This window comes from Camarhynchus parvulus, chromosome 20 (genome assembly GCF_901933205.1).
Source record: "Camarhynchus parvulus chromosome 20, STF_HiC, whole genome shotgun sequence".
NCBI classification, from domain to species: domain Eukaryota; kingdom Metazoa; phylum Chordata; class Aves; order Passeriformes; family Thraupidae; genus Camarhynchus; species Camarhynchus parvulus.
In genome coordinates this window covers 6,478,988-6,728,721 of record NC_044590.1, presented here as the reverse complement: position 1 = coordinate 6,728,721, position 249,734 = coordinate 6,478,988, and the positions used below count along the sequence as shown (strand labels likewise).

Genomic DNA, 249,734 nt, shown 5'->3' with positions numbered 1-249,734 from the left:
CAAATTCCTGTTTTTCAAACCCAAGTCGGAGCATGGAAGGTTAAAGATGAATCCCTGTGTTTCCAACTCTGCACAGCTCCATCAGAACAAAGCACTTCAGTAGACATCAGGTGTTAGAAGGGTTTTATTTGGTACACAGTGTGTGTTAGTGGGACAGAAGCACGTGCAAGGTTATGACATGGGAAAAGTTAGATTTATGTGGATTTTCCATTTTTCTCTCCCTTTTTTTTTTTTTGCTTTATTTTTTGCATCCTCAGTTCGAAGAGCCTCAAAGTGACACAGTTTGGAAACACTCCTGAGCACTACCTGGTTCTCTGCCCACCTTTAATATAAAAAAGGAAAGAAAAGAATAAAATATTTCTAAGGGGATTGTGAAGAAAGCTCAGCACTCTGTAATTCTGATGGCAAAACTGAGTCACCCAAAGGCAGGGAGGAAGAGGAGGGCTTGGCCCACACCAGCTCCTCCTCAGAAGGTGGATGCACACACCAGCATTGGAGGGGATGGGCCATCGGAATGTGACAGAAACCCAGGGGTTTGAACTGTTTGGGCTTTAAAATTCTCTTTAAAATAGATTTTTACATATAAAAAGCAAAGCTAAAGATAAATCTTTAAGTACTGTATGTATTTGTCTACATGCAACAGGTGAGGCTGCACATTCAGGACTTCAGGCACCCCCTAACCCCTCCCTATTTACAGGGTAAATGACAATAAATACAGAGCCCACACTCTGGGGGGGCCCAAATCAGGATAAAGGAACAGCCTCCTCACTCTCTGGAACCCCCCAAAACCATTGGAAAAGAGTATATAAAGGTCCAATTGCGACATACTGTGTGGGTTTTTACAGCTTTTTAAATAGGGGAAGAGAAGCAAAGAAGTTAAAATGCAAAAACAGATTTTTACAAGTTAAGAAAAATGTTCTTACATGACCTGCTCTGCTCTTCCCATATTTAAAGAAGAGGGTTCTCCGTGCTCACTGCCTAAAGCAACAAGTGCCACTAACTCCTCCAGTCCAAGGGGCAGCAGCAGCAGTGCTGGTGTGGCCCCACCAAGCCACACTGAGGATTTTAGGAAAGACCCATGTTCCCACAGCACTGAACAGCCCCAAATCCACGGGGCAGGAGCCTGGAGGCTCACAATGGAAGCAAGGGTGAACTGGGGTGATGGATGCAGAGAGAGAAGGTGGTGAATGTCTGCAAGGAACTGAGGAGCAGAGAAAGGGAGTGAATGCCATAAACCCAGGATGCAGCTGGAAGGAGGGAAGGGAGAGAGATCCCAGCTCCTGCACGTGCCAGGATCAAGGCTCCCACCATGCTCCATGAAATCCTGGCACCAAGTGGCTTAAATCCTTTCAGGTTATTTGCTTTATGGGGATTCATTGTACAATATACTTTTAATTCCTTTGCTGGGTGGAACCACACTTTTCCTCATGGACCACCAGGTCTGCAGGAAGGAAAATAGCACCTTGAGTCATTTGGCTTCTGGCAATGGGGCGTCTTCTGTGGCAGGTTTCAAGGTACCACAGTCACAGACATCATAAAAAATTGCTTGATGGCAAGGATGGAGTGAGGTCTTCGGCTTTTTTTAAAAATTTATTTTAAAAAGCACCAGAAGCTAAGAGGTGAAGGTAGAACAAGCTGTTTCTCAGGAATAAGACAATTCCAACACGTGCTGTTGCTGTTATTTAGGTGTAGCTGAAAGAAGGCAACAGTGGCCGATATGAACAGGGAGAATCCAATTGTCTGGAACAGCCCCACAGAGTCTGAGGAGATGCTGGGAGAGAAACCTGGTTCTTATTTAAAGAAAAAATGGTTTATTGGAAAATTTACATGGAACAGGTGCAACTAAAGCTGAAGGTTTTTGTTATGAATTAAGTAGGTGTTAGACCTGCCCATGATCAACAAGAATGTTGAGATTGGCAAGGAAGAACAAGGTACCCAGGTGAAATCCTGGCCCCACACAAGTCCATGGGATGGGAGCAGCAGGATTCCACCCTGCTGGGATCTCCTCACCTCGGCTTGTTGCCTTCCCCAGCTCATCCTGCACTTGGCTGAATGCCTTCATTTTGCTACAGTTTGCATATATTTGTGAAAAAGGCAGCTGAGCAAAGGGAGAAAAGTGAAGATCTTTGTGGAGAAGAATGACAGGTACAGAATTGTGTCCTCTAGAGCAAAAGGTGCTTCCAGAAGCACAAACGTGTTTCAGTGCCTGTGGATGACCAAGGCTGGAAGACAGGACGTGGGTAAGATGCCAGTAGGTCCAAGAAAAGTCACAATCTGTTTTTGATGGTGATTCTTTTGGAAGCTAAGACTCCAAGAGAAGTATTCATAAGGCTGTAGTCCGACTTGCCTTTTGATCTATTTGGCTCCATAAAAAATAATTAAAACTCCTTAAATAACTTTGCAAAAGGCCTGTATCATCAGGGGAAGCCCTCCAACACATCCATCCATCTGCTTTCACAACCTCAGTTTGAAATTCCACTGCTGCTGGGATTTTAGCACAGACAAGGTGTAAAAAAACCCCCAACCAACCAACAAACCTGCTTTGGACACAAAGACCTCCCCGGTGCTCAGTTTGGAGTGGGAAGGGGAGGAGGATTCATGCTTCACCAGCCTCCCCACACCTGCAGAGACTCCACCTCCCTCCTGGGCAGCCTGGCTGGCTTGGCTGAAGGGGTGGCATGGGCAGGGGTCACAGGGGGAAAGGGGAAAGGGAAAAGGGGGAAGGCGAAGTCAGTCGTGCCGCTGGAAGCGACCCTGCTAAGACAGTGTCTGAGTGGAACAGAGAAGGACTTGTTTAGAAAACACAAGAGTTATTTTGCACACATGGACGACAACAAGGCTACTTAGTTTTTCCAACATACTCCTTCCTCCCCACCCTCCCTCCCCCTACAAACAACAGAGCGAAACAAAAAAAAAAAAAAACCAAAACAAAAAACAATCCCTAAGAAATCCAGGTAAAATCCTTGTCGTTCTCCCCAGAGTTGTCCTGCTCCTGCGGGGAGTCGACATCTTTGTCATCATCTAAAATCACATCATCCTGCGACATCCCCACGTCATCCTTCCACTTGATGTCGTCGTCGTCTCCCATCTCCTCGTCTCCTTCCACTTTGATGTCATCTGGATCCTCCATGTAGGGCCCCTCTCCAGGGTAGCACTCCTCGGGGGAGCCCTCTGCCCCGTTGTGGTCCAGGTGCCCGGCGATGCCACGGCCGGAGCAGTCGGCGCAGACGCCGTGGCGGCGCGAGCCGTGCTTGATCCCCACGCTGGCTGCTGACATGAACACCCGGTTGCAAACCTTGCAGACGTATTTTTTATCTTTGCTGTGGACCTGGAGGGGAAGAAAGACCACAGAGGTGAGTGCCAATGGAGATGGAATGAGAGTCTCTCTCGTGTTCTTGCAAAAGCAAATCCGCAACTGCTACCTGAGGTCACAAGCGGCTTCCACCATGAACTCAAACCCACCATTATTAATTCAACCCTGCAATGATGACACACAGTGGAAAATCCTTTGGGACTGCCTACTCATCATCACACTCATAAGTCTGAGACAAACTTTTATCATAATTTTTTTCTTCCTTTTTCCTTCTGTTTTTGTGGGGGGCAACAGTTGTGTCACACCCATCACCAAGAGGAAAATATGAAAAAGAAATAAAGAAACAATTCACAAGCACCAGTTCTATTCAGAGAAGAACAACCCTGATCAAACCAGTGTTAATGTCTTGGTGATTTAGTGGTCTCCCTCCTGATCCCACTGCTGTCCAGAACCAAAGAACAGGAGCACTTGGATTTTCTCCTGTATCTTCCAAAAAATGCATCTGAATGCTCTTCTCACCTTATTTCTGACTACTTTGGTTTGACAAAAATGTTTTTCTTCCATAACTCATGCTGCAAGAATCCTGGGCATATGAAGCTATCACAGAATACATGGCCAGTAAAGGAAGCAAGGAAAATGCTCTGCAGGATAAAAGAATTCACTTCCAGAGTCAAACTGCGCTATTCAATAAGCAAAATTGCATACTTTGAAAAGCACAAAACACCTGTGTAAAGGTGAAATCTGTCCCTGGCCATATTTGTCCCTTTTGCCCTGCATGGAAGGCAAGGAGCTTGTTCAAACCATCCACCTGCTCCTCTGCCAAAGGAAAGCAGAGCAGTGAGAATTCCCAAACTCCACCACAAGGAGCCTCATCGGGTACTTTCACTTACACATACATATCTACATGTAAAATACATATTGATTTTATTTATATATAGAAAGGTTTAGTTAGAAAGGACCTATGACAATCTTTTAGTCCAACTGCCTGACTGCTTCAGGGCTGCCCAGTATGTATTATAAATATGTATTTTTCTTTTATATTTTTTTTCTTTATTGTTTTATAGATTAACACCACACGGGGACAGCACAGGCACTCGATGCACTGATCCTCAGGAGAGACTTTAGGAAGTGGTGTAGAAGCACACAAGGATCCAGTGCCAGTGGTTTGGGGTTGTTCTGAGCAGCCCAGCAGTCACCAGAGCCTCAGGTACATATCACCAGTCCCTAATCCTTTTTAACTCGTTTCTTCCTTTCATGCTCACAAAAGCCTGTGGGAAAGCTTTTGCTGATTAAAGTCCTTCCTTTTATTTTAAAGCAGCTGCCTGGATGCCTGCTCCCTGCTCCCACCTCAGCAGGAGATCACCAGCTCTCAGCACCTGACTCTCCACAACCCTGTGCTCTGGAACACTCAGCTGAGCTACAGCTCTTTGGGAAGAGGACAAATTGACCCACTGCAGCCCCTCAGCCCTCACTACTGCAGGACACTGGCTCAGGCTCTGTGTTGCACCAGTCCCAGCCGTGTTCAAAGCCTGTGAGTGCCTCTGATATGCTCTGGCTGCAGGTCCCCCTGCCCTGAGCCAGTCCCCATGACATTCTTCTACTGCATCAAACAAAGGCATTACATTTTATTACTTTTTTTTCAAGCAGTTGGACAGGGCTGCTCAGAGTCATCCAGCAGGATCTATAGGTAGCACTCACTTTTAACTTGTACAAGAATGATTTTCAGGCATCAAAAGCTGAATAGGAGAACAGAGGGTGGTCAGGGGTGCAGAATAAGGGCTAAAAGAGCCATATAAAAAAAATTATAAATCAGGTACTAAACCAATTTGTAATTATTACAGAATGGTTTAAGTTGGAAAGGTTGGAAAGCTGATCTAGTTCTGACCCCCTGCCATGGACAGGGACATCTTCCACTAGAGCAGGCTGCATTTCTGCTAAAAAACTCTAAAAAACTAAAATCACCTCTCTCCCTCTTTTCCAGTGCTGACAGCTCAGTCAGCAGATTCAAAAGTGAGCCATATTCCTGGATGCAACTGAACAGAAATTAATCTCACTGCCTTTACAGCCAAATCAGTATTAAACGCAGAAACAGGATTTGGCCCTCAGTACTGGACGGTGCCATTAGAAAGATGATAGCTTAACTCATTAAATGCCAATATTTCAAGGAAGAGAAGGGGATATATGCCAGCAACATCCTAAATTTATGAAAAAAAATTTAAAAGGGAAAGTTCTCAGAAATAAAATGCTGGAGGCAACCAGCTGGTTGCTGCAAAACCAGGACCAGATCTCAAGTACTGCTGTGTGCTTGCAGCAGGACTGAGCTCACGCTGGGATCTGCTCCCAAACTCCAGCACCCCAAGGGAAGAAGGAAGGGACATGTCAGGGAGCAGGCAGTGCCCAGGCAGAGGGCTGGGCACTCATCCAAACAGACATGGGAGCAGCAAAGGAGGGAAGGAGATGATGGGGCACTGTGGAAAATTGTCACACAGGGCTCCAGGATCCCAGCGTGGGCCCTGGGGCACCGTCAGTGGTGAGGCAGATCTGCTGCTGGAATTACTGCCTAGAAACCACCTGCTCTGCCACAACACCACCTCTACAGCAAGCTCTGAGAACCTCTTTAGGATGGCCAATCATTTCTACCCTGAAAAGAAAAATAATCAAAGTTCAGCTTAAAATTCTGTTTCTGAAGAAGCTGTGAAGAGCCAGACACCAGCACCAGCCTCACAGTCAGAGATGAGGAGCCTCTTTAACAAGGTGTAACAGCATTTTTGATAACTAAGCATGGCCAGAACAGAGTAGCTTTGCCTCAAGTTCTTGCTGAGTAATGTGTTTTAAAGCTTTCTGCACCAAGTCATAGAATTGTTAAGATTGGGAAAGGCTTCTAAGATCAAGTCCAATTGTTCCCCCAGCACTGCCAAGTCCACCACTAAATCATGTCCCCAGAAGCCACATTTACATGTTTGTTAAACCCTTCCAGGGATGGTGACTCCTCTGTTGTCCTGGGCAGCCTGTGCCAGGGCTGAACAACCCTTTTAGTGAAGAATTTTTTGCTATTATCCACCCAAAACCTTGGAAAGCCTCTAGCTGAGCTTGGAGAACAAGAGGAGGATGAACAGGCAGCCAGCCATGAGGCCTTGGAAAGGCAGGGGGAAAAGATACAGGAGAAGACTTCAGATGAGCCCTGAGTGGCAAACAAAATCCAGATTAAAAGAGGTGAGCTCCTGCTCTCTTTGCCCTGAACAGAAGGGCTGATGGCCAGCGCTGCCCTTACCAAGGTGTGGCGCTTCATGTGCTCGCGGCGGGTGAACTTCTTCCCACAGATCTCGCAGGGATAGGGCCTCTCCCCCGTGTGGGACCTCATGTGTCTCTTCAGGATGCACTGGTGCATGGCAGAAAAGCTGCAGTATGGGCACTTGAACTTCTTCCTGATGACTGTGAACTCGTTGACTGCAAGAGAGAAAGCAGAACACAAAGATTAATCTCAGAATGTCTCGAAACAATCTTCTCGTTGACTATTTCACTATTAAATTAGTTCACTATGAAATCACACTCGTACCCCTTAACCATCTACATATTTTTAATCCTTATACTGTATTATTGCCCATATATTATTAAAGCTAAGAAATTGAGTACCTCCACCACAGCAGCTTTTGCACAAGTTGACACACAAACATTTAGCAACAGCCTGTTACACACATTGCTTGCTAAAGGGAAAATGAAGAGGGTTGTCAACCTGCTAGCGTTCTAATTTATTATAAAGGGTTATCCTAAATATCAAGATCTAAAATGCAAACAGTATTATTTCTGGAAGAAGCAGGGAGCCAGGAACAGAAGTCCACAAAGGTGGCACCCAATCAGTGCCAGTGTTATTTATGGGGTGATGGCAGAACATCATCACACACCCCAGGAGCACTTTGGTGAAGAAGCAGAGGCAGGGGATGGCCCAGAGGAAACAGGACAGTTCCAACCACCATTCTCTACATTGCAGTGACACAGTGACAGTGCCACACACAAAATATAGCAGGTGAAAAAACTGAGTACTGCTGCTCCCTTAGGGCACCACCCACCCACTACAAGTTTGGAAGTGATTGACCAGGAGGAGATGATTTCTCCTGTTTCTCCTTCATTCTATTGCTTCCTGTTAGTGTGTTAATTTTCACCCACTTTTCTCCTAATTATTGCTATTTCTCAAAGCAATATACTTAGATAACAAGGAGGGGGGAAAAAAGAAAGCAGGTTCTGGTTAATCACTGTAATTTATGTATTTGTAAATGGCTCCTGGTAAAGGAAACAGTCTATGGAGCAGACTTTCCTATATTTTTTAACAACTAGAATATGAAAATTCTTTGTCTTTTACTACAGGAAACTTTTTTTTTTAAAATTTTCTCCTAGGGTTTGACACTCCCTCATCCATACACTCAGAGGCAAGGAGCCCACGTTTTCCTACAGCAGGCAGCAATTTTACCATACAAAGCTATTTATTATAAATTCATTTCCAGTCAGATTTTGTAACCATTTGGTTTTGCTGACAGGCCACACACACCCTTGAAACAACCCTGTCACTATGGAGTGTAGACAAAGGTGAGCAAGCTGTAAACTGAGCTCGGGGAGTCGAGAGGGGACACAAACCCTCCTTCCTCCAGTCCTGCTCCACACCACACACACTGCAGAGACACAGAGCCACTGGGAAACACTGACTGGACATCCTCACAGCAACCAGATCATGGGAGCATGAAGAAAAAGGAGAGAAACCCAGAAACCCCCTACTCCTACATCACTGGGTTGTAGCTGATCCTGCTGTTCCCTCAGTGCCTGCTCCCCTTTCCTGCTCACCTCTCCCTTCCCTTCAGGGCTGAGCTGCTGCAAAGCTGAAAAGGCAACACCCAAGGCTGGGAGCATGAGCTGCACCCCCAGCAGGCTCCTCCCCAGCCACCTGCTTCCAACACATCCATGGATTCCCAACAGCCTACTCCTGACTCTGTCCAAGATCCCTCATGCCTGCATTCAGCTTAAATCACTCAAAACCAATATTTTCAGCTTCTGTATTTAAAAATACTCACAGAGCACTCTTTGCAGCTATAGTTTTATTGAAAACTATTTTTGCACCAAATAGCCACGTATTTAGTTTTGGTATCTACAGAAGGAAACACCTCAAAAACAGCAGCATGGTTAGAAAAAGAATTGCATATTGCAGTGTTAACATTTTCACAGTCCTGTAAAATATATGCCCCACAGTACATCTATTTAATGCACAAATACCAGCTTTGGTATGAGAATCATCCTTTGTATAAATGACAATATTTTATAGCAGCATTAAGTGTAGCAGCATTAAGGTCCTAAGAAATCATCTTTAACATGATCATCAAGGTGATAAACAGCAGCACCATGGGTAAAGAGCTCCTGGACACAGCACCAAGGAATGGAGAAGGAAATAGAAACAGTGACACAGTAAAAATCTGTGTCCTTAATGCCACTAAAATATTTATGGAAATGTGTGTTTTTAAATCCAACACAATAATGCTTGGGAAAAAATCTTTGGTATTGTCATCTCAAGTAACTTATTTCAATGAGGCTGTTAAAGGACACAGGACCCTACATCCCTGAGAGTAAAGGAAATGCACTAGTGATGCCTGATGGAGCTGCTCTGGATTACCTCTGTAAACTGTCATCTAGTAAATAATCACTGAAATACTCCATTCTTTGGGTTATTAGAAAGAACTCACAAACTTCAGGACAATTCTTGTCCACTTAATCCCCTTTATAGTTAAGGTTATAAATAGGAAGGTGCAATTTAACTGTCAGACTCACACCTCCCATCAGCTTCCTATGCCATTTCCTAACAGTAAAATCCTGCTTCTAGCACCTGTCCTACAAAAACCCAATAAAGCTCTGCCCTGTTATACCCTTCAGTTCTAACAATTTTAAAAACCTAGTCCTGATCCTGAAGGGAAGCACTGGAAATTCCCAGTGTTGAAGTCAGGAAGCACTCTGATGCACAGGCCAAGGAAAATACTAAAACCTCTATTAAAAAGAATTCCCCGTTGAATTAAATTCTAAAATACAAGAAAAATCAGCAAACATGAAAACTCATTTACTATTATTTTGTAATGAAACCTTTTAAAGCTTGCTGAAATTGCTTTTGCTGGCATCTTACTTTCCCAAGTCAGACAAATCCTTCCCTGCTGCTCCCAAATTTCCAGATAAGATTCATCAGGTTACAACTTTGTTTTCTGGCTCAGCTTTCTCCTTTCTCACTAGCTGATTATTTAAGAGCAAAATAAATCATGAGGCAATTACTCTGACATCTGTCACAAGGGAAGCTGACACTAAAAGCTGCACACACTCACAGACAGCCGAGATCTCCCATGCCAAAGATGTCAACGGGAACGAGAGCGGAAAAAATGAACCTGACTTTGCAAAAAGCATAACATCTAAACCCAAATGATTAAAGAGCACTACAGTGATTACATGGGAACTTATCCTCAGTTCTGAGTGCAGAATGCTCAAATGAAGGGTAAAAGCTAAGCCAAGCACGGAAACTCCAGCTTCCCAGCCCTGGCGTGGCCGGGAAGCTCCAACTCCCAGCAGGAACAGGTGGAGCAGAGCTCCTGTTCCTCCTCCACAAGCCCAGGGGCAGCAGGTCCTGGTGGGCTCTCACTCACCTTTCCACAGGAAAGGGTTGAGGAAGAAGCTCCTCACCAAGTCCACACTGTGCACAACTAAGTATTGCTCATTTTTTGTCCTCCTGAGATGTAACAGTATAATGAGAAAGAACTTCTCTGAAGAACTCCAGAGAACATTTGTGGAAGTTGGGGTTTTTTTCTCCTCAGCTGTCTCTCACACTGAGGAAAGAAACCCCACATGCTGACAAGCTGTGCTGCACACAGAGCAGCTGGGAAGCACTGCTCTTAATTATGCTACTTTCATTTCACAGTTACCATAATCTGGTTTTTTATGTAAATATATAGCAATAGACACAGAAGTATTTAATTTTTTAAAAAAATAAGTGAATTTCATAGAACGAAACAGGAATTACAGATTTCTACCCACCAGGAGCAGCCATTACTGATTCTGTATGCACACCCCAACTTACAATTAAATTTATGTGAAGCCTCCTTCCTCTGTTTCAACACCACCACACTCAGCCTGGCTAACTTAATTACAGTGTATAAACCAAAAGAGTCACAAAAATGCACAGAATCCCTGCAAACCACAGCCAAACTCCAGCATGTTATTCAAAAAAAAGCCCTGAAAGTACTGAAATACAGTATCAATAAAAGATGCAAGCACTGCAACAACTTTCAAGCCCAAGTAACATACCCTACTGGACATATGAACAAGCAGTATATTTTGTTCCTTTGAAAGATATAGAAAACCACTTTACAAACAGCAACCCCATGCTTCCACAGCTCCTAAGTTCACAGTGAAAATCCCTGGAATGCCCAAATAGTCTAATGGACAGAGCACTAGAGCAGAACTCAGAATTGAATTCTATTATTAATTCTATTGCTGGCACTTTCAACAACCTGAGGGATGTTATTTTCCAGAGGAATTGTAGGAAAACATTCCCATTTCTTTTATAAAGCACTTTGAGATCAACTGATAAGGCAGTTCATGGTAGTGTCAGAACACAGAACGAGCACTCCAATAAAACAGCCGAAGTGCCTGTTTTATGGACCCAAAAAAGTTATCTTTGCACAAAAATTGCCACAAGGCTGCAGTGACACAGCATCTGGAACCAGCATAGCACCAACTGATCACCTTTGGGGAGTCACTCTATGAAATTACACCTGTGGAACATTTATTTGTAGCACGAGAACCACGGCACAATTTGATTTTCCTAGCTCAAGGAAGCGTCTTGTATACAACAACAACAACAGCAGCTATGCATCCTCAGGATCCTGGCTTGGCCCTACACTGTCCAAAAGCTCCAGCCCAGACAGGTGGGCAGAGCCCAGGGAACACATTTTCAGGTGGCTACTGAGGCTCTTCTGGGTGCCGAAGCCCTTCCCACAGCAGAGACAGACCAAGGCGCGCTCGCTCGAGTGCAGACAGAAGGTGCCGCTTTAAGTCTGTCTTGTCCCGAAACAGCTTGGCACAGTGAGGACACTGCATCTTCTTACAGTGGCAGTGGATGGTCTTCTCGTGCCGCTCCATGTTGGATTTCAGGGTGAAGCTGGCGGGGCACTTGGAGCACTGGAAGCGGCCGAGCTGGCCAGCGGTGAGGCCGGGCTGGGAGCAGTCGAGCGGGAGCAGCATGGAGAAGGAGTGCTCGTGGATGTGCTCCTGCAGCTCCTCAGCACGCTGGAACACCCTCCTGCAGAAGCCACAGGTCAGCCTCTTGGCCAGGGCTGAGTCCAGGAAGGTCCCATCAGAAGTGATGTCTGTGTCTTCAGATCTTGGGAAACTGGAATCTGAAACAGGACCACGGGTACACACGCACGGATCAGCCTCTTCTGGTATAAAATAATGGAAGTTTAAAGGTGTATTTTTCTCTCTGCTTACCTGAGTCAGAGTTATCAAACTGCCAAAGTGCCAGCAATCTGTCAAAGGCTGCCTGCAAAGGAAAAGCACAGGGAAGTTAGGGCAGGCATTGACAAGAAGCTGTCCCGTAGGCAGAGCTGCCTTCATCCCTTCTCTAGGGGAGGCTCAGTCGTTTGACCTGACAGCTCAAAGTGCCTTTACAAAGCTTTCACTGCCAGAGCAGTGAACTGAGCCTTTATCTTGCCTCAAAACACCTTCTCATTTGGTGTTTTGAAGACAGTAATCAACATCTCTGTTTAAGACTTGGATAACTACTCAATTTCCAGTCTCACGAAACATCCGTAACTCCCACTCAGGGCAGTGGGAAATGCTGGACAGGATATTTTTAGCTGATACAACAGAACTGGAAAATTCTCCCTTAGCCCTCCACAGGTACTTTTCCTTTCCACACAGAGGAGCCTGCAGAACACAAACACCTTCTGCATAGCTCCCCTTCTGCAATGCCCTCTGGCACTGCTGATCCAAATTCTAAATAAAAGCTGATTTTATCTTTTTTTTTTTTATAAATCCTTTGCGATATGCCAGCATGTGGCAGATGGCAGCCCTGTATGAGGCAGAGGCGTGCTGCAGCCCCGGCAGGTCTGTGCAGACCAGCTCACTTTGCTCTACGGGGATGGCAAAGCAAAATCTGTTTTCCACCCGTTTGTTTAATAGAGTATAATTCAAAAATATTAAGAACAAGAAATGCTGCAGAAAGCTATGGATTTTAGGTCAAACTTCTGACTTCTATAATAGAGACAGCCAGCCCACTTCTGTCTGAATTTAGACAGTTACAAGAAACTCAAATGCCCAACACCAGAAGTGAGCAATGGGTAGCTGAGGTCTCATGCCACTATTACATGCTAGTGTGCAATGTTGTGCAAATGAAGGGATTCACAATAAAAAGGGCATTCATATTAAAAAAACCTGGAGGTTTTTGAACAGAAGTTCTGTTGAGGTAAGACAGAAAGACTAAAATTGGGACAGCATCAGTCCTGACCCTCAACAGACTTCTAGTTTTAAAACAACCTGTATTTTTTTTTAAAGCTTACAGATTAAAGTATAAGGTATTAGATCTTTCAAAATACTCCTAACTGGGGAAGATTTGATCAAACAGACACCTTTGCATTTCAAATTCTTTGTATTTTCCCCTTTCCCTCCCTCAATCTTACCTGGGTTGAGGAAGGCACCTCTCCTTTTATCCCAGTTTCTGGTGACATTTCACCAGAAGAGCAGATCCTGGGGGGGCTCTGAGTGGCAAGGTGTGCTGAAGGCAGCGGGGGAGATGGTGCTTCCACTTTGCCATCACTTTCACCCCTTGAAGGATTCGAGCTGGTGCCAGGCCCTGGGGAACACAGGAAACGAATCTCACCCACGTGAAGGAGCACCAGCTGGTGGCTTTAAAAACGGCCTCGCAAAGGCAGCGCCCCAGCACTCGCAGCTCATCTTCTGTCAGTGGGAGGGAATGCAGCAGGACAGGGATGCCAGGCTTTTGGTCTTTCTGGTTGATGGGTTGGTTGTTTTTTTTTAAACCAGCCTCCCCACCCAAATGTCTGTGTGTACTGGAGTGACATCGCAGGGCTCGGTCACTACAGAGTCCGTCGGGAGAAAGAAGCACAGTGCAGCACAAATGTCCACATTTCTCTTGGAGAAGCATCATTCTGAACACATACACTTCCACCTTTAAGGAAACTTCACACTTCATTCCGCTAACTTTCTTGAAGGTTTATGTCACAGGTTCAGATCTCAAGATCTGTCCGTGGTGGTTTATTTAATATCAGACTATCAGTACTTGATCTCAAAGTGCTTTACAAAAGATGGAAAAAAGGATTCCTGTCACTCTCTATTTAGCAAGGATGGAGGTTCAAATATTTGTACAAAACTGTTCAATTATACCTGACAGTCATTACAGTCTAAAAATCTCCCATAATTCAAAAGGAAAACATGCTGTGTCCAACCCTCGCCTACACTGTAGCAACAGCCAAATGGAAAACAATATTCCAGAAACTGCCCTGAGGATCAGTGGCAATGCTAAATACAAATAAAGACTGTGTCATCAATATCACTGTACATTATAAATTATTGTACAAACTTTAGCACATGCCTTGACTGAATATTGGAATGACATACTGAGCAGTTTGTTCTTTTTGAAATGCAAGGCGGCAAAACCAGAAGCAAATATGGCATAAAATAAACAAATTCATATTTAAAGCACTCTATGCCCTAAAGGCTTTTTCATTTCCAGCAAAAAAGAGTCTGATGGAAACCTTCAGGGATATAAAACCCCCACTTTTTAATGCAGCTACAAAAAACAAGTCACAGTTTACACTGTGTCCAAATACAATGCGCTGTGATCTGGGTGACAACAAAGCACTCAAGAGAAACCACACCAAGTTTCAAAATGTGAACAATCCCAAACCTTACTTTTTTATCAGCTATCAAAGGAAATTCTGCTCTTGTGCCACAAGCTGGATGTTTGATTTGCTTTCCTTTGCTTTGATGGCAGATCAATATCTTTCCCAGCTGAGTTAATGCTGCTCAGCTGGGATAACAATGCTCCAAGGTTTCCTTCAGGTGCTGTTCATCTCCTGCTGTTGTCATTTTAATGTAGGACAACAAAATGCCAGAAATGCAAGATAGGAAAAAATTCAGGGGAAAAAAGGAATTTGTCAGTATTTCCTGTTAGAAACTGCTACCAGGAATCCAGCTCTACAGGTCCATAGCAGAATTCCTGCCTAGACACACACAGGTTCTTTTTTTTTCTTTACCCCTGAACATCCCAAACTGATTCAAACTGCCCCAAAGGCATCTCTGGGTTACAATTCTTTGAACTAATGGTATTTTAGCACACAGTAAAGATAAAACAGTGGGACCTGGCTTGATGAATTCTTTATTAGCACCTTCCCAGAGTTTCACAGGTTCCCAAAAAACCTCTGCACTTAAAGCAAAAACTAAGGCTAATGAACAAGCAATGAAGTAAAGCACAGAGAAGCAATAGACTATCATCCAAGGTATACAAACACACAAAGATGTACAACACAACAAAGGTGAGTTTTCAAACAATAATCAGTATTTATTTGGTTTCAACAACTGCAAGTAACACAAGAAGAGAGAAACCCACATCAATGACCCACACTTTGTACACAAGAACACATATTTATGTCCATTCTGACTTGTATTGTGAGAAACCTTCTTCCCTCCTAAACTTGTACTAAAATGAATTTTAAGCAAAAGTATTTTAACTTCTAAATCAGAAATCAAAACCACTTTCCTTCAGTCAGCTCTGCACACAGAAAACGAAGCAAGGGTTTAGCAATATTTGCGTGATTACAGAATTCTTGTAACAGCTGGACAGTAAACTATTGTGGAAAAGAGAAAGGCAAAGTTATTATAGCTCATTTCAAATTGCATCCATTCTCCCCTAAATCTTCTTTTACCATGTACAAAAATTCCACACCAAACTGAATACCTTTAACTTCTTCCTGGGAAAGTTGACCACTGTGTAAAATGTATTTCTTAACATTCAGTGCAAGGATAAATTATTGGCTCCGATGAACCACTAACTAAAAATAACCTATTAGCTGGTTTGCCCAAAAGAAAAGGGCTCTGTGCGCCACATAATCACTTGGGCTGGAAGCTTCATAGGAATTGCTTCTATAAACAGTTTCAGATGCCACAGGGTAAACAGGAAAAGCCAAACTTAGACATATAAAAAAGCCTTCAAATGTGCTATTCTAAAATGTGGAAGTCACTCTTTAAGGGAGTCCTCCCCCTACAATGATCTGAAAATTTTTCTTTTTTTTTTTTAATGAGAAAACAAGGATGCAAACTAAACATCTCATTTTTTGATGAAAATTAAAATTCTCATTCTCTTGATTATACTTGGCAAAACCATCTCAAAACATATGACTGAAGCCTTTGAGACTTCTGGCTGTGTGATGTAACCATGTGGAACAATGCTACCAAAGTTCAGGCTCATAAATGAAATAAGACATGTTATTAAACCAAGGAGCTCTGCAGAGCAGCTCTGCTGGAGTGGAAATCACACAACAATCACCTGCTTTTGGAGAGAAACCAGGAAAACATGGCAAGACCAGGAAAACTCTCGCGATGTCTTTTCTGAAAGGCATCCCCAGCAACAACCCAGGCAGGTTCAGTAACCAAGAGTTCCCCAGACAGCCGCGGTGTTACCCATGAGTAACTCACACATTTTTTTCTGCAAAATCTGCGTGTTCCAGGTTTCTGAGCAGCATATGAACAACGTCAATCTTGATCACACATCATGAACATCAAACTCTCAGAGCCCTTCAGCTGCAGGTTATCTGGCAACTGTGCTACCCAAATGGCAAGGTATTTAAATTTTCCCTTCTGATTTTAAATGAGTTTGAACTGGTTAACTTCAGAAATTCACCATAGTGATACAACACCCACACACACACACATTCTGGGCTTCATTTTCCACCAGCAGAATGTCAAGTTCATACCTCATAAGATCAGATAATGAATTAGTTAAAAAGAACACGTGGTAAAATGAAAACCTTGGGATATCCTCTAATTTCTAAAACAGGAATAATTATGTGGAAGAGCAAGTGAAAACTTTTAATGTGTGCATTAACTTGTAGATTAATATCCCCTGTAGAAATGGCTCATCCAAATTTTAAACATGTTTAACACCCTCTTTGCATCTGTCCACCTCCATTAAGTCTTTTATCCTTCAGGAAAAAAAAAAATCAAAACAAAACCTGAATACTGCTCCTTCAGGCAGTTATGTACTGCAGTGCTTTCTAAGAGAAGATAATCCAGTGATAGCAGCCAAGATTAAAAAACACTTCACTTCTTTACAGTCAGAGAGACTGATCACTTATAATCCCTGAAATTAGTGCATTTCTTTTTAAACCAAGACAGATGAAAACTGCTGGGTTTGGTTGTCTTGTTAAATTCAGGCTTTTTCACTGTGCTCCTACCTACTCCCTCCTCCTTTTTTTTTTTTTAAATATAACACAGGACTTAAAATGACTCAACATCCTCAAATTGTTTTTGAAGAAAAATGTCAAAAACACCTACAAAGCCAGCACCAACCTAGACTGTGCTTTTACATCTCCACAATCTTCCTACCACTTGCTTCACTGTCATTTTATACACTGAAAATTCTCATCAGACTTGATGTTCTGTTGTATTCAGTAATGACCACTTAAAAGGGAATCTTATATCACAAGATCTTTTTCAAGTGATTAAAATAAATTGATACCTGTGAATCTGAATAAGATGAAAGAAAAATATGTCTCTTAACTCCTGGCTTCTATAAAAATCCTCTTACCAGGCCACAGCCACATCCCTGACTGCTGTGAGAGCTACAGACCAAGCAGAAAGTGTTCCTTTTGACTTGGGCATTTCACTTTGCTTCCATAAAGGTGAGATAATTGAAGCTCAGCTGAATGAAATTCGAGTAACAGTGAGAAGACTGGAAAATAAGGACCCTAAATACAGACTGGACAGGACCTCTGGGCCATGGCACCCCTCGGTGAGATATCAACTGCCCCCTTTTCTAAATGTATCAGGCTTTATTTTAAACCCAGTTGTCTCCTGCCTGCACCATGTCCATCCCCAAGCTCTGCTTCTCAGGTGGTTGGGCAATCTCTAATTTTTAACCTGGATTTATGACTGCTTCATACACATTTATCTTTATGTCAAGTGGTGCTTCAGTTTTTAAGTATAACTTAAAATCCTCCAACAAGGAGAAGGATGATGGATAGAGGGCAGCCTCGTCATTATTCCAATTTATCAAGACAGAAGATGAAATTGCTGATTTCACCTGTCAGGAGCCACAGACCCCAAGCCGTGGTGCATCCATCACCCACAGTCACACACCCATCCAGGCTCCCACCCCTCCCTGTGCCAGCTCAGGGCACCCTGCCACTGAACTGAGCCACATCTGTGCTGCTCCACTGCAACTGAGGGATTTTCAACCCTGGAGCCCAATCTGAACCATCGAAATCTGATTTAACTGCAGATCCTTCGGGAAGTGAGTCACTGTGAAAGAAACCAGAACACTGCACCAGCCATTCCCCATAAACATTTAAGCTACAGAATAAGGTACAGAAACTTCAAGGTTTTTTTAAAAAGATTTTTTTAAAAAACAATCCCATTGTTCAGACATGAGAAGTGAAAAGAGACACTAAGTCTGACATTGAATTGTGCAATGATTTCCCTTTGCCACACAACTCCAGGGGTCAGTTGGCCACTTGGATGGGGCTGGGAGCACCCTGGTCTAGTGGAAAGTGTCCCTGCCCATGGCAAGGGGCTGGAAAAAGATGATTTTCAAAGTCCCTTCCAACCCAAAGCATTCTGAAATTCTGTGATTCATTCTCTAATTCTATGACCATTAAAGTTATCTATCTTTTCCCATTGAGGAAACTGAAAGAAAATAGAATAACAGGTATCCTAAATGACCTTTCATTCTATTTACTTGGTCAGTTTTCTCAACATAGATAAACTTTTTCTTCTGGAAATTAACGTGTAATACTCATAAAACTGTTGCTTGCTCTCATTCTATTTCACAAATGATGTATCTTCTCAGAGCATTACTAAAATACAGCATTAATAATTTCTTTCTTTATGCACTAGAGAATTAGGCTGCAATGAAGAAAACACAAAAATATGCTGAAAAATCAGCTGTCCACACCTAATGGTTCACATCAGCTGTCTCCAACAGATCACCAGTAGGAAAACATTCATTTCCAGGCGCAAGTATAACAAAATCAATAGCTGCTCACTACTTGCAGGTCTAAAATTAAACTGCAAGAAGTAAAGATCATGCAATCTACAACATCCCAATTGTTCCCACAGACACAGGAGCAACCTTCAAGCTGTTCAACATCAATCAAGTTTGGATTCAAAACCTTTGCAATAATTCAAATACTTTGTATTTTGTTTGTAAGTACCATTGTGCAAACGAGCGAAACAGAAATCTGAGGGCAAGCGCTACAGGCTGAATATTTTCTTCTACGACTTCAGCAGTTAACAACAAAGTTGGATCAATATCAGACTAAAGTTCCCATATTTTACGGAAAGTGGGATTAAGCAGGATTTAAACCTGGATATAAACCCACCAGCAGCAACAAGCGAGGCGGTGACCTCTATTTTCTTCTCACTAAAGATTTCCCTTATAACAACACTAAAAAATAAAAAATATAGAAAAAGAATAGAAGAAGGCCAACTTACGGGAGAGCGAGTGGGTGCCTTTGGGGAGGTACTCGAAGAGCAGCGAGCTGTCCTCGCTCAGCATGTCGGCTTTCAGCGACAGCAAACTGTTCTTGCTCATCAGAGCCGCGCGCAGGTTGGCGACAGTGGCTGCCTGCAGCGCGTCCTCCTTGTCCGGAGTCAGGGGCTGCTGGATGTAGCTGGACTCCCCCGCCAGCAGCGCCTCCTCCACGTTGCCGTAGGGCTCCGGCCGCTCCACCCGGCTGTCCGAGCTGCTGGGCTCCGTCCCGGCCGCATCGGCGCCTGCAGCGGGGGAGATGCGGTCAGACACGGGGGGAACTGCGGCAGCGGCCCCACCGCGGGGCAGGAACACAGCCAGGAACGCAGCGACGCTTCTGCTGGCTTTGCTGTTCACGGGGGGTGCTGCCCTCACCCCCTTTTCCTGCCCTCATCCCCTTTCCTGCCCTCATCCCCCTTTTCCTGCCCTCACCCCCTTTTCCTGCCCTCATCCCCCTTTTCCTGCCCTCACCCCCTTTTCCTGCCCTCACCCCCTTCTCCTGCCCTCACCCCCTTTCCCATACGGTTCCCAGCACATATCACAGGATGGGTTTTATACAGAAATGTTACAGTTAAAAAAACCCCAAACTGATCAGCCACTTTACAACATGTAATTATAAAGAAACTGCATAAAAATATAACACATTAGTAACAAACACATCAATTACTGAACCCTTTTCCGTCCCCACACCCGGGGGTTCTGTTTTTCCAGTTCCTTCCCTCTGCCCCATCACCTGGGCTTCAGTTCAGTATCACACATTATGAAGACAGGGCAGGGGATGTGTAGAGTACGTGTATTTTACCCACAATCTGGATAAGACTACTTATTAATCTTAAACTAAGACTTCAGGATAGTTTGCTAGTACTGAAATTACATTCAAAGGTTGAAGTTGTGTTTTCTCCCTAATTTTACACTCCACTTAGCCCAAATTTTCACTCTTTGTTTCTTCCCCATGGTGAAGGTTTTGAGAAACTCAGTAATAAACAGCCTCTAATAGTGGGGTGCTGAGTATAAATCCCTTGGGGTCACTTCTCTGAAAAATACACAGCAACCATTGGTTCCCAGCATGTATCAAGGATGGGTTTTATACAGAAGTGTTACAGTTAAAAAAACCCCAAATTGATGAGCCACTTCACAACATGTAACTATAAAGAAACTGTATAAAAATATAACACATTAGTAACAAATATATCAATTACTGAACCCAAACAAAACCAAAAAAGCTATGATAAAATAAACTCCTTCCTGCAAAAACACAGTTTATTTTTGTATTTTTGGGAGGTCTAATCAAAAAGCCTCCTTTGTTTGAACTTTGACTCTCTTGTCAGCTTAAATAATTTATGTATTTTTGTGTAAAGGAAAACAACTCTCAGACTCCTCTCTATTCTTCACATGAAACAACAAAAAATTACACACAAAAAGAGCTGTTAGCCCATTTAAAAGTGCATAAAACAAATTGCAATTACCTACTCCACAATCTGCAGCAGCAAACACAGCTGACACACTCAAAGCCCAGCTGAGCACCTGGCAAACGGAGCTGAAGCTTCCCAACAAACTTATGCCTTTGTGACATTTCTCCTATCAGGGAGAAGGAAAAAACCCATATCCAAAGAGAAGGCACAGATAATGAGCTATCAGGTGGAGAAAGAAGCTGTTTTGCAGATCCTGAATATTTTATTGCCTCCTAGTTTAAAAGAGATTTAAATCTACTTAATGCAAGAGGGAACTATTAGAGCTCAAACCAGTGGTAGGACACTTACAAAATTAATACCTGCTGCTTCCACAAATTCACTTTGCACTCTTCAGGGCAAGGAATTCAGGTGTTGTCCACACACAGCACTGCAATAAACTCACTCCTGCACAGAAGCTCAGGAGAAGGGAGGAGGCAGAGCAGGACAAACCAGCCCTTGGTTTCCACAACTTCAAACCAGGGCAAGGCATTAATCTGCAGAGCCTTATTAAAAAATGCTAATGAGGACACTGGTACCGTGCCCACCTCCTGTAACCTGGAAAACAGCTGAAGGAAGATCATTATTTTTATCTCCATTTCACAGGTGGTGGCTGCCAGAGAAAGGTGTGGGGACTCGCTCAAGGTGCCCAGCCTGGGGAGCCAGGAGCAGCCAGCAAATTTCCCAGTCCCAGCTCAGGGCATGTCAGATTCCAGAACATGTTCAGATTGGTTTTACTAAGCTGCACTGTTCTGCCAGTACATCCTACTGCTAAAGTTGTTCCTTTAAAAAACAAACAGCCTCAAAGCAAACAAGAAGGAAAAAGCAATCGTAGGCAGAGTGCTCCCACACCCCAGAGAGGTAAGGAATGCCCAAAGCTGGGGGCTACAAACACAGTAGGAAGTTCATAAATGTGAACTACCAGAGATGCTCTCTGTTTAAAACAAGCCATTTTCCCTCCTCCATCTGTGTTTTGCTTGTATAATTTCATATTATCAGTTTTATTAAATCTTAGCCAAGCAGAAGAATTGAAATGCTTTGAATTTTTATGTATTTTGTCATCCCTCCGTTAGGGGCTCACAGGATATCCACTTTTCTAGATGATAATGAAGGTTTTTTAAAAACAAGCCAGCATGCCTACGTAAAGGAAAACTACAAGACAGTAAGAACCAGCAGCTGTTACAAAAAATGAAGGAAGCAAATGAAACTTTAGCCCATTAAACTGGTAAGGTAGCAGAGCTTCATCACATCAAAGCCACAATAATACCCCTGTCCCACTGCCTGCATGGGGAATCACAGCACATAACTCAGGCCACAAAGGGTGTTTGCCCACAAAACTGCATTCCCAAATAACCAGGCAGGCAGGGAATCACCTTGTGCTTTCTGCACTCCTTTTCAGAGCCTGTTACAGCTGCTGATTGACAGTTGCCAGAATCGGCTGCTGCCCGCTGCACATAAACACTAATTGCTAAAGCACACGCAGATTAATTGTAACCACAACAAGACATTAAATGTTCCTCAAAAGCCAAGATTAGAGACAGACAGTGAAATAGATGCTTCAGAGCTTCCAGTATTTATAGCTGATGTAATCTAATCAAACACACATTATGGCAAAATAAATATCCACTTAGTCACATAAGTACTAAAATACTCTCAGCACACCAAAACCCAAAAAAATGCACCAAGTTCCTCTCCACAGTGCCTCCAAAACCACTTCTCTTTTCTCTAGAATGCAGCTCCTTTTAACAAGATTTAGCCAAAGAATTATATGAATCAAAAGCATCCGTCACTTCCCAGTAATCCAAACTGTTTACTACAGAGCCTCAGCCCCATGTAAACCAGGCTTTAGTCAATGAGCTTCCATTCTGCAATTATTCACTGCCACGGGCCCAGAGCTCCATCCCAGCCCTCCAGAGCTCGTTTTTCACCCTGCTGGGACAGCCCAGTGACTGCAGGGCTGCACACACAGGAAATCCCGAGCTAAACTCGGGATTAATGCTGCTCGAAAACTGAGCTCATTAGTCTCTTTAGCAAATCATTATTTTGCAGTTATTCTATTACACCAGCCTGCTTTCCAAAACACAGAAGCTTTAGAAAAGCTTTCTTAAATTTGTTGACTTGGATGAATATTTTATTGTTAGCTTTTATTGTCAAATAAAACACAGAGCCTATTTTTTGACAATTTTGGCCCCGGTACTTCCATACAATCCTGAAAACAGTAAAGTTCTTACCTACACATGAAGCATCACCTAATAGGTATACAAGGACTGCAAGCACCTTCTCCCAGAGGTCACCCATCCCAACTGAGCTCAAAACACACTTCATTCCCAGCCACACAGACCAGGCAGGCTTTAACAGATCCATGAAGAGGAATAAACCTCGCACCAGGACAACAGGAGCAGTAAAATATTCCCAACATACCCAGGGTGGCTACTGTGTGAGCTCTGGAAGTCCTATACATCGAGCTCCTGTCACAAACCCAGGAATGGGAAAAGCAAGTTGCACCAGTCACAAAAAATCAAGCACTACAGACATCTGTCAGCCCCTTGGAAAGGGCTATGGCACAAATCAAAGTAATGCAATGTACTAAAAGTATCCAAATGTTAATGTGATAATTTATTTTCAAAGATCTAGGAAGAAGCTGACAGTAAAAAGCATTAAACCTAGTCCAACAGCTGAACAAAACACACATGCCATCCCAGAAACAGCAAGGAAAGGCTCCATTTTAAAGACTCCATTTACTACCTTAATTAATTACTTTAGTACACAAACCAATTTTTTCTCTTGTATTTCTTCTCCCTGCTTTTGTCATTTTTCCTCATTACAGCTTCAACTCAGCTGTTACCAAAGTACCTCCTCAGCGTCTGCTTCTCTCACACCACTTATTCCTTGTTTGTACTGTGTTTTAACCTTCTCAGTAAACCCCCAGTGGGGTTTCCCAGACTCCCAATGCTATTATTCTCTTTCATAGTTCTTTTTTTTTAAATTATTTTTTCCTCTTTTCATCCTTTATTCCTGCTCTCTCACGTAGACAATTGAACACCTAGAAATCAGGAGCTGGAGAACTAAACCCATGAGAAGGGAGAAAGGAGTGAATAAAAGCCATACAAGGTTTCATCTGCTGCTGGAAAACTCAAAGTAGAAACAAGCTTTATTCCCAAGAACTAAAGGCAACGTTTTGCAAGGTGTCTCTCTCTCTCAATATTGCTCTTTTCATTACAGTCTGGAGGTAAGAGGGGATCAGAAATCTGTCATCTCCTCCTCACAGCCCCGTTCAGGGTGGCAGGAGCACAAAGCAGGGATGTGGTGGCCCCAGTCTCTGGGGTTGTGTGACACAGGTGACCCCCAGCAGTGAGGGGGAGCCAGCCACAGGCACAGGAGTCCTTCAAAGGAGAGCAACAGCACCTCACCTACCATTTATAGAGCTTTAAAGCAGCTCCTGTGTGTTTCTCCACCCGCCTGGCAAATTTCAGGAACCTTTGAGGAGCCCTCCTAAGCTGCACTGGAGTGCAGGGGTGGTTCATGAGCACACCTTCCTCAGCTGGAGTCTCACCCCTCAGCACCTGGAGTAAACTCCCTGCAAGTCCCACAGCCCCCAAAGACACTGGCAATTCAAGGTACCTGCCACAAAAAGCTCCTGAGCCTTTCCTGTAGCTCACCCCACCTGCAAAATTAGGGTGGAAAGGTGAACTGAAGGGCAGACACCTCTGGGGACAGGAGTCCTGCTGTCAGCAAGGCAAGAACTCAGGGAAGTCCAGTCTGGAGAGAGGAGCAGCTGGACCTAATCTGAAGCAGCATCACCATCAGACAGGGGAGTGAGAAGTCATCCTGACCTAGGGCAGCATGACTGCTCTGTCACCTGGAGTCATCTTTAAGAACTGTAAAATAAATTAGGTTGAAAGTGACTTCAGAGCTATTTTAGAGTAAGATTCCAGTGGCTTGTACAGCCCAGTTGTGAATATAAGCAGGGAAGCCAGAGTACCACTTCCCCAGGTCCTTCCTCCACCTTCTGACCACTTTGTGAAGAATCTCCTCCTTCCATCCTGTGAGAATCTCCCTTCCTGTAACCCATCCATTACCTCTCACCCTTTCTCAACCCATATCTGAGAAGAGTCTGCCCCTGGATAATCCACCTACCCCCTTTCTCTTCTCCAAGATGTTAAACCAAGCTGTCTCAGCCTCTCCTCACACACATCATCTTGATGGCCTCAGCTGCTCTTGCTCAAGCTTGTCAAAGTCTTTCTTGGCCTGGAGATGCCCAAAGTGGATCCTGAACTCCAAATGCTGTTCCTAAGGCAGGCAGCCAGCCTTCCCTGGCTGTGAGGGCACACAGGCTCCTCCTCAGCTCCTTACTCACCAGGAGACATTTTCTGCAAAGCTGCTTTTCTCTCCTTGGCTGCCAACCCAGACTGCTGCACAGGGTTATCCTGTGCCACATGCAGGACTTCACACTTGTCTTGGTGGAACTGCTGCTGTGCCTGGCACCGCTGCCTTCCAGCCAATCATCCCTCCCAGCCTGGTGCCATCCAACATCCCACCACACAGTTGCTAATGAACAAAGTCAACAACATCAGGCCTGGAAGCAGCCTGGATGGATGTGGGCATCACACTTCCCGGGGCAGATGTTTTGGATCTCCTGCACATAGCTGGATAATTTTTAGTGTGATGGAAAACATTTTTTTTTCTGTTTACAAGCAGAAAGGGAAGAGATCCCAGCATCAGCAACTTCTCCCATGCCAAATTCCAGCACCCTCCCCTGCTACTCCCTCAGTGGCACCAAAACCACACATATAGTTGCGATTGAACTTGAGACAGGAACTAATACGTTAAAAATAAATTGATTTATTTTAAAAAAGTTATATTTAAATGCAGTTCCCCTATCTGGTTCTCTACGTGGTCACACAGAGATTTTCACCGGAACAACTGCAGGAGAGCGTGGGGGTGCAATTCAGTACCAAAGGAAAGTCGGAGCCACTAAAGCCACTTAAACTCAGCTTTTGTTTCAGGCACACTGACAAAATGTGACCCAAAAAAACTTAGGTGAAATAAAAGACTTAATTTTCTGAGGTTCTTCAACCTATCTGGGTCAAGTATCTGCCTGACAGTTGATTTAATCTAGAATTCCAGGGATGATGTTTCTTGTGTAAGTTTAGGAAGGTTTGGCTTGATCTCCTTCTGTACAAAAGGCAATTAATTTTTAAACTCTCAGGGAAAAAAAAAAAAAGAAAAAATAGCTTTCATTTCATAGTGTGGTTTTTGATTGGGAATTAAAAAAAATTTAAAAAGCACACAGGCTGGCAGAAAAATGACAATCTTTTACCAGCTGCTAAAAATATCCTTGAAGTTTGTATTTCAGTTCCCTCCTCCTTTCTAACAGAAGTCTTCCAAAAGTGTTTCACAACTCACTATTTGTTAAGCAAACCCCAGCGTTGTCACCCACTGCAATATTTACATGGGTAAGTGATGCCATGAGCTATATTGGGTTTGATTTGCACTATTTTACAACCATAACAGCAGACATGTGGATACAATAAATGTGCACAGCATTCAGAATCAGCTCCAATTTCCTCGAGCAGGAAACAATCAAGCAAACATAGATATTTAACCACAACACATATGATCATTAAAAACTCTATGTTGAAGGCTGTGAATTCTTAAGTGAATCTTTATGGAATCTTGGTCTCCTTCAGGCTGTGCTTTCCCAACCTTCTTCTTTCAGGTTTGAGCCCTACCACAGCTTCTCCACCATGACTCAAAGCAGGGTGACCTGAGACTGTCAGGATTTGAGTTCTGAAAAGCTCTGTCCTGCAGGAAAGTGCCAATTTTCAGTGCTGGTCCTGTTTCTGGAGGGCTCAGCAGGAGCCCATGCCAGCTGAGGCTTCAGTATAATTTTCAATATAATTCAATATATAATTTTCCAGCCTACAGCTATAGGATGTTCACTCTCTGTGTTTTACCAACAGAAACATTCTCCTCACCAGCTCTAGAACACTACTGCTAAAATAAACCAGCCTTGTTCTACACAAATATGACCTGGTTTTATGTTGCTATTCCTGCAGCATGTTCCAAGCACAAGTGTATCCCCATCTTTGTCTTCCTCAAAACAGTAATCAGTGTACAAATAACTGGAAAATTCCCTCTACTCCTCCAGGTACCTGGAAAAAAATAATCAATTTTCATCTCTTTCCCGTAATATTTGTTTTTCTACCATTGAATCAACTTGTGCAAACACTTTCCTGTGGCCAGCAAAAGGAGCTCCTGGCCCAAACCCTGCTGCTTGTTGCTGCTCCCCCACCTCCTGTCAGTGACCTCAACTCAACTGTTCCTTGGGCTACAGAGCAAACCTGGCCAACTGCTGATCTTCCTAAAAAAGACAGAACTGAACAAATCCAAAAGAGAGAGAAATGGTTAAAATGGGTGAGTTAATTGTTCTAGAAACTATTCTAAAGTGGGATAATAAAGTATCCTCGCAGGAGCAGGAATGACTGGGCAATGCAGAAGTACCTTAAGCCACTCTTGTTTCTCCAAAATATGCTGAGAATTGTAGAGTAACTTGAGACTATCACTTTAACAGTACTGCAAGCTTAACTTCTTTTTCCAAGTCTCTTAATTCAGGCAATAAAAGGAGTGACACTATTCCCTGCTGCTCCTCAGGACAGAGGCAGAGACAAACACGAAGGGACAGAAATAAAACATTCAAGTACCACATTAAATATGAATATTAGTGCTCGTGATATGACAGAATGCTGAGTTATAAACTCTGAAAATCCTCAGAACAAATATTTACCTTTAGAAACAAGTGCCTTGAAAAAAAAAAAAAAGAAGAAAGAATAAAAAATTAATCAGAGACCAGTACAGAAAAGCTTGGGTTTGATTCCCAGACACTGCATTTTAAGAATTAATTCCTACTACATTTTAATGCAAAAGCAGCACGGCAAATAAGGAAATTAAAGTCTTGAACAGGGCTGACTGCAAAGTAGGAATAGAATTTATGTTAAAATACTAAAAGCTTCTTGATTTCTCACTCATAATTTCAAAGTAAAGAACCAAAAAGGGGGTAAAAGATTTTTGAAAAGTTGAGATCGCCCTAAATAAGAGCACAAGGAATACATAAAATAGTGAGAAGGGCACTCGAGAGAGGGGAAATGCCTCTGATCTCTGGAGTTCAAGCAGATTAACAGAATCAGAACTGCTACCAGGGGGAGGACGAAGAGGAGGAGGAGGGCTTGGGAGCCTGGGGAAAATGGAATGCAGGGTGGGGAAAGGAAACAGACACTGAGCATTGAGCTAAAGCTGGTTTAGGGTGGAACCATTTTAAAGCCAGGGTGTAGCCAGGGAGTAAGTGTGTCTGGGTTTAAAGCAATGATTTTAGTTTCCAAACTTGAAAATAACCTGACCTAACCCCTTCAATAACAGAAACTCCAAAGTTACTCCTGCAAAGATTGTATCCTAATAGCTGCATTAGTGATACAGAGACCTGAATTATTCACTGAGCACCCTCTGCAAAATTCTCAGTGTGGACACAGATCAGTGGTGTTGGGGGTCAGGGTTTTTTTTTTTCCTTTGGTTTTGCATTTTGAGGCAACTCTCAGCCACCTCCACACAGCTGCAGGCACACCAAGAGTTCCAGAGAGGGTCCAGAAACCTGGGCAGCTCCTAAGCCCAAGGAATGCAGGCTAAGCCGATTTTGGGCTAAGAAAGAATTCAGGGGGTGGCACAAGAGCACAGAGCTGTAACCCCTCCATGCCTGGCTGCATCACTATCAAAATATCTCCCCAGCAAAACCCCCTCAATTGTAGCAAAGATTTTAACACCTTGCACCATAACTGCAATGTCATGGCTGTAAAAGAAGGTGGGAAAATGCAGTAATTAACTTAATTTTCTAAGTGGCAGGCAATTTGCAGTTTACTATTACCTACCCTCAAAAATACTCCAACACCTTTCCAATAAGCTGTTTTAATCCAAAACATCTATCCTGCTTAAAAAGTGATCTTTCCAAAATGAGGCATAAAAAAGGTCTAAGTAAAAAACGAAAAGCAGGAAATTATTAAAAGTTGAGCCTGTGTTGGTTTTTAGGATATCAGACATTCATCTGACAACTGAAATTTTAGCCAGCCCACTTCTCAGTCAAGGCTGTAAAACACCTGAATTTTTCCCATTGCAACCAGGACTCAGACCATGGCAGGTAGACTGGAGACCCCCTCTCTTCAGAACAAAATCCATTTAAAGGAAGAGTAACTGCCTACATTCTGTCCCAGTGACTTTTCTGGCTGGATTATTTCAACACTGCCCACTTCCAAAACTTCTCTAAGCATCTCCTTCAATACATTCAATTTTTTCTTGTAGAACAAAGCAAAAACCTTTAGGAGTTCCTTAAACACCTGAATCCTGAGTACCAACACCACACTCATCTTTTCTCCCCTTTCTCATTTTGCAAAATCTGGATTCCTCTAGTTGGACCAATACGCTTTGCCAAATACCACAACAGGAACAGGGGAATTTTCAGGGGAATTACTTATTTAATAATGACTTGCAAATATGAATCAAGGGAAGAACTGAAGATTTGCTGATAAAGGGACAGAGTGACAGGAAGCCCAGTAGCTTGCTGAGAAAAAAACCAACTTTGTTTCAAGAATAAAATCATCCTGTACTAAGGCAATCCATACATTCACCTGCCTGTACTCAGGTCCAGAGACCTCACCTGCAGAAACTTCATTGAGTTCATCTGGAATGAGCTCTTCCTTGCCTGCCTTTGAAACCTTTTGCAATGTAAGCTCCCTATGTGATCCAACTGTTCAGCATCTGTGCTCCCCAACAGCTCCTGTAATCATAATTTGCTCTCTGGAAACCAGGACAGAAAAAGGGATGGGCAATGTTGAGGACAGCAGCTGTCTCCAGGCTTCCTGGGGAGCAGAGCTCCTGCAGCAGCACTGCAGCCACACGTGTGGCATTGGAAAAGCAGCAACTGCAACAGCTCCTCACCAGGAGGGAGGAAACTTGTGCATAATTAAAGATTTTGATGGGGAAAACGTTAAAGGAACTGCGAGCTCTGCAAAGTCAGGAGGATACAGCAAAGTCCTGCTTGTCCTTCCCATGGAGGTCACTAGTCTGGGCTTACTCAAGTCCTGAACTCTTTTTAACAGAACACAGCAATTCCAATGCATGTGTTAAAGGAAAGAAAAGAGTTCCCAAACTGTGGTGCCTTTAGAAAGGGCTGCTCTGTTTTTAAAATAATTAGCTTCATTTCACAGTCAATTGGCACACAGAAATTCACTTGCAGCTTTTGGGTGCAAACACTCAGAAGATGTGTGGGAGTATTTCCTTGGAAATAAATTCCTGAATCATAACTACCATGCTTGAACTAACACATTAATAAAGCCGTCAATAAATTCTTCAGAAGACACCCTTCAAGTGACAGTTTTCCATTACATGAAGAGGCAAAACCAGCAACACTTTGCTGGCTTAACAGTGAAGATATCCAGTCTCTTTTCCAAACATCACCTGGTCCTGTAGTCCTCAAGATGTGTAATCCTGAAAAACTTTTACCCAGCAAGGTTAAAGGAATAGGAACCTAAGGCAAATAAAGATGTTCAAGGCACAAGACTACTTCTGAATTTCATAAACATCTTTGATATGAAAACTAACAAAAACTAAAAACCATGTTTCTTTAGAAAACCTCAAAAATTTAAGAAAAAGACATAAAATAAAAGGCAGACCTGTTCTTCTGGCAAGTCCATGGAGGAAATTCTTCTTGGCTCAATTATGAAGAAAGTTATTATTTATAAAAGCCCATCCTTCGGTTTACTTTGGAGAACTGCTGCTTCAAGTTAATGTGTTTGATGAGGAAAACATCTATATGAATGTTTCCTACAAGGAATGACAGACTGACATCCTGAACAACCCAAACAGGATGAGAAAGACAAAATCTAATGTGTTTGATGCTAAACAGACAGTCCAAATTAATAAATAGAGACTAGCATGAAAAGATGGTACTCATCATGCTTTGTGCTTGACTGACCCAAAGAGAAACTGCCCTGAGAAACTGAGAGCTGAATCACAGCCCCAATCCTGCACCTCATTCTTCCATTTGCATTATTCTGCAAATCCCATTTGATCATTTTTTCTTGGATGAAAAAGACAATCTTCATGGCAGACATTAACAATCTCTTGCTATTTCCATTATGTTAGATTACCATTAATAAGATTACCTCAGACACTCCTTTTTATTTTAATCTCCAATGTTGTCAGATTCCAAAACTCTCAACAGCACCCCACCAGCATATGGGAAATCAATGGATTCACAAAGAATTTTCTTACCCTTTCAATTTAAATAAAATCTGTGTCTTTTTTTGAGATATCATTGATTTGTATTTAAATAGTCTACTTAAATATTTGGGACACTTTAATACACCTGCCTGTACTGATAAGAATGTTTTTCCCACTGATAAGAATGTTTTTCACACTCACCACTGATGAGTGTGAATGAGCTGAGCTGTTTCAAAAACAAAGTTTCAGAGACTGCAATGTTCTTCTTTGCAATGTAACAGGACTTAAACAATCCTATATATAATAGAGAAGTAGGAAGTAATCCATAGATTTTTCATCTGTGAATATCCTGCCCCAAATAATCACTGTATTTAAAGGGCGATGCAATGGTTACTTGCAAGTTTCCCCTTCCAAAATGCTGCTGAAATGCAGTGCTGTCTGCAACCAAGACCAAAAGAGTACCTTACACAATTTCAGGAGGAAGACTGAGCTTTGAAGAAGTATTCTCCTTAATCAGCTTCTGCATTTCCAGAATGCAATGTCTGTGTCAGCCCAGCAGTAGAGAGGCATTTGTAAACCACCCCAGTGAACCCAGCAGGAACTTTCAGCCTTAGCAAGCAGCACCTTAAAATAACTGATAGGATCAGAAAAGTGAACGAGCCTTAAAGAACAGAGAGTTCTAGGTAACTTTCTTTCCTCTCAGCTACTTCTGAAAGAACAATCAACACCCATTTCCCTGGTGAGTGAGTAGCTTTCCATCTTAGCTGTGTACATTGCTGATAGGGATACTTCTAAATAAATGAGGTAAAAGAGAGCCCCAGACTATGAAGTCTGTTTTAAAAAATGAAACCTGACATGACTAAATCAAAGACAACTTCAAGCTGAAATTTAAGCACAGCCCAAATACTTGTTACAAGTGTCTGCACTGTGTCATTACCCATTTGCACACAAGAAAATCAATTATTCTTCACACTTAGGAGTCAAGTCTGCAACACCCCTACAGCACTGCTGAATTCTAACAGGAGAGGGAAGAATCTGAGGTACCAAAATCCAGCCTAAGCACTACCCTGTAGCTCAGGAGATGACGTTTGCTGGAAAAAATCTCCCATCTGCTGGATATGGGAAATACCCATGCAAGACCAGAAGACCCTACTGCTTGCAGGAATGTTTTTGGAGTAGCAGGGTTGCTTTTACCTCACAGGGAAAGAGCAGCAGCCTCACCTGAGTGCTCATTTGATTTCCCTCAAACCACAGGTTTATCACAACCCAAGAGAGAGAGGCTGCCTGTGGGCAAGGTGTCCCAGGTTAACCAAAACTGAACATGTATGGATCTCAAATCCTTTGAAATCATACTGAAAAAATCCCCAAAGACATCACAACCTGACCTACAACACAGGCAGGGCTTGCAGAGACAATCCCTGCTGCTAAGCCCTCATGCACCATTTCACAATTTCAGGCCCCACAACGCAGAGGAACCTCCCAGTCCAGCAGGGCAGAAATGAGAATTTCACCTGCATTCACCTCTCCAGATGGCCAATCTGGGGAGCCCAGGAGCAGCTCAGTCTCCACTCCCCCACCTTGTTCCTCATGGACACACTGCTCTCTGCCAGTTGCCACTGCCAGCACAGGCAGCCCCCAAACCTGTTCATTTTGGACAGCAAAAGTCTTGGCACTCATTTTTTTTTCTTTTACCAGCACTATTGCTGGAATATTGAAACTCTTCCCCCAGCCACCACCATCCAGTTGCCCTTTTCCCACCACTAAAACCACCTCCTTTATGGGAAAATGCTTTTAAGGCAAGGTTTGGAACAAATAATTTGATGTGCCTGCTGACATGCTGTCTCAGCACTGTGCTGAGTCAACCCCCCAAGCCATCTTCCTCTCATCTGAGAGCAGCCACTGCAATTTAATTCCTTAACAATTAGGAATTAAATAATCTAAGTTTCATTCAGCTTCCAGTAATACAATCTCTGCTGTTGTGCACTATTTTCCATAAAGATACTCAGTCTGCACCCAGCTTTCCAAGAGGATCAGAACTGCAGCTCTGTTTTCTGCAGCCACTCCAACGTGTCTGGTTCACTGCAGGTACCTGTCCAAACCCACATCCCTCAGACAGCACAAGTCATGGAGCTGTTTGTATGGGATGCCGTGAAAAATGAAAAATAGTTGCATAAGAACAGAGACCAAGCAATGCATGCTGAGTCTTCACTCAAAACAAGGATAAAATACATGCATTGCAAAAATTGAGATTCTTCATAAATCACTGTTGCCTTAAATTATCTTGCATTTTTCTTCTAACTGATGTTGTTTAGATTTTATCATCAGCTAATTAGAATAATTACATGCAATTATCTTGCTGCAGCAGATAACCATAAAACATAATAAATCTCAAGACATTTGCAGAGTTACTGTTCAATGAAAACCACATTTAAACTCCAGTATGTGAGCAACTTCAACCTCCTTTTTCAACCCATAAAGACTTTTAAGACTTTTGGTACTCTTTGTATTGTTTTTTTAATCCAAATTTGGCAACATAAAAGTCTATAATCTCACACACCCTTCTCCTGGCTGACTTGGTATGCAATGAAACACAGGCTAACTCACAGCACAGACTAAGTTCTTGAAGTCAGCTTGAGAGAGTTTACTAACACTCCCATAAGTCCTTAGAAAAAAACACCAAACTCCTAGTCCAGAAGCATTCCTGAATCTATTTACTGTCACAGATTAATGAATCAAACGAGCCAGTTATCTTGAGACAAAAAAAATAACTACTGAAGATTCAAAGGAAGTCAAGAAAACAATTTTCTTGCTGGCTACACACTTTAAACGCAGCCACTCGTCTCAGACCACAAGCAGTCACACATCAAAATACACTTGAAGCCATAGTGATGCCTCAGAAAAACATGTTGTTCTTGAGAGTTACTAAACACTTATCCTGCCATTACCAGCAAGAAGCTATGGTGGTTTTCTTACCCAAGAGAAAGTGACACCTGAATATCAGGAAGTTCTGAAGATGCTATCGGTAAGACTAAATTACACCTGCGTGTGTGGTGTAATTACCTCATCAATATACAGTGAAAGGAAAATTCTTCAACCTTGACATCTATGTCCACACCTGCTAAAATAAATTCTTTTAACCTTTTCTCTCATTAATTCCAACACTTAGTGGTGGTTTTGGGGTGATTCATGTCGTTCAAAGCCAAAACAAAACCACCACTTTTACAGGAGAACCAACCTCCACTGAGGCTCCTGACTGAACCACACAGTGCTCAGTGCTTCTGAATTGCTGACAACACAAGTTTACATTTTTGTATTTCTGGCAAGCTCCTATTTCAGAGGCTGATAAGATCATCCCATACACAGATCTAATTAACTCAACGTTTTCATCCCCAAAAACTGGAAGAATGACTTACTTGGGTCTCGACTGCTGTATGGCCATCCTGAGGCAGGTAAAAGGGGCAGCACGGGAGAATTTGTCCTGCTGTCATCCTCCACTTGCTGTGTTATATGTCTGACAGTTTCTTTGTTTTTCCTGTTCTTCCTGCGGCCCGTGGGCTGCCAGCCATCCCCCCCTCCTTGCTCTGAGAACCCACTCTGTATTGCACTATCCTTGGCAGAGTGCAGCTCGCCCCCTCCGTAGTGGGACGGGGACACCTGCTCCTCTTTGATACGCAAAGACCCATAGCCCATGTCACTAGCCCAGAGAGACTGGGATGAAATGTCTTCGTGGCTGTCTGGTTTTGGTTCTTGATCCTCTTTCCCATAACTGCTCCCTCCCTCGTGGCAGCTGGCAATGGCTGAGTCCCCAGAGGAGTTTGCGGGGCTGGTTCTCCGAGCCAGCCATGGGGATATACTCCTGCCAGCCACCACTGCTGAGATCAGAGCGTCCGTGCTGCTGCTGGAAGGGGCTCCCAGCTCATAATCAACGAGGTCCTCCGAGGCATCAGACTTGATGCTTATGTCCAGAGCTGCTTTGATGAAGTTGTGACAGGCCTGCACGATGTCTGTCATCTGCAGGTAGCTGGCAGCTGACATCACCTCGATGACGTTCCTGCTGGTCAGCGCCAGGTGTGCCGAGTACATGAAGTCAATGATTGCCTTAAAGCCCTGGGCGGTGACAATGTCCAGGTGGGTGACTGTGGCCTGGTCTGAGGTTTTCTGGACCTGGCAGTAAAGGGTTTTGAAGTAGCGGCTGCTGCCCAGGAGGACGTTTTTGTGAGCCTTGAAGATCTTGCCCTCCACGATGATGCAGACGTCGCAGAGGATCCCGTGCTGCCTCTGCTCGTTCAGCTCCCGCAGCAGGTGACGGTAGTGGGAAGCAATTTCCATATCTTCCTTTCGGTTATTCATCTGGAGATCTTTATGTTTCCTCTTCCACAAGTCCTGCAGGGGGAAGGAAATGATAGGATTACAAAATCCAAGACAAGGCTGAGACAAACCCCGGGTTGTACCAAAAGAAGGAACAGGTTCATCTGGGAAGAGTGCCACAAATATAGCTACTGCCTGCAATGCCTCCACATTCATTACAAAATGCACCTTCCTTTGGCCAGACTTCAAATAATTTACATTAAAAAGGACTAGATTTGAAGCCAATCCTCCAGTGGCTCATAACATCCCAGAGCAAATGTTTCTTTAAATTACTACAAACTTGTAAAAAAAATCCATCTGAAGTAAGCAGAGAAGAACAGCTGTCAGTTTTAACTGTGAATTTGTTGAAATCTGGTTTTGAAAGAGATACTGCACTTGAAACCATGCTCAGATGCCCACAGCCTACTGAGGGGCACACTGTAACACATTTTTCTCGAGGGAACAAGCATTGTGTGTAGCACACAGAGGAGCTGAAATCCTCAAACAGCAAGAGCCAATTGAACCCAGCACTTCCCTTGTTATACTCCCGTGGAGGAGCTATAAAAATAGTTTAAAAGTCACAAGAGCAACAAGCAAATCCAAGAAAAGTTTTAAGTCCCCACCCAAACTAAACTGGCAATAGATCACAACTATGAAATTAATGGTATTTGAAGCTCAACTACTTACAAGCAGTACTTTGCAATAAACCTATTAGTTCCTTGCTTTACATCTCCAGGTTTACCCCATAGCCACCCTCAGATACTGAGTAGAGAACTTCTCATGATCACCTAAAGAAAGGATCCTTATGACCAACATGAAGCTGAGAAAAATTCACAAGGCATTTGATAACCTTTAATAAAATTTGGCAGTATTAGCCAAAATAAAAGGCTAGCTAGTGCCAGCAGCAAGGTATCTTCTAAGTTATGCTCCAGATTATCCTCCTCTTACACTCCTGAACAGAAAAAAGTCCTAAATGCTGACAGTAACCAGCAGGGCAAGGATTTTCAGATTGAACTTTTTCCAGTTACTATCTTTGCAACTCCACATTTGCCTTTGATGCCACAGCTTTACAAGTCCTCTGGCATTCAATTCTGCCATTTTCTCTAGCTTATACCACTTTTTTTGGAACTTGCTATACAGATTTATCTACCACGGAACAGTGGTTTAATAGTCCAACTATTTAAGAGCACCAAGGTGAAGCTTCTTTCTCTCAGAAGCTTAAAACTTGTTCCAGTATAAAAAGTCCCAACTGTAAAATTGATATTAGTGTCCACATGTCAACACACAACCGTAAAACTGGACCCAGTCCCAAATGTTATTATGTGCAGGCACACTCATCAGAAGCCTGGGTTTAGGCTACTGGTTGTTACTTATAAAAACAAAACCGCTGAGCCTTAAAGCACACATGGTTCAGGGTTAGCACTGGCTTTAAGGAGGAGTTTCCAGCCTGGAGCACCTTTCCAACACGCACAGAGCTCACACACAAACTCAGCACCATCTGCTCCCACTGGCTCGCAGCAGTGGGCAGCCCAGCCGTGATTCAGGAAGTTTCCTTGGCACATTCAAGTGTGTTTCCTGGGCTGTGGAACACAGATCCACAAGTACCCTGCCCCCTTCCCCTACCCTGTGCTATTATTATCATTGGCAGGAGTAAAATAGCTGCAGTTTAGTCACTGTGGGCTGGAAAAGCACCTCCCAGCCCACAGAACATCCGTGAGGTGGGACCTTCTCCTAGAGAGACACCTGATGATTCAAAAGTTCAAGTTATGCAAGGCTGCTCCAAGATCTCCAATTCTGCAAGGATGGAGCTGCCTCTCTGCAGCCCCAAAAATCCTAATTTGCAAGGCCAGCTAGTGCCTGATCATTGAGAAATGTTTGCTTCCCTCTAGAGAGGAAGGACCTTCTTCCTGCAACACAGGCAGGCTGAACTGTGTTCATCCACTTCAAACCATGCAGCTTTTCTGCAGAATTAAGCACAGAATGCGCAGAGAAGCCAATCTTTTCTTTTTTTTTTTTTTTTATTGAACTGAAAGAGGTCAATACCAGTGCAGCTGCACACACCTATTTACCACAGAAATCTGCCCAGAGACCTCAAACCAAATCCTCACCCAGACACCATCTCTGTCTCAAATAAACAAAATAAATCGATGAAAATCAAACCAAGAATGAGGGCTGGGGAGTATGGAAAGAAAAACAAATTAATTTTCAGGTGTTTGGCCTGAAAAGGTTGTGATGGCACCAGCCAGCACAGCATCTCTCTAAGCCAGGCTCTGGAGGTGGCTGCCAGCACTTCCCAACATGTCCATGTTGGAAAGAGCCACCTCTTAAGGCAGAGTGACAGTTCAGTTTTGTCTTTATTCCAGAAACCACTACTGCATCTACTTTTAGGAGTTGAAGAGTCAGCTTAGTCCCCTCAGGAAATATGAATTGCCACACAGGATAAAGTGAGCTGTCCATCAGCAGTCGTGTCTCCAACAGCTGCCATATCCACACAATTCATGGGAAGATGGAAGAAAACCTCAGAGCCCACACTGAGGAAAGGGTCAGAATGTTCTGGGTATGGCATTTCCTTTCACTGTTCCTTCATGGATATTAAAATCCATATTCCAAGACACAAACTCCCTGGAACTGTGGGCAGGAGGGACAGGAAATCTCCTGCAAGGATAATTTTCTCTTCCTCAATTTCATACAGATTTGTCAATGTCTCCACTTGCTCTTGTGAATTTATTGCACATTTTGCCTTCTTCAACTGGAAATTGTATCAATTCCTTGAGATTTTATTTCTTGGCTATCTCATACATTTATTCAGTTTAGTTCATTGGGTCAGGTCTCCCTCCCACTGATAACAATCCGCTTCAGATACATCTTGTCCTTTTTTAAGCTGCCTGTGGCAGAAATACAGAATTTCAAATATGTCTCCTGCTACTTTTGGTTTAGACTGGAACAGTTTGAGGTTCAGGCACTGATGATGGATGGATGGATGGATGGATGGATGGATGGATGGATGGATGGATGGATGGATGGATGGATGGATGGATGGATGGATGGATGGATGGATGGATGGAGCTCTTGCTCATCTCTTTAGGAAATAGAAGATAAGGTCAGAGAAAAGTTACCAGGGTATTTTTACTAAACACAAGGACACAAAAATCTCTGCAAGACTCCCTTCTGACCACTGAAGTGGGCACATTACAGCTCCTTCAAGCAAGCAGTGAGGTGGATACTCCCGTGTTCAGTGTAATCAATAAAATGTAACAGTTTCCAAATCAGGAATTATTACTGTAGATGTCTTGATCTTCCTCTGTCACAAGGTCTGCTCCCTCACACCCATCACTCCATATCCAACATCTGCCACAGCATTGTACCTTTTAAACAAGAGGTCTTTAGGGGAGAAAATTATATATGCCTCAAATTCAGAGGAATTAATTAGTTTTCTGTCTACCCATGTCAAACCAGAACATCCGTTTAATGTCAAGGATCACCAGGGAATTAATCCAAGTTAAATTTAAGGCAATTTGCTAGTAGTTAAAAATTCAGGAAGCTTTAAAACCCTGTTCTTGTGTTCCAATTTCACATGCTGTTTTGTGGCTTGTTGATGGTTTGTTTTTCTTTTTTTTTCCTTTCCTTGGTAAGGATATTTATTTCCACTTAAAAATGTTGTGGAAAGATTACTTCAGAAAAGCTGTACCCTTCAAACTTCTGTAGAAGCACAGTGAAGATGGAATAAACTGGAGATTTCTTAGAAAAAGACCTCAAAGATTAATGATGTATTTTCTGGTTTATCTCAGGTCTTTTTAGTACATGAAGGCTTTAAAAGTTGAGCATCTACCAGAATTCTTTAGGCCACATGGCCACAACAAAACTTTCCAGGAAGCCAATGAACTAGGAAGGTTCAGCTGTAGATTTTCCACAAAATAAAATTGTAGCAGATCAGGTTTTCCTCATAAGCCAGTTCACAGGCAGTACAGTAATTCAAGTCTATTACTTCTCCAAAAATAACCAAACAAAAAAAAAAAATGTCCCAAACCAAACCATGGCACTTAACAGCAAGAAGAACACAAAGTGAGCAGACTTAAGAGTCACTTTCATGCAAACTTCTGTAATGATACAGGATTGCTTTTATTTCTCATATCAGAAAACCCTGGTCTTGAAGTAAGCATAAATAATTTATCCAATCTTTAACCCTAGCTAGAGTGAACCTATGAAAGTCGTTTATTTTGCACTGTCAGTGCAGTTATTTAAACATGAAAATAGCACCTGATGGCACAGTAAGAGTCTAAATCACACTTCACTTCCCATTGGAAAGGTTTTAAGAAGAGTAAATATTTATTTATTGGCAAATTTCTCAGCCCAGGAATGAGTCTCCTAACCAAAATCTTAACGTCACTAAAATTAGGGGGAACAAATTTGTTGCAGCTAAATCTCAGTACATTACTTACATTTTGACAAAAAGTCACAGATGACAAATGAATTGCACACAAAATCCTCTACAGAGCAGTCTCCTGGGAAATAGTGGGGACAAAAATAAACTTCCTTCCCTCAGAAAGAAAACAGGGGAAAAAAAAAGTCCTGGAGGTTTGTTTTCTTGGTTGAATTTTTTTTTTTTGGGGGGGGGGGATTGCTGTTGTTAGGATTTGTTTGGTTAGTTCCTTTTTCTTTTATGAGAATGTAAATGAACTGAAGATTTAAACTACATGGCATTTCATCTATATCAACTTTCTCAGCATGTTTCTACACTAAAAGCAAGGACTTAAGGTAAAGAGCACCAAAATGCTCACTAGCGCACTCCTCCACCACTCTGCTCCCTAGAGAAAACATGCCAACTGGAATTTAACCAAAAATGTGTTGTTTCCTCCCCCCTCTCCCTTCAGAGAAAAGTAAAAACAGAATAAGGAAGAACTCCAATTCACTCCAATGCTTTATTACACAAAAACCCAACAAACACACCCCACTTCTCTGCTTCCCCTGTGTCCTGTCCATGTTTCCACTCCCAAGACATTCCAACATTTTTAAAATTCCTCTGCAAAGGAGCTCTGTAAGGTGAGATTGGGTTTGAAATGCTTCCTTGCACAACAAGACACTGTGTGCATGCAAGTTTCACTCTTATCCAGTTAAAGACAACAGAAATGCACAGGATTCCTACTCTCCATCTGCCCTGTGCTGAAAAGAATGGAGAACAAAACCCCTTAGGAACTGAAAAGAACAGTAAAGGAGAGAAAGAGAAGACTCAGAATCTTCATGGATGGTAACTCTCTGCAAAGGCACTGCTCAGGAGCTTCACAAGCACAAATTTCCACAGCAGCAGTGTTTTCTCACACCTGTGTTTGAGGAACAGCAGCACATAATTCTGAAAGAGTTTTAATTTCTTGATACTATGTAACACCAAATTATACTCATATGATCATCTTTGTCCAAAACAGATATAAGTAACAGCTTACAAAAATGAACAGTTGCCAAAAAACAACTTCTTTTACCCTATTCTGATTCCTGAAACCAATCATCCCTTGTTTTAAGTTGGTCATTCCAACCACAACTCTGAACTGGAGGAGAAAGAGGCAGATGGTTGTAAATAGATCAAACCAGACCCTTGAGCCAGAGGGGTCACTCAGGGCTCAGGGTTTCATGCAAACAAGGAGCAGCACTTCTCCCTGATGAGCAGGGATGGGAACATTTAACTGCAGCCCAGCAGTGCAGGGGCTCATGGGCTGGGACTCACAGGAAGAAAATAAAAGTTTCACCATTCAGCTTGAGAACTATAGAAGTACAGAAAGGGCAGGGATTTGGGAGGCACATGATTTTCAATAAATGTAAAGAAAAATACTAATTCCGTTTTCATTACCAAATTTGATATCCCCACTGAATTGTGATTGCAGGGCAAAAAGAGCCCCAAGTCCCTACATAAATTGTTTAACATTGGTCTGACTCACTAAAATTTCTCCAACTTCAAGCCAACATTGCCCCATCACAGAGAACATTAAAACAACATCTCTGTTTAGAATCTGTAGCAGACACAATCCAGAAAGTCCATGAGTAAAGTTCAAACAGCAGAGTAGAACACTGCACACTTCCAGCATTTCACCATCCATTAAAGCTCTGTTTCCACAGTCCAAACAAGAACAAGGAAAATCTAACTCCAACAGCACAACTTAAAATAGCAGGGAGTCATCATTAAACATTTCACTCGACTCCAAAACTTTAAACCAGAGACTTGGCTGTGGCCTTTCACTTGTCAAACTATTCACCTGAAGTTATGGGTCAGCCAATGTGCAGGAGCTAGGCAGCAAAAAAAGGCAATCAAAACACAGGATTTCATAGAAAAATCCATTTATTAACCTTCATTAGCTCTGACAGCACATGAAGAATTTCAAGAGAAAACCAGGACTGAATATGAGAGGTAAGTGAAAACTGCTGTCCTCCACATTTTGGGAGGAGGGTAATTAGAATTCAAAATTTAAAAACTGTAAAGTTAAAAATTTTTAACTTTACAGTTTTTAAAAGAAAAGACCAGATATGCATATTTTGCTATATTGTTATTAAGAGTAACAAGTGATTTTTGCAGATTTAGCTAATGAAAACATGCAAACTGCAATATTGAATAAATAAACAAATGAAATTCAAGACAATTAGTTCTTACCAGTAACAAACTGGGTTCCAGGTCTAGTGTTTCTCCTACAACAGCTGAGGACATCAACAGCCCCAGGGCAGCACAGGTAGTGCCCTGTTTGTGACCTTCTGACAGCACTGGTGTGAACTCTTGGAGAAAGACAGAACTATGACAAAAAACAAAACCAGAAGAAATTATTAGCAATAAACTAACAGTGAAATGTTTTAAACTCCTTTCCCTCCTAACTCACAGTTATGACATCCTTACTTGTGACTTAATGAATTCCAAAAAAGTCAACTCCAAGCATATCAATACATTGAAATGAATTAAAGCCTGGCTACTACTTTGTAATAATGTAAACAAGAGTTACTTCTTAAAGGTATGGGAACAAAAAGGTCTAATTTTAGCTACTAAAACTTCAATCAGACTCTTGAACAACAGGGTTTCCTGTTTGGGAGCTTTTCAAAACATTCTCACTTTAATGACTCTTTAAAGACACTCACCTTATCTGACCTACAAAATACTGAGCTTTAAAAGCTACCAGTACAGCTCCTGAAAGAAATTTGCAGTGGAACTCTCAGGAGAATTTACTCTTGAAATGTTTGGCTGCCAGTTTCTAGTGGCTGACACCATCCACTGGAAAGAGACCAAACAATCTCAAGATTTGTAAAGTTTTTGTAAAATACAGATATTTAGGTATAGTAAGCCACATTTACAGACAGGCTTCTCAGAGAAAACCTGAGTGTTTATGGTTGCAAGGCACAAGGAGTAGGAATAGTTCAACTACACCAAGGGTTTTGTCTGTGAGGACACATCCACTAAAACTATCATCTTAGACACTTATTTTTCTTGTATAAAACAGAATTTCTTTTCTTCAGAATAGCAACATCTAACTTAAAATCTAACACTTCTGAGTCTACTTTATTCAAAACTTCATATTGTTAGCCATAATAAAGTCATTTTTGATCTCTGCATTTCAAACATCTTCAATACACACACTACCTCTCTTAATGAAAATAAGCTATAAATCAATACTGGTGATTTCAAGACTGACCTTCTGTAGTAACAGATTGTGAAAGGAAACATCAGAAGATAAAAGTTAAGGAAGCTTTTCCAACACAAATTAATGCCATTATAGAAGGTGAAATAAAATATCTAATAAACAAACAAAGTAATTAGGAAAATCCAAGCATTCTTATGGCAAACAGCAGAACTGAAAATCTTGAAAACAAATATGACCCAATTGAAGCAAACACCAGTGACTTTGTTCTCTGTTTCTATTCTGGACTGCCAAGTCTTGCCTTTCTCTATTTCTGATTGCTTCTCCATAGCAATTGTTTTGGCGAGCTCCTCTTAGTGCAGTTATTTGGACAGTTAAGAAAAAATAAAGTGGTGAAGTGAGGGAGCCAGACCAACCCAGCCATGCGGGAAACTACTTTGTTAGCAAAGTGTAACAAGGTGTATGTATTTCTACTTAGACATGGGGCTGTTACTGTTAAAACTCTCACTCACACCTGTCCCAGCGCACAAAAAGAGCCAGAACAGATTGGTAAAAACGGCAAAGCTGAGCCCTGCACTTTTCCTCTTTGCTTGGAGCTGTGCACCTGTTTCCCTGTTGTGATCAAACAGATGAGAACTGAGGGACTGTGATGGATGGAGGCACCTCTGCCACAAGGAAGGAGCAGAACAACCACAGGTATTTCTCCAACTTTTGCAGATGACCAAGATTTCTAAATGAGCCTTTGTTATAATTGTTAAGTTTTATGAGGAAGTTTCAGCTCTCCTAACAACCTTCTCTCCAGGTCCCCTTTCTCTTTCCTACACCACATGACAAAAATATCTTTGAAATGCTGAGAGCTTACCGATACTTGAAAGTGTTTCCTGTCAGCAAAAATAAACCTTGCAATGTTTCACAGCTGGACAGTGCATGTTTCAATGAAGAGAGGAGAATAGTCTCTGCTGAGAAGCTCCAGAAGGTTCATCAGAGGTCCTGTGTTTGGGAATGGAAAGAATAGGAGGCAAAAATTAAAATCCAAATTTTAACTCAATGCAAAGCCCTTCAGTGTCACATAATTACAAGCAACGTTTAAAATAACTGCACGTTTACAACACTGTTTGCCATTTTAACAAGAAACATTCTGATATAGTCCTATAATTAATCACACTGGAAAATTTATTTCGCCCTTGTGTTAATGTAAAGAAGGAGTTTAACATACCGGTATTAAGACTGTTAACAACTCCTGACTATGCTTCCAGAAGTGCTTTGAAAATGTCACTCTAAAAAACCAGCAGTTTATAAAAGGATTTTAAAAACATATAACAACATTGTTTCAGTTGACAAGTAAGTTTCAGTTGATGTTTCTGTGACCTCTGCCACCCACATGCTTTAAATGGGGTTGGAATTAATCTCACCTCATGGTTATAGTGATTCCCCTCCAAACCAAAATATTTGCCTGGGGTTACAGAAAAATCATGTGTCCATGCTGTGTGAAAGGAACAGATTTGAATTTTATTCCCATCCAGCTCGACTGAATCACAGCCTTCAAAAGCCAGCATGACCCCCAGATTTTAACCACCAAGCAGCACCCACAAAGGTACTGAGGAAAGCACTTCGCTTCTCTTGCAAACGTTAAAAAAAAATCAAACAAACAACCCAAACACAAAAATGAAGATGTAAATAACGAACAGAAGCTTTACTTTCCATGCCTGTAAAAGCTATGCACCTGAAATACAATATTCCAGTGGGTAAAAGGTGCTAATCCCACAGGATGCACCTTTGCACCAGGGCACAGGTGTGTGCACCCAGTTCCAGCTGCTGGCCTGCAGAAATATTTCCACTGCACTTGGATTTCCTCTGCATTTCCCTTATTCATTTCCCCAGAACTTCCAGCTCTGTCCATCTGCCTGTCTCCCATCCTGGGACAGGAACAAAAGCTCAAATCATTCCCCTATTTTTGATCTCTGCTTTCTCTCTCATCCGTTTGCACCAGGAGAAGAACAGATCCAACACTACTCATGTCATGGACCCTGTAGAACACAGCAAGAACTTGGCAGAACTGGCACAGGGTACCAGGCTTGAGAAGTCTGGTGACATCAAAAAAATACAAGAATTTAGCTACAGATATATCTGCTAATCTAGCAGCAAAGCTTAAAAAACAACCTGAAAAATTCAAATGCCTGTGGCTCATATGACACTTACCTGTCCAAGTGCCATTATATCTCCTTAAGATCTCCTACAAGATCTTAAGCTTCTACTTTAAAAAGTCACTGAAGAAATCTAAGCAAAAAAACCTCTGCCCTTGTGCATCTCTTAGTCAAAAAAACAACATAAAAAGTACCTTATAAAAAAAAAAGAGGATTAGAGAACTGTAAACTTATCACACTGGGAATTGCCCTGAAGAATGGTTTCCCCCAAACTTTCTCATTGTTTTTGGCTTTTTAATTAGGGGATCTTTGCCAAAGTTCCCAAACTCAATACGTAAAAAGAGAGGGAGCCAAAGGAGGAAGAATCAAGAGGTGATTTTTAAAAATAAGAAAATCAGGGGTAAAAACCAAAAGGAAGATCATCTAAAAGAGACGAAAAGACACACAAGGAGTCACGAATAATCTAAGAGTAAAGGAATCAACCAGTGCAAAACTAAAGATAACACATGAAGGGCTCTGAGAACAACCTAATTCTGTTTGTGTAATTCATGGGACAAGCCCTCTGTGCCTTGGGTAAGGATCCTGGTTTACTTTTTAGCACAAATCTCATAATCCAGATCTGATCAACTACTACTAAAAAAAAAAAAAGTGGGGGAAGTGAAGCCAAGAAGGAGACATTGGTAACAAGAAGGAAGTCAAAAAGCTCATTTTATATTTAGCCACCACCTCATTCTCCAACCTTATAGTAGAAGGACTGTTAAGAGCAACTGGGCCCTGACTACTTCATTTATTGGCACTTAAATTAGTTGGGTTTGGATATTTTAAGCACCTAATGTCCAATACAGACCATTGATTCTTCTGTTTCATGGCACGATCTGAGCACTAGTCAGGATGGCATTTCCTCTGATGCTGTATCAGTGCAAAAGGTGCAAATTTTGTTTAACCCCTTCCTCTAAGAGAGTGAGCCAAAGCCCTGAAATACTGAAATATCAGCTTTCTGCAGAGCCCTTCTCCATGGGGTGAGAAATACCAGGAAGCAAACTCACTTGGATGGAATAAGCAATACACGGCAAGGAAATAATTAGGAAAGATAACTAAGTATTTCAATATACAGAGGCATAAACATATTCTTTAATATACAAAACCTTGCTCATTTTCTAAGTAGGGTTCTTGGGCAGGTAAGGTCCTGGTACACACTGACATTCTCCTTAACAAGTGTATTTTAGTCCACACACACGCTCATAGATGTGTTTGCAGAATTTTTTTGACACCTTGGTGCCTCTTTCCAGTACAGGAGATGCCAACTGAGAGTCACTACAAAGCAAACACAGGACAACTTCCAACATTTGCAGGGTGTTTTTCTTCCCAAGGATGCACATGAGTCAAGTGAGCAGCAGGACAAGATCACCACTGTCTGGGTTGGAATAAAAGCCAGCCACATCCCCAAAAATCAAGGCAAAAAGGTGAATTTCAGCTCTAATTCAGCATCTATCTGTCACATTTCAGCAAAGCCACCTCTCCCCTCCTGTGCCAGGGACATCCTTACCTATGCACAACTGAACTCTGCCAAGTGGGAACACATTTCCATCTCATTAGAATGGCTGTCAAGGACCTCACCCTTGCTCAGAAGCTATTCCAAACCAGCATCTCAGCAGCAGCCTGATGTTTCTTAAATACATGGGTATGAAAGAAAGTTAAAGCAACTGTTGAGAAAAATAACTGCACCACAACTGACTTGGTAAGGGACAGCAAACCCCACCCACAGCCTCTGGACTCCACCACATCCCAGAGGGAATTCACCCAGGACTTCACACTGGTTTGCTTTCATGAAGAATAAGCACTTTTAGTACAATTTGTCATCAGTATAACCGAAAATGTTTGGGAGAGCTGAGTAAACCCCTATTTCAGAGAAAGGGAGATGGGTAACAAGAAGTTACACACCAGCACGTTCAATCAAAGCTGGAGGATGGGAACTGAGTCCCAAAGAGCAGCTTTCCCTCTAAATTAGACACCCTTGTGCATCCAAACACACCAAGGCAGCACAAACCAGAAACCTATTGATCTGTTTAGGGAAGTTGAGATTCTTCCCTCTTGCATCTCAAGGAAAGAAGCCCCACATGAAGTGATACAGGCTTTTATTTCTCATCCTGCCTAAAGGACTTCAGATCCAGAGGGAACTGAGAAACCCAACTCAAGGATGTGTTTAAGGAGGATGCAAACACAAACACACAGAAAGTCCTCGGGAAGGGAATAAAGTGAAGTTTTGAAGCAACAAATTTTAACACTGGAGCCCTGACTGTTTGTGTGCTTGCCCAAATATCATCGAAACTCCCACGGAGATGCTTTGGGGATGCAGTAGGATGGCAGGATTTCCTACAGACCAAATTCCTGCCTCTGCCTCACAGCCAGGTCCTAACATGACCCCTGCTCTGTGCACACAACCCGCTCGCTTTCACTATGAACACACTCTCAGTTTCAAATATCACACACAGAAAACACAGGTGAGCTCCACACTTCGAAATATTCCAGTCAAAAGCAAGCCAGGAGCGAAATATAAAAATGGAATTAATTTCTGTGCGTAAAGTGTCTGAATTTTCCAGGGCAGTGCTCCCAGCCAGGAGTGGACACAGAGTGCTGCCTCCTGGGAATTATAACAGACATGTGGGATAACCATCACAACTGCAGGTAGCTCTTCAAAGACTCCAACTAAACCCTCTCTCCCTGCCCTTCTGTTTGCCCATTAAACTAAGCACATAGGAGCATGGAAAACCCCCGTGAATGCTTTTTACCAATTCAGGGGGAATCTGGAAAGCGTTACAGAGCGCTCTGGAGCAGCCAGTAAAACCAGCAACACGAAGGGAAAAATGTCCTGGGAAAGGTTGAGCTGTTTATGAAATAATTCTGCCCTGAAAGCAGGCAGTGGCAGTTTGGATTGGGTGTCAGCCTGCTCTGCGCTGCTGCTGCTGGGAGGAGAGGAAACTTTGCTTAGAAACTTCAAAAACACGGATCTTAAAAAAAAAAAAAAAAAAAAATCCACCCAAGTGGATAGCAAAGACAAAAAGAATATGCTGAACCTCACAGAAACACAGCACATCACCAGAGGAAAAGCAGGCAATTAACAGATCTTCCAAACATGAGGCATTTTTCCTTTTGACAGAGGGCTGCTGGGGAGGGGGGAGCTGCTAAACTGGTTTTCCTCTAAGCACTTCCAGATATTAAAAAAAGGAAAAAAATCCTCTTGCAAAGAACATATCCACTGTTGTACAACTGTCCCAGAAAACAAAGACCACGGGGAGAAAGTGGCCCATTTTCTCCAGTCTCCAAGAACCCCAAGTACAGGTCATGTTTTCAAAGGCTCAGTCCTACACACCCCAGATCAGAGCAGCATTCAAAGCACAGAAATAAACACCTAAGGTGAGAGTTACTAGAATGCCCCGTTTTTGGTACCAGCCTGAAATTGACTCAATTGCACCCAGGCGAACACACAGCCTATGAAAACAACCGCGAGAGAAGTTTCACTGTGAGTGAGTTTCCCCCTCCTGGACACACTGCATCAAAACCAAAAGATTCGTTTTCTATTTCAGTTATCCCATGAACGCACCAAACCACGGGATATTTTTCAGCAATTTGGGAGCCCCCTGAATCCTGTCCTGTAGCTCATTCTGCTCTGCCTGCTCCCTGTCAGCTCCCAAAAAACACCTCAAAGCTGTAATTCCTCACCACATGTTGAAAATATTGTGACTAATAATACACTCCACCCATTTTTTTCCATCACTAAGGATTTCAAAATATAAAACTTGACAAACAGTGAGAGAGTTTAGAAGGGGAAAGTCAAATTTTATTTCCAATTAAAAGAGGCTATTAAAGCATAAAAGTGGGGTATTGATTAAAGTGAAAGAGCTATCCAGTCACAGAACGCTTCTTCTTCAAAAAATATGTTTTTCTCACTATTCTTGGGTATCACTGCCTTTTCTTATAATCTCCACAGGGAAATAAAAAGAGAAGAATACTCCCTGTCTTTTTTGAGAAAACACATTTAATGCGTTAGTAGCAGGGCTGATCTGTGCATACAGAGAACCCACACTCAAAAAATACTTGATTGAGTCCACAAACTGAGACCTACATCTCAATGACAGCAACTAAATGCTAAAAATGATACCAGTGATGCAATTAAAATGCGTGCACGAACTTTGGTACAGGTGTCTACAACGCCACTGTTTGCTAAACACATCTCCTAATTAGCATGGCTTTAAACAATGCTGATAATAATCCCGTTCTGTAAGGCTTGCCAAATGAATCATTGGGATTGCAAAATAAAAAGCATGAGGAATTCATTAAAGAGCTGTTAAACTCTCCTTTGTTTATCTTTCCCCGGTCAGGTGTAAAAATAAATAAATATGGGTTTATGTCTCCGGATTCCGTCCGAATGCTCCTCTCCACAATAACGTGCCGGGGAAGAACCTCCTCAGGAGGTACCAACATTTTTTTTTTCCTCTCCGTTTCAAAAGAGAAATCCTCCCACTATTACAGTCCTGAAAATCTGCTCCATTCTCTATTTGTCATCTGGGATTGAGTTATCAGACACTACTTGTATTACTTTGGGAACTGACATGTCTATTTACAGAGACACAAAGGCAATCCAGCAGCACAACCCCTGCTTTTCCCAGCACCTCTCCTTCTCCTCTCAGCCAAATTCTACCAGCACTTTTTTCTGGGGAGGGGGGAGGACACCTCACTAGTTTCCCAGCATGACAGAGAACATTTCCAGCCACTTTTGCACTTGTTACAGCCTTATGAAAAACCACCTATATCCCCCCCAAAGGAACAGCATTATTCTTTCAAGGCTTTTTTTGTTTGTTTGCTTGTTGGGGTTTTTTGTATTTCTTTTTTTAAAAGAGGGTCACTTCCCCCATTTCAGCCTGCAATTAAAATGGAGGCAAGGCCAGGCGATCTATGTCTGGCTTTAGGGGGAGACAATAACCCAAAACAGGCCTGGCTTAAAAAAAAAAAAAAAGAGAGGAGAGGAGAGGGAGAAAGAGAAAGAGAGACACGCAGAAAGAGAGAAATACAACATGCTTCACCAGTATTATTACCTCATCCCTTTTTCCAAGCAGTTTTGAACCACACTCCTGACAAACTCTTGGTCCAACTTGCACGGATGCTGGTTTTTAGGGGGCGGAAAGGGTTTTAATGCTGGAGCCGGGATTGAGGCTGGCTATCCGCAAGTGGAGCTGCTGTTAAAATGCCCCCTTGTCTCTTCTCCTCTCCCTTGAGCTGGGTGTTGACGCAGCAGAAATTACCAGCTGGAAAATTCCCCTTTTGGAGGTTACGGGGAGGAGGGGGGGGCGGGCGGAGGAGCGAGGGGAGGGGAGGGCCGGGGGAAGGGGGTTAAACCCGGCACTTACCAAGTTAAGCCATCCACCCACACCAAATAGGACATCGCGTCCCAAAGAAGGCTCCGTGCCCCCCTCGGCGGGCAGGGCGCGACCGGCCGCGCTCCCCCCGCGGCGGGCGGCCAGTGGGGGGAATAACGGGGATAAAAACGGGGATAAAAACGGGCATAGGGATCAAAACGGGGATAATAAGGGCGATAATAACGGGGATAACACCGGGGCGGCGGTGCGGGAGCGGCGGGGGGGGCTCCCCGCCGCCCCTCGAGGGGTGGGGGGGCGGCCATGGCGACCCCCGCTCGCCCTGGGGGGCGGGGGGCGGCGCGCTTACCTGTGCCCCATGGAGGAGAGCGGGGTGTCGGAGCGGCCGGAGCGGTGGCTCCGTCGGTCACTCCGTGCCTCTCCTCCCGGGTGGGGAGGGAAGGGGAAGGGGGGCGGAGGGCGGAGGAGGTGGGGGAGAACCCGGCGGAGGGGGAAGGGGGGCGCCCGGGCGCGCTCCCGACGCTCCCTCGGGCGCGCGGGGCGCGAGCCCGCGGCGGGCGGGGGCGCGGGGGCGGGGCCGCGCGGCGCGTGCCGGCGCTGTCCCCGCCCACTCTCCCCAGCGGCGGGCGGTGATTGGGCGGCGGCCCCTCGGTCGGCCACGCCCCCTCGCCACGCCCCCCCCCCTTGCGCCGGGGAGCGGGGGCGCCGCCGGCGGCGCTGCCACTGCCGGACACCGGAAGTGAGGGAGGGCGGGGGCGCGCGGCGCGCGGGGCACGCCGGGACAGCGCGGGGGCTGCGCTGAGGCGGGGGCGGCGGTGGCAGCTCGGGATCGCTCTCGGTACCGCTCCTGGTCCTGCTCCCGATCCTAACCCCGCTCCTGCTCCGGACCTCCCCGGGCCTCCCCGTCTGTCTCCTGCCCCGGCAGGTGCGCCTGGCCTCGGGAGGAGCGGCTGTGCGCTCTCCGCGGGGCGCGTCCCCTGAGCTCCGCCGCGGGGTGCTGGAGCGGGGCAGCGCCGCAGCCTCCTGCGGACCTTGCAGGGAGCAACTAAAATCACTTTCTCCCTGTTGTACCCACTGAGCTGTATTTCACACAATGCCCTGAAACGAAATAATGTAAAATAAGCGCAGTTCGGAGCCCCCTGACCCGTAATGGCCAGAGAGCGAGGCCGGTGGTCGGGGAAGGATGGAGATCAGAGCGATGGAGATCAGAGCCAGCTCCGCAATGGGAAAACCTCCCGCTGCAACAAAGGGCAGGGCTTTGCCCTTTTGACTGTCGCGCTGAAGGATGTGACAGAAACTGCCCTATATTTCAAAGGACGGAGCTTAACAGGGCAGGATAGGTCTGGAGCGTGGGGGAATCGGCGCGGTCGCACGATGGCTGCGGCGAGCGGGGATCGCTCTCGGGGCTGTGTGCGGTCTCTGGATTGTGAAAGCAGGAGCTGGTCCAGCAGATAAAACGCTTGCAAACTGTTTAATCAACATCTGCGTGCTGTGATTGAGCCCGAAATTGGGGAAATACATGTCTGACCAACATGGCTTGGCCGTTTGCACAGTTAACTGACTTAGGTGTGTAATCACAGTAATTGCCTGGCTAATCGCGTGCCGAAGGCTTAAAAATTTCCTCCGTGGTTTCCTTTCCCTCATCCTATGTATTTCCTTCATCTCTGGCTTTCAAGTCGGCAGACCTGCTGTCGAAATCTTAGATTTGGCTTTTATGCCTGCTCTTCGTTCAAATCCATTTCTATAAGGTGCTTTTAATCCATGGGACGTCCCCTTACAAAAAGTGTATTTTCCACTTTTTATCCTGTAATTTAAATAAACGGATGTTCCATCGTGTGTTTTCCTCTCCCCCGTTTCCTCCCACATACCCTAAATACCTTTAATTTTAAAAAGACTCTGAATAAACCTGATTAATGAAAACAAAATGCCTTTCCACTCCAGCATGTTTTTAATTACCTCTTCATGTTATATTGCAACAGAGTCCAGGCACCACCTTCCTAGAAAGAGTTCCATTAAAATGCAAATGAAGACTTTGCAGAAGTTGTTAATGTGACCAAGGACACAATTTCTTAGACTTGAGCAACTCAGAATCGGTGCTGGGCAGGGGTTCCTGCTGCCACCTGCTCTTTCTGCACACACAATCCTGTGTAGAACGTTTTTCAGCCTCTGTCACCTGTGGGTGAGGAGCACCAGAGCTGAACAAGCAAAATCCCTTTTCCACCCTAAATGCTTGCACTGGTTTTCACATCTATCTGTCCCCCCACACCTGCAGGTATTAAATCCTTCTGTGCTTTGAGTCAGTGCTTCTTTTAGGCTGAAACACAAAGGTTCAAGGGGCTGTTGAAAGTGGAGCTTTGTCTTTATGCCATTATGTCTCTTTCACATGACATCTGCATCATACCTGGTTGTGGCTGTAACCATTCCTGCCTTTCCTCACTCCTCTGTTTCAGCTACCCCAAAGCTCCTCAGGTGCAGGATGTACTCTCCCCTCCTCTCCTCCTGCCCAGGGTTTCTTCCCCAGGTCTTTGTTGGAAGAAAGCACTTCTTCCTGTGGTATTTGTTTGTGTGTCAGGCTGGGCTGACTCCCCCGGAGCAGCAGCAGCTGCTGCCTGGGCACTGCCCTGGGGAATGTTCCCAAGAGGGGGAGGGTGGCAGCAGGCCCTGTTTCCCAAAGCTGTTCCACACAAAGGATTTCAGGAGACTTGAAAAGCTTTAACATTCTTTTGCCAAGCCCCCTCTCCTTTAATTAGAAGTTTGTGTTGTATTTTAGGTAAATACTGCAATAGCTCAGCGTGCCCTGAGACGTGTTTTCTCCTCATGAAGAAGGAAAGGATGTGCATGGAAAAAATAAGAGCTTGGAGGAAAAATCGGAGTAATTGTGGTAGTTCCTGTGATTTTTGGTGTGCAAAGGAGTGATTAGGAGTGTAATATCATGTCAGAGGCTACCGACCACGTGTTTCTAGCCCAAATCCACATCCCTTGGTACCCACTATACCACAGGTTCTACCCTGGCAGAGACTGGTGGTATCACACTACCGATGGGTGGAGACTGGTGGTATCACACTACTGATGGGTTTTAGCCACTGGCACAACAGGTAAAGACCATATTCCTGTAGCACAAGAGTGCTTGGGGTTGTCCTGATATGTTTCTTTTGCTCTGCCAAAGCACTTGGACCCCCAGCACAGCCACGTGCCACTGTGTGCCAGTGCTGCATCCTGACTGAGTGGGCAAATTAAGCGTCATGGACTTGCACATGTGCTGCTGAATTTCACTGCCTTTTCAGTGTCCCTGCTCCTCTGTGATTGCTCTCTGCACAATCTCCAAGACCTCTCCAGTGCAAATAAGTCAGCACCATCCTCCCACTGTCTCCTGTGCTGGGGTATGGTGGGACCAGACTGGGGGACAGCAGCAGAGGAGAGCTGCCTGGGTGCTGCATTCATGCCATGTCCCATTTGCAAAAACATGGGATGGGTGAGGTTGGAAAAGATCTCCAAGATCATCAAGTCCAAACTTAAAAGCAGCACTACCAAACCCAGCACTAAACTATGTCCCCAAGAGCCACATCTGCACATTTTTTGAACACTTCCAGGGATGATGATTCCACCACTTCCCTTGGCAGAAATTCCCAAAATTTACCAATATGGGCAAAGAAATTCTTGGCCAGAAATGCCAAATCATCAGAAGCACTGAACATTCTCATTTCAGCTCCTCTTTTCAGCTCTCTTCTAGTTTATGTTCATTGCAGTTGTAGGAGATTCTACATTTGATAAACGGAAATGATTTCCTGTGCGTCCTTGTCATGCAGGCAGTTTGGGAACAGGTTGACAAAATCTAAATGGCCTGACTACTGTTTTTTCCTCTACTAAAGTATTGTAGAAATAGAGGTTCCAAAGCAATTCTGGACAATCTATGATCTCTGCTCTCAGTGATCCCCGTTTTGTTTCCATGTTCTGTACGAGGTAGGCTTGGGTCTCCATCACCAAACCCTGCTCTTTCCTAGGTGCAGCAGGAGGAAAGCCATTTTGCAGAGCTCTGCTTCTGCCATTCACAGCATCTCTGAATCCCTGGAAATCCCAGGACCATCAGCTTTGTGCACAGCATGGAGAGCAGCTGGCAGATGTCAGAGGAAAGGGTTAAAGGACCCACATTCCTGTCCCCACTGCCCTGACCAAAGGTCAGGGGTTCCTTAGGTGAAGGAAAGGAGGGAGGTGGTGCAGCCCTGACCAGGTCATTTGAGGAGTAAACCACATCTGAGGGGAGCTAATGAAGCAGCATTTGTCTCTCTCACAGGCTCATACTCCCGGTCTGTGCCGGGCAAGTCGGAATTCCTTCTCTAGTGGGAGTGAAGATGTTGATTGTATTTTTTCCATGATGTGTATTGAGGCATTTGCTAGGTTGTGGGAGTAAACACTTGGGGGAATTCTCCATCAGCTAGCAAGGGCAAGTCACAGGCCTACTAAATATGGTGAGTGAAGATTACAAAAAACCCTGGAGAGTAAGCCTCCCTCTTTCCACCCCATCTCCCCACCACCACCACCCCCGCAGATTTGTTCTCATTATCCTATGCTGTGTCTCACTGCTGGCTGGGTAAACCTGCTGCCATTTGTGGGACTAAACACATTGTGCTGATTTAGTTTTGTTTTCTGCACCCAAGGGCAGTGCTGGGGTGGTCCTTCATGGCTCCACCACGCACTGAGACACACAGGACCATCCTGCTGGAGCAGAGACACCAGATACTCAACGGGGGGGAACAGCAGGAAATGCTCTCAGGTCTGTAAATACTTGAGGGGGTGAGAGATGATGGTCATGTACAAAATATTTGACCAAACACATCCCACTGACCTCCTTTGGTGCTGCTCTTGAAAAGGATTGGCCAGAGTCAAACAGTTGATCTTTAATGCTCCAAAAATACATTCCCTTTCAAAGCTTCTCAAGTGGAGGAACATCCAGGCTGTCAAATTCAGTCCCTCACTCCCAACTTCTTGTGGCCTGAGTAAGCTCAGCGCTGGGGTGCCCGTTTAGGTTCCCCCAAGGCTGCAGGTGATGATAAGGATGAAGGATGCTGGGGCCATGGCAGAGGGGATGCAACAAGCTCTGTCACCACCTTCTCCTGCCTGCTCCATCTCCACTGTGCTCTGGCTCTGTCTCATCCTTCTCTGTTCCCCTCCCTGGAGTGGCCCAGCAGCAGCCAAACACTGATTCTTGTGGTACTCACTGGGAGCCTGGAGCCAGCCTGGGCCCCTCAAAGTCCCACCCAGGAGCCACAAGCCATTTGTGTGTTGGTTGGAGCTCAAGAGATCTCTGTGCCCTGCTGACACCATCATCCTCCTGCAATAAAGGATCTCCACTTTCAGCTTGGGTTCTCCTCAGAGTTGTTTCCTGCTGTGTTTTGCATCACAGTGCTCTGGTACCTCATCCCTTCCCAGGTTTTCTCCTATCCCAGGTATGGATGAGGAGCAGCTCACAGCTGTGCACTTTGGACAGTGCTCTTTAACCAGACCTTCTCCTTCTGCAGCTTTTTGCAGACTGTCACCTCTGCACATCTGGGAAATGTCAGTGCTTGGGCCAGGCTTTGTCCTGATGCCAACAGCAAAATGTCAGCACATTCAGAATACATTTTGATTCTTTCTCCTCCACTATCACCCTCCCTTACTCCTGCAACCTTTCCTGGTCATTATCAGGGGCTCACAGCATTCATTTAGAAACAGACAAACCCATTTTCAGGAGACAGAAGCAGGGACGTCCCCATGGTCCCACATCCTTCAAAGTCTGATTTGTCTCTCAGTCAAGTCCAGTCCTCTTTACCACAACACCTACAAACCCAGTGTATAAGAGAGATTTCACTGAAATAGATCCCTCTGTTTGCAAAGATTTCATTTTATTCAGAACCCAAGGAAATTGCAGGGCAGCATGCAAGTCCTTGGCTCAGTTTGATCCATGGAAGCTGTGCATGTCATGGAGCAGTGCTGGCAACAGGCAGAGGGAACAGTTGAAAAATACATATATATATAAATATACATAACTCCTGGAGTTTGGGAAGTGTGGTTTGGGGTTTCAGCAGGCAATTGCTGGTTCTCCTATTGACTCAGGCCACAGTCAGGGTTTAGCTGGGTTAAACACTGAGTCAAGTTTTGCTCTTGTTAATGTGGAGCTTGAGATGACACTCTACTCTGGGAGCATTAACCCACCTCCATTCCCAACCTCCTCAGCTCAGAGGGTGTGGAGAGCTTGTTTTCCTTTTGCTCCTGCCCTGATGCTTCCTTTTGGCTTTACCTCCAGTGTCCTGAATTTGCTCAGGCAGCTCCAATTTCAGGGCTCTCCGCAGGGCTGTGCTGGAGCTGAACTCCAGGGTGTGGGGAGCAGCACATCTCTGGTTGCTTCCCATTCTAAAATAATAACAAGAAAAATCAGGAGGACTCTGGCAAAACATTCACAAAATGCTCTTAAGTAAATAAGAAGGGTTTTGCAAGATATTTGAATTTATATTAAATTGCTTGTCAGGAGGAGCGATGAGGCTGTCAATAATTAGTTTATGTTTGGAGCTGTTCAAAGGCTGTTCATGGCATTTTGCACCCTTCTGTGAACACCCACCTGGTTCCTGCACACCTGAGTCGTGCCAGTGCCGTGCCTCACACTGGTCAGCATCTCCCTGCTGTGATGCCCTCTCCTCCCACCTTCCCCAATGGGACAGTGGCTCATTAAAGTGCCTAAACCCTCTTGGTGTAAATGGCACATTTCCATGATGGGTGTCCACCCTGGGCACTTCATCGTCGTCTCCATGCCCTTCCCTGGGTTTCTCCTGGCTCATCCCAGCTTTTCCCAGGGAAGCCTGGCTGGCTGCTGTGACCCGTAGGCGAAATCCCAGTGCTGCCAAGCCCTGGGGAGAGCTCGGCCGCTGTTCCCAGGCTTCAGTTCCCGCAGGATTTCCTATCTGGGCAGAGCCGGGGTCAGCAGGGAGGGGTCCGGCCAAGCACCCCGCAGCCCCCAGCCCTCGCCCTGCTGCAGGAAACCCTGCCGGGAGCACGGGGTGGAGTGGGGGAAAGGAGGGGAGAGGAGGAAAATGGGGAGTCACAGGGGGAGCTGCCAGATAAGGCTGGGCTGGAAACGCTGGGCGGATGCAGCTCCGGGCTGGGGCTCGGACCTGCGCCCCGGTCACTTCCCTCGTGCCGCCCAGCCAGAGCTGTTACAGGAGCCCAGGGATGAAATTACAGCCAGGGAGATCCAGCACCTGAGCTGGCTCCAGCAGCACGTGGCCAACAGGCAGCGGAAAATCCCTCCCGGAGCCAGCTGCCCTCGGGAAGATGTTTCCTCCTCTCCGGTCAGGCCGGGCAGAGCTCAGCATCGCCCGGGGCCGGGGCCGGGGTATCGGCCCGGAGGGTGTGGGGGTCCGGGGCAGGCAGGACCCCCTGGCATCCAGTGTCTGGTGAGCCCTGGAGCCCGCAGCTGGAGCTGTTCAGAAGCACAGGAGGTTCAGGGGTGCCCCCAAGCAGAGGCAGAGCCACCGCTGGCCCCAAAGCCCAGGAGAGCCCCTGATCTCTGGGAAGCAGCACAGGGATGTGGGCAAGGAAAAAGAAGACAGATGCTTTCTTTATCTTCTTTCCCCCTGGATTTAGTAGCTCCAACCCCCTCCAAAAAAATGTCTGTGCTCTCTTCTCAGCTCTTTTCTAAACCCAACCCACTCATTTTTATTATCCCTCCAGGAGTTTGTTCCCTGTAATACATTATCTGCTCCCTCATTGTCACACCAACCCTGAGCTCCACATCCTGCTGGACCCAGCATCAGTTTGAGCAGCCCTGCTGTGCTTCCCCTCTGCCTTGCTCACATCCCACTCCATCCTTGCTTTTCCCAGAGAAGGCAGTGCTGGAGCTGCCTGTGTAACCCTCCCTAGCACTTGTAACCACATCCTAGCACCACATTCCTTCACTTCCAACCCCCAGGGGGTGAGGGGAGCGGAGCTGCCCCCAGAGATGGGTTCTTGGCCCCATCAGTGTCACAAACCCCCAAGAAGTGTGGGAACAGTGTGATCCCGAAGACCCCTGACACCTCACAGACAGGGCTGAGGGCTGTGGGGTGTTGGGGAACCTAAAGGGGTCCTGTCTGTGTCAGAGTGGAGCCCAAACCCCAACCCTGCTCTTTTCCTAGCCCAGGCTTGGCTCAGTGAGCACCAGAGCAGTGTGGGTTTGGTTTAATCTGCAGGAAGATCTTCACACCTTCCTTTGCTCTTTTCCTCGCCAGCCCCTCCGCCTGCCAGTGCAGCACCTTGGCGGGGGCAGTGCCCATCTGCTGGCAACTGCAGGGGTTTTTAAAATGTTTTCCCTCCCTCCCTCTCCCTCCTCCATCCTCTGCTCCTTCTCTTCTCTCCCTTTGATTTCTCCATGTGTTTCTTGCTGGTGCAGCATGGATACAGCTCAGTGGGATGAGGGAGGATGGGGAGATGCTGTGCCTGGTGCCAGCTGGGAATTGACCCCCCCTGACCTGCAGTGAGTGCAGGTCACAGCAAGAGCAGGTCCCAGCCTTGCACAGGCGTGTGCAATCCCTGCTGTGCTGCCTGGGGCTGGAGCTGTCCCTCCAAAGGATGGGGTTAGGGCAGCAGAGGCTGCCTGGGCTCTGCGGGGTTAGCGGGGGTACAGCCTGCATCCGTGCAGATGCAGCGTGTTTATTCTCACCAGATAGTTTGATGGCTTTATCTGATCACAGGTTTTCCTGAGGAAGGAAGGGTGAGTCTGAGTCACTTGAAAATGGGGGCCCTTCATCTCTGGGTATGACTGGTGGGGCCGTGGATCTCAGCAGAGCCCCAGGGCAAGATGTGCTCCCAGCGCTGGTGTCGCTCCAGGTTTGCTCTGTGGCTCTGCTGGGTGGGCAGTGCCATGGTCAGTAATGGGTGTAAATCCAGTGTGAGCAGCCATGGGTGTCAGAGAAAGCACCCAGGACTCAATGCCACCGAGGGAAGAACGAGATCATTTACTGTGTCTGTGGTGAGAGAGTAGGGAGCTGCTGACATGGTGCCCCTGGTGCAGAAAACACCATCACAAGCAAATTGAAAGCAAGAGATAAAATCTGGCAGCAATTGATAAATTCAAGGGAGAGACAGGTTCATGCCCTCCTGGAAGAAAACCCAGATAATTAAACTCCCTTGTTCTGTTAATGCCTTCTGAGAGGGGCTGGAGGAATCAGCCATGGGCGAGCCGTGGCTGCTGCTGGAGAACTGGGAGGCAAAGGTGTGCTGGGAGATGGGGAAAGCAGAGTGGGTGGAAACAGCTCCAGCTCCTTAAAACCGGGGAGCTGGGCTGGGGGCTGCAGCAAGCTGGAGCTGTCCTCTGCTCCCCGACCCACCCACACACCAGCATCCTTCCCAGCTGCCTCTGTGCCTGAGAAAACAAATGGATTTTCCATGAAGTGCCCTCAGAGCCGTCACATTCGGCATTTTGTGGAGACCGGGGGTTTTGAACCTTCCTGAGCGCAGCCAGGCTCCGGAGAGGGGAGCGGAGCAGGCAATGCTGAGCTGCTGAATGCACACAGAGCCAGGCCCCTGGGGTCCAGAATTAATAGGACAGAGCAGGGGCTGTTCCCTGCATGTTTTATTTATGGGAATCAGGCCAGTGAAGTTCCCTCAGCTCACTGAAATAGTCACATCGCCTCTGCTTTGCGCTGCCCACAGCCGTGACCTTGATAAATGGGTCAGTGCCCGGCCCCCTCTGCGTGCCTGGGGGGGATGTTTGCTGCATGGGGGGAGGTTGGGCTCCCTCCTCAGACCCCAAAACTCAGCTTTGATGTGCCCAAGGGTGCTCCTGCTATGGGCAGGATGCCTGTGCTGCCTGCAGTGCTGGCTCTGCCCGCAGCAGGAGCAACCCGTGAGAAAGGACCCACGGGAACTTCACTGAAAATCCCCCAAACACCAAGTGAGCTCCGGGCACCCCCTTCTGAGAACGGTGCATGCCCAGAGCCGTGTCCCCAGCACCGAGGTGACATCAGCCTCTTGCACCAAACTGGAACCCCGGGGCAGTGCCTGGTAGCAGAGATGGAGACCCCAAAACAGGAAGCAAAAGTGGGGCTCTGCTTGGTTTCTGTATTTTTTCTTAACCTGACTTTTTTAGACGTTTCCTGATGCCAGATCACAGCTGTCGCCTCACCACGCTCACCACCACGATGACATCTCTGCCAGCCCCATTTGGTAGCCCCAAGGCCACCGGAGCACCCCTGAAGTGGTACCCAGGAGGGAGGGATGCTGATCCCGGGATCACATTGCTCGGCTGTGATGGCCAAAGGGCGTTATCAATGTCAGTGTTTGGTAACCATGGAGCGAGGTGCCTTTCCCAGGGCTGCCGGTGAGTCAGTGGCGGAGCCGGGAGCAGCCCGGTTCCTCTCCCCACCCTCGGCCCCAGCGCAGCATCTCCCTCCCCACTTCCTTCCCCTGCCGATAATTAGCCCTCAGCTTTGCGGTTCCCGGTGATTTCTCCCAGCGTGGCATTTCCCCATTTGGGTGCTGGGAGGGAGATGTGAGCCCCACACCCACTCTAGTTCCCACCACGGGAAATGACCATGGGTGGCCCCAGGAGTGGGGAACTAAGGAGGCGTTTCCCGAAAATCCCATGGCCAGGAACAGTCCAGGCCAAGGGACAGTGGTGCCCTTTGCTGGCAGGAAATCCTCCCCAGTGTTTAAAGCCCAAGGGGTCCGTGGAGCATCTCAGCAGCTCCAGGCTCAGCCCAGGGCAGCAATGGTGGGTGCAGGCAGGGAATCCTATGCCACATCCTGCTCCAGTGGGATCAGCAGTCGGGGGAGGCTGCACACCCACCCCATGTTTGCTCTGAAAGGAGGGCAGGTGCCAGCACAGCCGGTCCCTGGGGAGGGCATGTGGGGACAGGGCTGTGGAGAGCCTGTCAAGGACCTTTGTGTGGCTGCCACCATCCAAGGCTGATAAAAGGCTCTGGACGTTCTTCCTGCTGCCTCCAAACCCATGGCCCCACCCTGACCCTGACCTCTGCTGCTCCAGGTCCCTCACAACTCAAGATCCCTTGTGGCACCAGGATCCCAGAGCTCAGCTGAGGTTGGGGCAGGGTGGCAGGATGACATTTTGTTAGTGACTGACCCAGATCACTTGCCCCAGCCCCATGTGGGGGTTTGCCATTGGTTTGCTGTCCTGCTGTGTGTGTGGGGTTTGCTCTTGGAAGGGCACAAACCTGGAAGCATTGCAGAGATGTTTGCCCACAGGGGAGGGGTTTCTCCTTCTCTGCGTATTCTTCCCCACTACCTCCCCAAGGATTCGAGAGGCTTCACCCAGAGGTCTGTGTCCTCCAGCAGCATCTCAGGGGCTGGAAGTGAAATCAATAATAAAAATGATGCTCAGCTCCTGTACAGAGCATTATGTCTTCAAAGCCCTTTGCTGGCATAAACTCATTAACGGCGAGGAATCGAATTCCTCCTCACACAGGTCCCAGGGATGCAGATCCGGGGGGCGATGGACCGGAACATATTTGTAATAAGAAATCGCTGCTGTCGGTGGCCCCGTGCAGGAGGGCCCTGAGGAGCCGGCAGGAGCAGATGGAGAAGAGAGGGCTGAGATGGAAACAGTGCCCAGGGCAGGCTGGCAGCATCCTGGCAGAGGAGCTGCTTCCCCTCCTCACAGCAGCCAGTGGGCCTGGGGCAGGGAGTTGGTCTCCTGTGCCCCCCACAGCCCCCCTGGGCCTCCCAATGCAAGGGGAAATGAGTCTGGCATCATCTCTTCTCCCTTTGGGAGCATCCCACCCCTGCTGAGCCCCTTTGTGCCATTCCTGGTGGAGCATCCCAGTCTTCTCCAGCCCTGGCTACCTACCCTGAATGACTTGTTTAACACGAGCCAGGATTAATGGAGAATTGGGGATATACATCCTGGTTGGACTGCAGGGATGGGGTGGGCAGGGGGAAGGTGGGGAGGTGAGGGGGGGTTGCAGTGTCTGTCTGTGCTGAATGACTCAGAGCTGCTGTAGTGGCCTGGGGCACAGTGGGGGTTGGAGGGACAAAGTGACCCCCTGGAATACATTCAAAGTGGCTTTTTTTGAGGCACTCCCAGCCTGGCCAGCATGTCCCAGCTGGGACAGTACCCACATGTCTCTCAGCCCACCCCCACCTCCTTGGGTTGGGCCCCCAGGGACCCCTGCACCCACTGCACTGCCTGCTCAGCCCATCCCACCCAGACAGGAGATGTCTGGGGAGAGTCTCCATCCAGGGCATCCCGTGGGACTCAGGGCGCGCTCCCACCCGTGGCCATGGCCTCTTGCCCAGGGCAGGGTGGGGAACCACAGATTCTATTTCTGGTTTTCTCCCTGGGAGGTGCTGCAGGAGGGAGGACGGGAACACCCTGACCTGGTCCCCGAGGTCCTTGAGGTCCTGTCTTTGGAACACGTCATACACACCCATGCCCAGGGGATGGCTGTGCTGGGAACGGGGAGGGGAGGGATGTCCTGTACCTCTCCACTTCCCTATCCCTCCTCCCTGCGGTCGGTTCCCTCCCCATCCCGTCTCTGGAGGGACCAAGACCCTGCCGAACTGAGCGGGAGACTCCTCGGTGCGGGGGATTGCGGGATGCAGGGGCTCAGAGGGATGCGGGGACGTGGAGAGATGCGGAGGCCGAGCTCATCCAGGGTTACCTTGGAAACGGCGCCCGAGCCACACATCCCTGTCACCACTGAGGGACTGAGCCACTGCGGTGGCGAGGCCAAGCCCCACTCACGGGCTCAGGGGGACAGCAGGAGTGTTGGGAAGCGCGTCCCCCAATCCCGCTCGATGGCTGGTGCCAGGCAGGGGCAGAGGTGGCTGCAAAGGGGGCTGTGTCCTCCCCCGGGGCAGGGGGGCATCGCCCAGCCCTGGGCAGGGAGAAAAGCCCCTGCAAGGGTGGCTGTTGGCCAACGTTCCTCCTGGCAGCTGGATCCCTCCCCGGCAGCCGGATCCCTCCCTGGCAGCCGAATCCGTCCCTGGCAGCCGGATCCCTCCTGCAGGACAGGCACTCCCCGCGAAGATGGAGCTTTAAATAAATAACGAGCTGCCGACATCTCCCGGCTCCGCTGGCAGCGCCACGCTGGGAGCCCTCGCTGGCAGCCCCCGCACTCCGGAACACGGCGGGAATGGGGACAGTGCTGCTGGGAGCTCGGCCCGGGGGGTGGGAATGATCCAGGGAAAAGGGCTGGCGGAGCCCTGGGATGCCCCTGGCGGGGTCAGCGCCGGCTGATGGCTCTGTCAACCCTCCCCTTAAAGCTCTGTGTGATGGAGCACCACAGTCTAGCGCTGGGAATGGGATTTAATCACTGAGGGTCGGCTGGGAGAGAAGCGCTTGGCGCTTCCTGAGGAGCTGTGATGGATGCGGGGATGTCGATGCAGGAATGCGGGCAGGGTGTGCGGATGAGGAGGGATGCGGGAATGCAGGCCGGGCGCAGGCGGGGCAGCGGGGATGTGACCCATCGGTTTTTCCCTGCTGGAAGATGCTTCCTTGCAAACCGGTTTGCAGGGTGGAGCGTTCCAGAAGGCATTGGCGGCCGGGGGAGGCAGGCCGGGCGCGGGCAGAGCCCGCAGGCAGGGTTCAGGCAGGGTTCAGGCAGTGCAGGCAGCGCGGGGAGGGAGCGGCCGGCGAACCAGGGAGCCTGGCAGGGCAGCGCAGGCTGCAATTAACCGAGGAGCGACGGCAGGAGCCTGCCTCAATTAGAGCCTCCATCCCCGGCCGGCGGGCAGGGAACTGTGCCCGTGGGCAGCCCGGCCTGGCACCCCGCGCTGCCGGCACCGGGCATCGCCCACCGGGCCCCTCGGGACACCGCAGGGGGTGGTGCGGCCGGGCTGGGGGCTGCCAGAGGGGAGAGGGGACGGACTCTGCTCCAAAAGCAGCTGAGAGGAAGGAAGAAGCAGCTAAAATAAGCAGGTGGGTGGACAGGGAGGAAATGATAGTGAGGCTGATAAGGAATGGGCTGGGGAAGGGGGACAAGAACCAAAAGGTCCCCAGGAAACGGGAACTGGTCCCTCTGGGAAGCAGAGGGAGGTCACGGCACAGGAGGGGGTTCTGAGCTCCCCGAGAGTGGGTGTGCAGGAGAGGGATGGACAGAATGCTTCAGCAACGTTGGAAGTGCCAGCCAGGAGTGGGGGCAGCCCTGTCCCACGTCCTGCTTTGGGCAGGGGGACAATGGGAGGCAGACTCACACAGAGGCACCGTGAGCATCCTCGGAAATTAGGGTTAGGGAGGGAACCCCTGGAGGGAGATGCCGGGAGGAGGAGAGCAGCACAGAGCTCTGTGTGGTTTGTGTGCACACAGCTGCCACCTCCACTCCAGGCATGGCCATGAAGGGTCACGGAGGGGGACAGAGACCAAAGCAAGTGCCCAGCGCTCCAGCAGTAGTTTGGGATGGACCCAAGGGGAGTGGGGCAGGGAGTGGAGGCAAGCAAAGTCCTCCCTCAGCATGGCACTTCCCTGCCCTCTCTGCCTGCTGCTGCCAGCATCCTGGGGACTTCCACAGCATCCCACCTGCACTCTGTATGTCACAGGTGGGAAGGAGGGTGTCAGGAGGGGTGTGGGGACATGAGGCTGGGGTTAGGAGAAACCTAGGAATTCAGGCAGGGCGACTGGGGTGCTGGGGACAGTCCAGAGGGGCTGTAGCCCTGCTGTGTAATCATGGAATGGTTTGAGTTGGAAGGAACCATAAAACTCATCTCGTTCCAACCCCCTGCCATGGGCAGGGACACCTTCCACTAGGCCAGGTTGTTCCCAGCCCTGTCCGACCTTGGCCGTGGGGAGCAGGCGGAGGCAGCTGGCCAGAGCTCAGGATGCTCAGGGCCAGAGCTGTGGCTGCTGTCCTGGGAGTTTCCACATGAACCACACACTGTTCACATCTGAGCCTTCTCCCCGTCCAGGGCAGCCGCTGCCGGGGGTTATTTCCTGCCCTCCGCGCTCTCCCCCCGCCGCCCCTGCCTGCCCCAGCCCGGCTGCTTCCTCTCGGCCGCCCCGGGGGCTTTCCATGCTGCCAGAAAATAAATCTCAGGCTATTTTTAACAGAGGGGAAAACGCCAAGGTCTCCTCCAGCCTGGGCTGCTGTGGAGCCGAGCACGGACGGGCACCCCCGGAGAGATGAAGGAGGGAGAGGAAATGTGCGGGAAGGATGTGGGTAGGCAGGGCAGCGTGACCCCGCTTTCATCTCCCTGCCTTCGGGCGGGATTTTGGGGAAGGCAGGGAGAAGGGCGCCGGGAAGGGGGCACCAGCTGGGTGCTGTGGCATCCCCTTGCCCCCCTTTGCAGCGGACAAACAGCCAGAGCGCCCCTAGCACCCATTAATGTCACCCATCATCTCTCTGCCTTCGCAGGCAGGGACAGAGTGATAGGAGGGGTGCGCTCCCACCACCCCAGCTGGCATGGGGTGACCGGGAGGTGTCCTGGAATGGGGAGGGCCACACACGCACAGTGCCCACCCCGCATGGGGCAGTGCCAGCACCAAGGGAGCTGGGGACTCAGAGGGTCCCCTGGGGTCAGGGCTGGGCCAGTTGCTGTTTTTAACCCCTGTAAGTGCCTTAGGGAGGCTGCGGGCGGGATCAGCTGGATAATGCTGGCGGGGGCAGAGGGGGGCCGATGATAACGGGGGGGCACGGACAGGCCACCCCACCCCGTTGCTCCCCGAGGGTGGCTGTCCCCGCTCGAGACTGGGACACTGCCATTCCCTGCCAGCTGTCCCCACTGTCACTCCGCACGCATCTTTCTGGCTGCAGCGACACGATCCAAGGACTCGCCCTTTCCTGGGACTCCAGGGACTGAGGATTTATTCCTTACAAGGCTCCTGCTAAAATCTCTCCACCTGAGAGACTCCCACCAGCCCCAGCACAGCCAGCGCTCCCATCGGAGTGGGAGGAGGTCTCTGCTCTCCTTCTCCTAGCGGGAGATGTTGTGTAAAGCCCACAGGCAGCGGAAATGCGGGAAGAAAAGCAGGGAGAGAAAGAGGAGCTGTTTCCAAGGGCTCGGTGGGAGGAGAGCAGAAAACAGGAGGTGGAGGTGAAAATGTCAAACCTCCCAGGACTGGCTGTGCACGGACAGAGTGCTCACTGGTGGCTTTTGGTCTTTGTCCCTCAAGGAATCGCTGAGACCACCTATGCCTCGGGTCCCCATCATGGTGCTGATACTGCAGCCACCTCCCTGCCAGTGCTGTGGCACCCAGGGCTCAGCCTGTGCTGGAGTTTTCAGGGAAAATCTGAGCTCCACATTCCCAGCCCAGGAACTGCTGGCCACCTTTGGTGACAGTTTCCTGTGACACAGGGGAAAAACCCCCGGGGCTGGCTGGGATTTGGGGTGCCTGGTCCCAGCATCACCCCAGGCTGGGGGTTTCCAGTGCCAGGGGTGTGGGGCAGTCCCCATGTCATGGGACACCCACAGAACTCTAAGCTGGACTTCACCTGCCCCAGCCCTGTTCAAGCCACAGGGAAATCCCTGCTCTCTTCCCTGGGACTGCCTGGAATATTCCTGGGGACTTCACAGAATGGGCTGGATAAAAAATGACATTAAAGTTCATCTTGTTCCAACCCCTTGCCACAGGCAGGGACATCTTCCACTGTCCCAGATTGCTCCAAGCCCCATCCAGCCTGGTATTGGGCACTCACAAGTATGGGACAGCCACAGCATCACTGGGCAACCAGGGTCAATGTCTCACCACCTTCACAGGGAAGAATTTTGTCCCAATATCTCCTCTATCCCTGCCCTCTGTCAGGTTGAAGCCATTGCCCCTTGTCCTGTCACTCCAGGCACTTGTCCAAAGGCCCAGCTCTCTTGGAGCCCCTTTAGTACTGGAAGTGGCTCTAAGGTCTCCCCAGAGCCTTCTCTTTTTTAGGCTGAATGCCCACAGCTCTCTCGACCTGTCTCCACAGCAGAGGTGCTCCAGCTTTTGGAGTATCTCCATAGACTCCTCTGGGCAGCAGAGGCTCACGCCCCCAGCCTGTCCAGGTTCCTCTGGATACCACCCCTTCCCTCCAGCATGTCAGCTGCACCACATGGCTTGCCTGGAAAGGGGAATAAGCAGGATTTGGGAACCATCCCCACCACAGGGCCCACGGGATCACCTGGAGGGGCCTGACCCAGCTGCAGGGACGGTGCCGAGGGGCTCTGCCTGTGACCAGATGGCTCCGAGCAGCCCTAAGCTCTCCATAATGCCCCTAATTGTCCCCCGGCGCGGGAGCGGGTGGCCCGGCCCAGCTGGTGCCTGTGTCCCCCCGCAGCCACGGCTCCGGGACCTCTGGCTATTTTTAATCCCAGGAAGCTATTTTTGAAGGGAGAGGCTATTTTCCCTGCCCGCGGCTAATCCTGTCTTGCCGTTCAACCTTACCCAGCTATTTGCCGGGGCCGCGCAGTGGGCAGCTCCCTGCCCCGAGCAGCCCGCATGCAGAGGGATTCGGGGCAGGAGGGATGGGCTGGGAAGTGCCGGCCGGGATGGGGATGGGTGGTCCTGCACCCCCTGCCCTGCTCTGCCGGGCCCGGGGCTGCTGGGCTTGATCCGGGCAAAGGCACCGCAGTGCCACGGAGGGGAACGCGCCCCGTTTGCGGCCACGCACTGATCGTTCCCCCGCCCGCCCCGCGGGAGCCGGGAAGGCCATCAGAGGATGGGGATGCCAAAGGTGACGGGGCCGCGTGTCCCCTGGGCGTGGCGGGGACCGCGGGGTCCTGAGAGCGCCGGCGATCTGGGGACTGAGCTGGATGCAGGTGTTGGGCACGTCCCGGCGGGAGGAAGGCTGGGGTGCGGGCCGGGGGGAGCGGGGTGCACATCTGGCAGCGGAGGGGTGGCAGGAAGCGCCGCGCTGGCCCGGCCCCCCCGGGCTCGGCTGCCTCGGGGTCCCGGGGGGCCGCGCCGCTGCCAGATGTTGTGCAGCTGTCTCCGGCGCTTCCTCTCCCTCCATGCCCCGCATCCTTCGGGAAGCTCTTCCCTGCTCTTCCTCGGAGGGGAGAGCGAGGGAGACCTCCCCAGCCCCCCGCTCCTCCGGCCCCGGCTTCCTGAGCCGCCGGCTCTGTCCGCTCCAGCGTTCAGCTCTTTCACCCTCGGGCTCACCGCCCCCCACCCTCCTCCCGCCTCTCCGCGGCCCCTCGCTCCTTTTCTTCTCCTGCCAGCTCCCGATCCCGGGGGTCGCTCCCCTCTCTCGCCTCCCGATGCCGGGGCTGCCTCCTGCGCTCCTGGCTCAGAGCTCGCCTCGCTCCCAGGGCGAAGGAAGGCAGGAGGCAGGCAGCAGCGTCGAGCATCACTTATTGCTTTCCTTCTCTCGCCTCTCCCAGCATTTCCCATTTTCCCGCAGCGCAGGGACTGCTCAGAGCCCGACCAGCCCATCATGGGCAGGGAAAAGCCGGAGAGCCGCAGGGAGCGGGGCCGTGGGCTGCGGGAGCGTGGGCTGCGGAAGCCGGGGAGATGCTCGCTGCCGGCAGCTCACACCGACTGCGGGGCGCAGATAGGATTCAGGGATTAGAGCAGCTTAGGGAACAGGGCTCTTCCAAGCGGCAGATGGTGCTGGATGGATCCCAGGGCAGGGTTAGAGGGGTGGGAAACAGGTCCCAGAGCAACCCTGGGCAGGGCAGGGGAAATCAGGCAGAAGGAGGAGGAGGAGGAGGAGGAGGAGGAGGAGGAGGAGGGTTTTTGCCCAGCCCGTTTCCGGAGCGCGAGGGAGGGCTGGAGGGACGGATCCTTGCCCCAGCTCCCAGGAATGGCAGCTGACGCCCAGAGCCGGTCACAGCTGCAGTGACAGCAGCGTGGCTTTTGTCCCCGGGAAGTTTCCCTTGTACCCCAGCCCGGCTGCGGGGTTCAAGGTCCCGGTTTTGGGACGTGGCTCCATCACCCACCGGGTCCTTCAGCTGCACATGTCCCTTGTCCTCACGTGTGTGTGTGCGTGTCCCCACAGGAGTGCACGTTCCTGAGTGTGCTCATCATTCTGGGGATGCTTGGGAAGCCCTGAGGCCAGAGGCTTCATCCCGTGTCCCTCCATGTCCCCTGCATCCCCCTGAGGTGGTCTTGGCCACAGGGATGCCTATTTGGGCTACCTAAAAAACAAAGGTCAGAAAAAATAGGGGAATAAAAAGTGGTTATATTTATTGAAGGACCTTCATTTTGGGCAGACAAAGCCCCCAGGGGCTACACCAAAAATGGACAACAGATCACGGGTTTTCACTCTTTTATAAGTTTGGTCCTTTTGCATATTGGTGGTTAATCTTCCAATTACACCTTCAGGTAATGAAGCAATTTACCTCAAGTTTGCCCCCCCAAACTCACTTTTGTTTACACTTCTTGGGGCCTGAGACAGTGAGGTGTCCTTGATTCCCAAGCCTAGAGACGAATTGTTTTGTCTGACCAAAATAAAAAAGCAGTAGCTATGGAGTTTAGAGTTATGGGAAAGAATTTTCTATGGAGTGTGGAGTTATATACTAAAGATATAGTTATATAGTTATATACTAAAGCTAAAATCCTAAGGCATCAACAGGAGGGCATGCTCCCAGATGTGCATGTCATTCTGGGGTGCATGGGAAACCCTAGATGTTCCTCCATGTCCCTTGCATGCCCCTGAGATGTTCTTGGGCACAGGGATGGGTTTGTGGGCAGCAGGGCACACAAACACAGCAGGGCTGCTGTGGGGCTGGAATGGGACAGCCCCTCCTGCCCCACGGCGCTGGTGGCTCCCTGGACTCTGCTGTGACTGCCGAGATGAGCAACTTCACCCCAAATTCTGCTGGGGGAATTCCCAGTGACGAGGGTGGAAACAAGAGATGACGAGGTGGGGCCCAGAGAGAAACCCCACAGTCAGGGCAGCACTGGTGGCTGACATGGAGTGCCCTGGTGCCCCCAAGAGCTGTTTGGGAGCTGAGAGCAGCCAAACGAGCTGGGATAACAAAGCACAAATTAAGGGACCCATTTCCAGCAGAGGGGTGTGATCATCAAAAGTGGCCTCAGAGGAGAAGGGTCTGAGTTGCTCCAGCTGAGATTGTCCCCATGGCTCCTGAGGACGTTTGTGGTGGGAACAGGGGGACTCTGGCTGACAGTGGGAAAGCCCAGCCACCAGTCAGGGAGTCACTGGCATTTTCTGGGAAAGAGCAGGACATGAACAGGAACCCCTGGGGCAGCCTGTGGGTGCAGCTTTCTGCTTGGGGTGGGCGGTGGGCATGGGGAACCCCTGGGGATGGTGGAACCCCAGCCCACCCCACACTGCTCCATGGGATGCAGCCACATGGTCCAGGTGCTCTCACCTACCCCTGACACCGGCAGGGAGGTGGCAAAGGGAGGGATGTGGGGGTGGTCCAGGCAGGGAGCTGAGCACCCTGAGGATGCTCCAGATCCATGCTTGATGTCAGCCCCAGCAGCTGCACCCACGTCCCCTCGGCTCATCCCCACTTGAGAGCCCCTGTACCTTCCCCAGCAGCCACCGTGGTGTCTCAGAAAGAGGAAGTGTCACCCCCAGCATCCCCCTGCCGTGTCCGGGGCTATTTTGGGTCTGGAGAAAAGCGGAAGGCAGCACCGGGCGGGCGATGCCCTGCAGCTTGCAGGGGCCAGTGGTGGGTGGGGAAAGAGGAACCCCAACATCGCCCCACGCCCCCCTCCCACCTGCGGGATGAGGAAAGAGGATCTGTCTCACCTGAAGCATTAAATGTTCTTGAGGGCTTGGGTGGTTCCCAGGGTGATTGCAGGGGATCCTCCAATGTGCCCAGCTCCCTATTCCTGCCTTTATGAACCAGGGGCAGGGTGCTGGTGCACACCCCATTTTTAAATGCTGGATTTTGCTCTTAAATGTGTGTTTAAGAGCAGTGCCCAGATAAATGGTAAATGCTAGCCTGTGTGGCTGTATGTGTGGGCGACCCAAGGAAAGGTCTGGGATATAACCATGAGTGGGGGCTGATGCTGATGGGGAGATATGGATGGAGGGATGGAGGGATGGAGGGAGGGATGGAGGGAGGGAGGAGGGAGGGGGGGGGAGGAGGGAGAGGAGGGAGGGAGGGATGGAGGGAGGGAGGGATGGAGGGAGGGGGAGGAGGAGGAGGGAAGGGAGGAGGCAGGAAGGAAGGAAGGAAGGAAGGAAGGAAGGAAGGAAGGAAGGAAGGAAGGAAGGAAGGAAGGAAGGAAGGAAGGAAGGAAGGAAGGAAGGAAGGAAGGAAGGAAGGAAGGAAGGAAGGAAGGAAGGAAGGAAGGAAGGAAGGAAGGAAGGAAGGAAGGAAGGAAGGAAGGAGGAAGAAGGAAGGAAGGAAGGAAGGAAGGAAGGAAGGAAGGAAGGAAGGAAGGAAGGAAGGAAGGATAAAGGGATGGATGGATGGATGGATGGACAAATGGATGGGCAGATGGACACAGGGATGGACAGACAGGGTCCTGTCGCACCCACACTCTGCATGAGGCCATCCAGCTGTGCTCCCTCCCTGTTGCACCCCCCGCCTGATGCTGTCCCCAGTGTCAGCCCGAGGGGTGGGACATGCCTGGGGCCCAGTGGGAACGGGGGCACTGCTGCGGGGGGAGACAAGAAGAGCCAAAGGCTGGCCGCGGGCCATCACTGCCGCCTCTGGGCGGTGATATCTCTGCCGAGCAGAGACAGCCCCACCGGCCTCCCCTCCTGCTCGGGGGATGCTCCATCACCGCCTGGCGCCTGGGGATCGCTCCGGGCCGGGACAGGGCGATAGGGGCTGTATCAGCCGGGGCAGGCTCCCCGCTCCGCCGGGGCGGGTGCCACTGGCACAAGGAGCAGGAGCCGGCTCCGCTGGGCCCCTTCCAGCCGCGGGGAGGAGCGGCGGGAGAGCAGAGCCCGGCGGCTGTGCACGGGCAGGGAGAGAATCTAGGTCAGGGCTTGCTTTAAAAGGGGGCACGGAGCCCAGAACGCGGCGGCTTCCAGCGAAGCCACAGAGCAGCAGCGCCTGCCCGAGCCCGGTGCAGACACCGGGAGCTGGAGCTGAGGAATGTCCGTGCTCACCCACCGGGAGCATCCCCACCCCGGCAGCTGCGGTGGCCGAGCACGCCCACGGGCGCTGCTCCTCGTGTGCGTGGCCGTTCAAGCAATTCCTTGCTTTGCTGGGGAACGGTGGTTTGTAGCTCAGGGCTGGAAGACAGCGTGGTCTCCGGGGACATGCGCTTTCCAGAGACTTGGACACAGGGAGATGCCGCTCACCTCCCAAACGAGAGGGTCAAATGGCCCCCTCCTTCCCCTCCTCCTCCACACGGCTGGAAGGGCGTCAGCGAAGGGAACTCACCCCACGCCTGACATTTCTGCATTCGCCAGCAAACGGCCAAAAAAAAAAGCCCCAACCGAGCAAAAATCCCGGTGGCAGCAAAAAGGGAACCGGGGAGAGGTGGAGGGTGCAGAGCTGTGGCTGCCAGGGTGAACAAACGCCTCCACGTTTTGCCCCCCAAATAACTGCCCAGCCCTGGCAGAGCCCCAGCAAATCCCAAAACACAAAATGAATTTTATTTTTCCCCTCTCCCCAAATTTAGGATTGCTCTGCACTTCCCAACACCCTTCAAGGTCTTGGGATTGGGGGATGATTAAGTTGGCACCAGGATGCATTTAATTAAAAGGCAGCGCCTGAAGGTGGAGGGAAATCAGCTGCTAGAGCAGGGGATTTTTGGAGGGCAATCCCGTGAGGCACAGCCCGATCCCTGGCTGTTCAGGGAGGCTGGACTTGGCAGGGCTTTGTGCCTGGCAGAGCTGGCAGAGGCCACAGCAGTCCCTGGGAGCCGCAGCCCCCCCGGCCCCTCCTGCTGCTGCCACCTCAGGGCCAGATTTTCAGGAACTCAGGCTCCGGTGAGCTTGGAAAAATCCAGATTTTTCTCATGGGCTCAGCATTCGGCCACTCCCTGGGTTTCCACTGAGCTCAGCTTCGAAATGAGGTGTGCACCAAGGCTCCAAACTTCACAATAACCCCTCAAATAATCCCCCCCACCCAAAAAGTTAAGCAGTTCAAATGCTCCCTGTCCTTGCAAGGCCAAGCAGGCAGATGGGTGTCATGTGCTGTGCTCTAGGAAGGGCATTTCCAGGAGCTCTTGTGGGTGCTAACCCTCTGCTCGGGTGGCCAAGGTGCTGATGGAAAGGGCTCGGACAAATTCCATTTCCCCATCTATATTCACTTCCCTTTTCATGCCTCATCCTGGGGAACCCGAAGAGACAGGGGAAAAGGCTCTGAAAATGAAACGAGGCCCCAGCCCAGTGGGATTTTCAAGGAAGGGATTGCAAAACAGTTGGGAGCGGAGCAGCCCAGGGCTTCCCTGTGCCCTGACGCAGGTCTCAGACCCGGGTGGGACTGCAAAGCTGTGCTGCCGGCGGGTTTGGGCTCCCATCCACGCCCGGCCCCTGCAAAGGGAACAGCAGATTGTCACCAGAGCCGAGCTCTGCCCGCAGCAGGCACGGGCCCGACCTCCCGCTCCTGCCACTGCTTCCCCTTCGATGTCACTGCAGGTGGCACCGCCGCGATCCGGTTGTTGAGGCACATTTGGAGCCTGATCCCTGCAGCTGCACACGGGGAGCGGGCGGAGGGTCCCTGTGACCGGGCATCCGGGGCGGGCCGGGGGTGCCGGGAAGGCTCCGGGCTCCGCAGCCACCGCCGGACCCAACGGGAGCCCCGAACCCCGAAGGAGCGGGGGCAGGCGGGGCGGCTCGTCACCGTGCTGCGTGATCGGCGCTAATTAACGAGAGCGGCGGGAGGCTGGGGCGGGGAACGGAGCTCGGGGATCGTACAGAGCAGGGCAGGGAATTCCCCGGTGCCCCGTGCCGGTGTGTCGGGCAGTGCCCGCTGTCTCGGTGCCCCGTGCCGGTGCTGCCCGGTGTGCCGGACCGTGCCCGGTGTCCCCGTGCCCCGTGCCGGTGTGTCAGGCCGTGCCCGCTGTCCCGGTACTGCCCGGTGTGCCGGGCCGTGCCCGCGGTCCCGGTGCCCCATGCCGGTGCTGCCCGGTGTGCCGGACCGTGCTTCCCCCGTGGTGTTCCTGCCGTCCCGTCTGCCGTGTGTCGGCCGTGCCGCGGTCCCGGTGCCCCGTGCCGGTGCTGCCCGGTGTGCCGGACCGTGCCCGGTGTCCCCGTGCCCCGTGCCGGTGTGTCGGCGTCGCCCCGGTAGTTTTCTCGTGTCCGTGTGCGGACCGTGCCCGGTGTCCCCGTGCCCCGTGCCGGTGCTGCCCGGTGTGCCGGACCGTGCCCGTGTCCCTGCGCCCTGTGCCGGTGTGTCGGGCCGTGCCCGCGGTCCCGGTGCCCCGTGCCGGTGCTGCCCCCTGCCCTCCGGCCGCGCTCACGGCACCGCCCGGCCCCGCCCGGCCGCGCTGCCCCCTCCATGACGTCACCCCGGTGTCCGGTGCGGGGGGCAGTGACACACGTGTCACCGTCACCGTGGCGACGCGGCGCTGACGCGCTGTGCCCGCGACCCTCCCCGGAACGGGCGGCGCGCGCTGAGCGCGTCACCGGGGGCGGCGGCGGCGGCGGCTGGACGGGCCCGGGGCGCCGCCATGGAGAGCGCGAACCAGGGTACGGCCCGGGGGCTGCTCCGGGCACGGGGCAGGGAGAGCCGGGCACGGGGGGAGCCCGGGGACGGCGGGGCGGGAGCTGCCGCTGCCGTGATGGGGGACGCGGCCCCGGGGATGGGGACCGGGCCTGGGCTTGGGGAGTGGGCCCAGGGATGGGGAGTGGGCCCGGGGATGGGGACGGGGCCCGGGAATGGGGAGTGGGCCCGGGCATGGGGAGCGGCCCCGGGCATGGGGAGCGGCCCAGGGGATGGGGAGTGGCCCCAGGGGTCTCTCCTTGGCTCCGCTCCCCTCACCGCGCCCCGTGCCCACCCGCGGAATGCCCGGCTCTGCCCCCGGTTCCGATGGATGCTCGCGGAGGAAACTCCGGCCGAGGTTTCTGTTCCTGTTCCCGTCCCCTTCCCGCAGCTCCGCCGCCCCCCGCTCTGCTTTGCATAACGCTCCTCGCCTGCCGCTTGCTTATTCCGTGCCCTCTGCTCCTTGTCTGCGACAGATATCAACCTTAACTCTCCCAACAAAGGTCTGCTGGCGGATGCCATGACAGATGTTCCCGTGGATAGCGCGGCCCGGGGCGCTGCGCCCGAGGGATTGACTCTGGCCGAGGAGGAGGAGCTGAGAGCCGAGCTCGCCAAGGTACGGGGGGCTCGCCTGGGCAGCCTGTGCCTCACTTCTGTTCTGCTGGGAAGGAACAAACAGGAGCCACAGGGGCAGGACCGGGTGTTTTGTTGTTGGGGTTTGTTGGGTTTTTTTTGTTTTTAATTTTGCAGTGTTACCTTTGGGTCTCGGAGGTAATTGTTGAAATGCACAAAGCTGGCAGATACTTCAAACACTGCGGTGTGTTGTTTGCTCTTTCCCAGAACAGCTTAATTTAGAGCTCTAAGGAAATAAGTGGCTTTTGATGCCAGGAGCTCAGTGTAGGATTTTAGTTCTATGTGAAGCCAGAAAACACTTCAGGCAAATACTAAGCGAAATAAAACCATTTTTCCTTAGGAAACTGAAACATTGGAGGACTTAATGAGCTTTTCTTCCTACCTTTTTCTCTTAAATATTTTTTACACTTTACAGGCAAGTATTTTTGGTGCCTATACGCTTGCAAAGAGCTGAGGATTTACAATGTAGCATCCTAAAGTTTGAGTGCCTTTGGTTATCATTTCTGTCTGAAACGTGGTTGAAGATAATTGCAGCTGTTTCTCCATGGTCCTTCCCTTCATGTGAGAATCCTGTGGTTTGGTTACTTGCAGGTTGTGGCAGGGGAGGACTTTGCTGCTCTGGGTGCTCATGCAGGGCTTGCTGAGCTGCAGCTAAGGTAGAAATGAACCCACTCTGCCTGGAAACAGCTCCACGGTGCTTTGAAAGTGTTGTAAGAAAGATCTCTGAGGAAAAGCTCTTTGCTTTAAAGACATCAGAGGAAAAGAAACATAAGATAAAATCTTAGTTAATAAGGTTTGGCGCCTGAATGGTGTTTACTGTTGAAATTACAATACATGGAATGGATTCTGTTCATCTCAGTGTCACTAAGTCACAGTGACTTGTATGGAGGTAAAATCTGAGTGGCCTCCCATTCCAACACAGTTCATGTTGAGTTGAATAATTCATCTGATGTTCTTCCCAATTTTTAAAATTAATGTTAATGAAATGTTGCTAGTTTCGAGGGAGGTAAAAATCTGTTTTAATTTACAGTTTTTAACTAAACGGTGATTTGAGACAAACCTCTGCCTTTCTCTAAGGTTGAAGAAGAAATTGGTACTCTCAGACAAGTTCTGGCTGCCAAAGAGAGGCACTGTGGGGAGCTGAAGAGGAAGCTGGGTCTGACTCCCTTGGATGGGCTAAAGCAGAACCTGTCCAAAAGCTGGCACGATGTCCAAGTCTCCAACGCGTGAGTGTTGCTTGTGACACCCCTGTGTTTAACCAAGGCTCTGTGTGACACTTCCCACCAGAGTATTCCAGAGCTCTGTTCAGTGCCTGGAAGTTTCTCTTCTGATGGGTTTATGGAGTAAAAGATACCTTAAAAAATCCTTTTGGTGCCTGCGTAAGCTGGATTTCCATATCTGGGATTGGGATAAATTGTTGCTGGCTGCTCTTTGCTATGGTGTTAAAAATCTGGATCACACTTGGTGTTAAAAACCTGGATCACACTTACTGGTTCAGTTTGCCCGTTTCTGCCCATTCTTTGAGGCACAGGCAGCTGCTGCCTTGTTCTGAACTCAGGCTCAAAGAGAAGTGCAAGCAGTTTCACAGCTGGTGCCAGTTCAGAAGCATTCCCTGGGTCGTATAGCCTGGATTAAAAGCCTGCACTTCCTAGGAAAAAAAATCTGTGATATTGGTGTGCTTCACCAGAGTCATCTTGTGCTAAGTATGTGAAATGAGACTGTTCCTGAGCAGGCATTAAGGGTATGGTCCCTGCTGTGCCTGACAGTGCCAAAAGGAGGGTCCCTGAGGTAAGTTTGTCCCTGCACTGGGTGTCAGGGACTCTAGGTGCCCATGGACATCATTCAGACTAAAAAGTCTCCCGTAACTTAACTGGGATTTGGAGTTAATGACAGTGATACTGCAGAGCAGATTGTTGAGCTGTTCATCTTGCTGTTTATTCTTTTCCCTTATTCCTCATCTTCCCTCCTCTGTCCCTGCCCTATTTCTGTTATTCCTTTGTCACTGGAATCTGTGTCATTGTCTTCTAAAAAATGAATATTAAAGTTATATTCATTAACACTTTCTGTTTCTAGTTATGTGAAAACATCTGAGAAACTTGGAGAGTGGAATGACAAAGTGACACAGTCTGACTTGTGAGTGCCTTGGGCTCCTCAGCATCACTTCCCTGTTCCTTGCTGCCTTCCCTCATTTGGGCTGCTCCTTGTTCTCCCAGGCATCAGGGCTTGCTTGGGAGCTGGAGGCAGGGTGAAGCAGGATTGTTACTTCCAGCATGCCTGGCTTCCAGCTAGAAACATCCCTCAGTTGCAGAGGAGATGAGTAAATGTTACTGCCATCATCTCTGTCATGGTCCTTGCAATTGCAGGAGAAAAATTCCAATCAGTTACCAGACCACATTTTGAATAAAAAAAAAAAAAAAAAAGGAGGGGACAGGAGGAGACAAAAATGTAACCACAACTTCCCTTCAGCTGGTAATTAGTAGGTTAGTCTGTTGTTTCAGGTGTCTTATTAGTGAACCTCTACCTTTACTGTGAAACTGTTTTTCTTCTCATCATGAATGTGGTAGGAATCAGTTTGACTGCTGCCTTTCTGTGTGGCCACCTGGGAGAGAAGTGGCTGGAGGTGCTTCCCCATAGCTGGAATTAGGGCCTGTGCAAACTGCCAGTGTGTCCATGGGCTTCTGAATCTGCTGCATTGGTGTGTGACCCTTTCCCAGTGTCAGCACTAGAAATCCATGAATTTTAATCTTTGCTGTGTACCCAAGCAGGTGACAAATGCAGACAAAGAGCATCTGGCTACTTTTGCTTCTGGAATAAATTCTTTAATTATATTAGAGCTCCACTGATATTAGACATGAATCATTGATTCCTGCTGCATAGCTGAACCTAAGGAGCCCTTGAGTGCTTTCCGTGCTGAAGTTTCTCTCCCTTTGTCTTGTGTTGAGGGAGATGATTTAGCTAAGAGGAAAACATGAATTGGGAGCATCACATCATTAGGCAAGGTGGAACTGATCTAACTGGGACAAGTGAATTCTGGGTGATAAGTCCCCTCCTTTGAGCACCTCTGTGTTCTGTCTGAGGTGGGAGCAGCCACCTCCTGTAGTGTGTGTGTTCTGTACCTCCAGAGTCAGTTGTCACAGCCCTTAAGGTACTGTTTTTGTATAGAGAAACATGATTTGTAAAGATTGGAAAAACAAAAGTTTAATTTTTTGTCTGGTTCCTGCTGTATTGGTAAAATACATCTTTGGGTGTGGCAGTTTGATTTTTTTTGGCTCTAAGATCAGTTCACTGCTCTGTGCTTTTAATACAGACCAGCAACAGAACATGTAGGAAGGGAGCAGAAGATGCAAAGTTTTTCATTTCCTGACACCTTTTAAACTGCAGGCTTTGTTTCTTTGTGCTCAGTGTTTGAACATGCTTAAACAAAAGAAACTGGGGCTTAGGTGTCTCCCTGCCTCTCAAACAGTTCTTTTCCCTCTGGCTGTACCAGAGAGGCTGAAGCTGTTGTCAGAGAAATAAAGCCTCTGATACTGTAAGTGTAAAGAGTCACTAATAATGTGGAGAGTATCAGAAGAAGCATCTGTGGTGAATCTTGGAGCTGTCTCTAACCTCAGTTGTGTTTGTAGATATCTTTCAGCCAGCAGCACACTGGAGGACTGGAATGAAAAATTAACTCAATCAGAAGCGTGAGTGTCTTAACCTTCAGCCTTAACAAATGCTTTCCTCTGCCAGTCTGCTGCCCCTAACTGTGCTGTGCCTCTGCTCCCAGTCCTCTGCTTTCACCAGATCTACCTGGACATTTATCTTTCCTAGCTTTTAACTTTTTTAACCCAATAAATGCCTCTGCAGGGAGAGGGAGCTTTTCCTCAGGTCAGTATCCAAATGATACTCTGAAAATGCCTGCCTGGTCTCAGGAACTGGCTGGAACCCCTGGGTGGCTGAGAGCTGTGTGCTACGTGTTACACCTTCAGCTGAGAAGCTGTGGAATAGCCAGACTGCCTTTCTTGTTACCCCAACGTGCTCTGCAGGGAGCAGGAGCTTTGCTTTCTGCTCTGGTACCTGATGAGAATAGAGCTGTAGTGTCCAGGGCAGCTTCCTGTCATGTTGGGGCCACAAATAGGCTCAACCAGCTTAAACCTCATAGCTGTTCTACTCCAGTTGTTGAATGCAAATCTCTCTTAGATGTGCTCTTACTAAATGCCTGAAATTAAATTCTCATCTGGACTAAATTATGGAGGGATATTATGGAAGTTGGCCTTTGTCCTTCTCATTGTGCATTTCCCACAGCATGTAGGGCAATCCCTTGCAGTGCTGGAGTAGGTGCAGGTAGGTTTTGTCATTATTTTCTGAGCTGATTTAAACTGGGGAGGTAGGTCTTAGATGTGAGCCAGCTTTTCCTGTTCCCTGGAGTGGGTATAAAGTGCAGTCCTTGGAGCTGGCTGGTTATCAGCAGCATGGGTGAATGCACGGTTTTCTTCCTAACACGGGTGAAAGAGGAGCAGAGATAAAGTGTAGGAGTAGCAGAAAGAACTTTGAAGTATACAGGTCGACTTTCAACTGTGTTTTCTAGATTAAGAAGCTGTAAACTGTCACCATTTCACTTGCCAAGCAGAGTGACCTTGGTTTTTGTGCTTGCTGTCAGTGGCTGACTCCAGCAGAGTTCAGAGTCCCTCCCTGGGTGTGCCTGCAAGAGCAGAAAGCTTCTGGTTAGATCTGTTTCCTTGTACTTCATAAGCACAGAAATGTGGAGGAAATGTGCTTTTGTGGAGCACTTGGGGCCTGAAGAGCTGTGGCACCTTTGCTTTCCTGCTTGCTTTGGCACTGGACACAGTGACAATTGGTGCTGGCAAGGTAGAGACTGAAACAGGGACATGAGGGGGATTGAAACAGCAACATTTCAGAAATCAATCAGAGTTTCTACTTCTTGAAAGTTTAGTGAGTGCAAAAAGGCACGTTCAAGAAGTCCAAGGGTGAGGTTTCATTCATATATTTTGGGTTTTTTTATGCAAATAAATTGTCTTTCCTGTTTCAATGCTGCTCTGCTCTGTAGCTAACAAGGCTCTTGAGTGAGCTGGGAATGGACCTGACTCCTGACCTTATGGTGCTTTTGCATGCTGTGGAATTTCCTGGTGTTTGCCATTCCTGGCCACAGACTTTCCCTCTGCAAGCAGTGCATAAACAGGGAAAAACCCACCCCAGTCTGTTCCTAGAGCCAGTTTCACTGTAAGCAGAATGTGAGGTCACTTACACAGTTTGTGTCTCTAGCCAGACAGCTCAAATGGTGATTGCTGGATGAAAGCAAGTGAGAGGAAGCTGGTGTTAATGCATAAATGAGGATTTGAGGGTGCAGATTTCACTCCTTCCTGTCAGGGTTTATAGGGGAGGGGTGCAGTGAAATGTTTGAATATCACAGGATGAGCAGCACAGTGCAGAGATCATCTCTGCAGCTTCTGCTGCAGCCAATTGCCTGTGAGTAAAGTGGGGTATTAGCCAGAGCTTATATTTATTACTCCCAGATTTGGATTATTCCTTTGTGCTTTGTGCTGGGGCTAAGAGAAGAGAGTGCTTGTGAGTTTACACCCTTGGAAAACGAGGCTGTGGCACTTGCAGGAGAAGAATTGCAACTTCTAGGTCAGGGCTGGGTGTAGTTAAGTTGCATTAAAGCCTTGTATAAGCTGATCCCTTGCTGTCACAGCTGCAGCTGCACATGTGTGTGGTGGCAGTTCTGGGTTACAGAGCTGCTCATCCCTGTGCTTCCCTGGCTCTGCCTGGCAGCAGTGAGGTGTGTACGTGTGTGTGGGAGCTGTGGGTGCAGGACTAGGCTGGCTGGCCAGCTGATCCAGCTGCTGCTTTTTTGTGCTTCCAAGTTTATATTTAATCCAGATTGTTGCCTTGATCTAGATTGCTGTGCCAGCACAAGCAGTTGTGCTGGAGGAAAGAGCACACTCAGGCAGAAACAGCAGCACCCAAGTGCTTGTTCTTTGGTTATATTAAAAATTCTGCTGTCAGGTGTGGAAAACATGGTTAGCAAACTCTCTGACCTGCTGAAGCTGGGCATAATACCTGGAATTTTGCAGTGTGAATGGCATGATGGTGTCTTTTGAGGCTGTAAACCATTCTTCAGTGCTGAGCTCTGAGTGCCAAGCAGACCTGGAGTCAGCACTGCATACTTTGGTGAGCACGAGGTCTTCAATACTTGTTAGGCAGCTGTAAATCAAACCTCATGACAGGGCTCAGCCAGGGAGGAGCCTGGCTGCTGAAGGCAGGGCTTGAGATCCTCCTCAAACACAGGTTTCAATAGGAGGGCAATCCTTGTATGAGATCAAGCAGCCTTGGTGCTGATCAGTTCACTCCTGAATTGTGCTGAGGTGCAGAGAATTGTGCTGTGCAGAGGCAGTGTTGAGGCCTTGCTGTTGGGGTATGCTCAGGTTCTTCTGGAGCTCTTGACTTCCAGAAGAATTGGTCTGAAAATGGAATTACAGGAATTATAGGAGTTACAGGAATTCTCTCTGAGAAGCAGGAAGAAGGAAGGAAAAGCTGATGCAGTTTTGCCCTGTTCTGCCTAAGTCTCGTGTGTATTTGTGATTCAGAAATACTTGGCTGCGGTATTTAAAAAAAAACCAAAACCCAACATGTTGTAATTGGAATTGCTCAAATCCAGTTCTGGTGCTGTGATGCTGTCCATGCATTTCTGCTGGAGAGAAGGAGATGTGAGTAAGTCATCTGTCGCCGTGGTGTTTGTAGCCAGGGCAGCTCAGGTATGAGAGAACATTAGGCTGTTTATAATGCCCTTCTCCTAAATGTCCTCACCAGGCAAAAAAAATAATCTCAAGCTGAAATATTTGCAATAAGAAAAGTTTAAAATGTTGAACTTGTTTTCCAGCCTGAGTCTTTTCTTTGTAGTCTGAAGAATGACATAAATCTAGATGTTAATCATCAACTGTAGAATAGTTTAGAGAAAATGAATTAATGAAAATGACACAAAGAATCTTTGTTCCTGAGATTAGTCTCATCTGGAGGAAACAAAGGTTCTCAAGTGTCTCCAGCTCAGGTATAAACTCAAATAATCAGCTGAAAAATAAAAGCTGTCAGACTTTTTACCTATTGTGGTTAATGGTAACTGATAGGAAACTTCTCTACTAATTTATTTCTAAACTGCTGCTGTAGAGCTAATGCTGATTCCCGCATTTCTTTTCTATATGGTGATGATGGTCTTGCTTCTTGCCTCTTTCCTCCAAAACATAACTCCACATCAAGTGCTTTGGCTCCCTCAAGACTGAAAGTATAGTGTGGAATAAGTTCCTAGATTTATTTTCTCCAGAACATGAAAAGATGGTTGCAGAGCAATTTGGCTGCAGTGCTGAGGTGTTACAGCTTCCATGTGGAGATTGGATTTGCTTTGGTTTTTAGCAAATATTTGTTAGATTTAATAATATATGGTCAAAAGTAGAAGGTGAGGAAAGGTTAATGAAAGGTTAATCCTACGCTTGGTGCTTTTGTAAAACTTCAAGTATTTGAATATATGCAAATCTGGAAGTGGCTCTTTCAGTGAAGTCACTGCAGCTCACTAACCCAGCTTCTTTCCTTTAATATGGGGTCCTTTTTCAAAATGGGGGGGACACTTTTGGATCCAACTTGTTAGTTCAATTTATGATTTTTTTTCCATGTAGTTATAAGAAGACCCAGGAAACCCTTTCCCAGGCAGGACAGAAGACTTCAGCAGCCCTTTCCAATGTAGGTTCTGTTATCAGCAGGAAGCTTGGTGACATGAGGTAAGATTTCTGCTTTGCACTCCAGGGCTTTGATCTTGGTTTCAAACAGGAATGGGACTTTAGACAATGACTAGGCTTTCTTCCATTTTTCTGCTTAGTTGGCAGCACGTTGCTGTTGATGGACTGCCACCTTCTGTGTGGCCCTGTGCATTGTAGCTTAGGACAGATTGAACTCTTATTGAAGACTTACCAAGGGGATAAGCCTGTTCTAAGGCATTTAAGTTTGGTTTGGTTTAGGAGAACTGACCAAACGTTTTTAGCAGCTTTTCCCCTTTTACCATCATGTGGATTCACTGCAGCTTTTATAGCATATGTAAGAAATTAGAATTAAAATTTCCCTTTCAGATAATGGAGGTGTGTTTTCTCAGTGTAACTGCTTTGGATTAGAGAGGGGTCATCCCTCCTGTGCTCTGTTATGATTAAAAACAAAAAGGGAAAAGTCTGTTTGCTGCATTCCCTGTGGTTTCAAGCCCTGGGTGTTGACATTCCATGGAGAAGGGCAGCATATCTTCCAGGCACAGTTATGTCACATTGGTTGGAAAATATCAATTGATTCAGAAGATTATGACAACATTAAAATTTTTTTCTGTGGTTGAGGTTATCTCCATTCCTTAAGTAGATGACTACTGAAATAATTGCAAATTTCAGCCTCTCCACACTGGCAAGAGGGACAGGCTCTCCTGGCTGAGTTTCTTGCTCTGTGAGATTCTCAGCTGTACAAAGCCCAAGGTTAGAATTGGTGATTTACCTGCTCCTCAGGTAAACTTAAAGCTAAAGATTAAAGATTAAAGATTTAAGGTAAAGATTTCTCCAGAACTTTAAGCTAAAGATTTCTTCCCCCCTGATGGTAGCATCCACATTTTTCATGCAGAATCCCTTGACCATGTTTTTCTTGGATTTGAGAGCTAATTCTGGATGTACAGCCAGTCTAGGTTACTAAGGAAGGATTTTTAGAGCTTGTATTTACCATGCTGTCTCAGACCTTGGATTGAATGGGTAGCTGTCATTCTTTGTAGGGAATTTCCTATTCCACTGTGGCTGGGAGTATCCGAGTGGTAAGAACTTGTTGGCCTCTGATCACTTAGTACTGATTTATTCTGGTTCTGTCCTCAGTGAGTTAGTTACTGTGTTCCTGGAGGGTGTTTTTTGGTGTTTTCAGAAGCTCACATCTCTGAATTTGGCAGAGGACTAGCTGGCTTCCTACCCTTTCCAGCATTCAAGTTGTAACTTTTCTTTCCTGGAAACTCCCTAGTCTGATGGAAAAAGAGACTTTCATGTAATCACAGCAGATTACAGATACTGGCACAAGATGTGGTGGGAACACATTTTGCCAAACTGATAAATGAACGTGGGGCCTGGTTTCTGCAGTCTGGCTGGGCTATTGCAGCAAAGGAATGGGAACTGTGCTTTTTTTGGGACCACACGGGGAACTCCTGAACTGGGGTTGCCACAGGCAGAAGCTGTTTGGACAGGCTTGGTCCTGCCTGTTGTTTTTGAGCTGGGAGAATGCAGGTCATGCAGCTGCTGAAGTGCCATCCCAGGAGCAGGTGATGGAGGGAGGGGACACTGGCGTGCTTTCCTGATGGCAGAGCTGGCCTGGCACAGTCACTGTCACAGCTGGCTACGTAATCAGCTGGCCCAGGCACGTGCCAGGCCTTTGCAGCAATGGTTTTTCTCAGCTTCAACATCTGCATTCCTTATTATAGCTAATACCTTGGGTGAGGTGTTATGAAATACAGGCAGCTTCTGTTTTATCGTTTGGGAATCCCTGCCAAAGTTATTTCAGCAGGATTTTTATAGTGGCCCTGTGGGGGAACACAGTAATGATTTTTTTCTTTAAGACTTTTAGTTTTTCTCTGCATATATAAACAGACTTCTATCTCCTGTGCTGCATCCAAGTCTTCCTATTTCTGATACTGAAGAAAGTTTAACTCTGAACATAAGGTTTTGCAGGAGCTGTCCCACTTTTCACCCTTGCCAGGTGAACTCTGGTGTGCTGGTATGTGATCAGAGCTGACAAGGAGTGAAGTCTGTTGTATTGCTGTGATCACTGCTCTGAACCAGTGGGATGATCTCTGTTCCCAGAGAATCTCTCTTACAGGCCTTGTAGCCTACACTGACCTCCATTACTGTACTCTGATTTTTTCCTTCTTACACTACAAATTCACTTGTAAAGCGAGTTTATTTTCCAGCACTGGAAGTGTTGAGATAACAGAGAGGATTTCCTTGTTTAGTCAGCCTTCACCAGCTGATAAATGCAAGGAAGGCCTGATGAATGGCACAGAGCCTCCAATACACCGAGGGTGTGGGTCTAATTCCATTAAAAATTCTTGGGCCAAATCGTTTTTAAATACAAGTAACATGTGAAATCTTTAGACATGCTGTGTTCTGGTCAAAATAATTTTGGTGTGTGGATTGTAACCTTGGGAAGTTAATGCTGTAACTGTGTGCTGGCTGCATTAATGCTCTACTGGATTGCTGTGAGGGGAAGAAATGTATTTAGTGGGTGGGATTTTTTCAAATCTTGACCTGTTCAGATGTCTCTGTTATCTCCACCTACAGTTAAAAAGTAAATTGGCTTTTAGACATTCTGTTCCTGCATTTTACTGATGCCAGTAAACTGCAAAATTGGAAGTATTTCCTTTTTGTTGCTTTGTGGGTTTGTGTCCACCTGTGCACTTCGTGGTGTCTGATGAAGTTTGCTGCTGTACATAATGCTACGAGCAAATTCATTATGAAATGTTAGCCTGAACCCAAAGGGCCTGCAGATTCTGGAATTGATGTAAACTTTCAATCCTTATGGAAGGAGGAGAAGGGTTACTGCTAGGTCCAGGCCAAGATCCTGAACAAGGAACCAATGCTTGTGGTATTCCGTATGGAGCAGCATGGTGCATGGATGTGTTGTCTGTGTTGTTCTCCTTTAAGCAAGAGTAAGTAGAAAGTTAATTTATTTCACATGCAAAGGCAGCATTTCAAGGCACATGCCCTGCCAAAAAGAGCTGACTTGGATATATGGGGAAATGAAACCACAGAGCCCAACATCTTCGCTCTGGCTGTCAGGAAAAGCCCTTGTAGTCATTGCCAAGTACTTGACATCCAGCTTGCCATGACTGCTTCCTACTGCAGGAGAATTATATTTAAGTGGAATAAAACACTGCCCTGGCAGGAGAAGCTCCTTTAAAGCATCCTGGTAATCTTCCTAATAGAACTAGGAAACCTCAGTCTGTTGTTTCAGACTGCTGAGATGCTACTGCATTGCGAAGTCCCATCCTAAAAATGGGCAACCAAGTTACAAGGTAAACATGATATCTTTAATCTTCTCTTTAATAACCTGCAGTGCATTTGTTCTCTGAACTGTAACTTTGATATTTGCAGGCTTGGCAAGATGAAGTGCAGGTATCCATTGCAGGTTGCCCTTACTCAAGTCCTCACCAGAAGTCTGAGCAATGCTGTCTTTGTATGAGGGATCACAGGGGGAAATGGGGGAAGGAGATATCTCTACCAATAGAGCTGGTGCTTGGTAAAACCTTCAGTTTAGAAAAAAAAGCTTAAAAAAACATGTGAAAGCAATAGATGTTGCAAAAATGTTTTGGTTTTCTGTTGCACATCTACTCCTTCCCCTCCCCAGCTGGGTTCTAAGTTGATGTAGGTACTGTTAATGCTCTTTGAGAAACATTTTAGCTTGTCTGGAGTTAATGAAAAGCATTTTTTTTGCTTGCTCTTGTGATTTATTTTGAGAGGCTTCCTCCTGGGTAGTTGACTTTGCTGTCCCATGATTCTGTGACCGTGTCCCTGCATTTGGTGTTTAGCCCTGTGCAAGTTTCTGACCATTCCTTCCTTTTTCTCTCTGCTGCCCGTGGCCTCTCCCAGGGCTCACTCCATCTCACATTCCCTTAGGTAAGATACTCTTCAAGGCTCTAAAAGAGCATTTGTTTCTGTGCCAGGCCCTTGCAGACCTTAAAGGGGAAGCTGGTTATTTAAGCCTTGCCTAAACTTCTGACACAGATTGAGAAATCTACCGCAAACCAATGCCCTGCGATTGACTTTTGTATCACAGTTGCAGTTAAATACTGGCTATCCTGTGTCTGGGAAACTAAACTCAGGGCTGCAGTTGTTAAATAAGGGGAGAGAGGGCTGGCTCCTACCACTTGGGCTGTCCACAGCAACCTGGGTGTGGACAGTGAGTGCTTCAGAGCCGGGGTTAGGCTGCTTTTGCACGGTGTCAAATTGTTGTTAACTTTTTCCTCCTTGTCCCAACGCTTCCGAGCAGCGGCTACTCCATCCGCCACTCGATAAGTATGCCAGCCATGAGGTAATGTAGCACATGCCTGTGTCTCCTGAGTGGGGCTGGGGGGAACAGCTGCCTCCATCACTGCTGGGGGGTTTGTTCTGGCTTGGACAATCAGTTCCTTCCTCGAGCAGGCCCCTCTCTGAGCATGGATTAAGCACGGCCTGCAGTTTGATATTTAAAGGGTTTTTTAATATCTCTTAAGGTCATTAGCACCTGTCTTTTCTTGGACTAAATGAAGTGTTGCACCTGTACCAAAGTCTGGTTGAAGCTTGCAGCTTTCAGAGGTCCCTGAAGGGCAGGTTTACAGTTCTGCCACGATGTATGGCACAGCCATTGCTGACACCGAGGTGAATCCTAACAGGAACCCTCTCCTCAGCCTTCCCTCATGGTGCCTTAGCTGGTGATCTCCTTGCAGGAGACATAATTGCCAGGGCTGGACAAGCCCACAGAACTCTCTCTGTTCATCCTGTTTCCAGATCAGCAGAGGTTGTTTTATGGCTGCAAATCTAAAGCAATTCCTTGGAACAAAAATAACTGAGATGAGGCGAGTCATCTCCCAGCGCTCCTGCAGCCTGGCCCGGGGGAGCAGCTCGATGAGTAATTGCCTGGTCTGGATGCTCAGTACAGAGCACTCCCTGAAATCCTTCGCCAGCCAAGCAGCTTGTTGGGTTGTCAAACAGCTGACCTGGTTTTTTTTTGCTAGAAATTTGAAATGCTCTGATTAATTTATTAAGCTGTGATTTTTGTGAGCATTTCCTGATGCAAATGATCACCCCTGTAGAAATAAAACTGCTGATAGGTGCAGGTATGTGGCCCTTCCCCTTCCTCTCCATGGGATGTGATACAGGAAAATGAAGCCTTTGTGTTAAACTTCCTCAGCAGGGATTAAGCACAGCCTGCAGTTTGACTATTTAAAGGGTTTTTTGATATCTCTTAAGGTCATTAGCACCTGTCTTTTCTTGGACTAAGTGAAATGTTGCACCTGTACCACTATTTAAATCAAAATGTTTTTAGTTGGAAGTTTTTTAAAGCTAAGAGCTGATTTCTTCTCTACTTAAATAGGCCTTGATTCCCCAGTAAACTGGGACTTGTTTCCCTCAACATTTTAGCTTGAGCATTTGAGTGGACTGCATGTGGTATAAATGTTTTCCTGCAGAGTTTGGATGTGGTGTTCATGCCTAGTGTGCCTGAGAGATTTGGGCCAAAGGCTGTGAGGAGCTAGAAGTGTTCTGGGTGATGGTGTCACTGCAGGGGAATGGCCACAGATCCCAGTCACACTGTGCCATTTGATATGGTTAAGAGCTAACTTGTCTTGATTTGTTGTTTTTCTTCTCCCCTCTTCTTTCTTCAAGGAATTCTGCAACCTTCAAGTCCTTTGAAGATAGAGTTGGGACCATAAAGGTAACAGTCTGCTTTGTCTTGTAAACACAGAGAGTGAAGCCTTGTGCAGAAACTTTAATTTCTGCAATGTTTTTCTTGTAGACTAGTATTCGGGCAAATGGCCTCTCAGATATGTGAAGTCTTGGCTACAGTAGGTGACCTCGACAAGGGGGAATTGACTTGGTATTCCCTGTGCTGCTTTCTTGGTGTCCTCACTCTCTTCTCTCCTTGCAGTCCCGAGTGGTGGGCAGCAGGGAAAACAGCACTGACGGCCTCCACTCCCCCTCTGGAGCTGGGGACAAGCCTCCACAAGACAACGCTCCCTTCTAGGCCTGGATGTGGCTTTGCACAGCTGTGCACAACTGGAAGAGCCCCCTCCCTCCCAAACCTTCACCACAGCAACAACATGCGAATCCAAGAAGGGGCGGAGAGCCAGTCTGGAGAGATCCATCCTTCATTCATAGACACTGCTGCTGGATCCAAGTCAAATAAAGAGAATGCAAAGTTTTGTACACAAATAATATTTTACACTAAAGTTTGTAGATTAAATGTATCACTGCTGTCCTTTTGGGAGAGCGTGTAAGCTGGAGTTTCCTTAAAGTAGCTCAGAAATGCCACTGCTGTGGTTGAAAACAGTTTTCCTTTGTCTGACATGGCTTGGAGCAGATACATGGCCCTGAGCAGCATGAGGAGGGCAGTAACTGGAGAAGCCAAGTGCATGGGCACCTTAGGTTCACCTTCTGGCTCTGTTCTCTGTGTGGGCTACTCTGGGAGCTCCCAGGCTTCTCCTGTTACTGTTTTCTCTGGCTCTCATTGGAGCTGTTGGGTAGATGGGGTAAACAGTTGGGGTTTTTTTCTGGGCTCCTAAAAGGTAAACTTCACTTAGCAGCTGCCTCGTTGTTACACTAATGCTCTAGCTTTAACAAAACTAAGAATCTTTATTTTTAAATGCAACGAACTTTAAAGAAATAAAGCATAAAAACAAACAAAAAAAAAGCTTTCGCATATTAGGGCAAAGCTCCCTTGGACTCTGAAGCTGAACTGCAAGCCTTACATCACTTATGCTTTACTTGTTTATGATTTATTTTCTGTAGAGGAGACTGCAAGGGTTCTAAAGCTGGTTGTTGAGCACTGGAGTTTTGCATCATGCAGTCATAGCAGCATGTTTATAAAGCCAGTTCTTGTGTTAAATTCAGTGGTGCACTCTGTTTCGCGAGTGTATGAAACTTGCTTCTCCCTTCTCAGCTTATCCCTTCATTCTTGGAGGAGGAATTTCTGAAGGCTGGAATATGGATACCATTGGAGGGACTCTGCTCTGCTCTCTGAGGGCTCCTCCAGCTGGTACATCTGGCTGTGACTGGATGGGTTTCTCAGTTGAAAGCCCCAGCTCTGATTTTAGTTTACAAAACTGGCAGAGAGTCATGGAGCTCACCCAGTCCCTCCAGGGGCTGGATGTTTTGCTCTTTTGATGTCCAACTTCATTGCTCAGGAGCTGACAAATTCCAAGTTTTCTCCTAGAGGCCTGATCTTATTCTAGGCAAGGTGCCTCCACGTAGAAATACCTAGAGTGAGCAATTCTGTGCCTTAGAGGCGAAGTGGGACTTACTCAGGTCTTTAAACTTATGTACATATCTGGGTAGTTTTAGTGGTTAATCACCCCGGAGGGACTGAACTGCCTCTGACCCTTTAGAGAAGCAAGTTTTGACACTGATTTGTTAAATCTCCATTTCCCCCACCCCTGCTCCCCTCCCTCTGCAGACCTGGGGATGTGGGATGAGATGTTAGTGGGCAGATGTACTAGGCCATAGGTGGAGTGTAGAGTGTCGTTCACGGGCACTCCTCGCTTGACTGGAACTGTGAGGAACAGAGCCAGTGAAATGGGGACTGCAGGAGCTCGGGTATGGAACTGTTTCTCTTTAAGATAAAGACTGAGGAAACGTGTCAATAAAGAATTCCTTTGGGAGAAAATGGGGTGAATGTCTTTGTCTTGTTCTAACAGCACTGAAATCCTCTCTTGAGTGGTTGTTATGAACTCATGAGGTAAATACCAACTGCTGCAGCAGCCTGAGGCGAGAAGCAAGTGAAATATTCCATCATATCCCTCTGGCTTATCTGCTGGCTCTTTGGATGCTCTCTCATGAAGGAATGTGCTAAATAATATTTACAGCTTGATGTTTCCTTTCCAAGATACTGGACACTGTTCCCAAACTGTTTCCTCTGGGCTGGGGAGCTGCAAACTCCATGGCTGGTGCTGCAGGTGGATTCCAAACTTCCTCACGTCCTTTTCCTGAGCTGGGAGCATGGAGCTGCAGTCCCAGCAGTAACCTTGGCAGTGGGAGCCGAGGCTGGAGAAATTTCTAATGTGGAAAAGCTGCAGCTGGGGTGCTGGCATGGCCTGACACTGTGATACCTCAGGGAATCTGTCACCTCCATGGAAGCTCTGGCAGTCAAGCAACATGGCATGGGGGAGTTGTGGATGGGTGGCTGGAGCTGCTGTGTCCAAGTTTAAAATGGCAGTGCAGAGCAGGCAAATAGGTTGTGGAGAGGCCAGCAGAGATCCTCAGTGTGCTGTTTGCACAGGAAGGATGCCCAGCTAGGCTTGGGACATCTCCTTGGTGATGAGGGTTTGGTTTTGGATTTGTGGAGTTAGGGTGTTTGTTTTGAAGGTTGGGGGTATTTTTCATACATGACTTCATTAGGTAAAACTACGTCTCTCCAAGTGGGGCTGAGGACGGACAGATTGGTGTGAGACCTGATCCTGGAGGAGAGATGCTGCTGGGAGCACCCAGGCTGAGGTGAGGGCAGATGGCTCCATCCCACAAAGCAGATAAACAGCAGAATCGAAAAGTAAGTAACTGCAAAAAGCAGGAAGGAGCCACTTTTCCCTACTGGCACCATGTCCCAACCCTCAGCCAAAACCACAGCAAGTGTTCCTTAAGGAATTTGAGATTTATGGTCTGAGAGGGGTTGCACAACCACTCCAGTCAGCTCATCCTGACCGAGTGGGCGGTGTCCAGAGCCAAGCTGCCAGCCTGGTCCCACTTGCTGCACCCCCGTGGGTGCTGGGGTGGGCTCAGCATCTCTTCTTGGGTGCAGACTCTGTGCAAGAGCCAAGGTCAGTGCTGGGGAGCCCTGCAAGTGGCTGGTGTTTTGGACAGGGAAAGGTGCAGGAGCTGGGCTGGGCATGGAGCTGAAGCAAGGAGATGGTGTGGGTGTGTGATTCATGGTGATGACTCTGTTGGCAAATAGGATCCATCATCATTCATTTCTTTAAAACGTGAGTCAGAGGCAGCAGACGGGAAAGGCCATTAGAGCCTCACGGAGAAGACACAAACCAGCATGCTGGAGTGATGGGAGGGATAAGTGGAACCAGTGTTCCTGAGGTCACCACCCCAGCCACACCTGCTCCAGGATCCACTGGATGGGTGGAAATTATGTTTTTACCTAACACTGGGAAATAGCTGTGTTTCCCAGGAAACAGCCAGGAACGCCAGGAAACTTGAGCAACTGGGAAAAACAGACTCATGAGCTTAAAACCCTCATTTGCACTAATTGTAACTCGTTTTCGTTAAAGGGAACTGGCTCTGCACTGAGCTCCTGAGGAGCCCAAGGGCGGTGTGGGGCTGGATGGGTGGGGTGGCAGGATGGGATGCTCGGAAGGTGCTGCCCAAGCACACTGCGGGTCGGTGTGCGGGCACGGGCTGAGTGACAGCGCCCCAAAGGCAGTGAACCCTCGGCCTGCACGGCCTGATGTCCTGGCCGTGTTCCGTGCGCTGCTGCATCCCGTACCTCCGGCTCCTCCACTGTCCCTGCAGCCCCGTACCTCTGTCCCCAGCCCCGCAGGTCCCCGTGTCACAGCCCCGGACCCAGCGCTCCCTGTGCCACGGTCACCAGCTGCTCTGGGGAGCTGCTTCCCCGGCCTCACTGATCCCTGTGCCGCAGCCGCCAACCCTACTGCAGATCCCGGTCCCTGTGCCACAGTCACCGGCTCCTGTGACGGATGCAGCCCCCGCCCCCTGTACCGCAGTCCCAGGTCCCGCCATGTCACTGTCCCTGCCTGGCCACAGAGGCCGAACGTAAAATACTACGAGAGAAAGCCACTAGCATCGCTCCCTGGTGGTCTAGTGGTTAGGATTCGGCGCTCTCACCGCCGCGGCCCGGGTTCGATTCCCGGTCAGGGAAGTTCCGTTTTTGCCGCCCTCTCCTCCCGCTTTTCCCCTCCCCGTCCCGCCCCCGTTCCCATCGGGATTCCCGCGCGCGCTCCCGACGCTGCGGCCGCGTGCCCGCGCGCGCGCGCGGCGGGGGCGCTCCGCGTCGGAGACGCGCATGCGCAGTGCGCCGGCACCGCCCCCTCCCGTGGCCGGGTCCCGGTCGGTGTCTGGCGGCGGCGGCGGCACCGGCGCTGAGGACGGAGCCCGCGCGCCGCCGCGACCGGGCCCCGCGCGAGGCCCCCGAGGAGCCGCCCCCGCCCCGCGGGGCCGCCCCCGTCCGCTCGGGGCTGTGCGGCCCCCGCCCGCCCGCCCGCGGGCCGCAGGTGAGCGCGGCGGGGCCGGGCCGCGGGCGGAGGCCAAGATGGAGCTGGTGGCGGTGGCGGGGGGAGGGGGCGCGGCGAGGCGAGGCGGGAGGACCGGGGGAAGGTGGGGATGTGCCCGCCGGTATCTTCCTGCCCGCCGGCATCTCCCTGCCCGGGGGCATCGCCCGCCGAGCATCCTCGCCCCGGGAGCTCCCGCACCGGTCCCCGGTGCCGGTGCGGGGCCCGCGTCCCCCCCGCTCCTCCGGAGCAGGGGAAAAGAACCCCGAACAAAAGGCCTGGGAAGGTGAATTCCAAATGAAAGTCATCTCTGTGTGTGGGAGCCGTGAATCACTCCGGCTCGCTCCAGAAGCCGGGGTGATTTTCCTTTCCCTTTCCTTGCATTATCCTGCTTAATTTTTATCGAAATAATTAGTAGCCGCTCGGCTGATGAGGTGCTTAATGAATGACGTACCGGCGGCGGGAAGCAAATCCAGCCTTTATAACGTGAAACTTGCAAAGGCAGCATATTTCTGTTTATTCGTGCAGTGTCTTCTGGCTCTCAAATTAAGAATTCCAGTCAGGTAATTGTGGAGATACAGAATGCGAGTGGACCGAACGGAGACAGCGGATTCCCTGATAGCGCCTCGCTGCTGCTTTTGTGCTGTATCAATACCTGCCTGTTCCACACCGGTGACACAAAGCCTTGAGTTTATTAGTGGAGTGTGGGCACTGATGGAGCTAGTGCTCCCTGGGGAGCAAGGTGAAGGCCATCCTGTCTCACATAAGAGGGAAAGCCAAAGGGCTTTATCTTTTCTAGGTTTGTTTTCATTGGGGTATTAATTTTTGTGCACTGTGAGATGTTGCTGTTGAGCTGTCTGTGCTGCTGTAAGGCTTAGGAAAAAAAAAAGGGCATAAATTTGGTACATCATCTCAGACCGGTGTGAAATAATCTAATTCTCCTTGCTGATGTTTGCCTCGTGCCAGCTTATCATCAGGGAAGGGAAATGCTGTGTTTGTGCTTAAATACTGTGTTGGTTTGCTGCTTTTGAAGCAAAAACTTGCAGGCCGCAGTCACCCAGTGGCTGAGCAGTGGTGGTTCACCCATTTCTCTGGGTAAATTAAGCTCTCCAAAGTATGCAGAGCTGCAAGGATTTCCTTTGGAAATGCGTCAGGATTGGACCTATTTAAATTCTTGAATTGTAGCAGCCTCCTTGAAGTGGAATTTATTCTTTTGACTGCAATTTCATTAGAGGCGTTTTCAGCTTCTCAAGCATCTGTTGGTTTCAGTTTGCTTAGGATCAGTGTTTGCTTTTGATAGAATATGATAGAATATCCTAACCTGACTAAGGAATCCTGAGAAATAGATGCCAAATTAATTTGCTTTAATGAATTAGCTCTAATAAATCAAGTATGCTGTGTGCTGGGAGGGAGACAAGAAGGGAAACAGAAGCTGGAGTGGAAGAGAAATTGACATTAATATATAGAGTGTAAGATGAAAAGAAGTTTATTTTTATTGAGCAGCTTCCTGTGGTTTTCTTGCCATGCTCTAAGGGCTTTGGAGCAATTCGTCATGTTGCTGGCAGTGCAGAATCTGCTTCGTGGAGAACTCAGGCTTTGGAGTTGGGATTTTCAGCCAAACAGCTTTTTGTAAGCATAAATAAATACTTCTCTCCCTCCCTCATTTATTTTGTCTTAGGAATTGTCCGCAGTGTTTAAATGAAAGGGAAGATGCTGCAACATGGTCATTCATGTTCCTCCTAATTTTTGGATGTGTTGCATCGATAAATTGCAGGCTGCAGGCTCAAGTGGAAGATTCCCCTCCTTCCCAGAGTGGCTTTGTGCTATATTTAACCATCTTTTATTAGTGAGTGCCTGAAAAAAGTAATGTTTTCTAGCATGTTTTGGCTCCTGGTGTAGACCAGAGTTGGTGTTGATTATTCCCAGGAAGTATAAACACTGTTTCAGTCTTGCCCGGTGCCCAGGGACCCACCTCCTGCTCTGTTGGTACCCTGTCCCAGTTTGCAGTGGGTTGTAGACAGCTGATTTGGTTTGTGGCTTAGGTGGCACCATCACTGACCTGGCTGCAGCAGGGAAGTTGCCCAGGATGATTGGAGCCTGCCAGAGGCTTGTTGTGCAGCAGATGATGGGAACAGGGCTTGGAATGCAGCTGGGGTATGGACAAGCTTCTCACAGCGTGTGGAGGCGTCCATGGAGGCAGCGAGGGAGTTTGGATCCTCATACTTTGGAAAACATGGAGCAGGACCAGAGCGTGACTTAAGAACTTTCATGCTGGAGGGAGTCCAGAGGAGGGCATGAAGATGCTTCCAGGGCTGGAGCAGCTCTGCTATGGAGAGAGTTGGGGCTGTACAGCCTGGAGAAGAGAAGGCTCCAGGGAAATGATAGAGCCCCTTCCAGTACCCAAGTGACTCCAGCCCCGGAGTGACAGGACAAGGAGGAATGGCTGCACTGACAGGGGACAGGGTTAGATTGGATATTGGGAAGAATTCTTCCCTGTGAGGATGGTGAGGCCCTGGCACAGGCTGCCCAGAGAAGCTGTGGCTGCCCCATCCCTGAAGTGTTCAAGGCCAGACTGGATTGGAGCAGCCTGGCCTTGTGGAAGCTGTCCTGGCCCATGGCTGGGGAGTGGAGCTAAATGAACTGCAAGGTCCCTTCCAAACCAAAGCAGTCTGGGATTCCATGAGCCCAACAGCACAAGAGTTGATGTTGAGATCCCTTGGCCTCACAGGTTCTGTGTTTGGCAGGTGGTGGTTGTCAGCACTGATGCTGTTATTCAGTGTAGTTCCTGTCATGGTGAGCTTCAAGAAGGATTTTTGTCTGTGTTGAACAGTGTGATAGGGAGTATGAATGGGAACCTAACTGGATTACTTAAGAAATCATGGTTTAGGTTAAATATAAAAGCTGCTGTTCTGACTCTATTTTTGAATTTATTAACTCAGTTGCCAGAATATCTTCCCTGGGAAAGCAGGCACAACTGTAGGCTGGAAGGGCCTTCAGCAAATCCTGTCTATCCACTAAACAACTTGACTTAGAACAACAGTGCTGTAACTGCCTCTGATATTTGCCATATTTCCCTCTTTTATCAGTTGGCCAGTTTGTAATCTTTTTGTAACTATTGCGAATGTTAATAACCAGATCAAAATATTTTTCAGTGTGTCTGGAAATGGGTTGCCAGAACTTTTCTGCAGAGCTTATGCCCAGACTGAGCACTCCAGTACCTCCCCAGAGCATGCAAACTGGCATCTGCTGGCAACTTCACTGCTCTCCTGTCACACCACAAACAGGGATTCATTTAAGGTAGTTTTACTGCATTGACTGATTTCCCTCACAGTTTGCTCTCAAGCTGTGCAAGTCCTCTTTGTTTGGCTTTGCCTCTGCCTGGGAAGATGAGGATCTTCTGTTGCTCTGCACTGGCCTGAGGAGAAGGATGTTTTCCAGGAGCAGGAGTGTGCAGCTTGGCAGTCACTGGGGTTCTGTGAGGTGCCCCCCACCTTCTCAGCACATGGCACAGAGTCCTGCAGTGTCTCAGGTGTGCCCACCTGGACCTTGGGACAGCTGGGTCGTGGCAGAATCCAGAGGGAGGGATGAGGAACATCACCAAGGCCCAGGACCAACGTGAAGGATTGCAGTGTTTCTTTCCACCTGAAGAAGTTGTTTTCCAGGTGCTCTGATAATTGAAATAGTTTGAATTAAACAGTACTAGTGCTCTGTGGTGATGATGGTTGGTTAACCAGTGGCTGCTTTCAATCTTGGAAGAAAGGAGTTTGAATGTTGTGAGTCTTAGGAGTTCCCTAGAGGCTCACTTGAAATACTGTCTTAATCAATAAAAACATACAAAGCACAGTGGTGGGAAAGTGCATGTTTTATCTTAAGAGGCACTTTGCTTCCTACTTCAGGCCATGCAAACTGGGAGAAAGACCTGTGGTCCATAAGATTGCTTAAATGATAAGATTGTTTTATCATAAAATTTCTTATGTCCTGGCAACTCCTTCTAATTCCTCTTACATTGTATCTGCATTGCACTGAAATGTGCCTTTTTAAAGCATTTTTCTGCCTCTTTCGTTAATGGTGAAATGTTTTCAGTGCCAGTGTGTTGTAGGGCCAAATTCAGTAAAATCTAACTGCCTTTTTCCTCTGGGTGCAAGTTTCTCATCTTGTGCAAGTAGTGAAAGGAGAAGATTGAAGGTTTGTGGTGCACAGGGGTGCAAACAGAACGAGTCCTCTAGGCCTGAGTTAAATTAGCAGCTGCCATCTCCTCTTTCATAATCTGCTCAAGGGTTTTGTAAATGAGAATAGAGTTTCTCAATGAAAGATTGGGGCCCTTTATTTGTTTTTTTTTTTAATATACTTCAATGCCATAATCTAAAATTTGTTGGGCAAATGGTTGAAGAAACAAAAAACCTGGCGGCATTTGGTTACTTGTTACCCAAGCATCACTAAGGAACCTTTTTTTCTGTTTTGTGACATAAGTCTGCATTCATTAACTGGTATTTTTGTGGTGGTGGCTTCTGACCAGTGGATGATGCAAGTAAACAGTTCAGTGGATCTGGTTGCAATGACAGGCAGGATCTAATACCAGTGACAGAAAAGCACAAACCAGGGATCCACCAGCACCTCACATTTTCCCCTCCTGCCTTTGGGGCTTCCTCTTCCCTCTGAGAACATTTATTTATTTATATATCTGAGCACTTACACCATCCTGCTTCTGCTTTGGTCACAGGGAACTTCACAGTCCTTCCTTGGTTTTGTCTGGGTCTTACTAAAGTTGTGTTCAGTGTCAGGAATTCGGAACCTTTGTGACTTTTAAGGAACAATCTGTAGAAAAAGTGAATGTACAGATTGCTCACGTTTTGCATTTGGGACAGGAGAAGCCCAGAGTTCTCTGATGTCATTACAGTGACCTATTGTGCAGTTCCAAAAAGCAGAAACTCACAGAGGTCTTCCCTTGCATTTCCCCTTTTATGTCTCTAATTTTTTGGCTGCACTTCAAATGAAAATATTCTTTTCCATTCCATCTGCCATTACTTATTTTATATCTTAGCAGGTTTTTCTGTTGCTGTGCAGTTTTATTTATGTAGGCCTTTGCCTGGGTCAGTTGTCAGAGAATTTTCTTTACGTATCTGCTTCTCATGTCTTGAGGATTTAGGGACATTTACTGGAATGTCCCTAAATGGACATTTACATGATTAGGTTTAAAGCTGCTTGTGGAGAGGAGGGGAATTTGGGATCCAAACTCCAGATGTTGTGGGCAGTTTCTAGTGGTAATATCTGCCATAATCTTGAATGTGCCAGGTGCAGGAAATTCCTTCCACCAAGGCTAGGCCCCACCAAATGAGATATTTGTAATTTCAGGTTGCTTCCAGAGCTTCCTGAGGGTAAGCAATTAAGAATCTATTGTTAAAAATATTTTAAGTAATGTCTTGCTTTTTCTTCTCTGTAGTTCATAGGTCATAATGGAAGCCGATGCTCTGGCTTCTGATAGTTTGAAGTACAGGAAGGGAATGAGCAGACAAAATGGGATGTGTAAAATCCTGTTCAGAGCCTGGGCTGCAGTCTGCCTTTGGGAGCCATGTGACATTGTGATAAAAGCAGGTGGAAGGGGAATAAAATTAATAAGTGCTCATGTGCTTTCACAAATGGTACCCCTGTGAAATCATCTGGACAAGGAATTGAAACAGTGCTGGGTTAGGGTTTTTAAAGATCTGCTCTAGTCCACATCCACAGGGACTGGAGTTATCCCAATGTAGTTCCAGGTCAGACTGGTGACAGTTTTGATCTGACACACTTCACCTGACCTGATCTGTGTGGCATTTTGGGCAGGGGCCCTTGGTGGGTGTGGTGAGCTGGGGAAGAGGTTTGGAGTGGTTGGTGGGACCTTGGTTGGAGGTCCTGGATCCTACACTCCTCCCAGCACTCCCTGGCATCTCCTCACCTGCTGTTCTTGAGGAGGAGGGAAGGGACCATGAAATCCACTGAAATCTGAGGTGGCCTGTTTCTGGGAAGCTATAATCAGAAATATTCCTGTTTTAAATTGAATTTAAAAGCCAGATTCATTTACTGTTCAGAGCAGTGAATAGATTTAAGTTCCTGGACCATTCTGAGCCGTTTGAGAACTTGAGGAATATTTTCCATGTGATGCCTAACAAGCTCTGTTGCACAGGGGCCCTGCTTTCTCCACATGTACAATTCTGAGGTGTGTCTTGGAGTTCTTCTGGTCTGAGTGGTAAAGGAAAAGTAGGGTCTGAAGCATGTCTTTTCTTTAGAAAACTTATTTTATCATTTTGGTGTTTGGTTTGACAGATCACTGGTCAGTCAGTCCTTCTCATGGTAATGCTGGGAAATAACATTCTTGCTTGGAGTAGACCATTTTTATCACAGAGCAAAATAAATGCATGTTCCATAGAAGTATTTTTGTCTGGACAGTAACTAGTGAAAATATTTATTTTCTTCAATGAAGTCTCACTTCTTCTTTTCCTACAAAGTTCCTGATTTCCATACTAGCTCACTTCATTCTTGTTGCACTTTTAAATTGGCACAGCATTGGCTCTTCACAATTGATTTGGGAAAACCAGGCAGTCAGAATTAATCAGAAGGTGTTTGGAAGGTGCACAGGGTAATTTCCCAAGCCCACCTTACTATTTCCCTGGGTGCTTTGGATAACAGGGCCAGCAGCCAACATGACTTTGTTCTTGGGCCTGGCATGGAATATACGTTGTGTGCAACATCCTGGATGATGAAAACCCAGCATCTCCTGTGCTTGTCCTGTAATGCTCAACTCCTTACCCTTGTTTCCTGCAGCTTATCTAAAAACCACATTTCTTCCTGTGACTTGTTTTTTTGATGTTTTCCATATAAAGGCCAGGGAGTCCTTCTTGCTGTTAAAAAAGATCTATGATGACTTTCACTCCTCTTGCTGTTTTGAGGCTGTTTAAATGTGTAGATGTATGAAATACTATTTTAAAATAACCCTAAATGAGGAAAGGTGCTATTTTACAACTAATTTTGTTCCTGTTAAGGATCTCCAGGAGGACATACCCTTGGTTTGGGGAATACATGTAGGAATGACCCTGGTTTAACATTGTACTGATGGCATCACATCAGGGGTACAGGCAGAGTGAAGAGACATCTGTCACGCTCCAGTGTTAGTGAAAATCAGAGGGAGGAATAAAAGCATTAGTCAAAAACTATGCATAGGGTTTTCTGACTTTATTACTAGTTATTTACGTGGAAAAAAGACTAAATGTGGTCATTCCATACTTTGTGCTGAAACCGAAAGGCCTTGGGAGTGGACTTTGATTAAGTGATTAAATTATGCCCCAGTATAACCAAAAGTGGCCTTTTGGTTCTAAGCCCTCTGAAATGTGACTCCTGTCTGAAAACCTAGTGTATAAAATGTACATGTGTTCTAATTCTTGCCCAATTACAGTGTTAGAAAACTCAATTGCAAATGAAGTCTGAACATGGTTTTTCCTGACGTGTCAGGATTTCAGCCTAAGTCTGTGGTCTGAAATTCAAGCTGTGTCTTTGCTTATTAAATCACCAGTGAGTTAGTGGGAAAATCAGTAGGACAGATACATTCTTTGTTACCCTATTATTTCTAAATTATGGACTGGCTTTTTTTTTTTTTTTTTCTTTTTAAGCAGCCATGAAATACTGTTGCTAGACTGAGTGGTGGAACTGAGGACATCCTTCATGAGGCAGTCTGCAGATTAAATGTATGCAGAGTGAGAGAACAGGGGAAATAAATATCATTATGGTTTGTGGGGGAGTAGTATAAAATAAATCTTTTTGTTGGTGAAACCACACTGTATGGCTAGAAAATACCAAAGAGTTTGTCTTCTGTGAGAGAATGCCAGTTTAAATTAAAGCTGGTTTTAATCCAGCCCCGTGATTTGTTTGGGTATTTGTAGCTGAATGAGCTGACTCCAACATGCAGAGGGTGTAGTGGGTATCATTCTGGAGATATTATAAGAATATTGTGACATTAGCATTGTATCCATAAGGATGAATTTGGGATCACTAGGGAATAAATGTGTTCTCTACCCCGAGGTGCTTTCTTCTGTGATTTACTGTGTGTTTGCCCCTTGACATATGCTCTGGTTTAATTCACCTGAGAAGAAACATAAATATTTGCAGTGAAGGCATCACCTCTGGCATCACCCAGCCTTCAAAAGGAACTTGGTTGAATTTTCCTGCCAAAACAACAAGTAGAAGTTTTGAGTAATACAAGTTGTGTTGGCCAGTTCAGATTTTATTGTGGAATTCCGTGGTTTTAAGCCCTTTCACACTTCTGAATGTCTGCGTGCCGGGGGTTTGAATGGGGCAGATGTGAAACTCATTGTGGCTTTTAGACCATTTTCTATAACACCTGACACCACCCAGAGGGGAGAAGTCTGTGGCATGAAGTGAAGAATGTCTTCCATGACATATCTATCTATATATATTTATTTCCTGGAGATAGTCTCTGGGGGTATTGGTTTGTTTGGGTTTTGCTCACCCCTCCCAGTGGTCTGAGGGCTTTTACCTACACCCTGTGCCCTGCTTCAAATCATAGCACCCTTTGCTCCTGGTGATGTTTTATTGGTTTTGTTTTTATATAGGTTTTATTGTTGTTTTTTCAAGCCTAAAATATCTTTTACACCAGTTGCTCAGTTTCTGTGAGGAAGTGAAATAATCAAATAGTCTCTTCCCCACCCTCCACAAAATCTGGGGAAATCCAGTTGAGCAATTAGGAGAAGTGAGGCTCTTTAGATATGCTTAATTTTTTAACTTTGCAGAGGAAATAATCTCTGGAAGTAAAGCCTTTGGACCTTAACTGAGTGGATACATGTGCTGCTTGAATAACTATGCTTCACCTTAGGCTGGAGGACCTGATTGGATACAAGAGGTAAAAGTAAATGGGGGAGAGGGAAAGTTTATTTTCTGCCTGTATTATTAAATAAATAAGTTTAATTTTTAGAATAAAACCTAATATCCTGTGAAATAGAAAGGCTCTGACAGAGGCAGTGACATTGGGTTCCTGGTAATCACATAAAGGAATTTGGCTTTTCTGCTCCTGAGCTTTCTGCGTGATTGTTTCTGGAAAATATAAAATCTTATAAGTTCTGCTGCTCAATTCTGCTTATTTTCCCTTTTTATTCATAACTTTTTAAGTGGAAGATTTGTGTGCTTGGTGGGAAAGAGCCATTAAAGAGCAGAGATTAATAATCTGAAAATAGGTGAAGTTTCTCAAAAGGGAAGCACCAGAGCAGATCATTTTAGATCAGGGTGAAGATACAAATATTGCCTTCAGTTGTTGCCATAAACTGGTCTTCTGTTTTGCTTTTTTTGCATATTTAAATAAAGTCTTAATTTCAAAGTCTTTAACAAAAACTGCTCATGATTGAAACTGCCAAGAGTGTTTATTTGATGACAAAGCAATTCTAACACCAAATTAGGTGTAAAATAATTTTGATATATGTTTTGCAGTTGGTAAGGCCATACTTTTACATTATTTAAATTGTGTGTATGGGGAAACCCTCATTTACCTTTTCATCTGCCTCACAGTTGATAGGAAAAGAAAATAGGAATGAACTTTTTTCCTCTCCATCTCTTACTGCTGTCCATGAGCACAGAGAGGAACCACCTTCCCCTGCCCTTCCAAGTTAATTTTGGATAAATCTTTTTCTTGTCCTTCACCATCCAAGTTGTAATTTGAAAGATATGTTCCCTTCTGTTCCTTTTGTGTCTCAAACTGCTTATTTGGCTTTTTTGCTGTTCTTTGTAACCTCACTTTGTTCCTTTTTGACCAGGCAAAAGCCTCCTGTGCTGTAAAAAGAGGCTGCTTGGATCAACATTGTCTCCTTAAACTGTCTTTTTGTAACAGTCTGTCAAGGGATTCATGTTTTGACAACTGATGTGATTTTCTCAACCTTTTCTTACACAAGACAATAGACTTTTTTTTTCTTCCTATTTAAAAGCCTTTAGTTGTCTTACCTACAGGTGTGACATAATAATGTAAATCTCATTTTTAAGTGAGTAGACCCATCTGTTCCAAGAGTTCTTTTATATTTTAAAGGTTAGGCTATATTGATATAGTCATTAACAATATGAGGGTTTTTTATTGATGTAGTTTATAGAACCCACTTACCAGAAGTGGGGCTTTATGTCTTTGAAGAAGTTGAAGCTGTTTCTTCAGAAAAGTGGCATCAGCATCACTCATCACAGCAGGGAATGTTGTGGGTTGGCTGATTTGTTCTAGTGAACTTGCAGTGAGTAGTCACAGTGATTCAAAAACTATTTATAGGGAGGAAAAATTAAAAGTAATAATGAACAAAGCAAACACAACTGCTGATTTTTCAGAGATTTTTAACTGAGTAAGCAGATGTGGAGTTTTTTATTGCCATGTGCAGTTTGTGATGCTTGCACTCTGCACGTAAACTACTGTGATGTCATAAACAATAATTCATTACTACTGGAAGATTAAATAGGAGCAATGAAATCCTAAGTAGAGAATCCACTGGCCCCACCCCCCCAGGTTTTTAGAGTAATTATTTTAATTGAGGAGAGAGGACAGAAAATGCAAATCAATTACTTCATATTTTCTCCCATAATATGGAAAGCGTTCTTTAGTAGGTTTGAATCTTACTCTTGTGTAGGGTAAAAGGTCACAAGTCTTTATAACAGGTTGGTCAATCAGACTTAAATGGTTACATTTTAATCTGCCAAGCTCATTAGAGAAACAACTCTGTGTCGCTGTAGTTAAGTTTGTCACAAGTTTCAGGGGAACCTCTCCTGCAGTCAGCAGTGGTGGATGTTAGTAATTTCAAACTTGAATTTAGCAGAAAAATGGTATTGCTCCAGATTTCAATTATTTAAAAGCTGTGTGTTTCTATTTTTTTAAAGAACTGAAGAGAATTTAATGAAGTTTTTAGTGTCACAGTGTTTCAGTATAGGAGACCTGTCCTCTGTTCCCAAGGCAGATGGATTTGGACACAGTAAAGTTCTTTTTTTCCTGGAGATGTATGCATTTACATCAATTCCTTGGATACTCAGCTTTCCATCAGGGCTTATATGTTAAAACAGAATGTTTTTATGGATATGAGATCTCTCACATGATCTTTATCAAAAGGTCACAAACTGAATAGCAAAATCCAGCTGAAAGGCTTTTGTGCTGTGATATAAAAAATATAAGCAATGCCAAAACACACTCTTGGATGCTTTAATGGAATATAAAATGTTAGTGCTCTGATTAATAGGTTAAAAACCTTTATTTCAAGACAGCTAAGGGCAAAGAAAAGTGCTTTAAAATAGTAGTGGTCTTCTGCTTACACTTGTTAGGCAGAGTGCTTTCCCTTCAGCTGTTTAATATTGTTTTTCCAGTAATGATTCATTTTGCAAGTCATGTAAGCAAGAAAGGATGTGAAAATAAAGACTTTGGAGTTTCTATTTTGTATATTGATTTACTTTATTTACCTTAATTGCAGCCTTATTTCTTTAAATACTTGCTAGCCATGATACAGCTCCTGTACATGGTGGAGATGGATTATGAAGTCATGTATGATGAAGATAATTTCCCCTTTCTGGTAACAACATATGGAGCCGGATAGGGACAATTCTGTCAGTACAGTTGTTCAGTAAAAAGGGTTCTTCTGCATCACTCAGAGGAGGTTTGGGTTCTCAAGAAACACACATGCTTCTTGTCCACTAGAGCTGAGAACATGTCTAATTTCTGGAAGGAGAAGGCAGTATCTGTGTCTTGGGTAGAGGAGAAAAGGATGCTGAGCAGATTTATGGTTCCAGTATGTGGAGAAGATACAACAGTACATAAATTGTATTCAAATTTGCAGGAGAACTAAGGCTGGAAGAGCTGGTTTTGCTGTGAGCAGAATGGTTGCAAGAGCATGCAACCTCCCCAAACAAATTTCTTCGTCTGTGTTACAAAACTTACCACAGTTTTGATGTGTTGCTGAATTCGGTTTGCATTCGTGTAGCTTTGCTTGTTTTTATCTTCATCATTCTTTAATCTTTTTTCTTCTAATTTTCATACTCATTTCTGTATTTTCTGATTCTTCAACAGTTATGTATTCCTGTCCCCAGCCTTCCTCCTTTCTCATGTGTGTTGTTGAACCTGGTGTCATGCACTGATGTGGGTTTTGAATGCTCCCATTCCTTTTCCAGCATCTGTCCTTTCATCTTCTCTGCTTTTGTTTGGATTGTGAATATCATGTTATAAGGAGGGGAGATATTTACAAGTAATTACAAGCAGGGTATTATGTAGAGCTCTGGGTCAGTGGATCTGGCCTGCTGAATAATGAGATTGGATGGGGAGATCAAAACATTCCTGAGTCACTAAATTGGAATTGCCAATTGCAACAGAAACTGAGGGAGTGAACCCCTGGGAGGTGCTGGGCTGGCTCAGTGCTGGCAGAGAGGATGCACTGGGGAAGGGAGGATGAGAAGTACCTGGCATGGGTTTCGCATGTACTTTGATTTTTACAAGAAGCAGTTTCCTTGGGAATTTATTTTTGTCTTGTTTGGTTATTTTCAGCTGTAAATCAGGCTGCCTGCTCTTAATGGAAGTTGGTATTGGCATAGCTGTGAGACTGAAGGAAATATTGCTGCTTGCATCCAGATTAAGACAACACTTGACTGTGTATTTTGAGTCTCTACATGGCTGGTTATTATATATAAGTGCTGTAAAAAATACTAACTTTTCTGCTGATGGAGTTTTGATGAGGCCTGGACCAGGATCTTATATTTGAGCCCTCTATCCACACATCATAGTATATTTACATCATTATATGCCCAGTTCTGACCTTAGTAGGATAGCTCATTTTTTCAAAGTACATTTGCTTCCAAATTACATTTGGACTTTGGTTTTTTCCCCTGTTCTACTCATATTATTTCCATAAATTGAACATAGTTTGACTGTCAGCATACTTGGATCTGGGCAGAATGAGTGGCACAATTAGAGGTGGTCTTCATCTGGGTAGGGAGCCATAATTCTGGTTGCCAACACCATTAACAATCTGCAGCTTTCTAGAAATGCTTAAATAGTGTTCTTGTGGATTATTTTTAATAAAGAAAGCTGTGGGCAGAGAACCTGGGAGCTTTTATAGCTTCACAAAATAGCACATTTTTCCTTGGGGAGTTAGTCCACCCCCTAGTATTACACAGGCTATGAGTGGGAAAGTTTAACTCCCTGCCTTTCTTTATTCAGGAAAAGTCCTTTGCTGGTTCCTATCAAAGGAACTAAACAGATCCATTAACAATAAGCTGATTATTGAGTTGTTGCTTGGTTCATTCATACCCACTTAGGGATGTGTTGCTGGATCAAGCAGCTTCTTACAGATGGCACCAAGCAACTGCTGTGGGCAGCAATGCCAGCAGCTCCCTGGGTTTATTCCCAACATCTCTGTTTGCCATGCTGGAACCTTCCAGCCCATGAAAGACATAGTTATTAATTCAATGAGGAGTTTATTTCTCAAGTACATTTAGAGCCTGTTCTCTGAAAGCTGTTGAAAGGGTTTGTATGACAATTAAGTGATGACTTGCCAGGTAAAAGCTGCTCTGGAAGTTCCACTCACGAGGTTTATTGTTCAGTCATCTAATGCATAAGTGACTTTGTGATTGGTGGTGTGGGTTAGATGTGTCCTGCACCTGCTTAATCAGAAAGGTATTTTAATCTGTTGCAGTGAGTTTCCCTGCTTTTTTTCCGCAGTACCATGTAGCATTTCCTGGGCTGTTCTTGCCCCTTTGCTCTGTTGTTTCCATGGGATGGCTGATCTGGAGCTTGACTGCTGAAAGACCAAGTGTGTGCTGCTGGGTCATCTCAGGTTCTCTCCCTCCTTGTACACCAAAATGAGACTGGTTTTCATCTGCATCAGGATGAGGGAATCCAAATTGGATGACACCATGGTTTTCTTGATGGAAATGTGTCCTGGCAGGAGGAGCTGGTGCTGCTCCCCAGAGCAGGCTGTGCCTGCTGCTCCAGTGCTGGAGCTTGGGGTCTGCTGTGTTGGCTAAGCTGCTTTACAGTCTCTCTCTAACAGCACAACAGATTAGCAAGACTTGAAAAACATGCTTCTCGTGTTCTCAGCACATATATTCACAAAGGCCTAAGTTGAAAAAGTCCAAAGTCTTAAACAGATAATTGTTATTAGAGTTTCCATGCAACTGGGTTAGGTGTGTGTCTTTCCCATGATAAAAGTTGGAGAGAAGAGACTGAAGCTCTGGTTCAAACTTGACTCTGTGCTTTTAAATATTTGTCATTTATTTCGACAGTTTATCAATTCTAAAGACAAATATTTACATTGTGGAGACTTATTTGGTACTTGTGGTATAAATATTTATAAAACACTTCTGTGTTTTTACTGCCCAGTAATGTGATGATAATTTATCAATGAATCCTCAACTTCAGAATTGGTGAACAACTAATTTGCTTTTGTTTTGTCTTTAGGAGAAACAGTTTTAGAAGTGTGTGAAGCTTGCTATCACTTACTTTAGAATATTCAAAATAGACACCAGGTGAGTTCTGGATTTTTTTATTTCTTGTATCTCATTTAAATGCAAAATATTGCTGAGGAAACAAAGTTTCCTACAAAAATCTCTTACTACTTCAGGAAACCAAGACTAAAACACCTCATATTTTTGTGGTAACACAGTCTTGTGTATGCTTCTCTCATCTCCCCTTTAATTTTTTTTTCTCCCTTGAAAAATACCAGATTGTGAGGACAACTCTAAGTGGCTCTGAGACAGATGGACAGGATGTGGAGGCCAGTGGTGCTTTTTCCTTTCTGTGTCAAATCAATATTTACTGAAGTGCTTTCAGGCTTGGTATTTTTATTTAGACTTCTATTGATAAATACTGGTTGGTATAGAATAATTCAGTTTTAGATTAACACCTAAAGTTAGGTGTTAGTATTATCTAATTTTCTGCACTGGAAATCTTTGCAAAGCTGGAATCTTAGATTTAACCAACATTATATTTTACCACTTAGCAGCAATGCTTTGTGGAATCCAAATCTTTCCTAAAATACTCGAGAGCTTCCTAAAGTCGTGTAATAAAGTATCAACTAGACATTATTTTTATAAGAGCTGGCAAAACATCATTTCCAAGCTGGACTCTTTAATCATCTTTTAGTATGCTCTTAAAACTGTAATTGTAGAGGGCTTGACAGCATTCCTGATAGTTTGTGTTACAGACGTGCAGGGCTGGGCTGAGCTGGGACAGCAGCAACTCCTCCTGTCCAGCACTTCCCTGAGTCTGTCTGTCATTCCTTCTGGTTCTTCTCTTCCCTTTTGGGGATTCCTCTGTTCTCTGTGTTACTGATGATATTTTGGAAGACTAAGAGGATGTTGTGTGCTGATTTTAACCAAACTCTTTTGCAAACAATATCCATTAAGGTTCATAACCTCCCATTATCCTGTGTCCAGTGGGTGTCATTCACTGTGTCAGCAGGGGGTGGATTTTCTCCTTCATAGTGGGATTTCACTTTCTGGAACAGCTGTTACCAACCAGATTCCCCACACTGTGTGCAGACAGTTCACTGTAATGCAGTTTTTACCTATGTGCAGGTCTGGGTGTTGGCACATCCATTCAGGGAGTGATTTCATTATTTTGTTTAATTTTTAGGAACTTAAACTGATGAGTATATAGGCATGGAGAAATTTAGAATTCTGGAGATTGTGCTCCAGCTGGAGATCTTTAAAGCTAACCTTGCTTGGTGTCCTGTGCCCCTTTTGATTTTGATCAGTGCAGCTGACCAGCCACAACTCCTTCCTGGAGCAGCCTTTCCTCCAGCAAGGAAATTCAAGGGGCAGCAGTGCCTGTGTGACTTACACAGGGGGAGATGGGGAAAGGGAGAGTTGAGGTTTCCAGAGGTTTTTTCTGCAATAAATACTCAGTGCTTCAGCCCTGGAGGGAGATGAGAAGAGCTGCTGTTATTCTGCTTCCGGAGGCTGATAACACCTACATATTGTGGCTGTTGTCCATGGAATGAGCTTTCCATCCCTTTAGTTCAAGGTAGCCCTTCTTAAATCCAACAGTGGTGGTTCAGTGTTGTCCCAAGCACCTGCTGTCTGTGTGAGCAGGGCCAGTACCTCCACCCTCCATTCTGCCACACAGCCCAGCATGTTTTCCTGGAAAAATGTATCCCCTTCACTGCCAGCTTCCACTGAAATTCTTTGCAGCATCTTGCAGCAGATCAGATGGAGTTTAATTCCTCTTTCCCTGCTTCTGGCCACCAGATCTGCTGTCACCCTTTTCAGTGCAGACATTGTTTGGGATGTTCTGTGAGTATTTAATTCCCTAAACTGGCAGAGAACTATTGATTTTTTCCCCTTGGCTGTAATAACTCTTTGCCATTTTAATGAGTTAAATACAACTTCCAAAAGGGTGCAGCAGACCTGGCAGAAACTAAGGTATCACCAGTTTCATGAAACTTGATGGGGTTCTTTTGGGAAGCTGAAAAGCAAATTAGTGTTTCTAAGGTTGAATTTTCCATGCGCGTATTTAGAACATTAAGGCTGCCTTCCATAAATAACCTGCCAGGTTTAATCTGAGTCTTTTCAGCAAGGTGGTGCTGAAAGCAGTTGCCTGTTGTGGTAGAGCTGGCTGAGGCAGGATATTGTGGTACTCAGATGGTTAAATGCTCTGCTGGTTAATCCAGGAGATTACCTTTCTCCAGAGCCTTCCCAGAGAAACCTCTTCAGGGCATCCTGCTTGGTTAGAAAAGGGAGCAGATGGTTTGTTGCTGCTGAACACAACAGTTTTTAAAAATACAGGGCAGCTTTCAGGATTGTCAATTAGAGCCACGTGTGAAAACAGCAGAAATGATACCTGAGTTTAGGAAAATTGCAGTTTAAATAACTTGCACCTTTACTGTCTGTTTCATATTTAAAAAGCCAAAGGTTGCATGCCTAGTGATAATACTCCTCTGTTCCCTTAAGTAAAAAGCTTCCCAGATGAATTCCCATCCCTGCCTTGTCTTCCACTCTCCTGCCAAGGCCAATGTGTCCATTTCATACCAGTTTGGAGAAATAAATGTTAACATCCCATTAGACCAAGCTGTGGATCCCCAGCACTGTTCAGATGGAAGCAATTAAGGCTGCAGCAGTGTGGAATTGTATCCCTGTGCCTGCAGACTGACTGCCTGGGTCAAACTGAATTCATTTTTATTTAACAAATTGGCCCTAATTGAGCAGTGCAGATTTTGTTAAGCAGAACATGGTGTATGGCTGTGATCTGCAGCATCTGTCACCAAGGCCACGCTGGATTGATGTTACAGGAAGCTTGTTATGCTTAAGTAGAGCTGCAGCTTTTAGCAAAAATGTCCATAATGCCCTGGAAGGTCTTGTTTCAAGCCGTATCTTCTTCAGAAGGGCTAAATCAACATGTAAAATTCCAATCAGGATGCTTCTTTTTTTCCCCTCCTGACTTCTCAGGTCCCTGTCCAAGAGCAGTAGTGACAGACACTCCTTGGCAGGGAGCTGCTGGCAGGGACTGGTGTGCTGGAGCTGCAGGGAGGTTCCTGGGAGGGTGGGAGGAGGTGATGATGGGCACAGAGCAGGAGGAGCTGAGCAGGAAGCCTGGGAAGCAGCAGGAGCAGGCTGCTGTGATTAGGTAGATTAGCAGAGACAGTCAGGATCATCAGTGTTTGACCTCAGCTCTGGGGCAGAGGGGGCTGGGAGCTGCCTTTGGGAAAGGCTGGCCCAGAGGGTTTCTTTCCTGAAATAAGGTTTTCCTTTTCCTGAATCAGATTATGCCCCAGTAAGTGAGTTGTTTGTGTTGTGTCTTGCAGCACTCAGTAATTTTCTTCCCATACAGAAAGCTTTTAGTACTGAACAGTCTCCTTGAAAAGAAAATATTTTTTCTCCCTGCCCACACATTCACCTTCCAGATTTGGGGTGTAGTTTGAATTTTTAGCTAGAGAATTAGAGTTTGGACAAATAATTATTAATAGTAATGATTTATAGCATCCTATAGGAAGCTTTAAATTAAACTGGGTAGAATTGCCAAAGGCTTCTTGAAGGTGATTAGATGAGAGTTTGGTTGAGCCAGTGTGTTCCAGTTAAACAGCTGGGCCTGGTGAGCAGCGTTAAATGGATGTAAAGGCAGAGAATCAACAGCAGGGTCTGAGCTGAACCAGACAGTGGTGATGTGTCTGTCCACATCCTTGTCACTTGGTCCCCCTTGTGTGGGTGTGACAATTCCCATGTGTTGGGAGAAGCAGAGGTGTGGTCACAGCTCCTCCCAGGCAGGGCAGGGGGTGAGGGCTGAGGGTGTTGCTTTCAGCCAGCCCTGTGAAAGCTGAGGTTATTAATTTGTTATATAAGACATAAGGTTAAATTAGAAAAGTCTGCTGCTTTAAATATCTTTTTCAAAGGCTGCATAATCTGGTGTGGGCTAATTGTAATGACATAATCCAAAAATAGCCAGTAGTCTTTTCTTGGATGCTCATCCTGGCTGCAGTTCTGCAGTTAAAGAACAGCAAAGCTGATCTCCTCAGGGTGGGAGAGGGCAGAACCAGATCTGCTCCTGGCATGGCACAGGGGACACCTCTGGGTTCTGTCACATTTGGATCTGGAGCAGGAGGTTAATCCATGTTCAAGTAACATGATTTTAACTAGAATGCATGTTAAATGTTGGATCCACAACTTTAAGTTGTGAGAGAGGAGATCTCCTGTCTGGGCAGATATTCCCTCTTTCCTTGTGGAATACACAGGCTTGGTCACACTGGATTTGTCTAAGGATTCTGTTTGAGCCGGTGCTGGTGATAAGATGGGAGACTGGGATTTGGGAGATGTGGGGAAGGTTGGGTTTTTGGGGTTTTTTAAATGTAATTTCTGAAATAGAAAATACAAATACAGTCAGTTACTCCTATGCTAGTGTGGTGCAAAAAGGCAGCTTCAACAGCAACTTCTCTGTTACCTTGTGGTTTTTATAGGTATTATGACAAATAAATTATCTTAATATTAAGCCTAAGAAAGGAGATGAATTGACTTGAGAGATGTGTTATGCAGTACATAGCTATAGCACCACCTCAGCTCTTGATCTGGGGTTTTTGGAAAGAAGAGTTGAGTGTATACAGTGGGGATTCAGAGTGGCTGCTGTTGTGCCAACAATGTCATAGTTGTTTTCACTGATAATTCACTGAATTTTAAAACTTTTTACCTTCCACTCGTGTAAAAAACCTTTTCAAAGCGCATTTTATAAAAGCTGAATCTTGATGTGTAGACTCTGTTTTTGAGGACAGTTTGCTTAAAGAGGTCTGGTTTTTCCATGGCTTAAGCATTTCTCAATCTTCATTGTTTTGCAGGGGCCAGTTCTCTCCTCAGGTTAGCTCAAGATGGCAGACCAGAGGCAACGCTCGCTCTCTACCTCTGGGGAGTCCTTGTACCACGTGCTGGGGCTGGACAAAAATGCCACTTCAGATGATATCAAAAAGTCTTACAGGTAAAGCTTTGACTTTTACACCTGTCCCAGTAGCACAAATGGCTTTAATTCAGTATTCAGCAAGTGGTCCATTTATGTAGGAGCCTCAGTTGGTTTATTTAGACCTTTTGCAAGAAAGATATATGGGAAAAATAGGTGAAAACGTGGTTGCTTCTTGCAAAACAGGGTGTGAAAACATGCCTAGGCTCTAAATTTTTCCATCTTCTATCTAGTAAGTTAAATTCTAAAATGCAGTGTCATTCTGAAAGGTCCTTGCCTAAGTTTGAGCAGAATTTTAAGACTGATTAGAGTTAAACTCTGCCTGTTGTATCTGTATTAGGGGTACCACAGATGGGCAGAACTGTTCTGCTGTCCATCATTTCCACTTCTGGCACAGGGAGATGGAGATTAAAGATACAAATAAGGATGAAAACAGAGCATGAATGATTACTTTTTCCTGGAATTCTATTCAAAAGTTCTTATTTTTCGTGGAGTTATTAGTTTAAAAGATTTTTTTTTTCTGTATCCCTTTCCTTAAGAGTTGGACACATGAAATGGCTTCATACTTACCAAATAACAGCTACCAAAAAAGAGTCTTGTAACATCTTCCTTTCCCATAAATCTGCTTAAAGGCAATTGCTGCTGTGACCAGTGGCAATGTGTTTGAATTACGCTAGGGGTCAGCATCATCTTTCCATGAGAATACTCATTGTCAAAATGGTTTTCCTTTAGTCTTTAAGTTTTACCAAAGCTTTTTCCCTTCCAAAGTTACATGATGGCAACTACATCGTCCACAGATTCTCAAAAATTAGCTTTATCTTTCTAAAAGCTTTAAGTGGAAGTTTGAATAGGTTATCTTCAAGAAACTGGAAAATAATTTTACTTTTCTGGGGAAAATACTGTGAGTTTTTCCTTTGGAGGAGCAACCCCACAAGATCCTGGGGTGAAATGTAGCTGCTTCACACTTCCCTGAACCTTCAGGTGATCTTATTTCCTCTGCTGCTCCTTTATCATGTTCAATCTGAACATCCTTTGCTGGCCTGGGACTGTGGGGTTTGTGTACGTGTAGGAAATAGGAAATAAAAATATTTAATTATTGCAGCCTGACTAAGCCCTTTCCAGGTTTATAAAACTTGCTGTGATTATTTCAGCCCTCACTGAGGCTGGGGCACAAGTGGCAGCTGTGGACATGATTTACTGGAGCAGCATCAGGCGCAGTGAAGTGTCCCAAGGGCACACTCAGACTGGTTTCTAAATGCTGTGAGGTACTTGCAGGCACATCCAAGTGCTTGCACACATCTTTGTTTTATGTTTGTCTAAACATTTCCCCACTGCAAAGCTGACATGTAATTGTCTGCAGACTCCTCCTGTCTTTCTCATGTACGTGACTTTGTGGTCATTTTCTGTAGGAGGACAAGTACCTTTTGTGGTGCAGGAGAACTGCCAGCATGTGGCTCCGTGTCATTTTTCTACTTGGGAGCACGTATTTTCTCTTCATAAGGAGGTGTTTAGCCAGTTATTTCTGCTGGTGTCTGTAAATAGCTTAGGCCATGTGAGAACTAGCACATTTATCAATGCTTTATCTGATTTTTTTGTTATTTGTAAGAGATCTGGCCTGATTTGGGGGGGTACGTTGTGATTTCCTGATGTCTCGAAACTCAGAAGTGTTTTCTATTCTAGCAAAGCTTGAACTGAAAAGTACTTTGTTCCTGCACAGGAATTGGTGAATTAACCACAAGTGGTCGTGTGTTCTATTTTTGTGTTCAGACACTGCAGAAGCAGCAGTTCAGACACTCTTCAAGCAGCTGTGGCAACTTGCTTTTATTTACTCTTTGGGGCTATACCTTAGACTTGTGGTGTGTCTTTTCTGTAGCAGGAGCAAAACTTACTGATGGAAATTGCTGGAGCTGAGGATAAAAAAACCCAGACATATTTTTATTCAGTGTCTTTTATTTTTTTCCATTGGATCTCTGAGGGTCAAATCCAACAGTCTGAAGTCAGTCCTGTGAACTAAGCTAGACACTGCTGTAGCCTTTTATTATCATCTAAGGAAGAATCATCGGGGAAGTTGAATCACAGATGAAGGAAAACAGTTGCAACTTAAAAGTCTCCCTTGAGTGGCAGGCTACGGAATTAGAAAAAAAATAAATCAAAAAAACAGGAACCCAAACCCCAGGTTTTATTCTCTTTTTTCTTTCTGCAGGAAACTGGCATTGAAATATCATCCTGATAAAAACCCTGATAATCCAGAGGCAGCAGAAAAATTTAAAGAGATCAATAATGCCCACGCAATATTGACGGATGCCACAAAGCGGAACATTTACGATAAGTATGGGTCTCTGGGGCTCTATGTAGCTGAGCAGTTTGGTGAAGAAAATGTGAACACATACTTCGTGCTGTCCAGCTGGTGGGCAAAGGTAAATAAAAGGGCACAGGAGTTATTCTGGATTGGTATTGGAAACTCTTAGAGAGCTCCATTTAATAACTGTTCTTTTTTGTTGGTTTTACCTTTGAAAATTGATGAATTTCTGGCACTGCGTTAATTAACCTTCTCTTACTGTGTTGTGATCTTGAGTTCAGGAGTATTTTTCTAGGAACTTCTCTAGTGATACAGGTCTAATAAGTAAGACCTGGGTTACTAATTGAAGCTTGGACTCTTCTAGTGGATTTAGAAGAGATAAGAATTTGGGGTGTGTTCTCTGGTAATATCTGGTCAATATTTTTGCAGAATGAGTCCTGACTGTGAACTTTGGCTTACAGAAAATCTCCTTGCATTTCATTGCATGGGTCCATTTGTGTACCCTATGCCAGCATTGCCTCCACCTCTTGATCCCCTAAGGAAGACAATAATTATATCACCATGCTGGTTTGCTATCTGTAAAAATATTTTTTTCAAACAATTGCACAGTGACCTATAGGAAGACTTTAATTTAGCCCATTGTCACTGTGATAAGCACCTGGCAGACCTGGCTTGTATGGAGCTGCCTTGCTCACATGCTCGGAGCATCAATGCTCAGCCATGCCCACAGCCTTGGGCTGCTCCAAGTCCCTGCTGTAGGTACATCATGGCCTGTGCATCAGCTGGTACAGCTCAGTCATTTCCAGGGTTATTTATGCAAGTTACAGCCTGTCCTGAACTGTTGTACCCCTGGATTTTAGTACAGATGTGCTTATTAGACCTGTACCTTCTTCCAGATGCAGCAAAATAGTCCAATTAACTTAAATGGTAGAAATTACTCAAGCAAACCAGGCTGGCAGTATTCACCTCAGTGTAAAATGTAGACAACCATAGCCACTTTTGCACATATTTTGAACTATTTCTCAGTGATAAAGTACAAAGCTGTAGCTACTAAGTTCTGTCTCTGGACTGCTGTAGTTTCGCTGTCTGATATTGTATCCAAGTCTCACAAACTCTGTGGTCATGGCACACTAGACACAGGTTATGACTATTTCTGTGTTTTCTGTCCTCTGCAGGCCTTGTTTGTGTTCTGTGGGCTCATCACAGGCTGCTACTGCTGCTGCTGTCTGTGCTGCTGCTGTAATTGTTGCTGTGGGAAGTGTAAACCAAAACCTCCCGAAGGCGAGGAGCAGGAATTCTACGTCTCTCCAGAGGACTTGGAGGCACAGTTGCAGTCAGATGAAAGGGGTAGGTGAAAATGCTGTGAGCTCTCTAGAATGAACATCAGTACATCAGTCCCTGCTGGAGTGCTCAGTGAGCTGGTTGTGGAAAAATCAGGTCCTGGGGTGTGGATGATGAGCAGGCAATGTTTGTGCCACAGGTTACATGGGTGATGCTGATACCAAAGATAAAATTGCTAAAAACACCTGGAGGGTCTTCACTGAACCTAGCTGGGATCAGCTTGAGAGCACTCAATGACCATCATTATGTTCTTTCCACATCCTGGGGTAACATATGGACCAGCTATGTGGGATTGCAGCAAGGGGCTCTTGTACTAAAAGGTTGGGGGTGTCAAGGCAGCTTTAATTGTGTCAGGTGTACAGGAAGTGGCGCTGCTACCCTTGTAGCTCTAATACTGTTTGTGGAGCTATTTCTGCAGGATTAAACCAATAATTTAAAATATTGTACAGCCTTGTGTATGCTCTGATGACATTTTTAATGAGCACTGCTGAATGGTGGGTGAGGATCAGCAGCTTTTACAGGAAAAAGGAAATGGTAATAAACATTCCACATGTAGAGTTGAGGTGAACGCTGCTGTGTGCACACTGAAAATCAGGGAATTAATCTCAGGCTCCCAAAGGAGCATAAAATGGTGTTATCAGAGGGTTGTAGGGAGATGTGCTTACCAAAACATACAGTGCTGTGTTTGTTCCTTGGTGTGCTAAGCCTTTTGTCTTCACTTTTCAGAGGCCTCAGACGCACCTATTGTGATACAGCCAGCATCAGCCACAGAGACAACCCAGCTCACAGCTGACTCTCACCCCAGCTACCACACTGATGGATTTAATTAAGTTAAGGAAACACTGTCATTAGAATGGATAAAAAAAAATACATGGCCAACTCAACACTAGAATCATGAACATTAGAAGTAGAGAACGGGGAGGGGGAATAATTCTGCCACAGTAAGAGGGCAGCTTTCCAACCTGCCGAAAATATTTTGTAATCCCTTCAGCCTTTTGTCACCTTTCAGTGTCGTATCTCGACGATACGTGAAGTGCTGTAGCATGCAGTATTTAAAGCAGTTTAGCTACGGTCTTATTTGTTTCCTTTCTTTTGGTTTTTTTTTTTCCTCCTGTTTTGTTTTGTTTTTTGTTTTTTTTATAGCATGTATGGAGTTATGTTAAATGTCTGTGGTGTAATGTATTGAGTTGTCACAATATCAGTGCGGTGGAGACATTCTGCATTTTAAGCAGCAGTACTGGCCTAAAAATGAGATTTGAAAAGTGTCACAGAAGGCACTGTTCTTCTGTACAGCTGAGCTGTTGAAGACCTTTAGAAGTTGAGGATTTTCATTTGAGTGCAACAAACCAATTCTTTCATTCCTCCTTCTATTCCTGCATTATTATCTAAGCAAGTTTACAAAGCCAAGAACCAAAAAATGCCAGTCCTGCAGAGCTGGAGTCCTCTCTAATGCTGGTTTTCAGCTTAAATAAATCTACCTTGAAAAATAAAAAGGGAGAGTTGCCAATCTTTGAACAGTAAATTGAACAGCTCGTTGTGTATGAGGCGATCTCCAGTGACAATGGATCCAAAACCAACTGGGAATGGGCTCCTGTGGTGGTGGCAGTGGGATTTTAACTCCAAGCACAATTCTGTTTTGATTTGAGTTCAGTTGTTTTCCTGTAATGCTAAAGACCAAATAGTGCAGCTTTGTTTCTGAATGCATGAGAATCTTAAAGTGAAACTGGTTAACTGGCTCTCACTGAGCAAATGGTAAAATGCAGACAGTAGGCAACAGCAGAAATGTTTAAAAACAATTGGTGTTTAAAAATTTGTTCTAATAATTTGAGACTTTTAATAGGCAAATGGGGTATTACATATCTTTTTTTAAAAGCTTTTATAATACACTAACCCTTTAATTTAATGAACATCTTTGTGGAGTACTTAAATGGGTTTTAAGGAACAAACCACCATTCTTTGTGTTTATATTGTATAATTTGCACATTGTCTTGCATTTAGATTTGTTTACACCATTGTTTCTCTTTTCTTTGGAACAACTATGTGGAAATCACTGAAAGGTTTCCTGTACTATTTTGAAACCAAATCAAGTCTGAATTCTGTTCTAGAAACTGTGGTTTACTGAGGTTTGACTGTTAAAAAGGCATTTTAGGCAGCTGCTGAATTACTGGTGTATATTGTTGTCAATAGTCCTGCTTTAGGTGATCCAGAGTCAGATCTAGAACAGCTCAGAGAACCCACACTTGGCACTTTCAGTGGGTAATTACAGCCTTGTTAATTTTAATCATCACGGTTTTGTATCACAATGCCTCTACTGTCCCTTGTACCCCCATCCCCCTGATCTGTTTTCCCCTCTTTCTATGGAGGGGCTGTTGGCACCTTCCCCTTGTGTCTGCTGCTCCCTCGCCAGCTCCAGGTGGTGCTTTGAAGCAGGGTAAAGATCCATTGGTCTGCACAAAGGCTGCCAGGAAAGGGCAGGGACCCAGAGAACTATTCTGAATATATTTTCCTGCTGTCTTTGCATGAGCAACGTGAAATCTGCCATGAAACCATGTTAAACGTGCTGGGTAGGAGAACATGTTCTCCCCAAGGTCTCAGTGCTCAGTGAGGAGTGTTTGCACACCCAGACTTTGCTGTGGCTGTTGGTACAAACACATATTTGCCTGCATGGGAGCTTGCTGCAGATCAGCATGATTTTAGTACCATATCCAGCCCCCAAAATTCCCCCAAAAATCTGTTCCTTTTAATTAATGGCTCAATTTCAGCAGCACACTCCTTAAGTCATTTCTTCTTTGCCCATAGTCCTTACAGACCTGAAATGTGGTGGTTTAGGGCAAGATACATTTATCTTTTCCTGACTTGGATGGCCTTGAGGACATTTGTGTGATTTGGCTTGAGGTCCTTATTTAGTTAATGACTTTCTTTGACCCCTTGGAACAAAAAGCCATTTTTAGGCTTAAACCCAATATAATTTTGTCTGTCCCTGTAGTTTTTGCCTGAAGCCTGTTCTGGATGTAAAATTGCACTCTGGAATATGGTGGGGCATGTGCAGGCTTTGTCCTCTCCACATTCACTGGTTAAAATTGCCTGTATCTGCAAATTGTGTTCTTGGTAAAAAAAAAAAAAGGTATTGAGGGTTTTTTGCTTTGTAAATGAGTGTGGCTCATCAGAGCAAGTCAGTGAATGAGGAAGGAGCTCTTCCCTGGGAGCTGTTCCATTCCCTGTCCCTGTGTTTATCTCAGTGGATAATATGGAGATGGTTGTTGGGTGTTGCTCTGCTGCAGAGCAGCTTTGCCCCCAGTGCTTGGGGGTGGTTGTCACTGTTAATTTGGAATAATGCTCTTGTTTCTTACCCTCTCTGGGCTGTTTCCAGAGAAGTAGAGGGGCTGGTGGGAAGTTGTGGCTCCAGGGAGGTGTGTGGCACACCTGGAGTCACTCTGCAGGCTCCTGACAAGGGAACTGAAGTGTGGGCAGCACATGAGGACCAGAGGCAGAACAGTTATCTGTGGGGAAAGATGACATCCAGGATAAGTTTGCAGTTTTAGATCTTTGCTTAGCAAGGGATGAGTTTGGAGAGAGACTGCTTTCCTGTTGGTTCTGTCTGTGGGTGGTGTGTGAACAGGAAATTGGTCTGTTACATGCCAGAGTGATGTTAGATGCTCCAAGGGAAACCGTTCCGAGATCTCACTTACAGGGAATGATGGGAAAACATAATTCTAGAGGAATATTCATGTTTTTTGAAGCTCTTTCAAGTTTGCCCATGTTACTGCTTAATCTCTGAGTTTGGGATTGTTGTGTATTAATGAAGTTCTTGAACTATGTAAGGAAGTGATTGAAACATTCCTTCTTTGAAGCCAAAACCGTGTCATGGCACATAAGTACATTAATGCCCACTCTTCCCCTCTTGGAGGGAAGGTGCAAGAGTACCCTGGGCTCTAACACAAGTTGCACTTCATAGTGGCCAAGTAGAATCCTAGTAAATGCAAAGTTCTATTGGGAATGATGGTTTAATATCTGGCAGAGAAGCTCAGACAGGAATTCTGAGCTTGGGCAGGGGGAGTTGCAGCGACCCAGTGCTGCAGCCTGACCTGGCTTAGTGCAGAATGTTTCCCTCCAAAATCAAACCTGACCACTGTCCATCTCAGTCCGGTGTTTTGCCAGAATTAAAATTTGGATTTTATTTATTTATTTGTTTCTTTAAAGTTGTATCATTTGTACAAGTTGCCTGAATCCTCCATTCCAGTTGTTCAGCCACCTCCATCCAGCTCCTCCAACCTCTCCAGCACCGATTTCCTTAGCACTTGTAGCTAAGGGTGAATCCCAACTGGAGAGTTTGGTGTGCAGGATACTGATTTATCCCTGTGTTGCATGGAGAGCCATTCCTAGCTTAGGTGAGGAGGGAAAGCTGCTGCTGAGAGTGCTCAGGTACCAGCTGTCCCTCCTGGCACATGGAGCTTCTGGAAAAGGAGGTGCTGGATCTGTCCTGCCCATCCTCCCTAGGGATGGGAACATCCTAAACGCACTGTACTGAAGGGGCATTGCACCCCTTAAATGCCAGTCTCATTTTGTTAGTGATATTTGTAGGAAATTCTTAAATATTTATCTGTATATAAATTTATGTAAGACCTCATGGCATCCCATAGGGTGTCAGTTTTTGCCGGTCCCATGCAGTGATGTTTTAGAGCCATGTTCCCTCTTTAGTCTTCTTTTTAGATTTGTAGTCTTTTAAAACTGCTTTAGATATTAGCACTCCTAGTGTTCTTGAAGTGGGATCCTCTTGGAGGTTTGGAGGGGCAGAACAGAGGAGGAGGGCTTGGGCATGGCACAGAAACACTCAGTCCTGTGGCAGGGCTGTGGTCGGGGGAGTGCAGCTCTCCAAACCCTTCCTGTCAGCCTGTAAACACCTCACACAGGTGTAACCAGGGCAGGAGCCTGACAGAAAAACTATTCCTGTCCCATCTGTGACTCAGTTTAGTGGTGTGGGAGGGACACCTGTGCACTCTGAGGGGCTGTTCCAGAGCATTTGTACCACACACGCTCCTTGAGAGAGGCACCTGCTTCTCTCAACTACTTTGTGCCCTTCCTCTGGTGCCCCTTGATCTTTTTGCCAAGTTCTGGATAACATAGGAAATTTATGCTGCAGGTTTTTTTGTACCCAGTGCACCTGTATCTTGGCATCATGTTTAACAGGTCACTCTGCCAGGGTGGTCTGGGCAGTCTGCAGTCCCCACCTCGTGTGAGTAATTCTGAATGGTGTTTAAATGCATTAATCTTGGAGCACTGAACCCCCAGTTATAGTTTATAGTGTCAGGTCAATATAAATTTCACATGCTTCAGCATCTGGTGCTGCTTCTCTGTATTCTAGTGGAGATCATCTAGTTTGTAGTGTCTCATTGCACCAACAGCTGCTTAAAATCTCTCGAAAGAATCGTAGCCAGTAGCTCACCAGGTGGCAGGAAATTTGTCAGTGTTCAGCTCCCACAAGATCCATGGTCCCCTCCACGAGCTGCCTTTGGAGGCTTTCTGGGACTGTCTGGGACTCAGCAAGACTGCAATTCCTGTGTTCTTCCAAGAAGACATTTCCTTTATGAGGAGAAGCCGCGGGAGGGAAGCTGGCTGTCTGATGTTTGCACAAGCCAAATGCCAGAAATCTGGAAGATGAACTTTCATTATGCCAATGTTACATGCACAGTTCATTTTGGTGTTAAAAGGATAGATGCTGGGAATTTCTGGTGGTTATATATATATATATGTATGTATATGTATAGAGGAAGCTCTTATATAAACTGGCTGTTCATTCCCGAGTGCCGTTGTCTTCTCTGCTCCCTCTCCCAGCCCTGTGGGTGCTCTCTTGCAGTCTGTGAGCGGTTGCCTGTCAAACCATTCCAAAAATTTAACAATCTACTTGAATTCCATGAGCTGCCCTTGTCCCAGCTCCTCTGGATGGAACAGAGCTCTGCCTGCTCCAGCTTTCCTTAGGGGGAGAGAAGGGAGAGCTAGCAGAGGACACAGAGGCAGCTCTGGAGTGACTGGAAGTTGTGCAGCTGGCACGTGGGGTGTTTAGATGTGGTTAATGTGCTCATCACTGAAGCTGTGATAGAACACATGGATTTGGGTTTTTCCCCTTGTTTTCACCACATTGGACTCCCCAGAATGGGGCTGGGGGAGCTCACAGAGCAAGGTCCACCCCGTGCTGAGGGCGTGGGCTGCAGTATCACGTGTGTGTATGTATGTATATATGCACATATGTATATATTTATACAACAGGTGTGCACCTTGGGTTTTTCTTTGGTGGTAAAAGCGTGAGATTTGGCTCCAAGTAGTGCTCTGAACTCAGCCAGACAGGTGGAAGGTGTGAGTTTTGTGTGGCCACAAATTTGTGCTTCTTTGCTCTCAGCTGCAGGAAAACCCAAACCCGACCTGTGGGGTTGAGGGACTGGTGAGGACATGGTGAAGGAGCCTGTTGTATAAATAAATGGGTCCTAGGAGCAGGAGAAGCATCTCCTGCTCCCCACACCCTGCTTGGGGAGTTCCCACATGAGCAGCATGGGGTTTGCATGGCCAGGTGCTGTCCCTCCTCTTGCAGGTGGGTTCCATAAGGACTCTGAGTTACTGAAATTCCTATACCTGAAGCTGGCAGTGATCCATGTGAAGGCACAATGGTTGTGGCTGATGCACATGTGAGTCCCACCATGTCCCCTCTAGCCTGTTCCTGACACGCAGCACACCAGGGGTTCCTTCATGGCAGAAATGGTGGAATATTGGGCAGATTATTACTGCTGGCACCTCTGAAGTTCTGTTTGTGACCATCATGGCTGATGAACTCCAGGTTTGCCAATTCCAAACATGCTGTTTCCGTGCTGGATGCTGAGCTGATGGCTGTCATTCCTTCCTCCCTCTCATCCCACCATTGCCTGCCTTGCTGGGGCGGGGTGTGGATGGGTCGGTTGGTGTCACTGCTGACATCCCAGGCGGTTTATGTTCATTTTGCATGTGAGCAAGGCCCTGAACTGTGTAATTCCTCGTGGGGTTTGGTTTCCTGGCCCCTTTATGGAGCCAGCGGGAGCTGAGGATGCCGGGAGAGACTTGCCTGCATTTGCACTGCACTTCAACTTGGGGGGGGGTGGGGGATAGAGGGAGCCCATCTTTAAAAAAAGGAAAAAATAGTTAAAAAAAACCCCAAACCAAACCCACCACAATCGAAGTATAAATGCATCTGAGAAGCAATTATAATATAGACATATATCTATTTTGTTATGTTACTAAAGGACCATACTTTGAGTTGTCTGTAAGTAGACGTGGCTGTCTGAATTCGTGGATTGTAACACTCGATACTACTGAGCTCCTGTACATACCCGCGGCGACGGCAGAAGGAATTATTTTCTGTTTTAGCATGGTAATTTGTGTCTTGTATGTCCAAATATAAACTAAAATAAAGATTGCTAAGTTATCGGAAACCACTGTTGTAAAATAAATGTTTTCAATGCAGAAATGCCCATCCGAGTTTTTTTTCTTTATTTGCACGAGAGGGAGGGGCTGTGGGACAGGGTGGGGCTGGCTGGGAAGTGGGAGAGATCACCCATCCCTGGGATGGGCACTGGGTGCAGGGTCTCTGGGGCAGGAACTGTAGCCACTGCCCTGTACCCCTCCTGCACCCACTGTGGGGTCTGGGCTGGTTTTGAGCCTGAAAGTCCAAAGATCTTCATGTGATCGTGGACCCTGGAAGGTATTTGGGGTGTAAATGCAGGGTAGAGTTGTTGGTGGGGGGGGGGAATTGTACACAGGGCTGAGGGAGGCAACAGGAGCTGTCTCTGCAGTAAAAATACCCTTTTCTGGAGAAACTCTGGTTATTGACACTGGGTTTGCTCCTGCTGTTGCTGGTGGAGAGAGCAAAGATGAGTGGAAGATGTACTGAAGGAGCTCTGAGACTGACCCAAGCCAAGGTGGGGACCAAGGCAGCACAAATCTGTCTTGCCCCCAAGCCCGTGGTGACTGTGGGGCTGTCCCTGCTGCAGGTGCCACCAGCAGCTGTTCTGACCCTGGGATTGTTCATTTTGGAAGAGTGAGTTCTGCATTTGATGGAGGTGAGCACTAAATTGTGTTTTATCTTAGGGTTGTCAGGTTGGACAGGGCTTTAAGCAGCCTGATCTAGGGGGAGGTGTCCCTGCCCGTGGCCCATGTTGCCCTGGCAACACCAAAAGCTGCTGGGGCTGAGCAGCCCCTCCAGAGAGGCAGGAGTGGGGTGCAGGGTCAGGCCAGGTTGGGTTCAAAGCTGAGACCAAGCTGTTTAACTTGGGCACATGCTGCTCACCACTTCCCTGCACTCCTGTCCACTGGCCCCTCTCTGATGTCCCCAGGCTGCCGGAGGTCCTGTCCAGCCCTGTGCCCACCCCAGTCAATCACCCAAGGCTGGGATGGCCGAGCTGGCCTGGGGGAAGGATACTGACCCCTTCCCTGGTCTGCAGAGTGCAGGGTCCTGGGACAATTTTCCTCCTTCCACCACGACTGTCAGTGCCTGGGAGCCTTCCCAAGCCCACCTCAGCCCTGTCAAGCCTGGCAGAGGACTCTGCACAGCTTGGGGTGGGAATGGCTGCTCCAAGCTCGGGGCCGTGAGCTGAGGGGGGCTCCATGCCCCAGAGAGGACACAGCTTGGGGAGGGAGGTGGCCTCTGGGGGGGCTGCAATGCCCTTGCTGCCAATGTCTTACACAGATGCTCGCCTTCTTCCAAGAACTGCCAAGCTCAGGTGTCACTAAACCTTGTCCCAAATCCCCATCTGTGACACAAAAGGTGCAGACTTGCTGTGAAGTTGGGAAGCGGCAGATTTTGGAGCCATTCTCAGGGATACTGGAGAAACCCTGGCTGGGTCTCAGGGTGCAGCTTCCAGCTGGGGTGGCACTACCTGCATCATTCAGAGCTCTTTACGGAGATGTTTTTTCTCACCCAAGGAAGCATCTGGGATTGCTCTGGTGTTTTTGGGAGGACCTGGTCCAGGTCCACACGTTTATGACAGCAGGAAAGCATAAGAGCACAGGAGCAGGGCAGGTACGACTGTGACTTTAATGCACAACAGTGACACGCGGGACGCAGTGACAGCAGCACTGCCAGGCAAGGTGGGGACTCCCGAGGCACGGCTGCAGCCCCCAGCATCCCCCCCGTTCTCCGCTCCGCCGTGGTGTCTTGTTACGGGGTCGGTCTCCTTCATTCCCCCACCTCCAACGACCCTCCCTCATTTCCCTATACTCTGCAGCAAGAGCTTATTGCTGAGCGCCTTCTGGGCCAGTCTCTCCTCCCGGGACATTTCCAGGAACTCGCGCAGGAGGTGGAAGGTGAGATCCAGCGAGTTGGGTTTTCCGTCTCGCCTCTTGCCGGTTTGCAGCGCCCGCCGGGCTCGGGGGGCCGGGGCGAGCTCTGCCCCGTGGAACAGGCACAGTCTTTGGGGCAGGGCATCGGTGGCCGGGACCGGGGCTCTCGGGGCTCCCATCCAGGGCTCCCAGGTGAGTTGGGGGGCCAGGGTCAGCCTGCGGGACGGACCCCGGGGCCACTGCAGCGGGGAGCAGGTCTCCGAGGGCAGGAAGAGCAGGACGAGGACGGAGGCAGCTGAAATCATCCTGACCCGCATCGCAGCCACTCCGGGGCCAGAAGCCTGCAAGAGCAGCCCCCCCCCCCACCCCGGACCCCCACATCCCCCCGCTGCGGTCAGGGGTCACTCAAGGGGTTTCACCCCATTGGGGACCCCCTCCCCAGGAATGAAATCCCCTAGGGATGAAACCCCTCCGGACGGTATCCCCACCCCCCCTATAGGAATCCCACTCCCCATCCCTGGGACAGGACCCTTCTGGGGACGGGACCCTCCGCGGGCTGGGATCCCCCACCCGCGGACGCGACACCCCCTTCCCCGGGATGGGGCTCCCCCCGGGCATGAGACACCCCCGGCAGCCGGGACGGGACCCTCCAGGACCTGGGACCCCCGCGAGGGGACGCCCCCATCCCGGGACAGGACCCTCCTCGCCCCGGGACCAGACGCCCCCCGGCTCGGGATCCCCCTCCTTGTGCCAGTGGCCGTCCCGGTCCCCGTGCGCGTCTCACCGCTCTCGGGCGCTCCGCCGGCTCCGCGCCTCCCGCAGGACGCGCCGCTCCGGCCCCGCGCTTTATAGGGGCGGGGGAGCCACGTGATGGGAGCGGGGCCGGGATCTGTCCGCGGTGCTGAACGGGGGGAGAGCGGGGGGACACGGACCGGGAGCGGACAGGCTGGGGGGGACAGGCTGCGGGGACATGGGAGGGGCAGAGTATGGTAGAGGGGGTTCATGGGCATGTGGGTCCGGGGGGTACGTGGGGTGGGGCAGGGGGAGTGTTTTGGGGACTGTGGGGGTGTGGGGTGTGCAGGGCTGTGTGTGCAAGCGGGCACAAATGTGTTCAGGGGCGTTTCTCGGTGGTTTCGGGGGGTTTGGAGGTTGGAGAGGTGAGGGGGAGCTGGGGGTGTGGGAGGGGTGTGAGGTGAGTGTGAGTTCATGAGTGTGCACGACAGACCCTCTGTGTGTTATGGGGTGCCTGGGGCTGCGGCAGGACCCGCCAGCCAAGCCCCACACACCCCCATTGCTCCGGGTGGTGTTCCTGGCACCTGGGCCCTGGGCACCCCATGGAGCCCCCCGATTCTCTCCGGGCCAGGCGAGCCCATGGCAGAGGGGCACACCGGGCACACACCCGTGTGCGGGCTCGGGCCCGAGCTCTGCAGCGTTTCACGTCGCAGGGAAAGTTTTCCCGACGGCTCCTTCGGCAGCTGTTTGGTGAAGGCAGCCCCGGCTGCCTCCCGGCTCCTCCCAGGGATCCCTCTGCTGCTATCACACACATGAAAACTTCACTGCAGAAGCAAAATGCGCTTCTGGAGCACAAATTGACACGGCACAAAGGCGTGTTCTTCTCCCGGCCTGATCCTAGCACAGACACACACCTGGGGGTGCATCCCGGGATCCACGGGAGCCATGGGAGAGATTTGCCTTTCCCTGCCTCCCTGCTGGAGCCTCCATTGCCTGCCCCTCAGAGCTCAGCAATTGCTTCCTTCCCCTTGCAGAAGCACTGCTGTCTCTAAAATTAAAATTCCCTCCTGAGGAACAAACTTAAGAGAAGGGGGAAAAGCAAACCAGCCCACGTTAGGTAGAACCTGGATGAATGGCAAGAACCTCTCCCATCCTCCTCCATGGCAAGAACCACATGGAAAACCAGGGCTCTGCAGAGCTCTGAGGGTCACAGAAAAAGGCTCAAGAGGTTTATGGGGGTGGCAAGCCAGGGGGGCCCTCACCCCCCAGCTGCAGAATAACTCCCAGCAGCAGCAGAGCAAATGCTGGGTGGGCAGGAAGGGGGAGCAGCTGCCTCCTGCTGGCTTTGTGAGTTTTAAAGTCCTTTTCTTCGCTGAATCATCGAGATCCTCTCTCATTTCCAGTGCTTCACCTGAGGCTGGTTTTCTCCCTGTGCCCCATGCCTGACCCCGTGCTGTCCCCTACCCCGATACAAGTGCTGAGCCTGACCCTGCTGCACTGCCAGCAGCGCTGCCTGCAGCTCCCAGGGCATCCCCACACCTCCTGGGGGCTCAGGGCTAATGAAACCCCAAAATCCCATGAGGAGATGAAAGCAGCTCCAGCAGTGACTGGATCCCAGCCTGGGGAATGGAGTTGCCTCCCCTGAGCTGCCTGGCTGCTCATGGGGACTCCCAGCATGGTTTTAAATCTTCTTGAAGTTGTGCTAGGACTTGGCGGGTCCAGGAGGTCCAGCTCAGCAATTTTGTCTCCTCCCCTGCACGTGGGGCTGGGCTGTCTGAAAAACTCTTCCTGCCCTTCTCCTGGGGCTGCTCTGCAGAAACAGCGCTTGGAGGGGCCGGGGGCTGCAGTAGGGAGAGATGCAGCAGGAGGGGCTGGGCCCAGGGCATCACTCAGGGGGCTTTGGGGGCCACCTTGTCTCGGAAGAGTGAGCCCGTGGCTCTGGGCAGAGATTTCCGCTCCTGCACCGCCTCGGGCACGGCCAGGAGCAGGCACAGAGAGAGGCAGCTCAGCTCACCCCCTGCCCCTGTGGCCTGCTCTGTGCCTGGTCATGTTCTACACCATTTACCTTTAGCATTAGTCATTTAATTGTAGGAAAGACAGTCATTCTGACAAGTGTATCTTGGACTTGCGTTTTATTTAGGAAGCTCAACTTGAAAAATTAAAAATACCCTTTTTTTTCCCCTGCTCCCTTCATAAATTAGTGACAAATTCAGCACTGATGGGCCCTGTGCACTGCCTGGGGATTCATTATCGTCACTTTTAGGGCTGTCACTCTCTCCTCCTCTAGTCAGGAATGTGAGGAGCGAAGTGTTAATGATGCTTTGAGGGATGCCAAACTCACCCCTGGGCTGCGCTCGCTGCACACAGAGGCGAAGAGCCGGAGGGAGTCGGAGAGGTTCCTAATTAGGTGCTTTTGATGCTCGGAGCCTCCTGTCACATGAGCAGCAGCTCGCACACGGCAGCGGCTGCATCGCCGGCCGTGGCAGCTCCAGCACTAAGGCGTGGCCGAGCTTCCAGCAGCTTCTCCGGAGGGACAGGCGGGATTTGCCGGCCGCTTTCCTCCCTGTGCTCCTTGGGGGCTCACACCCGCTTTGGTCCTTGCCCAGCCTCACAAACAGCCGTGCCAGGGTGCAGACGAAGCTCGGGTGTCTCCCTGCTGTGTTTCTCCACGAGCTGGGTGGAGGTGGCAGCCGTGGGGCTGGTGGGGGTCGGTGCTGCCTGTCCTGCTCTGGAGGAGGCATCTCATGGGCTGACGAACCTGAGATTGACCCTGATGTTTCACCATTCTCAGGTTAGACAGTCCTCGAGGTGCCCCTCGCTGGGGCAGCTGCCGAATCCCCTGCCTTGTGCCTTGTGCCTCGCACCGTGTACTTGCCCAGGTCTCCCAACCTCTGAAGAATTTGGAGACAACAAAGAAGCAGCCCCTTGGCTCCGTTTTTATGGTGGGGTTGTCTGTGGGACCCACCCAAACCTCCTCACATTGCCCTGCATGCTCCCAGGGAATCAAGGAATCACAGAACCGTTTGGGCCCTCTAAGATCACCAAGCCCCACCATTCCCTCAGCATGGCCAACACCATTACTAAACCATGTGCCCGAGTGCCACATCCACACTTTTTAATCCCTTCAGGGATGGTGACCCCACTACTGCCCTGTGCAGCCTGCTCCAGTGCTGGACAATTCTTGTGGTGAAGAAGTTTTCCCTAATATCCAATGTAAACCCTTCCCACGTGCAATTTGAGGCTGTTTCCTCTCATCCTGTCACTTGTTACCTGGAAGAAGAGACCACCCCACCCGGCTACACTCTCCTCTCAGGGAATTGAAGGAAAAATGAATTTTAAAAACTTATCAATCAAAATGAATGAACTTAGTACGAAACTGAAAGGAAGTGTTTTCCCACTGACAAGCTCCATGCAAGAAGTGAGCGAGCCTAGAAAGCTGTCACAAAAATCACAGTGAAAGGAATCTGAGACCTGTTTTCAGCTCCTTTCTGGTTTTCTTACTTTGGGTCCAAACACCCTCCTACTTCTGTGGTGGGGACTGAGCCAGATGCAGCTCTGAGTACTCCACACACAGCCAAGACTATTCAATAGAGGGATTCTGGATTTCCTTCAGAGAAAAGGAAGAAAAATCTTTCTGACAGGAGCAAGGGAATTGTGGAACCGCTGCCCAGCTTTACCTTCTCTGATACCTCCATTGGAAATCTGAGCAGCTTTGGGGGATTTTAAAGTTTGTACTATGGGCTTGCAAAGATGAAAAAGAAGAGGTAAAAGCCAATTAGAATTAGTTTTTTCCAAGGAAGGTGAAGTTTTAGTAAGCTTGATACAGAGAATAAAGTATGGCAGAATCCTCTCAACCGGCCCCAAGAACAGTGGAAAATACTTCCAAAAATAGTCAGGAATCATTTGCAGAAGGAAGAAAAAGAGGGTGCAGGGCAGTGCCTGCCTTACCTGTGAACCCAGGACCAGGTCCCCTGCACCGCTGGCAGCCCTGGCCCCTCTGGCCTGCTCTCCTCCCCCTGCCACCCCCATGCTGTCTTTTATAGCCTTGCTTGTCCCCCGGCTGAGCTGAGCTGGGCCACAGCGAGCTGCCACGCTCTCTGCTGGCTTCCTGTTTGCTCATCGAGCGCCTGCGGTAAAATTTCCATTACACGCTGGACAGGCAGGGTGGCAGAGAGAAGTGAGGCAAGAAATGGAACCCCAACACGTATCTGTGTTTCAGTGGTTCTCTCAACTCTTTTGAAAACGAGAAAGTGCTGTTAGACGGAGGCAGATGTGAGAAGGGGTGTCCTGGCTGTGTGGGAACTGAAGGCCATCCTGCAGCCTCGGTCCAGCTGCTCTGGGTTCCCCCTCCCTGTCCCCAAGGTGACAGAGAAGTCCTGCTCCTCAGTTCAGCAAGAAGATCCTCCTTACACCCACCACCCCAAAAATGTGTTTCCCAAATGCTGCCTCACTGAATGGAGCCACAAGACAAAGCTCTGTCCTGCTCTGACCAGAGGTTGTGAGGCTGTCTGCATCCCCCTTCCCTCTGTCTCAGCCAGCAGATCCTCCAGCGATGCATAACACAGAGAGAGGAAAGATGTGGATGAGAGCAATTTATTTCAGTTTTTCATTTATCCTCACTGTGTGCAGAAGAACCATTTTGCCTGTAAAATAGAGGAGGGCAAAAGGAAAGGAGGAAAATTACCTGCCATGAAAATATGGAACCTGTCAAAGAATCCACGCCCTGGGGGTGGTGGATTTTTTTCCCCCTCCAGACCAAGAGCATTGTCTCTTGGTCTGGAGGGGAAACACCCCATGGCTGGAACGAGATGAGCTTTAAAGTCCCTTCCAGCTCCTTGTGGGAGTCTATAATTCAACAAACATAAACTGAAAATTCACTGCAATGGTCAGGGACACCTTCCACTACCCCAGGTTGCTCCAAGCCACGCCTAACCTGGCTGTGAACACTTCCAGCTATGGGGCAGCCACAGCTGCTCTGGGCAGCCTGTGCCAGGGCTTTGCCACTGTGACAAGGAAGAATTTCTTCCCAATGTCCAATCTAACCCTACCCTCTGTCAGTTTGGAGCCATTCTCACTTGGTCCTGTCATCTCACACCCTTGTTCAAAGGCACTGAGGTCAAATAAAGCCTTTTAAATATCTTTCATGTTTCTGGATGCCTCTGTGACTGAGTTTGGCGAAGGATCACTCTAAGCAGCAGATGGCTTAGATGAGTTTGATTTAAGGTGCTGCTGAAAAAGTTTCCAGTGGCAGCAGGCAGACACTTTCATGTGTGACCTGTCGGATATATCGGCTGATCGCTGTGCACAACACTGCTCGTTCAACAGCTTCAAAATGCCCCATTTTTTACCACTGTTTCAATATCGACTTCTGAAAACCGCCTCTGCTAACGGAGCAGGGTGTTTGATGCCAGCCCTGACAAATCTCCTCGTTTATAATACATGGAAATTCAGCATTTTTTAACAATTGGCCAAGATTGTGCCCTGCAGAGCCATGGGCTGGACATGCCAGGTCTTGAAGTTCTGGAGAGCTGTGACACATTGCTTACCCAGACCAGGTCTGGGAGGTGACCTTCACGGCACAGCCCACTCCTGCAATGAATTGCCAAGTTCTCAGATGAGTGCTGGGGCCAGCACACAGGTTTCAGCCCACAAGATCTGTGTCTTTCTGTACAAATAAGAACCAAGCAGGTAACGAGCTCAAAAGGAAATTGAATTTGTCTTCTGACCCATTGTTCCCCCGGCTCCTTTCCAGCCCGAGAAGCCCACAAGGGGGGCAGCCCCCAGCACTGGAACTCCGCATGCCATTACCTCAGGCAAGGAGAGATTTAATCTATTTCAGAGAAAACCGAGCCCATCTGCTGCAGAAAGAGAAAACACAACCCGAAAGTCCTCGTCTCAGGTGTTCCTGCTCGAAATTACTGTGGTTGCTCTTTGATGGTCAAGCAGACATTGTTCTCCTTTTTTCTGTTGGCTTTTTTTTTCCCGTTGGCTTTTTTTCTGTTGGCTTTTTTTTCTTTTTTTTAACCGCTCGGATCTATTTTTAGTGATGAGGGGATGGTGCTCAAGAGGCTCTGCGATGGGTCACCTCAGTGTGGGTTTGGGTCACTCTGCATGCCAGGCAGGAAGTGAAGCGCAGCTGCTCCTGCTGGCCCTGCCATGGGCAGTGGGACCCCGAAAATGGTGGGGGGCTCAGGTGCTGCTGAGAGCAGGGGTCCCACATCGGGGTTTTGGGATTGTGATGATGGCAGGTGGATGAAGTGGGGCTCCTGCCATGGGAGGTGGAACCCAGTGATAGCAGTGTGCTGCAGCTGAGCCCACGGGCACCTCGTGATAGCAGTAAATCAAATACTATTTTTTTTTTTTAATGTATGATTTAATGAGACACCTGGAAGTGTGGTTTGCAATGAGAAAAAAGGGTTTTTTTTTCTTTTTCAGTCCTTTTCTCCAGTGTCTCCATGTTATGGAGGAGGCACAAGGGAGTGTCGCCATGTGCCACACGCTCCCGGCTGGGCTGTCCAACAGGAGGTGGGAGCTGGAGCAGTGCTGGTCCTGGTCAGGGTCTGCACATCGCTGGGCTCAGCCATGCTCAAAACTCCCCACTGTTGCCCTTTTTTCAGTTCGAAAACATGGCGTGGCCCTGGCGGGGCGGTTTGCGCTGGTGCACAGACCTGCTGCATCCGCCGCGCTGCTGTGATGAAGCCTCATGGCTGGACTGCTCGAAAAGCCTTAGACCAATAGTTTGGCGAGAATAGAGTGGTTTTTGCTGTGTTCCACCACCCCAGCCTGTGGCCAGCATGGCCTCAGAGCCTGCGGCTGGGGGGGCAGTGAGGCACAGGCAGAGGGGAGGGAGCCGCCTGCCGCCCACGCAGTGTTTCCGACGTGGTAGCTACCAACAGTTTGTCACAAACAAAACAAATTCTGTCTTGTAGCCCTGAATCTAAATTAGGTCTGATAGCGCTGGTGATGGCAGCGCGAGGAACAGGAAGGTGGCGGGTGACAGGGAGTGTGAGGGATCCAAGATGGCGGCCTGGCGTGAGGGCAATGGCGGCGGCAGAGGCAGAACTCACCAGAAACGGCGTTTGAGGATGAATCAGCCATGGCTGCCTCAAGCAGGTGCAGTGTGGGAGCAGAGAGAATGGCTCCATGTATTCCAGTGGCAGGAGCAGCCCACGGGGTGGGAAGGGAGGTGATGGCTCCATGTTTGCCAGGGGCAGGAGCAGTTGCCCAGTGGGAGCTGCTGGCATGGGCACAGGGCTGGTTTGCTGAAGCAAAATAATCACAGAAGCATAGAATATGCTGAATTGATCCATAGAATATGCTGAAGGGACCCATCAGGATCACTGAGTCCAACTCCTGGCCATGCACAGGACACAAAGTCACACAATGCGCCCAAGAGCCTTATCTGAACCCTTCTCAAATTCAGACAGACTGGGTTGTGCAGATCTGAGTAAAAACGTGGCTCTATTGGGGAAAGTGTAGATCTGAGGCAAAAGAGGGATCTGCTAAGGAAAAATGGTGGCTCCACCACTGCTCTGGGCTGCCTGTTCAATGTCTGGGCATCCTTTCAGTGAAGAAATTTTCCCTAATATGCATTCTAAACCTCCCCGACACAATTGTTTCCTCTTGTCCTGTGCGCACTACCTGAAAGCAGACACCAACAATGCTGGGGGAGAGGAGGTGCTTTGCCTCCCAGAGTAAGTGACACGTGGATATCCCGTCCCTGGAAGCGTTCAAGGCCAGGTTGGATGGGGCTGGGAGCAGCCTGGTCTAGTGAAGGTGTCCCTGTCCATACCATGGACCCAGTGACCCACTGCTGCTGACCTGCTGCTCCAGCTGAAGTCCCCCCATGCCTGCCTGTCCTCTCGTGTTTGTGCTCATGAGCTCTCCTTCCACCCACACAGGGAACTATTTTTAGCAGACACTAATCAAGTGTCAGTATTGGCTCTGAGTGTGGCTTTCAGTGGAGGGCTCCTTCTTTCACCAAGTGCTGGCAGGAACTCGGGTGTGTTTTCTTTTAAATCTGGTTGAGAATTTGCACAATGTGCCGCAGAGCAGTGGCGGTTATTTTGGGCTCGTCACACCCAAGCCCACACTGAGTGATCACCAGGTGACTCCATTTTGGTGAGGGCTTGGCAGAGCATCCCCCTCCCGATCCCGCGCTGCCAGCAGCACCTGCTTGCCTTGCCTGACCTCTCAGGAGCCGGCTCCAGGCCAGGGATACCCAGGCAAGAGGTGGCTTTGCTCCTCTTGGGATGTTCATCTCCTGCACAAAGGTGTTGGGTTGGAACTTTGAATCCTGCAGGTAAGGAAAACTCTCCATGTTCAGCGCTGGAGGTCACAGCCTCCTCTGGCTGAACCCCCCTCCTGTGGGGCCAGCTCCCCTTCCACTGAGGTCACCCTGCTTTGTGACAGGTCACATCCTGTTTGCTGTGCCCTAGGTCAGATACGGGACCTGCTCCTCACCATGCCTCGAGCAGCTCTGATTCAGTAAGAGCTGCGGTTGGGGTGAGCTCTGTTTCACTTTGGCTGCTGAACTCACAACAGGCACTTGGTGCTTCTTCACGATCCGAGTGAACCTCACAGAATCACCTGAGTTAGAAGAGACCCACAAGGATCATTGAGTCCAACTCCTGGCCCTGCACAGGACATCCCAACAATCCCATCATGTGCCTGAGATTGTTGTCCAAATGCTCCTTGAGCTCTGTCAGCCTTGGGACTGTGACCACTGCGACAGGGAGCTTGTTTTAGTGGCCAACCATCCTCTGGGGGGAAGAGCCTTTTCCTAATATCCAACCTAAAACATCCCATGACACAGCTCCAGATGTTCCCTCAGGTCCTGTCCCTGGTCATACACAGAGATCAGTGACTGCCCCTCCACCTCCCTCAGGAGGAAGCTGCAGACCCTGACAGTTTCTCCCCTCACTCTCCTCCAGACTGAACAAACCAAGCGACCTCAGCTGCTCCTCACATGGCTTTCCCTCCAGATCCTTCCTCATCCTTGTGTAGCTCAATTGGACACTCTATAATAGCTTTGTTTTCCCTTCAGGCAGGAGGAACCACCTCTACTCTGGCACCAAGTCTTCATTTGGATTGAAGGTGTGGTATTCTTGACCTCCCACCACTGCTCATGGCATCTCCCCTCCCAGGACTGTAGTCTTGAAGGGCACAAATCCTTCTAGGCACCCATGGGAAATAACAAAGAATGGCTCAGTTCAAGAAAACCAGAGAAAAAATTTATTATTGTTCTTTATAAAATATCTCCAATAAGTTATATAGGCAAATATTTAAATTAAAATAAATTAACTCCGCTCTATGCTGGGACACGCAACTGCCCATAAAGTCAAACTAGGATTTACGTTTCTCTGAAAAAATATGCCCTAGATCTCCGATGTAAGATTTGAAAAAAATATCTATGCTTGGTGAGAGGAAGGAGAAATCTGCACTGGACAGAGGGGTTAAGGTGCGGTGCTGAAGCTGCCTGGTGCCAGTGGCACCTCCACATCCAGCTAAGTGCTGAGAGCATCCTCATCGTCACTCCAGTCAGGAGGAGCGTCCGTCCCAAAGTACCGATCTCCAAAATTCCCTGTGGGGAGACAGAGAGTCAGAGTGCAGCACTGTGGGAGCCTCGAGACCCATCCTGCTGCCTGTCCTCATCACAGCAGGCAAGGGGACCAGTGCAGGCTTATCTGGCAGCTTGAGCAGCAGGGTAACTTGAGTGGCAGCAAAACTGGAGCAGCCTGTAGGCTGGCTTACCACCCGGTGGAAGGTGTTTCCTGGCACAGTAGAGGTGAGGACAGAACACAGTGAGCTTATTTTGGGTGAACTTGTGGAAGGTGGCTGTTTAGGGAAGGAGGTGGGCACAAGGCTGCTCCAGCTGTCCCAGCCTGACTTCTCTGCCTAGGGCTCATGGCATGGGGAACGGCTCCTGCTGCTGAGAAGGCGATGGCTGCCCCTCAGCCCCCAGACCCAGCATGGTGATCCTGACACCCAGATGGCAGCAGGACCCACGAGGGGCAGTGGGGCTCTGGGTAATGTAAGGCCAGACCTAAACTGCTGCTGACAACCATGTCCTCTCCCCACCAGAAGCACTAAAAATCCCCTCAGCACAAGTCCTTTCTAGCAGGACACTCACCAATGCCAGGGATTATCCGAAAGAGGTCATTCACCTTCTTGTCCACAGCCGTGGTGATGATCTTCACCCGGGGGAACGCATAGGCCACCGAGTGGACACCCATCTCTGCCATGAGCAGGGACAGCAGGAAGATCTTATCCTCTGGGACATCATGATCCTACAGGAAATGCACAGGGATAGCTCAGGGTGAGTTACCCCAGCCTGTGCTGTGCACCCTGACACCCTCCTTCCCACAGAGGAGCCAGTTGCAGGCACATCCCCTCAGCATGGCTGTGGCTGGTGCTTTGCAGGTTGCTCCAGAGCAAACCCCCTGCCTGACCCGTCCGTACCAGCAGCACCCTCACTGCCATCATGGCTGCAGCGCCCGTGGAGACCGTGCAGTCCATCAGGATGACGTGGTCTTCGCTGATGTCCTTCGGCAGCCGCAGGTAGTGGAGCTGGGTGGAGGAGAGAGAGAGCAGCTTAGAGGCTGCAAGCATATGGAACAACCTGAGCCCTTCTCTTTGAGGAGTGAAGGATCCCTCCTGCCTCTCTGTCTCTGGACCCTGGCTGTCAGCTCAGAGCCAGCACAAACCAGCCCCTGTGTGCACAAGCCTGCTGGCAAAACCCACCTGAGCAGCTTTCACAGCACTCAACCCCTGCCAAGACAAACTGCTGGGTCGCTGAAGGGCTGACAGCCCCACCCCACACACAGGTTAACACCAGATGTCCTGAGCAGCCCAGGGCCTTACCTCTGGCTCACCGGTGTTGCAGTTGGTCTGGATGAGGATGGTGCCGATGCGGACGTCCTTGCAGACCGCGCGCAGCGCCGGCTCCATGGTCTCCCCCGCCCGCAGGATGGACACCCCGGTGATCTGCAGCACACAGCTGGGGTGGTTACACGGGGTAGGAGCTGCCACCACCCCACACTGGGTCTCAGCAGCAGGGGACTCTAATGGGCAACCTAAAAGCACATCTCTTCCAAGAGGGCTGTGCCTCTCCCAGGCCACCCTCAGTGAGAGGGCATGAGTGGCACAGTGACACTGCTGATGGCACCCTTGGTCACCGACCTGCCTTTCCTGGTGGTACAGGGTGTCATACTCATGATAGCTGGCACCAAACCCAGCCTGATGGCAGCCAGGGCTTCCAATGCACCCCCACAAAGCAGGTCCCAACGGCTTCCACTTACTTGCTTCCCACTGTACGTCCTCCCTTCGTAGTCGTGTCCCTGAGGGGTCTGGACTGTGCAACTCTACAAAAAACATGTGAGAAGAGTTACCAGGGGCTCTCATGTGGCTCTCACAGGAGCCCTGGAGTCAGCAAGCTGCAGGGGCTGGAGCCTTGGACACCAAGACTGGATAAAGAATTGTCACCCAGGGCCACAGCATTGTTCCATGGCCTTGGGGAGTCCTGGTGCATTTTAATCTGAGGGTTGAAAGGACTGATCCATGGGGAAGGTTGGAGGAGCAGCACCAGGACTGTCCTGGCTCCCCAGCAGTTGAGGGTTAGGAATCAGAGAGGAAACCCAGCACCTACAGCCTTGAACCCACCTGGAACGGGAGCAGGGAGAGCGCGTGCTCAATCAGCAACCGCATCAACCTTTTGGAGTAGAAAATGAACTCGTCTCTGCTGGTCTCCTTGTTTCTAGAGGGGAGGGAAAGGCAACATCAGCTCTGGACCAAAACGTGTCCCAGGAGATGCTGGCAGAGATCTGGCAGTCCCTGCCCATTCCCGGTTCTTGTTTGCACCATCTGAGCCTGAAACTGTGCTGTATGTTCCAAGGTAAAAGCAGAAAAACTGTTGGCAAGATCACTGAGCAGTAACTGCACAGCTCCTCTATGCAGGGGCCACCACCATCTGCCCTATCTTGTGTCTCCCAGCCATACTGACAGGCAGAAGTGGGATTGGGAAGCCCAAAGACAGGCCAGCCCATCTCATCAGCAGCTGAGCCCCATCCCACCCCAAGAGCCACAGCAGGGGCTTTACCTGATGATGGTGTGCATGCCCCTCACCTGAGGGGTGCTCTTCAGCACACTGAGGGTCTGAGGAAGGGGGTGGCACTGGTGGGCAGAGGCCAGGGCAGCCCTGAAAACCAAACACATGGTCAGAAGGTCTGGGGAAGGCTGCCTGAAGGGTGGAGCACAGCACATGGCCAGAGCCATCCTCCCAGATGTCATCTCACACTGCAAACACACACAGAGGCCATCCAGCTGAGCTGAGTGAGCAGCCAGCCCTGCAAAGGGACCTGCACCCACAAACCAGGGCCACTGGAGTTAGGGTGACTTTGCAGCCCAAGGACCTGCCCTTCCTGCTGGACAGCTCAGCCAGGATCATAGAGTGGTTTGGGTTGGAAAGGACTTTAAAGACCATCTTGCTCCAGCCCTGTGCCATGGGCAGGGACACCTTCCACTAGACCAGGTTAATCCAAGCCTCATCCAACCTGGCCTTAAACACTTCCAGGGATGGGGCAGCCATAGCTTCTCAGAAGGTGGCTGGCCCATCTTGGTTTCCACTGTTTGGGAAGAAAGTAGAAAACAAAATCAGAACCTTCTCCTATTCCAGAGTCTTATCTATTGATGGATCTTGGACACATGGGGTGAGGAGGGGCTGTTGTGGCTGTCTCTGACCTACAAGTGCCAGACGCCATGAGGAACTGGACAGGCAGCCAGGCTGGCACATATCTGGGATGTGACTATTTTAGAGATCACTTGGGCCATTCCAAATTGGGAACAGCTTCAAGACTTTATGGCTGGACAGGACTGGCTCTGTGTGACTCATTCCACATAACGAATAGGGCTGGGAGCTATTCTGGGATCAAGGGAACACCATTCACAGGGAAGTGCACAATGGAGCCCCATTAGTCACTTCTCCCTGTGAGAGTGGCAGTAATGAGAAGAAGGTCACATTTGGCTTCCACAAGGCTGGGCAGGATGGACAAGCAACTTTGTCTGGGAGGAGGGCTGGGGTTGGAAAGCCACACGTCAGATCACACACGTGCCAGGGGCTGCATCCAGCAAAAAACACAGAGATGTCAGGGAGGCAGAGAAGAGAGCAAATGAAAGCACTGCAAGATTAAGATTTCAAATCAAGCAGAAACCTGATTAATGGCACACAGAGGCACACAAGCAGAGAGGAAGACAGAGAAGATGGATAGGCATGGAGGAGGGCAGAGCTTGAGGCCTCCATCCACACAGCCATCTCCTGGTCTTGGCCAACGAACACCAAATGAGACATTCCCAAGGCCTGTGGGTACTTAAGGGCTCCTTCTTGCTTTACCAGCTCCACTCCTCTGTAGCAGCCAAGAGCCCCATGCAGGGAACACTCCAGGACAGCTGGCAGCCATGCAGAGAGCATGGATGGGTTGTGCCTCCCCTGTGGGTTTGCCTGCTGTGTGCAGACCCCATTGCTGGTCGGGACAAGCAGCCCTCAAGGCCCCAGCCCTGCTGTCAGTGAAGCAAGCTCACTCTGTTAGTTGCTGTCCCATGGGTTAGAAGCCCTTGGAGATGCTCCCTGCTGGCAGCACCCACAGCTCTGCCCCCACAGCGCTCCCTTCCCTCTCCTGCCAGAGCTGTCCTGGGGACAGATCCTGGGGGCACAGCCCGGCCTAAACCCCTCTCAGCCCCTGGGATGCCAACATGTGGTGGTGAGGGCCTTGGGCAAACACTGGTGCTGGCATGGGGGCTGCCAGCTCACCTGCTTTGTGGGGCAGAGACAGGCCCCCAACACAGAGCCACACAGCCACGCATGGCCCTGGCTGGGTTTGCCCAGGTGACAAACTGCTGCTGCCTAAACCAGAGGAGCTGTTTGGGTCATCTCCCATCACCACAGCTCACCAAGGAGCACAGGACTGAGCTTGCAACTGGCACTTTTCTCCTCCATCACTGCCAGGTCCATGTCACAGCATCCCACCATGCCAGTGGAATGGGCGGCCCCTCTCCTGTCACAGTGTGACCTGACTCCTGCTCCCTGCACAGATGCCAAGGGTTTTCCAACCTCCATGAGCAGTGGAAACTCCTCCCCAGCATCCTGAGCTGTCAACAGACCCCCAAGAAATGCTGTCAGCATTCTGTCACCAAGTTTTCCCCACCTTCCTTCAACACCCATGCCGTGTGGGGACAGGGAGGTCTGGATACCACCCTGCTCGGAAGCCACTCAGCGTTGTGAGGGACTCCCCATGGTGCTTTCTGAGGAAACAGCTCCCATTTTTGAGATAAAGCTTCTCTTTCAAGCGCCCCCACCTCTGCCTGGCCCACACACAGCCCCAGCAAAGCAGGACCCCACGAGCTGTGTGCCCCAAGGTTCCCTGCCTGGGTTAGTGAGGCGGCTCACCCTGCACAGCCCTCGCCCATCCCTGCTGTTAGTCACAACCAAACACTGCCATAAGCATTTGTCTCCTCACATATCCCAGCGCAGCTTCCTCTGGTCACCCGGTGGGAGGGATGTTCAGGGGAGACAAGACAGGAGACACCAGAGTTTAAGAGAAGAGGGACAAACATGACATGAAACAGAGGAGAAAGCACTGTCATTAGTCGGGGGGGAAAAAATCCCCTAACTCATCAACAGCTCTTGAACCTGCACTGTGCAGACACAGCACTCCTCCCCTGGTGACCAAGGCATGTCACCACTGCTCTCCACGGCACTGGCTCCACTCCTGGCTCCATGAGGGAAAAGAACTGTCTGCTCTCACTGTCCTGGAGCCACGGCAGGGACACTGTCCCACCTGTGTCCCAGGTAGTACCACAATGCAACAGTGACTCTTGGAGTTTGGAGGGACATAGAAGCATAGAAAGCTAGAATTATTTGGATAAGAAGGAGCCTTAAAGATCAGCTCATTTCACCCTCCCTGCTATGAGCAGGGACACCTTCCACTAGACCAGGCTGCTCCAAGCCCCATCCAGCTTGGTTCTCAACACTTCCAGGGTTCATGCCAAGCCCTCACTGAGGGCTCCAATGCAGTCTCAGAGCAAACACAGGCACTCAAGGCCAAAAACCTTTGCCCAACCTAAAAATCCTTCATCCAACCTGCCCAGCTCCCAGGCAAAATGCTCGTGAACTTACAGGGAGGTCCCCCTCCTGTATGATGACGATGATCTCCAAGCCTTGGAGAACACTGAAAGCCAAGAGCACTGGAATTGTGGAGAGAAACCTGAACAGAACACCACCTGCAGGGATGACTTTCCTTCCCCTGGGCTCACCTGGACCTGCCCTGGGCTCACCATGACTGGAGAGGGCCCGCAGGCTGAGGGAAGAGCTCAGCCCTTCCAGCAGCCATCCCGTGTCACCCCCTGCCCATCCTGGGAGGGAAGGAGGGACTGTGATGCCTCCTGTCCCTCCCTGCCAACACCGGACTGTGACGGAACATCCAGATGGGCACAGCCATGAGCACGTCAAGAAAACGTCTTATTTTGGAAACTTATTTTTTCCCCCTGAGAACAAAGGCTTTAAAGAGAAAATAAAATAGAAAGAAGAAGAAAGAGAAAGAGAGAGAGAGAGAGAGAGAAAGGGGTGACCATCTCCCAGGAAGGCTTCAGGGAGCATCCTTGGCTCTTTATGGAACATGCTATCGAGCAGGAAGCAGACAAGAGACATCCAGCTACAAAGGAGATGATGCAGTCAAGGCATTTCAAACACGTACACGGCTGCCTTTCAGGGCTGACATTTCAAACAAGGGCTATTAAACTGCGCCACGGGTTGATATTTAAAGACACAATTGGCAAAGGGCACGCCAAGCTGATCGGGGCCTTGGGGGTGGGGAATATTGATTGGCCAGGGGAACGGGCTGGAAAGAGCGGCGGCTCCAGGAGCGGGGCTGGATGCTGAGAGCGTGGCAGGAGGGATGGAGAACAGGCTGGGCTGGGAGCACTGAGCCTCAGCATGGGCTGGCTGCTCCAGCTCCTGCTGCCAGGCTCCAGGAGGAACACTCACCTGGGAGTGCTGGAATGGAACCACAACTCCGGCGTGAGCACAGTCAAACAGGGGGGAAGCTGGACAAGAAATATCTTAAGAATGCTAAGGTCCAAGCTGTGCTCTGAGGGATTAACTGGGAAGGCAAGCATGCTCCTCAGGAGCCAGTGATTTCAGAATGAAAACAAACCTTGCATGTCCAAGGAAGGCACCACTTGCTTAAAACCCCCCAGAATTCACCCATCCGAGTGGGGAAAGGCACTGCCTGTCTGTCCCAGGCAGTTACTCAGCCAGGAGAGGCAGCCCTGGAGCACAAGGACCACAGAGACACCTGGGACTGCGGCCAGATCTGAGCATTCAGGTTTTATCCTACCAGCACAAAGCCCTCCCTGCGTCCCCACCACTGCCAAACAGCAGTGACTTCAGAACAACCGTGACATTTAGATGGAGCCATTCCAGACAAGAGGATGGGGAATTGTTTGTGATGAAAAGCCTGTGTTTGCCAGGCACATCTCACTCAATGTGACTCTCCATCCACCCCACTCCTCTTGCAGAGACAGCAGGGCTGGGGGAAACCACAGCAGCAGTAAAGCACTGGGGCTCCAGCACCAGCAACAGATTCGGGTTTTTGCAGGAATTTTTTTCCAGATTTTCTGTCAAAGGCATAAATGGAAGCTTTAACAGAATATAAAACCACCTGTGTGTGTGGGAGGTGTTTCTGGAGGTCAGAGTTACCTTTTCAAACTTGCTATCATAAAACTTCTAATACTTTATGAATATATTAAATACCCAATTTTTAAGTGCAGAAGAATATCACTTGTACTGAGCAACCCTTTGATTAAGGAGGAGAAAGGAAATTTTATGTGTGTTTAAGTATCTATCTGTCTCTATATACACATATCTATTTGCACACATATTAGTCTCCTCTTTGATGTTATTCCTGCCATTATTAAAGCCACAAATTTCTCTTCATACTGAAGAGCACTTTCCCTCCTGGACCTCCAGACACAGAGGGAAGCTTACGTGTCTGCATGGAAATATCAGGCCTCAGGGTGTTAAACAAGCAAAGGGAAATAAAATAAAACATCCACTTGTCTAGTCTAGGAAGTGACTGGCTGAGGCAGAAATAAATAAAGCAGAGCCTTTTCCATGTTCATCTCAGTTATTTTAAAAGCTCATTGTATGCCAAATGTAAATCTTAAGGTTACTTGAGTATCTCCATGCAATGATGGAGATCTAAATGGAAACCTATCTTCAGTAATGCATTCCCTCTGCTCCCTGAAAGAATACCTGAAAGCCTAGGTGGCTCCTTAATGGAAGCAGGAGAGCTGAAGTCCCATCTGGGGCCCCACACTGAAGAGGTTAAGTAATTCAACATATATGTTACAGCATCCAACTGCAGATACTGAAAATTCAGAAATCCTGTTGGACTTAGGCAGCAGGATTTTCTCAGTCCTCCAGAAAAGGTTCTGCATCCTGCAGAAGTTGTGGGAAAGTTGGTACCTCTGGCCATGTGAAGGTGCTACTCTCCTTTGGGTGCCTCCAGGCAGATCCCTGCATGCAGTGAGGGGCTCAGGGCTCCCACCACCCTCAAGATCAGACTGGTTTGGGCTGGGAGGGACCTCAAAGACCATCTTATTCCAACCCCATGCCAAAGGCAGGGACACCTTCCACTATCCCAGGGTGCTCCAAGCCCCGTCCAACCTGGCCTTGGACACTTCCAGGGATGGAGTAGCCACAGCTTCTCTGGGCACCCTGTGCCAGGGCCTCAGCACCCTAACAGGAAGAATTCCTTCCTAATACCCAACCTAAATTTCTCCTCCTTTAGTTTTAAACTGTTCCCCCTCATCCTGTCACTATCTGCCCATTTAAAAAGTCACTCTCCATCCTTTTTTCAAGATGCTTTGACTAATCTAATAACTGATATTTAATGATCTTTAATCATCAGGGATGGAGAGCGGCTCTGGAAATCGTTCATTTTAGAGGATGGAGAAAAATAAAAGAGAATCTCAGCATGTGAAGCAGAGACTGGGGATCCCCAGGTACAAACCTGGCCCTGTCCCAGCCTCAGGGATCTGCACTCAGGCTGGCAGTGCCTCCCTGGGGAGCAGCCCTGTCCCTGCCATCCCAAAGCCAAGGGAAGGTGGCCTTTTGTCGCCGTGGGGTGACAAGGCCGTGCACTCTGCCAGTCCTGCTGTGGGTCGGGGTGAGGCCAAGCAGTGCCTGGCATTGGAAATGCCTGGGCTGCACACACAGGACACAGTGAGGGCTCTTACCTGACACTGAGTTCACGCTGCGGCAGCAACACAAAGACACAACGCAACCGGTATTAAGCATTGTCAACACCAGGGTCGTTTCAAGATAAAAAAAAAGGAAAAATAGGAGTATTTTCCTGAATTCACATGCAGCCTTTTTGCCCTTCTTTCCCTCCCCAGGTCAGGAGAGCCCTCCCCAAGCCAACCCCTTGCCTGGCTCACAGTGGCACCCTGAGGGTGCTGGGTTTGCTGTGGCATTCCCTGGCTGGATCCCAGGAGCTGGGGGAAACAGCCATTCCCCTTTCCTGGACTCTGCCTCAGGGCTGGGTGCCCTTCTCAGCCTGGCACCAGCACAGATGCTGGGGCTTCCATCCTTCTTCCTGTGACCGAGGGTTTAGGAACCACCTTCCCAACCAGTTTGGTGCTGGGAATTCAGGCAGCCAGGTACTCCAGGAGGAGGAAACTGCCAAGACACCTTTGCAAGAGCAGTCCCTCCTGAGCAGGCACGGGAAGCTGGATGCCAAGGTGTGCCTGCTTCCATCCCAGGGCTGAGCAGCTCCTGACACCTGGGAGCTCCAAAAAAAGACTTGAAAGAATCAAGCCCTTTACTTTCCAGTGCATCTATATCCAGGTCACACTCCCTGCACTTCCCAGGACATCATTCTGAGCATTTCCATGACTGAAACATCACCAAAGCTATGGGGTGGGAGGAGACTGTGCAGCAACACAAAATGCCATCAGTTCATTGCAGAGTCCCAAACCACTGGTCAGGACTGGCCCAGGACAAACAGGAGAAGACTTAAAGCCAGCAGTGGGGAAGTGATGGAGCATGTGCCTGGATTGGGGCTCAAACATGAGAAGACTTTGAGTTTTGAAACCCAGCAGCTGCACCCAGCACAGAAGAGGAGAAGTGGGCTCCTGACTGGAAAGACTGTGCAGCAGTGTCTGCATGGGAGGGAAGAGGAGAAGCCCAAGAGCAGTGGAGGGTTTGGGGCAATGCTGGCCCTGGGAGGGCTGCAGGCAGGGGGACACATCCCTTGGATCATGGAAGGGTGGCTGGTTTGTCCCCTCATGACTTGCTGTCCCAGGGAGGGAAGGAAGCTGCAGCTGGACCACAGCTGGCAGAGGAGCCAGGACTGACCAGAGCCCAGGGAGAAGGCAGTTTCCTTCACTGGGCTGAGGGAGAGGGCTGGGAGGAGTTCACAAGAACTCCCACACCTGGAGCACAGGAGAAGCCAGGCCATTCCCACCTGGGCACCCAGAGCACAGCAAGGCTGTGAACCCCCCTCACCACCCATGGACCAGGCAGCTCTCACCTCTTCCAGCTGGCTGTGGACATGCTGAACAATCAGGTCGATGGCCACAGTGTTTCCACTCCCTGGAGTGACCCAAAAAAAAAAAAAATCACAGTTTCAGGATTGTAAAGGTTGGAAAAACCCTCTAATATGATGGAGTCCAACCATTAAATCAGCACTGCCAAGCCCTCCACTAAACCATGTCCATTAGCGTTACACCTGGGGTTAGGGTTCAGAAAACCACAAAGCCCAGAGCTCCAGGGACTCTGCAGCTACAAAAGGCATGCCAAGGGGAACACAGGACTGCCACACCATGGCTCCCCCCACATCTGTCTGCTTGGCACCAGCCTTGTCCCCATGAGGGTTCTACTGCTCTGCCATGGTTAGGGTTAGGGGTCAGCAAACCCCAAAGCCCAGAGCTGAGGGCAGGGGGCTGTGGGGTCTCTGAGCGCTGTCAGGGGTGCCCTGGGGCAGGTACCTCGGGGCACAACGATGTCTGCCAGCCTCATGGTGGGCTGGATGTACTGGTCAAAGGCAGGCTTGACAAACTTGTTGTACTGCTTGATGACCCCCTCGATGTCGCGGCCCCGCTCGCTGATGTCCCTGCGCAGGCGGCGCACCAGGCGGATGTCCGAGTCCGTGTCCACAAATATCTTCAGATCCAAGAGCTGAAAGGAGAGGGGAAGGGACAAATCCCAGCTGGTCAGGTGTGGGACTCAAGCCACCTTCCCCTGCTGCCCCAAGTGGAGCTGAGCCCAGCCCAGCACCTGTTTAACAAGGCCTGGTCCTGCTCTGCTCCAGCCTGAGTGGAGCTTTTCCCTGGGACCTGGCTGGTGCTGATGTGAGCCCCCTGCCACCACCTTGTTCTCGTGTCACCTGAGACCTGTCCTGCTCCAAACTCTGTCCCTCCTGCTAACCAGCTCCAACACTTTGGCTGGATGTTATTTAAGAGCAAGGAGCAGATGAGGAGTTACTGTCCATGACACACACCAAGCACTGGCTTCCTAATCAAAGAATCCTTGGATAGTTTGAATTGGAAAGGACTTTAAAGATCATCTCATTCCAAGCCTCTCTCACAGGCAGGGAATTAATGCTGGAAAGGAGCCCAGCTCATGACTCTGCCCTTAGCTGCAAGAGGCAGGAGTGGGGATGCTGAGTGCAGTCTCCTGGGGGATTCACCCAGCTGTCCACTGGAGGTCATCCGTGCTCCAGGAAAGTGCAACCCAGGCTCTCACTTGGCACGGGAGAAAACTTTTCAGACAGAGCTTGGCTAAGTTTGTGTATGGCTCACTGCCTGCTGCAGCATTTGTCAGGGCTGCAAAGATGCTCTGGGGGATGGAGACAGGCTGGGAGAGCTGTACAGCCTGGAGAAGAGAAGGCTCTGGAGAGACCTCAGGGCCCCTTTCAGTATCCAAAGAAGATCCAAGAGAACTGGAGACGGACTTTGGACAAGGGCTTGGAGTGACAGAACAAGGGGAAGTGGCTTCACAATGCCAGAGGGAAGGGTTAGATGGGATATTAAGAGGAAATTTGTCCCTGTGAGAGTGGTGAGGCCCTGGCACAGAGTGCCCAGAGAAGCTGTGGCTGCCCCATCCCTGGAACTGTTCATGGTCAGGTTGGACAGGGCTGGGAGCAACCTGGTCTCATGGAAGATGTCCCTGCCCATGGCAGGGGGTGGAACAAGATGAGCATTAAGGTCCCTTCCAACCCAAACCATTCTATGATCCTGTGATATATCCAAATAATCCCCAAGAGAGCCTGAAGTGCTGGATGATTCCATGCTAGGAGCACCAGGCTCTGTGCAGCAGAAGTTCAGCAGACTTTGCCTCTGGCTGTGCAAGCTGCAGCATGCAGTGTGGAGGTGGGCTATCTCTAGTTGTGTTTGTGCACCAGCTGAGATTGAGGTATTTGCAGAAACACTTGACCTCTGCCAGGGGCTCTTCCCTGGCTGCTGAGAGTCAAACCCTATTTCTCCCACCTGGAAAAGTGCTGCAGCATCTGGTGTAACCTGGAAGAGAAGGTAACCTCCTTGCTGCAGGACCTCAGGAGAGAGCATCCTCCCACCCTCTCTCCCTGGAACTGCCACAAAACCTCTACTCACCTTCAGGAGCTCCTTGTCTGCAAATGCCATGATGCCTTCAAAGATAATCACATTGGCGCCATACAGGGTTTTCTGTGGAGTCAAAATGGATGTGGTTAGAACATCTGGTCAGAAGTGTCACAGGGAATCTCTCTGGGTTGTGACTGTGACAGCTTACCCAAAAAACCACACCCTGAGCCAGGCACAGACCAATCAGACTGCACAGGCCAGGGGCTGGAGGGGTGCACTTGGCTCCCCCTCTGTCCTGCCCTGGCCATCCCCACCTTGTCCCACCCCCTCAGTGTCCCATACCCATTCCTTCTTGCGGCTGTGGGTGGTGAAGTCGTAGATGGGGATCTTGACACTCTTGCCTTGCTTCAGCTTCTTCAGGGTGGCGATGATGAGGTCAAAGTCGAAGGCGTCGGGGTGGTCAAAGTTGAAGTCGTTGCTGGCTGCCTGCTCCTGCTGCTGCTTGGTCAGCACCTGCCACAGGGCACAGCTTAGGGCACATGGCTGGGCACTTCCCTCCTCTGCTGTGCCCTGTCACTCTTCCCTGCCCCACAAGAGCCACGGGAAGGGAAAAACTACATGGCTGTCCCTAAATCTACAACGTGTTTCCTTACCAGGGTTATCACATACACCCAGATTGGTATGGGTTGGAAGGGACCTTAAAATTCATCTCATTCCAACCCCCTGCCATAGGCAGGGACACCTTCCACTAGAACAGGTTGCTCTAGGCCCTGTCCAACATGGTCTTGAACACTCCCAGGAACGGGACAATCACAGATTCCCTGAGCAATAGCAGGAATCTGGCCAGGCTAACAGGGGTGCAGCCTCACCTTGTAGAAGGAGTCCATGGACAGCAGAACCACCCACGGGACATCAAGAGCTTCAATGATCATGGTGGCCACTGTGGTCTTCCCAGAGGCACTGCCTCCTCCTAGGCCTGCCAGGGAAAAGGTGATGAAGCCACCAAGGCCAGGCACAGCCCTTCCCACCACAGGCTGGAGCCCAGGTCCTGCCAGAGAAAAGGTGATGAAGCCACCAAGGCCAGGCACAGCCCTTCCGAGCACAGGCTGGAGCCCAGGTGCTGCATGGTTGCACTAAGCTGGAGGGGCCTCCAAAGAGGGAAGTCACAGGCACTCCAAGAGATTATCCTGGAAAATGTCAAATGGCATGTACTGGAACTGCCAGCAGAAGCTGGGAAACCCATTGTTAGATGGTTATGCAACACGGGGAGTGCTGGCATGGGAACCAGTCCAGAATCTCCAGGAACCTGTGACAGCCCAGGCAACAGGAACTGAGGGAACAAGAAGCAGAGCGTGTTCTCCTACAACCCATGCACACTCTGAGGCTCAGCCCACCCAGTCAATGCAGGACTAACCACAGGCACTCCCCCTGCTCCTGTCCAGGCTGGAGCCAACCTCCAATTCTCAAGGATGTGGTGGGGCAGGACTCCCACGGAGATCTCCAGGAGCGCCATGGGGCAGGTGGCAGGGTGCAGAGGTGACCCACCTATGACAAAGGCCTCCTTGGACTGCGTGCCGTGCTCGTTGTACCAGGGGGGCCGGCCTGCAGTGTAGATGGTTCTCTTGCTGGTGCGCAGCAGCGGCGGCTCCGACTTGCACTGGCTGGTGGTGCGCTTGCGGGGCGGCTTGGAGGAGCCCACGGCGGGGTACAGCCTGTCCAGGGACTCTGCACTGCTGCTGCTGCGTGGGCACAGAGGGGCAAGATTACCCTGGTGGGGAAGGACACACCTGCCTGGGGTGTGGGAGCGGGGTCTTTGGGGATCCACAGGTGAAGGGGGGGACAGCCAAGCACAGCCCCACTACCAGCACCCACAGCTCTGTGACCCACAGCACAGACAGCACTGAGGAATTCTCACACAGGAGCAATCTGAACCTGGAAGAGGTGCCGTGCAAACATCCATGCCTAAAGTCCTGCTGTCTGAGGACTGTCTGCATGAAATAAATCCCCCAGTGAGCTCTCAATGCATTGAGGGTTGTGTTCCAGGGGGCAACAACCCACCCTGGTGTGCCAAGGGACCTTTCTTGGGGTTAGCAGTCAATCACGGGTTACAGCACAACCATCCCCAATCCATTTCCTCTCCCCACTCTTAGTGCTCCACTCACACCCTAGACCTAGCTCTGCCAAGCTTCTGGAGCCCCCAGGGACAAGCCTTCAAGCTGGGCAGAGCCATCAGCTTTGCCTTGGGAGCTGAGAGAGCTCTGAGCTCACCCACAGCCCTGGAGCTGCTGAACACTCTCCCTTATCTTCCCTGCTGGAGAGGGAGAGGAACAAGGCACCCTCCAGAGCCCTTTCCAGCTTGGCAGGAGGAGAGCTGTGGCCTGGAGGTGATAAGTGGCCTCTGGCCAGGAGATAAGCTGCAGCCGCTGCCTGGCCAGCTAAGGGACAGGGAGGATTATTTATACCAGTGCCTGCTCCTCCCTGCTCCTGTTCTGCTGCCCCAGAGGGATGTCTGCTCCCTGGGAGAAAGTGCAAAGGGCTCTCCTGGCTCCTGCTGTTCCTCTCCCCAGCAATGACTGGGCTGGAAGAGAAATCAATAGATCTGGGCACCACTGGCTCCAAGCCATCACTGTTTGGTACAGCCCAGCCCGGCCAGCAGGGCTTTGCTGCTGCTCTGTTATGGCTTGCTCTTGAAAGGGCTTAAACTGCAGGGCTTTACAGATTTTGGGCTGATTTTAAGCTGTTTTGGTATGAAGATTAATTCATTTCCCTCCCCCAGCCCTTTTTAGAACTATTTTAGATAAAGATCAAAATTTCAGAAGGGCCATCTGTGTGTGATGTGACACGGCATCCCCCATCCCTGCAAGGCAAACAAACCCCCTGGGCACGGTGGGATCCCCCTGGCAAACCCCCTGGGCATGGCAGGATACCCACAGCACACCATCCCTACCCCTGGCACATCCCTGTGGAGCAGGCAAGGAGAGAGGGATTTGCCTGGCTTTGCTGAACTCCTGCTGACAAAAGCCAGGCTGCAGCTCCTGCCCCTGTGACAGGAGCTCTCCCACCGATGTCCACCCTAAGCTGGGCACTCATGGAGTTCCCCACAAGAGCTCAGGACACCAACACCCCATCCCTGGCACACACTGCCAGGCTCAGGCTCAACCAGGAGCCCAAAACACCCCAACTATGACTCTTTAAAAGCAACCTCAGGAGATGACACCCATCAGGAAACCTTCTGGGGTATCTTCCTGTGAAAAAATGGCTCCTTCCACGAGGAGAAGCAAACCCAGGCGGGATGTTTGGGTCTCCTGTCCCATGGGTGATGCTGCAGCAGCTGCTGCCCACCGGGGCCGCCAGCAGGGGCTGGTGCTGGGGCACAAACAACGTCACTTCAGCTGGATAAAAGCAGAGGTGACACAAACACAGTTGTTTACCACAGCAGGAAGCGGCTCCTTTCATCCACATCCCAGCCCCTCTCCTGGGACCGCGCTGCTCCAGAGCCTGAGCTCAGCTGCTCCTCCTGTGGGACTGCACGTCAGCCTCCATGAGACAGGAGAGCCCGTGGGGCTGCTCTGCCCCTTGGCTGGTGTCACACAGCACCAAGCTCTGCTGTGCCAGCCTGCACATCCTGACCCAGGCCACCATTCCCAAAGTGACTCTGAGTTGGATGAAGGTTTGTTTCCGGAGCTGGAGCAAGGCTGAGCTCTGCTCCCACCAGCATCAACATCACCCAGCTCCTGGCAGGGAGGAGGAGGCTTGGACTCCAACAGCTCCACCAGTGCCCAGAATTACAGCTACAGCCCCACCTTGCTTTGCCATCATCTCTCCACTCTGCTCTCCAGGGTGCCTGCAGCACACCCAGAGAGGGACATTGCTGCAGGATGCAGGGACACACCCCTGGGAGAGGAGTGCAGCCATCCTCCCCCTGCACGCCTTCAGGGCTGCTCTGGGATGCAGCACCTGAATCCCACCCCAAGAGTTGGTGTTCTGTCTTATCTCATCCAAATAATTCTGGACTTTCACCAAATTCGACACATTTCCATCAGTATGATCTAAACCTGTACCTCTACGCCTCATCTACATCTGTATCCTCTACAGGGCAGATGATATTCTACACCTTTCAAATCCACAATTCCCATGATTTATTTGGGAGAAGTATGGCTGTGGGACTGAAGGGCTGCCCTGGAGTTCTCCAAAGGTCATGCCTTTTCTTCTAATGTTACACTTCAAGATTTGTAGATGTTTTCCATGGCTGCCTTTGCCAGGAAGGGGCTCTTCTTGCTCCAAAGAGTCGGCTGATCTCAGCCATCCCCACTGGCCATTCCCCCTACTCCTTTTCAGAGATTCCCTGCAGCAGTGCTGAAGCCCCTGCAATGCCCTGTACCCACAAGGTGAAGCCCCCAGAGAGTGGGACCCTGTTTAGAGCTGGAGCCAATGGCATTGCTCTGCCCAGAGGAGGGCCCTGGTCCCACATGGACCCTCCCCAGCAGAGCAAACCCCTGGGGTGCCAAAGCCACACAAACAGGAAAGGAAACATCACCTGGGCTTGGCAACCCTTCTCCTGCCAAGCCTTCCTGCAGGGCTTGGCTGCCACCTGCTCTCTCCAGGCTGTCCCCAGTTTTTGGGGATGCTTTTGCCTTCCCTGCAGGTGCTGTATCCTTGCTAGAGCATTGTAGGAGAAGGAATTACAGGCAACCTTCACCTGGATAAGCCACAGCTGTGCTAATTACCAAAACCAGCCTTGCCCTTAATGGGTCACAGCCGTGACCAATAAGGATGAGCTGGCTGGGGGAGGTCTGACCAAACGGGAGAGAGAATTGCTGCTGTGAGGGGTCTGCTGTGAGCTCAGTCTGAGCCTGCAAGGGAAGCCCACAGTGGGAGCCTGCTGTAGCTGAAGTCTGTTGGCTGAGCTGTGAGGAAGAATAAACCGGGACCTTGGCTGATGAACCGGAGTGCGCATCTCGGCTCATTTCTATCTCCAGTGTGGGGTCTGCTGTGACCCAGAGGAAGCCTGGGGGGTCCTGCTCCTGAGAAGGGCTCTCCAGCTCTGCTGTTGTGCCAGCACAAATGAAGGAAGCATTTTGCTCCTGCTTAGTGCAAGCACAGATTTACTGACACCCCTCTCCTTCCCACTGTGCTCCCATCACCATCCCTGTGCTCAGGCTCTCTGCATCCCGCTGCCTCCAGAGACCCCTGACCACCCTGGATCCATGCTGGGCTGGCACAGCAAAGGCAGCAGGTCCCAAAAGCACCCACAGCAGCAAGGAAAGATGGCACAGCCCCAAACCTGAACTTGGCAGCTGACAGGAGAGCATGTCCTGGGCTCTGCGCCCTGTAAACAACCCCACTGACTGAGCTCCCACCCTATGGACCCCCCAGCAGCCCCCACAGCCTGCTGAGGTGCCCAGCTGGCTGCAGCCACGTCCCATGGGAAGCCAGTCTTTTCAGACAGGAATTGGGGCTGAGGGACTGGGACAGGAGCCACCAAGAGGTCATTCCAGCAAACAAACAGATAAAAACCAGCAAATTCCACCCAAAACCAAAGCAACACTCACCCGCCATCTGGCCCAAGGGCCCAGCAGCCAGAGATGCGGACGCTGGAGAAGGCTGGGGGGCTGCTCATGTCCCCCTGCTGCCAGTCCAGGGGTGATCCTGGACTGAGGGTGTCACCCCCTATCCCTGTGCACACTTCAGCTCCTGTCCCACAGCCTCTGGCACTACCAGGGCGAGGAAGGGGCTGTGCCAGAGGGGCTCCCAGGGTGATTCTCGGGGCACAGAGCCATGGGGGGAGTGTCCCCCTGGAATGGGCACTGAAGGGTCCCACGAGGCCGGGGTGGAAGAGGGCTGGAAGATGGCGGCAGGAGAAGGGAGCAGAGCAGGGGGAGTGTCTGTGCCCGGGAGCTGCAAGCGGTCAGCAGCATAAGAGGATAGCTTAACCTCCAGATTACGTTCATTACCTGATATTAATAGCACTGGCTTGATTAAAGAAAAAGAGGGGGGCTGGGGATGAGGTGACACCTCCCCTGACCGCCCCCAGCACAGGCAATAAACACCAGCCCCAGCGCCTCTGCTCCTGGCACTGGGGGTGCTCGGCTGTCCTGGACTGTGGGCTCGGCACGGAGGGCACCTGGACAGTGACATCCACATCCCCCGGCACTGGTGAGTTCCCAGGGACTTCTCCACACCACTGGGGAGGGGGCTGCAGGGGGCAGGAGGGGATGAGCCCAGGCCAGGGGGTGCCCAGCCAGCCAGCACCCCTCCTGCAGCTGGTGGAGCAGCTGGGGCTGGGGGCCAGGGGCTGCTGGCCATGTGGGGCTTTTTGGTCCAGGACTCCCACCCCTCTCCCCTGGCTCCCATCGGTGGGGGGGTCTGGCTGAGGGTCCCCCCTGGTCACTCAGCTTCCCCAAGAGCTGCCCCTCAGCCCTGGAGCAAACAAGTGGGTGAAACTCAACACCCCGGGGCTGCCGGTGGCTAAGAATAACATCCCATGGGCCGTGCTGGCCATCCGCTCCCTCAGCACCCCCTCCCTGCCAGCTGCCCTTGTCCCCCCGGGCCAGCCAGCTCCTCTTCCAGCATCAGCCTCTCCAGGGAGGCCAGGCAGCCTGGGCAAGCTGCAGGAAGCCCAGGAAGCCAGGAGGCTGCTGAAGGGCAGGCAGGACACATGCCAAGGGTGGGAGATGTTGGGCACCATGGCAGGGGGGTCCAGGCCAGCCCTGGAGCAGAGACTGGGGCAGAGCAGCCCTCAGCCCACAGCCTCTGGCTGCCAAGGAAGGAAGGAGGTGGCACAGGGCACACAGGAGGGCAGCCAGGCTCTGCCAGGGGCACAGAGCACCCGGACAAAGTCCCATGGCCACCGAGTGAGACACCAGCATGGTGAGACAGGAGCCTGGCCCCTGCACACCCACTGCTGAGGGCTTCCAGGGAGGGAGCTCCCTCCTGCTTAGTACCAACACCTGAAGATGGGGCCAGAAATGGAAAAAGACCCTTTCCTCCTCCTCCTCGAGGAGCAATAACCATCAAGGTTATTCCAGAGGCAGGAGAGACACACTGCCTCCCAGAATTATCAGGAAACCCCTCCTGCTCCAGTGGGACCTGCAGTGCATCATCTCAAAAGATGGAAACCTGATGGGAACCAGAAATGAAGGGCAGGTCTTGAGGCAGGGGACAGGGACAGGAGGGTTTTGGGGTAACCCGTCCCCAGCATGAGCCGCAGCTGCTGCCCCAAAGTCAGGGAAGGGAGCGATGATCAAAGGAACCTTTCCATCCCTGGTCTCTGCCTGGACTCCCCCTCTCGCTCAAAATAAAATAAAATTTATTTTTATTTAAAATAAAATTCTCTTCCGGAGCCACTTCTGTTCCTTCTCATTAAAGAAGCAAAAAAGCAAAGGGATGCGGGACACGGGCGAGGAGCCCTCGCCCAGGGATATTGTTCCTTATCGCCTGCTCCTGCTGCCACTTTTCCTGCCTTTGTTAAATGTCCAGGCCACAGGAGCAACCCTCCCAGCATCCCACCCTCCATTCCCACTGGGCTCCCAGGTGGGACACACTGGCTCCAAGGGCCAGCTGGGACTGAGCCTTCCTGCTGGCACAAATCTCTGCTTCCCAAGCCCCTTCCCAGCTTCTGAGCTCTTGCACAAGTTGAAATTCCTGGGTTTTCCCAGTGATTTTTAAGCAAATCCCTCCTCTAATGGCAGACTTAAAATATGGCAAAAGAGGAAAGCAGGCATGAAGGCCAGGATCTCCTTTTCCTTCTGGTGCTGGCAGCTGCTGGGTGGGTTTCCCCTTGGATTTAAGGATGGAAGCTGGACTGCACATGGATTTTCCTCATTTGGTCACAAGTATTGTCACTGGATTGGTGTAAGAGCTGCAGACACACCAAGCCCCCAGTGGAAGGATGCCTGCTCCCAGGAGAGGGTCCTGGTCCCAGATCTCATCCTGGGAGCAGCACCACAGGAGCGTGGAGGTCAAACCTGCTTCCTCCATTGCTGAGTTGAGCTGGATCCATGTGCGCCAGCTCTTGGCTGGGCCTTCCCTGTCCAAGAAACCACCCCAAGGGATGAGGGAACACAGCCAAGGAATGGGGGAACATGTCCAAGGGATCAAGGAACCTCCCCATGGGATGGATGAACCTGCTTGAGGAATGAAGGAATCTGCCTGAGGGATGCAGGAACCCACACAAGGGATGGACGGACCTGGCTGCCATCCCACTGTCACATGCCAGGCCCATGCCCATCCTGGAACCCACAGAACGTCATTCCCAGTTTACCCAGCCTTGTACCAAGCTCTGTCCTGGCCAGAGCCACCTGGAGCTGATGGTTCATCTCAGCAGCTCCATGCTCAGAGCTTCCAGCTCGGTTATGGTCTCTGCTCCCTCACCACAAAAGCACAAACATTTCCCTCTGCAAACCCAATTATCTGTTGCTATTTATACCAAGTGGGAGCCACGGTGGAGGGGCTCTGTTACACAACCCAGTTACTCATCCCTCACTCGACCAGCACAACTCAGGGAGACTCCTTCCTCCCATCCTCATCCTCATCCTCATCCTCATTCTCACCCTCCCTGCTATCCACAGGAAGGGCACAGGCAGCTGCCAGCAATGGGTTTAGCTGCTGGAACATGCATGATGGGAACAAGAGGGATGGGAACAGGAGAGACAGGAACAAGAGGGATGGGAACAGGAGGGATGGGAACAGGAGGGATGCTTTGGCACTGACTCCAGGGTTGGTGGGGTGTTGGTACCCTACAAGCAGGGATACAGGGATGCTCCATCCCTGTAAGCTTTGTCACATCCCCAAAGCACCCCTGATGCTCCAAATGCAATTCCCAGATGTTTGATGTTTGGAAGCAGTTATTCCCCTGAGGTTTGTGCTGGGAAAAGGGGGTGGAAAATAAAGGGGAAACATGAGTGTGTGTGTGGTGGGGGGGCTGAGGGCAATCACCCTCTATGGGGGTTTGGGGTGAAAAAGTTTAGGTTGTCCCACTCTTCATCTTGATGGAGAGGATGCATGTATGAGCAAGCTTGGAAAATGGGAGGTTGTGGTTTATCAGCTGGGAAATTAAGGGCAAAACCCATAAAATAAGGTAAATAAGGGAAAAGGTAACAACATGAAAGGGAGGGAGGAAAAAGGATGAAAATAAACAAGGGATAAAGCGGGGGTGGGAAGAAATGGTTGGTGGGAAAAGCGAAGGGATTCCATGGAGCGATGGGCTCGGGGAGGCCCCACTCGCGGAAGTGGCACCGTGGGGGACGGGACCGGCGCCGCAAGCCCCGAACCGGCGGCGAAGCCGAACCGGGGGCCCCGGGGCGCCGCGGGGCCGGTCCCGTCCCGGAGCGATCATCCCGGGGAAAAGAGAGCGCGGTCCTACCTGTCGTGCGGTTCCACCGGAGCCCCCTCGGGCACCGGGGCCGCGGCCATGGTGCTGCGGGGAGAGGCGGGAGCGGCGGGAGCGGCGGGGGCGGCGCTGCCGCGGGGATCCCCGGGACTTGTAGTGCGGGATGGGAGGGTGGGGTTTGCGGGGATCTGGGCACCCATGGGGGCTCTGGGGGCACGGAGGGCTGCTGTGCTCGTGGGTAAGAGCTGTGCGGGGAGATGGGTCTATATGGGCATGGCTGGGTGCTGCAGGGCACAGGGGTGGGTTGCGGGATGCGGGTGGGTGTTTGGGGTATAGCTGGGTGTTTTGGGCATGGCTGGGTGCTGTGGGGCTCAGAGTGATGGTTTGGGTACCTGTGGGCGGCTCGCAGTAGCATCCCTGCCCAAGACGCTGAGGGATGCAGCACAGAGCACCCCCCACCATCCTGCAGCTGGGGGGAAGCGCGGTTTGGGTGACCCGGGCTCTGACAATGTCGCTGGGCACCGGGGACAGCTTGGGAGGACCCCGGCCCCGTGGGGGTCCCGGGGCGCTGGCTGGGATCTGGTTTTCCTCGGCACCATCCCGGGGCTGAGGTCTGTGGTACCGCATGTTCGGGGCTGGGGGGCGAGCAGCGCTCCCGGGGTCCCCACCCGTCCTTGGGGAGGCGAGAGCGCCATGGGGAAGGGCTGCGCTCTCAGCCAGCAGAGAGATCAGTCTAAATCTGTCCCTGCCTTGGGTTCGGTGCCAAAAAAGCCATTAGGGAGCAGAAGAGGATTTATTCCCACGCTGGGAGAGCCGGGGGGTGGCCCCGGGTCCCGCAGAGCTCCCCAGGGTGGAGGAGTCCTGGGCTGGATGTGGCCGGGACACGCTGGATGCTGCTGATGGGTGGATTAGAAACAGCTTTAGGGGGATTTCTACCATGGGAGTGGGGGGCTGTGGGCATTGGGGATCTCCCTGGCACCAGGAGTGCTCGCTGTGCCAAGCACCACCAGTCCTCACTTTCCCCATCCCGGTTTTGGGCGCACTCCTGGGCTGGTGACCACACACTCCATCCTCGGCAGCTGGGGGGGGTCCTCTCAGCCACTGCCAGGAAGGACAAATCCAAATCCCTTGGATCCCATGTCCAACCCTCCCACCCAAGTGCCCAACAACAGTGCTGACAGTGCTAATAAAAAATCAATAACCATTTATTCGATACAGCTGTTTCATACATACAGTACAGGGAGCGCCTCGGGGCTGCTCGGAGCTGCTCGGACAGTACTCTCCAACTGAGGATTTGTCAATGATTAACAAAAGAACAGATCATCACAAATCGGGAGTTTATTATAAGATAGTTTACCGTTAAAACAATTTTATTTTTTGCAAATAAACACTTTTTAATATATATATTTATATATTTATATATATGGTTACAAGTGATAAATTGAAAATTTTTTTCCTTTTTTTGTGGTTTTTTTTTTTCTGTTTTAATTTTTTCCCCAAAATACACTTATGCACTAATAACTGGCATCGACGAGAAACATTTGGATATGCCGTGGGATGGGTGTCACGAGGAGAGAAAGAAAAGAACAAAATGCTCTCAGGGTTCCTGGGGGTGGGAGATGCTCCAGGCTCGGGCAGCTCCATGCACTGGTGTGACACAGCCAGCCTCACCAGAGTGGGTCTTGGTGCCCAGGGTTCCCCACTTCCCCACAATCCAAGCTTTCCATGACTTCCCACAGGCTTGCAGCCCATGCTTGCTCCCATGGAGGTTTAACCCTTTCCCTGGGGACATGGGTGATGGCATGGTGGGCTTCCCCAGCAGTGGAGGTGCAGGACCTCAGTGTCACAGTGCCCAGGATGAAAAAATCCCCAAATCCCACGGGTGATGGGATGGAAGGGGACAGGACAACTTGTCCCCCATCTGGTGCCACAGCCTCTGCCTGTCCCTCTGGATCAAGGTGTTTTCCCCTCTGGCACTGCCACGCTGGGAGCACCTGAAGGGGCACAACCTACTGGCCCCAGCAGTGACACCACTTGGCCCTGCTGGCTCACCTGTTGTGGCACTGGCAGGTGCTGGGGATCCCAGCATTGCTCTGGAACCTTCTCTGGACAAGCAGGAGAGTAAAGGATGCCTCATGGAGAAGGTGTGTGGGGGGAAACACGTTCCTCTCTGAGTGATGACTAGTGGGGAAAACACCTTTTTGGGGGAGAAAAAGCCCTGAAGATTTCACTTTCTCACAGAAATTCCCTCCCCACCATGGTGCTGCCCTCACTGGGGCTGTGAGTGCTCTGAGGGTGGCAGGGACAGCCCCAGCACCAGGACCACTGCTCCCACTGCCTGCCCTGAGACCCCAGATGGTCCCTGGTGTCCCTCCAGGCTGGTGTCACTCTGTGAGGCCACTGCAGCTGTCCCTGCTCCTGCCAGACACTCATTATGGAAGCAGAGGTGCATTTTGATCTGGACCTCACCATGACCCCCTGAGCTGGCCCTTTCCCGTGTCTACCCTGCCCTGAGCAGCTCCCAGGGCTCCCCGCCTGTGGAGCACAGTGCTGCCAGTTAATTTAATCAATGAGAAGCCAATTAATTGCATGTTAAAGAGAACAGAGTCCCAGGCCATGCCCAAGGGGAGACAGTGAGGATTGTGTGGTGACCATCCAAGCCAGCAGGCCGGGCTACCCAGATCTCCCTTCCCTAGGCCAGGGCGTGGAGCTCTCCTGGGGACTTCCCTCCATGGCAGGACATGATTTTGGGATCCAGAGGCTCCCTCTGCACCCTCACAGAGATTTCAGTGCCAGGCCCACAGCTCTGCCCGTGCTCCCCTTCCTGCTGCTGCTGCCTGTGAGCTGTTCCAAGCTGTCCTACAGCTCCCAAAGTTCTCCCTGTTCCCCAGGGAGGCAGGATCTACCCCAGTGACACCATCCAAACATGATCTGATGAAGTGCAGGCAGCGACCAGGCTGAGCTGCAGTGACTAATTAAGCTTTCTCACTAATTGCCTCGAGGCCCAGCACAGCCAGCAATGCTCAGGCAGTTCTCTCAGCTGCAGGCACGTGCCCAGCTCGCCGGGCAATGCAGAGGGTGGGTCCAGGTGCCAGAGCTGTGGACGGAGCAGGAGCCCTGGCTCCCTGAGAAGCCACCCTGGCTTCAGCCACCCCTGTCCTCCCTCTCTGGCTGGAATAACCTGCCAGTGGAGGATGTTAATTGTGACTGGGCTGCTGCTTGCAGCAGGGAAAGACACCGAGCCTCTGGTGGGCGACAAGGAGCAGTGAAGGAAAGCGAGGACTGAGGTTTGAATTGATTAAAGCAAAAGCAGAAGCTCCCCCTCTGATGCCTCTTTCCTGGCTCTGCATAGGGGAAAAATCAATTTAAGGTTTTCTGTTGTGCTACTGAGAGGAAACGTGCCCATTTCCCAAGGACCGAGGTAGCCTGGTTTTGTCTGGAGATGGGCACACCCCGGTCCAGGGATGGCTCCCCCGGGCTGGAGCAAGGTGTGATGACAGTGACAGCAAAGAAGAGCTCCAGGGAAGAGCACAAGCAGGGATGGCACCACAGGGACCTGCCACCCTCAGGAGGGTGGTCAGGAGCTCAGATGCATCTTTGGAAGCAGAGACTCCTCCTATGGTGGGTCCCAGCCCAAAAGGACAAGGGGAGTGTGAGGTGCCTGGGCAGCAGCTGGGCTCATCCTACAGCAGGACCCGTGATTGTCTCTCGATGCTGTCCCCGTCCCTGTTACACAGCTCCTGTGGCCACAGCTGGGGAACCGAGACTCCATTCCTCCCTCCTGGGCAATTGGCACCATCAGGATGGAGCACACTAGGACCCTGAATCACCCTTGGATGCCCCCAGGCCGGGGAGCAGCTCCTTGGCTGCCATCTCCCCCTGACCCTGGCACTGCCATCGTGTCTCTGCCATCACAGCACTCCAGGCCCGGCAAACACAACCCCAGCACCGAGGCACAGCTCCCTCACTGCACCCCCTCCACAGCTGCACTGCCACTCTCCACGGTGCCCACAGCATTCCTACAACTTCCCATTAAACCCTTTATAGCCTGACCGGCCGCAGAGCACCCCCTCTCCTGCTCACACCTCCCAGCGTGTGTCCCAATCGCTGCTCCCTGCTCTCCCCGTGCCTCGCAGACAAACCAACCCTGCCGAGCCCTCAGCACCGCTCCCTGCCCAGCACCTTCCCCTGGACCCGCGGCTGCCGGGGAAGCGCTGCCGACTCCCCCGCACGGCAGCATCCCCCGCCCGGCCGGATCAAACATCTTTGGAAACACCACCCGGAGCTGGGAGGCTGCTGGGCAGCTCCCCCTGGAGCAGCACGGAGCCGCTGGGGAGGGTCCCTGCCCACGGGACCCCGCTGCTATTGCACTTCTCTTTCGCTCAAGCGTCACCAGGTTGGCGCAGGGGAGGGGAACCACGGGCCGGGGGAGGCAGCGGGGCCCCACCAAGGGGTATGTACATGGGCAGGGGGTGGAGAACGTTCCAGCTTCCTTGATCCTGTTTGTTTTCCAGTGTGAAACAAGGTCCGTGATTTGTTTAAAGTGGTTAACTGGTATTTTCTGTCTCTTTTTTTTTTTTTTTTTTTTTTTTTCCTTTCTTTTTGTAAAAAGAGGGTGAGAGGAGGGTGGGGCAAGAGGAGGTGGGATGGGGAGGAGGGGACATAAAACTGGGAGAGACCCCCACCCTGTTACCCTGGGCTGTAAACGAATCCTCGGAGTCGAGTCTCTGAGCTGCTCATTTCTCGGGCATCTTGCTGGCTCCTCCCTTCCGCTGGCTCGGGGGCTTGAGGGCGAGCTCGTCCCCCTCGGGGCTGCCCCGGGAGCCTTCCCAGTGCTCGAGGGTTTTCTTGTGATTAGTCTTTGTTGCCACGCTCTCTCTGCCCTTCGGGGACATTTCCGGAGGCCTCTCCTTGGGTTTTCTCCCCCTTTTCTTCCCGTTTGTGCTTTTTTTTTTCTCCTCTTTGCTGGAAGAAAGCTGTTCCCTGTTTTTCTTTTTCCGGCTGGCCTCTGAGGAGGTTCGGAACCAGTTCTGTGTCCGTGGGGTGACACGGGGGTTAGTGACAGTCCTGGGGGCAGGCACTGGCACCAGCACGCACACCCCGAGCCTGGCCCACCCCTCACCCCACCGGCATCACCTCTCTGAGGTCAAACTGCTCGGGATGAGCTGCTGCAATGAGCCTGGGGGTGCCAGGGACACCAAGGGGGACAGGGAAGAACCCTCCAGGCTGACTGGGAGCTGTTAGTCAGCTCTGCTCTTAACAGACATGGATGGATGGATGGATGGATGGATGGATGGATGGATGGATGGATGGATGGATGGATGGATGGATGGATGGATGGATGGATGGAAAGGGACAGCCCAAGGATGCGTGTGTCAGAGCAGGGACCAGCCCAGGCCAGCTCCAGCTGTTTCCTTACCTCCGAGTGAGCCTTGATGATGTGGTACTTGACGCCGCTCTCGGAGCTGAACTCCTTCTGGCACAGGAGGCAGCGGTACTTGCCCACTGAGTGCTCCCCCTGCAAGACACAGCAGCTCCTGCAGAGCCCAAAGCACCCCAAGGGCTGGCCCTCCCCTGGCCCTGACCCTCTCATGACCTCAAAGGGACACAAAATAAACAGACACACCAGACCTCTGCCAGCCTCGGTGCTGGGCCAGGAGCTCAGAGCCACATCCTCTTTCTGAGTTTCAGTCCATGCCACTCGTGCTGCTGCCTGTGTGTCCCCAACATCAGGTAATGGGGCCATTGACTCCTGTCCTCGCTATCAGCAGATCTGTGATCCCCTGGGACTGAGCCACCATCAGATTTATGTCCAACACTCACCTCATTTTCCTGTTACATTGTCAAAGAGCCAGGGTGAGTGCTGGATTCCTGTCACAAGCACCCTGGTGGGATGACAGATCTCCCGGCCCGGCTGCAGGTCATGGCACGTGGGAGATAATGGGCTCTCTGTTGACGAGGGGGTTATGGATGGGCCCCTCTGGGCCATATATTTCCTCCCTGGGAATTTCTCCATAGCTGTAAATCTCGAGTCAGACAGGTCTCTCATTTCAGGAGAGGACAGGCCTGGCTTCAGGAATCCTTGTGCAAATCCTTGATGCTGGTGCATCAATCCCCACTGAGGATGGGGTGCTGCCTGGGAGCAGCCTCTGCTCTTTCTAAGGCTCTGTGTATTGCAACAGTTCTGCAGGATTTTACAGTGGGAATCACAGACCAGTCCTGGAGGGGCTGTGATTTATTTATGCCAAATTTGTTGGCACATGTATTCAAAGTAAATCCTCTCCCCCAAGGGGAAGAATCCTGCTGATGGCAGTGTGGGGGTCGCAGAGCAACTCCCCATTGCTGACACCCAGTACCTGGCCCCAGCTGTGCCAGATCCAGAGTGTGCAGCTCTGTGGTTCATGGAAATGTTCATGCAGATCCTGGCTGCTTCCTGTGCATGGAACCAACCAGAAACCAGCTCCATTTTCTCTCAGAGAAGGAGCTGTCCTAGTCTTCTGTGTTTGCTCTTTTATCCTGCATAAATCCAGCTTCTCCTGCTGGATCTCTGCAGCCCATTTTCTAAATGATCTCATTAAGGGCTGCTGTTCCAGCTAGCGCTGGAGGAGTGCAGGAGTTGGTGTTTTTAATAACCACGGGGTATGTATTGGAGCTGCCTCCTGGAGGCTCCATTCAATGGAAGCTGCAGCTGGAAATGTTTCAGGGTATAAAGCTTTAGCAGCTCTTACTTGGTTCCAATTTGAGGGACCTACACAGAGCTCCTGATCCCTCCCCTGGGGCAGCTGCAGGGCACTGGAGCTCAGGGCTGCTCCAGCAGGAGGGCACTGGTTTCTGCACAGACCAGCTTCCAGACTCAGCTTATCCCAGGAGGCACCACACCAGCATCCCTCCAGCTGGGCTTCCAGAGGGGCTGTAGGGCTGCCCAAATTGATGGAAGAAGACTCCTGATTCCCACCTGCCTCAGGAAACATTCAGTTTCCAGCATCCAGCTCCTTGGCTCTGAGCTGCTGTGGCTGATGTGTGGTTGTGTGACATGCTGGCCATGCTTAGCCAAGGGCATGTGAATGATCTGGGGGCTGCAGGGACTGGCTGGGCAGGGGCTGCTGTGGGACAAGAGGACATGAGGCAGGAGAACTGCTGTGGGTGTGTCTGGAGCACCTCGTGACACTTTGTGTGTCAAGAGGTCTGGGCTTGGGTGAGAAGCCTGTGTTGTGGGACCTTTTCTGTATAACTGGAATAGCAGCTACATCCCCTCCATCCCATCTACTCAGCTCAAGCCTCTCTGCCTCCATCTGCCTGGCAACTCACTTGGAGCAGCACTGCCAGCCAGAGCTCCAGCAGCCACCATCCTTTAACCTGTGCCATTGTCCCTTGCCTTGCTCCTTCCAAACCAGCTGGGGGGGGAAGAGAAAATCCAACACCAAAGCCACTCTGAGAAAAGGGTGTAAAAGGCAGGACCTACCTTGTTGCAGTTGGCCAGGTGAGCTTTCAGCCCCGAGACACTGGAGTAAATGGCTTCACAGCACTGCAGGAAAAAACAAAGCAGGGTCAGACATGATCCCCCTCATCCCCTGCCTTCCTCTGAGCTGTGGCCAGGAGCCTGCCGAGCCAGCACGGCCACCGGCCCAGGCTGAGCAGTGTGAGGTTAATGCTCTGCGAGGCGCCCGGGGCTCTGGTCACACGTTTCCCATTAGTGCTAATGGGAGTCATGTGGCCACATCCCTCTGCAACGGGCTGAGAAACGTCTCCCCTCAATGTCTCCGTGGAAAACCTACATTTGTGAGCTGTCGGGAGGTCCTGCTGGGCTACAGGAGCTCTTGGAGCCACAGCAGAGGCTTAACGGAGAGGAGAAATCACCCAGGCAGCAGCATGACCAGTTTCTGAGCAACGTCTTTTCCAAGTACCTCTGTATGACATTAATTAGCCAGCCTGGCTCCCCTGGCCTTGTGGGAACTGCCTCCTTCAGAACTCCCATTAGCAAGGCTTTGTTTGGGACGATAAATCCAGGCTCAGCACCAGGGTGGGGTTCACCTCTCTGTCAGCTCGGGCCAAGGCTGTGTTTCACAGGGAGATGAGGCACACGCACCATGCCCTGAGGTCCGTGCTTGTCTCAGGGCTTTAAAAAGCTTGGCTTAAATCTATCTTCACTTAACTCTGGGAAAAGCAGGTTCTCTGCATCAAAAGGCTGTGCAGGATGTGCAGCCTTCACCCTGCCAGGATCTCGGGAGCTTCCCAAAGGCAGCTCCAGAGCTCAAACTGGGCGATGCTGCACCCTCAGCCCAAGGGTGGCCCTGTCCCCAAGCCTGGTGGCTTGAGCACACAAGGAGGATCACAAAGGTGGGACATGCTTTAACCAGACACAGCAGCAAGCTCAGGGAAAGGAGGTGAAATGAGTGTCTGAGCATCACTGTGATCAGGGGCCCAATAAGAACTATTTTTGGTGGGTTACTGCCCCAAAAACTCCCCCTTCCTCCTGCAGATGGAGACCAGCCAGCCCACAGAAGAACAGACAATCCTTACGTTGTTAGGACAGTTGATGCGGCCCTTCTCCTTCACTTCATTCTTCCAGTTTTCCAGCAGCCTGGGATTGAGCTTTGGGAGCCCTGGCCGGGTGTAATTGAGCTGTGAACAATAGCAGTTGATTAGCAGAGCTGCACACCCCAGCCCAGTCCATGGTCCTGCCTCTTCACATGGGCCTTGCCCTGCTCTGAAGGGAACAGGAGCTGAGAACTACTTGGGAGGCTTCCTGAGATGCCATTCTCCCCCTGGGCACGCAGAGCAGGGAGGTGCCTCTGCCCAGTGCCCTGCCACCAGCGAGGAGTCCCTGGCAAACAGGAGAGGAGGCTCCTGCTCCCGGGTCCATGCCCGACCTGGCCTTTTGGTGCACAGCCCTTCTGCCATGTTCTATAAGCAGGGGAATAAACAACCCTGCACACTGGGCAGAAGGGCCAGGGGCCTCCATGGCTGCCTTCCATGGATGAATGGGCACAACCCGTTAAACAATGAAAGGCTCTTGTGTCTCTGCCTCTCCTTCTGGCAGGGCTGCTCCTTCCAAGTGCTTTTAATTAGCGCTTTATTAGCGACTTTGAGGGTTAGCATAGCAGGCTGGCCTTCCCAACTCCAGTTCTGCCTGTTCAGCACAAGCCAAGGCAGCCATGGCAGCTCCAGGCACCTCCGGGCCTCCCAGCCACTGTGCCTGGCCCTACCTGCAGGGCTGCTCCCAGCCTGACACCGAGCCCTGTGCCAGGGTCTGCAGGGGACACGGGGCTGTGCAGCCACACCAGCACAACTGCCAGCCCAGCCTGGTGAGCTCTGCTAGAGCCAGTGGGTGTTGTTTCAGTTCTGAGCCCCAAACCTGAGTGGGAGCAATGCATGGTGCAGGTGTGGGTACCTGAGCACCTGCCACTCTGCATGGGCACCTCAGAGCATGGGACCCAACTGCATCCCTGCATCCATGCTGGATGGAGAGGATGCACAGCCACAAGGTGCTTGCAGAGGTGCAAACCCAGGCCAAACACTCCCCGAGGTCCTGGAGCTGGTGGTTTGGAGGCAAAAGCAGGCTGGCTGGATTTCTTTTCCAGCTGTGACTTTTCCTGAACATGCTGATAAAGCTGCAAATCTGCATTTGGCCAGCTTGCCCCAGCTGTTCCAAAATGTCCCTGCAAAGGAAAGCTTGGGTTGTTGAAGGCTCAGATGCCAGCCCCTCCTTTCTGCTCAGACTGAAGTGATCCATGTGCCCCTGCAGCCCTCCCCATGGCACGTGGCAGGGCACAGCTGGGTCAGGGAGCACTGGGCTCCATGTGAGGGGCAGGGGCACAGGGCCTTGCGAAACAGCGCTGTGAACAGTGCTAAGGACGGATGTGGATGTGGAAAACTCCCCCGAGCCCCAGTGCCGCAATTCTGTCGTGCTTCGCGGCTGGGGGAGATGCCAGCAGAGCTCTTTGAAGCTCTGGGATGGTGCATCTACCAAGAGCTTGGTCCCCAGCCCAGGGAAGGCAATGCCACCTCCAGGGTAGAACACAGGAGTCCCTTTTTGCCATTGATACTGAGAGCCAGGATGCCAAACAGCCTCCATAATTAAAACCCAATCAATCCCATGAATGAGCAAACATTAACGGTAACCGCACACAGCCCCAGCAACAACCTCTCCCTCTGCATGTCCCCGGGGAGGAGGCGAGGGGGGATGTTCAGAGATGTGGACTCTGCTGCTCTGCTTTCCCACTCCAGAGAAAAATCCCTCCCTGCTCTCCTCCAAGAGTCCTGCACAATAACATGCAAATCCCATGTCTTCCCAGGGCGCTGCGTGTTCTGGGAATGTCAAAGTCATCTTTATGTCTCTATTAAGAGGGAGCCCCAGGCATGGAATATTTTATATTTTTTTTTCTTTTCCATTTATTTTCCTCAAACAGCCTGTAAGTGAAAATTTTCATGGCCAAATCATTAAACGACTACAACTGGTTTTGGCTACAGCCCATCTCTTGTGAACAGTTGAAGGATGCTGGGCTGGGAAGGTTTGTTTCCTTTGACTGACGGTTTTATTTAATTAACTTTCATATTTCAATCCTCTCTGCTCCCTAGACAGCTCTCCCCTTCCCCAAAATATATCCCAGTAAATGAGAACCATGCAGGACATCTCAGCTGATGAAGCCTCTGAAGCCTCACTAGGTCTCCAGCACAAGGTACAGTTCTCCCTTCATCCTGTGGAAATTGTGGGTGATGCCGTGAAGGCAAAATGCACCCAGGGGTGCTGGGCAGCAGCCAGGTCCCACTGGAGGGCCTGCAGAGCAAGGGGAGGAAGGGTGGACTCAGCCCCACAGCTGGAGCTGGGATCCGGTTTGGCCCCTGGTGCCATGAGTCTGCAGGGCTCAGCCTGGCTCCTGCCTGCATTGCAGGGCCATTGTTTTGGGGGACAAACCCAAGCCAGCCTCTTCTGCTCTGGAATTTATCCTGGTTCCAGTATAAAACCTCAAGCCTGGAGATGACTTTTCCCCTTTAGCTTTATGACTGGCCTATGGCTGCCCCTGGCTCCTGATCCCTGACATCCCACGACACCAAACTCCACGGGGATGTGCAGACTCCATGGCTGCCCCTACTGACACTGAGACCCCGAGCTGTGGGGAGGCAAATGGAGTGTCCATGTATCCCAGAGTGGAGCTCTGCATCCTCCCTGTGTGTCACAGCTCCTGCCTGGGCTGCAGGAGCCCAGCACAACCTCCAGCACCTTGAAGCAAGGAACCCCACCTCAAGCTCTACCAAGAAAGCGTCACACTCTGAAACAGTGGAATATCCACAGCACTTTCTTCCCTTCTGCCTCTTGGATTCCTCTTCCCTCTGCTCAAGGAGGCTGTTTCTCATCCCCCACTACATGCCAGAGCCCACTGCCATGAGCTGGGAACCTGCAGCTTCAAGGCTGCTCATGGCAGGCGACAGCCCTAGCAAAGGCCAGAGGAGGGTCGGCATCATCTTCACGGAGCTTCTGCAGAGGGGATTTTTCCCAGAAAAGCAGCAGGGGTGTGCCCTTCCCCATCTGACATCCCCAGCAAGCGGCTGTTGTGAAACACCCCATCTGTTTCAGCTTATCTGGAGGCAAATAAAGATCGGAGCGAGAAAATAAGACTCCAGTGTATATTTAGAAATGCTGGATTTGGTTAGCAGAGACTGAAGGCAGCGCAGGGCCTGGGATGGAGCAGCAATCGTTTATTCTGCTGCCATTGCTTTGGTGTGAAGGAATCCATCCTCCCGGGGAAAGGCGAACGCATCCCACCACAGGCCACCAACGGCATCCAAAGCCAGCATCCCTCTGTCCCTGTCCCCAGCTGGGACCAGCTGCCACGTGGCCACAGAGCAGGGGCTGCAGTGGGGCTGTGTCCCATCGACTTGTGCCTTCCCCTGGGAAAAGGTTTTGCTGCCTGGAAAAGGGATGGAGAGGGGTGGCTTTCTTCATCAGCTTCCTTGAAATCAGCACTGACTGCTGGGATGATGGAGAGTTCAGGGATGGAGCTTGTCCTGTGTTGCAGGGAGTTTGGGTGTATCCATCCACCTCTGGCTACAGACCTGAGCTGGGAAGCATCTGTCCCTCTGGAATCCTGGAAATCCCTATGGCTTGCTGAAAAGGTGAAGGAGCAGCTGCAATCTGCTGCTCATCCCTGACATCCCACTTCTCCCCATGTCCAGTACAGTGTCTGCAGGCCCAGTCGTGCACTCCCAATGGCTGGGCATGACTCAGGGAAGAAGAGGTGGTGGTGGTGTGGTGGCTTTTCTGGAAATTCCATCAGTTCCCACCAGTCCCAGTGCCCTGGTCAAGGTGAACTGGTGTTTATCTTTCTGCTGCTCCAGTGGCTCTGGGCTGTCAGTTCCCTTAGGGAGGGCCACCACACACATGTGGTGGGGTGGTGGCACAGGGACATGGGGATGCTGCTGGCTGCTCTGAGCCTCCCATGTGGCACAAGGCTTTCCCACAGGCAGCTCTGTTTTGGGCCCATGAGGTCAAATCGGGCACTTGCTGGGAGGTTTCTTTCTACCCCCTGAACTGAACCAGCTTGTAAAGGCAAAGCAGTCCTGAGCAATGCAAACCGTGGCTGAGCAGAGCAGCTCAGAGTGTGCTGAAGTCAGCAAGCTCTCACCAGCCTGCCTGGGCAGAACCTGCCTCCCACCTCCTCCCAGCATTGCTCATCAAGAAAAAATGTCATAGACTGAACAGATTATAAAGTGTTGTCAAGGGAACGTGACAGTCACTGCAAGACGTACCCAGAGGCACACGCACGGCTCTGTACGGATTCACCCACTACACTGACTTCCTCCAAAATCCATGTGGGATTTCATGCAGGGCCTGAGGTCTCTTGATCCTCCAACTCAAGAGCCTTGTTTTGCCATCTGGGAGCTGATCCAATTCCCCCCTTTCCCATCTTTAATGCAAAACTGCTTCTGCCAACCTCACAGCAATTCTTTGCTTTTTAGCACTGAGAAGGGGCAGAGTTAAACTTAAACAATCAGACCCTGAACACAAGAAATGTCTCATTAAAAAAGCCCACCAGCACTTCATGGAGCAATTACACCAGTGCTGGGACCTTTATGATGCCTTTGTCAGCCTGAGCATGTGCCCCTGGTCCAGGCCTGCGGTCCTGGCTGCTCCCTCAATTCAAAAAGAAAATACCCAAAGTCATGAGTAAGGGAACAATTCCAAGTGGAAAGAGAAGAATGCAAGGGCTGAGACAGGAGAGGGGAAAAGAGAGCAGCACACCTCTTCTCTCCCAGTATCTGAAATGAAACAGCTACTTTGGGCTTGTTTTTTTTAAAGTTATTAATGCATTGCAGCTGAAGTCATCTGCAAACCAACAATGGCAACACCAAGCGCTGGGGAAATAAAACATTTGCAAGCAGTTCTGGCCCTGAAATGCCCAGCTCTGCCCCAAGGTGGATAGCAGTGCTGCAGCTGAATCCCCTTCTGTGCCAGCGCCTCACTGGGATGCCAGTGGGGGTAAAGAAGCTGCTGGTTTGTTTCTGTGCTGGTTTTCCAGCTGCCCACCATATGCAGACCAGAGGTGAGCCAGGCTTAGCTTCTCTGGGTCTCTGCAGGACCATGGTGGCACTTCTGCTGAGCACACACAGGTGCCAGGACAGCATGGGACAGCCTGTGGGAGCAGGAAGGCATTTTGGTACAAGCTCTGCTCTCCTGCCATCCCTTTTCCTGGGGTGACCACCATCACTTCTCCAAGCTGGCTCTGAGACTTGGGCTGGTCTCATGGCTGGGGGTAGGTCCTCTGGGCTGGGACTGTTCACACTCTCCTGACGCACTCTGATCCTCACTTTCATCTTTGCAATGTGCCCAATATCTTGCCAGAATGAATTTCAAAGCACTGGACGAGAGATGCCCAACTCTTCAGAGCAGGGAACAGGCCTGGCACCTACCTGCAGTCACCTGCTCAGGAAACAGGCTGCACCTCATGCAGAGACTCTGCATTGAGTCCTGGCAAACAGAAAGAACTCCTATTCCCTCTCTTTTTTCCCCTTTATGCTGAAATGGTTTATGATTTACTGCTGCTTCATTGCTTTTACAGTCCAGAAGGAGCATACCTGAGGGAATTTTAGCTTTAGTACACCCCCAGGAATAATCAAGCCCTCCCACAGGCAGAAGGGAGGTTTGGTTTAATGTGTACTCACTCCAATGCCTACAAAAAGCTCAAGCCTTTGGGGCCCTGTGCAAACCCCACAGCACTGCTGCTGGAGCTTGGGGGGCTCAGTTCTGTCTCCACTCACTGCCTTCCTCTGCTCCCAGCAGCACTGCTCTGGGATGCTGCAGGCCTTTTACCTCCAGGAAAGCTTCTCCCAGAAGTTAAGGAAGAGATGTGGAAGGGAGGGAATTCTGCCTGGGGCATCTTTGCTCTCTGACAGCACAAGGGAGATGGTTTCAGATCTGATCTGCTCTCTTCACGCGCTCCTCTTGGCTGCCAGCCTCTACTTCCCTGCTCAGCATGGACCAGAAATGACCTCCCACCCCAACACTCTCGGGGCCAGACCTTGATCTCTTCCCAGTGCACCTCTTCCTCCAAAGGGCACAGCTGCCTGCTGCTGGGAGCCTCCAGACCACAGCCGCTCAGCCTGTGCTGGGTGGGCTCTTCAGCAATAAATCTGCCATCACAGCTAATTAATTTAAGGCACAGCAAGTGAGACATGTGAGCCCTCAACCAGCTGGGGCCAGGCTGGAATCCTGGAATCTCCATGTGCAGCTGGAGCCAGGCTAGAATCCTGGGATCTCTGTGTACAGCTAATGTAAAACCAAAAGGAGAACTAAAGGCTGCTCACCCGCTTTGTTTCAGGCACCAGGTCATCCTTCATCCTCCTTTTGGTCCAATCCCTGGCCAGCTCATCCTCTGCTATCTCCTGGAGGTGGAAGACGGCGACTTGGGCTGACGTCCGGCGGATGCGGCCGCTCGGGGTCCTCTCAAAATCTTCTACAGGAGCAGGCTCTGGCTTCACCTCTGGCTCCTCTGGAGGCTGCAAGAGAGACAGAGTCAGGGAGGGCATGACAAGTGAGCTCTCCAGCCCCGGGATGGGGATGCTGGGATTTGGGCTGTGTGCTTCCAGGCTTGCTTTGTGCCTCTGCCCTGGAGCACGGGAGCAAGGGGAGCACCCGCCTCCCTCAGCCCAGCAGCAGCCATAGACTGTGTCCCTCTGTGCTCCCACGTGTATAAATGTCTCCAGGTATTAGATTTAGGGAGTGATTAGTGTCGGATGCACTGTCAGTAGGGATCAACAGAACAGAAAGGGATGCTCCCCAGGGATAGATCCTGCCACCCCAGCACTGGCAAGCAGCCGGTGCTTGTGAGGGAGCGGCCTGAGGTCTGGTTTTCTTTTCTGCACAGCATAGATGCAGGGTGGGCTAGAGCAAAGCCCTGTGGGCACTGGGGAAAGGCAATGCTGCTGACCATTCCCATAAAACAGCATTTTTGGAGGGCTGGAGGAGGGTGTACCCTGTTCCCCCCAACACTGCATGGTACAACACACGTGCATGGTGATTTGAGGGAGAAAACGACACCGGCCCGACGTCTGCACCTGCCTTGCCCGGCCCGGCCCTGCCCGGCTCTGTCCTGCCCACGGGCTCCGCAGCTCTGCAGTCCCCCCCGGGGGGGGATGGCCCCACTCCTCGGGCTGCGGGGGCCTCCGGGGGGCTCACCGAGGCCGTGTGTTCTGACCGCACGTGATAGTCGTGGCCAGCCTTGGATTTGTACTTCTTGCCACAGTGTGGGCAGCTGAACACGGGCTTGTCGGCCTCGGCAAGCTGCTTGCCACACCGCTTCTGGTGGTACTGGTAGCCCATCAGGCTGGAGAAGTTGGCCACGCAACCCTATGGAGACGGGGAGAACGGGAGGGTTAAGGAGGGCTGGGGTTTCACGTGGCCACGTTGGAAAGGTTGGGATGCCGTTTCTCCAGGGAGGAACATTCCTGAGGAGCCCACTCTGAAGAGCAGCTCTGCCAACCCATCCTGTCCAAATGCTGGGGAATTTGACAGTTCCCAAAGAGCCAGGCACAAGCACAACAGACAATGCCCTGGAGGGATGGGAGGAGCTGTGCCCGTCCCGGCACTCCCTGCCCCGACACACGGACAGAGCTCTCTGGACAGACACGCAGCAGGCAGCAGGAGGGGAAGGCACTGGGGAGGGGCTGCCTGAATGGAGAGCAAAGCATACCCGCGGGACAAACCTCTGCCACACGCCTCCCTTACCTGTTCGTGACTTGTCTGCAACCCGCTGGCTCTGGTTTTGGTGTGGTTTGGTTTGGTTTTATACTGTGCCCAGGACAGGCTGTGCTCCTTCCTGAGCTCAGGAGGCAGAACCTGCCCTCCAGTGCTCCTCAGTCTGCCCTGTGCCCACCCTCCTGCAGGGCTGTCCTGTTGCTGGAGTGCACAGAGCCACTGGGACAGGGATTGGGATGGCTGAGCTAAGGTGGAAACGTTGAGCACATGCCAAGGGATGCCTGCAGAGTACATGTCCCCTTCTGCATGGGACTCTCTCCTTCCACTTTTTCACAGAACGAGAAACAAGAATTGTTCTCGTACCTCATTGGGGCATTTCAGTTTTCCCATCTGCTTTAGCACTTTCCTCAGCCTTTCCCGCTCTTCCTGTTCACCAAGTCCAGCGGTTTCCACAGGAACAGGCTGGAAACAAGGAAGTAACAGAAGCGACAGAGTCAACCATTTACTCATGTCCTCTGTGCCAGGAGTGGATGGTAAAGCCCTGCCTTGCAGGGAGCTGCCCTGGGCTGGAGGGAACCTCTCATTAGGAGAGCTGGATCTCCCACTGCTTCACTGGTATGTGCTGGATCTGCTCATGCCTTTCTTGTGATTACACCCAAAGGGCCAGCTGAGAAACCCAGGAGCAGTTCCTGCACAGAGGATTCACCAGCAAGACTGAAGAGCAGGAGATTAAGGCACAGGTAAAAGACAAGTCACAACTGGTAAGCATGGGACATGTAGAAATATAGTTATGCCTTGCCCTGGTATCTCAGAGATCTACAAAATTTATTCATGATAAATTTTGTGGCTGCTTCTCCCATGCACGTTGGAGAGCTAAAGACCAGATTTTGAGATTCATGCAAGGCAGAACCCATCAGTCCCAGATTTGCAGGCACAGTTTTGGAGGCAGAGCTTTGCCACTCAAAATCCACCTCACCATACTCACCAGATCTTCCCCATGTTGGGATCTGAAACCCTGTTTCATTTTTTCAGTCCTCTGCTCTACTTATCAGGATCAACAGGAGCCTAACTCACTACCTGAGGAGGAAATGCTTTCCTTGGCAGGAAGGGGAAGGCCACCATCCAGGCTGAGCAGTGTGTGAAATGCTCCAAAGATGGATCCCTCTTTTACAAAGATCATGGAGAGAGGACTTTTGATGGATGGCTTCCTCACCTGCATGGAGAAAGGAGGCACAAGACGAGCACAGCCCAGCTCCCTTACCTTGCTGACGTGTTCAGCCATGGTGTGGTAATTCAGCCCAGCTTTGGACTTGAACTGCTTTTTGCAGTGCTGACACTTCAAGGCATCCTGCAGCTGAAGGAATTAAAGGCAAGTCACCAGACAGGTCACATCCTTCCAAGGGCTGCTGCTGCTGCTGGTCAGTAACCCCATGGGTGGCTGTTGCAGCAGTAGCCACTGGTGGGACCCAGCAGGCAACACAGCACCCCTGTTTCCCATCCCAGGCCCTATCTGCAGCTCAGAGCTTTCTCTCTGTTGTCCTGGATACTGTTATCAAACCCACATGCCCCAATTTTTGGAAAACATTCCATTTTGGATTTAGATTTAAAGCCTCACTGGCTGAAAACATCTGGATCTGGTGTCTTACTCTTCCTGTTAAAGGGTTAGAGAGAGAAGAAGCTTTGATCCACCAATGCCAGTGGACTGCGCTCTGCAGTCCTGTTAAGTAAGACAGATTCTGGCATACAGTGCAATTTCTGGGTGCCTGGGCTGTGTGAAATTAAGGACACAATCACAGGAGGATATTTTTTACCTCTCATTGCCTGGCTGTTTGACCCAACTCAGCCTCCTGAGTATGTGGGGAGATGCATTAACTGCACACCCTGAGGTACAAGGGGCACTTGCACAGTGGGTGAACAGATCTTGACTTTTGCTGGGGCAGGGACCAGAATTTATCAATTCAGGAGGTTCATGCTCTGGGCACCAAGAGACAGAGTATCTCAACAGGGAGCCAGTGCCTGGCCAGCCGTGGTCATTCCTGCTTCTCCTGCCAGATGATTGAAGGGAGAGTGGTGAAGGTGAAGCAAGACTGAACTAAAAGCTGAAGAGGCAATGAAGATGGATCTGCAAATCTCTCCTCATTATGGAACTCTGGGAAAATGAAGAATAGACTCACTGCAGTCAATTGGGAGTGACTCATGGTACCTGCACTCCCATCAGTTAATCTTGTCCCAGACCCAAGCACTTCATCCTAACAAGGTGGATGCTAACAGCTCCTTGACTCATTAGATGCCACTAGCAGCAAACTTGGGATCTACTCCTCTGGTCAACACTTAAAAACATACCATGTCCACATTCCAACAAGCCCTCCCACCTGGGATACCAGGAGGATATAACTGCCCTTGCCTCCTTCAGGCCCAAGCATGTTGCAACCCTCTCCATCCCTTATTTCCTTTCCAAAACCAAAGGCAACAAGTCACAAAGCAGACTGCTTAGTGCAGACTACTCTTTTTTTTTTTTTTAAATAAGAGTTTTGGGAGCCTGCACATCCTTTTCCCATCGTCCAGCTAAGGAATATATCAGTCATTAAAAAGAGGGGGTGCCTCAACCCCAGGCTGGCTCTGATAGGGATCCCACGTGGCTGTAGCAGCAGGGTCTCACTCAGGTTGTGCCACAGGTTCATCTCAGAGATGGAATGCTGAGAGCTGGACCTCTGGTCACACATCTGCAGCTTAGGGACTGTCCTGTCTGGGTTTCCATGAACCATCCCAGCTCCCAGAGCAGCACAGCTAGCTCTGGCAAGGACTCTCCCTCTCAGGAAGTGTGACAGAACACCCACTCCAAGGGCTGGAGCCCGAAATCTTCAGCTGAATATAGGGCTGGCATATTTCCAGCAGGGAAGACACTGCTGACTGCTCCAGCAGAGCCCTGCTCAGCAGGTCATCTGGCTGTGCAGCCTGCACACAGCCAGCCTGGCTTGGGAGATGCTCCAAAGTGGAGGAAATATGACCAGTGATGGCCAGGATCCCCATCCACTGAGGCCAGGCGGATATTGGAGATGGCAGGATTCTGCCCAGCGTTGCTGTAGGATGGGGTTTGGGAGGGAGAGGAGCCTCCCACTGCTGTATAAACAGCAAGGCAATGGCTGGGGAAGCATTTACAGCAAATGAATGTGGAATCAAAGCCCAGCCACATATTTTCAAAGCAGGAGGCATCGATCCCACGTTGGCTTTCTGTGGCGATGGCTCCGCCAGGTGACGGATGAAGATGTAATCCTGTGCTCTGATGGATGGTGGTGTGGCACAGAGACAATTTTTCACTGCACCATTACTGAACTCCTGCATCCTGACAGCCTGCCTGAGCACATCCAGGCTCAGTCTCCCTGAGACACGCTCTCATGCAACCAGTTCATCTGGTCTGATACAAGGCACAGCACACAGTGAAACCCCACAGCCAGGGCTCCAGAGGAGGCCAGATTAGACACAACCCCAACAATCTCTCCAGCCTGAAAACTATTTGTTTAGCTACTAGAAATACCTGACTCTGTTGAGACACTGGGGCAAAGGGATTCAGAATTGCTGAGAATTAGTGTCCAAATCCCTCTGGGTGAATGTAAGCCAGCCAGCAAGCTGAAGATGACCAACAAGTGTTCTATCAAATACAGTTGAGAAAAGTTTTAGGAGCATCACTGCACATTTATGAGAGGCATACATACACATCCATTCCCCCCCCCAAATCCATGTGTTTGACTGAATAAAGCAAGGCCTTACTTTCTGGCAGACATCCATGTGTTTCTTGAGTCCCACAATAGTTTTCCTGGTTATAACACTGCAGGTTGGACAGCAAACTTCCCCCTTCTCACTGATCTCCCGCTGCCACTGGTCCTCGGGGTTTGCTGGTGAGGGAGAGAAGAGAGGTGTTACATCCAGCCTGCCTCGGCTGCTTGATTTGATAAGTTGAAAAGCAGTGAAGTGGGAAAGTTCCTGATATTAAAAAAAGAGATAGGCTCTCCCAGGCAAAGCCAAAACGGGTCATGAACCATGCAGCTCTCCCTGTCCCACTCTCCTGCAGCTGCCCAAGTAAACTGGGTCACTGGGTCAATTCTATGTGGAGTTACCAGACCTGATAACCTGGGGAAAGACCCAGGTCTTTTCCAACCACTTTGGTATCCTGCACACTGGGAGTTATAAAAAGATGATGATGCCCCCAGCCACCTGATCCTGCCCTGCTTGGAATAACTTCCCCCTGCCAAATGAAACAATTAGTGGGAGTGAAACAAAGGTGAGCGTCTCAGCTCCATCCGGACGTGTGCCTGGAAAGCCTCCCTGGCAATCCTCTTCCTGACAGACACGGAGGAAGCTGGGGGACTGCTGGCTTCCAGGCATCTGTTTATTTGAATGGCTGTGACTGGCCTTTAAAAAACCCAAAATAAGAGATATGTGGGGCCAAAAGCAGCTCCCAGGCCCAGAGTTCACGCCGTGTTCTCAGCAGAGCAGCGCTGGCTGAATAAAATCCACCAAGTCTGTTTATTTGGATGCTTTTGCATGGCTGTGAGATCAGAGAGTCGTTTATTTGAATTTGAAAGCAGTGCAAGGCACTGCAGCTGTGTTTATCTTGCACATCCTGCGTTCCTCCTGCTGTCAGATCTCTCAGGGAAAGCAAGCAACCTGTGCTGGGTGTAGGCTGCACCTCGAGGCTCAGGGAAAGCGTAATTATGCCCAGAGATATGCACTGGTGTCATTCATGGGAATGATGTTAGAAAAATGCCATCATCACATGGGTCACATGCTGACTCACAGTGAAGCCAGGTGGAACTTGGCTCTCAACTCCCAGCACTTTCATCACATTGACCTGGCAGTGAACTGAAAGTAAGGTTTCCCTCAGGATGTCAGTTGTGGCGACACCAAGATTTTAGCAGCAGTGGCTGTTTCCACATCTGTGTTACATCTCAAAAGGGCAGGAGCTGTGTGCTCCTACCTCTGACTTTCTGCTGCTTCTCTTGACAAACCTGCCAGAAAACTCCCCCAGCAAACAACCTGCTGGGCCAAGAGGGTGTGGGGACCACGAGCTGCAGGTGAAGGTGGGGATGGAGGCATGAAGGTAGGGACCATTCAGGCTTGGGGTAATGCACAGAAAAGCAGCTACACTGCACACAGAGCTGCTGCCTGTGCTTTGCCCCCACCAGCCTCACCTGCTGGTGGATGCACAGGCGCTTCCTTCTTCACACCAACTCCTGGAGGTTTCTTTTTCAGCTCCTCCATGTTGGCATTTCCCTCCAGCTTCTTGGCTCGATGAGCTTTTGCTTTGTCCTCTGCTTTGACAAGACCTGTAAAGAAAGAGGATTTTTATTCACTACTTGTTTTAATTGCCTTCAGAGCAATTCACATTTAACAGGTAAAAAAATCTCTCCCTTTAAGCCAGGGACACTGAGCTGGCTGCATGTCTGCCAAGGCTGCACATGGAGGCTCAGGTCCATAATTATGACAAGCAATATTCTAACAGCTTGTGGTGTTTTACAAACAGCATCATTTTCCCCAACACAAGTTTATGAACTATGGAAGCTCCATGGCAAAGTGAGGTAGGATGCCTCCAGCCAGGCAGACAGGCTGGGGAGAAGGGAATAGGGTGTTTTGCAAGAAACTGAAAGAGGGAATTGGAACAGCAAGCTCAGTGTGTAAAAGGGATGTTCCTGCTGATGTTCCTGCACTGGAAAAGCTGTTTAACTCCCCTGAATCCCCAAATCCATGTGCAGCTCAGCCCTGTGCCTGAGTTTCCACAGAAGGTGCTGGTGGCAATGAGGTGACTACCAAGGTCAGATCCACATTCCCCTAAACCTGGGGGCTGTGACTCTTGCAAACCCAGAGTCTGAATGGAGACAGCACCCCATGACGTGCTGGGGCAGTGACTGCCACATGGAGCTTGGGGAGCTTAGGCAAACCCCTGCCCCATCTTCACCTTCCATCTGAGGCACTGGGTCATGGGGACACCTTGTTCTCCAGGAACTCACAGCAGATGGTTCAGTCTCCAGCAGCGCCTCTATGGGGAGGATAAGGGAAACAAGCCCAGACTTCCCAGGAGCCAGAGGAAAGGAAATCACAGAGACCACATCCAGCCTGCTTGTCAGTGTTCAATTCCTTCAAAGCCATTAGTGCCTCTCCCCCGAGTGCCTCATATTGGAAGGTGCTGCCTCCTGCAGTGCCTGGAAATCTGCTTCCTATTTCTCTGGCTGAACGTATCTCAGTCAGCCTGAATCCAGTTGCTCTCATTCCAGGGATGCTCCAGGATTTCCCCCTCCTTCCCAAGCCCATTTGGGTGTATTTATGGAGCATGACCAAAGTCCCACTTGCTCTTGCTTTATCAGGCTGCAGCAGCCAATTCCTGGGCCTCCTCTCAGCAAACATCCCGGTAACATGTCTCCTCTCCCTTGGATTCATTCTCCTGAACGTGGGCGACCAGCCCAGGAGATGGAGGCTGAGGGATGGGTGCGTCACGAGCCTCTCTATGCAGCAGAGTTCCCGACGCCGCTGGAAGCGCTGCGACATGCAGCATGGTGGGATGCTGATGAGATGATGTTTCTCAGATCTCACTGGTGTCAGCAGCTCGTTACTCTTGTGTTACAGATGAACATACCCAGATCCTTTCCTCTGTCCCCTCATTTCCCAGTGCCAGGCTCCAGAGCAGAGCAGACAGGGTTAATCAGTCCCAGCTCTGCTGCTGCTTTTCACTCCCTTTATGGCTCTCCCACGGTAAAAGGTGCCAGCTCCTCCAGTGTGAGATCCTTGGGCTTTGTCTGGCTCCACCACAAGGAGCTCTTCCCTTGGGGAAGGGACTTCCCTGCAATGTCCCAGGGAGAAGGTACAACCTACAGCTGCCCAGAGCTGTCCTGTATTACCTTTCAGTCCAAATGTCCCCGAGATGGATGGCTGCTCCCCCGTAAACTTCTTAGGAGTTTTCTGTTTCCTTCCTGACTCAAAAGAGAGAAACAGAGAGAGAGATTTGGTCAAATAACTGTACTGCCAGGGGGATTCATCAGTCCTGGGGCATGGGGTGGGCACACACTCCATGTTAGGAGTGGGTCAAAGGCTGTCAAATGAAGCACCCACCCACTAAACACCAACAGACTGCTGCTTCCCACTCCACAAAAGCAGGATAAATCTGTTATTCAGGATTAATCCAATGAGTGAAAGTGGTGGCTCTGTCTAGTGCAAAAGCTAAGCAGCTCCCACATGTGGCTATGTGGCTGTGGTGGTTTGCTTTGGTGTTGCAAGCAGTGGAAACTGTGGTGGGGACAACCACTGCCCTACACCAGCTCAGCAGTGGCCATGGACAGACAGAGACTCCTTACCCTGCCCCAATCCTCCAGGGAGATGAGTTTGCCAGAACCATCCTGGTTTGACCTCACACACTCAGAGAGGACAGACAGGCTGACACGGCAGCTTGCTGTGCTGCCAGGAATTCAACCCATTTCCAATCCTATCACAGGATTGTTAAGGTTGGAAAGATCTCTAAGATCATTGAATCCAACCATCACATAGGTCCTTTAGAAATATTTCCACCACAGCTACAACTGTGGAGTTTAAACTCCCACTGAAACTGCAAGAAACTGGAGAGCAGGGCAAGTTATCAAGGTCTGGAAACAAGGCTTGGCCATCCCTTGGATTCAGAGACACTCTCAGCAGTGCTGGCTGCAGCAGATCCCCTTCCCATGGGACACCTTCTGAACCAGCGTAGCCCTGGGCTCTAATCTTACTGTGCTTCATCCTCTCGGGGTCTTCCTCCTGCAGGGAGGCCTGGCTGCCCCGCTGCTGCCCGACGTCCTTGCCACTGGAGGATTTGGCCGTGGGGGTGGCAGCTGCCATGGCCTCAGCTGCTGCAATCTGGAACTCCTTGCTCTCCCGGCTCTCCGCCAGGCACTCGCCGTTCTCTGTGTGCTCCTGGGCCACGGCTTTTTCCGTCTTTGCCTGTTTGGGATGGATGGTGGGGCAAGCTGAACTCTCAGCAGGTCTAGGGCAAAGCACAGAGGGCTTGTTTAAAGAGGGCTTGTTAGACAAGTGTCCTGACACCTCTCCCCCCTCGCCAGCCCAGGTTGTAGGAATGGAGGCAGGCATGTTCCCCTTCTCCCAGCCATCCCCGTGCCACTGCCATGCAGCTGAGCCACAGCCTGGTACCTTTTCTTTCCACTGCTCTTCCCAATGGCCTTGGGCACTTTGTTTTCTGCTTTGCTGGTTGGCACTGGCCGGTCCAAGTGATTCCAGAGCCGATGCTTTTCCAGCTGGGTTTTGGAGGTGAAGGCAGCTTCGCAGTACGAGCATGAGTACGTCAGCTTCTCTGAGATTGCACCCTGAGTGAAGCAGGGAGAGGCAGGTGAGCACAGATGTTAGATCACAAAAGTGAGGCTTTTTCTGACACAGGCATGAATATAAATCATGTGCAATACCCTTCTGCCCTTCCAAACGATTACCCAAAGTCCATGATCCCCCTGGGCCCAACCTCACACTGAGCTGCAGAGATCTCAGTCCCTCTCACACACACACCTCACAAACTGCTCCTGGCCCACCTTTGCTCATTTTAACCTCATGTTTTTCCTGGTGTTTAAGGCATGAGAGCAGCTTTACCCTGCAGATGTTAATGAAAGAGCCAGCCACTGGAAAGGACAGACAGTTCTCCAGTCTCCTTACCCCTTGGCAGCGCTGATAGTGGTACTTCAAGCCATAAATGCTGGGGAACTCCAGCCAGCAGCCTGAATTGGGACATTTCACCCTAGAGTGGGCTTTGAATTCGTCCTTCCACTGGTTCATCAGGGGGAGCTGGGGACAGGAGAAACGAGAGATAGCTGAGTGAAGAGCACCCTGTGCCTGGGTGTGTGCTGATGCATCCCAAGGGAGCTGGGAGGACACATGGGACCTCTGATCATTCCCATCCATCCCTTCCACCACACAGTCATGAAGTGGACCCCAGGTGTGTGTTTCAGTGTATCTGTGCTCACTCCAGTGAGAGCTGCTGGGACAGATGCTGCAGACTCCACAGGCTAATGATTGCTGCTGAGGCTTTACCTGCTATGCTTCCCAGAGCACACACACACTCCCTACCACGCTGGGGAATAAATCAGGCCTGAAGTCACCTGGCTGATTTAATCACCCCACATTTCATCTAGTCCGTAAATCACCCCATGCCCCTGCTCTCATGACAAACTGCTCCATGTGTTGTCCATGCTACCAGGCAGGAATTAAACTGCACAACTCTGCAGGGAATAAATCACCCCCTTGCCATTGCTGCTGGCTCATTAGCCAAGTCTGACACGGCTGTGACAGGATCCAGTCATCTGGACATGGCCCTGGGAAAGCGAGGCTGGAAAGGGGTACAGTTCCTTAACCACAGTTTTGGAAAGTAATGGATGCCTGCATGTAGGGGTTGAGGGACCAAGATCTTGCTCAGCCCAAGGTAATGCTGCTCCTAAGATTAAATCACAGGGAAGGAAGGTTTAACAGTGGAATAGGGCTGGCTGGAGTGTACAGTGCAGGGCACATCAGATGGAGTGAAGCAGGGAGTGCTCAGAGACTGGAATGTGTGAGGTCTTACAGGGATGTCTTTCAGCGCCTGGTTCTCAGCCTTGGGTCTTCCTTTCTTCCTGCCTTCAGTTTTGTCACTGGTTGCATTTCCTGCAAACAGACACAGCACAATCACCAGCCGTGCCAGAGGAGCCGCTGTCCCAGTAATTCTGCTGCCCAGCCCCAGCTCCCTGCTGTCTGCCTTGTGCCCTCAGCTCTAGGCTGGCCATTCTCTGTCCTAGCAAGGATGGAGATGCCCCTCTGGAAGGCAATGCCAGTTCCTCTGCAAATGAGGTGCTGATAAGACGTGACACAGGGAAAAACAGTCTCCTGAACACAGGCGTGTTCATATTGTGGACAGCTGGAGTTCATTCCCTTTAGCAATAACTTATCCTCCTCTGTTTGCAATTATGGCTTTAATCCCCTCAAGGTAACAGTGGCATCTGGGAAACATTTAGGGCACACGCACTTCCCCACAAAGCCACTGATTTTGGAAGCCCCATCTGAGCTGCATCCCTGGGGTCCAACCCTCTCCAGGGCTGCAGGCACTTCTCAGCATCCAGAGCTGCCCTTACCAAGGTAAAGGCAGTGGGATCTTCTCTCATAGAGGGGATCTGCCCAGCATAAACAGACAGGAGGAAAAATCTCCTTGGGCCTGGAGATTCCTGGATAGAGAAATCAGCCATCCATCAGCCTGACAGCCCTCAGTGTGAGGGTCCCCTGGGGCTTGTACGCCAGCAAGCCTCCATCCCGGGGGCTGCGACACGGGAGGCAGCAGATGGCCTGAACTCATTTAAGCCTTTCCATCCTTTGATGTAACACTTAGCTACCAACACGATAAATGGGCGGCTAGACACCCATCTCGTTAAGCCAGACACACGCCTCTCTGAAGGGAGAGACCATCTCCATCCCTCCCCTCCTGCTCCCAGCAACCAGCTCTCAGAGCTGGGGCTGTTTGGCCAGCACAGCCCTCACTGGTGAGTCAAAGTGAGGAGCAGACACATCGAGACCCAGGCCACTTGTTTTGGCAGCCACCCCCCAACTCCTGCCTCTGGGCTGATCCTCTCTCCCCCATCCACCTCCACTGAAAGGACAAATCAGCTCCTTACCCAGCTTGGGCAGCTCTGCCGGTGGGTTTATCCTTGTTTCTGTCCTGCTTTCTTTGCTGGCAGTGGGTTTGTTAGACCCTGCAGCTTTCCTTCCACCTTTACAGGTATAGGAATCCGCCATCTCTGAAAGAAGCAGGGGAGGCGTTAAAATTCACTCCTCGGAGCTGGGAACAACACATGGTGAAAGCAAGGAGCTGCTGGGGAGGGAGGGAGGGAAATGAGAAAACCATCACGCAGCTTCAAGATTCCCACAAAGAGAAGAAACGGGACGTGCTTCCGAGTATTTGTTCTACAGTTGAGGAACGCCACAGACATGGCTGGAAAGCTGCTTTCATTACAGCCTGGCTTCCCCTTCACATACAATGGCAAAGACTTTATTAAAAATTATGGGCTGACTTTGCCCAGAGAAGTATTGAATAAATGCCTTTTCCTCTTCGTTTATTTCTCCGCTTTCATTTAAGACACCAAAAGCAAAAAAAAAAAAAAAAAGTGAGTTTTAATGAACAGATGTAATGATAAATTTCCAATTTTCCTTATTAATGGGAAACTGTTATAAACTGAGAATTGTTAATGTTATCTGAAATTTCTGTATTAATAATTCAATTTGGCTTCTCTATAAATAATGAACGTCAGGAATTATTGCACAAGGCCCACTCTCACTCCTGATGGAAGTGGGCAGTAGGACACCCCTCCATTCAGCAGTGCCAAGAGGAAGCCCACGGCATGACTGGCTCTGCCTCCGGCTTCAAGTTCCTTCTTCCCCTCCTGGCAGCACAAGCAAAGGCACATCTGAGGATGGGGGCTGCTCTGGGAGATGGATATGGAGATCCATATATGGATTTTGGGAAAAGAAGTCCTCCATGCCTCCACAATTGAGAGCATCAGGCCTTTGGGAAGAGATTCCTTGGACCACCACGACCTTGATACCTTGGCTGGGACGGGATGCTGATGTTCACCCATGCGTTTTTTAAAACGCGGATTTGACTCATCACCTGCAATTCCTCCCACATGTTTAGCATCGTTTAACTTGAAGGAGCTGATTCCCAAAAGCATCCACACTCATCCTGTCTGTCCTCAAGCCCAGAGGATGGGGGAGCATCTCCTGTGTGGCCAGATTGCCAGCCACACCACCAATGCAGGACACGAGGGTCCAGCAGTTCTTTCTGAGGTGTCCCCAGGGACTTTCCATGTAGGATCAGGGACTTTCCATGTGGGATGCAGCCCACATGCTCCAAGAGCTGGCAAAAGCTTCCAGCATGTGCTTGGCTGGTGACACATATGTGGTTGTTTGCATGGGCACAAAGGTTAATCGGATCAAGTGAGAAATTCCAGCTTGGCAACTGGGTCTGTGGCATTTGGTGCTGAACATGGGGATCGCTGATTCAACTAATTTGGGCTCTTTTGGTGGGAGAGCTGGGTAGGAGTTTGTAGCCTGCCTGACAGCAGCTCCTTTCTGGAGCAGGCACAGAGAGGGGTCCCTGTGGTTCCTTCCCAAATTGCTGCTCCACTCCCACCAGCGTGGGCACTGCTACTGTCCCCAGTCCTCCAGGGACAAAAGTGCCAGTCCCCCTCCTTCCCATGCTGCGTCCTGGCACCTCTGAGCAACCCTCACTCAAGCTGCTCAAAGGAAAAAGGGGAAAAGGCAGACTCACCAAAAACCAGCGAAGTGAAAGCTGAAGACAAGATTTCTGTGTTTACAGTGGGGTGAAATCTGAGGGGAAATCCACACAACTGACACCTCTATCCAGCCAGGCTTAATGCCAAAATGCCAGGGGGGATGGAGCACAGAACCTCCTTGCCTGCCTCGCTGGCCAGCTTGAGGTGACACACAAAGAGTGACAGCCAGGGCAGACCCTGTTGACATCTCTGGTGCTCTCCTCCTGCACCTCATGACACTGCACACCATTGAGCATCCCCCCAACTCTCCCTTCCCAAAACATCCAAAGTGCCCAGCTCAGCCCCGCTCCAGCAGCTGGACACCTCTCATCCCCCTGAACACATCTGTCCCCTCAAAGGAATCCTCTCTGCCCAGCTTAAGAGGTTCTGAATCTTCTGTTTTTCCACACCAAATACTCCTTTGCATTTTTCCCATTATTTTTTAACCAAATGAAAAATAAAAATCTCATAAACCTGTCAGCAAGAGCCAAAATCTGCGCCCTGGCCACTGAAACAACCCCAGGGATCACAGAGGAATTGTCCTGGAGATACAGAGCAAAAATCAGCCCATTGTGGGGTTTTTTGGTAATGTTCAAACTTCTCACTCATTTTTGAGTAACACATGCTGAAAATAGGCAACAGCCTGTGCTGTTCCACACTTTCCTTAAGGTTTTGTTGAAAACTCTTTTGCAACTGGTAATGGGAAGAGAAGGTATCCACAGGTTCCAGCCATGAGGCAGGGGTGGGACGTGGGGTGGGAAGGCTGGGCCGAGTAGCATCTTATGAGGTCTCCAGCTCTTTCCAGGTAACTTTTTAGAACTTTGTGGCAACATTTTTGAAACATCTCACTGCAGCTCCAGGGACAAAAGCTCCTGTGAACGCAGGCACCAAAATGTGATGAGTGAAAGCCAAGCTGGCACTGCTGGGAACAAAGGTAAGGAGGAAACCCATGGCTGCCGGAAGGGGAAAGTGACATTTGGGAACGAAAGGCACTGTTCCCAAGCCACTGGCAACCCTGTGTGGCTGGAAATTTGGCACAGAATGGGAAAGGGGAAATAATTCCATGCAGAAATGGCTGTTCATTAATTTGGATCAGACCTGAAGGAGCATGTACATAGCCAGGGATGGCTGCGACCCTCTCACAACATCCTTACCAGGGGAAAGTCACCTGCAGACCATGACCCCAGGTTCTCCTGCCAGGATTCCCACCTCAGTCCCATCCCTACAGATGGGCTTTGCTGCACGACAACTGCCTGGTCACCCGTCAATCTGTTCCACCTATCATCAATAATCTACCAACAGCTCCAGAAGTACGAACACCAAAAGCCAAGGGAGCTGCCTGCCCCAGGACAAGCCGTGTGCCAGCACAGATGCAATGAGACCAGCACAGATGATGGATGCCAAAGGGCACTGCCATCCCTGTCGCTGTCAGAGGAGCTGCGCTCCCTCCCAAGAACTCCTGGCAGAACCGGAGATGCTGGGAAAAACTTGCAGGGAATAAAGACAAGGCAGCGGAGGGAGAGGCTTCCTTTTGATGAATCGCCCTCGCTGGAGGTTTCCTCGGGAGGGAAGCACGTGGCGGGTGAAGCCCTGCGAGCCGCCGCCTCCCTGGGCACAGCTGGTGGCCGGGCAGCCCCGGAGGGACAGAGCGCATCCCGCCGCTATCACCCAAACCGAGTGACACCCACCGAGGCCATCCAGGAGGGAGAGCCTCACCCGAGGCACGCACGCACCGCTCCTGCCGCACATGGCTCTGGCCAGGCGCAGACGAGGCTTTTGAGGGCGTAAAGTTTCTGTTCGAGGCGCGTTATCCCTTCCCTCCCCTCTCCGTCCCCGGGCACTGACATGAAGGGAAAAGCGCCCGCACATGCCTGGCAGACAATGAGTCCGCACCGAGCCGCGGGGACTGGGGTGCCCCCTGTCCCGGGGGTCAGCGGGTGCGGGGAGCTCTGCCCGGTGCCGCTGTCACCTCCTGGGCGCGGGGAGCCCTGCCCTGCCCGCTGCCGCTGTCACCTCCCGGGCACGGGGGACCTCTGTCCTGTCACGTCCCGGCCCGGCCGTGCCGCCTGCGTCCCCTCGCTGCCCCTCCCCGCTGTCACCCCGCGGGCAGCGCCGCCCGGGCCTGTCACCCCGCGGGCCCGCGCCCCATCCCCGGGAGGCGGCCGGGGCTTCCCCGCGGGCCGGGCCCGGCAGGGGGGGGACGGAGGGCCCGGCCCGGCCCGGCCGCGCTCCGGGAGGGGAAGAGCGAGCGGCAAAATGGCGACGCGGCGGCGGGCGGAGCGGAGCGGAGCGGGGCGCGGGGTCCCCGCCGCGGGGCCGGGCGGGCCGGGGGCCGCTCGGTGCTTACCTCGGCGGGCCGGGCCGCGGTGCGGGGCGCGCAGGGCCGGCACCCCCCGGCCGGCCAGGCGGTGCCGCCCGCCGCCCCCGGGCCGCCGTGCGGGGCTCCCGGCGCGCCCACACCCGCGGCGGCGCCGCGCTCCGCTGCCGCGCTCCCGCCCGCCCCTCGCCGCCGCCGCCGCCGCCGCCGCCGCGGCTCATGCGCGCTCCCCGCCCCGCCCGGCCCGGCCCGGCCCGCCCCGCGCCCCTCACCGCCGCCACCGGGCCGCTCCGGCCTCGCCTGGTTCCGGGACCGGCACCGGGATCGGCACCGGGAGGACGGGCGGGGGCGCCGCCCCGGGAGGGCGGGAAGGGGCAGCGCCCCCCGCACCGGGCTGACCTGGGCAGGTGCGGCCGGAGCCCGGTGCGGGCAGGGCTGCGCTGCGCTGCCTCCGCGGGATGCGGGCAGGGTGCCGAGCTGCCCTCCGCACCCCCAGGCTGTTTGGCCTCTGTCACACCCGCCGGGGTGCGGGCAGCGTGTCCTGCCCGCCGTCCTGCCCTGCCCTCCAGGGTGCAGGCGCTGAGTGTCCTGCCGGTCATCTTCCCCTGCGGTCCTGCCCTCCAGGTCGTGGGCAGGACGCCTTTCCCTTTACCCTATTCTCCAAGATGCAGACAGGATGACCTGCCTGTCGTTCTGTCCGGCAAGGTGCCCTGCCCGTTATCCTTTCCTCCCGGGTGTCCTGCCCATCATCCTACCTCCCAAGGATGTCCTGTATGTCACTGTTCTCTCCAGGGTGTCCTGTTCATCATCCTGCCTGCAAAGGTGCGGGTAGGATGCCCTCCCCATCCATCAATACATCTAAATCCAGGGTGCTCCAGGGCCCCTTGTAAAGCCACCCCAGCCCCTGGGAATGATGCTGAGTGCAAGCCTGTTGCAATGTCCATGGGGCACTTTCCCAGCTCCCAGGCTTGGGATGTCACCCCTGCAGAGCCGGTACCTGGGGAGCGGCTGCAGGGCACAGCCAGCCTTGGTTACCGGCTGCAGGAATGCATAGCCACACCAGGATCCAGCAGTAGCCCAGAAATTAGGGAAAACCACATTAATTTTGCCAGGTGAAGGCAGAACCCAGAGCAACCATCGCTGTCAGGGCCACTCCGCCTGCCATTACCAGTGCATGATCCTGCGGTGCTGCCGGGAGCTGGGAGGCCCTGTGGCACAGTTGTGCAAAAAAAAAAGCCCAACCCAAGCCCGGAGTTTCCCCGCGGTTTTCCCCTCTTTGTCTCCATTGCGGGGAAAAGAGCTTAATTAACGTCTGCAGAGAGCAGGGAAAGCTCGGTGTAATTGCTAGGTATGATTATCGGTGGAGCGGAGGGTGCTCAGCAGGGTGGGAGGGACAGGCACAGCCCACCTTCTTTGTATAAAATGAGGCATATCCGAGGCGGGCCCGCTTCCCAGGCAGGGAGCTGCCTCCCAGGAGAGCTGGGGTGGCTGTCGGGCAGCTCCACGTGCTCTCTGAGACCAGGCAGTGCCTTCAGCACCTTCGAGGTCCCCTCCTCGCTGTAAATGGTGCCCATCGCTCGTCCTGGCAGCTGTTCCACATGTGCAAAGGTGCCACCGTGTCCATTTTCTGCAGCCACAAAGGACAGATTTGCATCTCCAGGAAGGGGATGAGGGTGAGGGGAGATAGGGGAGTGTGGCCACGCTGGGTTAGACAGGGGCAGGGAGAGCGGGCAGCTAAAGGCTGGGTGAGGAACAAACCCCTGAAATTATGCAATATAAAGGCACCCACTGTTGTTATTTTCAGACTTTACTGAGCAGAGCGGGCCAAGGGATGGACTTGAAAAGAGCAGCAAATGTTAAGCAGATGCTGAGGAATGCTTTGTTTCACAGGCAGAGCTGTGCTGGGAGAGGCAGGAGGAGGAGGAAGAGCAACAGGGGCAGTGGTGCTGCCATCCCCATGTGCTCACAGGAAACCAGCACATCTCCTCTTGCACCATGGCTTTGTTGCAGAGGTGGGTTGTGGATGGGAGCTCATCCTTGCAAACCAGCACGATGCTATGGAGGGGGCCACGCGGTGATTCCCCAATGCCCTGACCCCCTGGTCGCTGCTCCCACTGTCCCCACTGTTCCCACCACTCAAGGCAGGAGGAGGCCAAGGAGCAGCACTCAGGCACACACTGCAGCTGTAGATGCTGGAGAAGGTGTTTGGCAGCAGGGATGAAGCAGTCCAAGCCATTGAGCATGTAAATTAAATTGATACGGACCCCAGGAAAAGGTGATGAGGGAAAAACAATTGCATAGCCTGAATCAGCGAGGTGCTGCCACCCTCCATGCAGTCCTGACATTGCTTCTCCAGCCTCTCATGCTGGTGCTGAGCAGATCTCCCTGGAGCTGCCCTGTGCCTGCCAGGATGCAGCCAGCACAGTGACCTCCACCCCAACCCATCAGCAATTTGGGTATCCCCGACAAGGGTCAGTTCTGGCTTGTATCCTACCTTGCCAAGAGTTTAAAGCTCCACAAATGTGAAAACCACTCTTTAAGGAAAGGCAGGAAATAATCTGGTTTTCTGGATGCAGATCCTCTTGGGATGTTGGGATCTGGAGCTGGGACAATGCCCCTTGCCTAGAACGAGCCTGGCTGATAAGGCATTTACACTTTAAAAAGTAATAAAACCACATCTTAGAATCACAATTAGACACCTTCCACTACACCAGGCTGCTCCAAGCCCTGTCCAGCCTGGCCTTGAACACTTCCAGGAATGGGGCAGCCTGTGCCAGTGTCTGATGCATGGGCTGCAGCAGCACCCTTCAGACCCTTAAGTCTGTTAGAATGAAATGTGTGCTGGGTCTGCAGAGCCTCTTCCACATGTTGCTGCTCTGGAGACATCCCAGAAACTCCTACTAATGGATGTGCACGTGGGGCTGTGCAGGGCCAGCATCTCCACTGGTGGGATGGTGAGATGCTTGATGGGACTGGGAGCACTGGGAGCACTGGGAGCCCATGTCTACTGAGCCCTGTGCACCATGTACAGAGACAGGTGAGGGAAAGGGCATGACTGATGCCCAGACCCAGGATGGGAGACTCTGCATTCCCTGTCTCCCAAGGCTTTATCCTGGGATAAAGGATCCCAGCCGGCTGCTGCCTCCCCTTTATCCTTGGAGTGGCAGGGGGACAAAGCCCCTTGGAGCAGCCACATGCTCACACATCCACGGGACAGGCTGTGCAGAGGCTGAAAGAGAGTGATTCCCGAACAAAGAGGGATTTGCAGCTGGTTTGTGCTGCAGCATCCGGGGCAGCCCCAGCCTCCTCCCGCTCACTGCTCCGCAGCCCGGGCCGCTGATTGGAAACCTGAGCCTGCCATCACTCCCACAGCCAGGAATTATGCTGATGGATTTTTTATTATTTTTTTCCCCCTCCCTGTGCTTGAATGCACTCAGAAAATATAAGCAAAAAGGGGAAAAAAAAAAAAAAGAAGAGAGAGAGAAAATCCAAACAGATTCAATTTTAGATATGGCGACAAAGCAAAATGGTTGCAGTGCAAAGAGGGAAGGCTAAGGGGAATAAAGCTCCTGCCTCAAGGAGGAGCTGGAGCTGTAAAGCTCCCAGCAGCCCTCAGGCTGCTGTTTATGATTTACAGGAGCCCTGTAAATGGGAGGCATGTCCCATGGGAACCCATCAGCCCCACAGAGGCAGTGGAAGCTGTGGGGATGCAGCTGGTGATGAAGTTATGTGGCTTCATCAAATCTTTCCTAGTTTTCTAAAATGCCCCCTCTGATGGGAAGTGAAGAGGCTAATTTTCTGTGGGGGGTGTGAAGGATGTTCCTGGAGGCCCCAGTAACAGCCTGTGCAAATGTGCTGCTTGGGAATGGTGTGCCAAAACCAAACCCCAAACTTGCCTTTCCAAAAAAGGCCCAAGTGGAATGCTGTGGATGTTCAACCTGGCTTTGCAGCAAATCTACTGCATCCAGGCTGGGGAACAGCCCTGGTCAGCCCAAATAATACTTGTTTTGGATCAATTCTTTATCTCAGTCCTGTTGCCTTCCCTGGGCTGCCCGACTCCCACCACTTGCTGCCTTCCCTCTGGTGGCTTCCAGCCTGTGGATGCTGCCTCCCCCTTACTCCAGTCTTTCCAAGAGGTCCCATGTGCCACCAACCCTGCTCCTGGCACTGCTGCAAACCTGGGACCCACCTGGTGGAAGCAGCAGGACTGTAGCTGCACCTGCACCCACCCCTCTCCATCCTTGTCCCAGCGAAAGCTCCACAGCCATACCCACACCCACTTCTCTCCCTCTTTCCTGCCTCTGTGCCATGCCCACAGTCCCTGGGAGTGTTTCTGGCTCTGGGGAAGCAGAGCATTCAGAGGGCATCCAGCAGCTGAGAATGAGGACCAAAAATGAAGGAAGTAATACAGGGGAACAAAATGAAATGAAGCAATTATCCCTGCTCTGATACTTTCTAATTAAGGAAAGTGTCACCCTTATTAAGAGGCCATTAATTCATTGTCATAAGTCACCACCAGTGCAAGTACCAAAATCGTGCCTGGGCCATGGGGAGTGAGCAGCTTCCCCTCCTCCTTGCACCGCAGGCTCCAACCCTGAGAGAGAGCTGCTGCTTGAGGCTGCTCACGGATTCCTGCAGGAAATGCCCTGTCCCACACCCTGGGCTGTGCTTTGGTGTGCTCTGCCACGATGCTCAGCCTATCCCAAACAGGGATGAGCCCATCCATCTCCACCTGCATCCCTGGGACTGCACGCTCTGCCCTGTGGGCTCCAAATGGATTTGTGCAAAGCATGTGCTGAGTTCTCAGCAGAGACCAACTCTTGGCTGCTCTGAGGGACCAAGCCACCAAAGAGCTGCCCAAATGTCTCCAGCCCTGCCAAGCCAGCGTTTCCTCCTGCATCACCTCCCATTAACAGCCAGCTCTGTCTTGGCAGCCTCTCATTACGCATTCTGCATGGAGGGCCCCACATCAGCTTAATTAACAAGGTAAGAAAAACGGGACCTTTGAGGAAATCTTAATTATATTATCCATCTCACCCTGAGTGGCACCTGATCCATCCCAACACTGTTTTCAAGTTCATTAGCAATAAATCAAGATTGATTAGTCCTGGATGTGCAGCAAGAACATACAGGAGCAAAAGACTTCTGCTGCCATTGCTGCAGGAATCCGTGTGTGTGTTCCCAAGCCCTGTTGTGTCCTCCAGCACCAGGCAATGGGATGGGAGCAGGGCTATGGGATGAGGCAGAGGGAGCTGTGCCAGAGCTGGGATGTGGCTGTTGGAGCATCCCAGGAGTGGCTGTTTCACTGTGCCCCTGCCACACGCTGGCACCTCACTCTTCCCTGGGATGCTCTGACTTGGGGCAGCATCCAGGCAGCCCTTCCAGGGATGAGGCAGCCACAGCTACTCTGGGCAGCCTGTGCCAGTGCCTCACCACTCTCACAGGGAAGAATTTCTTCCTAATATCCAACCTTACCCTATCTTGTGCTGGTTTAAAGCCATTCCCCCTTGTCCTGTCACTTCATGCTCTTGTTCAAAGTCACCCAGCTCCTTTAGGCACTGAAAGGGGCTCTAAGATCTCACCAGAACCTTCTCTTTCCCAGGCTTATCAACCCCAGATTCTCAGCCTGTCTTCATTGCAGCAGTGCTCCAGCCCTTGGAGCGCCTTTGGGTTCATACTCTGGACTCACTCCAGCAGCTCCCCAACCTTCTGATGTCAGAATCCCCATAACTTGAGGTAGTGCTGTAGGTGGGGTCCCTCCTGAGCAGAGAAGGGAAGGACAAACCCCCCCTCCCTGCTGCCATGGTGCTGGGGATGCAGCCCAGGGCAGGGTTGGCTTACTGGGCTGCCAGCACTTGTTGCTCATGTCAAACTTCCCCAATGCCTTGGGGTGGTTTGTAATCCTCCTGCGCACTGGTGGGATGACAGGGTCCTAATCAGATGGAGCCTGCAAACCACTGGGGACAGGCATTCCTATTTGAATGAGCTGCACCTCAGCAGAGCCAGGGGCAGGCACTGCCACCCCTGTGCCCAGCACTCCGTGTCCTCCCACCCCACTCAGCCAGGGAGAGCACAGGCTGGGAATTCCAGCACCCACTGTGAATTTCAGGGTTGGAGGGATGGGGAGCATTCCCTGCATCAGAGCCACAATCAGCCGTGCTTCAGAGCTGGAGGTGTTTACATCATCAAGCTCAGTAATTACTCAGACAAATTTGCATGCATTTTCTATGGGCATTTCTGCTGGCTTTTTTATTTTCTGCTTGAAAACCTTGCTGGAATCTGCAAACTGCCTCTGCCACTGGGAGGGAGTTGCTGGATTGTTCCTTTCTAAGAAGGTGCTGAACAGAACTCCTGATGCTGGTGACACATTGGCCCTCTTATTCCAAAGATTTTCCACCAAATAAAATGGCAAAAAAAAATTATCAGAGCCAGGAGTTGTGTGGCCATTGCCTGCCCCTGTGCCCCGGTGCTGCTGCCTGTATCCTCCTGCCTGCTGCAGGGGACTGACTGATGCTTGCTGGTGTTTTCTGTTTACTTTAATTGTTGTCTGGTTTTAATATTGCATGAATTTATTCATCTGTGTTTCATTGTCGGCCCTGTTTGTTTTGGGGCAGTGCCTGGAATATCACTGGCAGATAAGTGCTGGACAAATAGAAGGTATTTTTCTTGCTCGGCCAGAGATGAGGAGTGACCAAGCTGTGCCTCAGTCTGAGAGGATCCTGAGCAGCATCTGCCTCCAGTTCCCAGGGTCCTGGTGCAGTACTCATCACCCCAAATTCTCACCCATGAGGAGGACTGTCCTTCCTTTGATCCACCATGCAGATGCATTTTGCTGTATGCCCACAGCTACCAAAGTCAAAACCCTGTCAGGGCTGTCCTGGATGCATCCCTGCTGCCTTGGGCAGAGTCCTGGGTACCCCTTGGACAAGCCATGGGCATTAGGTGGCACCAGACACTGCCAGAGCAGTAGCTCAGAGCCAGCCTGCCCAGATGCTCTGCTCTCACCATCACCACCCTCATCAGAACAAAGACACAGAGCAGGGGACTGGGGGCAGGACAGCATCCTCCTGCCAGTCCTGGGAATATTTTTTCACACTGCTCTTCCACCTCATCCTGTGCTGGTGGGTCTCAGAAAGATACCTGAGCCCTATGGTTGGGGCTCTGGCTGAGTGCAATTGGTCAGGTTTCTGCATTCTTCTGTGCATCCTTTCTTTCATGCTGAGGAGCTAGAGAGAGCCAGAGCATCCTCAGCAGCGCAGCAAGGGGCAGCCAGGCTTTGGGGCAGGATCTGGGGAAAACCCTGCCTTTTCCAGAGGGTCCGGGGTAGCCCTAGCACTGTTCTGTGCACCCCAGCTGGATTCCAAGCCAGATCTCCACCAGCTTGCTGCATGAGCCCAGCTGGAGCCTGGAGGAGGCATTTCTCCCCGTGCAGCTCCCAGGCTCCGGAGAGAAGCTCAGCGTCTCCCTCTAACGATGCGCACACACCTGCAGTGTTCTGCTCTTTGGGCTTCTGGCCCCTCGTCACCCCGCAGCTCCCCGTGCCTCCCCACAGCTCCCACTGCCTCACCAGGACAGAAACAAACCCCACCCTGGGCAAGACGGGCTTTTTCCTGGCTTCTTTTTCCTTTTCTTTAAACGCAGTAAATTCTCCCAGCTCTGTTGTGAGTCTCTGGTGAGGTGAGAAGAGCAAATTTTGCTGCATATTAGAAAAGGTCAGTATGGAATGAGGAGGAAATGCTAATTCCTGTGTTCTGGGGTACCAGGGGCTACACAAAGCAGAGCCCTGGAGCTGCTTCCCTGCAGACAGAGCTGAGGGTCACAGACCCCTGACCCACAGGCAGAGAGGGAAGATGTTCAGCCTAGCATGGAGGGATTTAGGGCTGGAGACATCTCCTGGGAATCCCCAGGAAGGACTGGAGGGACCAAACTCACAGGGCAGATTCAGGTGTGGGAAGAGTCAGAAGAGCAGTGAGTTAAAATAACAGTCTCTAATTTATTACCAGCAGAGAAGCAGGCAGGAGGATGCCCAGCCAGGGAGCACCGTGACCTGCCTCCACATCCCGGTGCCCCAGGGGCTTAGTGGTGCTGCTGCTTTTGGACCCCCATGACCCACAGCCCTACCCTCATCACCTGAGGTGGAATGTGGGGAGGTGACAGCATCCACCCTGGCCAAAAATCCTGATTTACACATGGATTTTCCTTATCTGCCCACAAGGGCAGTCTGTAGCTCTGTATGGGAGAGTTTGGGAGATGGGGACCTAACAGCAAACACTTTCACTATAATGATGGTGAATGATCAGGAAGGTGCCTGGCTTTGGTGGCACCATCACCAACCCTTGGGCAGGAGGTCAGGACAAGAACCTGCCAATGCCTGGATGAGCAAAACTCTGCAGAGCTGGTGGGAGAATGGAGCAGAGCAGGACCAGGCATGGCAGCTGGGGAGGATCTGGCACCCAGTGTTCCCCCAGCCCCACAACCACCCAGCAGCACCCCAGCCTGCTGCCCCCAGCCCCTGCACGGGCTCCCCCTCTGCCTGCTGATGAAGGATGAGCTCTTGGCACAGCTTCCTCCAGGCCGTGCATCCTCCTGGTGCATCCAACCTGCTTTTACTTGCAGATTTTCCAGCTCTGATGACTCAGCTCCCTTTTAAACTCACCAAGTGGAGCTGGGTGCTGGGGTCTTGGCCCCGCTTTGAATTTTTTGGCTAGTTGTATCATCTTATTTGCTACCAATAACGTCACCTCCCCGGCTGCTGGAAGGCAGCCCAGTCTGATGAGGAAACCAAAGCTCCCTAAATAAGCTCCAAGGCATGGACACGAGTTGCTGGGTGCTGGGATGTTGCCCAAGTGCATAATGCTTCAGTGTCCTGCACATGGCTCCGAGCTGTCCTGGAATCAGTGCGTTCCCTTTCTCCACAGTGCTGAGCCTTGCCTTTTGCCATCTCCTTTTTTCCGTCTCTTTCCCTGTGAACTGTCAGGCTCAGGTGGATGGAAGTTCATCATCTGTCCCAGCAGCTGGTTTGCTGATTTTCCTCCAGCCAAGAGCTATGTCTGCTGGAAGAAACCTTCCATCCCTGCACAGGAATGTGTTCCTTTAAAAGAAAGAGAAGGAAGAAGCAGGAGAGGAGCCCTGGAGTGTCTGGGAAGCTGTCTCTTCTTATTCCAAGCGCATGGCTCAGGTCTCGTATCGGCGATGCACAGCCCATCCCAGCGGAGCTCGGTTCACAGTGTTGGTGCAATCTGCCAAACAGACCGATCAGCTAGGAGACATTTCCAAAAGAAGCTGGAACAAGGTGGGAGAGGAAGGAATAAACAGCCTGCAGGGCGGCACGTCGCAGCTCACCCACTACCATCCCCAGAGAATCTATTCCCTTCTGTTCAGAGGGCCACTGACAGATTTTGGGCTGCATGCGGCAGCCTGGCCCTGCGCATCACAACTCCCCCTGAGCTCCCTGAACGGCCCCACAACCCATCCCTGTGTGCCACAGCCCAGCTCTGGGCTGCCCCACAGGCCCTACCTTGGCTCAGCAGCTGCAGGTTCCGCACCTCCTCGCGCACCTGGAGCTGCAGGACCTGCTGCAGGAGCTCCTGGCGCTGCGCCTCCAGCGCGATCCCCATGCGCTGCAGCTTCTCCCCGTTCAGCCGCAGCAGCGCCCGGCCTGCAAACACAGGATGGCTCACTGCCACACCAGCCCAAAGAGGGGGGCATGACCCCAGGAAAGGGTGACACAAAGGAGAACCCATCAGCACGGAGGAAGGAGGACGGAGTGCTCTCTCACTGCCTGCAGTAGTGCGTGGAGGAGTAGGATGAGGGGGACACTGGCAGAGGATAGGGTTAAACTGGATGTTGGGAAGGAATTCATCCCTGTGAGGATGGCGAGGCTCTGGCACAGGGTGCCCAGAGAAGCTGTGGCTGCCCCGTCCCTGAAAGTGTCCAAGACCAGGCTGGACAAGGCTTAGAGAAACCTGTTCTAGCAGAAGCTGTCCCTGCCCATTGCAAGGGTGTGGAATGAGATGAGCTTCCAGGTCCCTTCCATTCTGGTTTGTGACCTTCCTTTCAGGGAGCGCTGGGTGGCAGCTCCTGTCCCCAGCCTCTGCCAGGTATCAGCAGCACAATCCTGTAACCCATCCCCGCAGGTAGCAGCTTTTTATTCTCTGCTCCACCTCCCAGATGAGGAGATGTTTTCTGAGCACTGGGTCCCCACACAGGGCTGCTCATCCCGGGGCAATGAATGGGGGTGCCCATCACAACGCATTAGTGCTCCAGTCCCTGCCGAGCCACTTCCCTCCAGTCTGGGGCTATTACAGGAGGGATTTTAAACCAGCTTTTGTCCTTGCTTTACAGCACACACTCACTAATGCTGCTTTTGTTGCCTGAGCAAAGGCTGGCTGTGCTTTTGCATTAGGATTTCTCATCCCCCCCAGGCAGCTCCTGCCCTCACTTCCCTGCCACCGTCCCCTGGCCCTGGCAGAGCTCAGTCTGGCCTCGCACATATTGAAGTTGGGCTGGAATGATGCTCTTACACAGAGGTCAAAGCCATTGTCCACAGGGAGAAAAGGGGAGGGAGCAGATCCTAGACATGAATCTGCTTGAAGGACTTGATTGGGAGTTGGATTTGGACCTGGACAAAGACCTTTGTAACTTGGACTCCAATTGGGCAGAGATTTTTCTCTTCTGCAAAAATTTTCAATGTTTAAAAAACTTTTAAAATACTATTATTATATTAAGCTAGGTGATGAGAAGACTCTTCCCTGTCTCATAAACCAATTTAATAATTTTAAAGAACCTCCAGCCTGTCCTGGAGCTTGTCCTCGTGGCAGATGCCTCCTGCCCAGCCTGGGTCAGTGTCACTGTGTCCCCTGCTCTCACCCTGGCTGCATCTCACGGGGAGAGGGGACAGAAATGGGGGGTATGTCCATCTTCTGAACCCCCAATGTCCAAGCAGCATGAGGTAATGGCAAATGGTCCAGAGGACACTCTGTACCTGTGATGGCGTGGTGGGAGAACGCCTCGACGTAGATGAGATAGTTGTGTGGGCAGTGCTTCTTCAGCCATTTGCACACGTCCTGCTGGGTCCACAGCACCACTGGCTTGACCAGGCTGCCCAGCGTGGGGCTGGTGTGGTAGATGCCATAGTGGTCACAGCCACGGACCTGAGGGGAGTGGGAGGGGAGAGTGTCAGTGGGATTCAACCCTGGGAGGAGGAAAACAGAAATCAGTCCACGGGGATGGGGGAGATGTTGGTTGGCTGCATAGGATTATGGTGACACTGCAGACTTCGGCTCCACACCCTCTGGAGTCTCTGGGCTCATCCTGAAATCAGAGGAACCAGTAAGGGAGGCAGGGAGAGTGGGGATGGGAGGTCGAGTTGGTTGTCCTGCCATATATGGACCCAAAAATTTAAACTTCCCAGCCCTCCTGCTGCAGACAAGAGACCCAACTCCCCTCCCCTATGTATCTCCCAGCTCAGCAGACCATTGCACAGGCTCAGGAGATGTCCTGGGGTCCTCAGGGTCTCCACCTCACTAGGCAGAGATGGGCATTTGCTGAAAGCTCTCAGTGGGGACAAAGCCAGAGAGATCCTGGAGGAGAGTAGGAATTGGTGCAAAGCCATCCCCACCAGATGCTGGTGCTGGTACAAACTCATCCCCACCAGAAGTCCCCAGGAAAGCAGCCAGCAGCCAGCTGGTGCCCTGGAGTAGGAAGGGGAGTAGGAAGGACTCTCTCTTCCTCTCAGCCCCCTTCAGCCCTGAGCTGACTGGTCACAACAAGGTCCTGCAGCCTTGCAGGTGTCCAAGGCCACCTCTCAATCCTACAGCTGTTCCTGGGGTGCTGCTATGCTCAGAGACACCCAGAATAAAGCAGGGCCACAGTGCCCAGCACCCCAGTGTGCAGCTGATGCACGACACAGGGGCACGGGAAAGGTCGGCAGCGTGTGGCCCACGGTGTGCCAACACCGACCTCTGCCTGTGAACGCTGGCTAATTAAGCATGCCTAATAGACGAGCAGGATAATTAGTGTAAGAGGGACTCCAGACATCCCGCAGTCACTGAAACTAATGACACATTCCTGAGGGATGCTGCAGAGTAGCCAGTGGAGGGCAGCTGGGCCGGGATGTTCTCCCTGCCCCGGGCCAGGCATTGCCATGGAGCATGGCCAGCCTGGTGGGGCTGCTGCCTGTGCCCAGGGGAGCCTTTGGGCTTGGAAAGGAACTGCTCCTCAAGCAGAGCTCGTTGGGAACATCCAAGCAAGAAGGGAGAAGGCGAAGTTGAGAGGCCGTACATTAATAAGCAAGGAGTCCGTCTCCAAAGCAGATGAAAAATCCAATAGACAATGCACATTTGATTCAGTTTCTGAACCAAGCCCTCCCCTTTGGGGGACACCCCGGCAGCTGCCCGGCTCCAGCAGACGCAGCCCGGGAGCCGCCGGCCTGCGGGAGCAGCCCCAGCCCACGCCGGCTGCGCGGCTCCTTCACACTCGGCTGAGCGCGCCCGAGAGTGTGCCGTGGGGAGGAGGAGGAGGCGGCGATTTGCTCTGGATTCACTAACGAGCGATGATGAGAAGCGGAGGGGCTGGGGGGAATAACAACCATCTTCCCGGGAGCTTACCGCGGGCTCCCCACAGCTATTATCCAACTAACCCTCCGAGGCACGGGGGAAGAGGTGACAAACAACCGGCAATTTCCCTGGGCACGCACACGGCTGCACGCACATCACTCATCACACACAGCCCCGCACCGGGGACAGTCCCAGCATCCCCAAACCCCGCTCTGCCTTCTCGGATTGCATTCCCCCTCCCCATGGAGGGTCCCCGAGTGAGCCCCCGCGCTCCCCAGAGGGGCAGGGGAGGTGTAAAGGGATCATGGTTTGTTTTCCAGCCGGCTGAGCCGCGCTGTCTCTCTGATAAACTCTCAGCCGTGAATATCGAGCGCCGGTGTGGAGGAGAGCAGGCAGGAAGGCTGGGAGGCTGCTCTGGCAGGAAGGCAGGAGGTGGCTGGGGGAACCGGGGGCACTGCAAGGAGCAACTTGCATCTCCTCCCTTCGCTCTGGCATTTTCCTTTGCTTATGGCAAATTAAGAACCTTTCACTAAATCCTTCTGGGCAGCAGATAGAAGTGGAGGAGGGAGAGCCATGATAAGCCACAACTGGCGGCTGGAGGGTGGCTGGGTGTCCCCATGCAGGAGCCACCTGGAGGTGATGGGACACTGCCACCAGCACATGGGACATTGTCTGCCCTGGAGCTGCTGCTCCTGAGAGCATCATGGCCATATCCATCCCTGTGGGGTCCCTGCTCCCTTCTGAAGCCAAAGCAGACAGGAGGCCCTGCGATACAAAACATCTCCATGCTGGCAGCTGGAAGCCAGGCATTTGGATTTCCCCTGTTTTCTTTCCAGCATTCACTGTCTGGATGTGCCACTCTGAACCCGACTCCCAGGGTGTTAAGGAGGGGCTGGCGAGCAGCAGGAGCCACCTGCAGGGATGATATTCCTTCTTGTGTCTGCGCAGCAGTGAATGGAGGGAAACCTCTGGCTCACAGCCTCCATACTGCAATAAAGTTTCAAGTTTCAGGAAGACAATGGTCCAAACTGGGCTAAGAGACACACACAAGCGATTTTAAGGCATTATAAGGAATTTAGTCGTGGCATACTTAATGCAAAATAGTATTAAGTCCCAGCTGCAGGTGGGAGGGCAGGTGATGTGCAGAGGGGAGGTGACACAGAGAGCTCACCCCAGCACACGATGATGTTTACATATATTACTATAACTAAACACCCAGCAACCACGAGAACTTCCAGCAAAACAAGACCTGAAGACCTGACCCTGCAGGGAAAGAGGGGATGCTCCTGCAGGGGGTCTGGCAGACACTGTGCTCCCTGGGCATGCCCTGGGTGGGTGTGGGTACCTGCAGGGGTCTGGCACACACTGTGCTCCCTGGGGGTGGGTGTGGGTACCTGCAGGGGTCTGGCACACACTGTGCTCCCTGGGGGTGGGTGTGGGTACCTGTGAGCCCTCGGTGCCCGGCTGCCGCAGGAGTTTGACGGTACGGCCGGTGCCGTCTGGGCGCTGGCTGCGGCCGTCGTGCCAGGTGAGGCTGCTGCCCGCGGCGCGCTGCAGGCGGTAGCTCAGGTTCTCGGCCGACACCGTGTGCTCCAGGAGGCTGCGGCAGAAGCTGAAGTGAGCAGAGGCGGCAGCGGTGGCTGCAGAGGGAAGGGGGGGTGAGAGACGGCCATGGTGCCCATCCACCCCGTGCCCGGGCACCCAAATGTGCCTTTTCTACCCTTTTTCTACTCAGGCTGTGTCTATCCAAAAACTCCCCATTCCTGCCTTCCTTCCCCATTGCCAAGAAGAAAATCCACCAGCCCAGGAACTGCCAGCTGGCGCTGGGATCCAGCAGGCACCCGACGAGATGTTTGCCCACACAAACCCCTCACGAGCGACGCTTGTTTTGACACCCGCCAGCCGAGCAGACACAGGACCTGCAGCTGATCCCCTGCACGTGGTGAGAACCTCCTGCTTGTCACTGCCACCCTGCTGGGACAGGGACTGGGAGGAGGCCCAGGGCAGCTGCTTGCCGTGGTCCAGGCTGACAGCAAACTGCCACCACCGAGGGAAGGGGAGCAGAGAATGCAGGCTGGTCCCCCAGCACAGACCATGGGTGCCTGGGGACAGCTACATGGCCAAACACACCAACCCTTCAATAATGACGACAAAGAGACATTTACCCACAACGAGTGCTTTTTGTCCCTTATTCATAGAATCATAGGATATCCTGAGTTGGAAGGGACCCACAAAGGTCATCAAAGTCCAATTCCTTGTGTTTTAACAAGCTGGGGGTGTTGGGGTTACAATGAGGTTGCAAAGCTTTCCTTTGAGGGGGGCTGAAGGGACCCAGCTGCCACAGGAGGAGGGTGAGTGGGTATTAGGGGCTCACGCTCTGTCTGCTCCGGATAAAAGCCAGACAGCTTGACATAAGCAGCTCTGATCTGCAGAAGCAAAGACTGGAGCATCCCCCAGCTCACCTGCTCCCACCACAGGGAGCCAGGCAAGTCATGAGCCACCACCAAGAGCAGAGCAGCACCCAAAGGAGACCCACTTCCAGGACAAACCACCCTGGGAGAGCAGGAGAAATCCTGATGCAGCTTGTTTTCCTAATTAGCGGGTTTTAAGAGGGAAGAGGTTTCAAAGAGACCATTCAAGTACACGTTTATGCAATAGGAGAACAACTGGCCAAAAAAAGTCAAAATAGAGCAAAAGAGGGTTGTCCCAGGATACCCAGACCACATCACACTGTTTCTTAACAGTGCTGTTTCTTAAACACACCCAGCAGGAAGCATTGCCTTGGGGAAACTGAGGCAGGGGACCCGTGTGATGGCTGGGGAAGTGATTTTAGAGAAAACAAGGTGGAGGGAGATCCATGGAGAGGCTCAGTGGGGTGCAGAGGCAGGACTGCTAGGGGTGGTCTCTGCACCTCTCCTGGGTGACTTCCAACAGTATCAGACACCCTGGGCCTGTCGGGTGAGGACCAGAGCAGGCTGTGCTCCCTCCAGCCAAGGATGTCTGAGATGCCACTGTCCTGTCCCTGTCACCTGAGCACTGCAGCTCTGCTGGGATACCTCCAAGCTGGAACCTGCCCATCCCACTGGGTGCTGTGGCAGATAGAAACCTGGCAGGTCTGGAGGGGCTGCTGCCAGAGTTGTGTCCTTCAGCTGTGCCAGGGCTTGCTGTGGGGAGTAGAGGAGGGGGCTCTGGCCATCAGCAGGACCCAAATCCTTAGGGAGCCATGGAGAAGCTGCCTCCAGCAGCAGGACATCTCTGGGCATCTCTGTTCCTGCAGCAAACAGTGCTGGAGGCAGCACCAGGAGTGGGAGTAGATGGGAAAGAGGGGTGAAAGTGGAAAGGAAAAATGGACCAGGAAGAAAGGCAGCTCCAGGAGCTTTGGGGGCATGGCTGTCCATGGGAGGAGGCAGTGGCTGCCCTGCAGCCCAGAGGCCCTGGCTCCAGCAGCTCCTCCACAGTCTCAGTTTCCTCAGTCCAGCCCTTGCATCCCAACTTTCCAATCACCCGACATGGGACGGTAGGGAGGGTGAGCAGGGCATGTGGGAGCATTTTGGAGCAAGGAAAGGATGGGGACAGAGGAGCCCCGTGGCAGGACAGCCCTGGGCTGGCTCCACGCAGGGACATGGGGCTGACATCCAGCACGGTCTCTCCTTTCCGTGCCCTGCACAGGGAGTAGCCACAGCATCCCCAGGAGGAACGAGCCGCCCTCCACCCCCTCCGCCCCTCTCTGCTAAGCCGGAGGCTGTGCCCTCCGGCCAGGAACGCGCAGGCAGCGTCTCCCCCCAGGCCCGCCGGCCCCTCAGCCCCCCGGCCATGCCCTGAACACCCCTCACCTGGCTCGGGTGGTCCCTGCGAGCTGCGGATGGTGGAGACGCAGCAGAGGGATGGCCGGCCCTGCTGCATCTCGGCGGGAGGAGGGATGCGCGTGAGCGCTCGGCACCGCTGTCACGAGTGCGGCTCCATCCCTGCCTCCCCTCATACCTCGTCCACACCTGACTGATTCCCCCGAGCGCCTCCCTCCCGCTGCCTCTGAGCCCCGGCTGCACGCTCATCGCAGCTCCGGGCGGCCAGAGCCGCTCTCGCACGGACAGGGGGGTGAACGACACCGACACCCCCTCCCCGCTGCCCCGTGGGCGTTTGATCCGGGAGATGCTCGGAGCTTTCCTCTCCGGCTCCCGCCTAATCCCGCGGCAGGGCCAGCTGGCACTGGGGTGGGCAGGGAGCCTGGGGGGCTGCTGCAGGCGACACTGCGCCCACCGGGCATCAAAGGGCACAAGCGAGCCATGGCACGAGTGTGGCAGCACCGGGGCACCGCTGGCTTAGGGTGGTTGGGTGAAGGAGGAAAGAGAAGAAGAGCGTGGTGAGGAACAACCTCAACGGGAAGGGGCTGCAGGGCTCGGTGCGGGCTGCGCCTGCTCCCGGCAGAGCTCTCATGGCCATGGTCGCGTTGGGGTCCGGCAGAAGTGGGGGTCCCATAGAGCAGAGGCTGTGCTGGATCCTGACACGGGAATGCAGGAACCTCCAGGCTGGCTGAGCCCGAGCTGGAGTGGGGAGGGGAGAGCTCAGCTCAGCTCCCCAAACACCCACTGTGACCCCACTACTCCAAGTCCCTGCCAGCTGGTCTCGGGTCCCTGTGCCCCTCTGCCTGCCCCTGTGAGTGACACCCCACTGCCTGCTCGCCGCCGGGGAATCGCCGCCGGCTTGTTTCCATGGCTCTTTGATCCATTTTGGGCACCTCTCCAGCCTCGCAGGAGGGGGAGGCCAGGGCCGGGTCACGGCAGGGAGACCAGCAGCGGCGGGACAGGGACAGCCACGGCTCCCTCCCCTCCCCAGGCACGGCGCTGCTCCCGCTCCCATTCCCTCTCCAGACACTTTTATGGCTGGTGAAACGTGAGCGCTGGAGAGGCTCAGAGCAGCAGCAGCTGCTGGTGGGGAGAGGGACGGGAAACCTGCCGGGGCTGGGCACCTCGGGGCAGGATGTGGCAGCATTCCCCGGCTAAAGCATTTCCGTGTGGGTGCCGAGTTGCCCCGGGCTGATCACCACCAGCAAACCGGCTGCCAGGGGACTTCCCGCCGATGCTTCCTGCTCGCAGGTGACCAGGACGTGCCCAGGGGACACGGCGACAGACAGCCAAGCTGCAGGAGGAGCAGGCAGGGGCACAGGGGAGCCTGGACAGGCAAAGACTCCTGTTCTGTCCTCTGCCACCGCTTCTCATCACGGCCTCAGGAGCATCCCCGTGTCTTTGATGCCATCGCGTGTGGCTGTCCCACAGACCTGCCCTCCAGATGGGGCCATGTCTGCAGACAGCTGCAGTGGGGGCAGCCAGGCTTCCCGGGGTCAGACAGGATTCCCGGGATTAATGGGAGAAGCTTGAGACAAGCTCCACAAGGAATGAAATCACTCTGTTGGCTTGCCTGGCTGCCTGTGTGTGATGACCCTTAAGGGTGGGTCCTCACACGGCATTTGGGAGGGAAAGAGACGTTTAGCACCGAATAAAACGAGGGATTTACTTATAATTGGAGGTGGATCTGGGGAGCTGGTCATCTTTCTTGTGTTCCTGCAGGTGCTGAAGGGTGGATGGGAGCAGAAGTCTCTGAGGACTCCTAGGACTCTCTGAGGACCTAGGGAACTTGCTCAGTTCAGGGAGCAGCTTTGTGAAGAACTCATCCTGCTTTTAGTGGCATGAGCCATGAGCTCAGCTGGCATTGCCATTGCCCTGGTCCCCTCTGTCCCCTCCATGTGGCTTCACCCTGGTGCAGGAGCCAGTGGAGTTTCCAGGGATGATCATTCCAGTGATGCTCTCTGGAGTCCCCCAACACATCCCATCTTTGAAGCTGTGCCTATAGGATGTACCAGGTCCTGTCCTGAGCTATTCCCTAAGATCTGAGGAAGATGAAACCAGACCCAAAGAGGACTGACACCCCCTCCAGCCTCTCCAGCTTCCCCTGGAGTGTACTTGGCTCAGGCCCTGGGTGTGGTGTGTGTCACCCCAGCACTTCCCTCTGAATTCTCGGCTTGCAGAGATGAGATGGGAGCCCCAGCCAGAGCTCAGGCGGGTGGCTGCCCACTGCTGGTGCCTCCCGAGGACAGAGGAGGAAGGGAACAAAAGGCAGATGTCCTTTCTGTCCTCCCTGTGCAGCACGATGGGTGCCCCAGGACACACGCTGAGGGGGTGGGCACAGTGTTTGGGGGGGATGTTCATGCCTTTGGGGTATCTGTGCTCCTGAGACTGCCAGGGGTACTGCCAGGAGGTCCCTGAGCACCCCCTGACAGAGGACTTCTGTAGGGATGGACAGTGTGAGTGTGGGGTGAGGGCAGTGGACAGGATGCCAGGTTCTCCTGGCAGGTGTGGGAGCCCACAGGCACGGACAGCCCTGCCTGCAGTGAGCCCCCTTCCACCTTCACGTGCTCTTCCTGGGGGTCCTGCCCTGCTCCAGCACCCGCAGGCCTGCCTGCCCTGTCCTCACACCTGCATCCCTTTGCTCTAGCCAAATTTCCCAGCCCATTTCATTGGTACACCATAATACCAAGGGTAGAGCACGGGGACAGCCTCTCCCCGGCATGGGGCAGTGGAGGGGAATGTGGAGGGACTGACTCCCGGGATGGAGAGGACAGCACTGGGGACGGAGGGCAGACAGAGCCCCGGCATGGAGGGGGCAGCACCGGGGCGGGATAAAGAACAGACCCCCGGCACGGAGGGGGCAGCACCGGGGGTGGAGGACGGACAGACCCCCAAGATGGAGGGGACAGCATCGGGGGGAGATGGAGGGCGTCCCCTGGGATGGAGTGGCTCGCCAGGTCCGTGCCCGCCGCGTTCGCGGCTGGGGGAAGCGCGTCCCGCCGCGCACCTGAGCCCCCCCGCCCGCGCCCGGTACCTTCCATGTCCTTGGGCCGGCCGCAGCTCATCCTCCGGCAGCGGCGCCGCGCTCGGGCGGGGACGGAGCCCCGCGCCCCCCGCGCCGCCGGCGGCACCGGGCGCTCCCGCCCGCCCCGCCCCGGTGTCCGCGCCGGGGCGGCGCCGCCATCCGCCACCCCCGGGGGCTCCGCCCGCCGCCGGCCCCGCGCTGCCGCCCGCCGCGAGCATCCCCGAGCATCCCCCCACTCCTGCATCGCCTCCCGTTCCCTGCCCCGGGCATCATCCCCGCTGTCGCTCTCCAGCTGCGGGAACGGGTCCCTGGGGACAGCAGGGTGCAGTGGGCACCATGGACAGGGTTTTGGTCATGTTTGCAGTGGGTACAGAGAGGAAAACGCCTGGTTGTTCTCTCCACCCCAAATGTCTCTGATGTCCCCGATCTCCAGCTCCCTGAATGGGGGAGGCAGAGGAAGGTGCTCACCCCCGTGGCTGCTGCATGAGCTCTGGTGGGCATGAGTGGGTACCCACCAAACCTCACTGGGGCTTGGCACACCAGCATGGAGCTAAACAGTGTCACCAGCACCGATCATTACCCCAGTGACAATCCCACAGGTATTTTTTTAGGTGCCTGCATTCAGCTGTCACACCTGACCCAGCCAGGGACTGTCACTGCCGGCCCCCACAGCCACCAAGGGACTGGGGTCTGGCTGTGCACCCTGTGTTCATCCTGCCTCGGCCTGGGAGAGGGCTGGGAGCACCTCTGGCTGCCCAGGACAAGGACAAACAGATGCCTGGGCTGTGATACTCCACCTTCCCAAGGGCTCCCTGTCACAGACCCACTGCAGCACACAGCAGCATCCTCACCCTTGTTTTAAGAGGAAGAACACTCAGCTTAAGCACACTGTGAGACGATCACTGCCCTGTGGGCTGGGAAGGTGCAGCAGGTGGCAGTGACCTTGCACAGCCTGGGGCAGGGTTTGTGTGCCTGTTCATCAGCCTTGCATAGCTACGGCATAAAACCCTCTTGGATCCAGGCTGTGCAGCTGTGTGTGTGAGAGCGGAGCACTTGCCAAAACTAAATTCAGCTCCCCAAATCAATAGGAGCTTTCCAAAATTTTGGATGCTCAATCAGGAGCTGCTCTGGATGAGGCTCAAGCCCCTGACAAGGCTGGATGCTGGCTCAGCTCTGCGCTGGGAGCTGGCCAGGGCTGTCACGTTCAGCCAGCCAACCATGCTGCCAGGCAGGGAGCAGGGACATCGAGTCACAAACCATGCGTGTAGTGGGGACATCAGGCTCCAAACCCTGTCTGTAGCCTGCAAAAATCCTTTGAGAATTCCTGGGGGGAGTTGGCATTCCTCCTCTGGCTTCAAGAGAGCGGGCAGGGCAGTGCTGCTTGTTGCAGGCAGATAAAGAAAGAACGTGTTCTCCATCCCTTTGAATTTCCCATTTCTCCCTCAGCCTTTGTCTGCACACAGAGCTTTTGAGCCATGGCAGAAAATATCCAAGAGAAATATGGTTAAAGAGGGGCCTTGGCAGGAAAAGGCTGATGTCGCTTGAGAAATGTGTGCAGATTACACCAAGCTGTTATTAAAAATAAGTGTTGTGCTTCTTCCAGCCTTTGCTTTCTGTGATTTTTGTGGTAGCAATTGCACTTCTCCAGTAAAGGGTTCACGTGTCCAGGGGATGGAATTTGCTTCTCCCTCATCTGCAAGAGAGGCTGGTGCCAGCCCAGTATCCCAATGCCTGGGGGTACTGTGGTGGGGTGTGGGTGCCTGGGCAAGTTCAGCCTGCTCATCCATCTGAAATTCCAAAGGATATTCAGAAAAACCTTGAGCTTGGGGCTGTATAGGAAGGGCTGGGGAGGTGGTGTGGTCCCCACACCTGCTCCATGCTCCAGCCATCCTTGGTTCTACAGAATCCAGCTTCACTCTTGGGCTCACTCAATCCCTCCCATGGTGGAGCATCTTTTAAACAGTCCCAGCAACTCTGCCTTGGGTTTGGTCTGACTTTGGGTCTTTTAATGCCTGGTTAAGGACTTTCCATAGTTAAACAGGAGTCAAACAGCAGGACTTAAACAGTTTTTTAGGGAAAGCCCTAAACCAAGACACAGCTTGGGGCGCTCAAAGCATGAGCCAGGGCTCCTTTTCCCAAGGCAGTGATGGTGTGGGAAGGGGACAGGCTGGGGTCAGTGGCTGCAGTGAGCTCTAGACCAACAGGCTCCCCCTGCACATGCACGTGGATTTGGGCAGGGAGAGCACCAGTGTTCCCGTGGGTCCCACCCCTCCCCAGCACCCGGCTCTGCAGAGGGTGTGAGGCTGGGATGATTCAGCACGTTCGTTTTTCAGAGAATAAAGGAAGTAATTAAACATCAGCTTTCCTCCCGCCGCGCCCCGCGAGGATGAGAGGGAGGAGATGAAAAGCCTTCAGACGGAAGTTATTTGTCCAAGGAGAAAAGTGGCTAATTTCTCTGGTGCTTTGCTTGTCTGCTCGTTAATGAAAACCGCTCATCAGCAGGAAAAGGGAGCACCCAGCGAGGGGGAGGAACCAGAATCACACATCCATCAGTGGCTGGGCACGTGGTCTTGGTGGCCTTGGGACATCCTGCTCTGTTGGGATGTCACCTCCACAAAGCCCCCCATGGCACCCAACCACAGGCCTGGGGGCTGTGAATGCAGCTGGGTATTGGGCACCCCTCCTCACTGCAGCCCCATAGGTTGGGAACAGACACTCCCAAGTTAAACATCATGGAAAGGTTTTCCCAAATCCCAATACCTCTCCCCTACCTGCCCTCCCCCGCCCCCTCAATTTTTTTGTGCAAAGACTTCAAAATTAATTTGTTGAGGCACTTGCAGGGAGATAGAATCGAAAACAGCTTCGTGCTGAAGCCTCCTGCCTGGTGCGGGCTGATGGATGGTGCTTATCTCAACCAGGCATGGAAATGTTTAGTGTTATGAAAATCTCTCCCCGAAAAGAATTTATTTTCATGCTGATAATAAAAGAACCAAAGCTCAGCGTTGGAGGGTGGGGATGCTGCAGGTCACATCAGGCTCTGGCTTACGGAGCCCGGGAGGAACCTGTGCTGTCCTCTGGCCCCTGGCTGGGCAGGTGACCCTCTTGTCACTCACAGTGTGACAACTGCACCTTCTCAAGGTTCATGATTTACTGGCAGAGGACATCCAAGGCATTGCTCCCTCTTTGCTGCTCTCTGGCACACAGTGAGGGGTTGAAACAACGAAAGCTCTTCCATTTGGAGGTTTATATAGATATATTTCTAATTGGATTTTGGCATGTCACGGTTATTTTCAAGGCAGTCTGTAATTATTTGAGAGCCTGATCACCTCCTTTCCCTCAGAACAGAGGACTGACTTTTTTCTTTTTAATATTGTTTCCCCAAGTGAAATTGTGAATTTGCAACTTAATCCAATCAGAAGGCACACATGATGTAACTCTGCAAGGACACGGCAGGACGGCAGGATCTACCTCTGCCAGGTTCCCAATCAACTCCCAGCAAGGGCAAAACACACAAGAATAATATTTTAATTATTTTTTGTATTAAAAAATAAAAAAGAAAAAGAAAGTGTTTTAAGTAGATCACGGGTACTTGATGGGGTGGGGAGGTTTTGCTGGTCCTGCAGTAGCTCAGCCCACCCTGTGCTGAGACTGCCTCGTGTCCGGCTGCAATTCTGCAGCAGCTGAGTGCTGCTCTCTGGCTTTTTCTGTCCCATCTGAAACCTGATGAAATTCCCACTAATTGCAGGGTTTTATTTTTACACGTGTTGTAATTTTTTGGGGCCAAAATAATTTCATCCAGCTCCATCTGCTCTCCATTAGGGAACTGAAGCTCGGGCAGGACAGATCTCCCCATCCTCACCAGGGCTCTCCCCAGGCTGGGCACTGCCACCATCCCAGAGCTGCACTTGTTATTCCAGCGCCCAGAATGAGCACAAATGAAAACCATTATCCAAGCAGAGTTTTCCAGCATCTCACAGCTAATGACCATACACCACCCTGCTTCATCTTAACAGCCTCAAGTTCTTATTTTCTCCAAGCCCGATTTCAGGGCTCTGGGCTGCATTCAATTGCTACTGAATCCGATTTATTATTTACATTGCAAGGTACAGCCTGGCATGAATTGATTTGCTGTGCTCTGATTGCCACTGCACGCTGCTCTGGGAGCTGGGAGCTGGCTGCTCGTGAATCCAGGCTGCAAAATCAGAAGTTAGGGAGTGCCAGAGTTCAAACTGCCCAGTGCTGTGTTCTGCTCTCGTCTTTGGTTGCATCTCTCAGGATACAGGGAGTGCTGGTCCCAGTGGGGGCGGTGGGATGGATTAACTGGTGTCCCTCAAGGATTGTCACCTCAGTGCTGCAGAGGTCAGATGATTTTAATGGCACCCCTTACTGAAGAAGAAAGGTTTGGGGGATTGCAGAGGGCAAGTGACACTGGTTTTAGGAAGGAGGCGTGGATGGGAGTGCAGGACAGATGGGGAGAGCAGAAAGGATAGGGAATAACAGAATTGGGAAGCAAATGGGAGACTTGGTGTTTTGGGGGATTTATTACAACTGCACTATAAATGCAGCTGGAGGATTCATCACCACTTCACCTTTACTTTCATCATCACCTTCACCTTCACCTTTGTCTTTGCCTTCAGCTTCATGATCATCTTCACCTTCATTTTTGCCTTCACCTTCGCTCCTTACCCTGCCCATGGTTGGAGCTTGCACTACCTTGGGTGGCAGGAACAAGTGCAAATCCCCCAGACCCAACCCTGTTACTCTGGGGCAGTGATGAGCCGAGGCTTTGCTGATGGCTCAGCTGTGGGAGATGAACCTGGAGCAGTGGAGGGCAGGACCATGGACATGCTGCCCTTGGCACAGGGATCCTCCTCCCCCAGCTCATCCAGCTGCCCAAATCACCGAGCACCTTGGGAAACATTTGTCCATCTGCCAGAGCTCTTGACTCCGGACATTCCCAGATGAAAAGACAATTTTAAGGAATCCCATTTGGGCAGCATCATTAACATTCTCCTGGCAAGACACTGTGCCCTTGAGCTCTCTCCCGCGTGGGGATTCTTCCCAGCAAACCCGTGGCTGGTGCCAGCTCTGCTCTCTGGATTGCTGAGAGTGTGAGCCTTGTGCTGAAGACCCTTTAGGAACCTCTGCTAATTGTCACTGCAACCTCCAATGGCTTGGAGGTGACTCTCAAAGGCGCCTCACTCCTCCCAGCTGCTCTGGGACCTTGGCACCTGCTGCTGCTGGCCCTGGCAAAATCCCCACCGCACACCAGAGCTGGGCTTGGGGTGCACAGGGGGGCAGATGCTGCAGATGAGTCCTCAGGGCACCTCTGTATCGTAGCATGGGACTAATTAAAACTTCAGAATGTATATTTACCTAATAGGGAGTTGATTTGTTAAGTAGGACATCCTGCCTTCAGAGGATTTCACGGCATCGGGTGATAATCAAGTGAGAACAGGGTCCAAAAGTGTTAATTTAGGAACTGAGACAACAGGGATTAAAAATAAGCCCTGTTTTGTTCTTCTCTTGCACTTCCACATCTGAAATCCAAGTAATCATCCCATTTGGGAGTGCAAAGCAATGGCACCACCGCCCAGCAAGCACCACACTGGCTGAGGGCGCAAATGTGGGGCTTCAGCGGCCGAATTTGGGCTCTTTGCCCTCTCAGGGCTCAGCTGAGGGGCTCACGTTGCTCCAGCTATTCCTGGCACCTCTGGGATGTCCTGTCCCTGTGCCTGGCACAGGCACACAGGAAGGGGCTGCATTTCTGCTCAGGACTTGCAGGTATTTTGCAGCAGGGATTTTTATAGAATTGTGGAACAATTTGGGTTGGAATGAACCTTTGAAGTCCATCCCATCTCAGCTTTTGCAGGGGCACCTTCCACTAGCCAAGGCTGATCCAAACCCTGTCCAGCCTAACCCTGAACACTTGCAGGGATGGGGCATCCACAGCTTCCTGAACCAGTGCTTTACCACCGCTGCTTTAATAAAGTTTTCCTTATTTTTAACCTAAACCTCCCCTCTTTTAGTTTAAAGCCATTTCCCCGCCTCCGATTGCCAGAGGCAGGCAGGCAGCAGGAAACAGCGCTTGGGAAGAGTCCCAGCGCCGATCCTGCCCTGCGGATGCATTCTTGCCGTGCTGTGTGATATTTAAAAACGCGGATTCCCAGCCTCGGGAGAGCCGCGGGGTTTGTTTTCCCGTTGTCCCGGGAGAAGCCGCCGCCTCCTCCGCCCTCCCCGGGGACACAGAGGCGGCTTTGTGTGACCCAGGGGCCGCGGTGACCCTGCCCTGGGCTGGGCTGCTCCTTGCCGGGCTTCGGGCTGCCCCTGATCCCAGCCCCCGGCAGGATCTGCCTCGGTGAGCTCGTCCTTGCGCTCATCCAAGTGATTTCTTTCCACTTCCAAGCTTTGTGAGCGATTCTGAGCGCTGACGTGCCCAGCATCCCCTCCCACCTCGCTTTCCTCAGCCACACACACGCACGAACTGAGCTCGGGAGGTCCCAGAGCAGAGGTGGGATGGCTCTGTGCACCCAGGAGAGAGGAGTGACCTGCTGTGGGTGTCCCGTCCCTCGGGGGTTTTATTCCCTCCCCAAAAACGCTGCTGAGGGTGATAAGAACAACTCTGGCAACGCGCAGACCCGACAGCAGCTCCCTGCAGATTAAAGTGCAGCATATTTGCAACTTCAACAGGGGCTGCTGCCCCTTCACCCCTTCAGATTTTGTTGCACTAGGGGGAAAACATCTTTTCTTCCTGCTTCACGCCCTGCTTTAAGGTGTTTTGCACAGTGCAGATGCCTCACTCCTTCCCACCATGGGGACGGGCCACATCCTGATCCTGACAACCCCAGGGGCAGCTCAGGGGTTTCTCCCCACCTCACTTCCCACCCCACCACCCCCCAGTTGCATTAATCAGAATAATTGCTGATTACTTACCCTGTTGGGCATTTGGCCACGTTCCTGCAGCAGCCCAGGGTAGCAAAATGAAACCCAAGGAGAAACCCCTGGAGTGCCCAAAAAATCTGGAGAGGATGCCTGAGGGCTGGATCCTGACCAGCTCATCCCTGCTGTGTCCAGCCCAGAGCTGCCAGTGCCTCTGCTGCCCAGGCTCGGTGGGACACACAGCCCTGCACTCACCAGGACATACCAACCACCCCCAGAGACGATTAAACCTCACTGAGGGTTGATTTTACTTAACCTATAAATTAGTCTGAGTTTTCTTGTTGTGTAAGAGTTGCTGTGTAAAGGGAGAAGATTTAGAGCCCTAGCACCAGCCCCATTGTGGGGTCACCCTGCTGCCATCTCTCACCTCAGCTCTGTTTTTCAGGAGATTGTCCCAAAAGTGAAATTCCTGCAGCTTTCAGGGCCTCAGCAGAGATTGGGCACTTCCCTGCTGTCCCCATCCATCCATGGCTCGGGAGGCTCCTGATGGGCTCCCCTTAGTCCTTCATCCTCTGGCAAGATGGGGGAACCCAATCTACCTCCAAAACCCCCCAAATCTACCACACCCGGCCCACAGGGAAGAGCCACTGGTGCTCCATGACGTTGGATTTGCAGCTCTGGGTATTTAGAGGGATCCAGGCTCACTGACAGGCTGGGGAATCAGGGGGTCCCACACCCCTCCCTGGTGCTGGGGATGCTCTGTCCTCACTCCAGGGTGGACAGCAGAGCTGGGACACTGCAGCCTCCTTCCCTCTCTGCCACGCCAACCGTTTGGCAAAAGGGATTTAATTTTTTAATTTTTTTTATTTTTTTTTTTTCTCCAGCGAAAACCAAAAATAGATTGATGGGAAGCGGCTGGGGGTTGGGATGCCATTAGCATGCAAAATGGGGCTATTTATCTTCCCAGCAGCTGGGTTCTGCTCCCAGAGCTGGCAGGGAGCCTGCTGCTGCTGGCAGGGGGCTGCAGGATGGCACCGTCCCCAGGACAGCCCCATTCCCTGCTCAGCCCCATCCCCATCGGGACATCAGCCCCATCCCCTGGCAGCCCTGTCCCCATCGGGACACAGCAGAGTTGGAAGTGAGAGACCCCTCAGAAGGAGTGAGCAGAAAACCTGCTCATGAGGTGAAACGAGCAGAAATCTTCTGCACCCAGAGAGAATTTGGCTTGGAAATTTTTACCAGGAGGGAAGGGGAAAAGCAAGGCTCACACCTCGCAGCCCTGCAAGCAAGGGCTGGGGGACACAAGGGTGAGGGCCTTTGTCTAGCTCCAGCCCCTCCTGGGATGATCCTGGCCTTTTTTTCCCCTTTTCTGCCCCATTCTGCCTGGGGGTTGTTAAACACAGCTCAAAAGTGTCGGCTTTGCTCCCTGCAGGGCCGCTCGCCGCCTGGGACGTTGCTTAGCAGTTACTTGTTTCCTATCACAATAAAAACAATAAATTGCTATAAATGTTAAACTCCATGACAGCACAACTCAACTTCCCCATGACCTTCATCCCCACCATCCTCATTTCCGCTTTTCCCATCCCCATCCCCATGACCTTCATCCCCACCATCCTCATTCCCATTTTCCATCCTCATCATCCCCGTTCTCGCCCCCTCGCCTCAGTTCCTCCGCCCCGCCAGGGGGCGCGCTCTCCCCGGCGGGAGCGGAACTGCCGCTCTCCCCTCGCGAGCAGCCCCGCCTGCTCCCGCCGCCGTTTCCGCCGCCGCTGCTTTCCCGGCCGCCTCTCCCGGCTCTGCTCCGGTCCCTCTTCGGTCTCGCCTCGGTGTCGCTTCGCCACCACCGCCGTCATGAACAAGAAGAAGAAGCCGTTCCTGGGCATGCCCGCGCCCCTGGGCTACGTGCCGGGGCTGGGCCGCGGGTGAGACGCCGCCAGGCCTGGCCTGGCCCCCCCACCCCGGTCCCTTCCCAGCCCGGTCGCTCCGCCGGGCCCCGGGGCTCTCCCGAGCCCTTTCGCTGCCCGGTTGGGTCCCACCTCCCTGCCCCACTCATCCCTGTCCCCTCGGGGCGGCCCCGAGGCTTTTCAATGTTGTCCCTTCCTGATGGTTCGCGTTCGCTCTCTGTCTGGGCGGGTTTGTGTTTAGAAGTGAGCCTGGCTCCGAGGATGAGTTCCCGGGTGCTTCAGAGTGGCAAAGGATTGTGTCCCTCCTGATCTTGTGCCTGTGTGTGCATAGGACCGTCTGAAAAATGATAAAACTTCAGGGCTTTTGTTGAGGGAACAGTGAGAGGGTTTGGTGGCGGCTGAGACCATTTTTAGGGTGTTCTTTGCTGGGTGTGAGTTGTGTTCGTCCCCCACTGATTTGCTGTTGCCTTCCCTGGGGAGATCCTGCTGGCTGTGCCCCTCGAGGTTCTGCCAAGCGAGTGTGGGGGTTCAGAAGAGCTTTAGCTGCCCCATCCCTTTGCCCAGACCCCAACCCGTGGTACCCCACAGCCTGCAAGGTCAGCTGAGACACCCAGAGGCAGAGTTTAGGAAGGAGGCCATGCACGGGATGGGTGGCAGAGCCATGAGCTGGGTGGTTGCAGTGTGTTTGTGGGAAAAGTTCTTCCTGTAAAAGGATGCCCAGAGAAGCTGTGGCTGCCCAGTCCCTGGAAGTGTCTGAGGCCAGGCTGGATGGGGCTTGGAGCAACCTGGGATAGTGGAAGGTGTCCCTGCCTGTGGCAGGAGGTTGCAATGGGGTGAGCTCACAGGTCCCTCCCAACCCAAACCATTCCATGATTCCAAGGCCATTTTCCCCTCTGGCTTTATGAATGCTGCTCATGGGGAGTGCCTGATGCCAAATGATGTTTCCCCTGCCTGTCCTGAGCAGTGACCGTGGCAGGCCGGGGTGCAGTGAGCTGAGCAGCCCCTGGTTTGTCCCTGCAGAGCCACGGGCTTCACCACCCGCTCCGACATCGGCCCTGCCCGCGATGCCAACGACCCCGTGGACGACCGGCATGCGCCGCCGGGCAAGAGAACCGTGGGCGACCAGATGAAGAAGAACCAGACTGCAGATGATGACGATGAGGATTTGAACGACACCAACTATGATGAGGTGAGGTTTTCATCATCCTGCAGATGGTTTTCCCTAGGTGGAACAAGAGTCCCTGAGCTCCCTGCTACAAACTCACAGAATTCACACAACGACTGGGTTGGAGGAGACCTTCAAGGTCATCGAATCCAACCCAGCCCCAACACCTCAACTAAGCCATGGCACCAAGTGCCACATCCAGGCTTTGTTAAACACATCCAGGGATGGTGACTCCACCACCTCCCTGGGCAGACTATTCCAGAATTCTATCACCCTTCCTGTAAAAAACTTTTTCCTAATATCCAACGTATATTCCCTTGATGCAGCTTGAGACTGTGTCCTCTTGTTCTGTTAGTAAGAGCCCCACTCTTAGCTGGGACTTCAAACCCAGAATTTCTTGTAGTTTGCAGGCAGCATTTCCTTTTTCATTTATTGGTTGAGACCTCAGTATGCACAATGGCGTGGTGCTTACAGATTTTTGTTGTGGCCTTGCTCCGTGGATTGTGGTTTAATTACTGATACAGAGCCCTGAGAATCTTGGGAAAATATCTCTAAATAAAAATCAGTTTAAGCATTTCAGGGGCTGTATTTTTATTTTTCTGTATCTTTTTTTATTCAAATGAAAGTTTGTGTGCTTTGACAAGATTGGACTTAATGATCCTGGAAGTCTTTTCCAACCTAAATGACTCTGGGATTCTGTGCCATATATTGTCCATAAGTGGCCTGTGTAGTCTCTTGTGTTTAAGTCCCACTTTGGTTGGTTGAATGTTGTGATATTCTTTCTGCTTGCTTTCACTGGTGTAAAAAGAGAAAGTGGTTAATGGAAGAGAATGGCTTTTCTATCCTGGGATCTCATTTATTGCTCAATAGAAGTGGTTCAGAGTGAGAAGCAATTTTGAAAGAAGCAATTTTGTAGCACTTTTGCTTCAAATGGTGTGGGAGAATAAACAGCACCATGGGGTGGTAGAAGGAGGATGTTTTTATTTAGGGATGTGTTAGTCTGATGCAGTGTTGTCAGAAACAGCCTGTGAGTGCATTTTCAGGTGATTGTTGGCTGTTGCAGGAACATAACAAGAACTTTTAAAAAACTGCCTTTTTTCCCCTCTTTTTTTTTCCTCTCTCTCCAATTTCCCAGTTCAATGGCTACGCTGGGAGCCTGTTCTCAAGTGGCCCCTATGAAAAAGATGATGAAGAAGCAGATGCAATTTATGCAGCTTTGGATAAGAGGATGGATGAACGCAGGAAGGAAAGGAGGTAGGATAAGCTGCAGCACTGGCAGGGGGTGTTTTCTGGTTAATTGAGGATGACAGGTATTTTGCACCACTTGCTTTGATAGTGGATGTGGTTAAATTACTTCGCTGTAGTTAATTAAGAGTCGCTGTAGTTCATTAGGATGGTGTGGGCAGATGCTGAGCAACTGATATTGATGCATCACAGACTGCACAGTAGACTGGAAATTGTTAGACAAGTCACCTCCTGCTTGTAAGCAGTATGTGTTACTTGTTAAATTCACTTCTCATTAAGAGGAGGTCAGAGACTGAAGTTCACTTGGAGATGTCTGTTTTTACACTATAATACTCTCTTATTTGGTGAAGGATGTCTTGTTATAATGTTGATAATCTAAGCTCGGAAAAAATGCCTTTTTTTAATGCCCTAAGTCTTATCAAACACATTTTTCTGGTATATTAGCACTTTAATCAAAACTTTCTAAGTGTCACTTTGAGCATAACCTCAGTATTCCTTTTCCTTAGGGAACAACGAGAAAAAGAGGAAATAGAAAAATACCGTATGGAACGACCCAAAATTCAGCAGCAGTTCTCAGACTTGAAAGTGAGGAAAAAAATGTCTGAAATGTGACTTTTTATGAGCTACAAGAGGTGGCTGTGTGTTCTTTTGTGTGTGTTTGTTTCTTTGCTCTGATTTTGTGTATTGGCAAAGGAGTACTTTGATCTTCTCCAGATTAGAATTACTTTCTGTTGGAAGAATGAACACTGTTCATGTGGGTACACAAGGCAGTGAAATTTCTGCAAGTTTTGATATTGGTAATTTTTGTTTTGTGGTTTGTGGAAGGTGTTACACTTCTGTCTTTGAGGGAAACTGATAACTTGTTGGCACTGCAGGAGTAGCTGAGCAGAATCTCCTGACTCTAAATCTTCTTTTAAGTAAAATGTATTGTTTAAGCTGTTATCTAATGATTAGTAGTAAACCACTCAATGCTCCAGGCACTAGGATTAATCTGAATGTAGCACTGAATCTAATAACAAAATTGATTTGGAATCTCAGCCTGGACTAAAACCAAATTCCAATTAAATGCATCTAATTCTTTTGTACATTGGATTAGGAAAAAAGTCTGACCCTTAAATGTTTAATTGATCTTGAATTATTTCAAGAAAATAAATCTATTAAGGAGTTAGAGCACTTCAAAAGCCATTTCTGCAGCAAATACTGATGACAACTCCTGTCTGAACAGCGGAAATTAGCAGAAGTGACTGAGGAGGAGTGGCTGAGTATTCCTGAGGTTGGGGATGCCAGGAACAAGCGGCAGAGGAATCCTCGCTATGAGAAGCTGACTCCTGTCCCTGACAGCTTCTTTGCAAAGCATTTGCAGTCTGGGGAGAATCACACTTCAGTGGACCCACGCCAGACAGTGAGTACACAGCAAACCTGGGCCGGCTGTGGCCAAACTGGGTTAGAGATGAGTGTTAAACTGGGATTTGAGCAAAAAATTTGGTGTGGTTTGTGAGTCTGCCAAAGGAATTCTGGATGTTAAATTCATGTGCTTGCTGGAGACTTTCAGTGCACAGCCATTACCAGAGAAAACATGGGGATAAGCAGAGAAAACCTGGTTCTTGTTTTAAAGATGGAAGAAAGTGTTTATTTTCCTATTTGCTGAATGCAAGGTGGTGATAGTTTTGGTGAGCAAAGCCATTTCTGTTACAATAACATCTTGCAAAAAGGGAACAGAAAATAAAGTTTGCTTTCACTTAATGGTTTGCCTAATTCTGGGGCAAGTGTGTTAAAAATCATTTGCCTTTCAGTCAACTGAAAATGAGGTAATTTATCTTGCTGCTCTGTGGCCAGAGTCTGCTGTGGTCATAGAATTATGGGAGCAGCTGACTGGCCCTAGACTGGCTCCAGGTGTCCATGGGACTTCTTTGCAGATATTCTTATTTAAATGTGCCAAGTTTGGATGCCTGTGCTTGAATTTTTCACTTTCTCATTGGTTATTTCACTGACCTGACTTAGTAATTACCTATAGATTTGCAAATCCTGTATGAGAAATGTTTTGGGATCCAGGGAAGCCATATCAGAAGTACTTGTGGGGGTTGGGCATCTGTGTCCTGCAGCTTCTGGGGAAGTGCAAATCAGCCAATAGTCTGAATTATTTTTGAAATCTCAGAAGAGGTTTTAGGAATGACTTTCTCACTCTTTTATAGCAATTTGGTGGACTGAATACTCCGTATCCAGGGGGTTTGAATACTCCATACCCAGGAGGAATGACACCAGGTTTGATGACACCTGGGACAGGTGAATTGGATATGAGAAAGATTGGCCAAGCCAGGAACACCTTGATGGATATGAGGCTAAGCCAGGTAAGGACGTGGGAAGGCAGGATCTGTCACTGGTTTTAGAAAAGTGTTAAATTCTCTTGGGTGTTAGAAGATCCAAGAACAGCTGAGCTGTGAAATAATTTTGTAGTCCCTCTTGCCAAATCTCGTGCCCTCAAAGTGAATAGAATTTCCTGAGAAGTACTGGTTTGTCCCTGGAATTCTTGGTCATTATGGGAGAACAGACTGCCTGGTTATAGCAGAGATGCCCTTGAGGCAAGCAGCACAGGTAGTTCTACCAATGGAAGCATGTCTTCTGTCCTATGCAGGGATGCAGGACAAACTGCTGAAAAATACTGATTTTTGCCTTTATCATTGATTTTCTCATCTAAATCTGGTTATTCTAAAAAGAATGCCTTTAGCTGGCAGGGCTGCAAGACAACCTTTGGGTGACTGCTTATCACCAGCCTGCTTCTTGTCTGGATTTTAATGTTAAAATTGTGCATTTTAGAAATAGAAAAAAAGCTGATAAGCAAGACTTTGTGTTTTCTTCCTTTCTTGCTTTTGGGAACAGATGAATATTTAGGATTTTTGTAGAGTCACAGTGTGTTTTTAGGCATTCAGGGGCTGTGAGTGGTCATTTCAGCAGCTGTGACTTGACTTTTGCAGGTGTCAGACTCTGTGAGTGGCCAGACTGTAGTGGATCCAAAAGGATATCTGACAGACTTGAATTCCATGATTCCCACACACGGAGGAGATATCAAGTAAGTTTAAGAAGGATTAACAGATTTATCCTCTTAGCAATGGCACTGAGCCTACATGTAAATGGAAATCTGTCTGAGTGGATGCTTTCAGCTGGCATTTAGTTTGTAAGAAATACCAGGTGAGTTTTTGAGGATGAATTCTTTTAACATGAGATCTGGTCTAGTCTTTCAGCTGAGGTATTAGCATCTGACCTGGATGCATCAATTGTGGAGATTGTTTCCATTCCATCCCTATTTCCATGCCAGAGTGATGGCAGTGTGTGGCTGCCTGCCAGCCAGGAAATAACCTGGTTAATTGTACCCTTGTGCTGCTAATTTAGGCTTGATTGACGACCTCTGAGAACCTCTTTAGCCTGGAGCTTGACATGTGTTTCATAAAGAGTTGCTCTTTAAATCAGAGCAGTATGTGCAAATATTGATGCTAATTCTTGACTTGCATCAGTGCTTGGGCTTATCAGCTTCTGGCTGCAAGTGCCCAGCTGTAATTCCCAAAAATCTTACTTAAATACCTAACTGGTTTTCACTGTGATCTGGCTGTGTTGGTGTGTGTATATGTGGGCTTGTTTTGGTAGAAAGTAGTTTGTCTCTCCAATATGGAAAAATTTGAGGTCACAGTTTCTGTGGATCTGAGCACATCCTAGTTCAGGAGAATTGTTTCCCAGTGTGCTGAAAATTTTCCTTCCGGTTTTTCCCTCCTCCTTCAGTGATATCAAAAAAGCCCGTTTGCTCCTGAAATCCGTCCGAGAGACCAATCCTCATCATCCACCAGCCTGGATAGCATCAGCCCGACTGGAGGAGGTCACTGGCAAACTCCAGGTGGCTCGAAACCTCATCATGAAAGGAACAGAGATGTGCCCTAAGGTCAGAACTGCTTTGTTTCCCTGCTCATCCTTGTGGGATAGTAGGAAAAAGTTGTGGTTCATGAGCATCACAATCTCTGTTAAGCTTGACTGAGGCTCTGCCTGATACAGCTTCACTGTCTACTGTATTACAAAATACCTGCTTAGCCAGGAGCTGTGCCTTTATATTCTTGTTGTGATGTAAAGGAAGCTGGGTTGTTTTTCCTGACAGAGTGAAGATGTTTGGTTGGAAGCTGCTCGGCTTCAGCCTGGAGATACAGCCAAGGCAGTTGTGGCCCAGGCTGTGCGGCACCTGCCGCAGTCGGTGCGGATCTATATCAGAGCAGCAGAGCTGGAGACTGACATCCGGGCCAAGAAACGTGTCCTTAGGAAAGGTGAGAGCTCCTGGGGGCTCAGGGAATGAAGGCATTGCACTCTTTGTATTGTGTTGTGAGTTGTTCAAGATCTGGCCATAAGTTCAGCTGCTTTTTTTGCTTCCTTGTTGAAATAACAATTTGTGTACTAATGGTGGAACTTGCTGCTGTTGAGCCAAAGAACAAAGGTGTTGAAGTGTTTGTAAAACATCCTTCAGCAGAAAGCTGCTGGTACTGAACAATTCCAAAATGGTATTTCACTTACCTAAGCCAGTTCCAGCTTGATCACAATTAGATAAGTAGATGGAAGCAATTAAAAAATGATGTTCTAAGGATAAAAAGGTGCTCTAGATGTCACCTTGTGATACTTTTTGGAAAAGATACTGGAATTGATTGCTCCTACTTGCTTGTAGCCCTTTAGACGCCACAGTGGCTGCTGCTGGAGGAGCTTTAGAGGTCTTGGGGTTCTTATATCATTCAGCCTGTTGAGCTGCAGGATTTGCTTTAGTGTAGCAAGTTTTGTCCTTGACAAAAGGATGAAAAGCCTTTCTTTGTGGTGCTTACGTGAAACCTTACATTTTCTTGGATTGATTGCACTTGGAGGTTTTCCTCTTTCATGGAATTACTGTCTGTTCCAAACAATGATCTTTTCAACAGCAGTTTGTTGTATTGTCCTGAGCCCAGGTCTTCCTCAGAAGTTCAAAATATGAATTCTTTGATTAGTTTAAGTAGCTGGGCCTGTATCAGTAGAGATTAGTTCCTTCATGACTACTGAATTGTATTAGTTACATCTCCTGCTTTTAATCTAGACAGGGAAAAGGGTCTGGATTTAATATATTTACTGAATCATTGTGAAGCAGTCTGCAGTATTGAGTGGTTTAGGTTCAAAGGAATTAGTTGCCTCCCACCTCTTACCTCTTGCATGTAAAATTGCAGATCTCTAGTGAGGTGACCTCTTACTACATCTGGATGAAAGGCATCTCAAAGTTGCTGGATTTGAAGTTCTAAAGAGTTCAGTTATTAACTATTCATTAGCTTTTTTAATTTCCATTGGCTCTGCAGTGCAGCATGGTGTGAAGTGCTGCTCCTGTGACACTGTGTGTCCTTCTCAGGAACAGTCACAGATGTTGAACAGAAAAACACTTTTAAAGGAGCAGAAATAGATCTGTGAGCCCAGCTCAGGTAGGGGAGGGTCATGTGTGAGAGCAGTGACTTACCCACTTAGTGCTGAGCTTTGCTTCAAACGCTGTATTTATGAAGAGAAAAACATTCAGTTTTTGGAACCACCTACCTAATCTCGTGGTACAAAGCTGTTAGTGGAATGGAACTGGATTTATCCTTCTCTTCCCAGCTTCTGCCTGTTAACAGCTTCACAGTGCTCCTCTGCTGCCTAGGGAGCATCAGTAATATGGAGCTTGGAGCCTTAAGTGGCAGCATAACCCATTATTTCTCCAAAACAAAAAAGCCTGAGTGCCAGGTAATGTCACTGAAGTGTGACCTTCCATAATGCATTTCTCCTCTCTGTGTGCATTCCTACCATCCAGCAGAACCTCTGGAGCTTTTAAAGCCTCAGTCTGACTGGAGACACCCAGCAAGCTGAGTGGCTGAAATACAGCTTGAGGTCTAAAAATCAAATTCTGTGTTTATGGAAACATTTTCTGTCCTGCTTTCAGATCTTGGAGGCTGACATTACTCACTTAAATTCTTCAGGAAAATCTCCTGCAGCTGTAGACTTGGAGACAAATGGTTAATGCTTGTTGTAAATCTGTGTGTGTCAGGGTAGGATGTGTTCTGAGTTGAGGCTCAGCACTGTACCTCTGCAGCAATGCCTCAAAGAACAGCCTTGCCTGGAAGGCCAGCTAGTTCCAAAGTGGTTTTAGATGTCTTTTCCCACTCATTTTTGTGTCCCTGTGATTGTGCTTGCTTTATTGAAGAGGGATGTGCTCAGTCCTCTGTAACTATGGCACATTTGTGTACAGTCACCATGGAAGCAGTGGAAGTAATGCTGCAATGCAGCTGATTTCAGCTGTCTGGAGTGCAAATTGGAGTGACAAAAGGCTAAAAAACCCTTTGGTTTCTCAATCTCTCTTAACGAGATGGGCTGAGGAAAGTTGTTGTTTAGCATTTAATGTTTCAGACAGCACATGTAGGACAGGCTGCAGAGAATGCAGTTCTAGCAGCAGCAGCTGACTGTGGGACAAGATTAGAGAAGCCTTGAAGAATTCCAATTAGATGGAGTCCATATTGGATTGCTGGAAGCACTCTTGGTGCTCATGGCTTAGTGTCAGTGAGACCTTTAAGTTTTTATGCTTCCCTGTTTTATATTTGTATGGCAGTACAACAGCTTTTTGGGAAGTTAAGCTGGGGTCCATTGAGCTATCAGGAGAGGCTTACAGGAAAACTGCATTGTGAAGGGGCAGTTTCAACATGTAAGGAACAAGGCTTGTTGAAGGTGCTCCTTTTCTAGAAAGGCAGACCTGACGGGATTTAAGCTGCCCAGTTTTGAAGATCTTCATCTACTCATTTGCTGAGACTGAAGGCTTTGTTCAGCCAGGTGTTTTACTGAGGAGGATGCAATTACAGCATGTACAACAAAAAAGCCCTTGGCTCTCCAAAACCTGTTTCCAATTAAAATGATGAAGTGTTTTATTTTCTGATTTTAAATTCTCATTGTTGAAGCGAGAGCCCAAATAAGTAAATTCCCTACTTTCCCTCCTTCAGGACATTTCCTTGTAATAGCACAAATACTTTATTATATCATGTTTAGAAAATACAGATCTCATTGGTAAACTATTTTATCATTATTGACATAATTGTTTTGCCTCTCTAGCCCTTGAGCACGTTCCAAACTCGGTGCGTTTGTGGAAAGCAGCTGTGGAGCTGGAGGAGCCTGAGGATGCCAGGATCATGCTGAGCCGGGCTGTGGAGTGCTGTCCAACCAGTGTTGAAGTGAGTTAAAAAAAAAAAAGTGAAATAAAAAAAACTCCTATACCCCACTTCAGGCTGGCAGTACAGTTTTGCAGGCAGAAGGCAGGGTGAGCAGTGTTTCTCCACACGAGGTTTTCTCCCACAGTGGGAAGGATATGATGAGTAGTGGAATGTGGTTTTTTTTTTTCCTTTGGAGTTAATTGTCTGGTGGTCATTACATGCCTCATTTTGGTGTGTAATTGTTAGGTTAGTCATGGCAGCGCACAGCTGTGCCTGCTGTAAGCACTGAGCCATGTTTGTGTCCATGTGTGGTGCCTTGACAGTTGGGAAAACGAGTGAACGTTTAACCTGGTGAATCTAAAAGTTACTCATTTCTGAGACACCAAATCAGAGTGTTCAATTCAACTATTTGAGAGGTGATGTGAACAGAAATAGGAGAATAACAGCCCAGCAGATGGGGATGATACCCAGAGATGATCAGGGCAGTAGCAGCCTGTTTCTCCTCTCCTCCATCGGTATTCCACAGCCTCCTTGCAGTGCTTGAGGACTGTTGCCAACCAGTAGCAAGCAGCGTGAAGCTGCTTATCTCTGTGGGCTGACACTGCCATACAGCAGCCTTGTCATCTCCTTGTTCTCATCTCCAATCCATCTTTTGTTGCTCTGCAGCTGTGGCTGGCGCTGGCAAGGCTGGAGACATATGAGAACGCTCGTAAAGTCCTTAACAAAGCCCGTGAGAACATCCCCACGGATCGGCACATCTGGATCACTGCTGCCAAGCTGGAGGAAGCCAATGGAAACACCCAGATGGTGGAGAAAATCATTGACAGAGCCATCACATCTCTCAGGGCTAACGGGGTGGAAATCAACAGGGAGCAGTGGATACAGGTATGTGCTTGGTCCTGAAAGCCCAGGGGGACTCTTCAGGTTCTGGTCTGAAGGCTGCTGCAGAGTCATTTTGCACCTGGCTTATCAGTGGAGGTCTCTGTGAAGAGACAAGAGATGAGACTAAAAAGCTGAGCAGGGTCAAGGCCATAAGTGATACCCTGGAGTAACATCACATGTGTTTTGCTGAGAAGTGTCTGGTTTGCTTCTGTCATGGAAGATAAGTAGCTTCAAGTTGAAGCAGCTGCTGCCTTAAGTAGGATGCAGGCTTAAAGCTTTCAGTGAAGGATTTATGTATTTTTTTGCATATGTCTCTTTTGGCTTGACAGGTATTTGTTTGCCCCACAAGTCTTTGTCAAATGGCATTATGAGAAATCAATACAAATACTGCATTCTGTTAGTCCTGTACTGAAGCTCTTTCCTCCTGAATATGTTCTGTGCTTTGTTTGATCATAAGTCTTTAAAGCAGTTTCCTACTGAAATAATTTACAGTGGGTCAAAGCAGCAAAATCTTACACTGCTTAAGAGCATTGATAATGAATGAAGTATTTAATATTAAATGGATATCCTTGTTAACATCTAAAAGAATTCTGACTTTCTTTACAGCAGTAAAACAATTAAAGGTTAATTTGAACTTCCCTCTAAAAACATCCATGAGCACAGCCTCTGCATCATTGTGTTCTCGAGTTCCTTCTCAGTACTAGAACTGCTCCATTTCTGTTATCTGATCAGAGGGGTTTTCAACAAGTTTAAGCAAGACATGCTTGGCTTTCTGAAAGCTTTGAGTGTCAGGAAACTCCACTTTTCCATACATGGTCTGGTGAGAGAGTCTTTGCACCTTTGACTTTACACTGCTTGATGGGATACTCTTAAATTTAGTTGTTGCTAAGCCCTTATTGAGACTTAATCATCTCAAAGCTGAGAGAAGGTCAGTAGTTTTGATGTTACAGTTCTTCCTTGTGAAATTTTTGCTTTTTTTATTGGCCAGGTCCCTGCTTGGGTCAGCCCAAGGTTGTGGAGGTGTAGGAAAAGACTTCTGGGTCTGGAAAGATCACACATTGTCACCTTTTCAGTGGATGGAATTGATATGATCTGTTTCTTAAGCAGCTTGTGAAAGGTTCTGTGTAGAGCTGCAGCACCTTCCTGGTGGCTGCAGGCTCCTGCTCAGTGTCAGGGTGTGTTGGAGCAATGAGATGTTTGTGCTGTGGCAGTGACCACAATGTCTCTGTGTTTGTGCACGAGGAGTTGCCATTGCAGACTTTAACCTCTTGTGCTGAGCTCTCACAATGAGCAGGGCTTTCCTGTTGTTCCTAGGATGCCGAGGAATGTGATAAAGCTGGAAGTGTGGCCACATGCCAGGCGATCATGAGAGCTGTGATTGGGATCGGGATCGAGGAAGAGGATCGGAAACACACCTGGATGGAGGATGCAGACAGTGTATGTCCAGCTGGGATGCTGCTTTTTGTTGGTTTTGTTTTATTGTGGGATTGTGTTATTGCATTAGAAGAAATTGAACTGGTGCCTGGGAAATGGCTTTGTCAGTGACAGTGGATGTGATTCCCACACCACCTGCCTGCCTTTGGCCACTCTGCCTCAGGAGGTTATTATAGAGCTTTATTCAGATTTGAGTTTTTACTAAACAAAAAGTTGATATTGGTATAGCTTGTATGCTAACTTGGTGTGGATTTTTTTTTTTTTTTTGGTGAGTGTGAGACATCAACAGAGATTGAGTTATGAGTAAAGGAGCTGGAAGTTGAGTTTCAAGGCATAACCATTGTAGCTCAGCAGTTAATGTTAGACTGGACAATGGAGCGGGTAAAAGTTTTACCAGGCTTTTTTTCCTTTAGGGGAATAGTTTGAACATGTGCTAAGAACTAAATCATGTTTCAGCATGAGAAATGTCCAACTTCACTGGCCTTAAATTGGGCTCAGAGCAGTGGGGGGCACATGCTGTGGTGCTTAGGGTTTTGCCTGTGAAATAACAAAATGAAGTGCTAACATGAGATCCTTTCCAATGCCTTGCTGATGTTTCAAGCTGGCCTGTGAGTGTCAGTCCCATTGAAAAGGCCAGGGATTCTTGTGCTCTGTAGAGGAATACTTGGAAATTCCTTCCCTGCTCGCTTTTAAAAAGCTGATTGTAAGTGTTCTGTTCTCTATTAATGCCTCAATTCATGGATTACACCAAGTTACTGAGTTCTGGGTTGAATTGTGCATGTGTAATTCCTGCTTGCTCTTGATTCCTGTGCTCCCTTAAGCTGGCTCAGTCCTGATCTGTTTTCCCTCAGTGTGTTGCTCATAATGCCTTGGAGTGTGCCCGAGCCATTTATGCCTATGCCTTGCAAGTCTTCCCGAGCAAGAAGAGTGTGTGGCTGAGAGCAGCCTACTTTGAAAAGAACCATGGAACCAGGTACGTGTGCTGCACAATCCCTGTGACAGGGGGACAGGCTGGGGATGAAGGAAAACTACAGCATGGTCCCTGGTGTGGTGCAAGTGCAGAGTTAGTGCAGCTGGATGAAACTCACTGGTGTTTTTTGCAGGTCTGACCTTCTTTGTTATTGTTGTGCTCAGAACATCCTTAAGTTTTATGAAGTCATAAAATGGTTCTTGGCAATAGGGGTTACGTGGTAAAAATAGCTGTGAAGAGACAAGGTAGGAACAATTGTCTTTGAGAAGGCACCTCTGGAAAAATATAGGGCTACAAATCACCTAAAATGTGTTTTATTTAGTTTTCATAGATAAACTACTTCAGGGTTCAATGTGTCCAAGCATCTCTGGTATTTTCTGATTAAACACTGTGAATGTGTATCACATTCTGAATTAAGATTGGTGTTATACTGTTACAGCTCAGGCTCTTTTTAAAGTTTATTCACAAAGCTTTACATGTCAGAAACTTTCTACCCACAGCTTGGACTAAAGCAAACAATCTCTGCAGTAGGCCACTTATACACGTGGAATCATCCTTATTAAAGCCAACCAGGATATGTTGTGGAAGTGACTGCAGATGCTGAGTTCTTTCTCATTCAAGCCTTTTTTTTTATTGGGAACAAATATACCTTCTCTTTTGATGTTGTTTTCGCATGTTTCCCAGTGGTGGCTGGCTTTTAAGCCCCATGTTCTACCTGAAAAGTGTATTTGCCAGAGGAGAAAAAAGTAAATTGCTTAAGATCAAGCCAACCTTATCTAATAATTCTGAAAACCTTCCTGTCTCAGCTTCTAGAAAGGTTTGTTAAGCAGAATGACTCTTTCCAACAGAAAGGAGCTGTTGGTGTGAGGGCTCTTTCCACAGAGGCTATCAAAGGTGTCTGAACAATGAGCCGTTTGTGGAATGCTGATTTCAGAACCCTTGTGAAAAAAGACCACACCCTTTCCTTGTTATGAAACAACTTATCAAGGTTTACAACATTGGACTTTGTAACAATATTTATAGCACTGAGTGATAGTGGAAATGGTGTGAGAGAGCTGGCCCTTGGCAGTACCTGGAGGGATTGTAACTTGCTGTTTCTTGTCTTCAGAGAATCCTTGGAGGCTCTTTTGCAGAGAGCTGTTGCTCACTGTCCCAAAGCAGAGGTGCTGTGGCTCATGGGAGCCAAATCCAAGTGGCTGGCAGGAGATGTGCCAGCAGCCAGAAGCATCTTGGCCCTGGCTTTCCAGGTGGGTCTGTTACACTTGTCAGAAGGTGTTAAATGTGACAGGTAAAGAATCCAGAGCAGGTTTTTCCTGTCAACACCTGATTCCTGCTGCCTTTCAGAGTGATGGAGACTTCCGCTGTTCTTCGGTTGCTTTGTGTGACAAAATGTTCTGTAAAATAGCAGCAAGCTGGAGCAAGGCTGTGGTACTGCTCTTTTAGTAGTTCTACACCAGGTTCTGAGCTGGAACAAGTTGTCCAGAGAGGTTGTGGCTGCCTCATCCCTGGAGGTGTTGAAAGCCAGGTTGGATGGGGCTCTGAGCAGTCTGGTCTGGTGCATGGCATCCCTACCTATGGGATTGGGATGAGATGATCTTTAATGTCCCTTCCAACCCAAACCAGCCTGTGATTCTATGAGTTTGCAAACCATCAGTTTGACTAGCATGACTCCCACCAACCCCAGTCATGGATCAAAATCCTGTTGTCTTGGGTCACCTCAAGGGAAGGATTGTGGTCTGCCCTAATGAGGTCACTGCATTACTTATGTCTTGGATCAGTCCCACTAATGAAGGGAATTGCCTGCTGGATGCTGTAGCAAAGATAGGCAGAGTGCTTCTAACACTGGGAATTAGGCTTAAAAGCTAAGTGAGAAAAAAAAAAGACAGGTCCTGAAATGGAAGGTAAAAGATACTTCCTTAGTTACTAGGCTGAAAAGTTCTTGACTGAAGTGACTTTTATTGGAAGAGTTTTCACAGACCTCAGTGGGGAATTAAAGCTGCAGCTTTTTTGCTTGAGGGTAATAAAATGAGGGTCTCATTGTGGCAGACCCTGTGATGTTTTCAGTATTTAAACTGGAAGTTCAGAAGATCAAGCATTACTGCTTTTCAACAATTGAGAAGCATCCAACTTCTAAACTGGCATATATCTTTGTGTTGCCCATCTGTTTTGGAGGATTTCTATAAACTTCAAAGGTCAAAGAAGACTGGGAGGAGCTTGCACTGAAAAAAAAATCCTACTGTGGATTGACAAAGCTCTGATTTCAATTTTAATCTGGATCAAACAGAGGATTAAATCTGCTGTTGATTCACTGTGTGCATTTGTCTGTCACTTTGTGTTCTTGCAGGCCAACCCCAACAGCGAGGAGATCTGGCTGGCTGCCGTGAAGCTCGAGTCGGAGAACAATGAGTATGAAAGAGCGAGGAGGCTGCTGGCAAAGGCTCGCAGCAGTGCCCCCACAGCAAGGGTAAGGACATGGGGAGGGTGGAGAGGCTCAGGCCTTGTGGTCACAGGGGATTTGGGACGGAAGGAGGAGTTCCTTCAGTTCTGTGGCCGTGGGGATTGACCCTGTGGCTCCCTGCCATTGCCTTCTGGGGCATGGGGCCGCTTTGCGAGCGCTTCGAATTGCGACACGAAGTCGTGGCATGATGGGAAAAAAAGGCCAGGATCAAGTGAAGGGTTTCAGTTGGTTTTTTACATAAATGGCAAAAGTCAGGAATTTCCCACTTTACAGCTGTTTGTGTAATGTTTGTTTTGCATAAAAGCACGTCTTGGAAAAAAGAGAAAATGCTTTCACAGAAGACTCACTTATGCTTCTACTAAAGACAGCTCTGGGGTGGTTTGGTGCTTAAAGTCACACTCCTGTGTTTTATCTCCAGTTACCTCTGGTATGATAAACTGTCCATTTTCAACTCTTCCTACAAAAGCATTTTGACTTGTCCAAGTAAATGAAAAGTTAGTTTGATCTCTGTCCTCTGTTCCTCCCCCTCAGTTGTTGTTACATCCTACATCTTTTTAACTGTCCTCTTCCTCCCTGAGTCAGGGAGCTTCTGCAGCTGGGGCTGAAGCTCTGCTCTCAGACTTGGTGCCTCTGTTGTGAGGTCACAGCTGGAGGAGCTTGGGAATGGGGAGGATGGGGATCAGAGAGCAGTGAGAGAGCCTTTGGTTTGTAATATATTTCTCATAGCTGTGACTTCCCTGCATAGCCAGAAGGAAGGATTTGGGGGACAGAAAAGTACATGTACCAGTTTGTAATAAGCAGGACAACAGAGCCTGAAGCCATAAGAAAAGGTTGTCTTGATAGCTTGGATCTGAGGAGATCAGATTGTGCTGGCGAAGGAGGCTCAGGTTTGTTAATTGGTTGTGCTGTTAAAGCTGTGCTCTTTATGCAAATACTACTTTTCCAATGCTGGCCATTCTGTGATTCTGTGATAATGCAAATGCCAGATCTATGTTAATAATTTTGTAAATAGGTGAGATACAGCTGGACCCCACTGTTCTAACTCCTTTAGTATTTGCATTTACCTTTCTTACTGTTACTTGTTCCTGCTATTATTTAACACTGATATTTTAATTTTTATTTTACTTCAAACTGTAGCTAATCAATAACATTCTAATATGATACATGAAAGGATACATGAAAGTGGGAACCTGCTGCTTTGGCAGATAAATGGTTTTCTAATGGCTGCTGGTGGTAAACAGCTCTGCTTTGTTCCCAGGTCTTCATGAAGTCTGTGAAGTTGGAGTGGGTGCTTGGGAACATTGCTGCAGCCCAGGAGCTCTGTGAGGAAGCCCTGAAGCACTATGAGGACTTCCCCAAATTGTGGATGATGAAAGGACAAATTGAGGAACAAAAAGAGCTGGTAGAGAAAGCACGGGAGGCTTATAATCAAGGGGTAAGATCGATGTTACTGCAGGTTTGCTTTGTGCTGCTGCCATGGAGAGATGTCTGTCTTTGAATCAAAATGGATGCCCAAAGACATGATTTCTGTCATTGGTTAAAACAGCAAAAGAAAAATGAAATAAGCAAGAATTTCTTTTACCCATTACCCATATGCAAGATTGACTTTCTTGCTTGAGAGAGTTCTCTGTATGCCTGACTCCTCACAGGCAGGAAAAAAGGCTTTGCACAGTAGTTCTCTAAGATCTGTAAAGACTAAAACCAGAACTCTTAAAAGAAAATCTTTCTCAGCAGCTCTTAGATGCACACTGTGAAAGGAGGTGGCCTACAGAGCACTATTCTCTTTTAAATGGTAATTGGTGTCCTTGGGTATGAATGCTCAAAATCTACAGCCATCAAAGTCATTTGGGCACAGGTTTCTGCCAGGGTCCGTATCCTAATGACTCCTTGCACACTCTGCTGTGGTTTAGGGATGTATGAGAGCCTCCATCTGCAGAAAGAGCACAAATTGTAGCTGTGTTAAGGGAGGTGTGTTCTTTCTCTTACTGCTGGGGTAGCTCAGTCATACCTGATGCACCTGCCTATTTTGGGTACAGGAGAAACTTCACTTCTGTGCTGTAAGATTAGCTGGAGAAATTTGAGAGACATAATCAGCTTGGTCTCTCTTCTGCTAAACTCTCCAGGAGGATGTAGGGAGGGAAGTTCTTTTCTATAGGAATTATAAGATTTTTTTTCAAATTTACCTATGAGCATACTTTTTTTTAAACAAACAGTTGAAGAAGTGCCCCCATTCCATACCCCTGTGGCTTTTGCTGTCCAGGCTGGAGGAGAAAGTTGGGCAGCTGACTAGAGCAAGAGCCATCTTGGAAAAGTCTCGCCTGAAGAATCCAAAGAATCCAGATCTCTGGTGAGTTGTGTGAAGTTGAACTGAATTTGGGCTACAAATTCAATCTGCTCTTCCAGACAGCTATTTCACATAATCTCAGCCATTTGAGCCTGGGACTTAAAACCATGCCCATCCTGGAGTTTCTCCTGGACTAATAACTTCCCTGAATAGCAGGAATGCTTTGGTGGTCCTGGCTAGCTACTGTAAGGATCTGGGAAGTAGTTATTTCTTTACTGATAGTTGTAGTGCACAGAGCATGTAGCATGCACAGGGCTCTTTGCTTGCAGGTTTGTTTTTTATCTGGGCCATTATGGAATAAAAGTCACATTTATTTTTAGATGGAGAGGAATGGGAAGATGTCAGTCACCTACACATATTCAGAATATGGGCAGATGTTTTCAGTTTCCAGTGACCTTCACCAGTGTTTGTTTCAGCCTGGTGAATGTTGTCATAAATATCATCAGAGTCTCTTCCCTACCAGGTTGGAGTCTGTGCGCTTGGAGTACCGAGCTGGGCTGAAGAACATTGCAAACACCCTGATGGCCAAGGCACTGCAAGAGTGCCCCAATTCAGGTGAGCTGGGTCTCAGTTCTACCTTAACCACAATTGTTTTGCCCTGTTGATAGAAGCACATTTTTTCCTAAGATGTCCTTTCTGGCCAGGTCTCAGAATATGGTGTTTTGGAGAGGTGGCAGCCATCCTTCTGCAGAGGAAATGTTGAGGGTCTTTGAGAACAATACAAGTTACTTTGTGCTCTCTTACACCTGAGGGATCATGGGTTGGTGTTGTTCCATTTTTCTGCAGTACCCAGTGTGTTATTGGATCCATGGTCCACAGTTTGTGCCCAGGCTTCCTGCAAAAGCAGCTTGGATATGGGTGGGCTTTTCTCGGAAGCTGGTAGACGTCTGCCAAGGTTTAAAATGAAAGAAGTGTTTGTAGTTAGGAAGTTCAGTGGAAAAAGAATGGTGCTTTCCCTGTCCCTCTGGAGTACAGCTGGCCTTAGGAGATTCCCAGTTGCTGGTTTGTCTGCAGTGGTTGCACCACTGTGAGTTTAATAACTTGTGCTGGCAGTGAATTTCCACCACAGTCATGATTAGAGGATCATGAACCATAAATGTTCAGTCCAGGTTTTTGATTATTTTAGCTCGTGTAAGAAAAGGCTAAGAGGTCATATGATGTAAGTCAGTTAGTTCTAACCAGCAGTGGAAACATTTGCCTCTTGGGATGGGAGGATAAAGTGCCTATCACATCCCTATTTTGGGGCAGAATTGAACGAAGACTTAATTATTTAAACATGTTGATGTCTTTGGGGAGAAGATGTCACATAACTACAAATTGTAGTAACTTACTTCAGGGCAAGGCTTGACTTTCCTTCAGGCTAGGTTTTGAAGGGTGTTTAATTGGTGGCTGCTTAAGTCTCGGTAAAATAATTGGAAATTAAATGACTTTTATGACACGATAAACTCATTGCAAGGTACTCTCCATGCAAGTGGATCACCAAAGCAGCACCACCCAAAGTCCTGCTTTGTTTTTGTGAATGACCTAATGAGTGTTTGTCATCACAGGCTGTTTTACAGATCTGCCTGTTGCTATGGAAATGGGCAGCAGGATCTCAGTTTTTGTTTAAACAATTGCTTCCAACTTTATCTTAGACCTCAACAAACCATAATCAAAGCCTGCAGGACTTGGCTGGTTGGCCACCTGCAGTCATGTAGACCAGAGGTTTGGGTCCATCGATTGCTGAATTGATTCCTGATGGGTGGCAGGCTGCACAAAGAATAAAATAGAAATATTATTGTGTTTGTGATCCTATATGTAAAGAGCAAGAAGAAGAGAGTCTCTCTCCTGTCCATCACTGCAGTTATCAAAGCTGTGTGTGTTCCTGTGGTGCCATTTATGAAAAGCATGAGTGCTTTGATGGAGTCCTGGCAGACACCAGCTCTCAGGCTTTGCTTTGAAGTGATCAGGTGTGCCTGGCTGACATGAGAAACTGCAGATTTCATGCTCCCTTGAGCATATTTCCTTCCTTGCTTTTGGCAGTGAGAAGGGCTAGGGATTAAACCCAGCTTTCCTGGATCTACTCTGTCCTTCATCAGTGTGTGTGGAGCCAGCATCAATAAGACTGTGGTGATCTCCAGCACCCTTGAAACTGCTCCCAGACTGTACTTTGCACTTTTTGAGACTTCTGCCACTGCAGTTGCCTGTTCAAACAGCCAGCCTTTTGGAAATGCTGATTTGCCCTCTCTGTCCCAGAGTTTGCAGTGTGTCATCTGAAAAGCCTGAGCTCTGGATTAGGAGGTGCTGGAGCTGCAGGAGTTGTGGTACAGAAACCCCCAGAGCTGAAGCTCCAGTGTGGTGCACAGAGTAGCTAAAAATTCATAGTACTGAATGAAGTATTGGTGTGGGAAGAGTGGTCTGGGATGAGGTTGGGGGTGAATAACCACCAGGGTGGGGACTGTACTGCTGCTTGTGATGCACAGCACCAGCCTGATGCCAGGGCGGGGAGGGTTAACCTCAAAATAACACTAAACAATCTTCCTACTTGATTTGATTAAGGAATCCTGTGGTCAGAAGCAATTTTCCTTGAAGCGCGACCGCAACGAAAGACCAAGAGTGTGGATGCTCTCAAGAAGTGTGAACATGACCCACATGTCCTGCTGGCTGTGGCCAAGTGAGTTTCTGTGCTTGATGCAGTAAAAATATCCGTGTCTGTGTGTGGCTGCTTCCAGGATGGAACACTGCACTCCAGCACAGCCGTGTGATTCTGGCTGCAGCAGCTCTAATAAGTCCCAAAGCAAGGAGCAGCTCTCCAGCTGTCTCCTAGTAACTGTGCAAATCTCTCCCTTGATTGCAAGTGGGGGATGTCAGGCTGCCCTCGAGCTGTTCTGGTGGGTCTGGGACTGGCACAGGCAGCAATACACTCACACAAAGCCCTTTGCCAGTGCTGGGTATTGGCACTCTGCAAGCTGCTTTCTTTCTGTCCCTTGAAGAGGGTTTCACTGTGCTGTCAGGTGAACTAGGCTTTATTAAGTGGTTCGGGATATGTTTTAAGTATCTGTGAAGATAGGGACTTTTTTTTTAGTTATTTTTCAAGTTTTATGTGGCTGACTGTAGTTTTAATTTTTTTCTCTCTATCTTAGATTCTATCAGGTATCTTTTTAAATTCTAAGCTAGATATTCTGCTCGTGAATGTCCCCTATGTCAGTGTTCTTCAGCTGTGCCCTTTGCCAGAATGCAAACCACCAGCCATTCTGTAGTGTGCTTCTCTGGAATGGGAAGATAATCTACTAGGAATTGTTTTCTTGTCCAGGTTGAGTTGTAAGGATTGCAGTGATTAAAACCCACTGTTAGAATTGACATGTGCCATATCCTGCTCTGATGTGTGAGCAGTCTTACAGCAGCTGTGATGGAAACAAACTTATTTTTCTTCCTCTGTGAATAGCAGAAGAGGTTAATACAGGAGACATTTTGCTCGAAGTTGCCCAATTCTTTCACAACTCTACTTTATAAGCCAAAGAAAACTGTAGGATACACTCCAGTGACTGCAGCACTGGGTTCTGCCAGATTCTGACAGCTGACTTGTTCAGCTTTAGCAGCAAGTGAGAAAAATGTTAACTTTTGCTTTATGGCAACTGCTCCCAGGCCCCTTCTGGTGCAACCTCAGGCTGTTTAACAGCTAATCCCAACATAAACAGCTTCCACCACCCATCAGGACTTGCCTCTGTAGGTACAGTGTGTCACACATCTGTGACAAACTTTTGTTAAATATGTTCCTGAAAATGGCCACTACTTGCAGGTGTTAAACCTCTGCTATCATTGTTCATGCTCTTGTAAATCACAGTTTATTTAACACAGAACAATCAAGAGTATTATAGGGCTTAAAAACAATCACATAAGCTGTATAATTTTATGACAGGCTAAGCTCTTTATGAGGGGTGGCTGATTTGATAAAGACCTTATAGCTCAAATGAACTCTTTAATGCAAAGAAGTGAAACCAAGAGACTCTTGACTCAGCTTGTTCATTACTGGGGAGAAATTTCAGCATTGACTGGTGCCTGGATGAAATGGCAGCAGTGGGGCTGTGCCAGGCTGGAGTTTGAGTGCAGAAGCTTCCATACTTGGTTTTCCTTGGAAAATGGGGCTGATAAGGCAGGTCTGCTTCACTCCACTCCAGCAGGCTTTGTAGGTGTGAGCATGTGACCATACAGCAGTCAGTTACCAGCTTTTAGAAGTTATTTAATTATTAGATGCTAAAATTGACTTGTAAAGAAATGGAAGGATTGGGAATAGATGTAGGCATGTAATCCTGTCTCTTTGACACCAAATCTAGAACAACAAAATTAAAGCAACTGAGGTAGCAAAGGTTGATCTCTGTAGTGCTTCCCCTCTCAGCAGAGCCTGTCTGTGCCTGGGGCTGAGTTGTCCTCTAAGTTGTCCTGCCTCAGTGTGGGGCAGTGAATAGGAAGTGCTGGATGTTCTTCTCAGTCCTCTCACTCCCTTCCCTTCCCAGGGGCAGGATGGTTTGCTAGTTGCCTAAAAATCTGCTGTTTACTTCCTGGGAGAGCAGAGAACTGGAACACCTGCAGCAGAGCCTTTAAGCTGGAGCTCTTGTGGGTTGCCCTCTTCCTTTAAAGTGAGGCTGTTTGTCAGCTCCCCTCTGCTTTTCCCATCAGGCTGTTTTGGAGTGAGCGGAAAATAACCAAGGCCAGAGAGTGGTTCCACCGCACAGTGAAGATCGACTCTGACCTGGGGGATGCCTGGGCCTTCTTCTACAAATTTGAGCTCCAGCACGGCACAGAGGTGAGTGTGTGCCTGGCAGCAGCAATCCCTGGCTGGCAGGGGTTGCCCAGGCCTGGGATTGCTGCAGTGCTGGGCTGAGCACGCTGCCACTGCTCCTGCCTGTGTGGTCTCAGGGGAGGCTGGGTGTCACGCCTGGTCATGAATGAGCATGAACAGGCCTGTGTGGTGGCTTTTCAAAGGTGCTGTCATTAGCTGAGCTGTGTTACAGGCTGCTTTGCTGTCCACAGTTCTGCTGGTTCATGCAAAAATCTCTGAAATGAATCTTCCTCTTGTAAAACTCAAGCTTGCTCAGAGGGGATTGTGCTGGAATTGTGGTGCTGGGTTTGTGTAACTGGGGCTGTTTCTTCCTAAGTGTCCAGTACAGGTTGCACGTGAACACAGCCAGAGGAACAGCCAACTCTAATCTCTTACAGCAGTTTTTACTGCTGAAATGATGGGGGTGTTTATCTTCTGACTTCAGAGAGACCTTTCACTTCACACAGCTCCTGCAGGTGGTAATGCACAGGAAGTTTCTGTTGCAGTTTCTCTGCAATAGCCCAAACTTGCTTACCTGCGGCTCAGCCAGGCAGGAGACTTGCTGCTTCTGAATTTTGACTTGGACTTCCTTTGAAAATAACAGACCCCAAGCCCCACCATCATCTTTGGAAGAGTTTTTGAATTGGGGAGAGTTCAATTTTTGGCTGCGTTCTGGAACAAACCAGGCCAAACTGTCATTTCTCTTCCCTGTAGGAACAACAAGAAGAGGTGAGGAAGCGCTGTGAGAATGCTGAACCTCGCCACGGAGAGCTCTGGTGTGATGTCTCCAAGGACATAGAGAACTGGCAGAAAAAGATTGGAGAGATTCTTGTGCTTGTGGCAGCCAAGCTGAAAAATACCTTCTAGAGTGTGCTGGCCTCAGCTGCCTCAGAGGTCCCTGTAGGACTCAACCTGCTCGTGGTGCCCTTCCAGAGGCACAGATTTCAAAGGACAGGACGTGGATGATGATAGGAAGGAGCTTTCTCCCAAAAGGAAAAGCTGCTTCTTTCTTTCCCCAGCATGGCCATCAGCTTCTGCAGCACATGGGAACATTGTAGCTGGTGTCACACAGGAGACAGGAGCAGTCTTGTGAGGCTCTGTTGGCATTTCCATGTTGATTCCTGATTCCCCCTGCAAACACAAGCTTTAATTAGCGCTTGTATGGGTTCTGACATGTGGCAGTCCCTCTGTTCTTGGCCCTGGCATGTGTTCCCCGTCCCCCTTTAGTGTTTGGCCCATCTGATGTTGGTTCCTTGTCTGGGTTGTTGCTGTTGGAATACACTGAGTGTCCTTGAAGGAGATGGGTGGAGTTTTGGGAGCAGCCCAGCAGCACAGGAAAGGTCTGGGCTGGCTCCTCTTCTTTAGGCGCTTTAGTTTGGTCTCTGCTAACAAGCTGCTGCACAGCTTGGAGGTCTTCCTCCAACCTGAGCTGCTGGAGCATTTTGTCAAATTCAAAAGCATATTTTTAGAAAACTTTTCCTCAATTTTTAAATGTATATAGTAAAGCTTATTCTTTTAGGTATCTGAGTTCATTAAGCACAGTGGTGGTTTGAAGTAACAAGGCAAAACTCAGCAATCCCTGAAAGCCCTTTTGAAGGCAGAACATTTATTTAGAGTTGTTGGGAGACTGTGCTGTTACACAGCTGTGACTGCCTGTGGCTGGGAGGTTTGGGATGGCTCCCTCCAAGTGCAGATAGAAAAAAGCAAACTCAAGAGATGGAAAGCTTTGTGTTTGGGACCCTTTGTACACTGTCTTCAATTTTCTACACTTGTGTTGTGTACTATTTTTACCCCAACCTCCTGACTTTCTTGTGATCATAGAATGAGAAGCTGTACTGTCTTATACCTGAGGCTATAGCAGCTGTATCCAGGTCTGTGGATGTGCATTATCCCATGTATTTAGTTGGAGGAGAAACTCCCTTATTATTTGTTGGAGAATATGTATAAAATACAGCTTCTTTTTTTGTTTCCTTCTGTTGTCTTTGAGTGTGGTCTTGTCCTTTGATTCTGACTGGGAAGAGGGGTCTGATAACAGAAACCTTTGGACTTATCAGGCTCCCACCACTCTGGGAAGGTGCCTGCCAGTGCTGGCTGCACCAAGCTGGGCTACAGCCTCTTGCCAAAACAGATGAGAAGCCAAAAATGGATCTTTTAACGCTGGAGCAGAAAGGCTTTTGCTTGCAGGTTGGTCTGGAAGCAAAAGCCTTTGTTTCTTTGGGTTCATAATGGAAACTCTTGTGCATTCTCTGGAATAGCTGATGAAAGGTTGTAAATCACGGATGCCCCGTAGAATTGTAGTTTCCCAAAGGTGAGTGAGAGGCATTGGGAGTTGAGAGGCTCTTGCTTAGGGATTTTGTGCCATTGCTGGAAGAGAGTGGAAGAGTTTGGGAAGGGAGATGGAGATGATGTTCAAAGGAGAGGGTAGACATGGCAAGGGAACTTAGCTGGACAAGGATTCAGGACTGAGGCAGAAACTGCAGGATGAAAACAACTTTAAAAGTAGTTTTCAATGTGTGCTGTCTTTCAGCCTCTTGTGCTCCCATGGGGGCTATATCCTGCTTTTCTGGGCAAGGAATGTGACATTCTGATTCTTGGTGTAGTAATGTGCTGGGGAAAGCTGGGTGCTTGTGGCGCATAAATCCCTCTGCCCAGCTGGTGGTGCAGAATTGGGATGGGAAAGGGAAGTGGGAATTGCAGTGGTGTGGCTTTTCCTGCTGGGGAGATTCCTGACTTGTGGTGGGAGCGTTTCCCTTGAGCCAGGTAACACATGTCCAACCCACTGATGGGATCCTCGTGCTACCCCTGCTCCTTGCTTAGGTGGCACTACCTCATCTAGCAAGGAATTTTGGGGATGTGGAAGCCCCAGGGATGGGGCCCTTTGCTGGACACTGTGCCACCTTCTCACAACATCAGGCTCCTTTGGCCACCTGCTTCTGGTACCTGCAGCTTTCCTTTCCTTTGGGCTACATTCCTTAGCTTGGAGATAATTTTTTCTTCCTTAAAAGGGACCATCAATCTTAGAGCCTTTTAATGTTTGTAGATGTCTTGGTGGTTTTTAAATGGATTATGGCACCCATGAATTTTAGCTATATATAGAGCTCAATAAAGAAGTTATATGGGTCCTGTCCCAGTGGAATGCTGCAGTGTGCTGTGGGTCCCACTTCCTGGGGAGGGACATTCTCACCAAGCTGAGCAGAGCTGGATTATTCACCATTTGTTCTATTTCTTACTCAATCACCCGCATTCAGCTCCTCAGTGGAGCCTTGTTACAGTCAGTTCAGTTTTTCCCAAAATTGATGGGAATTGAGTCAGGGCAATTTTTGTGCCTGGGCTGGGGGTGAGGTACAAAACGCAGAGGGGAAGGAGGAGAGGGCTTTGGTTGGAAGCACGAGAACACTCCTCATGTTGATATTTTAGGAGTCTCACCCTGGACAGTCCCTTGGTGCCGTTGTCAGTGTTCACCCACTGCGGTCTGTGAACGCAGAGTGAAAGAATCGCCCCACGCCAACAGAAATCGAAACTGCGGGGGTTTGCAGCCGAGCGTGCAGCTCCGGGCTAGGGACACGCGTGGGTTGGAACCCCCGGGTGGCTGCGAGCAGGGGCTCCTGCCCTGCCGGCCCCTCCGGGCCATTGGGACCCTCTCGCACCCCGGGCACGGCCCTGCGGCCGGGGGGGCCGGGCGGGCTCCCCGCGGGGCCGGGGCTGGGCCGGCGGCGGTGCCGTGTCCCGTCCCCCCCGCGGCGGCCGGGCCCGTCCCCTCCCCTCCCACCGTGGAGCCAAGTTCAAACCGCGGGCCCCGGCGCAGCGGGACGGGGCCGGACCGGGCTCCCCGGGACCGCCGCGCCCGCGGGGCTCCATGGTGAGTGCGCCGGGACACCCCCTTGTCCCCGGCACCCCCTTCCCCTTTTCTGGGACACCCCCTTGTCCCCGGCACCCCCTTCCTCCTCTCCGGACACCCCTCCTGGAGCCCTCTGACCGAGCGGGGCCCGCCGCGCTGCCGGGATGGGGTCGGCTCGGCCGGGCGGGGATTGCAGCACCCGCGGTGGGGCTTGGGACCTGTCGGGAGGTGACTGCTTCTCCTGGAATGAGGCTTGGACCGATCGGGAGAGGGGCTCGCACTGGTCAGGATGGGGCCAGAGCACTTGGGAAAGGGCTTGGAGCAGTTGGAATGGGGCTGGGCTGGATCCAAATGGGGCTTTGTTCCATCGCGACCCCTCTAAGGATCTGAGCTGGGACTCCGTGAGGAAGGGGCTGGGATCTGGCCGGGGAAGCTGGTCCAGCTGGGATCAGGCTGCTGGGTCTGGGATGAGGCTTAGACCATCGACACCTCGATGGGGCTTGGATCTGGCTGGTCCTGAGGTAGAGAGGGTCTGTCCTTGGAGGGTCTGTCCCTGCCTTGGGGCTCTGGGAGGTGACAGACTCCCTTTGGGTAGGAGGGACTCGGGGACAGTCTGGCTGGAAGGACCTGGTGACCCCGGTGGGGTTCCCAGGCTGGCAGCAGGAATTGCCCCTTGCTGCCTTGCTGGCTGGGACTGGCAGGAGTGCCAGCAGGAGCTGCTCTATCAACAATGGTGATTCCCCTTATCTCCTCGTATTTGCTGGAGGATTAGAGTGAGGATGAGATTAGCTGTGCCTGTCCTGCACCCACGCTTCCCAAGGCTGCTCCTTCACTGCCAGCTCTCCCCTAGGAAGGGATGTGCCACTTGCCTGTAGCTTGCTGCTGTGGGATGGGGGTGAAGGCAGAAGGAATAACCCTAAATCAGCTGCTGAACTTGTTCTCCTCCATCCTGAAAGGGGAGAAGTCAGGAGCAGGATTTGCCACCTCAGTGTCCCTGCATCCCTCTCTTGTCACTGCTGCTTTCCTGCTTTCCATGGTGGGGGGAAGCACCTACAGCACCTGCTGACCTCCTGCCCTGGCTGTTCCCTGGCCTGCTCTGCACTTCCTTCTGGGCTGGACACTGAGCCCAGCCTTGTCTTGGAATGCTGGAAATGGTGTGCTTTCTCCTGAAACTGGGTTCCAGTTGTTTAATAAACCACTTCAGGGAAGTAATTCCCATTTTCTTGGTAAAATTGCACCGCCTTGCCTTCCTGGCAGAGGAGACCTCTGGAGAGCAACCCTTAGACTTTGGCCAGGGTGTCCTCATGGAAGCAGTGCTCTCCTTTGATTATACCCTCAGCTCTCTGCTTAATCACCTCTGGGGCCAGATCTCTCAGTGGTTTGCAGGGAGCAAAGCCAGCAGCACAAGGAGGCTTTTCCCTGCCCTTCCCAGCTCCCAAATAGAGCTCAGCACAGCTCTGCTGGAAGGTCTGTGGTGATTAGGGATGCTGAAGAGCCCAGTGGGGTTTCTACTGGTTGTACCTGGGTTTGCTCCTCTCTTTGCACGTGCTCCAAGGTGGTGGTTGTGTCCATGTGTTCCCAGAAGTGTGCTGTGTTGAGTTTTGCCTCATGTTAAGCCTCCATCACTCCCATTGAGCTGCAAGAGGATGGGAAAAGGTTGCCTCACCCTTTTGGAGCCAGGTCCAGCCCAGGATTGAGTAGGGAGCACAGAGCAGGTGTGGATTTTACAAACAAACCCCCCCAGGTTCTCACCAAAGAGGACAGATGGAGTGTGCCTGGGCTTGGAATTCAGTGAGGGAAATCCTTATGGCTTCTTGGAGCAGAAGAGCAAGTGCAGAGGTGCTGGGGAAGGCAGTGACCCCTGAGCTGAGGTGGGGAGCAGCGTGCAGAGCCGCAGGCAGAGCTGTGGCCCCTTCCCCCTCGCTTTGGCCGCAGCACAGGGCTTGCATAGCTGGAAGGAGCTGAGCTGCTTTCTGCCTGCCCAGACCTGACACCTGCAGCATGAGGGTTGTTTGGGAGGGGGGTGTGTTTGGGGGGGACTTTTCCTGAAAATGTGAAATGACAGAAATGCCAGGATGGGGCCCCAGGGCTGTGCCATCCCTCAGAATGTGGAGACGTGTCGAGCTGTTGGGTTCCTTTCCTGGAACAAACTTTGAGCTCCCCATCCTCACTCTGCTGCTGCTGGGCTGCTCAAATATCCCCAGTCCTGGTCACTTGAGCTTGTGCTGGCTTTTCTTCAAAGCTGTGGGAATCATCCCTGCCTCGGAGGGTCCATCCACCCCTCCCTGTGCCCCTCTGCCAGCTCAGGTGTCAGCCCCTGGGGTTCCCCGCTCTGCATGGGCCAGCACGGGGCTGCTGGAGGTTTGGAGCCAGGAGCTCAGAGGCAGCTGGGATGTGCTGGGAGAGCAGATGCTTGTGCTGCTTGTGGTGAAGGCCCCCAGGCCTGGGATGAGCCTGAGCTGCAAGGGAGGTGGGAAAATGCTGTATTACAGAGGTGTGGGAGCATCCTTTTGAGGGTTTTTGGATCCGTTTGAGCTGTGGATGTTGCTGGTGGGGACCAGACAGCTCCTGCCTCCAGCTCCTCTCCAAGGAGCCCAGCACCTCCCTCTCTGCCCCCCTTGGGTTTTGGCACTTGAGGCTCTCTGGCCTTGAAATGGCACAAAGTGGGGATCTAGTGGAGCCATGTTGGGGCAGAGAGCTCAGGGATGAGCCCCACAGACTGACACAGGCCCCTGGCATAGCTCTGTGCCATGAACCCACCTGCTGGCGTCAGACAGAGCTCTGTGTGTGCCATGGGCAGCGCTGCTGGGCTGGGCTCGGGCTGGAGCAGTTTCCCGAGGGCTTTGCCCCAAGGGGTGATGGCTCATCTGGGAGGATGTTCTTGGGGAGAGGAGACAGCTGAGGCTCCTCCATCTCATGTTGCATCTTCAGGTACAGGTCCAGTGGAGCTTCTGCCTAGGGGTTGAAGGCAGAGCCCAGGACATCCTGTAATCCCCAGCTGACTGTGAGCCCTTCCCTGGCAGATTTTCCCCCGGGTGCTGTCCTGTGCTGTTCTGCTGCTCCTGCTGGTGGCCGTGCTGAGCAGAGGCAGGAGGTGCAGCATCGCCAAGATCCTGCGGCAGTACCGTGCAGTCATCTTCCATGAGCTCCAGAACCTGGTGAGCCGAGGCAGGGCTTGCTCTGCCTGGGGCCAGCCCTGGCCTGGGAATGCTGCTGGGCTGGATGCAGCCCTGAGGAGGGATGTGGGGAGGGAACCTTCATGTGGAGCCGGCTGCTTTGCCAGCAGCGTTGGGGTTTGTTGTTTAAATGGGAGATTGTGGTTGTGTTTAAATGGGGGATCCTTGCTCCAAGTGGGAGGCACTGATCCTGTGAGAGGGTGGATGTTCTCGCTTCATTTCTGCAGAGGAACCTGACTGGGTCGGTGTACAGGAGCGGGAGGGCCGGGCCCGCTTGCCGTTCGGACAAGGTGAGCACAGAGGGACCCGGGGCTGGGGCATGGCGTGGGCTGAGCCCCCAGGGAGCCACGGAGCCTCCCTCCCTGCCCTGTGCTTCTCCTCTGCAGGACCAGAAGATCCTGCTGTCCATCTACAACATCAGCATGTCCCTGCGGGAGGCGGGGGCCGGCACCCTGCAGGGCCCCGAGGAGCTGGCGGTCTGGAGGGTGGCCAGGAACACCAACACTGTGCTCCGGGAGAACTGCAGGAAAATCAGCAAGGTAGGAAGCCCTCTGCTTCCCAGCCAGGTCAGCGGCTCCCAGTTCCCAGGGCTGTGGGCAGAGCCTGCCTTGTCCGTGCTCTCCTGGCTGCCCATGAGGAGTCTCCAGGCTCTGCCTGCTTTGCTCTGGGAGCTGGGGAGTGCTGATGGCACATCCACCCCTGGGGGCTTCAGAATAGCCAGGGGAGGGAGGTTCTGTTGTGGCAGTGTGGGCCAGGCTGGTGGGGTTTTACCTCTGGCTCCCAAGTGGGTTTTTCCACATGTGCCATGATGCCATGGCTGAGGGAACACAGGGCCTTGTCCTGGTGGGATGCTCACCCTGTGGGTGCATTCACCCTGTCCTGCTCTTGCTCCTGAGTGCTCATGGGCAAGAATTGGGATTTCTCCCCTAAGGGCTGGTCTGGGTTCCTCAGGCATCTCTAAGGCTCTGCTGGGGAATCCCATCCAGGGAATCCCTATGGCAGCACCAGCAATTCACCAACCAGCAGGGAAAACCAAGGGCAGTGGAGCGCCAGCTCCCAGCTCTGCCTGACCCTGGCACAGGGCTGGGACTGTCCTCCCTGCCACTGCTGGGGACATTGGCTGGGGACCGCCCTGCCTGGGGTCTGCTGGCGTGGGATGGAGCTGCTGCTGCTCTGGAGACCTGCTCTGGTGTCCGTGGCTGTGCTGTGGGGTGCACACCGCCAGCTCAGACAGGCACAGCCACCTTCGGGGGATCCTGGGGCCCCGACACCATGGCTATAGGCAGTTTGGCCACCTCAGCCACGTGTGTGGTGCCTTTTGTCCCCTGACTAATGTCTGTGTGGTGTGGGGGGGATTTCTTTCCCCTCCCCGGGCGCACGGACCGCAGGGCCCGGCGCGCACCGCCCCGGCCCCGCGGCGGCCGCCGGCCCGCAGGAGGCAGCAGCGGCTGCGGGACATCGGCAGGAAGGCGGAGAGGCTGGCGACCTGCTGGGAGAAGCTCAACGCCCTGCACGATCCCCGCCAAAGCTCCTGGGACTCGTAGGGACGCCCTGGCCGCCCGCCGGGGGATGGATGTGCTGCTCCAGCCCCGGGGCTGCCTGCGGCTGGTTTGGGAAGCTGGGACAGACTCAGCCTGGAGGGCTGGATTCATCCTCCTGCTCCAAGCCGTGCCCAGGCACCCGATCCACCACTCCTGGCTGGGGCTGGCAGGTTGGTTTGCTGTGGGATGGTTGTGGCAGACACCTGGAGCACCAGAAACACTGGGGAGAAGAAGGGAAAGAAGCAAAAGGAGAAGGTGAAGTGTGGATTCTTAGCTGCTCCCGGCCCTGCAGCACCTGCTGCTCTCTTGAGGACAATGGGTGTGTTTTGGGGCAGAAAGAGGACATGTGGGGCATGGCTCTGCTCTGGGGGCTCTGCTGGAGGTGAGGCCACAGCGATCTGCAAGGCTCTGAGGTTAGCAGGGCTGTGCGTGGGGACGGGTGTCCCTGAGGCACTGCTGGGATGTGCAGAGCAGCCAGGCACCCACAGTGGAAGTAAAGGTGCATCACTGGGGAAACCTGGGGGCTTCTGATATCCAAAAATGCCAGGCAGTGTGGGGGCTTGAGGCCAAGGCTCAGCCTCAGTGACAGGCAGCACTGTGGAGGGGACGGGGTGCTTGGCACTGTGGGTGCCCCAGCAGGGAGGGAATGGCAGGGTGTGGGGTGAGGTGAGGTGAGGGGCATCCTCCCTTGTCACTGTGCTCTGCCAGCACCCTGCCTGTGGCCTCCACTGCTTTGTTGGGTAGCAAACAGCCTCTGGGAAGCCAGAAATAAAACCTCTCCTTCCCTGGAAGTGCTTTGGATGCTTTATCTGGTGATGCAGGGGCTCTTGTGCTGTGGATGGAGCTGGCACAGTGCTGGCTCTGGCCATGGGGCCAGGCCCAGGCAGAAGCCCCCAGCAGTGGAGGGCACAGCAGCATCCTGCCTCTGCTCGCTCTCTCTGCATCCCTGCGGTGGGGCGATGGAAACCAGAAGATGCTTTTTTGGAAAGACATTTTCCCTAGAACAGCGGCCAAATGAGGCAGTGTGCCCGTGCCTCATTTTCCCCAGCCCCGGTGTGCCCGTGCCTCAGTTTCCCCAGCCCGTCTCGGCCGTGTGCTGCTGTCCCAGCCCTGAGGGGCTGAGGAGGACACGAGATGGCAGCAGCGGGCTGTGTGTGCCGAGCGGAGCCGGGCACTGCCCACGCCGGCAGTTCCCATGGCCACTCCAGCATCGCCGGCCTCCTCCCCACCGACCCCGGGCCGGGCAGGGCTGTGCCAGGGGGGCACTGAGCGCTGCAGGAGGGGGGGCACCCCCCATGCCCTGGAGGAGGTGGGGGCGGCTCTCCCTGGGGTTTCTGGGGGTTCAAACTGGGAAGGGGGGATTCGGGAAGGGAAAGGCAAGGGGTGCTCAGGGGTCCGTGCCCCCCCCCTGCCCCTGGGAATTGGGCTGGGGGGAGCTGGAAGGGCTTCATGAGCAGGGCTGGGGGGGAGCCCTCCCTGCCCGGGGCACAGCAGAGTCCCTGGGGTGCAGCAGGGTGCGGGCAGGACGGGTGGATTGGATGGGGCCGGGCAGGGACTCTGGTTTGGGGGTCAGAGCAGGGGGTGCAGCCTGGGAATGCTGCTCTCGTGGGGTCCCTGGAAGATGCTGCGTGCCCGGCACGGGGCAGGCTGGCACCAGGGGCCATCCAGGGAGCCACAGCTCAGCACATCCCAATGCCAGAGCCCTCCTGGAGCCATGCTCCTCCCCGGCTGGCCCCACAATGCCGGGGCTCCTTCCTCTCAGCTCCATCCTCCTCCTCGGGAGCCGGCGCTGCCCTTTCTGCTGCCCCCACAGGAGGTTTTGCACTGGTTCAGTTCCTTGGGTTTTTTTCTTATTCCTCCTCCCTTATCCCAACCAGGGTCCCTCCACAAACCACTAGCATCCCAAAATAGCCCTACTGACACTTGTTATCCCACGGATGAGGCTGGGGGCCACGGCAGAACCTGGTAGCTCAACAGGATGGGGACGGTGCTTGGGACAGGGTGACTCGCAGCCTTTCTCTTTATCGAGGCTGGAGCAAAGTCCCCCCTTTAGTGACCTGTCAGCTCCTTCCCAGATAAACCAGAGCAAAAACCACCTCCCTTTTCTACCCCTTCCCTCACAGGCAGCTGCTGCTGGGAACCTGGTGTGGCAGTGGGAATGAGTGCATGGAAAGGAAGGAAAGAGTGAAGGAAGAAGCAACAGGGAGGGAGGGGGAAAAACGAGGTCGTTGTGATGGTGGAATCACAGCAAAAACAGCCGGAAAAAGGAAACAGGCCCTGA

General features: G+C 50.2%; 9 protein-coding genes and 1 non-coding gene across 25 annotated transcripts; 5 read left to right on the top strand and 5 right to left on the bottom strand.

Moving 5' to 3' along the window:
• Positions 1 to 2,941: 2,941 nt before the first annotated feature.
• ZBTB46 (zinc finger and BTB domain containing 46) lies at positions 2,942 to 50,728 on the bottom strand. Of its 2 annotated transcripts, XM_030963439.1 has the most exons (11): positions 50,309 to 50,567; positions 49,997 to 50,206; positions 43,622 to 43,749; positions 41,790 to 41,925; positions 34,222 to 35,191; positions 19,058 to 19,339; positions 13,009 to 13,181; positions 11,819 to 11,870; positions 11,437 to 11,727; positions 6,585 to 6,760; positions 2,942 to 3,328 (listed from the first exon to the last, which is right to left on the bottom strand). In XM_030963439.1, the coding sequence occupies exons 4-11, from the start codon at positions 41,841 to 41,843 to the stop codon at positions 2,942 to 2,944; spliced, it is 2,385 nt and encodes a 794-aa protein (XP_030819299.1). In that variant the 5' UTR covers positions 41,844 to 41,925; positions 43,622 to 43,749; positions 49,997 to 50,206; positions 50,309 to 50,567. The 2 variants fall into 2 exon arrangements, with proteins under 2 accessions (XP_030819299.1, XP_030819300.1); XM_030963440.1 differs by lacking the exons at positions 11,437 to 11,727; positions 11,819 to 11,870; positions 13,009 to 13,181; positions 50,309 to 50,567 and adding an exon at positions 50,625 to 50,728 and having other exon boundaries at positions 49,997 to 50,177.
• Positions 50,729 to 74,634: 23,906 nt separating this feature from the next.
• TPD52L2 (TPD52 like 2) lies at positions 74,635 to 90,769 on the top strand. Of its 11 annotated transcripts, none has more exons than XM_030962995.1 (10): positions 74,635 to 74,715; positions 75,232 to 75,344; positions 76,439 to 76,587; positions 77,435 to 77,494; positions 78,985 to 79,044; positions 83,029 to 83,130; positions 87,001 to 87,027; positions 87,401 to 87,442; positions 88,774 to 88,822; positions 89,036 to 90,769. In XM_030962995.1, the coding sequence occupies exons 1-10, from the start codon at positions 74,697 to 74,699 to the stop codon at positions 89,129 to 89,131; spliced, it is 717 nt and encodes a 238-aa protein (XP_030818855.1). In that variant the 5' UTR covers positions 74,635 to 74,696; the 3' UTR covers positions 89,132 to 90,769. The 11 variants fall into 11 exon arrangements, with proteins under 11 accessions (XP_030818855.1, XP_030818863.1, XP_030818854.1 ...); XM_030962994.1 differs by having other exon boundaries at positions 74,641 to 74,715; positions 75,205 to 75,344; XM_030962997.1 differs by lacking the exon at positions 77,435 to 77,494 and having other exon boundaries at positions 74,641 to 74,715; positions 75,205 to 75,344.
• Positions 90,770 to 92,911: 2,142 nt separating this feature from the next.
• Positions 92,912 to 92,983, top strand: TRNAE-CUC. The gene has a single exon. It is a non-coding gene; the product is annotated as a tRNA-Glu (tRNA).
• Positions 92,984 to 93,277: 294 nt separating this feature from the next.
• DNAJC5 (DnaJ heat shock protein family (Hsp40) member C5) lies at positions 93,278 to 119,500 on the top strand. The gene is made up of 6 exons (XM_030962993.1): positions 93,278 to 93,335; positions 107,773 to 107,840; positions 112,634 to 112,770; positions 114,953 to 115,166; positions 116,224 to 116,395; positions 117,116 to 119,500. Exons 3-6 carry the CDS (start codon positions 112,664 to 112,666, stop codon positions 117,217 to 117,219), a joined length of 597 nt encoding a protein of 198 aa, XP_030818853.1. The 5' UTR covers positions 93,278 to 93,335; positions 107,773 to 107,840; positions 112,634 to 112,663; the 3' UTR covers positions 117,220 to 119,500.
• Positions 119,501 to 125,613: 6,113 nt separating this feature from the next.
• Positions 125,614 to 126,006, bottom strand: LOC115912180 (corticoliberin-like). The gene has a single exon (XM_030963589.1). It carries the CDS (start codon positions 126,004 to 126,006, stop codon positions 125,614 to 125,616), a length of 393 nt encoding a protein of 130 aa, XP_030819449.1.
• A 9,625-nt stretch (positions 126,007 to 135,631) lies between these two features.
• Positions 135,632 to 157,480, bottom strand: UCKL1 (uridine-cytidine kinase 1 like 1). The gene is made up of 15 exons (XM_030963156.1): positions 157,401 to 157,480; positions 149,582 to 149,775; positions 148,906 to 149,012; positions 148,379 to 148,549; positions 148,088 to 148,159; positions 146,465 to 146,654; positions 146,008 to 146,069; positions 144,713 to 144,729; positions 138,519 to 138,617; positions 138,083 to 138,176; positions 137,722 to 137,784; positions 137,285 to 137,407; positions 136,883 to 136,990; positions 136,554 to 136,710; positions 135,632 to 136,004 (listed from the first exon to the last, which is right to left on the bottom strand). The coding sequence occupies exons 1-15, from the start codon at positions 157,448 to 157,450 to the stop codon at positions 135,928 to 135,930; spliced, it is 1,584 nt and encodes a 527-aa protein (XP_030819016.1). The 5' UTR covers positions 157,451 to 157,480; the 3' UTR covers positions 135,632 to 135,927.
• A 1,074-nt stretch (positions 157,481 to 158,554) lies between these two features.
• ZNF512B (zinc finger protein 512B) lies at positions 158,555 to 188,605 on the bottom strand. 5 transcript variants are annotated; one of them, XM_030963250.1, is made up of 17 exons: positions 188,587 to 188,605; positions 184,215 to 184,337; positions 183,137 to 183,216; positions 182,236 to 182,364; positions 181,726 to 181,898; positions 181,308 to 181,561; positions 180,450 to 180,521; positions 178,749 to 178,883; positions 177,328 to 177,452; positions 174,821 to 174,913; positions 173,923 to 174,021; positions 172,924 to 173,211; positions 172,170 to 172,361; positions 165,888 to 165,989; positions 164,830 to 164,892; positions 162,787 to 162,885; positions 158,555 to 162,397 (listed from the first exon to the last, which is right to left on the bottom strand). In XM_030963250.1, the coding sequence occupies exons 2-17, from the start codon at positions 184,333 to 184,335 to the stop codon at positions 162,104 to 162,106; spliced, it is 2,319 nt and encodes a 772-aa protein (XP_030819110.1). In that variant the 5' UTR covers positions 184,336 to 184,337; positions 188,587 to 188,605; the 3' UTR covers positions 158,555 to 162,103. The 5 variants fall into 5 exon arrangements, with proteins under 5 accessions (XP_030819110.1, XP_030819109.1, XP_030819108.1 ...); XM_030963249.1 differs by lacking the exon at positions 188,587 to 188,605 and adding an exon at positions 188,460 to 188,542; XM_030963248.1 differs by lacking the exon at positions 188,587 to 188,605 and adding an exon at positions 188,218 to 188,361.
• An 8,756-nt stretch (positions 188,606 to 197,361) lies between these two features.
• Positions 197,362 to 204,723, bottom strand: SAMD10 (sterile alpha motif domain containing 10). Its single transcript, XM_030963412.1, is given in 6 exon segments — positions 197,362 to 197,426; positions 197,705 to 197,845; positions 199,172 to 199,340; positions 202,188 to 202,384; positions 204,578 to 204,684; positions 204,686 to 204,723. Coding segments are annotated over 6 exon segments (717 nt in total).
• Positions 204,724 to 216,239: 11,516 nt separating this feature from the next.
• On the top strand, positions 216,240 to 240,868 carry PRPF6 (pre-mRNA processing factor 6). The gene is made up of 21 exons (XM_030963436.1): positions 216,240 to 216,412; positions 217,415 to 217,583; positions 218,695 to 218,813; positions 219,311 to 219,389; positions 220,030 to 220,206; positions 220,997 to 221,152; positions 221,777 to 221,871; positions 222,576 to 222,732; positions 222,943 to 223,105; positions 225,915 to 226,033; positions 226,679 to 226,897; positions 228,209 to 228,331; positions 229,180 to 229,301; positions 230,407 to 230,545; positions 231,643 to 231,762; positions 233,015 to 233,191; positions 233,970 to 234,103; positions 234,564 to 234,655; positions 236,639 to 236,753; positions 238,757 to 238,883; positions 239,613 to 240,868. Exons 1-21 carry the CDS (start codon positions 216,342 to 216,344, stop codon positions 239,763 to 239,765), a joined length of 2,826 nt encoding a protein of 941 aa, XP_030819296.1. The 5' UTR covers positions 216,240 to 216,341; the 3' UTR covers positions 239,766 to 240,868.
• A 309-nt stretch (positions 240,869 to 241,177) lies between these two features.
• C20H20orf204 (chromosome 20 C20orf204 homolog) lies at positions 241,178 to 247,456 on the top strand. Its single transcript, XM_030963563.1, has 5 exons — positions 241,178 to 241,206; positions 245,822 to 245,894; positions 246,140 to 246,202; positions 246,299 to 246,451; positions 247,301 to 247,456. Exons 1-5 carry the CDS (start codon positions 241,178 to 241,180, stop codon positions 247,454 to 247,456), a joined length of 474 nt encoding a protein of 157 aa, XP_030819423.1.
• Positions 247,457 to 249,734: the final 2,278 nt, after the last annotated feature.

What these genes read in the sequence shown, in the direction of transcription:
- ZNF512B (XM_030963250.1), bottom strand. Translation starts at nt 184,335, where the DNA reads ATGGCGGATTCCTATACCTGTAAAGGTGGAAGGAAAGCTGCAGGGTCT. An exon ending in ACATGGATGTCTGCCAGAAA is followed by an intron (nt 174,914 to 177,327) that starts GTAAGGCCTTGC and finishes TAATTCCTTCAG; the next exon opens with CTGCAGGATGCCTTGAAGTG. An exon ending in TGGTGCCTGAAACAAAGCGG is followed by an intron (nt 165,990 to 172,169) that starts GTGAGCAGCCTT and finishes TATTGTTCACAG; the next exon opens with CTCAATTACACCCGGCCAGG.
- DNAJC5 (XM_030962993.1), top strand. Translation starts at nt 112,664, where the DNA reads ATGGCAGACCAGAGGCAACGCTCGCTCTCTACCTCTGGGGAGTCCTTG. An exon ending in GATATCAAAAAGTCTTACAG is followed by an intron (nt 112,771 to 114,952) that starts GTAAAGCTTTGA and finishes TTCTTTCTGCAG; the next exon opens with GAAACTGGCATTGAAATATC. An exon ending in TGTCCAGCTGGTGGGCAAAG is followed by an intron (nt 115,167 to 116,223) that starts GTAAATAAAAGG and finishes TGTCCTCTGCAG; the next exon opens with GCCTTGTTTGTGTTCTGTGG.
- PRPF6 (XM_030963436.1), top strand. Translation starts at nt 216,342, where the DNA reads ATGAACAAGAAGAAGAAGCCGTTCCTGGGCATGCCCGCGCCCCTGGGC. An exon ending in ACGACACCAACTATGATGAG is followed by an intron (nt 217,584 to 218,694) that starts GTGAGGTTTTCA and finishes CCAATTTCCCAG; the next exon opens with TTCAATGGCTACGCTGGGAG. An exon ending in CCAAAGAATCCAGATCTCTG is followed by an intron (nt 234,104 to 234,563) that starts GTGAGTTGTGTG and finishes CTTCCCTACCAG; the next exon opens with GTTGGAGTCTGTGCGCTTGG.
- LOC115912180 (XM_030963589.1), bottom strand. Translation starts at nt 126,006, where the DNA reads ATGCGGGTCAGGATGATTTCAGCTGCCTCCGTCCTCGTCCTGCTCTTC.
- UCKL1 (XM_030963156.1), bottom strand. Translation starts at nt 157,450, where the DNA reads ATGGCCGCGGCCCCGGTGCCCGAGGGGGCTCCGGTGGAACCGCACGAC. An exon ending in CCGGTGGAACCGCACGACAG is followed by an intron (nt 149,776 to 157,400) that starts GTAGGACCGCGC and finishes GTGCCCACGCAG; the next exon opens with CAGCAGCAGTGCAGAGTCCC. An exon ending in ACAGCCGCAAGAAGGAATGG is followed by an intron (nt 148,160 to 148,378) that starts GTATGGGACACT and finishes TTGACTCCACAG; the next exon opens with AAAACCCTGTATGGCGCCAA.
- C20H20orf204 (XM_030963563.1), top strand. Translation starts at nt 241,178, where the DNA reads ATGCCCCGTAGAATTGTAGTTTCCCAAAG. An exon ending in CCGCTTGCCGTTCGGACAAG is followed by an intron (nt 246,203 to 246,298) that starts GTGAGCACAGAG and finishes TCTCCTCTGCAG; the next exon opens with GACCAGAAGATCCTGCTGTC. An exon ending in ACTGCAGGAAAATCAGCAAG is followed by an intron (nt 246,452 to 247,300) that starts GTAGGAAGCCCT and finishes CACGGACCGCAG; the next exon opens with GGCCCGGCGCGCACCGCCCC.
- TPD52L2 (XM_030962994.1), top strand. An exon ending in GATGTCCAAGTCTCCAACGC is followed by an intron (nt 76,588 to 77,434) that starts GTGAGTGTTGCT and finishes TTCTGTTTCTAG; the next exon opens with TTATGTGAAAACATCTGAGA. An exon ending in AAAGTGACACAGTCTGACTT is followed by an intron (nt 77,495 to 78,984) that starts GTGAGTGCCTTG and finishes TTGTGTTTGTAG; the next exon opens with ATATCTTTCAGCCAGCAGCA.
- ZBTB46 (XM_030963439.1), bottom strand. Translation starts at nt 41,843, where the DNA reads ATGTCCTCAGCTGTTGTAGGAGAAACACTAGACCTGGAACCCAGTTTG. An exon ending in AGGTGCCTTCCTCAACCCAG is followed by an intron (nt 11,871 to 13,008) that starts GTAAGATTGAGG and finishes TTTCCTTTGCAG; the next exon opens with GCAGCCTTTGACAGATTGCT. An exon ending in GAAGACCATCCACTGCCACT is followed by an intron (nt 6,761 to 11,436) that starts GTAAGAAGATGC and finishes TCTCTCTTGCAG; the next exon opens with TCAACGAGTTCACAGTCATC.